At 46.5% G+C, this 280,874-nt stretch overlaps 11 protein-coding genes and 2 long non-coding RNA genes across 19 annotated transcripts in view; 7 read left to right on the forward strand and 6 right to left on the reverse strand.

Annotated features, from left to right (window-relative positions):
* armc2 (armadillo repeat containing 2) overlaps positions 1–15,585 on the forward strand; it is a 16,005-nt gene extending 420 nt beyond the window's left edge. Inside the window, exons 2-18 of one of the 2 annotated variants that reach the window (XM_084699225.1) lie at positions 585–881; positions 1,132–1,204; positions 1,380–1,554; positions 2,185–2,341; positions 4,621–4,691; positions 5,655–5,762; positions 6,729–6,913; positions 7,108–7,210; positions 7,303–7,526; positions 10,004–10,149; positions 10,350–10,449; positions 11,071–11,419; positions 13,087–13,209; positions 13,349–13,462; positions 13,615–13,747; positions 14,299–14,468; positions 14,656–15,585. In XM_084699225.1, the coding sequence (XP_084555351.1) occupies positions 631–881; positions 1,132–1,204; positions 1,380–1,554; positions 2,185–2,341; positions 4,621–4,691; positions 5,655–5,762; positions 6,729–6,913; positions 7,108–7,210; positions 7,303–7,526; positions 10,004–10,149; positions 10,350–10,449; positions 11,071–11,419; positions 13,087–13,209; positions 13,349–13,462; positions 13,615–13,747; positions 14,299–14,468; positions 14,656–14,783 (2,610 nt within the window). In that variant the 5' untranslated portion in view covers positions 585–630 and the 3' untranslated portion in view covers positions 14,784–15,585. Of the gene's footprint in view, positions 1–584; positions 882–1,131; positions 1,205–1,379; positions 1,555–2,184; positions 2,342–4,617; positions 4,692–5,654; positions 5,763–6,728; positions 6,914–7,107; positions 7,211–7,302; positions 7,527–10,003; positions 10,150–10,349; positions 10,450–11,070; positions 11,420–13,086; positions 13,210–13,348; positions 13,463–13,614; positions 13,748–14,298; positions 14,469–14,655 lie in introns of both variants that reach the window. The other variant, XM_084699224.1, reaches the window with a different exon arrangement.
* A 1,179-nt stretch (positions 15,586–16,764) lies between these two features.
* On the reverse strand, positions 16,765–53,547 carry sesn1 (sestrin 1). Of its 2 annotated transcripts, none has more exons than XM_084699226.1 (9): positions 53,242–53,547; positions 21,238–21,303; positions 20,871–21,071; positions 20,479–20,661; positions 19,837–20,085; positions 19,364–19,618; positions 19,071–19,261; positions 18,793–18,937; positions 16,765–18,659 (listed from the first exon to the last, which is right to left on the reverse strand). In XM_084699226.1, exons 1-9 carry the CDS (start codon positions 53,530–53,532, stop codon positions 18,573–18,575), a joined length of 1,668 nt encoding a protein of 555 aa, XP_084555352.1. In that variant the 5' UTR covers positions 53,533–53,547; the 3' UTR covers positions 16,765–18,572. The 2 variants fall into 2 exon arrangements, with proteins under 2 accessions (XP_084555352.1, XP_084555353.1); XM_084699227.1 differs by lacking the exon at positions 53,242–53,547 and adding an exon at positions 22,288–22,514.
* On the forward strand, positions 21,194–22,629 carry LOC146287139 (uncharacterized). Its single transcript, XR_014758375.1, has 3 exons — positions 21,194–21,418; positions 22,022–22,228; positions 22,494–22,629. It is a non-coding gene; the product is annotated as an uncharacterized LOC146287139 (long non-coding RNA).
* Positions 53,548–54,969: 1,422 nt separating the features above from the next.
* cep57l1 (centrosomal protein 57, like 1) lies at positions 54,970–59,261 on the forward strand. 5 transcript variants are annotated; one of them, XM_084699232.1, is made up of 11 exons: positions 54,970–55,102; positions 55,704–55,854; positions 56,047–56,226; positions 56,717–56,838; positions 56,997–57,116; positions 57,263–57,340; positions 57,431–57,529; positions 57,734–57,814; positions 57,972–58,231; positions 58,319–58,463; positions 58,551–59,261. In XM_084699232.1, exons 2-11 carry the CDS (start codon positions 55,815–55,817, stop codon positions 58,773–58,775), a joined length of 1,350 nt encoding a protein of 449 aa, XP_084555358.1. In that variant the 5' UTR covers positions 54,970–55,102; positions 55,704–55,814; the 3' UTR covers positions 58,776–59,261. The 5 variants fall into 5 exon arrangements, with proteins under 5 accessions (XP_084555358.1, XP_084555354.1, XP_084555355.1 ...); XM_084699228.1 differs by lacking the exon at positions 54,970–55,102 and adding an exon at positions 55,118–55,265; XM_084699229.1 differs by lacking the exon at positions 54,970–55,102 and adding an exon at positions 55,118–55,265 and having other exon boundaries at positions 57,000–57,116.
* Positions 59,262–61,765: 2,504 nt separating this feature from the next.
* On the reverse strand, positions 61,766–72,044 carry cd164 (CD164 molecule, sialomucin). The gene is made up of 6 exons (XM_084699807.1): positions 71,786–72,044; positions 70,995–71,063; positions 67,252–67,335; positions 66,590–66,706; positions 66,149–66,232; positions 61,766–65,657 (listed from the first exon to the last, which is right to left on the reverse strand). The coding sequence occupies exons 1-6, from the start codon at positions 71,847–71,849 to the stop codon at positions 65,491–65,493; spliced, it is 585 nt and encodes a 194-aa protein (XP_084555933.1). The 5' UTR covers positions 71,850–72,044; the 3' UTR covers positions 61,766–65,490.
* Positions 72,045–72,106: 62 nt separating this feature from the next.
* On the reverse strand, positions 72,107–74,727 carry ppil6 (peptidylprolyl isomerase (cyclophilin)-like 6). The gene is made up of 8 exons (XM_084699806.1): positions 74,602–74,727; positions 74,339–74,434; positions 73,914–74,102; positions 73,588–73,650; positions 73,264–73,411; positions 72,920–72,979; positions 72,698–72,833; positions 72,107–72,525 (listed from the first exon to the last, which is right to left on the reverse strand). Exons 1-8 carry the CDS (start codon positions 74,677–74,679, stop codon positions 72,414–72,416), a joined length of 882 nt encoding a protein of 293 aa, XP_084555932.1. The 5' UTR covers positions 74,680–74,727; the 3' UTR covers positions 72,107–72,413.
* A 129-nt stretch (positions 74,728–74,856) lies between these two features.
* On the reverse strand, positions 74,857–87,426 carry ak9 (adenylate kinase 9). Its single transcript, XM_084700758.1, has 37 exons — positions 87,239–87,426; positions 86,756–86,890; positions 86,595–86,658; positions 86,439–86,491; positions 86,257–86,353; positions 86,024–86,136; positions 85,675–85,854; positions 85,402–85,521; positions 84,952–85,026; positions 84,749–84,850; positions 84,477–84,616; positions 84,010–84,332; positions 83,722–83,766; positions 83,376–83,509; positions 83,108–83,252; positions 82,905–83,010; positions 82,675–82,760; positions 82,477–82,542; positions 82,023–82,217; positions 81,782–81,909; positions 81,434–81,652; positions 80,720–81,025; positions 80,356–80,474; positions 79,936–80,155; positions 79,562–79,627; positions 79,126–79,341; positions 78,749–78,967; positions 78,371–78,584; positions 78,023–78,224; positions 77,640–77,786; positions 77,227–77,444; positions 76,829–77,025; positions 76,461–76,630; positions 76,184–76,282; positions 75,845–75,947; positions 75,447–75,561; positions 74,857–75,273 (listed from the first exon to the last, which is right to left on the reverse strand). The coding sequence occupies exons 2-37, from the start codon at positions 86,846–86,848 to the stop codon at positions 75,062–75,064; spliced, it is 5,307 nt and encodes a 1,768-aa protein (XP_084556884.1). The 5' UTR covers positions 86,849–86,890; positions 87,239–87,426; the 3' UTR covers positions 74,857–75,061.
* Positions 82,409–83,276, forward strand: LOC146287144 (uncharacterized). Its single transcript, XR_014758540.1, has 2 exons — positions 82,409–83,030; positions 83,124–83,276. It is a non-coding gene; the product is annotated as an uncharacterized LOC146287144 (long non-coding RNA).
* A 487-nt stretch (positions 87,427–87,913) lies between the features above and the next one.
* fig4a (FIG4 phosphoinositide 5-phosphatase a) lies at positions 87,914–122,646 on the forward strand. Its single transcript, XM_084700526.1, has 24 exons — positions 87,914–88,068; positions 88,302–88,397; positions 89,378–89,476; positions 89,979–90,102; positions 92,497–92,653; positions 93,146–93,196; positions 93,892–94,043; positions 94,224–94,352; positions 96,735–96,835; positions 97,321–97,483; positions 99,891–99,988; positions 101,436–101,569; positions 102,123–102,239; positions 103,073–103,118; positions 103,561–103,709; positions 103,930–104,096; positions 108,919–109,057; positions 109,828–109,886; positions 110,128–110,275; positions 110,541–110,624; positions 112,934–113,129; positions 115,174–115,256; positions 116,749–116,823; positions 121,694–122,646. The coding sequence occupies exons 2-24, from the start codon at positions 88,335–88,337 to the stop codon at positions 121,869–121,871; spliced, it is 2,712 nt and encodes a 903-aa protein (XP_084556652.1). The 5' UTR covers positions 87,914–88,068; positions 88,302–88,334; the 3' UTR covers positions 121,872–122,646.
* A 5,108-nt stretch (positions 122,647–127,754) lies between these two features.
* On the forward strand, positions 127,755–128,762 carry gpr6 (G protein-coupled receptor 6). Its single transcript, XM_084700468.1, has one exon. It carries the CDS (start codon positions 127,755–127,757, stop codon positions 128,760–128,762), a length of 1,008 nt encoding a protein of 335 aa, XP_084556594.1.
* Positions 128,763–134,375: 5,613 nt separating this feature from the next.
* On the reverse strand, positions 134,376–174,215 carry wasf1 (WASP family member 1). Its single transcript, XM_084700045.1, is given in 11 exon segments — positions 134,376–136,258; positions 136,708–137,163; positions 137,166–137,254; positions 137,791–137,967; positions 138,290–138,459; positions 139,361–139,417; positions 145,574–145,691; positions 147,954–148,107; positions 153,714–153,848; positions 153,947–154,106; positions 173,889–174,215. Coding segments are annotated over 10 exon segments (1,647 nt in total). The 5' UTR covers positions 154,080–154,106; positions 173,889–174,215; the 3' UTR covers positions 134,376–136,100.
* A 680-nt stretch (positions 174,216–174,895) lies between these two features.
* cdc40 (cell division cycle 40 homolog (S. cerevisiae)) lies at positions 174,896–186,002 on the forward strand. Its single transcript, XM_084699914.1, has 15 exons — positions 174,896–175,112; positions 175,612–175,698; positions 175,866–175,995; positions 176,141–176,227; positions 176,326–176,465; positions 176,680–176,776; positions 176,910–177,049; positions 177,932–178,006; positions 178,714–178,759; positions 180,165–180,266; positions 180,583–180,698; positions 181,217–181,350; positions 183,550–183,626; positions 184,513–184,657; positions 184,911–186,002. Exons 1-15 carry the CDS (start codon positions 174,930–174,932, stop codon positions 185,086–185,088), a joined length of 1,737 nt encoding a protein of 578 aa, XP_084556040.1. The 5' UTR covers positions 174,896–174,929; the 3' UTR covers positions 185,089–186,002.
* A 105-nt stretch (positions 186,003–186,107) lies between these two features.
* Positions 186,108–210,645, reverse strand: mettl24 (methyltransferase like 24). The gene is made up of 5 exons (XM_084699915.1): positions 209,985–210,645; positions 199,310–199,408; positions 196,209–196,345; positions 193,044–193,269; positions 186,108–187,225 (listed from the first exon to the last, which is right to left on the reverse strand). The coding sequence occupies exons 1-5, from the start codon at positions 210,318–210,320 to the stop codon at positions 186,908–186,910; spliced, it is 1,116 nt and encodes a 371-aa protein (XP_084556041.1). The 5' UTR covers positions 210,321–210,645; the 3' UTR covers positions 186,108–186,907.
* Between the last annotated feature and the right edge of the window lie 70,229 nt (positions 210,646–280,874).

Consider the following 280,874-nt stretch of genomic DNA (forward strand, 5'->3'; position numbering starts at 1 on the left):
CTGCTAGTACTGTACTGTCACCAGCTAACGTTAACTAACTGTTCTAAGACAGTCTTCTAAGTCTCCCAACTCTCCCAACTCTATGAATGCATACATGTTGAGCTCTCTTTATCGGGTTGACGGTTGAAACTCACTGGTTATTAAATAGTATATAATGTAACGTTCACGACGTTTTGTCTGTATTCTTAGTTTGCGTGACTTTTCGAGCCTCTCTGGTTTGTTGTCAAAGCTAACAAGGTTACCTTCCACCGCTGCACTTGGTTACCATAGTGACTGAGCGTGAACGCGCAGGCTGTCTCATTCACAGCAAGCCATCCATATTATAGTGAAGAGAAGTTTGAAAACTTGTCAACAGAGAGTGAGGCTTTCACATACAATATTCCTCCGTTCACTCAGTCAATTTGCCATAGTCGTTTTTTTGCATTCCTTAGTGTATATGAAATTGTTATGCATTTCTATTTCCATGCATACTTTTTCCTTGTTCCCACAGGAAAAATAATGTCAATGTGCGATACATATTCTACAATTTCTGTTTTATTCTATTTTATATGCAGGAGTTAATACTGTGTCTTTCTACTCCTCAGTGACGGAATGCCAAGACAACCCTCAACTATGAACCAGCTCCTGTAAATGTCACGTGGTCTTGTTACAAACCATAACAAAATGTCCTCTCTGGATCGGAAGCGTGATAAATCCAATCCGTTCACCCTGACTCCCAGCACCCATAGGAAAACCAGCGCAGAGATTGTCAACGAAGCTCGTCAGTCGCTGCGGACCCTACGCACACAGCGACCTTTTACCCCCAGAGAGAACCACAGGCAGCTGTTTGGGAATAGCTCAACCCGCGCCCTCCATGAGGGGCGACCTCCGTCCGCATTCAGGTCAGATCTCAGATCTTCCCCATCCTGGCTCCATGTGTCAATCCTTTCCTTGTCTTCTCTGAGGACTTAGGTTGTGTTTCAACAGTGTCTGTGGGAGTCCTTTAAAGTCCTTCCATTTGAATGTAAAAAAATTGTTTCACAAATAGGATCTGAGTTTATTTGACTGATATGTGTAGGGGTTCCTTCTTATGTAAGTCATGTTCTCATGCAGCCCAACCAATGAAGATGTTTCCTTTTTGTGCTTCTGCAGCCTCCACTCTCGGAATTTTGACTTGCCAGAATCCAGGCCAGGTTCCGGAAATCGCCTCTCTCCACTAAATCATGCACGTTTAAAGTCTTGCTTTCCGACGAACACTACACAATACATTTTTACATTCATTCTTTTTTATATTGTAAAAGTAACATGGTATTGGTGACAAGGCCTAGATCTAAATTAGGGTACAAATGATCATTTTTTAGTGTTATCCTGTATTCATTCTTCCTTCTATGTGTTTCCAGAAGCCCAGGTTGCCTGTGGGTCCTGATGAGGAGCCCGTCATCCCCAAGACTCTCCCCAGACCCCCCTCCAACCCTTTGGAGCTGAGGGATGGTGGCGGGTGGCCAGGGGGAAGGGCTCGCATCCTCAGAACTGGGTCTCTAACCACACTGCCTCCTGTGTCGAGGCCAAGAGAGAGTAGGTGGCCTGGGTGGTGTGTGGAAGTGCGTATGGTGTGTGTTGGGGGGGGGAGTTTGGTGGTTAAACAAGGGAGGATGATTGACAGAGACAGACAGACAAAGGGGATGGAGTGAAAGACAGTGATGGTGTATGTGAGTATCTGAGAGTTTGGCCTGAGTTGGCAGAGTTAAGCATTTCACTGCACATTGTTCTTGGTATGAGTATTTGACTAATTTACTTTGATAGTCAAAAAGTATGGGAAAAGACAAAACAAGAATGAGGGAATGGAGAGATGTGGTGGGTATGAATGAGAACATTTTAGAGGGAAAGAACATTCAGATGGAGAGAGAGAGAGATGGTCTGTAGATGCTGCAACCAAAACATGAGCAGGTTATTATTGTAAGGAAACGTGTCACGGGCCACCAGTCATATTTAATCACCTGTGCAGACAGGGCTCTGCAACTGACTTTTCTCCCTGAGGGAAAAGAATGGAGTCATTGACAGACTGACATTTTACCTGATTTACATTCTGTAGGGTGGTTTGGGTGGAAAACGTAATTTACCTCAGCTGTTTTGAATGGGAAATGAATCTGGCCCCCATCTCCTGTAACTCTGGTTCCTTTGCTGAGTTCTTTCTTCTCTGTGTAGTGAGGGAGACAGTAAACCCAGACTCCAGCCCAGAGCAGAAGGAGCTGTTAGCCAGGGGGAGGGACAGGAGACGCCCCAGGAGTGAGTTCCCTGGGGGCCCAGAGAAGGATCAGATAAGCTCCCCCAGACCACCCCTTCGCAGGACAAGCAGCGAAAGGTGAACCTGTCTCTCTCTCATTTTCTCTCCCTTTCTTTGGCCCAATCCTGCCTTTTACTCTTTGTGCCAGTTCTATCTGTCTCACCTCCTATGTCAGAGTCAAGGACATCCGCCACCCACTCTTTGTTGCCTCTCTTTCTCCATTTTGTTTTTAACAAAATGCAGATTGAATCTGCAAGTATAATCAAGGTATTCTATCAGTTGTCTTTTAAGTAACTCTGCGTTGCTTGAGAGAAAGAGCTGTAGCAAATGTGCACAAGATCACACTTTGTCCGAGCTTACATGGCAACTTAATAATATAAAAGTACCTAACAACCAAACAGTATATAGATATATAGATCTATATATATATATAGATACATATATATATGAAACGTTCACATAACTATACTGCATCACCCTGAAATACTGCTTGAGTGCTGGTGTTCATGCTTTACTATCAGTCACCTCCTCTCAGATGGACCACCCTCTCCACACTGACAATAACCCATCTCCAGCCTGCTCATAGATCCTCAGCCTTCTTGCCATTGGCCAGTCAACCTTTTAGCCAAACCCATCGCCAAGGAAACAACCTCCATCCTTTACCACTCTCAGCTGTCGTTGTGGACACCTCCCAAATCCAGAGATGTCAAAAACAGACTATTTTTTTCCGCCAACCTCATCAGCCGTTGGGGCATAACTCAGGTCGCCCGGACGATGAGCTGTTGTTAAAATCCATCCACGTATCGATTGGCTGGACCAGCTGGGGGGGGGGGGGGGGAATGACCATAAAACACTTTTACAGGAAGTCCAGGCCAGTGGCTGTTGGCTACTGCCCTCTCTTACACACTCTAATCCAGTTAGGAAAGGATAGATGTGAAATCACCATATCTGATTTCTCTGGAAAGTCCCTATGAATCTCCTTGCTGGCTTTGTGTTTTGAAGCAGACGGGTGGTGGATGAGAGCTGGTGCACCTTTCACTCAGGTGTAATCTATATGTTTTGTTTAGAAGACAGGAGAACCTGCTACTACACACTGCTGCTAACCTTTTGTCTCTAGACTTGTGTGCAGCATGACCCATTACAGACAGACAGCCCGCCAGATTAATATAGAGAGTTGGAGGAGAGATGGGGAGAGAGAGAGGGAAGGGAGAGATTAGACATCTCCTGGTACTTTTTCTACGATAAGCCAGGGCTTTAAAGCTCCAAATGGCTCACTATTAGATTGAGGTGCCCATCTGGGCAAGGCTGGCAGGCTGTCTGCTGCGCCTGCTGCTGCGGCTGCTGCCCACAGGGAGCGGGCAGATCCAAGACAGGGATGAGGTCATGTCTGGGAGAATGGACTATCTACACACAAAGAGCCCTTATTATCAGCCTCTTAATACCATCATACATACCCAAAGCTCTCTCTCTCTCTTACATTTAGAGGAACCTGGTCCAAATGTATTCTGTGAAGGTTCACTATTAGGACTCTGCTTGGTCCAAGCTCGACTTTTAAAACCACGTTGTGGAGTTTAGCTTATATAGAAGTTTGTAACCGGCTTCAGATAGTTTCTAACAATAATGAATAGTTCCAGAATCCCTTTCTTAACTGGATGTACCCTATTTAGGTGAGTAGTAGATCATCAGATAGAAACACAGTGCTAAATGAGGTTGCAGCTTTCAGAAGTATGCTTATCACTGTTCCCCTCCCTCTTGTACAATTTCATATAAAAACTCACGTTCTGTGAGACAATACCTGGTGTTAAAGGCAACCTACTTCCTATAAGAGACTGTGAGGTACAGCCCAGGGTAATATTGACAGTGCCTTGTAACTGGTGAACTTGTGTGAGAACTCAGTGACAATGCACAAACGGCCTTACCAATGCTGGCCGCAGAACTTAGACCTCACTTCCTGAGTCAGAGTTTCCTGACTGCACTCTGATAGGTGCTAACAAACACCCACATGCACACCAGAAGAGAGACGCGCACAGGCACTGTGTGTGTGTACACAGAATGTAAAGTAGGGTTCAGTGTGTGAACTCGGTTTCTGAACATGTGCTGCACTGGGGACACCTGGTGGCCTCTAAAGGAACTGAACATGCTGCAGAGCCTCATTCAGTGGTTGTGCCCGCCAAAGGTTTAGCCGTTCTCACTCACCATGACCTGGAGGAAAGGGTTTGGAAATGTTCAATTTGCATGTCGTGTACCCAGCTAACAAATGATTAGGATCCAGATCTAATCAAACAGCCCTACCACACACACACACACATAAAAATGTCGGTCTAACCAACTGCAGTTTGTGTGTTTGTGTGCAGTAGAATTAGATGTCCTCCCAGTTGTGTCGTCTCATCCAACGCACCAGCCAAGCAGAGTGCATCAGCCAGAAAAGGTTGGTCCTGATTCCCAAAGTCACCAATGACACCAGTCCAACAAATATGGAAATATCCACATCTCTGACTATCTTTAAAGATTCAATGTATTTACTTTGATAACAGTTGAGGAACTTGACCTCACCCTAAACACACTCTAAAGGATGTTGGCTAGCCATACCCAGGCCTCCACTGTGGACCTGGTGTCTACACAAAGATCTACATGTGTTATTGCTGAATCATAGATGCTGCCAACACAAACACCTGCCTTTCCTGGAAGCTGCAGGAGCCTTGACATGTGGCAGGCTCTGATCAGGGTGTTGTTGCTAGGGGCCTGACGCCCACTTCCAATATGCAGCCAGCCAATAGCTGAGTGAGCTGTTGACACCACTACTTCCTGTATCACTCCGGGAGATATGCAAATGATTGGTGAATAGGCATGAGAACCCTAAAGACTCACACACAGCAATGCACAGATACAGTACACATAGAGATCAATACACACACACACACACACACACACATGCAAGCGCATGTGCACACACGCAAGCACACATACATGAACGGCACGCACACGCACCCTTTTTCTGTATGTACAAACATACTCTTTCACACACATAAATCAGGAAATAGAAGCTAGCTCTGACCTTTTACACAGACTTCAAGCTTCCTGCCAAGTGTTTTATTTTGAGAATATGAACTTGTGAACCGCACGCTCCGTGTCAGGATTTGAGGTGGTTATTGTCTTACTGTTTTTCTACCCTTTCCTTCCCCCCTCCCTTTCTCTCTTCTCTCTCTCTCTCTCTCTCTCTCTCTCTCTCTCTCTCTCTCTCTCTCTCTCTCTCTCTCTCTCTCTCTCTCTCTCTCTCTCTCTCTCTCTCTCTCTGTATCTCTCTCTCTCTGTATCTCTCTCTCTCTCTGTGTGTCTCTCCTTTCCTCGTTCTTTTCTTCTCTCTGTCTCTCCCTGTCTCCACATCTCTCAGAGTTAAGTCCTGGAGACAAAGCAGGATGCCAGGAGGATCTGGAGGATGCCCTGGTCTGGGACAGTGACATAGCTCCTCTCCTTCTGAAGCTGGAGTGTGTTGCTGCAGGTACAGTGTTTCTAAGCACATACAGACCAATAAAGAAAGAGTACAGACAGATGTTAAACACATTGAAGCCAATGCAGGACCCTGACTAGAGATAAATTGTAGATCTGCTTCAATGCACAAAGGAGTTTGCTGTATAAAAAGTCCTATTTAAATGATTTGATTATTTTATGGGAACTTGAGAATTTTTGCGAAAACAGCTCTGGTTTAGAATCATATGACTTTGTTATGGGGAAGTTTATCATATGATCTTCTTTTCACTGTTGGTTATAGTTGAAATTTTAAGTTGAGTGTTTGGATGCACGAACACAGACACACACACACAAATGAAACCATGCAGGGACATTTCAACTGTCGAAGAAATAGAAACAAAATAGTGCTTTGTTTAGTGTCCCCACAAAGTCTAGCTAGTCACACACTGCAGTCTGACAACCACCAAATGAATTCCACGGCTTTAAATATTTTAGCACTCAACGAAGTTAATGGAAATTCATTTGAAAGATAAATATTAAATATTTATTGTACCAAGTGCCTTCAGGCTCATGCATAAAACACCTTTCAGATTCTCTGGGAAATTGCAGTGTCTCGTCAAGTGAGCAAACAACCTCTTTAAGGGAAAGCCAAGCCTAGTTTTTTCTTTCTGAAGGAAAACATTTATCTTACCTCAAAAACACTTGGAACAGGACCACACCCTGTTCTCTTCCCCCTAAGCCAGCTGTAAATCTGGCCACATGAATATATGTGTTTTTGTGTCATGATGGATTCTTGACCTTACATAGAATTCAAAGGCCTGAACAAACCCAACTTAACTGGCTGTTAATCGTACATATTCACTCAGACCCTGACTGTATGTCTCCTCTGTTCAGTGTAGCCTATACCTAAGTCGGTGGGCTCAGTCCTAATACGGTGAGATTTGCCTACATGTGTATGTATTTGTATGGGCTAATATTTTTCTGATGATGTCTTTAGGTGGAGCTGAGGACTCTGTGGATAGCCTGTGTGACGTGTGCAACCGTCTCTATGGCGCCCTGGCGGAGCGAGGCATGCTGGGTCGGCATTGCAAGAAGAGGGCGGGACTACTCAGGGCACTGTTCCGCCTGATAGACCTCAACTCCGCCCAGCTTAATCTCCATCTCGTCAAACTGTGCCTAGCGGTCAGTAGAGTGTGTGTGCTGGGGTGCGTGCATGCAAGTGTAAACATAAAGACTGCAAACTACATCAATTCTTAAGTATGTTGGTTTCAAAAAATGATAGAGGATCTATTGATTATTTTCAGCATATGAAATAAAATAATATTCCGAATATAAAAGACCATTTTCTATAAATGCCTTTCTTTTTTTCTCTCTAGCTGAGTGTAAGTGGTAACAACCTGCTGAACATCTGTAAACTCATGTTCAAGATCAGCCGGAGTGAGAGCAACGACACCTTCTTCCACAACAACTCCATCATTGGTACTGTGTGTGTGTTTGTGTTTGTGTGTGTGTGTGTCTGTGTACACACCTGCCTTTGTATGTGTAACAATATGCATATTTGTGGTCCCCAGACTCCCTGCTGTGTGTGCTACACAGTGAGGATGTGAGTGTGTCCGGTGAGGCTCTTCTCTACTGTGTTGGCACTCTGAAGTTCCTGTCTGGCAACAGCTCTCTTGTCAGGCTCCTATTGGTTAAGGACTGTATAGGTGTGGCCTCCCAGCTCATAAAGAAGCTCCACCCAGTGTCCCAGCCATGCCACTCCCAGCTGACAATGGCAGGACACATCCTGGTGCAGGTGAGGAAGGGAGGGGAATGGTTTGACCCATGAGTCACAGTGACCTGTGGACAGGAGCAACATGAATGAACAGGAGAGGAGGGCTGGGCAGGGCAGGGCAGGGAGAGTTCCAGCTGGGATGGCGATGGTAATGATTAGTCAGCGCTGTTTCCATTCTGTAGGTGGAAGAGCAGTTTAGGGTAAACCTTACATCTGTGGGTATGAACACATTCCCAGTAGAGGACAAAAGGTGAAAGAGACCAATATAGTCCGTCTGTATGTCCAACTATCTGTCTCTATCTACAGTACAGTATCTCTCTATCTGTCTCTATCTACTGTACAGTATCCCTCTATCTGTCTCTACCTACAGTACAGTATCCCTCTATCTGTCTATCTACAGTACAGTATCCATCTATCTGTCTCTATCTACAGTACAGTATCCATCTATCTGTCTCTATCTACTGTACAGTACCCCTCTATCTGTCTCTATCTACAGTACAGTATCCATCTATCTGTCTCTATCTACAGTACAGTATCCATCTATCTGTCTCTATCTACTGCACGGTATCCATCTATCTGTACCACAGTGCAGGATCAGGTGTATTTGCATGGTGAATCATGGGGAAGATGTTAAAGTGACCAGCAGGTTTAAGGAGAAAGAGAAGAGTGGAGCTGGGACAAGGGGGGGGGGGTGCATTATCCACACCACTGAGTCACTGGTGTGTTAATGTTTTCTAGGTAAGGCTGAAGTTGGGTAAATGGACCCCAGACCTTTACATAGGGGCAGCTTCCTTTGTCAGCATCCCAGTGAATGCACTCAGCAATGTTATATGTAAACACATGACAGTCGTACAACAGGAGTATCTGATCCAGAGTCAGCCAGCTTCCGGCCTGAGGCTGAACCATAGGTGGAGGAGACGAGGCAAGGTTAGGTGGAGCTGTTAGAGTCAGGAGACAAGGCAGGGTTAGGTGGAGCTGTTAGAGTCAGGAGACAAGGCAGGGTTAGGTGGAGCTGTTAGAGTCAGGAGACAAGGCAGGGTTAGGTGGAGCTGTTAGAGTCAGGAGACAAGGCAGGGTTAGGTGGAGCTGTTAGAGTCAGGAGACAAGGCAGGGTGAGGTGGAGCTGCTAGAGTCAGGAGACAAGGCAGGGTGAGGTGGAGCTGTTAGAGTCAGGAGACAAGGCAGGGTGAGGTGGAGCTGTTAGAGTCAGGAGACAAGGCAGGGTTAGGTGGAGCTGTTAGAGTCAGGAGACATGGCAGGGTTAGGTGGAGCTGTTAGAGTCAGGAGACAAGGCAGGGTGAGGTGGAGCTGTTAGAGTCAGGAGACAAGGCAGGGTTAGGTGGAGCTGTTAGAGTCAGGAGACAAGGCAGGGTTAGGTGGAGCTGTTAGAGTCAGGAGACAAGGCAGGGTGAGGTGGAGCTGCTAGAGTCAGGAGACAAGGCAGGGTGAGGTGGAGCTGTTAGAGTCAGGAGACAAGGCAGGGTGAGGTGGAGCTGTTAGAGTCAGGAGACAAGGCAGGGTTAGGTGGAGCTGTTAGAGTCAGGAGACATGGCAGGGTTAGGTGGAGCTGTTAGAGTCAGGAGACATGGCAGGGTTAGGTGGAGCTGTTAGAGTCAGGAGACAAGGCAGGGTGAGGCTGGCGAGGAAAACACAGAGGAACTGAATGTGAAGTATTTCTTATACCAGTCCAGAATCAGAGGGCAATGAGGGGAAACTTTAATTGGACTTTTCCTGCAATTAAAGAATATGTTATTGTTTCTGTCTGGTCCATGTTTCTTTAGAAGTGGAACACGTTGTACTGGGGTCCAGGGTCGGCCGTGTCTCCAGCTAAAGGATCTGACAAGTGTTAACTATGTCAATCTGCTCAGGAAAACATCCTGGGGTTGCGCTGGGGTTGAAATCAAACTCCCCTCGTTAGCTTGTTAGCAGAGGGAAATGAGCCTGATAGAATGTTCTGGCCTCCTTGTCCGTCTGCTCTAGCTGGCAAGGGCTCTGAGAATGGGTGTAGTATGTTGGTAGTGTATGTGTGTGTGTTTATCATAGTTTCCTTCATGATACAGGGTGATTTATAGCCTTTCTGAATAGTTTCCTGTAAATCGTCTTGGTCAGAGAAGGGCCATGTGTTGTGTAGAAACAGTGGAATTGTGTTCCGGACATGGCAGTAGTTCACACTATGCTCCTACCACTTCCTCAACACTTGAATTACTTTTGGTCATAATGTATTTCTGCCTTCTCTCTCTCTCTCTCTCTCTCTCTCTCTCTCTCTCTCTCTCTCTCTCTCTCTCTGTCTCTGTCTCTGTCTCTCTGTCTCTGTCTCTGTCTCTGTCTCTGTCTTTCTCTCTCTCTCTCTCTCTCTCTCTGTCTCTGTCTCTGTCTCTGTCTCTGTCTCTCTCGCTCTCTCTCTCTCTCTCTCTCTCTCTCTCTCTCTCTCTCTCTCTCTCTCTCTCTCTCTCTCTCTCTCTCTCTCTCTCTCTTCCCCTGACCTTTGACCTGTCCAGCTGACTGCAACCCTTAGGAACCTGGCTGATCTCTCAGATTCCCGCCCTCTCTTTATTAACCACGGCATCCTATCAGAGCTCTGCCTGGTGCTCCACTATCACCACGGAGACCAGGACATCTGTACCAACATTGCCAGAATATTCAGGTATTGAACACACAAACACGCACATGCACACACAGACGTAGATATTCCAGATCATACAGTCTGTGTGTAGGCACGTGTACTGTAAATATATGTGTGTATGTCTGTGTGTGTGTAGATGGTCGACATACTCTGTGTGTGTGTGTGTAGAGCGTCCAGAGACAGTGCATGGTCAGTGGTCAGTTGTACTCTGTGTCCCCCAGTAAGCTGTCGTCCTACCGGGAGTGCTGCCTGGCCCTGGCCCAGACCCCCGCCTGCTACCACCTATTTATACTACTGCTGAGCAAACACCAGCGGAAACAGGTGTGTTCACTCACCCCCTCCAAGTGTCTGCGGGATAAATGCGGGGTACAATTTGTAGTTAACCTGGGGAGCTTTATTCACTCTCTGTTTATAAAGCACCTCAACAAAGCATGTTTAACTTAGGGCACAGTGTTTATGTACTCAAGTACAAGGCGTCTCAAGTACTGTACGAGCGTATCTACAACAGTGTGTGTTTGTGTGTGTGTACGTGTAGACGTATATGAACAGGTGTGTGTGTGTGTTTTGTGTTGTTCGTCAGGAAGGGTCCCACGTGAGGGGTGGGGGTGTAGGAGGTGGGGGTGGCAATCAGAGAGCAGCGCCAAGTACTTTTTCAACCAGGAGACAAACACACACACTTATAAAGTTTACAAATGAACACACACACACACAGGACGTCATGTTGTTGACCGAGCACGCTGAGGGACAGCCTGTCCTGATAACTGTCAGACCATCACCCACCACACTTCAGTCTGACCACTCAGCCAGGGAAATGTGTGTGTGTGTGTGTGTTTCGCTGACACACGCACTTCACTGAGAAACAACCTGTAGACAAGGAGTATTCTTTTCCCAAACACAGACACACACGCACACACTGACAGCCCCTCTCCCCGTCCCCCTCAGGACATGGTGGTGCGCCTGCTCTTCATTCTGGGTAACCTGGCGTCTCGGAGCGAGGAGGCCAGGGAGCAGCTGTACCAGACCCCACAGTGTGTGGAGGTTCTCCTGGACCTCTACCACACCTACCAGGAGAGACGGGAATCTCCCACTGCCCCAGCCCAGACCAGGGACCCAACCATGGGCCCCCACAAGCCCCCCACCCCCCGAGCCCAAGCCAGGGACTCTGGAGCAGGGGGCCAGGATGTCCTGGTGAAGCTGGTGAGGGTGCTGGCTAACATGTCCATCCACTCAGCTGTGGGCCCAGCGCTGGCTGCCAGCACACCCTGTGTACAGCTGCTGCTAGACACACTGGGTAAGACACACAGACTCACACACAGATATGCACGCACGCTCACATGGAGAGATGCGCGCACAGATATGCACGCACATGCCCGTGACGCATGCATACACATGCAACTGTTGCCAGGTTTGAGAGTCCTGCTTTTTAACGCCTTAGTCTGTGAATCTGGTTTGTTGCCAGGTTTGTGGGTCCTGGCAAGTTAACTAGTATACGGTGGGCTGTGTTGTGTTGCCAGGTTTGAAGGTCGTCATGTTCTACACTGTACAGTACACTGCTTCTCCTCCTGCTCTGCCTGGTTTCAGCTCACATCTCGCTCCTATTTACCACCTTCTCTGGCTTCTTGTGATTTCGGTACAGTACTTTGTACAGTAGGTGTTCCTGTTTCTGTCGAGAGGCCAGGATGTTCTGTTCAGTTTCATTGCCGTGTTCTCTCTCGCTCTTTTTTGTGCTAAATATTGAAATGGGAAATTCTCGCATGTGGTAGTCAGCTTCCTGAGGTGCCCAGAACTGAGAGAGTGTGTGTGTGTGTGTGTGTGTGTACACACGAGGTTCTAGTGGATGTGAAACTGTTTCACTTGTCACGGTATGTGTTCTCTTTTGAAGCACACTTGGGCCTACAGGATAGCATAGGCACAGAGAGAGAGAGTTGAGTCAATCAATCAACCTTTATTTATAAAGCACATTTAACACAATGCAAATCGATCCAAAATGCATAGCAAAACTACGGTATAAAACAACAATTAAAAGATTCCAAAAGCTAAGGAATAAAAATGTGTTTTTAGAGTCGATTTTAAAACATCCAATGAAGGAGCAGGCTTCACATGATAAGGGAGAGCATTCCAAAGCTTTGGCCCAGCCACAGAAAAAGCCTGATCCCCCTTTCATTTGTAGCGACATCGTGACACATTTAAAAGCAAGTGTTCTGAAGATCTGAGTGCCCTAGCAGGACAGTATGGCAGAATGACATCACAAATATAGTAGTGGTAGATAGAGACAGAAAAAGAGAAAGGGGCTAGAAATAGAGTTCAAGAACATGAACCTGGGAATGCAAAATACCATTAAATACAATATGTGATGGAATATCAAAGGGCAGATAGAACTGTTTGATGAACAAGAAAGATGATGTGAGTCTGGTGTGTGAGAAACATATGACAGACAGACAGAGGGCAGGTTAAGCCATATCCTGTTTTGATCAGAGTTTATCATGCAGCTTATCTGAATATAAAAGAGAGATAGAACGAAAGTGAGATTGATGTAAAGCGAGAGAGAGAGAAGAAATTCTCCACCACACCAAAGAACATTTCCAGTCAGTCCTAGAAACGAAAGCCATTCTCTGACGCAGGCTCTGCTCAGCAGCATGACCACAGGATCTGTGATTTACTGTGAAGCTTTGACGACATCTGGCAGCAGGCCCTGCCATGCTGGTGTCCTCTTCTCAAGTATCCTAGATATCAGGGTCACGGCCAAACAGCCTGCAACACTCACCAAGACCACATGAAGCTGTGTGAAGGTCCTTGGGTTTAGGGACTGACTCGAATCCTTTCTCTGGACGTTTCCTTCCAACTGTGTTTCAAGGCTAATGTTTTTTAGGAAGTAAATAATGACGTATTGTTTGTGTTTGTTTGTGCAATACGTAAATATGTGCGTGTGTTTGTGTATGTGATGTGTGTGTGTGCCAGAGCTAGAGTGTTCTCCGGAGAACGAGGAGCTTCTGGTAAACGTGGCAGCCACCATCAACAACCTGTCATACTACCAAGGAAGCAGCTCTGTGGTCCGAGACAGACAACTGCCCATTGCCAAGAGTAAGACTGTGTGTTTGGGTGTGTGTGTGTGTGTGAAATGTATGTTTGCTTTCGTACAAGTACAAGACTGGAGTCTTCTGGGTTGCTTCAATGGTGTTCTCTTATTTGCTGGGTCTCCCTCTTCCCTGCTCCTCCACAGTGATGTTGAAGCTGCTTCTCAGCTCCAGTATGGAAGCAGTCCTGGAGGCCACCCGTGTGTACGGAAACCTGTCCCAGTCCAGGGACGTCCGGGACTTCATCATGCAACACCAGGGTGTGTGTGTGTGGGTGTGTGTGTTTGTGTGTGTGTGTGCTTGTGTGCCTGCATGTCTGTTTGTGAGTCCAAATGTCTTTGTTGTGTCCTGTTGACACCTTCCCACAGTATGCACACCAAACCCTTTCTGCTCTCTTCTTCTCTTCTCTCAGTGCACCTGTTTGTGCTGACTCTGCTGGACTCAAAGAGTCCTGATGTGTGTTTCTCTGCCTGTGGGGTGCTCATCAACCTGGCCCTGGACCCCCTCAGCAGAACCACACTAACACACCAGGGGGCTGCCACCAAGTAAGCCCCTCTCCCTGGCCCTGGGCTGCAGTCATCGGGGGCCATCTTCTGTTATTGTGTGTGTGTGTTTGTGTGTGTGTGTGTGTGTGAGGCAGGCTTATGATGCTTCAGAAACTAGTTGGAGAATGGTTGTGAGTGGTGGATCCTAGTTAGAGTCCAGCTAGATAGAGAGTGGTTCAGGGTGGAGGGGTCAGCTAGATAGAGAATGGTTCAGGGTGGAGGGGTCAGCTAGATAGAGAATGGTTCAGGGTGGAGGGGTCAGCTAGATAGAGAGTGGTTCAGGGTGGAGGGGTCAGCTAGATAGAGAGTGGTTCAGGGTGGTGGGGTGGAGCCCAGTCATGCGTGAGTAACAGCTGCAGCTACAGAGTTCTCAGATCTGAGCCAGCGGATCAGTCAAGGGGAGCTAATACCCAACACACCACCGCTCATGTGAGGCTGTTTGCTGTCATGTGAATAAGGTGTGTGTGTGTGTGATCATGTGTGCATGTGTGATTGGGTATGCATACTGTACATGCTTTCATCTTGGTACGTGTGTGTGTGTGTGCATGCAGGCTGGCAGACTGTCTGAGGGTCTTTGGGCCCGTGGACTGGCAGCTGGGGGGGCTGGTGTGTCAGACCCTGTGGAACCTCTTGGAGGTGGGGGGGTCAGAGAGAGAGTCCCTCCAGACACTGGACAACCAGGAGAGAGGGGCCCTGCTGGACATCCTCAGTCTGTACCTCGGTAGGACCGCTCTGGTTACACACATACATACACACATGCTGTACAATGCAAGATGTCCTATCGAACACATGTAGGATATTTCTGATCGTTCTGTTCTTTGTTTTCATGTATATTTTTGGATGGGGCTTTGGGCTGATCTCTATTTCTTACTGTCCCTCTTTCTTTCTCTTTCTCTCTCTTTGCTCAGATGAAAGAGAGGCTCTGCAGTGGATCCCCAGTGACGATATGAGGGACTTTCACCGGGCATGCTGGGAGTTGGAGTTCCTGCCAGTGGCTCAGAGGCTGAGGAGCAGGATCCAGGCTGGGACTGCCTGACTGGTTAAGGAACTGACTGACTGGCTGCCGGCAGTGGCTTGCTTATTGTGGGACTGATTGACTGGCTGGTTTATTAACTGAATGAGACTGAATCACTTACTGACTGGCTGACTGACAGATTGACTGGCTGATGGACTGGGTAGCAGAGTGACTGGCAGGCTGACCAGTTAATGGATCGACTGTCTAACTGGTTAGCTGACTGGCTAATCTTTTCAAGACTTGTTCCTAACTCTGTTGCCCTGTGTGCCTCTTTGCAGTGCGCGTTCTCTGTCGTGTACTTCCCCTGTAGTGTACTTCCTCTGTTGTGTACTTCCTCTGTCATGTACTTCCTCTGTCGTGTACTTCCTCTGTCATGTACTTCCTCTGTCATTTACGTCCTCTGTAGTGTACTTCCCCTGTTGTGTACTTCCTATGTAGTGTACTTCTTCTAAAGTTTCTATAAAGTTACTTCCTCTGTAGTGTATTATTTGTAACATACTACTAAACGTGGCTGCATTTGGGAAGTAGGTCTGTCTATATATGTCTCCATGCACTTTAATCCTACATTCCCAGAATTCCCTGATCAGAAGAGCTCTGAGCCTCCTGGTGATCTGCACAAGCTGTTTGCACTTTGAAATTTGAAGCCGATAGAATAATTTATATATTGAATGTGCAATGTTGTATATGTTAGTTAGTGTGCCTTCATGATTATTTTACCAAAATATCAAAATTGAATTGCTGAAGATGGGGAAATGTCTGTAGGCCTAATCTGGAGAATAGTGGAACATCTACTGTACATAATAAACCACACAGTAAAAACAGATTTGGGAGTTTTTTTTATTTATTTTAAATCATTGTTGTTATAACACAGAATTGGGCTAGCCAGTGCTTTTTTTTCTTTTTCAAAGTTACATAGAAGAAAGGACAGAGTTGTCACATTTTGTTATAATCACATCAAATACAAAATCTGGGCACTTTAGTAATACACCCCACCTCTGCAAACCCTCCCTCGCACCCTCCCTCCTTCCATCCCTCAATAACCTCTTATGAGCTCAGAACAATCACAGGACAACAAGAGCATTTTTAATCATGTCAATCCTGATCTCTCAGCTTGGTGTGAACAAGCCCACAGGCTGACTGGGAGGTTCTTGTGAGCATCATCTGCTGGGATACCGGTGAGGTACTTCCATGAAGGGGGGTGAGGTGCAGGGGGATGGGGGCGGTAGTTAAAGATAAAGGCCTTTCTGAGCTGGCAGAGATAAACAGTGTTCTGCTGGTGATTGATAAATATGAACCCAGGTATGACCTGATGTCAGTCACTGGAAAGCCCCAGAAACTGAACACATCCAGAGGGAGAGCAGGTCGTTTCCTGACAAAATGGAACAGAAACCAGAGGAGATGCCTAGCACAGCCCCACCTTCTCTTCTTTATCTCCCAGAAGGGACCGGGGCACTCAGGGGTTATCTCCACAATCAGAGATCAAATCTGACCACATGACTGGACCAAACCAGGACAGACACTGAGGTTCTGTTTGGACAATGCATTTGAACACATGCCGGTATCTCAACCGTGAGATCTGTTTTAATTGGACGAGAGAAGCTCGTCGGTCAAATTTGATCAAAAATCAGTGAGCACAGCAAGAACTGAGTCCCCCGAGGACAGATGGAAAAGTCCTTATGCTTAGAGTAGCATACATCTAAAGATAAACCATTATTGCATGGCGAGTGTGCAAAAAATCTAGAATTGGTAAATGTCAGCTTTTGATCTGTAGCTGTGCATCTTGACCATCAGCTGCCACTGGTTACAGGAGCTTGGGGGACAAACAGGCTTGTGTGTTAGGAAGATATGTGATCATGTATCTACTGGGCCTGAACGTGTTTTCCATACTACATGGCTGTATAGTGGGCCTTCAGATGTCATAATAATGGGATCGCTTCAACGCAGCAGCAGCTACACACACTCTTCAGGAGAAAACTACAAATAACACACAAAGAGAATAACATTAGTTAGTTTGTATTTTTATTTTCATATTCTTTTTCGTTTTTATATAAAAACTGTCAGTAACTGACATCTGTCAGAAGTTTGATAAAACCTCCACTTTCTCTCATCACCACCTCCAAATAATGTACCATTCCTTAGTCCTCCACCTCCCCTTCGAGTCAAACAATCATCTATCTGTTTGACCGCCTCACCCCACCAGTAAGAAGAATGCAGTACAGGTTTTAGTAAACAGAACAGAAACAGGATGGTTTATCCCTCCATCCAAAACAAATAAAAAAGCTGCTTTTGCACTGGTTAGGCCCCCGGGAGGGAACAAGCTCAGCTACAACCGTCTACGGTCGACTGGGAATCAACCGCATTCGGTCCAGTGTGGATCTCCCCTGACTCCCTATAAACGGGAGGCGGGCGACCCTCGCGATTCTGCTCGCCAAAGAGCACTTTCATGTTTCAAAGAGAAGTAAAACAAACAGAAGAGGTATTTTTTTTTTACTGGTAATATCACAATCCAAAGCTTTGAAGGTGTTAAGGAGAGCCAGGCGTCCGGATGGCAGGAAGACAGGTGGGGATAGGAACCGGAAGATACCCGGGAACACCTGGCTTCACACTTTCTTTTTGTTTCTTTTTGTTTTACTCAAGGACAAAGCTTAATTACCAGAAACATAACGACACCAACGTCAACAATAAAAAAAACAGTCACCAAGTAGCTACAGCAGAAGCAAGATGGCTCCTCCTTCAAAGTGCTTCGCTTTTTTTGACGCTTGAAATTCTAAAAAATACTTTTTTTTTTTTCCTCATCCTCCACCCCTTGATATTTTCTGGTTTTACCCACACACACACACATCTGCACATGATATATTTTTCACAGACACACAAACGGGAATCGCACAAGCAGTCAAACTCAACAGGGCTCAGTGTTCTTTGTTGTTTTCCCAACACACTCCTCGACTTTTCACACATTCTGGTTTAGCTTACAAAGACAGTATGTAGGGGTTGTGTGGGGGGAGGGGTAATGCAATAGGTGTAGGATGGATAGGGGACTCTAGGGTTACTTGGGGGGGGGGGGGGTCAATATGACCCCCTGTTACATGAGAGCAGCAGCAGTGTCTGCTTCTCTGATGACTCTGCTGGATAGTTCAGGCACACTTTACATCATGACACGTCTCCAGTTAACGCCAAAACAAAAACATACACCACAATAACAACTTATCTTAATACAAAAGGTAAAGAAAAAAAAAAAAAAGATATAAAATGAAACACAAAGTGACTACATGATAAAGAGTGCAGCAGTGCACTGTGTTCTGGAGAATTTGCTGTTGGGGATTCTTGCACATGCTCATAGAGATAGCAGTGACTCCCACTGGGGGTGGGAGGTGGAATACTGGAAAGTTAGCTGGAACTTCCTCTGCCTGAGTAACTGTCCTCTAGAGCAGCTCAACATCCCAACAGCAGGGGGAGGGTGCTCTAGGCTGCCCCCTCATGGTGGGTTTTGGCACTGCGGGCAACGAGGATGTTACCGTCTTCATCCATCCACCAGTGGGGTTCAAGCGACTATTTCTTTTGCAGTTCTTTCATTTCAGCTTACTTACTTACTTTTCTTCCATTTGTTCTATCCATCTTTCCTTCATTCATCCATCACAAGGGTGAGGTTTTGTGTAGAGCCGAGTTCTTCTGTTTCTTTCACTCTATGAATTTCTTATTATTTCTTTTCCTCCTCCCCTCTTCGGTTTTCATTTTTTCTTGAAGTGTCCCACAAGAGCAACGACGACAACAACAGTAAAAAAAACAACAACGATAAACGCCAAAAGCACTTCATGTCATATAGCGGGTGATAGCTCTCAGAGCATAAAGCAACTCTGCCTGCATGCGCGCTTCCATAAGAAGCAAGTTAACGTGGACCTGGGGAGAGGGAGAGAGAGAAAAATGAGAAACAGTTATTCTACTGCAATAACCCATTTTATTTCACCGTATCAACAAAAGCAAGATTGACTATTTGTACATATTTGGACCAAACCCTGTGTCGCCCCCTCACCTTCTCAGAGTGCTGGAACTGCCTCCAGAAGCTTTCATACATTCTCTTGGTGGTTTTCTCCGGGCTGCACACCATGGTCTTAATGTAGACCTTAAAGCTGCGATCCAGAAGCTGGTTGATCTCCCCATAGTCATAGTCATCATATCTGAGACAGAGAGCGAGAGGAAGGGGGGGGTCAGAGTCAACTAGCCACCAATAAAATGGTACAAGTAAAGTAAAAAGGGTGAAAATAAGCTATGACAGCATTATCAATTAATACAAAAAGTCATTTTTCTAACCTGATGCCAAACATGCAGTGGATGTAGTTCCAGATGGCCCTGCGAAGCATGGACGTATCCACATCCTTGTGTGTTGCCATGGTGTTGTAGGTCAGGGTGTAGGCCATCTGGAACTTCTCGTCCAGCAGCTGACCCACATCTGGGTACAGGCGGTTGACCAGGGAGTAGCCATGGTCCTCCCAGCTGTAGTCCTGGGGAGGGACACAAGGGGTTAATATTGTAGGAGTGGGGGTTCATATTGACACTGTGTGTGTGTGGGTGTGTGTGTGTGGCGTGTGTGGAGTCTGGCCTACCTGCACTCTGAAGGTGGGTACGTGCTCGCCCCTCCTAGAGAAGTCCTTGTAGCCGTAGCTGGGGTCCTCAAAGTGGCGGGACACGTCCCTGGAGGGCACGCCCTCCTCGTCCTCGGAGGTGGACACCAGCATGCTCTCCGTCTTCTCCCTCTCGAAGCGTGTGGCCATCTCCTCCTGGCTGGCCTCCTCCTCCTCACGACACTCCTGCAGCTGTTTCATCCTCTCCATCAGCACCTCCACCTCGCCAGACACCTCCTACACACACACAGAGAGTCAGGTTTAGGTTACATGTAAAACTAGAGATTACCAAATACCACCCGTTCCGCCCAGTCCCCTCTCCATCAACCACACTGAGCCTCCACCAGAGATTGACCACCCCACAACCATACCATGGTTTCACAGCCTAGTGCCAGCCTCTCACAATCCCCCCCCCCCCCCCCCCCCCCCATCTCCCTTACGTCCCCATCTCTCACCTGGTTGCTGTGGAGGTGGTGGTGGTCATCGTGGTGGTTGGCGTGGTGCCCGTTGCCGTTGGCGATGTCGCACATGCAGTACTGGCTGAGGGAGGGGGGTCTGAAGGTGTGGCCTCCGCTGCAGTGGATCTCAGGGCTGATGCCGCAGCCGAAGGTGAAGGAGGCCAGGGAGTGGTAGTGGGTGAGCAGCACCACGGCGTGGATCAGCTCCGCCAGAGACCAGCTGTGCTCCTCTGCCTTCAGCAGGTGCTGGGGCCAAACAGAAAGAAAGAGGATTGGTCAGTCAAGCTGTCAATCAGTCTAATCTATGATAGGCTAGGTCATGTGGCATTGTCAGTGGAGTGAGTATCAATAACCAGCTGGCACATAGGGTTGGTGGATCTAATATCACCTTTTCCTTTCTCCCCCTTTTAGGCTTACCTCCCTCTATCGCTTTCCCCCTTCAGTAACCCTGAAGCCTGCCAGTCCGGCCAAGTCAAACAGCTGCAGCCATCCTCCTACCTCCCTCCATCAATGACCTTGTTGACCATTGCCTGTTACATGATCAGCTCCACCCCCACCCTCCCCACCTGCCTTCCAGCCAGCCCAGGATAGTGTCACCTTCTTGCATTTGTCTCCCTACTCCAACCCCTGGTCCCTTACCTCAATATGGGCCTTGGTGAGCAGCCAGGGCCGGTGGGCCAGGATCTTGTTGAGGTCTCCCAGGGCCTGCAGTTTCTGTGGGGCTCCGTCCAGCCCGTTGAGCCACTTGGGGTCACCCCCCACCTGGAGGAAGTCGTTGACGTGCAGGTTGACCAGGTAGGAGCACTGGTGACGTGCTGCAGCCTGCGGGGGGGGGGGGGGGGGTACACGGTGATCAGGTACACGTTATACTGACATGGTTGAGAGACTACAGGGAGGCGTGGGAGGTACGGAGAGGGGATGGGAGTTGCTGAGAAACAGCAACGAGCACAAGAACAGATGATCTCAATGTCTTTAGCATGGCTCTCGGCCTACCATGACGCCCATGTGATGATAGTGGAGTTTAGGCTTACCATGATGCCTATATAGTGGCGGTAGTGCAGAGACAGCGGGCCGTCCATCTGAAGCAGATAGTGCTGCGTCCGCAGGAAGCTCTCCAGGTACTGCGGGTGGAAGCCCATCACCAGAGAGATGTTGTCAAGGCGACCCAGCGCCGCAAAAGCGTCCTCGAAAATCGACTGCGTCCTGGCGTCCTCTTTGCTTACTTGAAGGATCTAGTGAGAGAGGGGGAGATTCATCAGCATATGATCCAGTCGTAGACTCTTAACTAGTTCAGCAATACATGTTAATAGTAGTAGAGTACATTGTATTTACTCAAATGTTCATCCGTTTGTATTTGTCACTGGCTCATATGACGTGCCTAAGATCCGATCTACTCACTTCTTTTTCTGGGATAAATCTACTTGGTCCGTTTCCCAGTGGTCTTGGAATCCTTACTCCTAAATCCTGCAAGACAAGGGAACATATATTCACATTTACATGACCAGCAAGACATAGAGGAAACGTCATTCCAATGGAGATCAAGTGACATCGAAAGTTCATTTTAAATACACACGGAAAGGTAAAAAACCCTAATAGCTGTATTTAGTAGCATTTTGGCTTCCAGCCCTCCCATGTAATACATCCTGATGCGAGGCCTCTCCTCTCACCCCCTGCTCTGCTACAGATTAGTCTACTGCCCCGGCTTGGCATTACTAGTCCGTCTGACACTTAGCCTTAGCAAAGACAAGAGAAACTCGACACGCTTTGTTTATAACACCGCTGCAAAAAAAGATGCTGCACGGTGCTTGAGTCTTCAAAGATACCAAAATGTCGAAAGCATTAAGCTATGCTTTGAATCCATTTACCCAATTTTCCTACATTATGTGAAGTGGGACAACAAATTGCAATTATGGATTAAATAGCCTAGATATAATCGTAGGTTTAGTAGGTTTATACAAGAAAAAACAGCAATTGAGACTTACAATTCTTGAAATGTGTACTTTTAATCGGTCACAAAATAGAAACTTGTTGAGACATGTCCCCTTTAGCTGACTTGATGGCAGCTGTCCCTTTGCGCACGCACAATAAAGTGGCTGAATGAATGACCTAGCTCTCTGGCCGAAGATCAAAAGATAACCAACACAAATAAATATAACCAATGTATAATATCAACTTTCTCTAGGCTATAACCAACAACCAGGAGCTACAAAAGAAACTGACAAAGACCTGTGCGGGACATAGTGGACTGTCAAGCAGCGCAAAACTCGTCTTATGCGTAAACAAGAATGGACACAAAAGAAAAGACTGCACTGCAGACTATTTGCTCGAGAGTCAAGGGAGAAGTGTCAAACGACCCTAAGCGCATTCAAATAACATTATATAGCCCAAGGTAAGAAAAGCATGCATCTGTCAACAGTATTAGCCCATTAAAGAACATAATTATCGTACCTTTTTACTGAGTCGTTCACAATGAGTGCATGTCTTCAATAAGTCTGACACTGTTAATGAATTATTTTCCATGTTTTCCGTTGGTGCTGTCGCGTGCCTCATAGTGTGTACTCAGTAAGCTTTAATGTTTCAAGGTATATAAAAAATATAAACGTCTAATAAATGGCTGTTTCCTTCTCGCTTTGTTCCTGGGGCACTGGGTAAAGTGCTCCGTCGTCAGCTGTTGCAGCCCTACAGCAGAATACCGATCTTTCTCAGCGCATTCACTCGCTAAATAAGCAGACCAGCATGACTGACGGGTGAAACAACCAATCCAATGCCGAAAACAACCTCCATTGAGCCAATAGCGTGAAAGGGGACGGAGGAGGAGGGGTGAACTGTGAGGATACAGGTTCTCAACGTGAGCTAATAAATAAACCCCCAAGACACAGCATCAATCCTCTCATCTATATTGTCAGAACATTGGCGACCATTGACTGGACTGTAAAACTACTAAACACAATCTCTACAAGAAAAAATGTAATGCGATATCATTGCTTGATATCCATTGGTGGTTCTGATTAAAAAACTAAATCTTTTAGTGTCTTATGAATATTTATGATAGTTTCTTAGGAATTTATTTACACAATAACCTGTAATACTGATGTACTCATGTACTCCAGTCATTTCTCATGTTACACAGAAAACAGACAAGATTACGAAGCAGCTACAAGTTTTTTCTCTTGTCTTCCAATCCTGGGAAGCACAAGAGCAGTAGTTTACACAATGGGAATGTGTCCGAGCACATGCATGCCATGCATGCACACACGGAGACGCTGACACACACACACGCACGTATGCACACCTACTTGCACACAAACACATGCATGCATGCAGGCACACACACACTTATGCACACACACAAACGTATGCATGCACACAAACACATACATACACACACACACAAGCACACACATATACATTCACACAGTTACTGCTATTGTGGCTGAGATTAATCAGCACCTAGATAGATGGATACCTGCAAGATCAACAACAACAACAGGAAATCAATTCCTGCTTCCTGCTCAGCCAATCCGACCAAACAGATAATTCAGCCCTGAGCCAATCACGGCCCCAGGACACCGCCTTAGCCAAAGGAGAAGAAGAGATAACAAAAATCTACTGGGTTTAGGGCTTTGTTTATTCCAACCAAGCCATAATGACACACCACTGACTGTAAAAAAAAATGTGATTGCCCTTTACACAATTTTTGTATGTATTCCTTAATCTATGCTCACAAACATGAAAGGAGAGAGGGAAGTGAAATTTGCTCTGAACAAACAGCCATTATAGTAGTTGGATTAGAATCAAATTCAAACAATCATCGTATCGATTCTTCAATGTCAAATCACCATTGAATATATTAATATGAATTCAAAAAAGGTTAAGTTCATGAATTTATATGAAACAAATCTCTCATAAATAAATATTGATTGAAGGCTCCACAGAACCCAGTGGAATGTTTTTCATCACTAGAACACAAACAACAACCTCACTAGCAGTACATTTCACAATCCCATTAAAATACTGACTCAGGTTAACACATCTAATAATACAGTTATTATGGGAGTAGAGAGTGTGGGTGTGTGTGTGAGTGTGTGAAAGGGGTGTGTGTGCTAGTTTGTGTGTGTGTGGTAATGTGTGTATGTGTACGCACGGATCAGGGTAGGGGAGATGTGTGTTTGTGTGCTTTTATGTGTGTTTGTGAGTGTGTCATAGGGTAAGGGGGGAGGTATAACCGGAGGAACTAAAACAAAAACCTGACAAACTGCTTCTATTTGAGAAAAGAAGGGGAGGGGGAGATAGAGAGCGAAGGAATGGAGTAAGTGACTGTGTGTGTGTGAGATAGAGAGAGATAGTTGACTGGCCCGACCCAGAAGAGCTTTTCCTCTGCCTGTTGAGTTTGGCGCAGAGCTGCCAGTGATAGCACACCATTCAGCAGGTTCATTGTGTGGTCCACCGCCCCGATACCCCCCGGGGGGGCAGAGAGGGGTGCTGGAGGGGTAGTAGTGGTGGTAAACAGACCCCCGGGGGGCACAGAGTCAGCACTCTGCTTGCGGGGGCCACAGGCTGCAGCACACTGAGCTCCATGGCTCAGCAAAGTTGCAGAAGAGGCTGGTCAGCGTTCGGGGCGACACTGAGCAACACACACACACACACACACACCACAACGTTTCACATAAAAGCGCTTAGACATCCCTCATCCATCCAGAGGCCAGACTGAACCCTATTGTCAGGGTGACCACACCACCCATACTGGGAGGCTTTACTGTACTCACTGTGGGGGGGGGGGGGGGGGTTATGATAACAGGAGGATGATTAGTTACAGAACACAGTGAGATTGACATTCAGATTTGTTTTCATGCTTCCATGGTGTCCTTCAACTTCATTTCGTCTCTACCCATCCTCCCCAACTTACCTTTTCCAGACAATCCGACTCCATTTTGAGTGTGTAGTTGCCTGATCCTCTCATGTAGTCTGGTGAGCTACTTAAGGAGGGGTCAGGGGTCAGCATTCTGTCAGTTCCAGAATGTGACTGGTGTAGCTCTACCTCTAATATGTGTCAGATTAGGATCTGGCCTAAGGTATGATATTCCACAAGTCACTTCCTGTAGCATTAACAAGGTGACCCAGATAAACCAGATAAATCCTCATGTAGTTCATAGCAGACGTGAAACTTCCACAGAGAAAAAAGAAACACATTGTTTAGACAATTGGAATGGTTGAGATTTATGCAAAGATAGTTGAGACAGTACTGTAGTTAAGAAACAGATTCAACTATGACCTTTATATTTTGTTTATGTGTTTCACTTACAACAAGTTTAACAAAATTTACCACAGTTAAAACTGTCGGGCATAACAATTATATGAAACAACTTTGGCAAAAGTCTATTTAAAAATGTGTATTTCTTCTTTCTCTTTTTTTTGTTACCAAGTGTAGCTCTGTAACTTTTTCTGTAAGAAAATAAAGCATGTTTAACTCGCATGGGTCCTTCTGGAAAAGCTAATAAAGAAGAAATATATATTTATTCTTTCTGGTTACCACTGCAAACTTTTCAACCGCTTTCACCAAAAACTCAGGCATGAGAAGACAGAGAAAAGAAGAGACAGAGAAAGGCAGTCAATCTAAAGCTCACTACATATGTGTCCCAGTGGTGTGGCTGCAGTGAGACGAGAACAGAAAGAAACCGCAAAAAAACTGTGGGGATGTGCAACAAGTGGTAGAAGTCCTCCCAACCAGTTTAAACCTGACCTATCGCTTCAGAGAGAGAGAGAGAGAGAGAGAGAGAGAGAGAGAGAGAGAGAGAGAGAGAGAGAGAGAGAGAGAGGAAGTGAGAGAGCAAAGGGTGAGAAAGACAGAGAGGAGAGAGAGAGAGAGAGAGAGAGAGAGAGAGAGAGAGAGAGAGAGAGAGAGAGAGAGAGAGAGAGAGAGAGAGGGAGAGCAAAAAAGTAGAGGCACAATGACATAAGCCTAGCAACAGGCTTTCACCAATCACGTAACAGAACAACAGTTACAGGGTCCAATCTTTTTTGCTCTCGCTCTCCCCCTCTTCTCCTCTGAAAAAAGAAAGAGTGAGAGAGAAAAAAAGTTGTGCCAGAGCATGAAGTTGTGTGCACAAGCATATGCAGCATATAATCATTTGACTAACAAATTGTTCCTGTTGTAGTTTTTAACAGGCGTTTGTTTGAGTTTGTCTCTGTGTGTGTGTGTGAGTGTGTGTGTGTTTGTGGAGGTGGAACACACAGACCTCTATCTTCACCTTTTTACTGCCAACATAAAACCATCTGCTACTCAGAAAAACAAGGGAAGAACTCTCTCCCACATAAAGCAGGCCTGCCCTGGGAGTTCTTATGTTGTTTAAGGTCCATGGTCTCTGATGTTTGATCACGTTTGTTTAAACTTACTGAAAAGGATGAAAACAGGTTGAAATCAATATCACACACACACGCCTGCCCACACTGAGAGTTGTTTTTTTTAAATCTTCAAATAAGTAAAAAGTGTATACAAAGCAAATCTTTTCCTACCACCCCTTCCTAAAACCTAGCTCTGGGTTCGAAACCCCTCCATAGATCACCGAGCACTTAACATTGCAGGCTGAGACATGGAGTTGGCTGCAGGAGTTAACCCTTACCTGCCCACCCTACAGTCTGCAGCTGGGTGAAGGGCTCAGGAAAACTGGCTCTGGCTAGCCTGTTATTGCTCACTTTTCTGCACATACACCCGCCACCATTGAGTTATTGAGTAACTTAGTCAGTTATTTTTATCTTGCTGATCTCACTCACTTTTCAGAGAAAAAAAATGAGCACCACGCCCGGGGGCTTGTAATAAGGGGCAAGGTGGGGTGGGAGCAAAGCGAACATGCTACCAAGTGATGCCAGTGACACTTGCATGACTTAGGGAGTGATTCTGACATGGAAACCTGAGTAGACACAACCACCAGAGAAGCACCAGGTGGGTCGACCTGACACAATGGAATCACTCTGGAGAAACACAGGTCTTCACCCTCTCCTGCCAGTCTACCCTTCCTTTCCTCCTTCTCCTTTTCCCCCTCCTCTGATCTCTGTGTGTTCTGGCAAACTATTGCAAAGGCGCGGCCTCATCAAGCGCCGGCTTTCCTGAGCAGAGAGGCGCGGTCTGAGAGCAACAGAGCCCTGAGCAGCAGAACCCTGAGCAGACGCACGCGGGCGCCCGGAGGAAACAGCCTTCCCTGGATTCCATGAAATGGAGCGGAACTCCAGAGAGCGGAGCGGAACACAGAGCAAAGAAGAAAATACGGCATTAACCAGGGAGGGGAGGAGGGCGGAGGGAGGAGGGAGGAGGGAGGAGGGAGGAGGGAGGAGGGAGGAGGGAGGGGGGAGGGGGGAGGGGGGAGGGGGGAGGGGGGAGGGGGGAGGGAAGACGGGGAAAGGGGGAGGGGGGAGCGAGAGGAGGGGGGAAATGAAGAAAGAGCTCAGAACTAAAGGGTCATTTCTTCGTATGGCTCACACTGCAGAGATCCTTTTATCATACCGTGCATAGATGCATGTGTTAACACACATTTCCCTTATCGCTGCAGTCTTTACAAAAACACACAAAATGACACACGTGGACTCACGGCTGTGTAAAGTCCTGTGCAAACCCAGGTCAGCCCTGTGTGAGAGTGAGGAAAGCAGAGTTCCTGGGATGTTATTCTACCAGGGAGGGGGAGCAGCTGTCACAATACTGCCACCGCCCCCCCACCGCTCCTGCCCGCTATCTTTAGTCTGCTTTAATAAGGTGCCAATAACATGATGAACAGATCGCTCTTTTTAACTGTTAACCTCCACAAAACCTTTTCCATCTCTGGATTCAGTTTTTTTATATCCCTGCCAATATAACACATCTCTAACTGTCCATAATAGCCTCTCCCAGTCCTTGGTACCTCATAGGGTTCAGCTGTGGAGGCTGTGGAAGATACCACTAGGCCTCTCCTCAGAGAGGTGCAGTCAAAAGCTCAAAGGGTCTCAGGGTATACAAAATAGCAGGGTCCTTGCAAAGTGTCTACCATAACAGAGGCAGAACCAGGATTATCTATCCCTAATCCTCACCTCACCAGAAGGGGAGAGGTCACGACACTGACCTCAAAGCAGAGCTTTAGAACCACCAACTGACAGCTCTTGCAAGGTTGCCATGGCGGCGGCCACCCTCACTGTTGTTCCTGCAGTGAGAATCAGACGCTGCTGACTAAGCAGATATGAACCAGTGCTCCAGGGCTGGTTGCCCACCCCCACCTCCAGATCAGACCATCATAACAGCTGCTAATGACCCCTTTGAGAAACATTCATAACTTCACCTGAACCCCTGATTTACCAAAGAGTTTCCTGTTTATTTTCCATTTGTAACAAGTAGAACTACAGGTATGACTGAAGTCTTGATGCTGCACCTCTTGACAGTTCCCTAGCGTTCTAACTGGGAAGACACAGGGGTCTTGTTAAACTCCTCTGTGGCAGAGACAAGCAGAGCACAGGGGATGGTTTCCAGCTTGGGGATGTGATCCTCCCCACACCTCAAAGGTTGTGACATGCCTTATGCAAATGTGAAATAGGTATGAGAGTGGGCCGCCAAGTCTAAGCCTGTATGCCAGATGAGTGACATACTGGCCAGAAGAGCAGACATGCATGCACAGAAAGGATGGCATCGATACAATACTTTTAATTCTCTACCTGTCCCTGTCACTCTTTCTCTCAACAGTTTGTCTCTCTCTCCCTCTCAGGATGTTGATGGCCCATGTGGTTTCCTAGGAGACGTAATGGCGGTTCTGCTGCAGTTGTGAGTACGTGATACCACCTCCCCACTGTCCCAGCTCCCGTTTCCTCATTAATGAACCATGAGGCCCGGTACCGGTAGGCTGGACAAAAGCACCCGGTGGAACCTCATCTGATGGCCACGCCGGTGCTGTAACAGCCCGTTAATATTTCATTGTTTATGAAATACTTGTTTGGTCAAGCATACAAGACACCTATTTCTGGAATTTTTCTCTCTCTCTCTCTCTCTCTCTCTCTCTCTCTCTCTCTCTCTCTCTCTCTCTCTCTCTCTCTCTCTCTCTCTCTCTCTGCAAGTTCATTCTGTTTCTCTGTCCTTCTGTTTCTCTCTTTCTCTTTGTCTCCATGTTCTCTCTCTCTCTCTCTCTCTCTCACTTTGTTTCCATGGTCATCTCTCCAGTTCATTCTTTGTGTCTCACACACAAACCTAAACATGCATGGACAATATGTATGTAAAGATCCAATGAATAATACTGGTCACAGACACAAACTAACAAATACAGAACGTTTCTGCCTACCCCACATGTACTCTCATAAACACACAAACTATCTGTGTGCACAGCACAGTGCACACATGCCTCCAGCATTGGCAAAACGACCAGTTATGATCTGTAACATAAATGTAGAAAAGGTTTACCCATGCACAAGAGTGCATTATGTAGGCCTCATGTCAATAGAACAGTACAGTAGGCCTGTAGAATGGCCTGTAGGTGACATGGGACATTATTCAAGCCAGACAAATGCTGTCTCTGCACAGCTTCACAGGTGACCTCATAAGATGAGAGATAGGAGACATTCAAGTTGTGTGTGTGTGTGTGTGCGTATGTGTGTGTGGAGTGAGCCATGTTTGCTATCTGGTTAATCATTAACAAGGCCATGCATGCAGCAGAATATTGACCAACAGCTGGACCTTCCAGAAGGCCTCCTGGTTACACATCTTATAACCAATCAATGGGTAGAGAAGAGGAGGATGAGGAGGGAGAGGAGGAGGGAGAGGAGGAGATAGATGGAGAAGAGAAAATAGAGGAGGAAAAGGTAGAGGAGGAGGAGGTGGATGAAGAGGTAGAGAGGAAGAAGGAGGAGGAGGAAAGGATCGGGTTTTTGATATTCTTACTAAGGATTTTAGTAACATTTAAAAAGAGAAATGGAGAAAGCTGAAAAGATTGAGAGAGAGAGAGAATCACAGAGAGTGAGCGAGCGAGCAAGCGAGAGAAATAGAGAGAGAGAAAGAGAGAGAGAGAGAGATAGAGAGAGAGGAGGGGGAGAGGGAGGAAGGCAGGAAATCTCATGGATAAGCAAACACCCTGTGCTGTCTGAAGTGACATCATTGTTCAGGAGAATCAATAACTTCCCACTTCCTGGAAAATCAATAACTGTTAACACGGCTAGATCAGTGCGCACGTAGAGTATGCACCTGAGAGGCACACAAACACAAATTTTTTCTATGAAAAAAGACAAAACTATCCACACACACACATAGATGCACACATACACACACTTTGGGAAACATATTAGTGGTGCAGCAGTTTGAAGCAGGGCCATTAGAGGATTATCTCCAGTCAGACAGAGAAGTCTGTGGAATCAGCCTGCTGGGCTCAACTAAAGCAGCTTTCTATCAGGTTTCAATACCCCCCTCAATCCCCCTTCCCCACCCTCCCAATCCGTCCTCCCCTCCCGGCCCCCCACCCCCCTTCACCACCCCAAACAGCCTGCAGAAACCCCAACATCTCGCCCCATCCCCCACACCCTCAGTCCTTCTCCTTCATCTTGTCTCTCTCTCTCCCTCTCTCTCTCTCTCTCTCCACTTCTTCAAACAGGTTTGAGGTACTGAAACCACATATCCAAACACAGCCGCACCATTTAGAACCGCAGGCTAAAAAATGAGGTAATACGGCAAACAAAAGACACTGTCACGCACAGACACACATGCACACAAACGCGCACAAATACACACGCAGAAGTTTTGCCGAGCAAGCACTTTGTGTCCTTCAGTGTTTCTGAAGCTAGAAGTGAGGTGTAAAAGGACGGGAGAGCATACTCGTACTCGGGGACACCAACCAGTCCAGTCTGGGCCAACAGCGTCCAGGTGGAGCTGCAGCCCACTGCGGGGGTCTAAGGTGGCAGGGCAGAGCTGGGAGAGTGGGATCAGGGCCAGGGAGTCAGGTTACGGCTGTCCTTGTGCCAAAGCAGCCCGGGGGGAGAGCAGAGAGTAGGAGAATAGAGAGATAACAACAGTGACCGAATGCAGACCAGAAGAGAGAGAGAGAGAGAGAGAGAGAGAGAGAGAGAGAGAGAGAGAGAGAGAGAGAGAGAGAGAGAGAGAGAGAGAGAGAGAGAGAGAAAACAGAAGCAGGACAGCAGGTAATAAAGAACTGCTTGTCACCCCCCACACAAACACACACAGACACACACAGACACACATGCACACACGCAAAGCAGCCTCCCACGCACTTAGACACTCACAGTAGGAAGAGATGATATGAGAGAGATATTCATCTTCAAGAGGTGGGAGGGAGGAGAGACACATTGAGAGAGACAGAAAGAAAGACAGAAAGAGAGGGAGGGAAAGAGAGACAGTGAGAGAGAGAGAGAGAGAGAGAGAGAGAGAGAGAGAGAGAGAGAGAGGGAGGGAGGGAGGGAGGGAGGGAGGGAGGGAGGGAGGGAGGGAGGGAGGGAGGGAGGGAGGGAGGGAGGGAGGGAGGGAGGGAGGGAGGGAGGGAGGGATACAGTAGAAAGACAGACGCAGTAAAAAGAAGAAACAGGTTCCAACAGTTACTTCAACAACAAGACAGAAAATAGAGATGGGAAAAAAAATCTGCTTTGAGAAAATGAAGGGACAAATGTAACACAAACATAAACCCACAGAGAACACACACACACAGACACGAACACACACACATATATATGTGGGTGTGAATACCTAGAGGTGCAGTGAGGTATGCATTTGCTGTGTGGGTGTTTATTTCCACAAAGCCGTGCTTGTCCTTTTCTGTCACCTCAAGGCTGTTGTTGTGGAGGTCTACAGACACTTATCTGTCTAACTGCCTGCCTGCCTGCCTGTCTAACTGCCTGCCTGCCTGCCTGTCTCTCTGTGTCCCTGCCTGCCTGCCTGCCTGCCTGCCTGCCTGCCTGCCTGCCTGCCTGCCTGCCTGCCTGCCTGCCTGCCTGCCTCCCCATCCATCTGTCTGTCTGTCTGTCTGTCTATGTGTCTGCCTGCCTGCTTGTTTGTCTGTCAGCATGCATACCCACCTGCCTGTCTGTCTTTCTGTCTGTTTGCCTGTGTGTCTGTTTGTTTGCCTGTCTGTCTGTTTGCTTGCCTGTTTGCCTGTCTGTTTGTCTGTTTGCCTGTCTGTCTGTCTGTCCCTCACCTGTAGAGACACCATGTGGCACAAAGAGAAGTTGCCCAACACATCAACATCCACAGCCTTGTGATGTGTGTCAGTGTGTATGAGACACGCAAGGGGATATGTGTGTGTGTGTGTTACTGTGTTAGGGTGTGTTCGCTATGGAAGTCCCACAGGAAGGTTTTACACAATACTCTGACCTCCTCAAGGTGGACACACAACCAAACACACACATCCAGACACGCACATGCTCCCTTCATCTCTCAAACACAATATTGATCTCATGCACAGAAAGACATAATCTCTCACAAACACACACTTTCCCATACATACGCAGACACGCGCCCAGCAGACACACACTCTCTCAGGCAGACAATGGGCAGTGGAACAGTGCCATAAGGGAAGGCTGTTGTCCAGTCACTGGGCAACTGGGCCAACAGATGGTGTGCTTCTCTTCCCATGACACCAGCTAGGGAGGGAGGGATGGAGGGAGGGAGGAGGGAAGAGAAGAGGACAGTAGACTCAGACACTAGTCTGACACCTTGGATACGGCACAATGCAGGGACTTAGTCACAAACACACACTGCCCTCAGGCTGTTAACGATAAGGGTGATCTTCCACTGACAGGAGAGCTGACAAGGTCAGCAGAAACACCTCCAGACCCCCATCGGACAGGACAGCCATGTCTGAAGAAGTTCTGTGTCTAAGACAGGGGAAAGGAAAACTGGACATGTGCTGTATGAGAGACAGGGAGAAACATATACTGAAATAGAGAGAATGAGAACGAGTGGAAGAGAGATGGCCTAATAATGCTTAAAAGGGAGAAAGAGAAAACTAGATGAGGTCAGTTTCTAAGTAAAGAAGAGTAAACAGAACTAAACGTTTCATATCCTGTTGACAAAGTTCTAGTCAGCAGGGTCACTCTGAAGAACATCCCTACCCTGCATAAGCATGTGTTCGTGTACTGTGTGTGTAGTGTGTTTACGGTGAGTGTGCATGCATGTACAGTCAAAGTATGTTTACAGTATGTTAACGTGTGTCTGTAAAATGCATATATGTGCATGTGCGTGCCCAGTGTGTATTTATTTACAGTGTGTGTATCTGTGTGTGTGTTTAGTCATGAATTGGTGTTCAGTACCTTCAGCATGTGATGAGGTTTGTTAGGTGTGGCCAACCCATAACAACAGTCATGTTCCATAAATAAAAGGACCTGCGGGCCACCAGAAGAAAGAGTGAAAATGCAGGAGAAAAACAGAAAAATAAGAGAGAGAGAAAGGGATAGGGGGAACAGAAAAGATCTGCTGTGAATGAATGGGGCTTCTGTGCGAGTGTTTGTGTAGGAGCACGGGTTTCCTTGAAGTAAACATGTTTGGTCTGGAGTTACATCACAGTAGAGGTATGGAGAGACAGATATATAAAGAAAGAGGGATAGAAAGAGAAAAAGAGGAGGTAAAACAATAGCAAGATGGAAAACTAATAGTGGAGGGATGGAGACAGGGTAGAAATTGGTGTGTGTGTCTGTGTGTGTGTGTGTGTGTGTGTGTGTGTGTGTGTGTGTGTGTGTGTGTGTGTGAGACTGCATCCTACAGTAAACATCTTGTTCTACTTTGAGCCTATCCTACTTCCACTCCCAACTTGTTTTCTTTCTTTTCTGTCACTCAATGTTTCTCTCCTCACAGTTCCCTCCGTTCCTTGTCTCTCTCATTTGTTCTCCACTTGGCTTATGCATGTATTGATTTCCTCATCTTCAGCCAGGCGTGGTGAGGTTCCCTCTCTCCTCTCAGGCAGCGCTGGGCCAGATTATGGAGTGAGCTCGGTTAACAGCCCCAGGGCAAACATCTCAAACCAGACAGGCACAGCCAATCAACTTTAAGTACGGTGTGTATGTGTATCTGTGTATGTGTAGATGTTTATGTGTGTGTGTGTGTGTGTGTCTAGCTATATTGAGTAGTGGTCAGTAGTGGTAAGTAGTGGCCGGTCACACGTGTTAATGATGTCCTTTAGCCTGGGAGGTCAGGGGGATGGTCCTGTGTTCAGTAGAGAACCCTGAGTTTTCTGGGGAGTTTCTCATTCCTCTCCTTCTAAGAAAACACTCCTTCCCTGAAAAGAACAATGTGAATGATTTTACAGGCCTTGTTCCTGGAGTACTGGGAAACAACACCCACCACTCCACGACCCTTGCGCAATTAAATTCCGACATCATATTTTATACAGTACACGAGGGAGGAGAGGGGATGAAATTGACTGGGTCGATTTTCCTCTCTCCCTCCCTTTCGCCCTCCTTACCTCTCTCCCTCCTTTTCTCTGTTACCCTCTCCTCTCTCCCTCCCACCATTCCCCCCTCCCTCTCTCACGCTCTCAAACAGAAGTCTGAATAACAAGCAAAAAGAAAAGAGGGGTGGGGCGCGGTGGGGAGGGGGGGGGGCGTGGGGGAGGGGGCGTGGTTGGGGGGGTAAAGAAGAGAAAAGGGGAGGGGAAGAAGGGTAACCTATTTAGAAGGGTGTGTGTGTCTATGTGTGGGGTTCACGTGTGGTGCATATGTGTGCTTGTGTGTAATGTATTTATGCGTGTGTGTGAGTATATGTGTGTGTAATGTGTGTGTGCCTGTGGGTGTTTATGTGTGTGTGCTTCCTCCGGTCGTTCCTCCGAGCAGACGTAGCTTTAGAGTGATAAATAGCGGATCCCTTGAAGCAGCAGATGCTGGAGCTGAAATCCTAGCAGACTCATCTGCTGCCGGCCTGGCTGGCCCACATAATACCTGCAAACTGTTCTCCATACACAGCACACAGGGAAAACCACCCTCCAACTCTGGGACAGACTAACCAGAGAGGGCCTCAATCCCCAGACTTGCATGAGACACACACCCAGAACCAATGCCTCCTGAACAGTTACTGTTTTACCAGACTGGCTCAAGTCACGTTCAAGGCCACTCTATTTTGGTTGCAACTTTGTTGATCAAGGATGAACTTATTGTGACAAACAAAGCTTGCTGACGTCAGGTACTGACCATACACAGACACTCCCACAGTAGGCCTAATTGTACAGTTGCCTTTTTTGGGATAACAGACTTTTTTGTTGTTGCACAAACACAAAACAGTCAAACCTCAGGCTTCTTGAAAAGCACTCTGATTTTAGACAGTGGGTTGTGTTTTCTCGCAAGGGGGCGGCCGTTTCTGGGTTGTTTACTGTTTTGTGGTATTTGAGCAAGTGGGGGGTTGGGATGTGTGTGTGTGTGTGTGTGTGTGGAGGGGGGAGCGATGCAGGAATTAATTTAGGACGGTGTTGGTGTGACTGAAAAACTCACTTTTCCCTCACCCCCTCTGTCCCACTCTCCCCTAACCTCTCTCCTTCAACACATACTCTCTCTCCCTCTCGGTTTCTCTCTCCCAGTCTCTCCACTCTCTTTCCCCTTCCATCTGTCCGTCCTCCCAGTCTTCATCCTTCTGTCCCTCTGCCTTCCTCTCTGTGTCGGCAGGTCCCTCAGTCCAATGTCTGCACAGACGGCACAGACTGACACTGCCATGGAAACACACAATTCTCATTCCAGTCTACAGCAACTACAGCGCAGCTCTAGTACAGTTCTCTCATTCTGTAGGTCTCACATGACACCGGCACCGTGGGGTCACATGTTTGTGTGTGAGAGAGTGTGTCTGTGTGTATAGTATGTGTGTGCTCGTCTGGGTTTCCAGTTTGGCGGACCGGCAGATGACACATGTACAGGGCCTACGTGCTGTAACATCTCTTCTGTCCATACAGTAGTGCGTGTGAGCCTGGTTCTCGTCTCAGTGTACTACAACACTGTGGAGGGAGAACATCACCAGCCCTGGCCATGGTCTCTGACTGACAAACAGGGCCCAGGCTTCAGACAAACAGGGCCAGGCTTCAGACAAACAGGGCCAGGCTTCAGACAAACAGGGCCAGGCTTCAGACAAACAGGGCCAGGCTTCAGACAAACAGGGCCCGGGCTTCAGACAAACAGGGCCCAGGCTTCAGACAAACAGGGCCCAGGCTTCAGACAAACAGGGCCCAGGCTTCAGACAAACAGGGCCAGGCTTCAGACAAACAGGGCCAGGCTTCAGACAAACAGGGCCCGGGCTTCAGACAAACAGGGCCCAGGCTTCAGACAAACAGGGCCAGGCTTCAGACAAACAGCTCTGCTGGTTTTCAAGTGGCCCTATTTGAAGTAAGATCTATGTCATTTGGCACATTGCGTTACTGGTTACTCAACCAGCAACCTGCGTGTGTGTCTGTGTGTGTCTGTGTGTGTGTGTGTGTCTGTGTGCATGTGGGTGTGTGTGTGTGTGTCTGTGTGTGTGTGTGTGTGTCTGTGTGTGTGTTTGTCTGTGTGTGTGTGTGTGTGTGTCTGTGTGTGTGTGTGTGTGTGTGTCTGTGTGTTGTCATATCCCAAGCTGTCAAGGCACGGCAGTCTTGCAGGGCTGGATTGTAACAGAAGGTGATACAGGACAGGTCTCGTAAAAGATAAACCCTGGTTGCCATGGTGCAATCTTTGTCACACAAACACTCTCCTCAATGACAGAGAACCTGGGAAAGTTCCAGAACACATCAACAATCCAGGGCTCACATAACCTACACATGACCCCGACCGGCCCTCCGTCTCCAAATCACTTCTCTCTTTTTGTCTCTATCAGTGTCTTTGTCTCTCAGTCTTTCTCTATCTCTCCGTCTGTGTTGCCCAGTCATATCACCTGCTTTGTTGCTCAACCTATGACCACATCCCAGGCATCACTAAAGTCACATATAGTTGTTTACCACAGATCAGAGATCAAGAGATCCAGAGCTGTAATCAGTGCCCTTGAAACAGCTGGCAAGAGACAGAGAGAGAGAGACAGAGGAGAGAGAAACAGAATGAACTTGCAGAGAGAGAGAGCAAGCAAGAGAGAGAGAGACAGAGAGAGAGAGAGAGACAGAGAGAGAGAGAGAGAGAGAGAGAGAGAGAGAGAGAGAGAGAAAGAAAGAGAGAGAGAGAGAAAGAAAGAGAGAGAGAGAGAAAATACAGAGATGAGACAGAGTAAGAAAGTCAAACAGGTACTGTTTACAGGTGGACAGAGACTGAAATTAAAGGCACACACAGTATCTAACCTTTTCGTTCTCTGTTTCTAGAACGTGACCATATATTTACTCACTCTCTCGCTCTCCCTTTCTCTCACGCACACACACGCAGTCGGTTGGGAAAGTTGAGGGAAGGGTGACTGAGATTTTGACAGGGGCAGGAAGGAAGGAAGAGAACCACACCCCCTAGAATATGAACAGGAAACAGCAGGAGGAAGAGGCCCTATGGAGGTTTGGAGCTAACTGCTAGCGGCTAGCAGCTAACACAACTCTCACAAAACATGACATCAAGACCCTGCCTGCCAGCCAAGACCCAGATAACGAAAAAACCCTGAATGACAGTGTGTGACCTTAAAGCACTGTCCTTCATGTCGTAACCCATTCACTATTTCCATTAGCACGTCTGGCTGTGCGGAGCTATGCTGATTCGAACAAATTCTCATGATTGATGATTATGGATTAAGCATTTACGTATTAAACAACAAGAATAAATCAACATATGTTTTTTAATAAGCTGAGATATAATAGAGATAGCTATATCTCAACAAGAAGTTGTCAGTCCTCGGAAATGAGAAACGCTAGTAATAAACATTTTGAGGTGATTACAGGTAATGCTGGACACTGCGACAGTGAAAAGGGAAAGGGACAAGGCACACAATACAAGTTAAGAGTCGACACATCACAACACGCACAAACACACACACACAGGAGGTTATGTAAGACAATAAAGCAAGAAGGGTTTGAGGCGGGACGGCCTTTCTCATGGACCCGATAACGGACATGTCACCATGGTGAAGAGGGCCCTGAATGTTCCTTCTCCCCCTCAAGGATGCTTGGTCAGCAGAACACTCTGTCCCCTCTCTCTCTCTGTGTGTTGCTGTGTTTGTGCATGAGAGAAACACCCAGCTTTAAAATGATCCCTGTCTTAATCACCTCCCATCTGCGAAACAATCTCCCCACTCAGTGTTTCTCACCTCCACCCCCTGCTGGGACATTCTGTCATGTTACCAGAGGGACACACAAACAAGCACACGCAATCCCAAGTACATTAACATACAAACAAACAAGCACACACAAACACAGAAACACACACACACATAAACATCCACTGGTTTGGAAACAGACATACAAACACAAAAAAATAAGCAACACACCAAAAACAGAAAAATACACACAAACACACATCCACTGGTTTGGTTCATGAGTATTGGGTGGCACCTGTATGCACCTTTGTGCATGTTCCCCTTTCTGTTTCTAAAAGGCACAGATTCAACATGATGTGGCATACATTTCCTTCACAATATTCTAGGAGCAGTGTGAGAAGAGAATGGCAAGGTGAAGGTCTGCTTGTGTGTGTGTGCGTGTGTGCATCTGTGTGTGGTTTTGGGTGTGTGTATGTGTGTGTTTGTGAGGCCCTTTCCCAGTGAGTAGGGGCTGCTTCTATGAAGCAGCTGCACAGGCTACCTGCCAAAACAACCACAACCCCTAACTTTCCCCATCCTCTCTCTCTTCCCCATCCTCTATCTGTCTCTCTCTCTTCCCCAATTGTTTTTCTCTATCTCTCTCCCACAACCCCTATACCCTCTCTCTCTCTCTCTCTCTCTCTCTCTCTCTCTCTCTCTCTCTCTCTCTCTCTCTCTCTCTCTCTGTCTTTATCTTTCTCTCTCTCTGTCTCGCTCACTTTCCTGAAGGCCCCAATATTTCCCTTTCTCATGTGCTCCCTCCTTCCAGAAACTGTCGTGCGTTTTATCTATGTCTCCATGGTGACTGAGACTGCAGCCTCTGCTGCCGATCAAGATAATATGAGGTCATCGTTGAAAATGTCCAAAACACAGGGCCATCTGTTAAACAACAGGGAGAACACACACAGAACACACACTCACAGACACACACAGAACACATAGACACACACAAACACACACACAGAGAAACACACCAAAACATACCTTGTCCACAAGACCTAACAGTTAAGGCCAGTTCAATATGTCACAGAAGCGCCATATCCCAGGGGATGTAACCCCCCCACCTCTCCCCTTCCGTACACACAAGCGAATGCACACCCATTCCCGTACAAACATACTCCCACATATCATCCAGGGTAGGATAGGGTGAGAGAAGGGGGTGAGAGGGTAGAAGAGGGTAACATAGGTCAGGAAAGGAGGAGATAGGATGGGAGTGGGAGAGGAAGTGGGGAGGGGGTGTCACTCAAACTACCTTGAGGGTGGCAATGGGGGTCAAAGGTTACATGACTTCATATGAAGAAGACTGTAAACTAACTCTCCAGCTGTGTGTCTTGTGTGTGTTTGTGTTTTGTGTGTGTTTGTGTGTGTCTGTGTGTGTCTGTGTGTGTCCGTCTGTGTCGTCCGACGGTGCCAGAGGAAGAGCCCTGTGGCCCTCGCCCATCTCCCATGCCCCCCAGTTTCCTGAAACCCCCCGCCCCCGTCTCTACCAAGCTAACTGGTCACCAGACCCAGTCTGACCTCTCTTTATCTCTCTCACTGTCTCATCTATCTTCAACTCCCCATGTGTCCTTATCTCACTCTCTGTTTCTCTTTCTCCCTCCACAGCTCTGCCACCTCAGCGTTAGGTTGTTTGGACAAGAAAGCCCACCGCCAACTGCCTACAACAACAACTAGAGAGAGAGAGAGAGAGAGGGGGGGGGGGGAGAGAGGGGGTGAGGGGGAGAGGGCAAGGAAAAGTGAGGGAGAGACAGACAAAAAAAAACAGAAAGAGACAGAGAAAGACAAGAAAGACCAAAAAGCAGAGACAAACAGAGAAGGATAGAGAGAGAGAGTGACAGAGAGAGGAGAAGGAGAAAGTGCGTGACAGATTGGAGCGAGTGATAAAGATGGGGAGAGACATGAAGCCCTATTTACCTAGTCTGGGCTGAGTATGTAGTTGGGGCAGCTAGGACAGGCATCCATATAATTCTCTATGGTCCATGTGTGCATGTGCATGTACAGTAGATACATTTCACTTTCTCACACAGCTGTGATCATACTGGGACTTCCCCTCCAAGCACAGGCGACATCTAACCCACTCTACCTTTTCCTGTAGGGGTGAACATTGCAAACCCCACTTCCTGTAAAAGACACACACTCGCGCACACCAATACCCACACATACACAAATACCCACACATACGCGCACACACACACACACACACACACACACTAACCCTATGCTAACCCTATGCCGAGCCTCCCTATGCTTCTAGTCATTATAATATAGCAGCATCAGTGTGCTACTGGGTGTGTCTCCATCAAAACCCTGCATGGAGGCCAGGACTGTCCACCCCACACACACACACCCACACACACACCACCACACTTCTGTTACTGCACGGTGCTTTATGTAGCGCAGTTGGACGCAACAGCAACCAAGGAACTGGTTTAAACCAGCAGGGGTCTGTGGGGCACAGTGACAGAGAAGGCCCTGATACACACACACACACACAAGCATGCTGACACACAAACACTAGTGCCACACGCTCAACCACACACATTGCTAGTTATAGTGTTTGCATTTAAAAAGACACAGATCATGCCTGCAGACACACACATGCCAATGCAAAACAAAGTATGCCTTCCTATTCATAAACATGAAAAAAGGCAGTGAAACTGAGAACACAATGCAAAAACTGCAAACATACTGGAAACACACACACATACACACTCAAACACATATCACATGCACACACATATATATCTGAGAGCGATGACAGGAGTTTATAACCACCATGGTATGTTTCCAATGCCCTACCTACAATGACCTATACATGAAACGGTTTAATGTGTGTACGACAGTTTTAGGTCTGTCAAGTGAAGCCGCACAGCCTTTGACCTGCGAGGTAAACAGACCTGCAGGTACAAAGAGTTCTCTTTGTTCGGTTCTGCTCGGTCATCAAGAGGAGGAGGAGGAGGAGGAGAAGTAGGAGGAGGAGGAGGAGAAGAAGGAGGGGTGGGGGGGTCTAAGGAATGTACAGACCACATGTACACTACTACATGCTCTGATGTCAACATTCTGGAGACACTGTGTGTGTGTGTGTGTCTGAGTGTCTGTGTGTGTGTGTGAGGGGCAGGAGGGTGCAATGAGTAGAGTGTAAATGACTCACATTAAACAACTGAGAGCTGAGAGCAATCTTCTATAAGTCTATTCACACACATGCCGGGGATCAGTACAGTAATACTCTACACTATATACATGCACACACACAATACAAAGACACACACATACACACGATACCGCAAACACGCTAAGCCTCCAATAAGCAGTGTTAGTAGAGACTAATCAGTCCTGTTTTCCCCCTTACCGCTCGACATCTCGTCATTCCCTTATCTCCATCTCTTTCTTTCTCTCAATTTCTGTTTCTTTCCACCATCCCTCTGACACAACAGAGACGGCTTTGTTGGAGAATGCTAACTTTGTCCGGTACGCGGTATGGGAGCAAGCATAGCGAACATTTCCATACACAGACATGCACATACACACTTCACAGACTTATTGTACAGTCACTATACACACATTACGCGCACACAAACTATATACATGCAGATCTTCGTCCACGCCTCTGCAGCAGTGACACCTGGTAAACAGTTTTGACAGAAGGAATGGGGGGTTGCATAAAGAGGTGTGTGTGTACAGTATGTGTGTGTGTGTGTTTTTGTGTGTGTGTGTGTGTGTGTGTGTGTGTGTGGAGGTTGGGTATCTAGGTGACATAAGAGTTATGGCTGAACTTCTCTGGGTCACATGGTGGAAGGGGCCCCATGCTTTATAAAATACAAACACACACACACACACACACACACAGACACAGACACAAACACTAACCTCTAATAACCCTAAACTCCTCCCCCATCACCAGCCTCCAGGATGTCATAGTTCATAAAATACATAGACACACCCTCTTTCTCAGATGGTAAACAGGGATAGGATGACACTGCTGGTATTTTATTTCATAACCTAGGAATGGACACATGTGATTGGCCTTGTCCCCACTCTCACAACACACATATACACACTCAAACAAACACACTCATACACATACATACAAGCTAGTGTCTAAGAAGTAGATGAAGTAGAGAAAGAGAGGAGGAGGGAAGAGGGAGAGAGGAGGAGAGGTGAAGAAGAAGAGAGGGAGAGAGGAGAAGTGGAGAGGAAGAGATGAAGAGAGGGAAAGAGGAGAAGAAGAAGAGAGGGGGAGAGGTGGAGAGGAAACAGAGAGGCAGTCGAGGGGCCCATAAATACTGCTGACTAAATTAGGCCAAGCTGGTTTAGTTTATGAACACACAAACACACACACATTCAAACCCATGCAAGAGCACACACACACAAGGCAAACATAAAGCCGGTTTCCTAGAGGTTTTTGAAAAGCATCCAATGGAGGTTTTCCAGAAACTGTCTGTTGCCCCCCCCCCACACACACACACAAACCCACAAACCCCCATCTCGCCCACACCCTCAATCCTCCAAATCCCTCGGTCTCCCTCCAACCCCCCCCCCCCCATCCCGTTCTGTTTCCTCCCAAGACCCCCTGACTGTGAGCTATGTTCCCTTCCTGTTGAACACAAACGGAATATAGAGGTGTGTCTCCATCTGCCCAATCACAGCTTGCTCAGGCTGTCCTTCTGAGCCAATGGGAGAGACTGGTGGGAGGAGCCACCCTTTCCTTCTGTTGAACGACAGTTGTTGTTTTGCTGCTCTCCCCCTCGCACTCGCCCCCTCGCCCTCTCCCTTTTCGCCCTCTCACTCCCTCCCTCTCTCCTTCTCTCTCGCTCCCCCTCGCTCTGTTTCCTACGTCTTCAGAATGATGGATGGAGCCGATAGAGGAGAGGTCAGGACCATTAATGGGCTTTGGAGGCATGCCCACAGTAGGGAGGAGCCTGATCTCATACACACACAGTTACTGAGTAAGCTGGTTACAGGGTGTGGATGGTCTACAACGAGGAAAGGACGATCTGTACTGTTTCAATCTGTTCACACCTGATCAACAACACTCTAGATGCAGCCAACAACAAGTGGAGGAGGAGGGGGGGGTTCCACACACACACACACACAAAGTTTTAAGACACACTCTTAAGTATATACTTATATATCTGTACTGTCGTACAGATACAAATTGAAGAACAGCACAAAGACAGACACACCCACCCAGGGTTATACCAATCACAATGTTGGCACAGAGCCCTAAAACAAACTGCCTAGAAAGAAACACAAATATCTCCCTATCTATCCCTCATGTTGAAGAAGAGCATTGCGCAACAAACTTGTTTTTCTGTTTGTCCACAAACCAAGAACTCTCCAAGAACAATCTGGATCTCAGGGTGTGGCATTCTGCTTCAGCAGGTCGCTGGGATCAATCCATGAATCAGATAATAATCTACTAGTGACGACAGACCTCCTGGAGGATTATGGGTCCAAGCTCATAACAAGCTGGAGCCGGGGCCTGGGGCCAGGTTGTGTTTCTGAACTTAGACGGTTTTCCAATGTGTGTGTGTGTGTGTGTGTGCGTGTGCATGTGCGTGTGCGTGTGTGTGTGTCAGGGGGGATCACAGTATGTTTTGAGGAGCTTCACAGCTGTATGGTCACCTTCACACACACCTGCAGCCTGCACACACACATACACACATACACACATCAGGTATTTCACAGTCACTCTTTATTTCTGAAACACCCTGCGATCGTGCTGTCTCACCCACCCACTCCCACACACTCAGTGTTTACCTGGTGACCTGTTTTTCTCCAGTAAGAACTTCACATATTCAGAACAAGTTCTCAGTTGGTTAGTAGGGCCAGCCCGCATGGAGAAATCACACAGTCCAGCACACAGCAGCTGTAACTGACACACAGAAGTTCAAACACAAATCCTAAACACTCTACGCTACACACACGCCGGTTTGGCCCACATTCTGTCTGTCTGACAAGGTGAATCTTTAGGTGTACCGCCAGAGGTAGCTACCAGCCCTGTTATACCCCAATGTTTACAAATGTTCCTGAACTTGCTTAACCTCATCTAACCAGAAGGTGTTCGGAGAGGGGGGTTTGGAGAGGGGTGTGTTAGAGGATGAGTGTGACCCTCTGCTCTTAAAATGTGCCATTTAAGAATGTCAGGTCTGTGAGGCTGCCAGGACTAGTCACAACCACCTTCAGATACTGACAGACCTATCCTGAGCACATAGTACACAACGTACTACACAATAGTATGATCCAACTGCACGTTGTAATACACACTAGTATCATAGTAGTACACACTAGTATGAAACACATCATTTATTTATTTAGCACACGCCTGCTACACTAAAGAGTAGCAGGAATTGAAGACATGATGAGCTCTAGTTAAACACAGGGATAATCAAACTGTCAGAGGCCCAGTTCATGCTGTTTTGCGAGCATTCATTCCCCCAGGCAGAAAGCAGGCATTCCTGTAGCAAAAGATGAAGAAACACACCCCTTGTTTTTGCTTTTTGGGGATGTCACGTGATCTCTGCACTGTTATTGATCTCTGACAGTGGGGTCATTAAAAGACGCTTTACTCATTCTCTCTTTCTAAACCCCCCATCATACATTAACACGGCAGTGCATTTTTTTTTTTGGTCAATCAATTCCCTTTACTCCATGAAACCCTCCAATCCAAATTGTCTTTGATGGCAGACAGAGATCCTTTAGTGAAGGTTCTGAAGGTAAGTGTGGAGAGCTATCACTGACTGATCTGAAGTAGAAGGCTAGCATGTGTGGAAGCTCCTGGATCATGCTTGGTAGTGCCCGCGCCTCAGTTAGCCAACCTGCCAGCCAACCATCCACCAGTCATCCACCAGTCATCCAACCAGTCAGAAAGCCATCTCACCAGTCTTCGAAACAACCATTAAACCAGTCAGTGTGCTGCTATTGGGCTGGTCCCATATAAAACTGGATTGATTGAGGTTGGTTGTTTACTGCAACACGCCTGGCATCTTATAGAAGGCACAGGAAGGCTGGCACGTTGCCAGCAAATCACAGAAGAAGTTGTTTTTTGTCTCTCTTTTGTTCTCTGTCTCTCCTCTCTCACTCTTTCTCTCAATTTCCTTCTTCTGTCGATCTGACTGTCCGCCTTCTTCCTTCACTCTCTTCACCAGTAAACCCTGTCACTGCATAGAAGTCAGTACCCTCTTCTCCCTTTTTCTCTGGTCCAACCCCACCCTCAATCTTTTCCATTGGCATGCTTTTTCTCGTTTCCCTTCCTCAATCCGCTCCCTTCCTCTCCTTCCCTTGCACTCTTCTACCACATCTCCTTCCACTGCTTCATCCACGTTCTATCCTTCCTTTGCTGCTCTTTCCAGCCTATTCTAACATTCTCCTTTTTATATTTTTTCACTCACTCATTTGCTATAACCTCTCTTTTACCCCTCTTCTCTCCATGACCTACTGTTTCCACCACTCTCTCTCTCTCCTTCTCCCTCTCCCCTTCTCTTTTACAGCCTCCCCCACCCCCCATCCCTCCTCTGTTTCCTCCCCTCCCCATTCGTGTTACACAAGGGGCTGCATTGTTTATGGTTTCCAAACATCTCCTCTTGTTTAGAGCCTATGGCTGTATGTACACTATGTCCTCTCAGCTGTACTGGAGAAACACAGTTCAGAACTTGGGAAGATCTCACACCTGGTTCTTATCAACAGTAACATAGGCTCTCTCACACACACACACACCTTCCAGACTGCTTCACAAAGGCCAGCAATTTGTCGCTATGGTGTACTCACCTCTGCAAGAGGATTTAAGGGGCCGACCTGATGGTTGGTAGGGGTGTGGAGGAGGTTGTAAGCCATGCTCTTTTTGTTTACTCAAGATCTGTTTGTACTGTCCTTACCTCAGTGTCACAAACGTCACAACCGTGAGCTTCAATGAGAAAAACCACAGGCTTCAATAGATAACTTCACCCCTGGTGTGACTGGATGGAGACCAAAGGGCCTGATGCTGAGTTGAGGTTTGGTGCCAGAGCTGGAGTTGGGTTAGGGCTGGGGCTAGGCCACGAAAAACACCATAGCTAACTTTGTAAAGGCTGCCAATTGCTAAAGGTCAAAGTTTGACTGAAGCTCCTGGGACAGATGACAGTGTGTCATCATCTGATCCACCTGAGAGCTGTCCGACACACACTCCTCCAGGAACACTTGTCAGTACTCCATCCTGTATGCATCACTAAAACATGCCAAGAATCCCAGAGACCAGCCCACTGAAGAAAGGCTGTTGTAGTGGTAAGAGTGTGTTCCTGTGTCAAGTCTGGACTCTACTGGACTGCTTGGTTGTGGTTATCTGGAGTGGCGTGTCGGAGGGGGGGTTGTAACAAATTGTGTTTAGAAGCAAACCCCTAGCTGGTTTAGGACAACCAGTACTGATTATCAGGAGTTATTGGACACACACACACATACACACAAGCCAACATACCAAAATGTCAGTTATAGATATTTCACACTCACACTGTCAACCCGCATACACACCAACAGAACACACACGCAAACACACACACACATACCAAAAACAAATCTAATAATAAGTTGCCACAGTGTGACTGAGACAGGGTAATAAAACACACTAACAGAACACACACGCACAGGCCCATGTGCCCAAACAATTCAACATAATCTGACACAAAAACAGATACTTTTTTGGATCCATTTTTTGTTTTTTTCAAGCCTTTACCTTCGTAAAACAAAAGACTGGTCTGAAAAAAGAGGAACTCCATCACTTCCTCCCTGATACATGTGTCTGTTAGTGTGTGTGTGTCTGCCAGTCTGTGTGTGTGTGTATCTGGTAAAGTGTCTGTCCACGTGTAAGTGTGTGTGTTCAGTGAATGTGTGTGTGAGTTGCAATAGTGTGTTACTGCCCTGCGTCAGACACACAAGACTCACATGGCGTGTCCAGGGGCAATGACTGTCACCACGCGGGGATGACACAGGCACACACGCACGCACACACACGCACACACACACACGCATACACACGCACACACACACGCACGCACACACACGCACACACACACACGCATACACACGCACACACACACACACACACACACACACACACACACTGCTTTTAACTTCAGACAGACATGCAGACCGACACACCAGGGTGTCCCATCCCCTCAGGGGTATTTTGGTACAGTTAGGGTTAGGTTCCCAGGACCCACAACTATGACACTAGCAACAACACCCACAGCCACAACCTAAATAACTACATCTATAGCTGAACTAAATACTGCACTTTCATACTCAGACAAGTAGTTAGCTCTGAAAGTGCAGAGAGGAGTATCAGTTTTGAGTTTCACCCGTAATACCCCCAGTAGGGTCCAGTGCACCAGAGCCACACAGCTCTGGGTGACTTCCTGCCTTAAACCAACAGAAGCAAAAATAACACACCACACATAGGCCCACTCTGTACACACACCACAAACACCACACACACACTCACAGACTCTAAACCTGTGCCCTAATATTAGATTCTATGAGAAACACACATACACACAGGGACGCACACACAGTGTGTGACCAGGTCTTGTTGGAGTGGGGAAGTGGGACTGCTGACCTAAGGTCAGAGGTGAGAGACTATGGGAACAAGGGGGGCCTGAGGTGTCAAACTGTCAGCTTCATGACAAACTGGCCCCTGCAATATAAACATACGTACAAACATGCTCTCACACACATGCATACACTCTCATACACACACATAGACACACACTGCCTGGGACAATACACCGGAGGAAAACACACAATACCCACAACCACTCTACAGGGAGGCTGAAACAATACCACACACACACACATACATACATCCCTATACTGCACATACTACACACAGGGGCACACACAGGGACATTCTAGATACACATGCACACACAGCTAGAGACACACACCAACACACGGACAGCTAGAGTTACACACAAATGCACGTACATACAGACAAAAGATGCACAAAGACACACACAAAGCTAGAAACACACACCCAAGAGACTCACACAAACTCACACACAGCCAGAAACAAACAACTCTAAACAGAACATTGGATGTTGGCCCATGTATTAGGGCAACGGGAGGAAGAAAATACCAACCAATGCGCAGGTCATTGCATGCATGTAAGACTCCAGCATGGAAAATTCCAGCCCTCCAGAAGAGGCCGTTGCAGAGAGGATTACCTGTGGAGGTCTGGTTCCCTCTAGTGTTCACCCCTACACACTGCAGAGTGTTTATCATGTACACCTAATGACAGTTAAACCAATACTAAATCATCTCTATTGTCTTCTGTTCTGTCTAGAGGAAAGTGAAGATAGAGGTGCAAAGGTTCAAGCCAAAATGTGCTTTCCATTTTAACTCACACCATCACTTGCCAGTGATCCCACCACGCATTCCATCAAATTAATCGTTTTTTGATGGTTAGGCGTGTGTGGGATGTGTGTGTGTGTGTTAATATGTATGGCATGGTTGGCAGTGCGGATCTTGAGAGGCCAACAGCATGTCTGTGTGTGTGTTCTATCCATCCGTTGGTCCAGTCTCGTCAGTATGCATGTCTATCCCTCTCTGGTCTGCTTCTCATTCCACAAACACTTCCCTGGGGCCCGTTCTTGTCCTCCTCTCTCTTGCTCTTTACCCCCCCCTCTCTCCCCAACCACCCCCCACCACTCTTTCCCCTCACTCGCTCCCTCTATTGCCCCAATCTCTTTAACCCCCCGTCAACCTGTTTTTCGATCCTTTCTCTCTCTCTACCTCTCTCTACCTCTTATTTCTTTCTCCCTCCCTTTCTCCTCCTTTTTTTTATCTCTATCTACCTACTCTCTCTTCTCCTCCTTCCTTTTTCCTCTTTATTATCTGTCCCGTCACTCTCTCTCTATCCTCCACCCATTTCCCTCTCCATCTCTCTCCTTTCTTGCCCCCTCTCCGCTTCTCCTCCTCTCTCTCTAGACTGCAGTAGAAGGGAGCTGGTACTTTTCCACTGCAAGCTCCTTTTTCTCCCACTCTCTTTATGGCCCCCCTTTTACATCCCTGACATTTACGGCTTTGCTCCATCCATCCTGCTTGGTCTGACCATCCTCCCTCCCTCCCTCTGTCCTTCATATTTCCTTTCTCTTTCCGCCTTTCAATCTCTGAATATCTCTGACCATCACAGGCCTGGGACAGCCCTGTTGTAACCATGCCAACAGGCCATCCCATCATGCCCCTCATGCCCCTGGCACCGTGGCAACTGCCCCTACAACTGCAAAAGCCTATTCCCTCTCGTCATCTCTTTCTCCCCTCTCTCTCCCTCTCTTCCCTTCATACCGGGATGAAAAGATCTTTGGATTTCCAGAGATAATATGATGGAGGCAGCAGAGAGAGTGGGTTGGAGATATCCTGAATGCATGTTTTAAGTGCTAAGGCACCCTTAAGGAAAAGACAAATCAATAATATCTGTCTCAAACAAGCCTACAGCATGGGTGTCATGGTGTATTGTGTTGGAATGAGCCACAGCTTAGAGGTAAAGACATTTCAAAGCCTGGCCTAACCACTGCAGCCATTTATTACAAACCACAGGCTTTCCCATGAACAGAGACTCAATGTGAAAGTCTCCTTTACTTAAACATGTTGAGACAAGATCTTTTCACAAGCCTTTGCAAGTGGCACTGTATGCATAGCTTGAAATATATAGAAATATAACAATGTAAAGTAATATATGCATAGTTTCAACCAAAAAAATAAGGAAAAAAAATTAATTTCCATACAAATGTATAACATAATATTAATAATCATATAGATTATTCTAGAAACCCATAAATCCCTCTGCCCCAAACCCCTCTGCCTGCCTTCCCTCCTTCCCTCTCTCCCCTCCCTCCTGCCTGGCAGCTGTGAATCCAGGGCTTTATTTCTCTATCTCATCCCTCCATCCATGGAGCATCGCTCTCTCGCTGTGTGGTTACTGTGCCAAAGGTCGTGGGGCTGGGCTGGCTGGCTGCCTGGCTGAACTAGATGGTTGACTGGAGGTGCTTGCTGGCTGTCTGGCCGGCTGATTTGCTGGCTGGCTATGAGTCTGGTTTGGAGAATGGCTGACTGGCTAGTTGACTGGCTGGCCTGTAATCTGACTGGCTGGTTGACTGTAGTCTGGGCTGGCTGGCTAGATGTTGCTGCACCCTCTTGTTTTCACCCTTCCATGTAATTTGTCTGACCTGGTTTGAGCTCTGCCAGTAGTGATAATCCAGCAAACCACCCCAGATTCCCTCTCCTCTCTTTTCCTCATGTTCTCACCCTCTCCCTCTCTTTGTTTCTCTCACTTCCTCTGTCATATAGTCTTGCTGTTTTTCTCCCTTTCTGTCTACCCATATTTCTATTCCTCTCACTCCCCCTCTCTTTCTATCCCTCTTTTTTTCCTTCTCTATTGATACCATAAGCAAAAATAGGAGAAACACACAATAATGAAACACAAACATACGCACACACATACACACACACACACACACACACACACACACTAAACAAAGGATCAGGAGTAACGTCCTGCCACCATTATTACATTGAAACAAACTCAGATTCTATGAACTGATCTCAGTTCAACTTGAAGAGACTGAGCCTTCTCAGAAAGCTGCAGCAGAGAGCAGAGCATCTGTCCACAGTTCTCTCTTTCGGAACAAACAAAACAAAGACCGAAATAGCTCACACACACTCCTCTTCGAATTCTAATCTCCTATCCATGTCACCAGCAGTTTTCTAACTAGCAAAGCATCGTTCAGCCCTGTTCTGTGCACCTCCCGGGTGCTGTCTCTACTCTAGTCAGACAAAAGAAGACCTTCTGTCCCATTAAAAACACACTTCTCTCCATCCAAAAAGAAAACCACAACAACAAAGAGGAAGCACCCCTAGACCCACCTAGTTTCCTAAGGAGAGGGGCTGGTCTGTTTGTGGGTCAATGTCACACATTTAATTAATCACACTCTAGTGTTTATGACCGGAGCTGCAGAGCCCAGTTGAACAAACATAATGATCTAATAAGTATGTGTAAAAAATGAAAGGTATCATGGGGCTCAGATCTTCCTGCATCCACTTCCACTTGAACCTGGGCAAGAGCTGCTCCTTTCAGACGAGGATAGTCTGAAAGCTATTTGGAAAGCTATACCTATTCGGGTGCCAAGGGATTACACAGGAAAAGAAGGCTGGGTTTCTATCCCTTTCTCTTCCCTTCTGCAAACACAGAACTAAACCCAGGCTCACTACTCAACATCAAAACAGTGAGAAGCTGGTCTTGTCTTGCTTCTTGTTCAGGTTAGGACTGGAGGGCTAGCCTACAATGGTGTTATTAGGCCTACATAACCCAGAGAAACAGCCTCCTGTCTGTGTCCAGCAGGCCAGCACTGAGAGCCTTTCATCCCACAAGGCCAGCGAACACAGCAACCTCAGACAAGCAGCCAATTTAGTCTGCCCACCCCTTTCATAGACTCAGAACAAATACTCACTATTGTTTGTGTGTGTTAAAGTATGAGTTTGTGTGTGTGTCTGTGTGTGTTAGAGAGCATGTGTGTGTGTAAGAGTGTATGTGTGTTTATGAGAGTGAGTGCAGTTGTGAGAGAGTGTGTGTGTTTGTGAAAGAAAGAGAGAGTGTGTGCGTGCATGCATGCATGCACTGCACTCCAACATACATTGAGTCAACAGGTTTCAATGAGACACCCTGTCCAAACGAGCCCTTAGTGACCTTATGGCGGAATCTGCTTATGTTGACCAGGCCCGCTAAACTGCGTAGCTAAGCAGTTTTGCCCCCAGAGTGTTAACCCCAGTGTTGTGGGAACTCAACCCCTCCAACCCCCCCCCCACCACCACCACCAGTACCACCATAATGCCCCCTCCCCAATGGACCTTTTATAGACCTCCCCCCCTTCACCCCTTCACCTCTAGCCCTCTTCGACCCTGGGGGAACACAACACCACACTCGCCCCAGCACTGCGACCCACAGGGCTGCTTGCCCTACATACCCACTCAAGGCAGTTGGGGAAGGGGGTGGGGCGGGGGAGCTGGGAGTAGGGGTTGAAAAACAAACAACTGCAGTATGACATTGTTTTGTGTTCCCTTTGCAAGAAATTATAGCGAGATCAATGGTGTGCCAGGAGATGACCGGAGTTGAGTGTGGAAGCTGCCATGATGCACCATGCATGCTCCTCATGCACTCTACTCAACCACAGCATACCGTGTTTGTCATCATATTTGTTACATCCACCTCCAAATCCTCTCTTTAAGGCACAGAACAAACATTTATGAAGGTATACACACAGCCTTGTTATCTTGTCTTTGCATGTTAAAAACAGGTTGCACATAACATGATGGGAGTGGACAGTCTACATACTGTGGACTGTATGTAGACTGTCATTCGCAGACAAGGAGGGGTGAAAACGTGGGACTGGAGAGCAGACTCATAAATGCAGCCCTGGCAGGCCTTCCAAATACAGCTTAGCACAATGTAGAAATACCAGACAGTGCACTACCCACCACCCCAGTGCAACACAGTATAAACCACTGTCTCTCTCTGCCTCTATCTCTGTCCTCCTTTTTCTCTATAATCATTTCTCTCTCTCTCTCTTTCTTTATTTCTTTTTTCTCTCTCTTTCTTTATCCCTCTCTCCCTCTCTCTTTCCTCATACAGTACACTTCCGTATAATCCCAACTCGAAACAGTCTTTAGCCTCTGGATAACCTGTCATCTGCAGCAGCAGTTTCTTGTTTGGGATTCAGACAATGCTTATAGCAGGGAGATGATAAAAGGTCTGCTAAGTACACTGGCTTTCTAGCTCTGTGTAGGATAACGTCCTGTAACTACCCCTGAATCATGTCATGATACCAGCTGCTTATGACTCCAGCCGTGGTGCACCCCTGATAAGTCTGTAAGTGTACGCTCCAAGATCTCATCGGGTGAAACCTTAATAGTGACGGATAGTGATACGTTGCCAGAGCACACATGTAATAATGCAACAATCTGAAGGTAATAACAGTGCATTATTGAAAGACTGTAAGCTTATTACACACAAGGAGAACAATTACCATGTTGCCTTGGCTAAATGGGTTTGTATCCAGCTGATAAAATCCAACGCCTGGTAAATGCTCACTTAAACGTTGTTTCACTTCCACATAAAAAAGCACATTTGCTTTTATGACATGTAGAGCACTTTTGGGAGATTAAATAATAAGTACCAGGAAAAAAACTTGAGGGTCACAGTGAGTGACTTGCGCTCATGGTGCTATAGGTCCTACCTGTACACTCTGCAGAAGCCACAGGCAACGCTCTTTGACATCAACGAAGGGGCAACGCTTGGATAGCATGAGGAGACGGGCCAAGACATCGTTCAAGTCGCTCGTAGTCTGCCCGGTCCCGGCGGGGGTCGAGGGTTCGGAAACTGGCATTGGACCGATGCTTTCCACTTTCCGCATCACCTCCTGACGTATGTGCTCCATCGCCGCGTCCCTGGAGCTAGCGTCGCGGCTGCCAAGCGCATCCCATCTTCCCGCGGCTTCCTGGTCCTCTTGATCTTCCATCATATTCATATTCTAGTAATTCCTCCTGTTGGGCTATAGAAAGAACAGCACACTGAGCAAAATGAAGAAAAATGTTCCCCGTTCATGAACAAAAACTATAACAGAGGTTGTTTAGCAAACTAATAGTAAGGCAGTTGTGCACTCATTTAGTAGGACACTAAGTCAACTTTCCACAAACGTTTGCGCTTGTTTATTGTAACAATGATCATGGCAACACTTTGTGTTTGTCTCAATCTCCATTTCATGAAAGCTGTTCCACGTCTAAGGAGGGACTACATATTTGCATAGCTGCAATAAACACCCCGCTACCAAAACAAGTACAGTACATACAGTCGATGTTGCATTTTTCTAATTCTTTCTGACTCAGTCAAACCCCCATTCAAAGGTGACAAACAATAAGGATATATAACTATTGCCAGAGGAATCAGTCCATACACACATATATGAGGATAACTGAGAAACAAAGAGTGCCATTGAAAAATTCTTACTTTATTCGCATTATTTAGATCGGTAAGTTTTGCAGCCGTGGGACGTCTTCGCTCTGCATCGAATAACCCGAAACAGAATTTCTACACAGTGGACTTGGGTTGACATTGATTGACAAAGTAAGCGTCCAATCGGCAGACAAATACGACAGCCTATGCGGAGTTTATGTAGATCTCAACCAATGAGCGTTGTACAAGGCGTTCTTCATATTGTAGCAAAGGGTCCATGGGAGTTTGATTCTTTCAAAAAACGCTCGATCGTTCAATAGCTAATTAAATGTGACTATTTAAAACTACAACTCCCGGTTTTGCTGGCAAAATGTTCGGGAGTCGGTGCCCCCCCCTCTCCTTCTTGTTTATCAGAAAACATCCTTGCACATTCGTGAAAAAATACATTGGTATTTGCAAACAAAGACAATGGGTGAAATGAGATTATTTTAACAGTTTAGAGGCATAGATCAATATAATATCAAACACTAGTGATAGTTTTTTTTGACACATTTCATCATTCCATAATTGTATTACACACAGTTAGGTCGTGCATGCATATTTGGTTGATAAAGAGGATGATGCTATTTCGATGGGGAGGAAAATGTTGGCTAGGGGTCCATGCAGTACAAAACATCAGTCTGTCCTGTCAAGCAGCAGTCACATGCACTAGACTTGAATGATGCTCCTGATGGAAGATTGCTTCTTTTTATATCTTGCTGACTCATGGTAGGCCTATTTGTTATCCACACATACTTCATAAGCAGCTGTGTTGTGATCACCGTGCTGGCCCATACACACAGAAAGACACAGACACACATCTGATTCTTGAGTAAACCAAGGGAAATGTGTTTGAGAAATAACTTTTCATGTCGTCTAAGGGACTTAATTAGTTTCCACGCTGTTACTTGGTTTAACTATACATAGATCAAATATCAGTGTGTGCGTGTGTGTGTGTGCGTGCGTTTAGTGGGGTTGGGGGGCGTATGTGTGAAAAATGTTACACAACAGAAATATATATGACTTCAATCCCTCAACTCAACGCGCTAGTGCGCAGGCGGAACCAGGGAGCGGTAAAGGAAAAGCTGTGGAGGGAAATTTAAAAAGTGAGAACCTGCTGACTGCTGAGAAGCTAGCAGAACTCTACAGTAGGCAAGATGGCTGGCTAGCTGACTAACTGGCTAAGCATTACATTTGTTTTTGTGATTTCAAAAGTTTCTTGGCTTTCATCTTCACCCGTACAGCATTATGGAGTTTTATCAAGATCAGGTTAGAAAGACATTCTAGCAACTTTATTTATACTAAAGTTATTACCTAACTAGCTAAAATAGCGAACTTGATGGCTTTTGTGTCAGCTAGCTACATGTCATGTCGTTGGGGTTAGCTCTAGTGCAGTAACATTACAATACATAACTACGTCAAAGGTTTTATTAGCTAAAACAATTTTGTTTTGCTTGTGGCTTGTGTTCCTGGAACGTTCGTTGTGTGTTTCCAAGCTTTTTTTCAAACTGTGTCGACACATGTCCAGCTATATAACTAGATAGCTAGCTCTAGCTCTGGTACGCTTTTCTTTAGTTCCCACACTACCGGAGCTAATGGTGTGATGTTGTCATTTCGTTCAATATAAGTGTGGTGAATTCATTGTGTAATTTTGAAGTAGGCTAGTTCGATGTTATTCTACAAGTCCACTGTCTCAATCCGTTCTAGGTTCTAGACTCTCCATCCAAAAACAGTTACATCGGGAGTTACTACAAGCCCCCGGACAGGATTCTTCCTCCCTCACGTGTGCAGGGACCTCCTACTCCCCATCCCAACAACATGAACACGGACCGCACTACACCTGATGCTGGCAGTAAAGGTTGAAAATAAATAGTTCAACCTTTTTCATCGTCCTTAATGTCATAGTCAATAATATCATAATCCTCCATGACTTGCACATACAAACCAAGCTTTTGAGTAATATCTGACAACAAATATAAAACCATTTTGATGCTATGGTTTCTGTCTGCTCTTTGAAGACTAACAGTGTGTTGTATCATGTATCCTGCAGCTGTCATCACTGCTCTCAAGACCCTCCAGGAAAAGATCCAGCGCCTGGAACTGGAGAGGAAGCAGGCTGAGAGGAATGTCATGCAGTTCTCCCAGGCTGCCCACAGCTATGAGAGCTCCAGCACCTTGCAGAAGCAGCATCCTCACAGCTCTGCAGAAGTTGACGTCTCCAGGAAGAAAGGTAGCTGAACAGAGCGTGCGTTTAGTGGGGTTGGGGGGCGTATGTGTGAAAAATGTTACACAACAGAAATATATATGACTTCAGTCCCTCAACTCAACGCGCTAGTGCGCAGGCGGAACCAGGGAGCGGTAAAGGAAAAGCTGTGGAGGGAAATTTAAAAAGTGAGAACCTGCTGACTGCTGAGAAGCTAGCAGAACTCTACAGTAGGCAAGATGGCTGGCTAGCTGACTAACTGGCTAAGCATTACATTTGTTTTTGTGATTTCAAAAGTTTCTTGGCTTTCATCTTCACCCGTACAGCATTATGGAGTTTTATCAAGATCAGGTTAGGAATGTCATGCAGTTCTCCCAGGCTGCCCACAGCTATGAGAGCTCCAGCACCTTGCAGAAGCAGACAGGAGCCCAAGTGGGATCTCTGATTCCCAGTCCATCTTGTATTTGATATGTCCAATTGTGTGTGTGTGTGTGTGTGTGTGTGTGTGCGTAAACAGAACTGGTGGGCCAGCTGCAGTCGGCTGAGGCCCGCTGTAAGCTTCTGGAGAAGCAGCTGGACTTCATGAGAAAGATGGTGGAGAACGCCGAGAAGGACAAGAACGCTCTGACCGGGAAACAGGTGATGTTCTCTTCCTTGTCTGCGCCGCCCTTCCCACTCAGCCGGCTTGAGATCAGAGACCGGAGAAGACAAAGCCGGCACTTGTTGAACTCGACAGAAAATGCTTCCAGTCTTTGGACTTGTGTGGAGCCTCCTCATCTGCGTCTTTGTCCCACCAGCAGGCCTCCCTCCAGAGGCAGTGGAAGCAGAGCAGCCCGGAGGACCACGTCCAGCTGGAGAAGCTGGAGATGCTGGAAAGGGAGTGTCTGAAACTGAACAAGACTCAGTCCATGGCTGCAGTGAGTGAGCTTCTCCAACACAACCAGAAACCACCTGTCTCCTTCTTTCTCTCAAGGGTCGTTTGCCTGGAACTTGTGTGTCCTGTCATTGTGCTGGAGAATGTCAGGCTATCTTAGTTCTCCTATTCCTCTCTCCTCTTCCTCAGAGGAAGATTGAGCTGATGGAACAGAAACTACTGGCAGAGGAACATGAACGCAAACTAGTAAAGGAGAAAGCAGATGAGGTATCTATAACCTGTCATTCTCACACACGCTCGGTAGCTGTGGGGGATCTGTCCTGTAACTCACCCTGTTGGTGCTGTTTTTGTCCCTAGCTGCAGAGGGAGCTGGAGAGCAACCTCCGTCTGTGTCCCTCGGTCTTTGAGGAGGTCAAACCAAAGAAGAAGAAGAAGAAATCTAAGACAACCTCCAGTGTACGTCCACTGCTACACATTGAGAAAAACTGATGGATTATTATGGATATGTACTGAATGTTTTTTGCGATATAAGACACATTGATGGTAATGGCAGGGACATTACACAAAAGAAAAGCATGAAGGATAAACCAAGATTGTGAGGAATCTACATGCAGTCTTGCCATTAAACATGACTCTGTTGTCTTGGCATGTCTCCCTCAGAAAAGCAGCTCCACGAGACAGGATGCCATAGCGCCACCAGGTGTCCCAAAGGCCAAACTGCTGCCCTTCGTAGCTGGGACGGTGAGTCTGAGCTTCACCTAGGTTCACTATATCACGTCCCATGAGCCTTTGAATATATTGTGGAGGTCAATTACTTATGGACACATCTCTCTGTAACTGACTTGCATGTTACCACCACTAATGTCTCTCCCCCCCCGTCACCCTCTCCCCATGTCAGTCGACCAGCCCCAGCCACTCAGTGCACGCCAACATGCAGAGTGTTCTCCACATGATGAAGCACCACCAGCCCCAGCTGTGCGAGAGGGTGCGCTCCGTGCGCCGGTCCGGCTGTGCGGCCAGGAGGGCGCTCCACAAGTCCCTGTGCTCCTCCCCCTCTCCCCCCAGCCAGGACCCTGGGCCTGGACACACAGCTCCCTCCTTGGGCTCACTCTCAGACCTGCTGCTGGCCTTACAGGATGAACTAGGACAGATGAGCTTGTAAGTATACCTCAGGGCATCTACATAGCCCCTAGTACCACATGCGAATACTGTGCACACATTGTAATGTCTGCGTGTGTCTGCCAGTGAGCACCAGGACCTCGTTCGTCAGATAGATGGGGCGCGCAGGCTGGAACTGAGGGAGGACCTGGAGAGAGAGCTGGAGCTGCTGGTGAAGAGGATGGAGGAGAAGGGAGCCCAGATCAGCAAGCTGCGCAAACACCAGGAGACCGTACGTACTGCACGCGCACAATAGGAAGACTATGAAGATCATAGGAAGATAACCAGATAAACAATATTGTCTCCCGTCTTCTCCCAGGTCCACAAGCTCACACAGAACAAGCCCCAGCATGCTCCGCGGCGGCCGGCGACCAGTGAGGACGGCAGGACTAAGGGAGGGGTCGGGGGCGGAGCGCCGGCCCCCTCCCCGGTCAAGGCAGCGTCCAGACGGGAGGGGGCCAATCAGGAGAACCTGCGGCTCCTCAGAGAGACCCAGAGATTCTGCAGCAGTCTGAGGAAGGATGATGTCCGCTGGGAGTCGTAGACCCTGCATTAGCTCTCCACACACGTCTTCCTCCTTCCTCATCCTCTGCACCTTGAGCTGGTCTCTGCAATAAAGTGGTAGCCATGGTGGAAAGATGGAATTGTCTACACTGCTGTCTGTCACTCAGTCATGTTGGAGTAGAGATGTGGTCCTGCATTGACCATATAAAGAGGTTGAACCGTAGTCGTGATTCTTTGTAAAGGATCTACTCTTTGACTGGATGGCTGGGAAGGACCAGCTCGTTCAGCACTCTGTCATACTCTGTACTTTGCCAAACTAATAGTTTACTATTTTTATATGTATATTTTTTAGGCTGAATATGACAAATGAATGTATGATGTTTGAAGTCAAATCATTTGCTGTAGAGGATTCTGTCCATTTCCTATGTATTTGTCTATTTTCTGTGTGCTTTTATACTTTTGGTATTTAATTTGTATTGTACATGCACAGATATCATATAAAATAAATGCGATTTGAGTTGATTAACGTAGTGTTTCGTATGTTTTGGGCAAATACTAAGCTCTGTCTTAATTAATGTGTACACCCTCTTTCTCCAGATATGTGAAGCCTCTCTGAAGGCTCACTATAGGACCAGGCCAGATGACTGCCAAGTTAGCAGGGTTAGGCTCTAGACCTGAGCAATGTGAGAGCTTGCTGTGACTCCCCAAGTACAGTAAATGTATGATCCAATACTCTTACCATGACACTAGGTGGCAGTAGTTAGCTAGGAAAGTTACTTCATTGCTCTTTTTGTTAGGTTTTTATATGATCTTGCATTTGTATTGCATGTAAATATAAATGTTCATATTCATAGAAAAGGACAATATAAGATGGCAGCAATTACATGATTCTATCTCAGTCCACATTGATTAACAGCAGTAGGTATCTATCAGCAAAGCCTCCACACATTATTGGTCACACTTGACACATCAAGAGATCTTGCTCTATAACAAGGAAAACATTGTATGGTTATGCAACCCCCTTATCACTCAGAGGCTTGCAGGTGTAGCACAGCATCTGTTGGAGCTTGTGTCAACATCAACAGATGGCCAACCACAGCAGCAGATAAGCTAAAGTCTGACCACAAGAGTGTTACACAGAAAGCACCGGGAATACTGTACACAACCACATCAGAGAGAGTGCCTCTTACCTTGTATAAGGTTGGAACATATCCAACTGCTGATTCATTGTTTGCATTCATGTGTGTTTGGTTAGATCAGGAAAAATTGATTGAAATATGTCAAATTGTATACAAGGTCAAGACAGCAGGACGGACTGGACTCCTCAGCCTCTTTACTCATCATGGGGGTACATCAGATGACACACACACACACACATTTTCATGGTCAGTTTGTTTCACTTCCATAACCCTCGGATATCTGATACAGGCTCTTAGGCCATTAGATACAGGTTATGGTGTCCTGTGAAATTTGGACCTCACTGTGTTAGAAAGAGATAGTGAATGGCAAAAAAGAGGAGTACAGGGGGAAAAAAATCAGTGAATCCATTGCTTTGTCTTGTTCTGGTTCATTAGATTAGTAATGGGGAGCTGGGCAGAGAAAATCCTGTTAACCCAGAGGAGGTCCAGACTACTCTTTGCCTACCTCTTTCACTCCTCAGGACTCCACATCTCACTAATTTACCTCAAACCCATATGTCTCCTATCCCTTCTCCATGCCACCCAAGTTCTCTCCATCTTGACGCTCTATTGCCTTGAACATTAAGCAGATGAGCTCAGTAGCAGGGTCTGTGTAGGTGGGCCAAGTTATGCCATCTCTCCCATGCCAGCCGGTCCTGGCACTGTGGGTGTGCCAACAATACAAACTATCTGAACTCTTATCTCCAACATCATACACCGCATCAAACACAAGAAGGAGCTGGTTCACTGGGAAGTCTCTGAGCCTCCAACAACTCTGACACACTGTGGAGCCGTTCATAGCACACAAGTGAGCTCAGGAGACTCACTGTCAGCCTGGGATTAGAACAAGCCTTTAAACTGAGTACACTGGTCACTGAGGAACACAGGCCCAGGGATTTCTGACTGTCTTGTGAAATGGGGCAGCTGGGGTCATGAATAAGACATGTGCCTGACTGAAATAGAGTCTGTGTGGCTCACCATCTCTGTCCAGGGAGGACTAAGTGTAGGGCGTCACAATGTTTTTCCATGGAAAGCAGCATGGAGCAGAAAGACATGCTACTGGGTGCATAGAACGACAACAGCTTTGGTTCTGGGAAAGAAGGGATCAGCCTTGGCTAGTAAGATTCTGTAGGAGAGCACCACTGGTGTCACAAATATGTATCAGAGTACTTCTGAGAATGCACATCTGCATGCAAATACTCACAGGCACATAATTACTGTCTTCCTCAAATGCACACACTTCCCGTCTAACTTGAACTCTTTGCCAAGTAAGCAAAACTTGTTATGGCCTTGGGTACTGGCTATGTATCCTGTTTGAGACAATGGGAGATAGCAGACTTTTTGTGTGCGCGCACAAGAAAGAAGTGCAATATTTCCTAGTGGGTTAATTTCTAGTTTGGTTTATCCACAAATCCACAGTCCCAGAGTCACTGTTTTGCATACTGACCATGACAGCGCTACTCTATACTTGTTTTCTGGAATATCCTGTTTGTGTTACCAAGTAGATACTGAGGAAAAGGACCTCAGTGAAAAAAAAAAAAAAAAAAGCTAGGCTTTGGAGCTGGCCTCCAACCCATGACTCAGCACCTCAGCTCACCTCTCCAGCTGGATCCATCAACTCTCTTACAAGAGTGGGATTCAATGCCACGTAATCATAAACATACAAATTGGCGGTATCTATTGCGTGTCAGCAAAGAACACTGGTTAAGCTGTTCAATGGAAACAATGCTTTCCTGTCAGTCCAAAGTCAAAACAAGCATTGTTCCGAAGACAACTTACAAAATAAAGTGAAACATGAAAATGTCACTACCTATGTAAAGAACTCAGTAAACACAGAAATGAAGGCGACGTATAACATTATTACAACTTTATTGATTTAACATCTTCAAACTAATTGCAAAACTAGAAAAAAAGAAAAAAACATCAACAAAACTCCAGAGAAAAGGACCTCATAAAACAAGCATAAAACATTAGCATAGTGAGATCTGTGGCATCGGCATGTCTTCATAACCTCTGTGTCCAAAACAAGGCTAGGAAATGATAGCAATCAGACGAGTACTGGGCTTTTATTGGACATGTCATGACTGTACTGTATATGTGCACATGGTGAGAGAGCAAGGCAAGGGAATTTAAAAGGCCTTTTTAGCCACCGTCAGCTTCACAGGTAAGGGACTAATGACAGAGCCATAAAGATGCATCTACAGTCAAGAAAACACCAGAGATGTTGACAGGTGGATCTTGCTGGCACCAAATGTTTAGAGACCGCTACGTTCCAGGCTAGGATGTAGAATCCACTCTGGTAGGAATGCAGGTCGAGTCATCATGAAATGTTTGTTGCCAGTGTGTGACCAGTTAGGTAGCAACCCTATACTTCTGTGGCTCTTGCTTGGTCATTCTCCCAAAATGTAGTCTGGGATACTGAAATGGTGGTTGCAAGAATAAAATAAAGACATTCAAAGCAGCTTTCAGTTACAAGAAAACATCTACTGACTTCACTCTCAACAAGGGGTTCAGAAAGTGCCAAATCCCTTTTGATATTTAGTGGATGTGATAACGCCAGTCAACAAACAAAAACCCTTCGTATACATGTTCAACTGAGTAAGGCACTTTTCTTCAAGAGGTGCAAGGAGGGGTTGTGGCTTAACTCTGTAAGAGTGGGGAAAAAAGGAGTAATTGTACCTGTTGCTATGGACACTGGGGTTGTTTTGGGATGGCAACGCAGATAATGCTATCCCACATCTTACCGCCGGGGCCGGAGGAATGCAGCAGTTAATTGGTTAAAAGTTGGAGTGGAAAGGAGGGAGAGCAGTTATTCACTGCTGATGCATTTAACCTATTCCTTCCCTTTGAAAGGAGGAAACACTGTTTATTGTTTGAGAATAGAAGCAGATGGCTCTGAGACAAATATAAACTGGTTCTTAAACCTTCCGGTGGCGGTGGAGGTGAGGGGGTGTTCTTTGGCACATAGCCTAATAACATCAGGTGACTGGGGGTGGATCTTTAAAAGGCGTGATGATGGTGATCCAGAGTCTGGGCCTGACCAAGGCCAAAGAAGACATGCACTTAATGACTTGCACTTCATAGTTATCATAACACAGAACAAAAATATCAAGGTCATTAGTTGTTAGTTTATGTCCTTCCATCATTTGGCAAATATTTCACAACATTACGTGACAAGCGTTTGTGTAATTGAGTAGGATTTTGGCAGCAATATTAAAATAAGACAAGGCAAAGAATAGTACAATACAACAGCTTAGTCAGTGCAATGCACCATGTTTCAGACCAGGACTGCTGACTTTGGCTTCAAACCACATAACGGAGACGTGTTCTGCTGTAGCATACTGGCTAATAGAGAAGTGAATCAAGTGGTTCTTTCACATGTCTTCAGCCAAGAGAAAGAACATGCACCAATAGAAAACTAAAGAATCCGCTAGAATTTCACGTATCTGACATGCAATATTAGAGAAAAGAAGGGAAAAAAGAAGTCAGAACAAAGAAAAGGAAGAAGTCTTATCCCTGGCAAGCCACCACAAACCAACACTAACAAGAAAGTCAAAGCAACCTGGAACTCTTTAACTTCAATACCATTCAACTTCAACACAATTGGATCTTCGAGGTAACAAAAGGCCAGAACAAGGCAATTCTATGGACTATGAGGTGGGTAAGGGAAAAATCTCACTGTTACCAGCAAGCTAATCAAAACACTTGACTTGTTAGCCAAACTATGTTGATGTTCTGACAGATAACCATTGTTTTGTTGTTGCAAGTAGTCAGCCTGAGGAGACTGAGAGCTCACTAGGATGCTACTGCCCATGGGGAAATAAGACAAAAAGGGGAAGAAAATAGTGAATCCAGACACAATAATTTAAGAGCAGATCTCTAAGTCTGAAACGGGGTGGGTCAATCCGATGTAAAACCACACAATGAAACTCACACTACTTCTCTGGGCCATGAAACACTATCTTCCATTCTCTCCAAAGGGGCAGTGGGCCTAACTTATAAATCAGTTTCCATTCATCAAGACCAAGTCTTCATTCAATACAAGACTACTTTATCTTCAACTCTTCAGTAATAAAAGGCTATTCAGTCCAGCTGGGTAACTAGGGTTTATCTCTGAGCTCCAATACCAATATCAGCACCGCGATACCGTCCCCGTCTACATCTGCATCCACCAATGACAACGGACTCAGCCAGGAGGAGGCAGAGCATCATTTTCATCCTATCCTATCACGGTCACTTTGGACATTTAAACATTAAAGGCACTTTGCTGCTATCATTGTCCACATTGAGAAGGTACACACTGTTCTGATCTCTCTCCTCTTTCTCTTAGTGACATACGTAGAATTATACTTTTATGCTTTTATACTTAATCATTTAGACTTCTCTTTCATCTTGACCCCACACACCCATCGATCATGTCTGAACTTGGCTGATGCTGAGGTGACCTACTTTCTGTCATGGGCGGCCACCTCGATTGATAGATCAGTCGGCTAAGATGAGACAAGACCGGGGGGAATGGGTGGGTGTTTGAGGGGGAGGAGTTCGGGGGTGTTGGGTGTCAACATGGTTTATTGCTTTGAGCTACTCATTTGACAGTTGGCATGTGATGTTGTCACGTGCAGGTCAAGGGTCATTGTGATCCCTGGCAGGTCAACTGAGTCAAATGCACAACGGTGTGCCCAATGGAGAGAGTCTAACACAGACTCCTCACACACCGGAGGGCTCTGTTCAAAGGGCAGGTTTCAGTCTGGATGGACCATGGAGCACCGCTTCCATTTCCTGGTTGTAATTTTTTTGTGCATTACCCCCTCCCCCTTTCATGTTATCTATGGTACTCAGTTAGACGAGTCCATAAACATATCTGTTTATAGACTTCAACCAGAATAGAAGCCATGCTCCACCATCCATAGTTGCCTGTGAAAACACACAGTAGTTGGGGACAGGGGTGGCGACTCACACAAACAGTGTTTCCAAGACATTATCAGAAAAATTGCATGGAGGTTTGGTAGGCACTCTGAACACTGTGGCACCATTATGCACCCAACAGAAAGGTCGGCTTGATTTTATAGCCAACTGAAATGTTTCTGTAAGTGACAGACGGGTGAAACATTTAAATAAATGAAGCTATGGGTTACAGGATGGAGGGGGGTGTAGCTGTAAATTAAGCTTTTTTCCTCCAGTCAGCACAAAGGAAAGCGAGTTTGACAGTATGACTAACCACATGATGGGGTAGGAGAAGGGAAGACAGCATGGGAGGGTGGGGGGCAATATGATGTCATCTGTACTTGAATATGCGACTTGTGGTTTTTGTGTGCAGTATGTAATCCATAACCCAGGTGAGTGTGAGTGCCCATCAGGGCAGAAAAGTAGAGGAAGGCAGCAGGCCTCAAGCACAAACTAGTACAAGTAGCTCAATGCCACAAGGGCAATAGTGGTGAGGTTTAAAAGACAGATGACTTGGAAACACTGTTTGTTTGGGGTAGGGGAGAGATGCATGCTGGGTGGGTGTAGGGGGTTTATTAAGAGACTCTAGTTGGCACATGGGGGGGCTAGTCGAGGGGGGTCAGGTGCGCTGCTTCACAGGGTGTGGTAGTTGCGGTCCTTAGACTTGCAGAACTTGTAGATGAAGAAAATGACAGCTTGGAGGCCCAGGACCAGGACGATCCCCCCGATGAAGCTCGCCGCGTCGAACGTTGAGTCCTTATGTGGGCCAGAAGTGGGGGTTACTGGTGCTGCTGTGACATCTGGAGAAGGAAGATGCAGGTTATTCTACAGCCCAGTGACTGGAGGCTCTCACCATGGGACAGCACACATAGCAAAACACACACACACAGACAGACACACACACACACACACAGTAACATCACTTCGAGAATGAGGGTCTTAAAGTATCAAGATATCCAAAGCAATGTTCATATTATGCATACAAGTACAGCTGATAATCAAAGACCAGAAGTGCACAGCTCTAAAAGTATTGCAGTAGTTGGTGCTAAGGAACGCTCTGTATTTTAACCAGACATCTTAACTACAATATTATAGGACAGGACAGTGCAACAATACCATCATATCTCAAGTACAACTTTGTAACCAATTCCATAAGGGCAGTCTGTTACAATACAGTCAGTGTTTCCTTTGTGTGTCATCTAGAGACGATCTGGCCAAGTGTGAGTTCAGTATTAAACTCTGCTTGTGTGATGTGCTACCATTCTGTTCTAGCATAGGTGGAGGTACTTACTGGAGGGTGGGGCCGTGGAGACGGGGATGGGGACGGTGGTGTTTGGGGCGGTGGTCGGAGCTGCCGTGGAGATGTTGGCAGCAGCTGGGGCGCAACAGAGGCACGTCAGGTCAAAGGTCAGGTCAAAGGTCAGCTCACATTAGTTACATTACACCACCATCTTAGTTTCACTGACAGGACAACCCCATTTACAAGACCCAGTGTGTGTGTGTGTGTGTGTGTGTGTGTGTGTGTGTGTGTGTCGGTACACAATGTCAGCAGCCTAAATAAAGTAAAGCAACATTTAAGCCAATGAACACACTGGGAGCTCAATGTGCCCCTTCTAGAAAAGTCCTAGCCACTAACAGATGTTCCTGCAAACACAAAAATGTACGCTCACCAAAGAACCACAAGTGAAAGCAAAGGTCAAGGGTCAGGGTAAAGCTTCAAGGCAGGACTAACCTGTTGTGGGAGCCACTGTGCTGCTGTTAGTGCTGTTGGCGGTTGGGGTGGGGCTAGGAGCAATAGTAGTGGGTGGGGTGGTTGGGACGGTGGTCGGGGCAGGGGGAGGGTCAGTAGCTGCAGAGGTGATTAACACCAGGACAGAGTGTGAGAAGGGGACAGGAGAGAGACCACCAGGTTAACAAGTTGTAGGACTTCGGTTTCAAAGGTTCTGACAAAATCGTTCACACCCTCCAAATTGTTGTGGTCCAATAACAGGATGAGTGAAGATGGGAATAGGAAAGGAGGGAGGGAGGGCATGGATGAAGTTCAGGGAGGTAAGCATTTGAAGAACACTGACACACAAAGAAACAGGTGGCATCACAACATGAAGAGGCACAGAAGATCAACATAAAGGAAGTAGCATAGATTTGAAAGTGCCATTCTATCTAGTGAGGCCCCTATTGCATTCTCTTGAATTCCTTCACCACATCCTTGAAGTAATCTCTGATATACAGTGATACTGAGCAGGACATATTCAAGTTTATAGTTGGCACCAAAGCATATCCTATCAATGATTTCTCCAAGAGAAACTGTATGGAAAGATGCATTGTTTTGCATTTTTCTATGTGTCTGCTTCCAGACAGCCTGGACCTGCTGATGGTACTGGATGCTGTCCTTACCTGCACAGGTGGAGTTCAAGCACATCTCCGGGTTGCTGGTCGCATTCACACAGGAAACATTGCTGACACCGGGAGTAGCTTTGACTGACCACAGGGCACAAACACAGAAGACATGTCAGCACATCTGGAGATCAACGTCTCAACATGTGATCGGCACACGGCACGTGTTCACACAAGACCCCAATCAGGCCTGAGAGTGAAGACAGTTCTGAGGTACAGGCATTGTGGTCTACGCTGAACATAAGAAAATCCATAAAAAGGTCATGCATTATAATATCTCCAGTATGTGTGTGTGTGTGTGTGTGTGTGTGGCTGTGTTCGTGTCACTGTCATCAGACCATCTAACTGTGAAACTCCTGAGTCATACCCTGCATGTTCAGGGGGCTCCCTCTGTGGTTCCACTGCTGATAGGCTAACCCTGGCCTATGGCTGTGTAATACAAGTAAGAGACAGAGAGGGAAAGAAAATTTGGAACTGAGAGATGTGTGGTTCAAGTGACGACTTAATCTTGCCAAAAAATCTTGCCTCTCCAAAACACTCTCCCTTGGCAACTTGAGACTGACTGCTAGCCTGACTGCCAGTCATCCAGTTCTCCATTCAGGCCAACAAAGAGGATAGCATTTACTGGTCACCACCTGAATACAGAGGGCATTCTCCTACAAGATTTGTAACTACAGCATTTTGTATGTGTCATTGTCCATACATTATGAACATCCCCGTCCACAACTCATGACCACACATTTCAAGGGAACCTGAATCAAACTACGTAAAGAAATGGACAAAACACACTGCTACCATCCTCCACTGGAACAAGTCAGTCTGATATTCTCTGCTTATCAGAGTGACAAAGACCTTCACATGGCCAATGACATGCTTGCTAGGCAACCGAGGACAGAGCACTGAGTCATCATGGCCACTGAAGAAGTCTCCACCATGCATGCCTCGCTAACATATTACCTTAGGTAGATATCAACATATTCCTGCAGCTAGACAACATAAGCATGTAGACATCAACATGGCCAAGGTAGACACGGCCAGATATCAATATGGTTCCCTCTCAAACCTAGGCCTTTACCTGGGGGTCTGCGGCCACCCAGCCAAGCAACAAGAGTGACCCTGAAGCTATCTGCTGTGTTGTAAGTAGACTGTTTCCACTGGTCGCTCACACACACACGCACGTGAATGTGAACTCAGAAGCACGGGTTCACTGCTTGGGTTTGGAGAGCTACAGAGAGGACTACAGGAAGCTTCCAGAACCAGACCATAGTCTGTCTGAGAAACTGCCTCAAGGCTGATAATCAATATGATAAGGCTGTGTATCGTTTTCTACCCACTGATTGGACACAAGCATGTGTGTGTGTGTTTGTGTAGGTCTGCCACATTATAATACAGCCTCCAGAACTAAACGTGCTAGTGACGCCAAAGCCTTGTTCACACTAAATCCCCCGACCAGAGATAGATGTGGTAATAACAGTGGGGTAGAGTTGGCCCAGGGCACTAGCTCATCTGACCCGCCTGTTCTTTACAACAGCACATCCACAGACAGCTCCCACACATCCAGCAGGAATTGTTACCTCTGGTTTTCAGACGTCTTGTTTGAGTTCATACCTCATCAGTGATCTCTTGTTTGGCTTGAGAGAGGCCTTAGAGCTGGTCTATGACTTAATGCGTGGTGGAGATTGTAGGGAGCTGCTGGTCCCACTGGGGTTAGGGGCAGCATAGGGCAGCTGGGGTTAGGATCAGCATCTGTTGGCTGTGACTTGTTAGTTGTGGTGTGTGAATCAGTGGACTCTGAGCTGGGGTGATTGTGGGAAACCTGATAACACTTTTCTGGGAACCCACACCCGTCCTTAAGACAAATTTATGGTCAGTGACACACTTATAGTATAGCAAGTCTTAAGACCCAGAATGACAGATCTCTACATCTTGTTTGTTCAGTCAAATTTGCCAGCCAAACCGTTAGACACAGAGAGCGAGAGAGAGAGCGAGAGAGAGTTGGTATTTGAACCGTTTATCATGTGACCTATAAAAATGCATCAATTGAACTTTGACCTGAAATGAGTCACCTGATTGCTGCAACAGTTGGCAGGTGAAAAACAGGAAATGTAACATAATAAAAAACATAATAAACCATGAAGAATACAACCTCTCAAGAGCAGCTTGCTACCTGCTTCACAAACAGAAGGCACACACAACCCCTGTTCTGTATTTCAGCACTATTCACCAGTGGCTCAACAGTCAGAAAGGCCCAACAATACAATGCTGGGGTTTTGTCTTCCACTTCACCAGTCTAACTGGAAAACGATTACTAGAGTTATGGCAACACCTGGTCAGTCCTGTCGAACCACACAGAGCTGAAATAGTATCCAGTCGGGCCCAGTTCACACTGGGAGGCCAAGCAGGAGGAGGGCGTTGGACCTGGCTCACCCAGTCACTACTGCTGGGAAAATGCCAAGTTTCCTGTCAGGTTTCCTGTTTGTAGCAAGTGTAACATGTAGGAAAGAGATTCACGTCACAGGTTCTGTCATTTTGTGCTTTTAAAATCTCGATCTATTAAATAATCTCCTCCCTTCTGGGTCCTTTATCCCATTGTTCACTTTCGTTTGCGCTCTCTCCTTCTAAGGATAGTGCCATTTTTCGTGTGCTTCATCCTCTGGCTTCCTCTCCTGTCTCCTGCAGTTCTTTAGAAATAATTATCACCACATGACCACAGTGCCACAACAGCCACCTGTGTGCTTGTCTATGTCTGTCTGTGTGTTCAGTCACAATTTACATACGCCTGTCAACATACACATTTATCTTTGTTAAGCACCATAGTTTGACGTCATGCTCGTCTTTTCACAAGACGGCTCGAGGTCTCCTCTGAATACACTACAAGACTCGCCTCCTCCAACATGTACTCAAGATAATCACACCATCCTCCCTCGCGCAAACCTTCTTGCAACAAATCCAAGTCCAGTCCAGCCCAGTCGGTTATGAATTTCCACTCCAATCCCACAAGGAAACAACACACCTGCTCACCTGTCTGTTTCTGAGGCGGTAGCCAGTTATGATCTTTGCCTGGCCACCAATTAAAAATCTGCCAGCCTAACCTCTATTCAAAAGTCTGGTAACATTAATAGTATCCCATTTCCACAAACTGATAAAGCATTGATCCACTAAGATAGCAAAGTCCTTGTGACACTTGTTTCAAGAGGGAAACCAGAGAGGACCTGGTCAGTCATTTGCAAACCTACAGCAATACTATTTAATACGAGAGTTACTCAGAGCTCTAGGCCCAATGACCATAGAGACTAAATGACAACCACAACTATAACTAAATCTGCCTCCTGTGTACATTTCCTGAGTGTGGGCCACAGATTTAATTTATTCTAGTAGTAGATCAAGCAACATTATCATTATCATAAACGAGATTACTGCATAGCAAAGTGCTCTGGTCCAAGGACCACAAGATATTTAGCCTTCTTTGTGAAATGTCAGATGAAGAGGTTAATTCGGCATTTTCATTCTAACTAGGCTACCTATTGTGACACTGTAAAGGGAAAAGTGTCCGAAAAAGTGATTTGAGCAACCCTGTTCAAGTCCTCTTAACCAGGAGTGGACTATCTCCATCTTTTACTGGTAGGCTAAATATTTAACTATTGAAGCGACTGACATAAGCTTTTGTGTCTAAGGACAGAAGGGTTTACATATCCAACAATGTGATTGATTGTAATTTGTAATCCCAGGTGTGAGATACTCACATGTGCAATTCATCCACTGACACCCAGGCAGGTTTCCACAGGCGTTGCAGTCCAAATCAAGACATTGGTCTGAAAAATAAGGATTCAAAATCATATTCTGAGACTGAGAGAATTCACGGGTTTAAGTTTGTGACAAGGAAACTTTTAGTATCATGATTTTAAAAATTGTCCTGCTACACATTGGACCTTTCCTGTGTCGAGGATGAACATTTGCTTACGATTTCAGCAAGATTACTGGCTTGACATTTGATTTTAGGGCGAGAGCTGTTTCTACAATAAATTAATGTGACGCAACTGAGAGGGAAGCAGCTAAGCTAGGTCTGCTGTTACACCTTACATAATGTAGCAGCCTTTCTAAAAAGAGAATCTGAGTAACTGTTGTTCATTTACAATCCACAAACTGTACTTTACACTCAACGGGTAGGAAGTTATTTACTGATGGTCATATAGCCTACTAATACATTTTGATTTTTGTGGAAGACCATTGACTTTGCTAGCTAAGAGAATCAAGCCAGTGTTGGTCACTGAATGTTCAGTGACGAATAAGGAGGCTGTGCTGTTAGCCATTTATGTACTGTATAACTCATTTGAAATCGTGAATAGGGTTGACAGCCTTAATACATAGTAGAAAACTATGCGTTCAACTAATATTTGTACAACTGCATCGAAATTCAACACATACACACTTAAAACGTCAACCGACGCGTGTTAGCTTGCTAAATGTTAGTGCTAGCTCTTTTCTATGCAAGCAGAGCGCGAGGCAGATGGGATTGGAGAGGTCGGAAACTTACCTGCGTCGGCAGCTGTTGTTGCACCAACCAGAACTAATGACACGAAGAAAAGTTTGAAATACATGTCGTTTGATCTATATTCCCTTATTGTTCAACCGGGATAGAATTGGATTGCGGGAGGGCGAGTGACTATATTCTGTTGGTTACGGGGATTCTCGCGCTGGTACTGCTGCTAGCAAAATAGCTACTTCCTTCCACTAGACAGGTCATGTGGCAGTTTTTACTGCTTGCAGAGGGAAGATTGGGAGGAGTGTCGTGATAGGAAGCTGTCTTAAAGGTACGTGTGAGGAAATGGTTCGTCTTTAAAAGTTAGTTGTTTGACTTATTGCTCGCTGTTGCGCTTTCTGTCCTACACCAGGAAAATATAGCTAGGACAACAAACTCTTGACCCAGAATTATTGTGCATAGTGTAAATAAATGTTGTGCTGCTACACTGAGTTTGTGTTTAATCAAAACACTGTTAAAACCACTGCCAAAGGGTAGGGGTCTTATGTTATTTATGACATTGTATGAAGTATTCCTACACGGAAACAGCACAAACAAAATCGTTTGTGTTAACTTTATATAAGAAGGGAATAGGAAATCGCATGTTACAATGTAACATTGTTGTGTAAAAAACCCAAACAGGTCAAGGTTCAAACACTCCACAGTCGAGCACCTTACACTCCTGCTTAGGTCTCTCGTTGTAGGTTTGGACTTCCTCTAGTTTCCTCAGAACCTCTGTGCCTTCTATCACTTCACTGAAAAAAAGGAAACATTTTCAGCACAATACTATGTTTAGACCTCTGCTCTGTCACAGTCACTCAACTGTCATTCAGAAGAGGCAAAACATGTTGATGAATAAAGACAAAAGAAAGAGAGAAACTGAAAATAAACAGATATTATCTCAAAGCCTTCCTATGAGTCACAAACCCAAAAGCCACATATTTCCTGTCCATCCAATTGGCCGGCTGCAGGGTTATGTAGAACTGGGAGCCGTTGCTATGGGGACCCTGGTTGGCCATCCCCAAGATTCCTCGTTTACTGTGGGAGACCGCAAAACTCTCATCTAGAAGGAATCGAGTATGGGTTGGTTTACTGATATTCAAACACAAACATGAGTGTGAGGTTTAACAAAGTTCAAATCCTTTTTACCCTCAAATGTGGGTCCGTAGATCGACTCCCCACCAGTGCCTTTGGCTAATGGCAAAATATCTGTGAATAAAATATTTAATGACGTCATCACTCATAATCACCATGTGGAATGATGAATTTGAGAATTATACACATATAGTAGCTTATAAAATTTTCTGACAGTGCCATTCTGTCTCTGAACACTGAGTATACTGTACGGTTAACAACACAGATAAAAAGCACTGTACAATATTAATATAGAGTGGCTGTCGTCAGTTATAATAATTGGTTAAATATAAAAGATACACGTTTTTAATTCTGAACAAAGTGCTAATAAATGTTATTTAAACAGAAAAGAGTCATACCTCCCCCTTGTATCCAGCCATTGGGCACCACTCTGTGAAACAATGAGCCCTTGTAGGTCAGCAAGAGGTCATTATTTGACAAGCCTTCCTCACCAGTGCACAGAGCCTGGAAGTTTTTACACGTCTTTGGGCAGAGATCTGAGAACAACTAGAGAGAGTGAAGACAATGTCATAAAATAGATTTTTTGTTGCTTAAGGATTCTTTCCCCCTCCCTTCTCAATACCATCTCAATCATGACTTCCTCTATCCATTTAGTCTTATCTGAGCAGTGCAAATGAGAAATTAAAGCTGTATGAAGTGCAAAACAAGAAGAGTTGCCTCACTTCAAATAGTAACCTTCCAACTGCCTCCCCTCTGATGGCAATGTCTAAGTAAACAAAGGTGTGCTGTGGAGAAAGAAGGAACATATATGATGTTCCCTAATGCAAACTGCCTCATGCCAAGCACATAAATTACATTTGATACATTGTCTTTTTACACAAATGAATCCTGGCCTTTTCACTTCTATACTTATGGACTTAGTGTATCATTAAATGGAAAATTACAACATACTGTTGTTAGACCGTAACAGTGAATGGACAGAATTTGGTACTTGCAACGTCATATCAAACTGCTGTGTCTATGCTTGTATCTCGTTCTATGGACTTGCCCCAGTGCCACGAAGGTGTTTGGAGTAGAAATCCTCAGCAAGGGCCAGGTAGAGAGCATGTGGTCGAATGAAGGTAAAGTCCCACTCTTTCACAGCCCAGCCAGCCAGATCCTTCTCATCACCAAGGAGACCGTTGTTTACGAAACACATTAGGTGGCTGGAGTACTGCCATATTTCCCCCCTCAGTTCCTTGGTTTTGAAAGTGTTGAAGAATGTTTTTTATTTTGTATTCAGAGGTTTATAATAAGAATGTTGTTGAATAATGCACTCTCAGCTAGAGTGGGGAGACAACACACTGTGTAGTACAGTGCTGTTTCATTTGATTCCACTAGACATGCATTTCTTCAGGAAAATAATGTAATCTGAGACTGCACTTTTTCAAAGCATACAATACTCTTTCAATCAAAACTGATGAAAATACCCACCCTTTTCTTATTGCTTAGATATGCATGCCAGTCACATTCAAATAATGGCTGAATAGTTGGATCCAAGAAGGAGTTGGGAAACTTCAATTTCAGTCCCTGGGTTGAAAGGGAAACTTTCAAGCAGCTCAATCAGCAGAATGCTAGCTAGCTACAGTACATCATCTTTCCATCTATTCCATGAATAATTTTTCATATGCATTTTATCTAGTTAGCTAACTACTTCAGTGTTGTTAACTTGCAGAACTTTAGAATTAAGTAGTTACCTCAGCAACGCCCTTAGCGATTTGAAAATTATGAACTTTCATTAAACCGACAATTTCTATATGTACTTTGGAATTCATGATGGCTCGTCTTGACAAACTCCCTGGTGCCTGTGTCAGTAAACAAGACTGTCGTCTCCATGGTAACGATGCCTCGGGGTCGCACAGAAATGACGTTGGACCGGTCCTCTCGATGTTTGTTACGCATGCTACCATAAAAGGGTAGGGTTACATTTTGATAACAAAACACAAAATAAAATATGTCCACAAAAAATAAATGATAGGTATGTTTAATAAGTGCTTACAAAACTCTCACAACGTTCTCCAGAAAAACATCCTCAATGTGACAAGGCACTTTTTTCACAGCAATTTAAAAAGAAATATAGCTTCATTTATTGAGACCACATGACAATGAGAGTAGGCTAGTTATGGACAGTTTGACTGCTGCATGAGCCTAGGAATACTATAGCACACCGGCAGCAGTCCCAGGTGAATCACCAAATGCCAAAAACCTGTGCAGCTTGAACTCAAAGTCAATGGGCTGCTCCCTGGGGGCCTTGTACTCCCTGGTCATTGTAGACCCCAGGTAAGAGATCAGTTCACAATTCTCCTCAAACGATGCTAGCTTCTTCTTGTACTTTTTACGGACATAGTCTGAGTTGTTGGGGTTGAAGGCTGAGGAGCAGAAGAAGAGTGGTGAAAAAAGAGCAATGATGTCTGGAGAATCATGTGACTAAGTCAGACACAGGTTGTAGTGATAATGATGACATGTGACCTCAGAACACTGTGTGACATAAGGCTGGCACAGTGTGTTTAATGTCCCAGAGGTATCTGTGTGCTCGTCATACCTTTCAAATAGAAGGCCAGATAGAGGAGAGACGACCGCTTCACACTGAGGAATGGGAACTTGGGTTTGAGACACCCAACAGCAGTCAGGCCTTTGATGATTGCTCTAGCAACACCCTGATACAGAGAATATCTTCCATAAAACACTTCCATTCGGGTTCAGATCACAATAATAGCCTCACACAGTATTGAACAAAAATCTCTGTAAACAGTGATTAAATCTGATCAATATAATATGTTGTAAAGGGCCCAATTGAATATATTTTCAAGGAGACCCAGACTGGGTAACACCCAGAATTCCTGGCCACACCTTAGGTTGAATAATACATGTATATCCTATATTTAACCTAGGCGACTCACCTGCAGCCAGGTGTGGGAGGTGTGTGCGAGCCAGTCTCACCTGTTCTAGGTATCCCAGCATGGGGAGGGAGGTGAGATGCACAGGCTCACTCATGGGGGGCAGCTTATCAGGCAGCCTTTGGTCCCAGTAAGTATCAGGCATTCTGAAAGGGGCAGGATTGCAAGGGTTGGTCATTGGTGTGACAAATGGGCTTGCATAAAGCCCTAATTTAACCACAAAGTCTTGATCCACCCAACTTTATGTTTGAATATTTCATAGCAACTCTTGATCCACCAAACCTCTGCACATGTTTGAAAATATTTCATAGCAGCAGATTATTTCATACATCAGGTCAGAGTCTGACACTGTAATAGTGGGTTGGGCTCCATGACCTCTGACCTTAGAAACTTTACTTGTTTCTCCTCAGTCTCAAAGATGTAGATCCGTTCCTGGTATTCCACAGCATGTTCCACGCTTCCACGGACCAGCGCCTCATACCTGTACAGAGTTCAGACTCAGACCAGTATCCCAGTGGGTTGGTAGGCCAGAGTTTCCCATAAATAGATTTATTTGTGGTGCCACCCCAAAAAATGTACCACCACACATGTATAGATTTGTTTTACTGTTTAAACATGGCAAAAAAAAAACATTTCAGTTGAAGCGGTGGAAAGCTTACCTCTGTCTCCCATCCAGGAAGGAGACGGGGCAGTATCCCTTCATCTCCACCTGCTGGGGGAACCTGCCCTTCACCTGGGAGGGTGTCAGCTTCCTGGGCAGCATGCGGGGAGGGGGCAGAGGGTGAGGGCAGCCCGGGATCACAAACTGCTCTGGCATGGCCAGGAAGAGCTGTGGTGAAGAAGACAGCAGGACAGGAAGACGATAGGAGGAAGAGAATGAGTGTACACGTGTGTAAAGTCATCATGTAGGCTGTGTTGACAGGCTGTGCTTTGTACACTGTTTTGCGTGCGGCTTCTCAGATGTGAAATTCGGCATTCCCCAACACACAGCTTACTACAGGACTGTTTTATCATGTGTGGGACCCACGTTTAAGTGCTCTTGTGAGCACATCTTGTAATAGTGTCCTCTGAATTCAGCAGCCAGCTCAAGGGATGCTATGTCGGAGCAGTCCACCAGATGGCGATGAAGGGCCAGGCTGACGGGGCAGTACTGGCTGAACTCCCCAAGACGAGACAGAAGCTCTTTGGGGGTGATGCACAGCCTGTCGATGCTGGCAGCCTGACCTGTAGGGGAACAGGGAGGCAGAGAGAGAGAGAGAGAGAGAGAGAGAGAGAGAGAGAGAGAGAGAGAGAGAGAGAGAAAGAGAGAGAGATGACAAATATTTAGAGAGGTATATAAGGGAGGAAGATAGTGCAGACCATATTGAATCAAGTCATTTGAGAACATTCATAAAAGCGTTCCAGTTGTGATGCTGCGTTTCCTACCGAGTTGTATCTTCTCCAGGTAGGTGTGGATGTGTGTCATGCTGATGCGGGTCTCCTCCAGGACTCTGTTCCACACCCACCACTTGCTGTTGTTCCCGTCCAGCACCAACCAGTTCTGGTAGTGCTGCTGGTAGTACTGCCTCACCGCCTCCACCTCCCGTTTGAAGCTCGAGTTGCGGATGGTCAGGATCTGGGGGCTGCCGTGCGTCAAGTGGGGCCTGACACCACACAGAGGAATCATCACGTTAACCAGGGACATCATGCAACTTTGCATCTGCAGCCCCATGGTCTGTCTGAGGGAATCTGTGGCCAGTTCTCGGTTTTCATAGTACAGTTCAATAACAAAGTACTAGTACCAGAATTGTGAAGTACAATACAGTACTAGTATTGATCTATTTCTAACCCCATCTGACCTGGTGGGTTTCATCTTGTCCCCCAGGGCTCTCTTGAGAACCTCCACCGTGTCGATCTGCAGCTCCACCACCCTCATGGGGATGATGCTGTGAGCCTCCATCAGGTCAGCCTGCCTGCGAGTCACAGGGAAGCCGTCCAGCACATACCTGGAGTGGGGTAGCCAGGGAAGGAGAGGGGGGAGGGCATCTTTATGGTTCATACTTTCCAAGAAATGCCTGCATCCATGCATTTAGAAATGTCAGTAGACAATCCTACAACAACACAACTTAGAATAACACCATCCTATCTAGATTGAATGTGTCTGCCTACTGGCATGCCTGCATAACCACTCGTCTGTCTGCCTGTCTGTCTGTCTGTCTGTCTGGCCTCCCTGGCGTCTCACCCTCGGGTGCTGCACACCAGGCTCATGAGCGCCACCTCCAGGCACTGGATGGCCAGTTCGTCTGGCACAGTGAGGCCTTGCGAGAGGTAGCCACGCATGTCGGCGGCCAGTTCCGTCTTGCCCTGGCTGTTCAGCACCATACGCATCACGTCCCCGATCGACAGGCGCGCCAGCCCGTACTCACTGGCAAACATCCTCGCCACTGAGGAGAGACAGCAAAGGCACGAGGCTCAGATTCACACTGGGTTTGTAGAGGTTGTTTTTGTATACACATTAAAGGACAATTTTGCACTTATTCCTCATATTCCATGATATTGTTTCTACAAAAAAAACGGAAAATACAGATACCTGTGGTTTTTCCAGACTTGGGGGGCCCTACTATGGCCAGTTTGACGGGCAGGGAGGAGTTGGGCTTGGGCTGCTTCAGGTATTTGATGGGGTTGACCATGAAGGTGTTGCGAGTCTCCTTGGAGGCGAAGAAGTAGATGAACTGGTGCAGGAGGACAGCGTAGGTGGTGTTAATGGGGCCCTGCATGGGCTGGATCAGGTCTCCCTCGGTGAACTGTGGGAGGACAGGAAGAGAACCTGCTGTCTGCTATCAGCTGCCACACAACACCACACACTGGGAGCAGCACAGAACCAAAGTTTAGACTTGAAATGGGGGCTAGCTACGCAGACAGACAGGGATACAAGTTGGCCACACAGACAGACAGACAGAGAACTGACCCTGACTGGGTCCCAGCAGCCATAAGCGCTGGGGTACTTGTAGGAGAAATGGATGAGCTTGCGGGCCAGGGAGTAGCTGAGGGGCTGGCACTTCAGGAACAGGGCTTCTCTGTTTGACAGCAGAGGCTGGACCTTCTGGAGCAGCTGGTAGCGTACAATCCTGGGCTTACGGCCGGCGCTGATAGTCTGTCTTGGAATCTGGTTCTCCATCAGCAGGTCCTGGAGAACACAGGCAGACAGGTTAACGTTTGTATCAGTGTGTTTATACAAGTGTGTGTATATTGGAGAGAGTTTATTTGTTTGTCTGTGTGTGTGTGAGTGTATTTGTACGAGTGTGTGTGTGTGTGTGGTAGTGTGTGTACAGTGCGTCTCTGTACCATAATCCGGTTCAGGTTGTTGTCGTCTGACTCGAAGCGTTCTCCTATCTCCACCTCCAGCCTCTCCGCGGCCGCCTCCTCCGTCTCCTCGTCATCCCCATCCTCGTCCTCCTCCGGGGGGAACTCCTCCAGCAGCATGGCCTCCGTCTCATCCTCCATGTCTTCCCCCTCCTCCTCGAAATCCTCTGTGTCCTCGTCCTCATCCTCGTCCTTGATCTGAGGAGGCGGGCACAGGGTGCAGTCAGATCAGGGGTGCGGTCTGTGATACGCAGGTATACCCACCAGGATTTCCCGTTTTGCCCACGGAAACATGCAGTGATAATGAGGTGTGGGACGGCACGGCGAGAAGGGGGGCTTTGATAAACGGACTTGCTTCACACACTGCTGAGTAATACAGACTATGGTGTCATGTGATCAAGGCTGGGGAGAGGGGCACCTTCATGGAGGGCTGTTTGGAGTGTTCCGCTAAAAGCTCTGCTCTTCTTTTGGTGATGGCATCCTCCTGCAGAGAGAGAGAGAGAGAGAGAGGGAGAGAGAGGGAGAGAGAGAGAAAGAGAGGGAGAGAGAGAGAGAGAGAGAGAGAGAGAGAGAGAGAGAGAGAGAGAGAGAAAGAAAGAAAGACAAAAAAGAATAACAGTAGAAAAAGGTGTATGACAACAATGGGACTGTTGAGTGAAAGAGAGCGGTGAGGACAACGAGGCAGCAGAATCAACGTCACTTAGTACCCATTCCTCAACCTCTCTCGCCCCCTCCCCCTCTCTCTCTCTCTTTCATCCTGTCCCGTCCCGCAGGTGAAGTCGTCTTCCTCACCCGTATTTTGCGCCGAAGCTCTTTGACGAGTCTGAGCTGCTCCCTGCGCCGCCCGCGGCGTTCTCTCCACCGGGCGAGGCGGGGAGGGAGCAGGCGCCGGGCCACGTCCGCTGCCTCCACAGCCATGACCACGGCCACGTCGGGGAACAGCTGCCGCTCCCCCATGAACTGGAACTCGTCGCTGTTGTGGGGGAAGCCCTCCAGGATGAACCCAGTAGACCTGGGGACGGGGTGGAGGGAGGGAGTGAGGGAGGCAGGGATGGAGGACAGGAGGGAAGGAGGGAGGGGAGGAGAGGGATTAAGTGAGAGAGGAAGGTGGAGAATGCTTTAGCGAGGATTCATATCTATCCTTGTGTGTGTGTGTGTGTTGCACAGGTCCAGTGTGTAGGTGTCATCTACTTCTCCAGGGGGCAGACGTACTTGTAAGGCTCCTGGTCCCAGAACTGTGGCAAAACCATCTCCAGGATCTCCGCTGGCAGAGGGTCTCCATCAAACAGATAAGACTTGATGGCCTCCTCTTCATCTGTCAGCACCACCTCCTGACAGCAACACACAACAAACACACAAAGATCTATTTATCTATTATCCACAAAGCTTCCAGGAGGAGGATGGTGGTAGGGGAGTTAGGTTGTTTGGGGGTTAGAATATGCAAACACGTACACTTTTATGACACCATTATTTGAATAGAGCTGAATTTCCTGGTTAAAGAATTCAACATTAACCAGTCTACATATTCTTCTGAAGCACATTCTGTTGAGAAGATATGAAATGTGTCATCACACGCCTCTCCAGCAGGTTCCTCGTGGGGGTTGCCCCTCCTGTCAGAGGTGTCTGTGTCCTCCTCGTCCTCAGAGGGGGGCGCCCGGCCCTCGGCCTGCTCCAGGAGGCCCGCCAGCTCCTCGGGGGGCTCCTCGGGGGGCTCCACCTCGTCAGAGTAGGGCACGCGGGTCTGCGTCTTGGCCAGGATCATCTCTTGGAGACGTTCCCGGAACTGGATGTAGAAGATGCCCAGCTTCTCTGCCAGCCACTTGCCATGGGTGGTCTTCCCTGACCCCCTGGTTCCTAGCAGGAAGATCCTCAGAGCGGGAGGCTGGGGAAGGGGAGAGTGGACAATGGACTTGCCTGTGAAGTAACTACGGTGATGGTTTGGAAACACAAATATACAAATTGTGGCGATGCTTGAGTGAGAGAGAGAGAGAGAGAGAGAGAGAGAGAGAGAGACAGAGAGAGAGAGAGAGAGAGAGAGAGAGGGGGGGGGGGAGGGGGGAGAGAGAGGGGGGAGAGAGAGAGAGAGAGAGGTGGGAGGTGGTCAGAGAGGCATCTCATTATCCTTGTCACTGCCTCATCTCCTCACTGCTATTGCAACAACCGCCTATATTTCTCTTTTCTCTAGATCTGTCTTAGATTGTTTTCATCATCCTCTACACCTTCCCGGTAATCCCTTAACCCCCCTTCTCCCTCCCTGCCTTCCGCCCCCTCTCTGCACCCCCACCAGTACCTGGAGGAGGTGAGTGCGGGCCACGTATTCCTCTGGGCGGTTGAGGAAGCGGTCTCGGGTCTCAGGGCTGGTGAAGTAGAAGATCTTCTCCCGGTACCTGGCAGCATTCTCATCTGGACAGGGCACCAGCACGCCCCTCTCCTTCAACGCCACGGGGCAGAAGTTCCGGGTGTCCCCCATCACTCTCTTAGACGCGGCATCTTCCTGGGACAGGCCATCCTGGGGCGAGAAGAGAGGGGAGGAGCAGGGACAGGAAGAAGAAGAGTGATGGCATCAACGTGAAACTGGAATCTGTATGGAACTGACTAGTTTAAAAGCATGTTGTTCTATTGTGAGAGGCTGACTAACTTCAGTCTCCTGGTCCTGTTCCTCCTCAACTTTCTCCATCTTCTCCAGGTCAGCCAGGGCCTGGATGACCTCCTCCTCCTCGTCCAGGTCCACCCCAGACAGCTCCCAGCCCACGTACCTGAAAGGCTCTGGGGAACACACACAGACACTATGCTGAAAAATGCATCTCTCACCCTCCATCAGCTCATCACTTCCTCAACAACACACACACGCACACACACACACACATCCCTACACTCACTCTCCATCTGGAGGACCATCTCATTGAGCAGCTCCTCTGGGCTCTTGCCAGCGATCTCCAGTACAGAGTAAACCCCTGTGATAGACGTTTCCATGCCCTCCCAGTCCATCACAAACAGCTTCAGCTGCTGCTTGAGGCCATCCATCTCTGGGCCATCAGGGTAGCCGCTCTCCAACACGGCAGGTAGACTCACCACTAGGGGGGGAGAGAGAATTGGGGGGGAGGGGGTGAGAGAGAGGGAAGTGAGAAGCCAACAATGTTGAGAGGTGGGGAGCAGAAAAGAGGCAGGGAGGAGGAAGAGATGGGAGGGAAGAGAGAGGTGTGGGAAAGAGTGGGGTGGTGATGGTGGGGCAGACTAATGTCTAGTAAGGGGTGAGGCAGATAGAGACTCAGAGTTGAATGTTGGAGGTTGAGACTGAGGGGGATGGAGATATGCGTGCCAATGTGTCTTCACCTTCCTCTTTGATGCTGACAGTGTGAGGGCCTGTCTCTGTGTGATCAGAATTTGGTTTGGCTGCACCTTATAAAAAGACACAACATCCTCATTCAGCTGGAGTAAAACACACTGAGAAGACAAACTAGGTTCTCACACTTCAAGCAAATCCTGAGAGAGAACCTGAGCCAAAAACAAGCAGTTTGATTCAAGTGTTACCCTCAACTTCCTCTTCCACCACAGCAAGCTTAGCCTGGGCATCCACAGCTATAGGCTCCACCCCTGCCTCAATCTGCTGTCTGCGTCTGAACACCACAGAACACACAGGAGGAGACTGAAACTGGCTCTATATTAGAGCCATAGAGTCTATATATTTATAGATATTGGCTCAGCAGAGCGAAATGGTGCCTTGCAGTGCCTTATCTAGCTACCATTTTGGTTCTACTCACAAAGCATCACTGGCTCTCTCATTCTCCTCCCGTTGGAGCCTAAGAATGACAGCCTGGTGCACCTCCTCCTTGTTCCGCTCGTACAGCCTCGTCAGAACTGTCTTACCTGGAACAAAACCACTCTGGGTAAGCTCTCACATAAACCAAGCAGCACTTTCTCTGAAGTTTACACAAATCGTTTCTCCTGACGGCTTTGCGCTCACCGTCGTTGTCCTTCAGGCAGAAAAGAATGTCGGGCATGATCCCTGCGTGGACTTCCTGAATGGTGGCCAACTGAGCCCTGTTCCTGGGAAAGTTGTCCAGCACCCAGCCTCTTTTGATCTCTGAACTGGCATCTGCTGCTTCAATCTGGAATAAACATCAACAAAATTCTATCAAGTATTTATTTTTTCTCTCAAACTAATTTGGTGTTCCCAAGGCGTTCTAAGAGTTCCGACAGGTTATCGAGGGAAAACTTCAAATCTGAAGTACCTGTCTAATGCGCTTCTCTAGAACCTCAGCATACAGGTCTAGAGATGGTGGGGCTGTACTTTGTTCCACTCCTCTTAGTGTCTCCTCCACAATGGCCTTCACCTCCGGATGGTTAGCTGTCACCAGTAGCATTTCTGTATCCAGGCAACAGCACACTCATGGTGAATAACGGTAAACTAAAGGATTCGATGACACCACCTCGACAACAGTTTGTATTGAGTGTTTGTGAAGCAAACTCTCCGAATCTATGGAGTGGTTGGTCATCTCTGTTTGATGGCATAAGAGATCAAATGGCATTAGAGAATGACTAGTCGGATTTGAGGTGGAGAGACTGACTGATCCTCACCTGAATCCTCAGACGCCGTCTCACTGATGACGGGACTCTCTTCCACTGAGAGGGAAAACAGGGATGTTCACCACTTCTTTACATCTTCTCCTCTACCTTCCACCATCAAGATGGCGTCATTCTCATTATGGTCATTCTCATCATTGTTAATATCATACATCATCGCTACAGCCGCCACCATCATCATCTTTGTAATCATGATCGTCATGTTCACCAGCGTCATCATCCTCACCCTCCCTATGATCATCATCCTCATCACCACCACCATCATCCTCAGTACCAACTCACTCTGTCCATTGGTAGCATTCATCTCCATTTTGGCTCTGATCTTCTCTATGGCCTGCTGGGTTACATCTTGTCTGACCTTCTCCAGCATTTCCTGTCTGAGCTTGGTCACAACAGGCTCTGTCAGGGCCTCCAGGTCCAACAGCTCTGCTCCATAGTGCTGGGCCAGCAGGGCGCACAGTGTGCTCTTCCCTGAGCACGGAGGGCCGATCACAGACACCTTGCAGGGCGGCCTGGGCATGGGCGGCAGGAGGTACTGCCGGGGGTTGGTCATGAACTTGTCCAATGCCTCCTTGGAAGCCATGATGTAGATTTTATCCAGGAAGCTTCCAGTGGGGGGAGATAGTTCGGTTGGGGGTTAGAATGTGCAAAGACATTTTATGACACTGTTATATACACACACGGATGTGAGCGCACACACACACACACATTGTAAATGCTTATTTTGAATGCACACATACTCCACTCACCCCACAGAGAACTCTGGCTTGCCCTTGATGATATTGCCCTCCTTCAGTGCCACAGGGCAGGCTCTGCACCAGCGGCTCCTCCTCCACCTGAACCCAGGGGCCACTGTCTTGCAGGAGGCCAGGGTCCGCAACAACTCCTCCTGAGGGAGGAAGTCACAAGCCAGCGGTCAGGGTTCACAAGTGAAGGTCCAAGTCCGAGTTGAGCACAGCCTTTTCAGGACTTGACAACGTCCTATGACCTCGGGCCGACATGTTTCAGAGGTGTGTCTGACCGTGTCAATCTCATCGGGCAGCTCCTCCTCCTCCAGCTGGAGCAGGCGAATGGGAACAGCCGCCGACCTCACCGCCATGGACTCCAGACGGGACAGCACAGACTAGGCCAGAGCCCCACAGAACAGCTGATGAAACTTTGGCTGACAGCAATAAGACTTCCACTATGAAAGCTTCCCTTCCTTGTTGCACCAAATAGTCTCACCATAAAGAGCTCTTCTGTGGTTTTATTTCCATCCAGCTCAAACAGGTAGAGGGGGTTATGGTCTGCCATGAAGTCCTGCCAACAGACAGACAGCAGAGTAGACATTGTGATAACTCTGTGATGACAGTTACCCTTTGTGGTGTCATTATTACATTTAGTCATTTAGCAGACGCTCTTTTCCAGAGTGACTGACAGTAAGTACAGGGACATTCCCCCGAGGCAAGTAGGGTGAAGTGCCTTGCCCAAGGACACAATGTCATTTTGCACGGCCGGGAATCGAACCAGCAGCCTCCAGAATTACTGGCACAATTCCCTAACTGCTCAGCCTCCCTATTATGAATGTCTTTGGTCAGGAACCTAGAAGATGGTGATGCGCCGATCAAGTGAATAATATGCGTTGAAGTGAATCAAGCAGATAATAGTGTGTGTGTGTGGTCCTACTGATCTGACCTCCAAGGGTCTAAGCATGGTGTCCTTGTACAGCAGGATTCTTTGGTGAGCGTTTTTTGGAAAGTATTCTGGTGTCCGCACCAACTGGATGATCATTTCCTTCTGAAGTTCCCGCTCCACCTTGCCAAAGGAACAAATAAAAACATACAAAACCACATTAGGGTGAATATTTGCAGCACTTCAGGTCAATGGCATGGGTTGGATTTACAAACTCAAAGAACTGCATATACATTTGAATATGAAAGAGCCACAATCATCTTCAACTCCTCTCACCTCCTCCTCTACCTCCTCCAACGGCTCCTCTTCCTCCTCCCCCTCCTCCTCCTCAGCATCACTCCTCTTCTTGGTGGTTTCCTTCTTGACCAGGTCCCACTGCTCTCTCAGGAACACCCGGCCTGTCTCTGGGTGCTGCCGCTGACCAGTCTGCCGGCGGGTCAAGTCCCTGTCTGGACACTGGGGGGCGGGGGGGGGGGGGGCAGACGCACAGCAGACCAGTGAGCTTTACCTTACCGCCACATACAGTAAGCACGAATATATGTTGAATACAGTAGTGTGACTTATTACTCCATTTCCTTCATCTTTTCTAGATGCGGGGACAGAAGGAAACAGGAAGTGAGGTAACCTTGATGTTGATGATGAAATCAGGGGTCAGCTTCAGGTTCTTTATCAGCTCAATCTGATCCTGGATCTTCAGGTACTCCTCTGATAAGGAGGGCAGACAGCTCAGCACGTAGCCTGAGAAGCAACAGAGCCACGTTACGGCCACTGCACACTTGACCTACAGCATCTCAGGACTTGTTTACACTTGTCAATGTGTGTGTATGTGTGCAGTGGGGTAGGGTGAGCTGACATTACCGTAGTGCTCGACCTCTTGCGATTTGAGTCTGTCAAGAATTAACTGAAACATCATATCCTCTGGAATACTCTTCCCCTCGTTCAGAATATTCATGAGCTGAAACATGAGCCGTCATCAGGAAACATCAGGGACTGCAAATCTGTAGAGAATCTGCCTTGGCCTGAACAGACATACTGCTCACCTCTATGCCTTTCTCTGTACGATCCTCGATGTGTAAATTCAGTAGTTCTGTGTCTGAAATGGTATACACATATTTTTTGAAGAGATGTGTGTCTCAAGAATACGATCAGTGTTGAAGGGAAAATAGTATGAAAAAAAAAGTGAATTAAGTATTTACCATCAACCAAAATACACTTCCAGGACTGAGACAATTTTCTGGCAAGAGTAGATTTGCCAACCCCCTTGGAACAAGATTTCAAAAATAGATTTGTTAAGTGGGTGTTTCTGAAACGACTTGATTCAGTTTAACTAATCGTAACTGTAAACTATGTATCTCACCGGCTTCCCAATAATGATGAAGCAAGTAGGTTTAGCAAGGAGAAGTGCTCTCTCAGCTTCATCCTCTATCAAGTTGTCCACATAACCATCCATGATGGTTTTAGGCAGGTCAGTAGACGACGTTCACCTTAGCTCCTATAGTATAGGTGTAGAGCTAACTTACTGTAGCTCCAATTAATATCGATTAATACATTTTATCAGTACCCCAATACAATTGATTTAACGATAAGTTTATGATACAAAACAAAAGCAAGTGGCTAACTACATAATTAAGTAGATGGCTCGCTGAACTAAAGCGATAGACTGGATACTAGTACTAGCGTTAGCAAACTGCGCAGATTAGCGTGCTGTGTCAGACAGTGTCTGGGACTTTGCTCATACAGTACAGTATCCATCTAGCCTAGTAGCTGAGTACAGAGTACCAGAACTGTACAGTACTGTACACACCTACTGTAGCACTAGTTTTCATTGAAGATCACTCACCACCAATTAATTTGTACCACACAAATGTCGCTGTTTTAAATATCAGCTAGATTAACTAGCTAATTAGATTTGCTTTCATAATTTGCTGTCTATTATGTGTTATTTCTTCAAGTTACAGTAGCTAGCTATCCCTCTCTGAAAACTGTGTTTAGTGTGGTAACTATAGTAACCGGATTCAATGTGTTGGTTCATTAAGCAAGTGGAAAGAACAACATCACAGAGAAACGTAAAACAAAACTAATAGCAAGCGCTCTTTTACGTGTCTATGGGTTTATTTCATTACATAAAATGTAATAGGCCTTCACATACGCGCAATTTACATGTAATTGACATTGTCTTCGCTTCATCGGGCATTAAACCTTGTTGACTGTGCGGGCACCCGTACCAGCTGAATTCCAACTGGTGCGTCTCAATTGACTCTAGACATCAGCAACAACCAATGTCACGTGTTAAAGCGGGGCTCAACCAAGGATCTAAATGTTGAAGATATTTCTTAAAACTGTCGGATTCAAAATAGTTTTGCATTAGCTTTGAACTTACGACTCCATCGTGGAGTGGTCCCATGTGCTACGCACTTTGAAAACGGGTGCATATAAAATCACAGGGTGCAACGCAGCATTACACAGGTTTCCAAAACAAGCAAACCTAATGACAGTCACCTGATCGTAACAAATGTATGAGAGCAAAATACAGTGTGTGCAAACTATTCTGGAACAGATGAGGGTTTAAGATGCTATGACTTAATGTATTGATAGTCCACCATTTTCGTGTTAAAAGTTTTTTTTTGTGGATATTTGTATTGTGTGCCTCGCTTAATTGGACGTCATTTGGTAAGCAAAAAGATTGTGGCTGTCCTTACAGGGCAGTATGGATGCTAGTGATGCTAGTACTGTGTTCGGTGCCTACTTTCGTATTTACTATTCGAGTAACGTTGCTAAATATCATGTTGATGGTATTTTTTCATATCCCTTTGTTCCAGTTCTAAATGTTCTAGTCTTCGCACTACGAAGTCTACATAGCTGCTTTCCCACCGTGTGCACCAAATCAGTCTGTTTTGTCGTAGGCTTCCAAGAACATCGACTTCAACCCATCTATCATGCCTTTAACGGCGGCGGTCATCAGCGGAGTGCAGAAGCTGGTACTGTACGAGACCAGGGCTGTAAGTCCCATTTTCTTATATAAACTGCTAGTTCCTTTCCACGAATAGAGTTTACTCCTCAGCAAAAGCAGTTTACACTCGTCTAAATTTACCAGGGTCAAATGGCCCTCTTTCTTTCCTTAACCACCAGACTAATAATAGTTACTATTATTGTTAACATCTAGTGTTTATGCCTGCTATGACTCCTTTAAGGAATGCATACAGCCTAAGCCACTAGATGGCAGCAAGGTAGAACAATAACTGCCAGATTTGTGCAGCGTACTTCCTGCTATCAAGAATTCGGTCATTATGAGATGACCAAGATATTACCTCTGTTTTAAAGAAAGTCGTAGATACAGTTTCTACGTGCTGGCTCATGCAATATCATATGTTTGATCTAAAGAAGCAATCAAAAGTAGCCAGTTTAACTACACGGCCATTTTAGTCAAGTTGTTTTTCTTTGTACGTGACTTTTTTGTAACTATAAAAAGTATAGTTTTTATGTATTTTCTTGTCATTGACTTAAAGTGGCTGTACCATGTCAGCTCCAGCTGGTTGATGATTAAGAAATGTTCAGAAAGTAGATCAAGACTTTATGCAATGAGGATGCGTGTAGAACAGGATGACACAGGCCTTTGTCTGGACGTTCCACAGACTCAATCTCACACCAAAAAGAGAGAAATTATGTTCTGTAGATATACTCCTTACAAGCCAATTAGTACAGGGTCTCTATTATGCTGAGGTGTGTGTTAGATGTTCCCTTTCAAAAAGCCTAGATGTGTAGTGTCAGAAGAAACTATTTTCTGTACGTATATAACACTGTCTTCAACCATTAGTCTTTGTTTGCACAGTGTTCGTTCTGGTCATTGATTATCTAGTTTGAAACTTTCATCTCACTGTCCCTACTCATCCATGATTAACTCATCCATCCAAACAGCTGTCCCTGTTTGCATCTCTGTCTCACATTTGTCTACTGTTCATATCTTACCGGCTTACTTCAGAGATACTTTCTTGTGGGGAGCAATCACGCCCAGACCAAACATCGTGTTCTCAAAATTGACCGCACGGAACCTCGGGACCTTGTGATTATCGATGACAAGGTGAGATGCCACAGCAACCCAAAAACCAGCCACCAACCCCCATCCACACGTGAACTACCCCAGTACTGTTGTATAACACAGCAGAGAATCCCTTGAGGTAAATTGTGCAATCACTCACCCTGGCCTAAGAGCCCTGCTGGGGACAGCTGAGATGATGGAAGCAGTTAGACTGCAGCTCTCCTCACTGTGACCATTACTGCTCCGAAACAAACCTATCGTCCTCCGCTTTACATTTTATTCTTGAAGGGGGGGGGGGGGGGGTCACCCCGCCATCCTCCCCCCTCCCCCACTGTACATGTTTTACAAGCTTTTCTGGGTAATGGTTAGCCTTACTTGGGTGCTACCTTGACACCTGAGCCCCATTGTTGTGAAGTCTTAGTATTCCTATTTGTAAAGTTTTAGGTGGTATGGAGGATGTAGAGTTGTAACATGCTATAAGGGTAGCTGTCATATATCTTGCTACATGATGCTAACAACTAATCGCCCTCTCTCTCTGGTCTAGCATGTGTACAGTCAACAGGAGGTCAGGGAGTTGCTAGGGCGACTGGATCTTGGCAACCGCCCCAAGATGGGTCAGAAGGGCTCATCTGGCCTCTCCAGAGCTGTGTCTGCCTACGGCATCGTAGGTAAGAAAGAAAGAAAGCCCCCACTTTCCTCACCCCCTTTCTTTCAGGTTGCCGTGGGAACCTTGACCAGCCAGTCAGGGGATGTTTGTGGTATGTGTTCTGGAGTTCTGGAACCTACTTCCAAAGCTGCTTCCTGTGTCTAAATGTAGCTAATTATTGGTTTCTCATGTCAGACTGAGGCAAAGGCTCTCGGATGGAGTTTGAAGGTCCCAATACACAGTAGGGCTTCTTGTCATGAAAGCAGCTAATGTGTTTTCTGGGACTAGCATATGGAACTCAGTCTGAACTCATGTTCGGGCTACGTAGAGTAGAACTAACTGCAAGGAGCGAGCTTCTCTGTTTTTTCCCCTAGTGACAGCAGATCTCCAGCCTGCCTAATTAAGCGCTGAGTGTTAGTTTATCCTGGCCTATCCTTGGGTTGCCATAGGACCCGTCTTCAAGGGGACCAGAATGACAATGTCATTGTTACTTCTCTCACAGTCCTCTTGGATGGAAAAGCCAAATCAATGTTGTCACAGTCGTTCCGCCTTCACCTAATAACTTTTGCGTAATCCACCGCCTGTCCAATTTGGATTTTTTTGCTTGACAGTTGACAGTTGGCCTCCATTTTATCCAATAATAAAACATGACCCTACCATAGGAACTGATGGCAGCCCATTTGAATTATTACAGTAAGGAGGATGAGTTTGAGTCTCTTTTCTATTAGAATCTTATTTGTCTGTCAGCGTCAGACTAGTTTGGTCCCTCTGTCTAAATGGAGTTGTACTCTTCTGGTGATGAGGACAGCAGGGGTGATCCTGTCTCGTTAAAGATGTCAGAGTTATCAAGGTCACGGTGTACAAGCAATATGCATAGAGAGAGAGAAAGAACATGCGTAGAAGAGGGAAAGGAGGGTAGGGGGTTACTATTCATGTCACCCGTTATGACGACTGTGTGGCTTTCAACTTGGACATGGCCTCATCTGTTGGCCATGACTTGTGTTTATGGTTCTAAATGCAGGTTAACTGGTGTGTCTGATAAGAGGATTCACAGAGCCAGGACACACACAAGCACACTGAAATGCCATAATGATAATTATGTTTTTGTTCTAGGTACCGCGTACATATTACCCTAACCAGCTGCAGGTAGTTAAAGCATGTGGTGCAGGCAGATTATTAGAGGTGTTGGTCACAGCGACACAGACTGTCTCTGACTTCTCTGTCTCCCTCAATCTTTAAATTGGACCCATGTCACAGTGTTATTTTCTCCACGTCACCACCAATTCACCAGTTGCAGTGTAAGAGACCTTTCCAGACAGATCTTTGATGTGGGGACAAAAGACGAGGCTTAGAAGTCAGGTAATATAAGGTTACTCAGTTGGCCTGTACTCTCGGGTCCTTTCATCCTTTCATTGATAATCACGGTCAATCAGCTGAGTGAATTTAGGTCACAAGCTTTTCCACAGCCATATGAGTCAAGCTAGATCTTCCACAGTCCTGCTGTAAACGTCTAATAGAGCCCCTTTAATGTGACATGATGATAGAAGGCAATCTAGGTCATCTCCGCCCTCCCAGTCCAAGACCAGTACAATGTATGCACAGTGCCTTTACTGCTAGGCTGACCAAACACACACGCATGTATAACATATGGCTTCCATTACCCAGCCACGTGTGTGCTACAGGTGTGCTAGGACTAGGCTTTGACAAAAGCTTAGTGAGAATGCCAGAGCGGTGTTTATGACAGAGGGGATATAATGTCCTGCTTTAGACTGTCAGTGGAGCCAAACCAGTATCAGTGGATGATATAATACTATGTTCTGATTTTGCCAAGAAGATACAAATAACAAAGTGTCTCTGAAGCTCAATGTATCTCAACCTATTTCCAGACAAGGGTATTTCACCAGGGAAGCAGATGAGATGATGCGTCTAGGAACCATGGTGTGTGTTGCAACCACAGTCTACATTAGCAGCACAGGCCTCTGCAGCCTGTTGTTGTGTCTGTTATGTAAAAGGTCCAAGGCTTTGATCAGGAGCATTCATGCTAATTCTGGCCCCCTCGACACAAGTTCTCTTGGAAAACAGCGGTAGCTTTGAGTGTGAAAAGCGAATGTTATAAAACACATAAACTGCATGTCATTATTTTGTCTCTTTCATTACTACTGAGATTTTCAATGGAGTATTCATTAGAAGTTGAGGTTTTGATTATGTCATGAGGCCATGGCATGGAGACACGCGCACACACACACACACACACACACACAATCAAATGTGAAAACTCTTTAGCTTTGCTCATACAAATCTAGTTCAGAAAACTGAGGAGGTGTTGAGTGAAAGCAGTGGACAGGAAAGTGTGTACGTGTCATTGGGTATAGAAGAGAGGTCCGGGGATTCATGGTGTGTTGCTGTGTCCCTGCAGGCTTTGTCCGCTTCCTGGAAGGCTATTACATAGTCCTGATCACCAAACGGAGGAAGATGGCTGACATAGGCGGCCACTCTATCTATAAGATCGAGGATACAAGCATGATCCACATCCCCAACGACTCTGTCAGGGTTACCCACCCTGACGAGGCCAGGTGGGAGAGACACCTGTCTGTACTCAGCTCTCTCTCGCTCTCTCTCGCTCTCTCTCGCTCTCTCTCGCTCTCTCTCGCTCTCTCTCGCTCTCTCTCGCTCTCTCTCGCTCTCTCTCGCTCTCTCTCGCTCTCTCTCGCTCTCTCTCGCTCTCTCTCGCTCTTTATATCTACAGCATCCCTCTCCCCTTCTTTGACTTTCCTTGAGTTGTTCACCTTTTCAGTCTCTCCTTTACCCCCTGCTTTTTTCCATTCACACACAGCTATGTGCTGTCGGTATATGATGTCAAGGATGCACACACGCACACATCTGTTCTCTAATTCTCACCTGTTGCATAAGACGTCTTGGTAACACTGACCTAGTAACCCAGTGAGACAGCCAGGAACAATGACATTAAACTCATTAACACAGCTTTTCCCGATCTGAAGAGGTTTTCATGATGACGTTGAAGCTAATAGCATCTGTGCTTTCTTCCTTCCATTGCTATCTTGCAGATATGTAAGGATCTTCCAAAATGTGGACCTTTCTAGCAACTTCTACTTTAGGTGAGTTGGGGGGGTGGGTTCCATGGCCATGACGGTCATGCTCTATAATGCCGATGACTTGTGTTCAGGAACTGAATGTGGTCATTCTTTTTTTGAACAGAAGCTTCTACACCCCTCCTTTCTCTTCCATCCATCCATGCTTCTGTCCGTGCTCACTGAACATATTAATCTAACTGTTTTTTTATTTGATCATATTATACAAGTTTGTGCTTTGAACACTTCGATAATAGGTTTTCTACCAGCCAACACTTGCGCTGGTCTTATCTAGCAGACAGAAGATTCTCTCTCCAAGCCCTCAGCAGCATCACCACAGAGGTGTGATGGCCACACCCCAGGTGGGGCGGCCCCATATGAACTAGATTTATCAACTAATTTCAGGGGGGAATTGTGGGTTTCGGATGTTTGGTAACCCTGAACTGAAAGTCCCTGATCTTATGTAATCACGACTTGCCAGATGCTTGCCACGTCCAATAATAGTTCACTTACTGCTTTCATGTGTCCTTCGTTTCCCGTGACCCTGTCCTCCTAGCAACAGGTGATGAGCCACAAAATGGCCAATTGATTTGACATTTTTAGCTTTTCAACGACAAAATCACTGATCCCTCCATCCATCCGTCTATCAGCCTAATCATTCAGCCCAAACGCTCTCATCATTACTGTCTTGTGTGTGTTTGTGTGTGTGTCTGACCCTGTAGCTATAGCTACGACCTTAGCCACTCGCTGCAATACAACCTGACGCTGCTGAAGAGCCCATGTGACCCAGGGGCGGAGCCAGAGGAGGAAGTGCACACACAGAGCCGCCAGGACAGCTTTGACATATTTGAGGACGAGGGCCTGCCCACGCAAGGTTAGGCACACAATCTCTTTCATTCATTTTTCTTCCTTTCTTTATCCTTTCAACCTCCCACCCCTTGATCCAGGGTTCTGCACCCCCTCGTCGCCCCACTTTCTCTGTGCTGAAACCCCTTCCTAAACTTGTCGGTTGAACCTTATCCTCCATGTTGTGTGTTTGCTACTCCTCTGTCAGTGGTCCACGGGATTCAGAACGAGCCCTACGCCAAATACGTGTGGAACGCCAAGCTCCTGGAGTGTGTCAAGGACGTGGTGCATCACGACTGGCTCATGTACATCATTCACGGCTTCTGTGGCCAGTCCAGTATCCTTTTCTCTTCACGGAAGAGAGGCCCCAGACTAAACAACAGTTTCAAGCACGTGTGTGTGTGTGTGTGTGTGGGGGTCGGCCTACAGTTTTTAAAGGGAAAAAAACAAACAAACCCGTCGCCTTCTCAGTTTGCATGTGAGGAAATAATCTTCAAAGCACTGATATTGTCAGACAGCCTATCTGAACCAACCTCTATGCAACACGTTCAGTGCTACAACCACCGAAGGCTCTGCTAACCAATGAGGTTTATATCCACTGGTTGTGGAACGACAATAAAAAGATGGCAAGTAAGAAATGGTTATCGGCTATGTAAACAGTGCTTACAGGTTTACACAGTGTGGCCATCTGCTAGGAGGAGGAGGAGGAGAGAGATGAAACTGGTTGCATATTTAATCACGAGCCGTGTTTATGTTTTAGATGAGAAAGATACAGGTGGGATGATGGTTGTTTTTGTGTGTGTGTAGTTCTTTTTGTGAGTGTGGCTCCTTACGAGAGTGCTTATTTCTCTCTCTCTGTGTGTTTAATATTTTGGGGATTGATCAAGGATCCGTCTGTTGTTTCCAGTTCGGGAGAACCTTCACAGATCTTTTTCTTGTGATTCTAGGTTTGTACTCTGGATAGGTTGGGTGCTGCTGTACTGGTGGCGTGTAACAACAGAGATACTCTATTTGACTGATAGAGAACGTTCTGTCTCTCTTATGCATCAGCGTTTGTCAGCTTTGATAAAAGCATTTCTTATTTGAACCGTTTACATGGACCGCTAAGGCCGATGAGTTGTGCTGTCTATTCCCTTTGTCATTGACCCTTTGTCAAGTCCCATGGCTGTCAGATGTCACACCCATCCCTTTCAGCATTACTAGACAGAAAACAGTGGGATCTCCTTCACTGTTGTTCATTGGAGGTCTCAGTGGGACAAGGAGATGGAGATATACAGATACACTCACTCACTCACACGTGCACCCGTAGACATACGTACACACACACATTGCACGTGCTACATGTACATGCAGACACCTACACACACACTCACACACAAACTCGCATACACACACACACTACTTGTTGTCTGCCCACATTGTGTCTCCTTCAGGGGGAGGCTCAGAGAAGGGGGGCTGTATGGGGAGAAGGGGGGCTCAGAGAAGGGGGGCTGTATGGGGAGAAGGGGGGCTCAGAGAAGGGGGGCTGTATGGGGAGAAGGGGGGCTGTATGGGGAGAAGGGGGGCTCAGAGAAGGGGGGCTGTATGGGGAGAAGGGGGGCTCAGAGAAGGGGGTCTGTATGGGGAGAAGGGGGGCTCAGAGAAGGGGGGCTGTATGGGGAGAAGGGGGGCTCAGAGAAGGGGGGCTGTATGGGGAGAAGGGGGGCTCAGAGAAGGGGGGCTGTATGGGGAGAAGGGGGGCTCAGAGAAGGGGGGCTGTATGGGGAGAAGGGGGGCTCAGAGAAGGGGGGCTGTATGGGGAGAAGGGGGGCTGTATGGGGAGAAGGGGGGCTCAGAGAAGGGGGGCTGTATGGGGAGAAGGGGGGCTCAGAGAAGGGGGTCTGTATGGGGAGAAGGGGGGCTCAGAGAAGGGGGCTGTATGGGGAGAAGGGGGGCTCAGAGAAGGGGGGCTGTATGGGGAGAAGGGGGGCTCAGAGAAGGGGGGCTGTATGGGGAGAAGGGGGGCTCAGAGAAGGGGGGCTGTATGGGGAGAAGGGGGGCTGTATGGGGAGAAGGGGGGCTCAGAGAAGGGGGGCTGTATGGGGAGAAGGGGGGCTCAGAGAAGGGGGGCTGTATGGGGAGAAGGGGGGCTGTATGGGGAGAAGGGGGGCTCAGAGAAGGGGGGCTGTATGGGGAGAAGGGGGGCTCAGAGAAGGGGGGCTGTATGGGGGTTCATCAGATTTTAAGTCCTTGCTCCTGTCTCCAGGGTTTCTTCTGAGACAGAAAGGTGCCTCAGGCAGTGAGAAGAAGAGAAAGACAGAGCAGACAATACAAGGTAGAGAAGGTTGATCGTTTATTGAAAGTTAAAGAGAAACTAGAAAAGTAAAAGAAAAGTTGGAAGGAGTGGGTCAGGCAATGAGAGGAGAGGAAAGGTAAAGTAGAGAAGGAATTGTCAGTAAAGGTGCCAAGGGTGGTGAGAGAGAGAGAGGGTGGGATGAGAGAATGATGATTAAGAAAATTCTAGGAATTGGAAGAAGAGTGAACTGTGACCACGGGCACTGTGAATGTAAGTGTGTTTTTATGTGCTTGTAAGCGTACGTGTGTGTGTGTGTGTGTGTACTGGCATGGTGTTTGAATGTTGCGTTGGTTTGTATGTTGTGTGTGTGATTGTGTGTGTGCATCTGTTGTGTTCTGTGTGTGTACAGTGTATTGTGTGTCCCTCCTTAACCCTGGGCCACAGAGCTTCTGATATATGGAAGGCCGGTCCATGTGACGCTCATCGCCAGGCGCTCAAGCAAGTTTGCCGGAACTCGCTTCCTCAAAAGAGGAGCCAACTGCCAGGTATTCATTGCCGTTGCCATGGAAACATGGCCCACTTGTCCCCCGGTGCCTCATAATAGCTGCAGCAGGGGGGGTCAGATTTGGAGGGGGGGAAGGGCAGAGCAGGAGGAATTGGTTGGGTGAGTTGTCACTAGTGTGATTAGGGGGGTGGGCGAAGACTGAGTGAGGGTAATATGATGGTAATATAGTATGAGAGAGAAAGACAGAGAGAGAGAGGTGGGTTTGTCTTTACCTCGGTGACACTGTCTCTGGCTTACATGCATGCTTTTTGGGAAAGATTATTAATCTGTGCTCTGATCCTACTGCACGTGGCATCCCATCTATATGTAACACACATGCTGGTCGATAACTTCATGTATTGAAAGCCAGCAGAAATTTGGTTGTGTGTATTGAAAAAATGATTTCATTTTGAAGACAAAAAATCCAAATAAAATGGGACAAAAGATTGAAATGCATCCTCCTTGTCTGACACCTCACCCGTGTAGGGCGACGTGGCCAATGAGGTTGAAACAGAGCAGATCATCCATGACGCCTCGGTGATGTCGTTCAGAGCGGGAAGCTACTCGTCATATGTCCAGGTCCGGGGCTCCGTTCCCCTGTACTGGTCCCAAGACATCTCCACCATGATGCCCAAGCCCCCTATACGCTGTGAGTCTACACCCCTACACCCCCATGTTCTGGAAGTACACCCCACAACTCATTTTAGCAGTGAGTTGGATGATGCAGGCCTCTGGTCTCTCATCCTTTTTACTAGGTATTTCTGAGGCATCAAAAGACCCTGTGAAGAAAAGAAGTAGTGATGAGGCAAGGGACTGAGGGAGGAAGGAAGCAAGGGAGGAAGGGACTGAGTGAGGTAGAGACTGAGGGAGGTAGGGAACTTAAGGTAACAGCTTGAATAAGGGCATCATAGATGAAAGACGAGCTTCACTCTTAAACCAAGGAACATGGAATCAAGTGAGTCTCCCTCCCTCCCTCCCTCCCTCCCTCCCTCCCTCCCTCCCTCCCTCCCTCCCTCCCTCCCTCCCTCCCTCCCTCCCTCCCTCCCTCCCTCCCTCCCTCCCTCCCTCCCTCCCTCCCTCCCTCCCTCCCTCCCTCCCTCCCTCCCTCCCTCCCTCCCTCCCTCCCTCCCTCCCTCCCTCCCTCCCTCACACTTGTCCTCTTCATCTATTTCTTTCATTATCAGTCCATCAGAATTAACCTCCAGGGTGTGGAGATTTAGTTTCTGTGATGGAAAAGGAAGAAAGCCTGCAGATAGGCGTGTGTTGAGTCTGGACTGTTTTGAATTCTATGATCTTCCCTTATTTGCCCTTCAGTATATCCCATGATGACATTTAGCTGCATGAGGCATAGATGCAAAGCTTGTCTCCAAGAAGTGTGTGTGTGTGTTTGTGTGATTAGGTAAGTTATCACTCAGACACAATCTACTCCCCCTGTCTGGCCTTTATCCATCCCAGCCTGGCATTTCCTTTCATAACCAACAAATCCAAGATAGATCAGGTTTCTTCTGTCTAAGTTCAGTGTCAGTACTCACCTACGACAATGTCAACTTAGCCCTAAACCCAACCCCATTTCACCCCAAAAACTACATTTTCCCCAAAACCTCACCTCACCCCAAAGCCACAGATCACCCCAAAATCCCAATTCACCCCAATATTCTCTGTATAAAATAGGTAATCACTGTAGGTACAATACATGACTTTTGGCATGTCTGGGACAAAGGATTGAGTCATAGTCTTTCATGTTATTATCACTACATTCCCACTTAGATTAAACTGACGTTTTATTTTTAATAACTCCTAGATCTGATCCAGCTTCCATACTTAACCAGTCTGTTTTTTTGCAGGCACTGTGTGTTCCTGTGTGATAATATAACCAGATCTTAACATGGAGGTCTGCAATGCCTTGCTAAAGTATTCACTCCACTCTACACAACTCACCTTCTTCAACTTAACTGCCTCATATCAATAATGAATTCAATATAGATTTCCCCACTCTACATTAGTTCTGTGTATTTGTAAGACATTAGTGTTACATTAGAAGCACTGCCTACAGGTGTAGGTGTGATGAGTATAGTTTACTTTTGTGAGGCACCTTAATGCCGTAGAAATCCAGGTCAAGTAGGTGTATTTAGAAGACTGCGCTGGTGCTCCAGAACCACCCCAGAATGCATATGAAGGCAGATTTTCCATCTCTCTCAACATGTTTCCTTCATTATAAGGTGCTGTGTTACGTCATTTGGGTTGCAGCTTAATGACCAGCCTGGTGTAAGTGGAGGTCTTTGGTGGTGTGAAGGAGGTGCATGCTGGCAATGCGTGATGTCTGACTCATTACCAGCCCTGATTACAGGGTAGGAGGGAAATGAGCCCCACCTTTTCTTTTTACTCTCTGTTTTCACTTTCTCTTTCTTCTTTCAATCTTTCTATCACACCGTCTTTTTTTTTGTCCCTCACCTTATTTCCCAGTGGAGGGACCATTAGATATAAACACATTCAGCTGACCCAGATTCTCCTTTCTTCTTCCTGATTGGTTGAAGTGGGGTGCTGTCCTGTGAAGATAGATTAAACCCGTCGGTTGAAAAACAACGGTGAAAGTTGAAAGACAGGATGATAGAAAAGGACAAACAAAGAGCATGTTCAAGTGCTGCTGTTTTGTCTGGGTGTGCTACATAACTACCCGCTTTGACTGGACCCTGGCTGACCTACTGGTTCGGTTACTTGGCTTGTGTTCTTCTTTATGACTTCACTGATTGGCTAATTCTGAATACGTGATTTGTTGGTGGAGGAGGATGCACTTAATAATAAACAGTCCTATGGATTGAAGTAAACTGTTGCATTGTAGAACACATAGTTATTGAACAGGTTAGTTTGAATATAACCACATATTTCCGACCAAGGTTGAAACCTTGGTTGAAAAAGGTTCAAACTGTCCTGTTGGAAGTAGTTGACCTTAGACCTGTATGCATCTGATGGTTGCCTCAGACACAACCATACCGATGTTCTGAACTGCTCATGCACAGGCACACCACTGATTCTCCTTGACCTCTGACCTCCCACAGTGGACCAGGCCGACCCCTACGCCCATGTGGCCGCGCTCCACTTCGACCAAATGCTGCAGCGTTTCGGGTCACCCATCATCATCCTCAACCTCGTCAAGGTAACCTAGCAACCTCTCCTCTTCCTCAGCTCTGACCTGCAGAAAAGAGCCCAAGCTCACAACATCAGAAAGGTCCAAGACACACGTGAGCTGCAAAATACAGGAGCTCTTTCATGCAGAGCAATGAGGTCACGACAATGGCAGACAAATGGATAGCTCGCCATCCTGTAGAATAAGGTCGCTGTGGCTAGTTAGACTGGAGGAGGGAATAAATTGGCCATTACTAGCTGTTGATGCCCCTTTTAAAAGGTACAAACAACACCCACACTCTATGACTCATACGACCAGCTGACACACCTTAAAAACATACTCATATACTTTCCCCAGGCACACACATATCCTCTCCACTCTACATGTAAGCTGTCTATCCACACTGCGTGGCAAATCCAGAGCATCCCTGGTTGTGTGTCCAGGTCACATTGTCATTCCCAAGGCAACAGAGAAAGAAATATCCAATCAGTTCCCTCACACAAACGTGAGACCAGGGGAGTGTGAAAGGGGACCCCTCTATCTTCACACTCTGCCTCTTGCTTCCTGAGTGGCCGTGATCACAGCCAGAGATGGGAATTGTGTGTGTTAGTGTGTATGCATGAGTGTGTTTGTGAACTAATTTATCCATTAACACACTGCTCATTAGGCTGCATGCTGGGATACTGATTGGCATGTGTGTTGATATCTGTGGGATATTAAAGGCTGTTGTGTGTGATTAGCTGTGTAGTGGCACACATTAAATGGAGGGAGGGAGGGAGGGAGGGAGGGAGGGAGGGAGGGAGGGAGGGAGGGAGGGAGGGAGGGAGGGAGGGAGGGAGGGAGGGAGGGAGGGAGGGAGGGAGGGAGGGAGGGAGGGAGGGAGGGAGGGAGGGAGGGAGGGAGGGAGGGAGGGGAAGGAGGGAGGGGAAGGAGGGAGGGGAAGGAGGGAGGGGAAGGAGGGAGGGGAAGGAGGGAGGGAGGGGAAGGAGGGGGGAGGGAGTGGCAGGTGGAATTGGGTGTTTGTAATACAGACATGATGTTTACAATATGCTGCTCTTCTATTTCAATGTCTTTATTTTGTAATTAACATTACTTAAGAAATAAAGTCAATTAGGAACAAAATCTTCCGGTCTGAGAAACACACAGACACCGCTGACGGGAGTGACATGACTCACTCTTTTTAAGTGTTACCGGAAGAAAATAAACAACTTTTTTGACTTGGATGGGGTGTTGATGGATGAAAATGGTTTTTGTCACAGTGGTGTTGTTTGGATAACAACCTAGATTATTATTATTTTTTGTAACAAAAGTTTCTCTCTCCTGTCCAACCAAAGTGGTCATGTAATTCAATATGTACTGACAGAAAAGAAAGACATGCCAAGTAAAACTAGGCCATAGACCCAGTTTCATAACCAAACACAGCTTTTTGTCTTGGATTATACTTTTGTATTGGTGTGTTTTTTTTGTCGGGGTGTAGAAACGGGAGAAACGGAAGCATGAGAAGATCCTGAGTGAAGAGTTGTATCCAGCCATCTTAAACCTCAACCAGTTCCTCCCACCAGAACACTGCATCGACTACATTGCCTGGGACATGGCACGGTACACCAAAAGGTAGCTGTCAGCCAATCATTTAGTTTATCTTAGCCTTGTTAGCTTATCATTGAGCTACATCAAAGTGAATCAGGTCATCTTCTGTCAAATAAGACTGCCAAAAAGGGAACTAATCTTTCTATTTCCCCATACACATTGGGCTCAGGTCTTTCTCAATCCAGTTACATGACGCGTGTCAGGATATTGTACAACATATTTTCTACACTGCTGTGCACAGTTATTCATGTACAATCAGGTAGCTTAGTGGCTGCCGTAGCCATGGAAACTGAGGGAGGCAGGGATATATTTTGTGTTCATGTCTGCAACCTTGGTAATATCCATGAACCCACATTGCTGAGTCCACTCACAACTGGTATGTTCAACGCTTTTGTCAATTAAGTTTCTTTTAAAGTCTCTTCTCCTCCCTCACCCTTTGCACCCTCTCTATTTAGCTGCCCTTTTTTTCTTTCTGTCCCTGTTTCTTACTTTTTTTATTTGTTTTGATCTCACTTTCTCTCCCCCTGCCACCTCCTTTTTTCTCAAACTTTCTCTATTTTTTTCCACCATGCCCCAGTAAACTGTGTAATGTGCTGGATCGCCTCAGTATGATAGCAGAGAATGTGGTCAAGAGGACTGGCTTCTTCATCAACCGCTCCGATTTCTACTGCCACAACCTCCGGCCGGATGACAGGTTAGTCCCTCCTACACACACTCTCCATCCCCTGGCCTATCCATCCAACTACCTCACTACAGGACCCTCCCCAAACGTGGAACTCACAAACACACAAACACTCACTCACACACAAAGACCCAAAGCCCTACCACCCCGCCTTTCTGTCTATTTCAAAACCAGGTTTAATATAACCTTTTTCTCCGTTAGAAATACTGATAATGGGGATCAGTAAAATCCATCTGGGAACTCCCCATAGATTTGGCCCATTAATAGAGACAGCAGCTGTCTGAGGAACCAGCCAGAGCCTAACTGGCTGAGAGGATGGCAGACCATGCAGCCTAGTGCTGAGGGACCCTGCACTCCCCCACATCCTAATCACATGGTGTCGACATGACCGCTTCATTACAGAAATTGCAGCACCAAAGCTAATGCTTGTATTCTTTACCCTTGTTATGATGCAGGCACGGTCAAACACCAGCTTCACAAACATTCACTCTCCCAGTTTCTTTCCAACAAACAAAAAGCTGTGTCTCTCTCTCACACACTCACTCTGTCTTCTGAGGGTTAAGTAAGTCCATGCTGGCTAAATTCCAAGCCTGGACGTGCTGTAAATCCAGATCCCTTCCTGACTCCATGTGTGTTTTATTGTCCCCACACACACAGAAACACACAGAAACACACAGAAACACACACAGGCCAAGTTTCTCAGTCCAGTCTGGAGTACTGTTTCCATAGAAGACGACTGACATGTGATTGTCGTGATACTGTATGTGACAGATTCACACACAAAAAAAATGTTGATTTGTGTTTAGAAATTTTGCCTGACCTTTTTTATTTATTTTGTATCCAAGGTGGGGAGACCTGGGAGGGCACATCTCCTCCAATGGACGTGTCCAGGTATGATTACAGAACAACACAAACACACACCCCCAACCACATCCCACACACCCTACTGAAGAACGTACTCCCAGGACCTCTATTCATGTTTCCTGTGTTGGGCTGTTGTGGTACTGCTATGATTCATGCTTAGGTAACACTAATTTTGGAGTAATTGGGTTAAGAGGATCTTGTCACATGGTCTTGTTATGTTACCATGGTAACCTGTAAGCACTGATATTGCTCATGTGTCTGCAAGTTTGGAATAGCTGTTCTTGTCTTTCTTTTGGTATTCCCTCTGTCAATGTACATAATACATATTGTTAATTTAATATTAATAGACGTATTATAATAAATTAATGTACAGTATATATTTGTTATTTGATTAGAACATTTCTTAAAGGAAAAGGGAGTACTCCATATCTATTACCATAGCAACAACAACACTAACTTCCTGTTTTAGACTGGAGTCCTGCGGACCAACTGTGTGGACTGTCTAGACCGGACCAACACCGCCCAGTTCATGGTGGGGAAGTGTGCCCTGGCCTATCAGCTGTATGCACTGGGCATGATTGACAAGCCCAAGCTCCAATTTGACACAGACTGTGTCCGGTATGTAACTGTTCCGTCTTACAGCGCAGCACAGTACAACATTAGTACATGTCACAGTCTTATTGAAATAAATCCATCATTTACATGCAAGGCACTCAGGCACTGACTGAAGATTTAGACTACACGATGAAGCACATCGAGAACACTTATGTTACTGACCTATTGCTTAGTCATCTGTTCTGGGTTTGTAATGTGTGTGTGTGTGTGTGTGTGTGTCCAGGCTGTTTGAGGAGCTCTATGAGGACCATGGAGACACCCTCTCTCTCCAGTACGGCGGCTCCCAGCTGGTCCACAGGGTGAAGACATACCGCAAGATCGCCCCCTGGACGCAGCACTCAAAGGACATCATGCAGACACTGTCCCGTTACTACAGCAATGCCTTCTCAGGTACACACACACACAAACTTAATCCCACCCAGTTCCAATTTCCCCCAAGTATTAGTCATATCTTTTCAATTACTCTGTAAAAGCCCCCCATACACACATACACACACATCACATACACAAAAACAGTTGGTGCATTGATTATTACACAACCATGTTGTGGGTTGAGCTTAGTCATCCTCTCAACCCCCTAGCCTCCTCTCCGCCCCTCCCCCCACCCACAGCTGCCCCCCCCCCAAACCTAGGTTACCATGGAAATGCAGACTCACTTTTTCCTTACACATTCACAATCGTACTGTTACATAATATTGCCCCCCCCCCCTCTACCCCACCACCATCCATTAGTCCTCATTAACTTTCCATCTACAGGGAATTAATTATGAGTGTTTTTCCGCGTTTTGTTATTGACACATCTAAATAACAAATATAAATCAAGTGTACACTTTCCCCTCTTACACATGTACACACACCATGTACTGTAACAGTGTGTCATAACTGTATTGAACCATTGGTGAACTCAACTGTGAGCAGAGCTCTGGGGCCTCATGTATAAAGGATTGCGCAGCTTTCATACCAGAAGATGGTGTACAGCCAAACACGAAAAGTACCTTCGCACAGAAATATTCACATGTATAAAACAGGTCGTACGCCAGGTCCTGCGCACCTTTCCTTTATAAATCACAATCAACGTGAGATTGACTGCACGTGAACGAGCCACTCACCCCGCCTTGCCTCCTCCCATAAATGAATATGCAGATGGACTATAAATGCGCTCCTGAGGTCATGTCTTTGTCTGAATTACCGTGTTTCTTCGAAAAAACGCCAACCTTGAATAAACGCTGCACCAAAAATGAACATTATTTAATAAACACAGAGGCGTTTATTCGAAGAAATACGGTGAGTGTGAGATCGAGGTTCTGACAACAGGGGCGGAGGCGAGAAAACAGGTGTGTTCGACTTCATGCAGCACCGGCGGCGCCAACAGTTGGCTGCAGCCGGCTGCCTTAAAGCTGAGAATGCCATTGGCTGCTTCAAGTCAGCCGGGCTGCAGGCGCTGCATGAAGTCGAACGCACCTATTGTGTCCTGTTTGACGGCCTGTCATCATATTAGCGACAAAAGAAAGTCGGCAGAGTGGAAAACTGTCACTATTTGCGCCCTTTCTTGTTTTTAAACTGTAGGACTTTAAGATTGAGCTGAATGTAAAGTGTATTACAAATAAAATCATTATTATTAATATAGGGCCATAAATGCTGTGGGTTCAGAGAACCGGACCATGGCAGAAATTAAGAAGAAATGGTCCGATGTAAAACTTTAAATAAAGAAACAAGTGGTGGCGCATCGTAACAGCATGGCAGCTATTAGGGTGCATTTTCCTTTTTCGTTTGACACCCTCAAGTTTAACAGAAGTTATTAAGTGGTGGCGGATTAAACAGACGGGTATAGCATTTCCCCTTTTGGGTTTTGGCATTTTGATGTGATCATCCACATTAATGATCAAACTTTTATTTTTGTTTTTTGAATAGTCAATGTCATAAACGTAGTTCTGGAAACTTTATTTTGTAATGTTTAGTAAGTTTCTGCACTTTTCAGTTAGAATTTGCCACGTTACAGAGCCAGACAAGACTTTGCGGACGGTCCGCACATTCTCACGTCAAGTAAATCTTTATACATCACACCGTGTGCGTGAACCACCGTATGCAAGCTTTTTGTGCGTACGCACATATGTTTATACATGAAGCCCCAGGTCCTTTGTTATGTGGATTGGTACCAGACGTCTCCTAATGACCTCAGTCATTCCATGACTGCCTTGAGCCTGTAAATCCCTTTATTGATGAGCAGTTTTCGTCATCTTCTGCCTTCAGAAGCACTGAGTATAGATGCGGTATTAATGTGTTTGACAGTTATTAAGACCTGCTGTCTGGGGGTAAACTGATGAGGCTTGATCTTTCTGTTATTGTTCCTTGTTGCCCAGCAATGATGCCCTGAATTGTTTCAGAGAAGACAGCTGATTGACAGTGACTTTCTTTTAATGCACCTCAAACCCTATTTTCTCAAGATTAATAAAAATCTGCTTCGGTCCTTCGCTCTGCATCGGTCCTTCGTCGTGAAGAAGGAGCTGAGTCGAAAGGCGAGGCTCTCTGTTTACCAGTCAATCTACGTTCCTACCCTCACCTATGGTCACGAACTATGGGTAGTGACTGAAAGAACGAGATCGCGAATACAAGCGGCCGAAATGAGCTGTGTGTCCGGGCTCTCCCTTAGAGATAGGGTGAGAAGCTTGGTCATCCGGGAGGGGCTCAGACTAGAACTGCTGCTCCTCCATGTCGAGAGGAGCCAGCTGAGGTGGCTCGGGCATCTGGCCAGGATGCCTCCTGGACGCCTCCCTGGTGAGGTGTTCTGGGCACGTCCCTCGACTGGCCTGGGAATGCCTCGGGGTCCCCCAGGAAGAGCTGGTGGAAGTGGCCGGGGAGAGGGAAGTCTGGGCCTCCCTGCTTAGGTCGCTGCCCCCACGACCCAACTCCCAGACAAGCGGTAGATGATGACATGACATGATGTCCTTAAAATAAATGCTAAACATTTCATGAGGGGCGCTTTTGGTTACAGGAATACAAGTGAATCGGCTAATTTATCCTTTGGGCAGAAAATATCTTTGTTGTGATTGGAATAGGATGGGGAAATTAACTATAGTGGATGTTATTGTGGCTGCCCCTAAAGGTCTGGCTTTCCTGTCATGGAATGATCCTTTTGAGGCACATTGACTCACTAACACACAAACGTTAACTCCCACATTCCTGGTCTAATTGTTGTTGTAATGCTTGGTTCATTTGCTCATAGCTCAAAACTTGTCCCTAGTGTCTTTATTAGCAGTTCTGCTCGTGCCAATGACGCAGTTGGCAGCCCCAAGTGTCCATCTCCAGTGTGGGTGAGAACTGGGGTCATGTGATTCACTGGACTGTATATGTGGAATGTCACTAGTCTTGAGTCATCACCTCTTCTGTATCAATGACCATGTTTTTGATCCGTTCACCCTACCTCCTTGTTTTCCCTGCGCTCTGAACGACTCCCATTTTAATCAATGGAGACACAACCCTGTGCACCTTAGGGGCACCTGAGTGTGGGTCCAGGTCACAGTCATTCTGGAACCCTCCTGAGCCAGTCCCCTGCCAACGACACTCCACTCCTAGCAAGGACTGTGTGAGAGGACTGGAAAAAGAGAGTGAAGAAAGGGAAAGCAGTCAGACTAAATCAGCCGGTCTGCTGTCATGGTGCCCTTCTCCAACACCTCCTCACCCGCTTTTTCCTGATTGCAATTTCCTTCCCTTATTACCGTGGTGGGAGTCAGGCGAGCCTGCTCCTTAATCAGAACACTCTGGGACACATTCACTTTCTCTCTGGCTGTCTCACATTAAGGATATTTTTTTACAGGTCCACAGTTGAATGTGTCCTTTTTTGATGGTACAATCATGAAGTCTGATATGTGTTTTCTATGCTCACTGTGTTTATTTAGAGGCTGTGTTCCCAGGGTTCAAGGGACTAGTAATACAGGATGGAACTTGACCAACACACATTCTTACCAAGATGTGCAAAGAGTCTTGTTAAAGCATAGTACGATTCCAAAATCCAGACAGGCAGGTTTTTTCCTTTTGCACATGTGTTTTTTTCCATAGTACAGCCTTGAGATATGTACAATTGCAGCCGTTCATCGTTTGGCTTTTAAAGCCCACATCAGGAGGTTGTGACAGTGTTGAGACATTCAGTGCTGCCATGGTTGAAAACCATCCATCCCTCCCTCCCCTCCTACTTTCCTAACATGTATCTTAAGCCGCCCTTGATCCTAAAGTCAGGTACAGGATATGTGTTTGGGTCGTAGATGGTGTGTGATTTCATTGACCCCAAAAGCTCAATTTGTTATGTCCTTTCCGTCTAATCTTGTACAAGGCCATGCTGAATTTATGGCTTATGACAGCAACTTGATTTAGACACTTGCCTGTAGGTCTGGGGAGGCCAAGTCTGGTTACTTAAGTGGACAGGAAGTGAGGTACAAAAGAGAAAGAAACACGCATACACACACACATACACACAGATCAGACATCTTGTAAGTTATCGTTTAATCTGTTTATTTCCCAGGAATAAGTTACATGTCTTTTCTCATCCACATATCACATAATGAGTCAAAAGACCCAGGTGCATCCGTGGGTTAACATGTTCCAAAATGACTTTATTGTCTAGTATTATTTCTAGCGTATAAAGTAATTCAAATATAATTTCCTTGGCTGCTTCTCAGTAGGATCTGAACTCCCACCCACAGGCTTCAGTGGACAATGCTCAGGATGATAATTACCTTCAAATTGGTTGTAGGTTAAAGAGCTGTAATTATGACTGCAGTCCATCATTTGGGGGATAATTGATCTGCCCGTTGGACAAGGGTAAGCACCACCTGACTGGCTTTGCCGCCTGCTGAGGCACGTGCCACTCACCGTACACCCATGTGGACTTACAGGAGACCAGGAAGCCATGCTCTTGTCTTTGATCTATGTTTGCATACCTGTTTTTCTTCCTGGAAACTTCCCTGGTGGCTTGTGTGTATTTGATTTGAGAAGGTTTCTCATATGTTCTTCTGTATCTGCTGACTCTTCCATCTGCCTATAAGTGTATTTTATGATCTCCTCATTGGTGTCTGTGTTGAATGTTTCTGTGATGCCTGTGTGTCTGTGATTTGTGTGTTTGTTTGATTTTCAATTTGTTTCTTGCACTCTTTCTCTCCTCTTCTTTTTCTCTCATCCCCTCTCACTCCATCCCTCCCTCCTTCTGTCTCTTTCTCAGATGCTGACAGGCAGGATGCCATTAACCTGTTCCTGCAGGTCTATCAGCCATGTGACAACAGGCCTCACCTGTGGGAGCTGCCTACAGACTTCTACCTGCACCAGAGCAACACCATGGCCCTGCTCCACCACCGCCGCAGGTACCACACACTCCCGCTCACGGGACACGCCAGCTAACACCACAACACCAGCTAGGTGCTGGTGGGGCTGTCGGAGACTATACCCCACACCTCCTGACGTTTGTTTGTTGTGTCATAATGTGACCTAGTTTGCAGAATGGGAGATTTTGGAACTCCCTTTGCCGAAACATGTAAACAAACTAGGTTGGTGGCCATAGAGATTGAGAGCATATCTTGTGCATATCCACACACACAGACACTCAGTCACACTTAGAGACACACAATCAGTGCTATAGCACAGCTCTGCTGTTTATACATTCCCACAGGACGTCCACTCTATTCCTGTGCCTGTGTGTGTGTGTGTGTGTGTGTGTGTGTGTGTGTGTGTGTGTGTCCACTCACACGTTTGCTTGTCTGCGAGGGCCAGGCAGAGTTTGTTAGGCTTGTTCTGTCTGTGCTCGTATGACACCACAACACTTCACAGGCAGAAACGGCACTAAGTCAACTACTGAGAGAGAGCAGTCTGTCCCGTCTGTCTCTGTGACACCCTTAGATTTGACCCAGTTCTTTGGTGTTCTTGGTATTCACAACTGTGACTGCTCCATTTACTGTACCTTTGTGACTTATTGAATAGAAGGATGTTTTGTTCGATGTTAGTCCCAGGGTTGGCTCTATGAAGTCAATCTCCATATCTGGGTTGTAGAAACGTAGGCCTAATAGCTGTTGTGGAGGCCGGGAACCAATTACATGTTGTTTTTCTTTGCAAAATGTGTGTGTGTGTGTGTGTGTAGCTACACGTACTGGTGGTCGGAGGGAATCTTGTCCTATCTGCCACTGCCCTATGATGAAGGTACATCCATGATTTTCTTCTTCAGTCATATTTGAAGATCAACATTACCATGAACTAGTTACACCTGCCCTTTATGATACACTTGCGTGTCTACGTTGTTGTTGTGTGTGTGCGGGAGGGCGTGTTAGCGTATGATATTTGCTATATGAGCGTGTGTGAGAGAGCGAAAGCACATGAATCATGTAAGCCTGTGTTTAGGTTGTCCTAATTGTTTTCCCTCTCTTCCGCACGATCCATCCAGTCCCTTGTGAAGAGAACATGAAGAAGGTGAAGGTGAAGAGGGTAAACCGCTATGACCAGAGCATCGACATCTACACAGAGTTTTTCAAACCCTATGAGCTCACGTCATTTGACGACACGTTCTGCGTGGCCATGACCAACTCTGCCAGGTAGGGCTGGTGTTACATCTACAGGCCAGTGTTGTCTCCTCCGCTTCCATTCTGTGGTGTACACACACACTTTTGGACATGCTTAGCCCAGTTCCTCTCTACATCCTGCTCCCGTGCCTCTGTTAAGAGCCTTGAGCAGAGGGTGGGAACTGTGTCATTCGTTTGAGAGAGCTTCATCGAATCCCAACTTTTACTGTGCGTGTCTGTGTGCATATGTCTGTGTGTGTGTGTGTGTGCGCGTCTGTGTGTGTCTTTGTTCTCACAGGGAGTTCATGCCCAAGACGGTGGGAGTGGACCCCAGTCCCTTCACTGTGAGGAAGCCAGAGGAGACAGGGAAGTCAGTGCTGGGGTAAGCTTGAGGGGGATGTTTTGGTTCAATTGTGTTTTTCTGTATTCATTTACTCGAGTACATGCTGATGAGGGGTGTGAGTTCATAAAACCCCCCAAATTATGTGCAACACCTGCAGAGTCTCCTCCTCCCTCCTCTACTTGTTCCAAAGCAGCCACTTTGTCCCCATGTACTACAGCACTGCTAGGAAACACCAGACATGCGTTCATGGACCTATATCTGGTGTCGCTGGTGTTGCTGTGTTTTTAAATGAGGCAGGGAGAATGTGTGCAGGGAGAATGTGTGCAGGGTTTGTGTGTGTGTGTGGGGGGGGGGGGGGGGTAGTTAGTGTGATAGACTGATGTGGGGGGGGGGGGGTAGTTAGTGTGATAGACTGATGTGGGGGGGTAGTTAGTGTGATAGACTGATGTGGGGGGGGGGGTAGTTAGTGTGATAGACTGATGTGGGGGGGGGGTAGTTAGTGTGATAGACTGATGTGGGGGGGGGTAGTTAGTGTGATAGACTGATGTGGGGGGGGTAGTTAGTGTGATAGACTGATGTGGGGGTGGTAGTTAGTGTAATAGACTGATGTGGGGGGGGGGGGGTAGTTAGTGTGATAGACTGATGTGGGGGGGGTAGTTAGTGTGATAGACTGATGTGGGGGGGGGGGGGTAGTTAGTGTGATAGACTGATGTGGGGGGGGGGGGTAGTTAGTGTGATAGACTGATGTGGGGGGGGTAGTTAGTGTGATAGACTGATGTGGGGGGGTAGTTAGTGTGATAGACTGATGTGGGGGGGGGGGGGGTAGTTAGTGTGATAGACTGATGTGGGGGGGGGGGTAGTTAGTGTGATAGACTGATGTGGGGGGGGGGTAGTTAGTGTGATAGACTGATGTGGGGGGGGGTAGTTAGTGTGATAGACTGATGTGGGGGGGGTAGTTAGTGTGATAGACTGATGTGGGGGGGGGTAGTTAGTGTGATAGACTGATGTGGGGGGGGGGTAGTTATTGTGATAGACTGATGCGGGGGGGGGGGGTAGTTAGTGTGATAGACTGATGCGGGGGGGGGGGTAGTTATTGTGATAGACTGATGTGGGGGGGGGGGGTAGTTAGTGTGATAGACTGATGCGGGGGGGGGTAGTTATTGTGATAGACTGATGCGGGGAGGGGGGTAGTTATTGTGATAGACTGATGCGGGGGGGGGGGGGTAGTTATTGTGATAGACATGCGGGGGGGGGAGGAGGAGCACAGAAGTGAGACTGCCGTTGGTCACGGTTTGGAATGTAACGGAGAAAGCAGGAAAACTGCGGATATTGCTATACAAATATTCGGACAACGTAGTTAAGGCGGCAGGCGTGTGTTGCTTAGGCGGCCGCCTTAACTGAAAAGTGCTGCGGGAAACCCTGGTGTGGTGTGCGTGTGTGTGTGAGGGAGGGGGGGGGGGGGGGGGGCATTTAAGGCAGGTGTTTGTAGAGACAGAAATAAGTGGTTTGACATCGGTCACTTGTGTGTCAGCACACTCCCGGCCATCCCCTCCCCCACCCCTCTCTGGCTTCCCATCCACTTTTGTCCCAGTGTGTCCCAGAGTTAAGGGCAGTCAACACAAGCCATTCTCTTGGTTAGCTGTTATACTGGCAGAGGATGCCTTCAAGCCTTTTCTGTGTGAGCAATTAGGACGCCACAACAGTCAAAGCCATCTTGGACTTTATTTATCTTCATTTGTCTTTCTTATTAGTCTAGTTCACAAAACAACAACAATTCTGACTCTTGTGGGTTTGTCACACTTATAAAAGAATTTTTATGAACATCTCTCGACGCACAGAAAGGTCTCTGTTTCTGCACATGGTGCATGACTGTACAGTTACATGACTACAGGGGCGTCTATCTGTTATGTCCCGTCGAGTGCACCCCCCCATCTTTCACTCCTCTTTCCTTCCCCCTCTCTCAGCCACCTCCCTCCCTCTCTCTCTCCCCTGTCTGTCCGTTGTGTCATGTGGAGGTTGTGTGCGTGCTGTTTCTAGGCTGACTGACGAATCCCTGCTATCAGTCAGGCCTTATCCCTACTGTTCCTGCTGTGGTCACGGTCGGTTACCTCCTGGTTTCAAAGCAGTGACCACAGCATGGTTCATCACTGTCGGTTAACCTTTGCGAGCGTTCCACAGTTGCTCCCCTTTATTTTGATACAGGCATTGACTGTGTGTCTTGGCAACAGCCTTGGATACCACTTGGGGCTGCTGTGTTACTGATTGTGGTTTAACTGGTGTGTGTGTTTTCTTTTCTGCCTTCCCCCCCCTCTCTCTACTGGCCTCACAACCCCCCCCCCCCCTCCCAGTAATAAGAGCAGCAAGGAGGAGGCGGTGCTCCAGAGGAAGACGGCGGCCAGCGCCCCGCCCCCCCCCAGCGAGGAGGCCATATCCAGCAGCTCGGAGGACGACTCGGAGGAGGACCGCGAGGACGACGCCTCCGTCTCCCAGCGCTCCACCCCTGTCAGGATAGCCGAGGGAGCGGACGGCGGCCGCGCGCAGGAGGTACGGCACTGCACGTGCACGTGGGGATGAAGCCCCCCCCGCGCACACACATGTCCCATATGTCTCTTGTTTCACACAGACAGCAGTTGAGGGGAGGGGAGCAGGCTGGGGTATTTCATATGTTCCCTATGTAACAGACCTTCCACACAGCCTGCCTGGCTCATGCTGCCAGTGCCACCCCCATCATCAGATTCTAGCCTGCCACTGAGATTATCTTTGTGTTAACAGGCCTCCACTGTCTCTCCTTAGTAAGGTGTTCCACCTTCAGCATGTACTCAGCTGTAAAATAGTACATTCTAGAAGCATCCAAACAGAACCTGACAGACAGACAGACAGACAGACAGAACGTCCAGAGTTCTATCTATCTATCTGGGTGACTGCAGAAGCAGATGAACCCACGGGCCAAGATGGAACTAGAACAGAGCAGGAACATCTTAGTGGCTTTCCTGTAGTAGTCGTCCAGATAGTGGCCCTTCAGGCCAAGCTGAGTAGAAGGTTTTGGCTCATTGCTGGTATGTACCTGGTTCATACACTACCTACAGGCTGGCTCTGCCCTGCGTCTACTCTGTTGGTTTCCTGTTTCTTACTTCCTGTCTCCAGCTTGTTCCTTACCTCTCTTCCTGGAGGCCATATTCTGTGGTTGCCCAGGTGGCCAATGCAAGCTCGTCGATACAGCTCCAGATACAGCAAAGACTTAAATTCCCCGTTGCGGGGGGCGGGAACCAATCAAACTCTGATGCAAGGCAACAAGGGAGCTCTCAAAGGCTCCTGCTGGGAACATGTCCAGTAACGCACAGGAGAGACAACCATGACCCCCAGTGTGTACCTGCCCCTTCCAAGTGACCCCTAAAAACGTCAGACCACTCGAATAAACACTCTCCTCACCCTGATATGTTTAAAATGTTCCTATGCCAATTCCTGCGTAAACTAAAAACCTACGTACATTTGCCTAACCTCTAGATATACTCTGTTTCTTATCGATCTTGAATGTAAATTATAATATAGTTGCTGTATTATTCTTTCTCTCTCACTGTCTCTTATCCTTTGCACTAATGAATACATACCGTTGCCGTTTATATTTTTTACATCCCATTTTCTCTTTCTCTGTGTCTCCAATTCTTCTTGCCAACGATTGGTTGATATATAAAATATTTCTTTCTCTCGATCTCTCCGTTTTCTTCTTCTCCCAGTCTTTCTCACCGTCTCTCTCTCTCTCTCCCTCCCTGGCCTGAAGCTAAGAGCCTGCCATGAATATTTGGGGGTGTGAGTAGCGTGTGGCTCACGTGTTGTCTGAGCTGTCCACGCGTGTCTCGTGTGGCTGCCTGAAAGCCTGTCCCCCAGAATGGATCGCCGCTGCGCCAGGGGAAAGCTAACCAGCTGAAATATTTAAACATCTGATCATTACCACACAATTACACACACTCATGTCATATCCCTGGGGGTTGTGTGTGTGTCTGTGTGTGCCGACTACAAGCTGTGTTTGTACAGCTTCTCTGTAGTGGGTTGCTTTTTCTTGCATGGTTAACAGAAAGCCCAAATTAATAGAGTTAGAGCTGTAATGACTGATGGCTTCAAAGAGCCTTTTGGTCAATATGACCATTCAGCTGCTGTGAGGAGCACAGGCACCAGAAACAAAAGACGCCTACTCTTTCATAGAGAGAAGGAGAGAGAGAGAGAGAGAGAGAGAGAGAGAGAGAGAGGCTGATGGGAGAGAGAGAGACAAAGAGTATATGTGATGTCTGGGCTGCGTATTGACACCTATGTGTTGACATGGAGGCTTGCTTGAGGTCGGTCATATAACGCCAACACGCACGGACACACACACACACACACACTTCACAGCTGTCTTTTGCTGTTGTTTCTTCCGGGAGGAGCATGTGTCTGAGTGGGTACATGGGGTTGGTACGGTCAACGTGACTGACCACGTGTGTGTCTCATCTGGCATGCAGCAGATACTGGGAGGTTTGATGTTTGATGCAACATAACAGTACTCAGCACCAGCCTTCTCTGACCCTTTACCTGTGACCCCCCCCCCTCCCCCCAGGACCAGCATCAACCAATGAGGGAGACTTACGGGCTCAACCTGGATGACTCTCTCGCCAAGGATGACCTGGTCATATACCACACGTGAGAGATTCACACACACACACACTCACAGGCATTACACTAACACACAGATACATTCAATGCACCCTCTGTGACGTGCTTGCGTGTAAAAAGGGCTATACAAATCTATTTGATTTGATCTCCTTTTACACGCGCATCAACATCCAATACACACTCTGTCAATGCACCGGTGTGTCTCTCTGAAAGTAGTCCCTATGAAACAAGGGTGGGCTATTGAGTCCTCTAGTAATGATGGTTCCCCGTGCTGTAATGGGCCGGTGTTGCTCTCTGCAGCTGGAACAGTACCCTGCCATGTGTGAGTGCTGTGGTCATCTTCTTTTCTCCTTCTCCCAGACTCTCACTTCTCTCTGTATTTTCTCCTGGACTCTTAGTACCCAATTATTTGTATCTTTTGTCCCCCTCAAACACCTGTGTTAAGAGTCTGTTCTCTGAAAGCTGTGTGTGTGTGGTCATGTGGTTGCTGTGGGATGGGTGGGGGTGAGGGTGGGGTTCTGTCTTCCCCCTTTAGGGAAGTAATGACCTTCATGAAGAGGAACATAGGCACACACATTCAGCCTCTCACTCATTCACACATACACGTGCCTGCAGACACACGCATGTACACACACACACACACACACACACACACCCTGGTAATAAGAATAGAAGTGGTGATGGTGGGAGGTGGTCTCTCAGGACACAGGTGGATGCTGGCGGCCATCATCGTAACCTGGATGAGTACCCAGCGCAGAGGAAGGGCTGTGTGGCTTCCCTTAGAGACCCTCACATCCTAATCCTGACAGAAAGAAATGAATAGACACACACAGGCACTCACACGGGTACACACACATACGCACCAGTGGGACCTCCTGAAGGATACTCATTGTTGTGTGGACGCTTTTATCAGCCAACTAAAGAGGTGAAGATAGGACTCCCATGTCCAGTTTTGTACTTATAGCTGGGTCTTATCAGTGTGTGCGTGTGTGTGTGCGTGTGTGTGTGTGTGTGTGTGTGTGTGTGTGTGTGTGTGTGTGTGTGTGTGTGTGTGTGTGTGTGTGTGTGTGTGTGTGTGTGTGTGTGTGTGTGTGTGTGTGTGTGTGTGTGTGTGTGTGTGTGTGTGTCAGTCAGATATCAAATTCTGTGGATGGGGCTATATAAAAGCTTCACCTTGTTTGTGATCCACACACACTCTCTCACACACACACACACACACTCCTTGATCTTGACTGGGATGTGGGTTGTGCCTTCAGGTCATGAGAGAATTGTAACTTGCTTAACTACATGCTCTTATGGTTTTTCCCTTTGGCACTTACTTTTTGGTTGTTCTCAATGTGTGCTTCTTGTTTTGGCTACCCTCAATGCTTTGGGGCTATCTTGTTGTTATTATCAGTGACCCAAGAAGGCGCTTTGGATAAAAGCGTCTGCTAAATTAATAAATGTAAATGAGAGATCTCATTTGTGTGTATGCATGTCTTTCCAGGACTACACAATGGTTAACTGTGTGTGTCTGCAGGTTTGCACACCTGGGTCAGAATCAACACACGGTGGAGAAGACAGAGCCCACTTACTTAGAGAATGCCATCAACCTGTGAGTGGACCCCCCCCCACACACACACACACACAAAGTACATATAAAGTACACAAAAAGTCACACCCACAGCATTGCCACCATCTCAGGTGGAGTGCAAGATGCCCAGCATCCATCTTTTTCTGGTTCAGTAGTTAGTAGATGTATTTTCCTCAACAAGACTGTTAGTGACAGTTCAGATAACAAGTGTTCAGATGAACTGAGCTTTTGGTCTCGCCTCCTCTTCCTCTATTCTCTCATCCTCCCACTCTTTGGTCCTTTCACTGTCTTCTGTATCTCCTTCCACTCTGGCTCTCCGCTGAGCATCCACTGAGAGGTGAAGGAAGCTGACCTTCCACTGCACGTGTATTGCCAATGTGTCACACATATAACCGTTTGCAGTAGAAACTGAATGACCAATCATCTCCTGGTGATTTCCCCCTGCAGCCATTCCCCCGCCCACCCCCCACCTGCACACACTCTCTTCACACTTTGCCGGCATTAGTCATTGGAGCCTGCCCTTCTGGGAGTGCATATAGGCTCTACTATTCTATAAAGGAGGGGTGAAAGGAAGGAAGGAAGGAAATATGGACTGATGGAGGTATGAAGATACCTGGCTGGATTCTGGTGCAGGCTCCAGTACGCTTCTCATCCCTCCTTTGTATCATCCCTGTTTCGCTTTAATGATACACACGTACATGTACACAGAGAGACACACAGACACAAATGACTATGGTCTATGGGAACATTGCTTGTACAAATCTAAACATGTTATTTGTCTCTTTCTTGGCAATGACTAATACGGAGCTCCATTCCAGTATTTTTCTCGCTCTACCTTTTAAATAACGATACCTTTTAAAAATGTCTCAGTCCATGTGCTGCTGTTATTTCAACCTCTGGGAAGTGCTTGCTGCGTGCCCAATCAACCGCCCAAGCTGTCAGAGGTCAGACCTGCACAGGGTGGGAGAAGAGTCAAAGACTGTAGATAATGAGAGGAAATGAAGTCAGGAAGGGAGGGAGTGAGTGAGGGAGAACAGAAGGGGAAGTGGAGGAGGTCACACATTGGCCAGGGAAACAGGAAAGAGAAGAAGACAGTGGTCAACATCACTCAACACATGCACCTGGAACTCTAATATACCTCTCAGAGCGCAGCCTCTCGGAGCGCAGCCTCTCGGAGCGCAGCCTCTCGGAGCGCAGCCTCTCGGAGCGCAGCCTCTCGGAGCGCAGCCTCTCGGGGCGCAGCCTCTCAGAGCGCAGCCTCCTAGAGCGCAGCCTCTCAGAGCGCAGCCTCTCAGAGCGCAGCCTCTCAGAGCGCAGCCTCTCAGAGCGCAGCCTCTCAGAGCGCAGCCTCTCAGAGCGCAGCCTCCTAGAGCGCAGCCTCTCAGAGCGCAGCCTCTCAGAGCGCAGCCTCTCAGAGCGCAGCCTCTCAGAGCGCAGCCTCTCAGAGCGCAGCCTCCTAGAGCACAGCCTCTCAGAGCACAGCCTCCTAGAGCACAGCCTCTCAGAGCACAGCCTCCTAGAGCACAGCCTCTCAGAGCACAGCCTCCTAGAGCGCAGCCTCTCAGAGCGCAGCCTCTCAGAGCGCAGCCTCTCAGAGCGCAGCCTCTCAGAGCGCAGCCTCTCAGAGCGCAGCCTCTCAGAGCGCAGCCTCTCAGAGCGCAGCCTCTCATCATCTCTCTCAAATACAAACACTCACACATACTAGAAAGCAGCTAGAAAGTGGCGTCTCTATGTAAAGTATGGCCTTAACAGGTCACGTGTGTGTTTGGGCACATGTACACGTGTGTATGCATGTGCAGGGAGGGGCTGCCGTGCAATAGCCTGCTGATTAAAACAGAACAGTGGTTCACTAGCACACCTGCTCCCAACAGTAGGTTTGGCAATGGAGGACATAAGCTTCGTATTAGACACAATGACACAAGCTGTGGACACTATTACACCACATTTAGACTCAGCACTCATGACTTTTCACTCATTAGTATGCAGTATTATCCCTTTATATATCTCTCCATTACGCTTTCACTGCTTCCAGTCTGTATCTTCATCCCCTCATCTACAGATGTCTGTCTATCCACTGTCTATCTTATCCCTGTCTATCTCTCTTTTTCACTCTCTCTTAGTTTGAATCATCTCTACCTCTTATCTTTTCTCTCTCATCCTCCCTTTCTGATGTCAGGACCCTGCATCCAGCAGGTGTGCCTTCTGGAACATATCATTGCAGCATCTAAAACACAGATTTCTTTTTTTCTTCTGCCCCCTCTCTTTGTCTGCCCCCACTAAAGGTTAGGATTGTTGTCACTGGCTGATGTGTGTAGAGCTAGCTAAGGTGGGCGAGACTAAAAGGTCAAGTATCAGCAGAAACCTGTGTGTTACAGACAACAAAAGCGGTTCCCTTTGTTTGCTCCCTGATGGCCTTCACCTGCATGGTGACACGTTTTCGGGTGGGTTTGTGTTGGTGTTTTGTCAGTATGTGACAAGCTGGTGTGCCAGATGTGTAGATCACACACACACACAAATTGGTTTTGCTATTCTTATGGGGACTCAATCATTAAATTCAACCCTAACTTTTACCCAAAAACCTAACCCTAGCTCTAACACTCTTCGTATCTCCTTAATGTAAACCCAACCCCACCTGGATGTAATTCTAACCCAGAACCCCATTTTCTTTTTACTGGTTTCCACTTGTGTTCTGGAAAACAGCTACACCTTTGCTGCAACTGTCTAACCCAAACACTGGCTCCATTTAGGAAGGTAGTCAGGTAAGGTGTCTAAGAGGGAGAGGGAGTCACACACTAAACACCCAGACTCACACTTTCTTGTGTAATTAGATTTACAGTGGAAAAACGTCTTCTTACCAGACAACAGATAGGAGTGGAGGGGGCAACAGGAAGTGGGTGTGGGCTGTCAAGGTAACACCTGTGAATGCCAAGCTGATTGCTAAAGGAGATGTGAGTCACAGGAGTGCAGGGCCTCTGTGCTACCAGTCTTATGCCAGGCTCCTCCTATGACATTTTCAGACAGACAGACAGACAGACAGACAGAGGGAACTAGCAGGAAGAAAATAAGATTCAACTCTTACTCCTTCAGGCTTGTACTGTACTTTATTCTACTGCTGTATCAACACTACACTAAGCCCCTCTACTCCTCTCCTGCTCCCTCTCCTGCTCCCTCTCCTGCCCTCTCTTCTGCTCCCTCTCCTGCCCTCTCTCCTGCTCCCTCTCCTGCTCCCTCTCCTGCTCCCTCTCCTGCTCCCTCTCCTGCCCTCTCTCCTGCCCCCTCTCCTGCCCTCTCTTCTGCTCCTTCTCCTGCCCTCTCTCCTGCTCCCTCTCCTGCCCTCTCTCCTGCCCTCTCTTCTGCTCCCTCTCCTGCCCTCTCTCCTGCTCCCTCTCCTGCTCCCTCTCCTGCCCTCTCTCCTGCCCCCTCTCCTGCCCTCTCTTCTGCTCCTTCTCCTGCCCTCTCTTCTGCTCCCTCTCCTGCCCCCTCTTCTGCCCCCTCTCCTGCTCCCTCTCCTGCTCCCTCTTCTGCCCTCTCTCGTACTCCCTCTTCTGCCCCCTCTCCTGCCGTTTCTCCTGCCCTCTCTTCTGCTCCCTCTCATACCTCCTCTCCTGCCCTCTCTCCTGCCCTCTCTCCTGCTCCCTCTCCTGCCCTCTCTTCTGCTCCCTCTCCTGCCCTCTCTCCTGCCCTCTCTTCTGCTCCCTCTTCTGCTCCCTCTTCTGCTCCCTCTCCTGCCCTCTCTCCTGCTCCCTCTCCTGCTCCCTCTCCTGCTCCCTCTCCTGCCCTCTCTCCTGCCCTCTCTCCTGCCCTCTCTCCTGCCCTCTCTCCTGCTCCCTCTCCTGCTCCCTCTCCTGCCCTCTCTCCTGCCCCCTCTCCTGCCCTCTCTTCTGCTCCTTCTCCTGCCCTCTCTCCTGCTCCCTCTCCTGCTCCCTCTTCTGCCCTCTCTCGTACTCCCTCTTCTGCCCCCTCTCCTGCCGTTTCTCCTGCCCTCTCTTCTGCTCCCTCTCATACCTCCTCTCCTGCCCTCTCTCCTGCCCTCTCTCCTGCTCCCTCTCCTGCTCCCTCTCCTGCCCTCTCTTCTGCTCCCTCTCCTGCCCTCTCTCCTGCCCTCTCTCCTGCCCTCTCTCCTGCTCCCTCTCCTGCCCTCTCTTCTGCTCCTTCTGCTCCCTCTCCTGCCCTCTCTTCTGCTCCCTCTCCTGCCCTCTCTCCTGCCCTCTCTCCTGCTCCCTCACCTAACTCTCTCCTGCCCTCTCTTCTGCCCCCTCACCTACCTCTCTTCTGCCCCCTCACCTACCTCTCTCCTGCCCCCTCACCTGCCTTTTCATACTTTCCCACACTCCTCCCTACACTCTCACACCCAGACTTATACACTCATACTCAGTCATACTGTGAGTCCACCATGTGCCATGCAAGCTCCCCGTTGTGATTGGCTGACATGGTTAGGTCTGAAGAGAGCTAATCTGCTGTCCGGACAACAAAGCATGTTCCCAGTATTTTGCCACCCTCTACTTATAACTTAGTCATCACTGTAATAACCATCAGCTGCAGAAACACCTTAACCTTCATCACCCCCCTCTGTCTGTCTTTCTTTCTGTCTCTCGCTCTACTTCCATCTCTCTACTTTCTTTCTCCTTTTTTCTCTTTCTCTCCCTGCCCTCCTCTGTCTCCATCTCCTGATTCACTCCCATGTTCCTATGTTAATTTTAATGTATTGCTTTTGTTAGGTTTTCAGATGGTTTTGCTCTTTCAGTTGTAGTAAAATGCTCTTGTTCAGGGCAGTTTGACTGCAACACTCCTCTAACCAACCCTCCTTCTTCCTCCTCCTGCTGCCCCTCTTCTCTCCCTCATTTCCCTCCAAACCCCCCGTGTCCTCCCTTCTCCCCGTCCCCTCTGCCAGGGTGCCTGTGTCCCGTTTTGAGGAGGACAGCATCTTCGAGGTGTCCCCTCCACGTGTGGACAAGGAAACCTGCGAGCTGTTTGAGAGCCATGTAATGACTGGCCACGGCCAGGTGAGGGCGCTGTGCAGGGAGGACGTGCTCATGTACCGAGAGTACATCAAGAACAGGTACATGTGAGAAAACCAGCTCGTGACCCCAGATCGTGACCCCATCTCCACCTTCTCTTTCGCCTGGAAGGGACTGAGGGGTTTGGACGGGGTGGGGGAAGGGAGGGCTCGACGGGGATGAGTCTTCACATACCTCATTCAGGAAGACCAGGCGGGAGCTGTCCTGATATATCCTGCTTGGAGGGATTTGGATGGAAGCTCTACGGGGTGCCATTTCAAGGACCTTTTTCACATTTGCTTTAATGTTCCATTCTGCTGTGAGAACTGTCCTCTGGGTGGCAGAGACTCACAGGTGCAGTAACAGACCTTGCTAAACAGGAAAATTACATTATGTTGATGGCTTACAAGAACTTCAAAGTGGGACTGCTCATGTTTTAATGCTTGCTTTAATTATGCAGGTATGTGCACTTTCAAAAGCCAACATCCAAATGTCCATTTTATTTGCAACCTTTTTTTAGTTTTTTTTCTCTTTTTTTAACGGCATACCGGACTTTTAAAATAGCAATTATGTATTTTTTCTACATGCAAATTAGATTTTCAGTCATTGTCAAGATACAGAAGAAATTATGGAAGATGTTAGCTGTTCAAATGATTGGTTGCACTTAGCTGATAAAGCCCCTGAAATTATGAAAGGTTTGACTGAATCCAAGATGTAATATTATTTTCTTTTTTAATTTGTCACACTAATTAAATCACGAGTTGGATGACTGCCTTACTGTTAAATATACTTCCTAAGGATTATGTAACAACATGATGTCATAATTAAACATTATTTATTAAATAAATATGATTTGTGAGTTTAATTTGGATGATAAATGGTAATGGTTGGGGACACGAGTCAGACTGTCAGTGAAAGAGAGTGACTGAAATTATTATAGGAAACTATTATTAACTGCTATTAAATCCAATAATAAAACTGGATAAATGAAAAGAGGAGGGGAAAAAACAGGCGCTTGCCTTCTCTCTGTCTGTGGATTACCCTCTTTCGCTTCTCTCACTGTCACTTGTACTCTCTCATCCTTTCTCTTTGATCTCTCTTCATTCCTATCTCCATGTCCTGATGCCTCATGTCTGCCCTCCCAGCTAGTAGGAGAGCAGTTGTGTCTTCAGAGATGGAATTAGCATGCCAAGTCATATAATAGTGCACAAAACAACTTTGGTATTCACTTAATCTTTCAATGTGTTCCATCTCTGCCATGTACTGTATAAGATTAGTTAAGTACTTGCCACAGTATATATTGCTGGCATGTTTATGCCATGCCAGAGGAAATTCTGATCTATTTGACATTTTGGCCTAAAGCATGCTAGGTTTTTTGTTTTGAACAAAGGGCTACAGTATCTTGCCTGTGTGGACATCTGGTGTGTTTGTGAGAGATGTGAGGATAAGGAAATGAGGATAGAAGAATGAGAGTGAAAACGATAGCATGGTATAATGTTTTGGAGCTCTTTAAGATATTTGTATGTATAGGAAAACCCAGTGGTTGTGTTCTGTCTTATGTAATTGGTGTCAGCATGTCTTTTGTACGGTGGCCCTGAAGTGCAAATCATACTCCCTAATATGAGTACATCCCCCAGATGAAAACACTCCCCCCCAATACGAGTCAACTCCCCCCAAATCGGATAACTTGTTCACCTCCCCCCAATACAAAAACACGCTCCCCCAAATGGAAAACGACATTACAATACAGTACAAAATGCAATAGCCTGACAGAGTTACTTGCACCAGGACATTTATTTGGGTATCGAAGCATGTAGATAGGCTACGTATGCAAAAGCAAATTGCGTGTTAAACGTAAACATCGATAGCCAAACAACTAGTCCACGTAACTCTGTCATTATCATGAACTTGATCGTTTTGGTTGGAAGGAGAGAGGAAACATTAATGTTTACAATTCAGAGTCATGACACTACTCTTAATTTTAATAAGGGTCATTCCTATGAAATAATCTCAGATATGCTGTTAACGTCTCACAATATAAGTAGCCATGCGGACGCAGTTGAAGGAAGCAGGACTATTCAGAAGAAAAAACTATATAGTCCACTACAGAAGAACGAAATGCCGCAATGACAGAGTAACGTGGACCAGGATAGTTGTTTGGCTATCGATTTTTACATTGAACACGAAATACTTATGCCTAAGTAGCCTATAATTGCTTCATTCTTCGATAGCCAAACACATGTTCTGGTGCACGTAGGCCTAACTCTGCCGGGCTATTGCATTTTGTACTTCTGTCGATCAATTTCATATTTCTTGTTAGTTAGCCTACTGCATCCAATCAGCGCTAAAGTGTAGTACCTACCCTTTCCGTTCAGAGTTAATGTAATGTGTTTTTGAGTTAATGTAATGTCGTTTTCCATTTGGGGGAGCGTGTTTTTGTATTGGGGGGAGGTGAACAAGTCATCCGATTTGGGGGGAGTTGACTCGTATTCGGGGGGAGGGTTTTCATTTGGGGGATGTACTCATATTAGGGGGGGTGATTTGCACTTCAGGGCCACCGTACTTTTGTCCTTCATCTCTCTCCCTCTGTCCTTCCCCAGTCTCTTCCAACTTCCGTTTACATGTTTACCATCCTTTTCCAATCTCTCTATCTCACCCCTCTAAACCTCTCTCCATTCTTGTTTTTTTATTTTCGCTCCGCTTACTTTTTGTCTGTCCCACTCTGTTTTGTTTAGCCTTCCTCTCCAACTCTTTCTCTATTTACATTTACGCATTCAGCAGACACTTTTATCTCAAACGACTTCCAAGAGAGAGTTTTACAAAAGTGCATAGGTCACTGATCATAACAACAAGATAAGACAAGCCAAACATGAAGCATACATTGTGAAACTAAATAAGTCCCAAAGGGAAGAACAATAAGAGCATGTAGTTAGACAAGTTACAATTAAACAGCAAGAACCTCAAAAGTGCAAGAGTTTACCTGTGGAAAAAGAAAGCAACAATAATATATTTCACAGTGAGTACAATAATTTTAAGACACTTACAACAAACCAACAAGTCTCTCAGTAAGAGTCATTGTGATCCTGGAGGAAACTAACATCAGGTACAGCCAAGCATTCCTAAGTACAGTTGTACTCCCGGAACAAGTGTGTCTTCAGCCTTTTCTTGAAGGTGGGGAGAGAGTCTGTGTATTTACATGGATGTTTGTCGAAATCTGTCAATCTTTTCTTGTTTCTTTTTCTTTTATTTTCCAGTGTTTTCTGGCCTCTTTTATTTCCACTATTTGTAAAATGCATTTTCCTTGGCGGACAGACAGACATTCACATAATAAGGGGGTGGACATTGATAGATATCAGGTTGAATGACATTGTGTGTGTGTGTTTAATTTGGGTAAGGGGAAAGCTGTAGACGTAGATGTTTTGATGTTTGCGTTCCACTCAACTGTAGTGCCAGCCAACTCTCCCCCACGCACGCACGTGTGTGCACATACATACATTTACACTCACAAACACAAAAACACAATTTAGAATACATGTGATGATCAAGACCCTCTTTGTGACCCTGGTATAACAGACTAGCCTTATAAAAAACTGAAATGTCAACTTGTTGTTAATGAAAGTTATATATCGTCCAGATACAATATTATTCTCTTCCACTGCTGCGAGAGAAATGCAAGAAGCACCAATGGTTGCTAGGAGACCAACACAGGTTGATACAATATTCAGCAACAGCTAGACTGGGCAACACAGCAAATTTCAAAGAGTTAAATTAACTGCAGAAGTGTTCCTTTTTACTGACATTTGATGTGAACAAATCTCCAAATCCACCTCCTTTCCTCTACCACCGCACCCTCATCCACACATTCAAGAACACAAATATACTTTGTTGGTCTGTCAGGCCCCCTGAGAGAGAAACAGGAAGAAAGGGAAATAAAAAGGGACCTGAAAAGATGGATGGTCAAGATAAGGGAGGAGAGAAAGAAGGAGGAGGAGCTAATGGACAGAGAAATGAAGAAGCTGAAATATGAGATGGAGAAAGTAAAGGATGGAAATAGACATCTTAAAAGTACGACCGGTACCTTCCTTGTGCACAGTTATTGTTACAATACGTTTGTGCTTTGGACAACCACAACGGAGAGACAAGGATTCAATCAAATGATGTTAGATTGTCCTTTGTGTAGAGCAAGCTGAGATGTGTTTGCTTGACATCATTGTGCTGTCCTTATGTGTGCGTACATGCTTATTGTCCTTATGTGCGTACATGCTTATGGCCAGAGACACATCTGTGTGAGTGAGGGAAAAGAAGAGAAGGTGTTTTGGTGAAGAACAGCTGTGGTACAGGTTGAACAATTAAACAGAACCAGGGCGATACCAGGCTCCAGGACTAGGGCCCTATAAGGAAACAGGACCCCGAAGTGGCCAGAAGCAGCACACATGGTGGCCTGGGGTCATTGAGTTTTCTTTGTTTCAATCTTTTAGCCAGTTTGTCCTGACACCTTTTTGTCCATGCTGTGTCACACACACAACTTCTCTTTTCCTGCTTCTCTCTCTCCACTCTCTCTCTCTCTCTCTGTCTCTCTCTCTCTCTCTGTCTCTCTCTCTCTCTGTCTCTGTCTCTGTCTCTCTGTCTCTCTCTCTCCACTCTTTCTTTCTTTCTCTCCACTCTCTCTCCACTATTTCTTTTTTTCTCTCCATTCTCTGTCTCTGTCTGTCTCTCTGTCTCTGTCTCTCTGTCTCTCTCTCTCCTACAGAACTGGACACCCATTGAAGCATCAGCAGGACACTGTAAACATGAAAAGGAAAAACCTGCTTTATAGTAGAATAAGAAAGTAGAGTACAAAAATAAAGGCATTCAGTCTTATACTCATCCACCGATGAAACTGGTTTTTGGTATTGTTATTATTGTGATTTTAATGTCAGTTTTGTTCTCCTGTATTACTTCAAATATCAAGTGAACATTGTAAACTGATAACATTAATTAACTCATGTAGGCAGCGTGGTGCAAAAGTATTGTCTCATGTTTTATGTAGCCCTGATGATAGGGAATTGCGCGCATGTCCCATGGGCAGCATAGCCCCTGCATGTCTGCCACATGTGTTCTATCTTCAGCTTGTGATCGAAAGGCGGTCTCTCTCTCTGTCTCTCCCTCTCTCTCTCTTTCTCTCTCACTCTGAGATGCTACACTATCAGCACTGACGTCACTTGGGTATAATAGCAATCCCAAACTGCATCCCGTCGACAACAGTCGTTACTTTTCAGCTCTCGCGCTTTAACTCGTCTCCCCCGCACCGGTCAATGCTTCACGGCGCACCTGCCCTCAGTGTCTCGCCCATGCAAGGGATACGGAACAAAATCAAGGGGTTTACTTGAGCAAGTCCGTGGAGAAGGACGGTGAATTGCCGTGCAAGTGAAACAGGGGTATGTAGCACTCATTGCCCACTTTCCATCAAACGGTCTAAATATTATTTTTTCAAACGGTTCTATATGATTTTATATTTTATTGGACCTATATTGTTGTGTGTCTTTAGATCTTAGATGTTGTTAAATTAAGTTCTGTGGATACGTTGTTGGGGTCACGGCCAACACTTCGCTTGTCAAAGTTTCAGCACCATGGACAGCTACATAGGCGTTAGCGCTTGCGCTTTCTTAATTTGCTTGGCTCGGTCTTTCTCGGCTATGCTATTATGCTGTATGTCAAACATAAACATGTATATGATTGTTTCAATTAAGAATAGGAACCATTGTCGTTGTTTTTACTCTCAATAGGCACAATAGGACTAGATGGGCTAGTCTGCTTCCTTGGTCCTTAAAAACGTTTTGAGTTGATCATGCAACTTCCTTCTGTTTACTTTGTATAACTTTACACATCTAAATGAGTATCAAAATTTGGGTTAATTCAACGTTTTCTTTTTTTTCTCTTTTTCTATCTTTTATCTAAGGATAACTGAACGGAGACATGAACGAGACACTGGTTGTGAATGACTCTTTGACAGCGGCTGTCGAAGCGGCTCTCCCCTTTCTAGAACATGAGTCTCCGGATATGAACGCTACCCTGGAGCTCTCAACGGCCCATGCACCAGACTTTGCCATCAACCCGTGGGACATCATGCTCTGTATGTCGGGCACCGTCATTGCATGCGAAAACGCCATAGTGGTAGCCATCATCTTCTACACACCAACCCTGAGGACCCCCATGTTCGTGCTCATAGGTAGCCTAGCCACTGCGGACCTACTAGCCGGCTTGGGATTAATCCTAAACTTTGTGTTCCAGTACGTCATCTCCGACGAAACTATCAATCTTATAACTGTCGGGTTCTTGGTAGCCTCCTTCACGGCGTCCATCAGCAGCCTCCTTGCCATAACGGTGGACCGTTACTTCTCTCTGTACAACGCGCTGACATACTTCTCCGAAAAGACCCTCCAGTATGTCCACCTAATGCTTGTGGGGACTTGGGGGGTTTCACTGTGCCTGGGTCTGCTGCCCGTGCTCGGCTGGAACTGTCTGAACGAGCCACAGTTATGCAGTATTGTCCGACCGCTCACCCGCAGCAACGTGATGCTGCTGGCCATCTCATTTTTCGTTATATTTATGCTTATGCTCGTGCTCTATTTCAAAATTTGCAAGATAGTGTGCCACCACGCGCACCAGATTGCGCTCCAGCAGCACTTCTTCACCACCTCGCATTACGTGGCGACCAAGAAGGGTGTCTCCACGCTCGCCATCATCCTGGGCACGTTTGGAGCGAGTTGGCTGCCTTTTGCCATTTACTGCCTGGTGGGGGAGCGCGAGTACCCGTCGGTGTACACGTATGCCACGCTGCTACCGGCTACCTACAACTCCATGATCAACCCTATAATCTACGCTTACCGGAACGCTGACATACAGCGCTCGCTGTATGTTCTTTTCTGCGGCTGTTTCAAGGCCAAAGGAGCATACTGCTCGCGGTCCCCTAGCGAGGTCTAGGACAGTCCAATAGAGACGGAGATAGAGTGAGCGCGAGAGAGTCATTTGCACTGTGTGTGTGGCTGCAGACCATAGTCCGTTTGCTTAAAGTGCTAATTTGGTCACGAAGCTCAAATCTTTGTCGAACACATCTGCACTTTAATGGGGCTCGACAAAATGACGGAGTCCATAAAAAAAAAATGCTGTGAACAATTACGTTTGTGAAGACAATTTAAATAAAGCTGAGAATGTTATTTAATACAAGAATGGAATGATACATATGCACTTTATTCAATGTGTCGAACTGCCAAAGCAGTATTGTGTAGGCGTCATTTTGTGATGAAGTTTCTGTAAATGTCGGTACTGTGGGTCATTTTCTATTTTAACGTCGTCTATGATTGTGCGTTTTATACCAGGTTACAGAAAATAAAATGACATTGAAGAGAATCCCGCGCACCTCACGTGTTTTATTGTCTTTCATGTTCCTTTTACTACGCTTGTCTCATGCAGCACCCGAGTTGTTTTACGCTTCCGATTCCCCTATATCTATTCCTCCCCCCTCCCATCCAATCATTCTGTGCGCAGGTGAAAAGATGAATGGCACGTTGAATGACTTATTCCGGGAACAGCTTCTGTTTGCTGCTAGACATCTCCAAAAGTGCACTCAGTGTGCACGCTAGTTTGCGATAAAGTGAGATAGTGACGGGTGGGGGTAAAAATAGAAAGAGAGAAAACATATGTGTGTAAGAGACAGAGAGAGACAGACACAGAGAAAGAGAGAGAGAGAGAGAGAGAGAGAGAGAGAGAGAGAGAGAGAGAGAGAGAGAGAGAGAGAGAGAGAGAGAGAGAACTGAACCGCAGAAAGGTTTCAACATGCGCAAATGGGTTTGAGGAAAGAGGGAGTGGAGGTAGCGCACATGGATTACGGTTCACCTCACTCCAATCTCACAGGTGAATCAATCCACACAGTGAGCAGGTCTGATAGATGTAGCCCCACTGTCAACTCAACAGTTACCTTTGGAACAGATGCAAACAGGGGTTTAATTAAAGAGGTGCAAATCAGGAATATGTGGTGAGATCCAATGTCCGCTAACCTGATCAGACATAAAATACATTAAAAGTACAGAAACAACAGGTATCTCATTTTATTAATATTTTGACGCAGGATCTTAACAACATTGAAGTTTTATTTGCATATCAAAACAGCAGTCAGTCTAATTATAATGGGCGTAATAAAATGAATGTATTCTCACACATGGTGCTCATATAGAAAGAGAAATAGAGGTTATTACTGGGATAATTATGATGCTTGCGTCTCTCCTTTGGGATGCCTGAAAGATTGTGATTAAAGTGAGCATGGCTCTGAGCAGCCACAGTACCCAGCAGCACCGCCACCGTGTTTTATCTGTTTCCATGTTTAAACAGACATCCATCCCCGCGCTACGATAACGTCCAGGCACCCCTGGGTATTGAAGACTGGGGGCGCAAGGCGCTGTTTGGACAAGCACGCCGTCTCCTCGTGAACCGGTTTACGCGCTGCTCAGTCATGCTCTCAATCACAATTTCTATGCCAATCACTTATTCACAACTTTTATAACCAGACAGGTGCTATTGTATTGTAATCGGCTATATTCATCGGCAAATGGGAAGGCTGTTGAATACAGACCCGAGGGGTTTCCTGATGGGCCGTCAGCAAATCTGAATTGGCCGGGGATGGGGAACTGGGCTAAAGGTTGCTGCATGCTGACGTTGCTAATGGAGAGCATGGTAAGAATAAGTGACTAGAGAGACGAGTCTAGAGAGCAATGTTTGTGTATAGAAGAACCTCTTCCTGAGCAGATGTGCCCTGTTTTCTTCGCTGTTCGTTGTTTTAAAAATCTAAACCGGTGGTGTCGTCATAACAAGTGCACAGCAGAGCCACATATTTGCGCGACCCTGGCAATTGAAACATGCACACTCACACTCAATACTTGACGTGCTTGCCTGTGAACTACTTGCTGTGCATCCGGCTTGGCTTGACATTGCATGTCAGAGGATTTGGTATCCAGACGTTTGGGCGCTTGGCTATGGAGACAGGTTTGGTCCTCCATACTTGGCAACCTTCAGGGTGTTTGAAAGCCAAACCGCGGACGGGATATCAAAAGCAGGGGACGCACGTTGTTCAGTTTTCTAGCAGAGGGAGGGAGGTAGAATTCATTCTAAGTCAGATTGGTCCTGCCTTCCCAAGTAACGTCAAGTAGAACTTTCAAACTTTTCTTTAGCTTACGTCCAAGCTGGCTTGATGATTTATTCAGCTTTCTCACACTTTGCCAACTTGCATAATTCTGACTTCTACGTTGTTTTCAGACAGTTGGCATAGGTTGTGCGAGGCCATGTTCTGAATAGAAGTGTGCCTTTCTAAAGGGACAGCATCGCTCTATGGACAGTGTGTTTAGAGTACATATCACAGTGTTTTGACCTAATAAAGAGGACACACGCACACACATGATCTATTTTTTTCTCTCCCATCACATACACACATACTACCAACCTCCTCTATCTGTGTGACAGGATCTTCCTCTGTGCCCTCCCTCACCCCCTCCCCTACCAGTTCCAGATGAAGGGTGGGGATAAATGTGTGTGTGTGTGTGTGTGTGTGGGGGGGGGGGTGCTTTCTGTAACTGCAGACTCCATGAGACCACGGCACTCAGACAATAAGTCAGTTACCCAGCCTCAACAATGTTCATGATTCTGGAGTTGTACCGTAAGTATTTGGCTCGGCAGAGTACTAGTTCAGTCACTGGCTGTAGAAGATTGTGATTAGACTTCCGGCCCTGTATGATTTAATGGTATCTGGTACACAACTGTCACTTAGGTTTTCCCATGATGGACACATGGTCACAAGCCATATTTTGAGGTTGCATTTAAAAAAAGTCTATATTTCAATCAATCTTCTATCTTCTTCCCCCTTGTTTTGGTGGCTTTCTGGTGACCTCTTGGAAGATCTGATGGGCTTTACCCATGTTCTGATCGCCAACCTGTCAGAGCAATACACACACACACATGCACCATCTCCTACATAAATGTAACCCGGCAATAAACCACATACTCATCTGACCTCTGTCCCCTTTCTGCATCTGTTCAAACACTTGTGTGCATGCATGTGTGCGTCCGTCCGAGTGTGTGTGTTTGTGTGTGTGGATGTTGACTCAAAGCTGGTTAGAGTGTTCTGGATCCTTCCAGAATGTACCCGGAGGACTGAGTGATGTTCCTGACTGGTCTAAAGCTGATCTCATCAATCCTAGTCAGACGGGATTGTAACTATTCCTACATTTATCTGTAAAAGAAATCATCACTAAACCAAGATCAAATATTTCTGCTTGATTACATTCAAATGTTCAATGTGCTTGATTTTGTCCCTTTTTCGATGTGAGAATATTTATACTGTATGTTATTATCATGTAGTAGTAATGTATTCCAATAACTATCATGTTGATTTGTTAACATTAAACATTTTTGTTCCTATATGTATTTGAATTTGAAAATCTGGTCTCTCTCTGTGCTCAGAAACTACTCTGATGTTTGTGGGCGTGTGTGTGTGGACCATAAACTGCAGCACAAGTAGTCTGCGTCATTTTTTATGTGTGTAGGAGGGTAGAAGAGGTTGTAAATGCTTTACTCTCTGGGCAGGCTGTTCGACAAAGTCCTATCAGATCCTAAAACAGTCAGACTCATCTAAGTGTGTGTGTGTGTGTGTGTGTGTGCAAGAGGGCTGGTTCCACATCTCCTTGTCCTCAGATCTCATGGTGAGAGCTCACAAAGTCAAACCAGGAGTCTCCAGCGTTAATATATTTTTGTTTCATTGCAGTGGGGGAGACAAATTAACCAAGCATTTGACAGGATTTGCTCATGAGAATTGACCCAGATGTACTGAGCAAGAGTTGTTCAAGTGACACACACAGTTTTCCTTACATTCTTCCGCTCATCTATTTCTGAAGTGAGAGGCTCATGTTGAAGTCATGTGCTGGCCCTGACAGATCCAGCTCAGTAGAGCTACTGAGGAGGTATGTGCTGAGCCGGAGAAGGGAAGAACTGGGGCTTCCAAACACTGGTGCTTTTTTATGTACTTATCACTCAGAGAATAAGTGGTTGACAGACAGCCATGACAAGCACCATCAGTGACTATGCAACTACAGTAAATATAATTTTGTTTCGAATAAATAGACCATTGATCAGCATACCTTACATTAGCATACCTCTCCTCTGTCTCTGTATTGAGGCAACTATAGGGGTGTTGCCGGGAATATCCATGTGCAAAAATGTAAAAATCCAATATTCAGTGGTTCTCATGTGAGTCCTCTCTATTGACTGCACATCTATCTATTTTCTGTCCAGAAGGTAATCTCTCGAGTTGGAGAGAGAACCTACAGGTGGGTGAGTAACTCTCCAGGCGCTGGGTAGGCGTTTGAACTTACAGGACGGTATCTCTTCATGAACAACATTAGAGTGAAAACCTAGAGGAAGATAGCTTAAATTGTAAAGAGAACCCACAGGAGGGATAGATCTCCAATAACAAGGTTGTAAACAGTAACTACAGCAGGGTAGATATCCAGGAACTGGGTTGCAAAGCCCTGGTCTAAACTACTTTCAGACAGGGAACTGTCATCAGAACTGATGCTGATCTCCTCTTAGGCTGGGTTGTTAAGATGAGAGTGTAAAGTACAGATGGTACTGGAAGACTGAACATCCTGTGAGAACATTACTGTCCTGTAGCTTGGAGAGATATGATCAACAAGCCACTATGCTGTTCCAACAAGCAGCTCTACACCTTCTCCACTCCATTCATGAGCTGGATTCAGGTGTGTGTGCGTGTGTGTGTGTGTTATAGGCTATGATGGGAATGTGTGTGTAAATGGGGAGATATGTATCTCATGCAGGCCTCAGTCTTATTGTAGACCAGATACATTGTTTAAGGGTTTAACACACATTACATAGGTTACTACTGAATTCAAAACAAGCATCTAATGGATCAGTTTGACCTCTGATAATTTTTCCCTGTTCAGTGGTGCTTTGCGTGCAAGAAAGGCACATTTCAAATGGAATGTATCATTATTATTATGCCTATATAATATGCATACTACATAAATAACTTGATAATTAGTTTAAACTAAATATGCAAAAAAAAAAAAAGAAAAGCGTGTTTACAAAGTTTGGGAGCTTGCACAGTGGTGTACTGCTGCCACTTACTGGTAGAATTGATTAATACATTACCAATGTGGAGAGAACATGGGATGTTTCGTCTTGACCAGAAGGGGGCAGAGTTGAACAGTTTTCTTTTATACACAATCTGCAAGGACTGCTTCTGTTCATTGTGTTGTATTGACAAGCTTATTATTTATTACCATAAACAATAGAATCAATGTCAATAACATTTACACAAACACTGTCAAGTTATATGCATGCATACAAATTCAAGGTGGTTCTGAATCCCATTACCTCAACCTTTCTTGTCTTCTTCACTGATTCAGCATAAGCTTGACACTCACACGCTGATGGGAAACCTTGACCTTCCTACAACATGTAATGGTCCTGGTTCTGTAAACAGTTTATGTAAGAGGCTAAGAAGCTTTCTGGAAGCTTGAAACAAAACAGCAGTTCTGAAACATAACATTAGCTTTTATTAATTCAAGCAAACTGTCACAGTCAACAGTTACATTAGTTACATGGTATACAGTATTCATATTGTTCTTTTAAACCACTCCCAACCCCCCATCCGCCTCTCCTCTCCCCACCCCACCCCACCCCACCCCACCCCACCCCAACATAGAAACAGCTAATTCAAACAAGCGCAGGCAAAAAGTAGTAACACCACAATACATTCATCAACTCAACTGTACGTCTGTTCAAACAATAAGGCAAGAATGAAAATCGAACAAACGAACAACAGAAGAAAATAAAGAGAGAAAACGAATCACGTCAGACTTCTTCAAAGTGGCTGCGAGGCTAAATGAATCCTTCCTCTTTTTTTTCCATCTCCTTTTTTTCTTCATAACAGCAATTTGAATCCTCCATTTACGTTTTGTGTTTGTAGAACCATACGAGGTAAGGCTTCTCGTCAGTGGACAGACCCTCGGAGATAAGCTGCCTTCAAGTACCGTAAAAGTGTCTCTTGTTGGTCGGGTGCAATGTAAAAGTGATTGTTATTGGTCAGATGCATTACAAAAGTAGTTCTAATTGGTCAGATGTACTGCTAACAGGCCTCAGGACAACAACATCATTGGCATGTTCCAATAATCTAGAACAGCTTCTTGTTCTTCTTTTCTCCAGAACTGAGAATGAGTAAGTTACAAGAGTAAATTATTGTTCTCATTGCTGAGGATATGTGGGAAGCTTTCAGACTGTGAGAACCCAGTATTCCATTTGACCAATCAGCAGGATATCTTATCGAGAAGCATTTTGGTGGGTCTTTTAAACAAACAAACCCTGGTAAAAATTAAAAAAAGATAAAGAAAATTGTTGCTCAAACTCTCAGCAGTCCCTGGAGTGCAGATACATGTCACACACACACACAAGCCCCCACGCGCACACACACACACACACACACACACGTCCCTGGATAGCTGGATGACGTTCTCAGATGCCACACACTGTCTTCATCCCGGTCACTAAATAACACACAGCAATCACCACATGGCTTTTCATCACAATCGTTTTCCATAGGCTGAGGAGATAAATGCTGATAAATGCTGATAACTAAAACCGCTGACCTAGAGGATAACCTGCCATCCACACAACGTGTTCATATTGGCAACAGGTGGCCCATTAAACTGCATTCGTTTGAGTAAAAAAATAAGATAAAATACCACCTCTTAACACCAGGTGGCAGTATTGTATAAGAACTGAGGACAGACGCTTCATGCCACCTTTTTTACACTTCGACGGTGAGGAAAACAAATTAACAAATGGAAACTTCTTCTGGAAGTTATTCTTTAAAAGGTTATCGAGAAAACGAAAATCCAACAAATCTGTTATTTACTTCTTTTTTTTTTAACAACTGTACAACAAGTAGATTTTTAAACAATGTTGATGTCACACAAGACTTGAGCAATAAAAGTTATGACATCACAGGTGTGTCGGAGAGGATAGAACACCACCTGGAACACAAACTCAGCTCAACCTTCAAACACACCAACTGCAGAAAAAAGAAAGAGAGAGAGAGAGAGAGAAGGGAGCCCAGGGAAAAGGCTAACCCAACAGATGGAGAATTGAGATGGCAATGAGACAGGCTTCTGTGGAGTTCTATTTGAACTTTGCTTCGGCTTGTTCTTCTCATGCCTTCCTCCTTCTTCGCTTCCCTCCTCCACTCTCCCTTCTCTTTCATCACTCCATCCAGTCCCCCTCGTCGAACTCGGACTCGTCCTCGGAGTCGGAGTACTCGACGGCGATGCGGCGAGACAGGATGGTGGCCACGTCGTTGCCCACGCGCTCGTGCTTGGCCTCCTGCTCCCTCTGCTCCTCCACCTTCCGCAGCTGGATACCTGGGGAGGGAGGGAGGGAGGGAGGGAGAGAGAAGGAGAGAGAGAGAGAGAGAGGGAGAGGGAGAGAGCGAGAGAGGGAGGGAGAGAGGGAGAGAGAGAGAGAGAGAGGGGGGGGGGAGGGAGGGAGGGAGGGAGGGAGGGAGGGAGGGAGGGAGGGAGGGAGGGATGGAGGGAGGGAGGGAGGGAGGGAGGGAGGGGGAAAAAGAGAGAAAGATGCAAGGTTTAGAATATACTGTGAAACGGTATGAAACATATGCTACAAAACACACATGAATTCAGACGCTTTTTACAAGCAACATACAATCAACCAAATGCACACATAGACTTTTACGTAAATCCTATGTCAATTTGCAATCAGTGTGCTGCCTTTTCTCAGGCCTGGGCGTCAGGGTGAAGCTGATAGGGTACAGCCCAATCAGGATGCTGCTGGACCTCGAGGTCCCACCCACCTTTCCGAATGGCCTCCAATAGGACGCTGCGGGCATCGCTGATTGGTGGCAGGTTGCTGGGGTGTCTCTTCCCCTCGTGTCCTGAGTAGGAGGCGCCGGACGGGAAAGAAGGCATGGGGGGCGGGCCTGGCGGGCAGGGGGAGGAGCTCCGCGCCCCTGAGAAGGGCAGCGGTGGGGGAGGTGGCGGGGGAGGCAGGATGCCGCCGTCGGATTGGCCGGGGGGAGGGCCCTTGTCCAGGACCTGCTGGAGACGGGCTGGAGACAGGGAGTGGAGGGGCGGGGCCACGGGGGGAGGGGCAGGGTGGAGGACACCAGGGGCGATCTGGAGCGGGGCTGGGGGAGGGGGGATGGCAGGGGGCTGCTGCTGGATAGGTAAGGGGGGGATGGGAGGAGGGGGTGTGCCTCGCATGCCAGAGGAAGACATGGTGGAGGGTAGGGGGGGTGGTGGGGGAGGCAGGGGGGAGGCGGAGGTGGAGGGGTGTTGGAGTTGAAGCCAGGGGTCCGGGCAGGGGACTGAGGTCTGCTGTCTGAGAACCCTGAACTGGAGCTGAGAGAGAGATACAGAGAGAGATACAGAGAGAGAGACAGAGAGAGATACACAGAGAGAGAGACAGAGAGAGATACAGAGAGAGAGACAGAGAGAGAGATACAGAGAGAGATACAGAGAGAGAGACAGAGAGAGATACACAGAGAGAGAGAAAGAGAAAGATACAGAGAGAGAGACAGAGAGAGAGATACACAGAGAGAGAGAGACAGAGAGACAGAGACAGAGAGACAGAGAGAAAGACAGATAGAGAGAGAGAGACAGAGAGAGAGGAACGGAAAGAGAGAAAACGACAGACGAAAAAGAGGACAAAGGTTGGTGAGTGTTGTGAGTGAGTGTCGTTCAGAGAACAGACTCATCAACCTTGTTCATGACCTAATGACATCCAATACCTCAACTGAGGGAAAGATGGAGGAGGAGGGAAGAGAGGTTTTGTCCCTCGACGGAACAAAAACCCAACAGAAAAATAGGACAGCATTGAACGCAAGCAGAGCAGGAAGTGGAGAGGGGGGGCCCCTGACTGGGCCGGCATGTCTCACCTGAGCATGGAGGGTGGCTTGATGTCCCCCAGGCCGTGCATGGGGGGTGGGGGTGGAGGGTCGTGGGGGCGGGAGTACATTCTGTCCCCGGTGCGATTGAGCAGTTCGTTCATCTGTGTGTAGGGAAGCGCGGCCAGCGAGAAGGGCCCGTCCATCTGATCCATGTACATGGGAGTCCTGGGGGAAGAGATGATGAAGAGGCGTTACACACCAGGGCCAGGAGGAGCAGGTGGGGAAGAGATAGGGCGTAAAACACCAGGACCAGGAGGAACAGGTGGGGAAGAGATAGGGCGTAACACACCAGGACCAGGAGGAGCAGGTGGGGAAGAGATAGGGCGTAACACACCAGGACCAGGAGGAGCAGGTGGGGAAGAGATAGGGCGTAACACACCAGGACCAGGAGGAGCAGGTGGGGAAGAGATAGGGCGTAACACACCAGGACCAGGAGGAGCAGGTGGGGAAGAGAGGAAGTGTTTCACATATCCACACACACACACACCTGTTGTCGTGGAAGGCGGTGGAGCCGTTGGCCTCCCTCTGCTTCAGGGCCTCCTCTGATTCGTCCTCCGCTAGCTCCGCCCCCAGAGCCAGCTTCTGCCACTCCTTCTTACGGTCATGTGGTGCCCGGGGAATCTTCTCTGGCTCGTGAACACGGTCAACAGCCTTCAACTGGACCAGGGGAAGAGAGGGAGAGAGAGAGGGAGGGATGACACGAGGGAGGGCGGGAGGGAGGGAAGTGGGGGAGAGTGGAAAGATAGGACAGGGTTGGGGAGGGGAAGAGGCGGGAAGGGAAGAGGAAGGAAGGGACGAGAGGGAGAGGATGTTAGAATGTGCACCCACACTCAGGATTGTAGAGCAGAAACACACCTGCTATCTCATACAGTGTCCCAACACCTATGGAGGAACCAGCCAATCAGCTGAGAGGAGGCAGGAGAGGAGGCAGGAGAGGAGGCAGGAGGCAGACAGGAGGAGAGTAGGAGAGAGGGGATAGATGTCTCTCATGTCTCCTCTCCTATACGCCAGTCCACTCCATCACACAAACACACAAACTAACACAGACACACACGCCCCCCCCCCCCCCTATGCACGGCGGCTGTTGCCATGGCGACAACTCTTTCCTCCTGAGATGTTTTCATTTGAGACTGAGCCGTGCGGCATATTTACATAGACATATACACACGTACACACGTACACACTACGCCCTTTACATCCGCAGAGTACTAGCACACACAGATAAACCCTCCCAACTGAACAGCAGAGCGAGGCAGAGAGCCACTGTCAGAGTCTGGGAACCAGGAGGACACACAGCTCTTAAGGAGAGCCTGGGAAACACACACTACACATGGACGGATAGAGATATATAGATCATTTAGATAACTTTACATTAATAAACATACTTTTATTATTTGATTTGATTAATTATATTCCTAGTTCCCGGACCTAACATGTACATTTATCCTGTTATACATTGCCACTTTACTCACAGGTCCTGCCCTAACCAAATACACACACACACACACACACACACATCATAATCATCATCATCGAATCACTGTGTGTAGTCACATACCTGCCCTGGTAGGTCTAAGTACCTATAGACCTGATCATACATGCGGGGGTCCTGCAACTACAAGAACAAAACAAATCCACAAGAGAAGCATTGGGGTGGAGGTATGGGTGAGGGGAAGGGTGTGTGTGTGGGGGGGAGGTAGAAGGAGGGGAAGGGGGATACACATGAACAAGGCCCAGCCCAGCAAGACAGGGATGACAGTAAGAGGCAAGAGAGACACAGAGCAGGGGGACTGAACAGGAAGTGCTCTTTAACACAACATGAAACACACACACACACACACACCGAGCTGGAGATGGCTAGGATTCCCCTGGCTACACACTCGCACACACTGCCAAACGTAAACACACACACTGGAATTGAACACGTACCGAAAACGGAAAATAATAGGCTTGATTTGAGCACACAGACTACAGACACACACACATGGAAAGTGACATACACACACATGGAAAGTGACATACACACACATGGAAAGTGACATACACACACATGGAAAGTGACATACACACACATGGAAAGTGACATACACACACATGGAAAGTGACATACACACACATGGAAAGTGACATACACACACATGGAAAGTGACATACACACACATGGAAAGTGACATACACACACATGGAAAGTGACATACACACACATGGAAAGTGACATACACACACATGGAAAGTGACATACACACACATGAAAGCAACACAGAGAACATTCAACAAAGGATACTGAGGAACACTCGGAACAGAGCAGTTTAGCACAGAAGGTCGACATAAGAAAAACAAATGTAACATTGGACTAGACACTTTCTAAAACAATTAAACCTAGTCCATTTCTAACTAAAGAGATCACAACACATTAAAATCATAACAGTTTAACATACTTCCCTGAACTGTTTAAAGAAGCAGAAAACGTCAAGTTTATGACTTACACAGCTCTACTAGAACAGTGTTGGTCTGAGGAGCAGGTGTCTGTTTTATCGATGTATGAATTATAGACATCCATTTTCTCCCTCTCTCTCTATCTGTCTCTCTCTCTCTTGTCTTCTCTCACACACACACCCAACACTTAATCAGGCAACTGCAAGTCTCCTTTTCTACTTATTCAGCATTCCCACAAGCAGCTCCCATCCATGCTGAGTGCTAGTGTGTGTGTGAGTGTGTATGTTAGTATTTCATCCATGCCGAGAGTGCTTGTGTGTTAGTGTGTGTACGTGTTAGTATTTCACTCATGCAGGGAGTGTGTGTGCTTATATGGTCATTTGCTGTTACGTGTCTGGGTTTGCTGGTGTTTGCCTGTTTGCTGTTATGTGTGCACACTGGTGTGTGTGTGTGTGTTAGGGTATGTGTGTGGGAGTGCTGGTGTGTGTGTGAGATTGCTGGTTTGTGTGTGTGATGGTTTTCCGACGGGTCATGACTCATTTGAGAGACAGGATGTTGACTGTGTGACAGGAGGATGATGATTTGAAGGGACATAGACTCGTCCCACTTGGATAATTGCTGTTTCTCTCTCTCTCTCTCTCTCTCTCTCTCTCTCTCTCTCTCTCTCTCTCTCTCTCTCTCTCTCTCTCTCTCTCTCTCTCTCTCTCTCTCTCTCTCTCTCTCTCTCTCTCTCTCTCTCTCTCTCTCTCTCTCTCTCTCTCTCTCTCTCTCTCTCTCTCTCTCTCTCTCTCTCTCTCTCTCTCTCTCTCTCTCTCTCTCTCTCTCTCTCTCTCTCTCTCTCTCTCTCTCTCTCTCACTGCTCTCTCTCATTCACTCACACACACACCTACACACACACACACACACACACACACACACACACACAGAGCAATCAGGTTGTGGGGAGAACCACATTTATCTTAACAGTCATTCACATTGATTAACACCGATTTATCAAGTGCAATTAACTGATGACAGACAAAACACACACACACACAGCAACACGCACACACCTGTGCACACCTCACACACACACACAAGTGTTGGAAGAAGAATGAACCCCACTTGTTAGTATACTCCTGCAGTAGAAATGGCTGAGTGATGAGAATGGACGCCCAGGGTATGAGCTGGGTGACACTGTGAGTAAGCGAGTGAGTGTTTGTGTGTCACTGTTGTAATAAATGTAGCTAATTTCAGGTCGCTGTGTGCCTCAACTGAGCATTCATCTTTCATCTGTATGTAACAAATCACCGGCACCGTGCGAGTCTGGCTGTGTCAGCATGTGCATGTGTGTATAATGTGACAGGCTCAGTAGAATGCCAGTGTCAATGTGCCCAATCCCCCCTAACCGTCTCGCATGAGAGTCCAGGGCTCTGAGAGACAGAGCACCCTGAGAAGAACACAGCTGCCAGTCCTACACCCAGTATTAACCAGTCCTATTAACCAGTCCTACACCCAGTATTAACCAGTCCTACACCCAGTATTAACCAGTCCTATTAACCAGTCCTACACCCAGTATTAACCAGTCCTACACCCAGTATTAACCAGTCCTATTAACCAGTCCTACACCCAGTATTAACCATTCCTATTAACCAGTCCTACACCCAGTATTAACCAGTCCTATTAACCAGTCCTACACCCAGTATTAACCAGTCCTATTAACCAGTCCTACACCCAGTATTAACCAGTCCTACACCCAGTATTAACCAGTCCTATTAACCAGTCCTACACCCAGTATTAACCAGTCCTATTAACCAGTCCTACACCCAGTATTAACCAGTCCTACACCCAGTATTAACCAGTCCTATTAACCAGTCCTACACCCAGTATTAACCAGTCCTACACCCAGTATTAACCAGTCATATTAACCAGTCCTACACCCAGTATTAACCAGTCCTATTAACCAGTCCTACACCCAGTATTAACCAGTCCTACACCCAGTATTAACCAGTCCTATTAACCAGTCCTACACCCAGTATTAACCAGTCCTATTAACCAGTCCTACACCCAGTATTAACCAGTCCTACACCCAGTATTAACCAGTCCTATTAACCAGTCCTACACCCAGTATTAACCAGTCCTATTAACCAGTCCTACACCCAGCATTAACCAGTCCTATTAACCAGTATTAACCAGTCCTATTAACCAGTCCTACACCCAGTATTAACCAGTCCTATTAACCGGTCCTACACCCAGTATTAACCAGTCCTATTAACCAGTCCTACACCCAGTATTAACCAGTCCTACACCAGTACTAACCAATCCTAACTGTAGTGTAACCACGCCCTAGAACCAGTCCCCTGTTTAAATGGAGCTGCTGGTTCCAAAAGGCATACATAACTGGTAAATAACTGCATCAACAGCACTGTATCGGTCCCATTCAATACATCCCAACGCACACCCAATCTGGGTTTCTCTCTAGAACTTGATAGTAATTATTCAGTCTCCATGCTTCCAGCTAAAAAGAAACAAGCATTATGTGAGGCAGGAGCAACACTCAGAGAACTGTGTGTGTGTGTGTGTGTGTTAGTCAGTGGGGCACCAGTGCTGCAGGGCAGGGAGGCTGGAGGTCAACCAGGGCGTTGTGGTTTGAGAGATGGAGTCAGTCAGCCTAACTGCTGGAGGTAGAGAACATCAACACTCGGTGATCCATCCCCATCACCAGGAGGTTAGCCACCAGGAAGGTGGAGGAGGTTGGGGGGGGTTAGTCAAGGTGTGGGGGTTTCCTACTCTAGAGCAGAACAAACCCAGAGGCCGGTTTGGGGTGTTGGGGGGCAGCAGGCTATCCCGGGGGTCCGAGGTGGGGGTGGGGACGGTTCTTACCTCTGGGGGGGCGAGGGGAGGGGGGTCAGAGGGGGCTCTGACGTGGCCCTCCGGCCACACATGATAAGGCATGTCCAGCTGCACAGAGACAACAGAGAGACGGTGAGGAGGAACACACGGATGGAGATTTAGAAGAGGGAGAGGAGAGAGACACTGGGGAAAGGGAGGGGGGTTAGCGAGTGAGAGAAATGGAACAGAGAGAGATAGTGTGTTTGTCCGCATGTATATGTGTGTCTATTAATCTTGCCTGCTTCTGCCTGCCTGCTTGTCTGTCTGCTTGTCCGTCTGTCTGTCTGCCTGCTTTCTGCCTCTCCCTCTAATGTTATGTTCTTCCCTAGGCCTACACACTGGGAGTTTTCTAGAGCACAATTTGGGTCAGATGGGACCAAAAATAGTTCTGTAAAAACCGATTGCATGAGGAAACATTTCCAATCAGACATGTCAGACATGTCAATTATACCACCCCCATTGTGTATCTAACAGACACAATCACTTGCTTAAGGGAGAATTATCACAAGTACTAGAGTAGTACTATAGTATGTGGTAAACTGGTTCCACATTACCCCCCCCCCCACTTCACCCCAGCAGACAGGGTAATCCAGTGAGACAGATACTAACACAGGAGCTAATTCAATTAGCTCCCGTCTCCCTCCCGCTAGTCTCCATTCATCACCTGGATTTCACTTGGTGTGTCTGTGTGAATGTGCGTGCATGTGTGTGAGTGTGTGGGTTTGTGTGCATGAGTAAGCTATAGAGCTGATTTGGATTATACCAGTAATCTATGACTCATGCGGAACAGAGGAAATAAAAAGGAGAGAAAGACCCAGAGAGAGACAGAGAGGGAGGGAGGGAGGGTTAGGGGAAGGGAGGGAGAATGGCAGAGGAACATAAAGGGTGGAGGGCTGGATCAGTAGTAGCATGGCTCTACTGGGTTGGACAGTAACTGGTCCAGTGCAGGGGTCAGAGGGATGCACTTCCTGCCACTTATGATGACATTAATGGACAGCTGGCACAGCCAATCAGCAAAGAATAAGAGTGAGGCTTTATATGTGAGATGTCTGTTCAGCTGTGTGTAGGAATGTTTGTGTCTTATTGTAACAAAAAAACAAACATGATCACCCTCCCTGTCTATGCTCGGTAAAAAAAAACACCTTCAGAGACACATAAATGGCAGCTCATCCAAACACACACACACAGCATTTTTACTGGAAGACATTAAGAGAATGACAGTGCATCACTCAAGGAGCTAATGAAGAGTGTAAATCTACCAAAGTTTAACGGCTGCTCAGACTTCACTTCCCCTGTGTGTGTGTGTTTGTTTTACATTATATCTCAAGTCTCAGTCCCTTTCCCAAACCGCGTCATGCTATTTCCCAGTAAGCCTCCGTCTGATTGGTTGGCCATGTTGGGTAGTCTGACTACGGTGGACTCTGATTGGGCAGTTAGTAGAAGGGGAGACCAGCTGGAGCTGATTAGTCTATGGGACCCCTGCTGCCCGGGGAGGGAGAACCCTCCTTCTGTTCAGGGGCTCACAGCTCTGTAACTGAAGGGTCTGTGGAGGAAAGGCCCATTCAGAAAACTCATGGAGCTCCCCAAAGAGAGTGTGTGTGAGAGAGAGAGATTGTGTGTGTGAGAGAGAGAGAGAGAGAGAGAGAGAGAGAGAGAGAGAGAGAGAGAGAGAGAGAGAGAGAGAGAGTGTTGACTCGTGTAGGACGTTATGTGTATGGGTGGAAGTCTGTCAAATAGTGTGTATGCGGGGGTGAATGCGAGTGTACGAATGTGTGTTTGTGAACAGTAGTGAGGAAGTGTGTGTGTGTGCCTGCATGACTGGAATGCATGTAAGAATGCATGTGTGCATGTGTACTTTATGTGTGTGTGTTTGTGTGTGTGTGCCTAAGGATGTGTGTGTCCCATTAGAAGAGGCAGGGGCAGTGAGCAGGCAGATCTTCCTACTCATTAGAGTGCCATTAGAGTGGCAGTACAACTAAAGTCCCCCATCAGGTCAGCCCTACCTACCTGACCTAGTACAACAGACACGGCTAATGATCTCTCTGGGTGTGTGTGTGTGTGTGTGTGTGTGTGTGCGTAAGCTTGTTCTTGAAAATCTAATTTGAGTAAGTGTGTGTATTTAAGTATGTATTATTGTATGTCCTGTAAATGTGCGCACATGTTACAGTGTGTGTCTGAGCTCTCTCTGGCAGTAGGTCAATGTTTGCTGAGGTCGTTCAGGATCTCTGTGATTCATGCTACATTTCCATAATGATGCGCGTGTGTGTGAGTGTGTGTGCATGTATATTCTATAGGCCTAACCACAGCCTGCTCCACCATCTCTTTCCTTCCTGTCAGCCATACTGTGTCAGCCAGGCTCCTGGACTAAGAACCAATCAGCTAGCAACAGCACAGGTCCTCCAATGAAAGGACAGGAGGCAGGGCTCCGGCCCAGGCCGCGGGGCCAATGGCGGCCCTTCCTTACCTTCTGTTTCCTCCTCTCTTTCCTCTTGTCCTCCGTGTCCTGCAACATCTTCTCCCTCCACAGGTCAAAGAAGTAGGAGGGGTTGGTGTAGAACTTCAGACCCTCCTTCCCATCATCTCTGGGTGGAGGAGAGCAGGATGGGGGTACGAGGACAGGGGTTAGAGGAGAGAGGAGGAGAAGAGAAAGGGAGAGGAGAGAGCAGCATAAGCATAGGAGAGGGGAAGGAAGAGAGAGAGAGGGGAAGGAAGAGAGAGAGAGGTGAAGGAAGAGAGAGAGAGGTGAAGGGGAGGAAGAAGTGAAGTGGAAAGAGAAAACACGATGACACGGGTCTTTCCTGTCCTCCCACTTCCATCCACCCTCCTTTCCTCCTCCTCCTCTCTTCCCTCCATCGTTTTCCCCCTCTCTCCTCTCCACACCCATCTTGCTCCCTGCGCCAGTGAAGGTGAAATTCTGTTAGGAGGTGGCGTGCAGTGCCATGGCGACCAGAGGGGGAAACCCTGAGAGAGACAATTATCACTTCAAAGAGACCTACTGACAGGAAAATCATTTATCACACGCGCACACACACAGTCAAGTTATTCTCATCATAAATGTATAGGTTCAAGACACCTACAAGCTGATATCGCTCTCTCCGTCTATTTTTCTCTTGCTCTCTCTCTTTCACAAGCGAAACACATCTCGTTATTGAACACGCCATGTTTTTCGTTTAACTTATGTGGGAGGTATGAGCCTTTAGGCATGGATGCTGATACACTGGGCCTGACCTGACCACAGGCATTATAGCTAGTTCAGATAGGAAACAGAAAAGGAAACTACACAAACGTTTGAATAGAAATATGAGGTCAGGGTTTGGGCTAAAACCTTGAGGGTTCTGGTTCTCTCGGAACAGAGGCAGGAAAACCTGTTGGAGATATTGCCAGCCTTCCATGCAGTTGGAATGATGTTGCCCATGTCCCTGTTTGACATATCCAGAGGAGGTTTAAGGGGACATGATGTGGATGTGTCAATGAAGACCATTTAAATAGACCTGTGCATTTACAGCGCTGTAGTCCCAGACTCAGTGACTACAGGTCCCATCATGCACTTCTCTTGGCCCGCCCTGGGCTGGGTGACAGGATACAGGGATGGGAGGGAAAGAGGATATGAAACGGGTGAACATCAAACAGAGGAGAGGAAGTTTAATGACATGCAGCAACTGGGGGAAGAGTGCCACAGGGGAGTAAGGTGTGTCTGGGTGTGTGTGTGTGTGTGTGTTTGGGTGTGTGGGTGTGGGTGTGTGTGTATTTGCGTATGTTGAACGTGTGCGTCTGAGAGTGTTTATGTGAGTGAATGAGCAGCAGAGCCACAGCTGTGCTTGTGGTGGATGTGAACAACAACAGCCTGGGGTGTCTCAGCCAGTCCCATGGGGACAGAAAAAAGATGGAGAGAGAGAGACAGACGGAAAACACACACACACACCTGCCCCTCAGAAGGCAGGAAGGATTATGTTAAACCCACACATACCCTGGCTGGCTGAAAGACCAGGAAGTAATCTACACCTGCAGCTGTTTCTGCTGATAACTGTGTTTGTGTGTGCATGTGTGTTTCTGTAATTAAGAGGCTATTCTTGCAAACCTGCAACTCTTTCTCTCTCCGTTTCGCTATCTCTCACACACACGAACACACACACACACACAGAAAGGGGTCTCATCTTGCCGGGATCTCTTCCCACTGGCCAGACCAGGTAAACCTGAAACACCTACATCTGGCTCTCACATGATCTCTCTTTCTCTCACTCTCTCTTTTGGTTTGTGTCTCTTTCTCTTCTGTCCTTGCTTGCCCCGCCTGCAACCTGAGCTAGCAGTTTAGAGGCTGACACATGAATACATGGACACACCCTCACACACACAAACACACACACACACACACACATCCACATACAGACCATCAATAAACACCCCTAAACATGAGTTAAAAAGCATGTGTGCACACACACAATCCTGTTTCTCTTCTTCCCTGTAAGGTTACTGCTTCCCGTGTGTTGGGAGTATTTCCCATGCTTTGAGCATAGACATCAATAATTCAGCGTTTGCATTAAAAGAGCTATCTCTCTCAAACACACACCACCCCATCCCAACACACACCCACACCTAAACCCACATGCACTGCATAACTGAGGAGGAGATCACTGATTACATATTTCTTACACTGTCCTTTAGGATGAGAGGACACTCATCGTGCTGACCAATGGTGTGTGAGATTGTAGAATGAGCAGCCAATAAAATCCCAGGATTCTAAGAATGGCTACTGACTATGTCCAAGAGGCTCTCACTAAGGGAAGCTAGATAATCAGGAGTGACTGACTGTGGCCAATCAGCAGCGAGGACACTGCCCTGCTGACCTGTATGGCGTCAGGATGTTGAGGGGCGGCGGCTGCTCGCAGATGTGGAAGGTCTCCTGCAGGGGGATGGGCAGCGTCTGGCGGTCAAACAGCTGCTGGTCCTGGGTGGTGGAGCTGCGGAAGGCTTTCCTCATGGTGATGCCCTGCAGAGACACTGGGGAGGGGAGGGGAGGGGAGGAGGGGAGGGTTAGACTGGTTTGTGTGTGTTTCTTTTGTAATTTCAAAATGCTTATTGGACTGTATCAAGGTGTGTGGGGAAATGGGTTATACAAGAATGGGTTATAGATCCCTGAAGAGATAAGAGACACACACACACACTCTCACTCTAGGGGTATTGTTCTGTTACCGCTATTAGAGCTGATTGGCTAATATTTGACTGGCTCTACGGCCAGGCCGGCTTGAAGGAAGGAGGCACGACTCTGCATCTACACTCCCAAACAACCCCATCAAGATGTTAGAAAATCCTGGAATAATCACAGAGGGGGGAATTGATGTTGCACGGATGGTAACAGGCGGTAGCTGTCAGAAAAAAACAAGGTTGAGGAATTGCTGAGAGAAAAAGGCAAGTGGACGTCTGACCGAGCGTCTGCTCGCGATCCACAGAGCTGCTGGCAGGATCTGAATAATGTATTGCACTATGATAAGTGAATCCACACTCATCCCTGAGGGAATGAAGAAGCTCTGTTATATCCTGAAGGAGGCATGAAAGAAAGAGAGAAGAAATAGAGAGGGAGAGAGGGAGAGAGAGAGAGAGAGAGAGAGAGAGAGAGAGAGAGAGAGAGAGAGAGAGAGAGAGAGAGAGAGAGAGAAAGAAAGAAAGAGAGGAGAAAGGGAGGGTTAGGGAGAGGGATAAGTGGAAGCGTTGGATATGAGAGAGAGAGAGAGAGAGAGAGAGAGAGAGAGAGAGAGAGAGAGAGAGAGAGAGAGAGAGAGAGAGAGAGAGAGAGAGAGAGAGAGAGAGAGAGAGAGAGAGAGAGAGAGAGAGAGAGAGAGAGAGAGAGAGAGAGAGAGAGAGAGAGAGAGAGAGAGAGGGGGGGGGGGGGTAGACAGTCTTGTGCCACATGGTTCATCTCCATGTCTTCAGTGATCTCTCCTGATAGGCCTATTACACCCCAGTCACAAGCCAGCGAGTATCCACTGTCAAAATACAGTGACAGATTACCCCACACAGAGAAGCCGGAGCTAAAATCCTCCCCCCCCTGCTCCCTCAATCTCCTTTCCTCTCTTTGGCTCTCTCACTCTATCTTGACTCTCTCTGTCTCCCCTTCACTCTTAGATAATCATTTGAACAGTGTCAACCTGCTGTTGAGGGAGATTGCGGCTAGAACAACTAATAACACTATCATGTAACGCTAGGACTGAGCTGTACCCACAGAGAGGGGGAGATAGAGGGGGAGAGAGAGGGGGAGACAGAAGGGGAGAGGTGTGGAAGTATAAGCGAGATGCAGGGGCAGTGAGCGAGCGAGCAAGCAGGGGAAAGGTGTTTCTTCAGTGTTATTCAGTCACCTGAGCCTGAGAAAGTAAAATCCTATTCCAAGTGAAACTTCAGACCTCTCACACACACACACACCTGGGAAAAGGGACTCTTTGGCATTACCTAAGCTTCCAGTACAAACAGAACAGTAAACAGGAAGTGTAAACAACAACACAGAGGAGCGCGTTTGTCCCCGTTTGACTTCTGACCCCTGGTGTTCTTTCATCCTCAGCTTAGTGCGTGTGTTTCTCTGTCTTGTACATCTCCTCTAATATGTGCTGCCGTTTCTTATCAGAGCAGAGGGGATAGTCTGTCTCCCTCATATCTCCCTCTCTCTCTACAGATCTGATACCATCTAGTCAATATACACTGGACCCAAGAGAGGTGACACCATGCAAACACACCCCGCCACACACACACCAGTGCAACCACACACACCCACAAAGACATACTCGCATCGACGCACACACAGTCACACAAACACGCACACATTACATTGGTGCGTAAAAGGATTACTTATAGTCTCACCTGCACTCGTCAGAATAGAGAAGGTAAGGTTTCAAGAGTAAGTAATAGTGAATGTGTGTGAGTGTTTGAGTGTGTGTGTGTGCGTGTGTGTGTGCTTACTTCTGTGGATCCCACTAACTTTAGGGATGTGTCTGCTCTAGCTGAGAGTGAACACATTGTTTAGTCTGGTCATTGTTATGATTGTGTAACAGCAGCAGTGTGAGCTGGGCTGGCATGCTGCAGTGCAGAGAGAGAGATGGAGGGGGAGGAGAGATAGAGAGAGAGAGAGAGAGAGAGAGAGAGAGAGAGAGACAGAGAGAGAGAGAGAAGGGGGAGAGAGAGATGTTGGAGGGGGAGAGGGAGAGGGAGAGAGAGGAGGGAGACAGAGGGGGAAAGAGAGATATTTGTCAAGTCTCTGAACATGCCACATCTCACATCTGCTTGTTGACCACAATGTCTCTAGAAATGGAAAAGGCAGATGCTAGGGAAAAAAAAGATTTGCGGGCTGGCTTGTTGCCTGGTTAACCGACTGTCTGGCTGGACCAACTGATGGCTGGTAAACTTGCTGTATGGTTATTTGTTTGGCTAGCTAGGCTGACTGGCTGGATAGTGAACTAGAGTAACTGACTAGCTGGCTGACCTGACCAGTTGGCTGGCTGACTTACCGAAAGAACAACTGGTTGGCTGGCTGGCTGGCTGGCTGGCTGACCGACGGGTTGGCTGGCTGACTTTTTAGCTGAGTGACTGACTAGCTCACTAGATGGCTACAATGATATAATATGGCCATTAAACAAGGGATATGAGCCATTAGTTTGGCTGGGCAGAATGATAGGGAGCTTGACAGGACACAAATGGCATTCCATGAGATGGAGGACGAGAGGAAATCAATCAGGAAGGGAGAGGGGGGGAGCAGAGGGGGATGGGAGCAAAGGGGGAGGGAGGGAGTGGTGGTTGGGAGCAGTGAAGGAGACAGAGAGGGCCTTTGGGGTGGTCTGAAGAACAACCTTTAACAGCTTACCCTGCCCAGTCGAGTGTCCAAGGACGTGTGTGTGTGTGTGTGTCGTGTGTGTGTGTGCGTCGTGTGTGTGTGTGCGTCGTGTGTGTGTGTGTCGTGTGTGTGTGTGCGATCATGGACGTTAACCCCTCCTCCCCAACAATGCTCTGCATACTGATGTTATCCTGTTTCTTAACCTTGAGATGTTGACCTTACTCCTTTCATCCTGGTCTGCTCTCTCTCCACCCCGCTCCACCTCTCTCACACGCACGCACACACATTCTGATTCACGACTCTTCCCTGCATATCTAACACCACATCAGTTGATCTCTATGAATTTTTACCCCTCAGCTGCAGCTTACAATAACCATCTAGTTTTTACCTTGTACTACACACACACACACACAGTCCTGCTCACACACACACACTTTTCACACACGCACTACATACATTTACAGCACATCAGATACTCCACACATGCTATTACTGCACAGACACACACACACACACACACATTCTCCACACACCTTCCCCGACACCATCTACACGCTCCACATCCTGACCCTCTGCCCTCCATCTCCCATCCCTCCCTCCTCTCCTCCCCTATCCCTCCTCTCTTAGATTCACGCCCCTTTCCTTGATTTATGACAGCCCACACTCATCCTATCTCGTCCCCCTCTCCCTCCCCCTCTCCCTCTCTCTCATCATGTGTTTTACCACAGACCACAGAGCCATGCAGCCTCACACTGAGTGTGTGTGTGTGTGTGTGTGTGAGAGAGGGTTGTGGGATATGATAGGTAGCATCTGTCTGTCTGAATATTTCGGTGTATTCCTGTCTGTCTGCAGCCTCGACCCTGTATCCCCCCCCTGTCCTCCATACCTGTCTGTCTGCATCTGAATGCACCCCTCCCTCCCTCCCTCCCCCCCCCCCCCCCTCCCTCCCCCCTCCCCTCCCTCCCCCCCTCCCCCCCTCCCCCCTCCCCCCTCCCCATGTGGCGCAGCATTTACACTCTCCTGCTTCTACTGCAGTGCCCTGTATAATACACCCATCCTTCTATCCCCCCATTCCTTCATCTCTCCACCCCTCCGGTCCAATATCCCTCCACCCTAACTGCAGCAGAGCTGATCTGTATCTTGCAGAGGATGGATGGGGAGGGATGGAGGGAGGAGGGGAAGCCTGGGCTAAAGGGTAGATAAAGCCAAGCAAACACACACACACACACACACACATGAATATATCCCTTTGTGAGGTACTAGCCTAATCTAGCTCAGCGGGAGCCTACAGAGCTTGGCTTTGTTGGATGGGAACAGTTCAAATTTCTGTCAGTCTACTAGGCGCTCTGTGCCTTGAGGATAAGACACTGGTAGCTCATTTTGTGGGTATTATGGTGTGCGTGTGCATGTGTGTGTGTGTGTGTGTGTCAGGGCTGGACAGTGTGGAGTCACTGGAGTCTGGTTCCAGCCAGGAGTGGATCACCCTGTCCAGCAGAGCTGCAGTATTAGATTAGTGGACTATCATTACATTAGCTACTACTGAGAAGAGGAAGGGAGGGAGGGAGGGAGGGAGGGAGGGAGGGAGGGAGGGAGGGAGGGAGGGAGGGAGGGAGGGAGGGAGGGAGGGAGGGAGGGAGGGAGGGAGGGAGGGAGGGAGGGAGGGAGGGAGGGAGGGAGGGAGGGAGGGAGGGAGGGAGGGAGGAAGAAAAGTGGTGAGGGGGAGGGGAGGGGGAGGAGAGGATGGGGGAGAGGAAGGTAGGAAGGGTGGTTGAAGGGGAGTTTCTACTAGTGAAACACAGTTTTGCACATCACCCTCTGTCATCAAGAGACACTTGATTGGACTTGGCACTGCAGACGAACTTGTCTCAAACTGCTCTTGTCACTTCAAAGTTACTAAACCAACCAAAAAATGCTTCTTCAGCTCAAACAGCAGCATCTGGCGTGATTACCCAGTCCCAGTCACCAGAGACAGCTGGGAGTAACGTCATCCAGCGCTGTAAACATACCAGCAAGGCCTCATGGGAAATCGATGGGTGCCACAGAGCATGGTATTACCCTACTGTCTACCCACCCTCTCTTTCTCTCCTGCCCCCCTCTCCCTGCCTGTTTTCTCTCTTCTACTCTCCTCCTTTTCTTATATCTGTCTCTCTCACTCTCTCACATTCTCTCTAACCAGTTTAACATGACAGCCCTAACAAAAAGAGGCATTATCTTTCATCAACGGAATACATCCAATTCATCCTTCCATTGAATTTCCTCTGAATGAGAGACCTGAGAGGGGGAATGAGAGGGAGAGAAGGGTAGAGCGGGAGGAGAGGGATGCATGTGAGGCTGGAGTAAGGGAGGCATATTGCTCTAGCGGAGAAGATGACTGGTCCAGAATATGTTTGTGTGTGTCTGTGCGTGTGTATGAAGTGTGTGTGTGAGCGTGGAGCAAACCGGAATGAAAAACGACCCCATCCCACAGCGGTCTGTACCGCTAATCAGGCCATTAAGAATGAGAAGAGAGGGGAGAGAGAGGAGAGAGAGAGGAGAGTGAGAGAGGAGAGAAAGAGGAAAGAGAGGGGAGAGAGAGAGGGAGAGAGAGAGAGAGAGAGAGAGAGAGAGAGAGAGAGAGAGAGAGAGAGAGAGAGGAGTGGAGTGTGTCCCACACACAAATAGATAGTGAAACTGAAACAGAATGTGTGTGCGTGTATGCGCACAGCATGTGTGTCTGTGTGTGCATACCTAGGTGTGTGTGTGTGCGTGACCCCAGCGTGTCTACAGTACTTGTGTGTGTGTGTCCACTTACGTTCCTCCTCTTTGGGGTCCAGCTGGGTGACACTGATGGAAAGGCGGTCCACACGCTCCTGGAGAGAGTTGACCCGGAAGGAGAACGAGTGGGCCTCGTTAAACAGCTCCCCAAACAGATCCTCTGCATACTTACCTACACACACACACACACACACACACAGAATTACAATTTTGTACAATGTTTAGTGAGTGTACTGCACGCATGCACGTGTGTGTGTGTGAGTGACTCACTCAGACTGCTGAGCTGGCGGATTACGTTGGCGAGGGACACATTGGTCACACATTCCAGCTCGTTTTTAATCGCGCGCGGCAACACCGTGTGACACAGGTGCCTGGGCTCGATGCTCCTCTTCACCAACGGCATGCTGGGATAGCGCTACCGCAAGCACACCTGCAAAGAGACAGAGGGAGAAAGGATGGAGAGGAGAGGGAGTAGAGAGGAGAGAGGATGGAGAGGAGAGGGAGTAGATAGGGTGGAGAGGAGAGGGAGTAGAGAGGGTGGAGAGGAGAGGGAGTAGAGAGGGTGGAGAGGAGAGAGTGGAGAGGAGAGGGTGGAGAGGAGAGGGAGTAGAGAGGGAGTAGAGGAGAGGGAGTAGAGAGGGTGGAGAGGAGAGGGTGGAGAGGAGAGGGAGTAGAGAGGGTGGAGAGGAGAGGGAGTAGAGAGGGTGGAGAGGAGAGAGTGGAGAGGAGAGGGTGGAGAGGAGAGGGAGTAGAGAGGAGAGGGAGTAGAGAGGGAGTAGAGGAGAGGGAGTAGAGAGGGTGGAGAGGAGAGGGTGGAGAGGAGAGGGTGGAGAGGAGAGGGAGTAGAGAGGGAGTAGAGGAGAGGGAGTAGAGAGGGTGGAGAGGAGAGGGTGGAGAGGAGAGGGAGTAGAGAGGGTGGAGAGGAGAGGGAGTAGAGAGGAGAGGGAGTAGAGAGGAGAGAGGATGGAGAGGAGAGGGAGTAGAGAGGGTGGAGAGGAGAGGGTGGAGAGGAGAGGGTGGAGAGGAGAGGGAGTAGAGAGGGTGGAGAGGAGAGGGAGGTGATGAAGATAGATAGAGAGGGAGGAAATCAAGGAGAGAATGACAAACGTGAGCTCCTTATAATTCAGCAAAACTACACGCACACACACAATCACCCAGCTCCCCAGGAACATCATGAATAATAATAATAACAAAGCAATGGGGGGTTACTCCTGCAAACCACACTAAGGCTTTCTGTGCAGCTAGCCAGCGTTTAGCGCTTCTACTCTGTACACATCACAGTGAGGCGACGGGGGGGGCGGGGGGGGGGGGGTGAAACAAGGAATATAGCAAGCCTGACAAAGAAGCATAGAGTCAAAGTTAGTCAATCATTTTAACGAGACATATTGTGCATGGTTCTACACAATCTGAGCTTTAAACACAACTCTGATCTAATGGTTTAAACACGCTCTGATCTAATGGTTGACTATGTAATGCACACACACACACACACAGATACACAAGCTAAATTAAACACCCTGTTTTAGTAGACTTTAATTGAGGCTGTTTGCATATGAGTTTGGATACAGGCATTGTTTAAGAGCAGTTAACACCCTATCACTGGGCTGGCTCTCCAAAAAGTAGGTCCAGGAGGTATTAGAAAATGGTGGAAGAAGACGGGGTGGTGGGCGGCCTGTTGACATGATTCATGGTGGAATCCTCCTTGTAGAACAGCAGGCTCTGTACTGAGTAAACCCATCCCTCTTATTTATCTAGGTTGTTACTGAGCTGGGTAGATCTATGGGGAAGGAGTGGTCCATGGGCATTCAAGCGCACACACACACACCTAAACTCATCACCAAATTCCAACCCCCATTTCAAATGGTAAAACATCTCTTTTGGTCCTCTCATCAATCCTTTCCTCTGTCATCCACACAGACACACCCACCTCCATGCACCTCCTGTGGGTGCCCTTCCCATGACCCTGCATGTAGTGACCTTGTCCCCAAGGTCATGTTACCAGTGATTATGCTTTACTCCCCAAGTGGCCCCCAATTGCTCAGTTTGCTGCCCCACTAACCATCAACGTATGTGCTGTAAGTGTGCTGTAAGTCGCTCTGGAAGAGTGTCTGCTCAATGACTAAATGTGCTGAACACACACACACACGCACACTCACACAACCAGGTGACTAAAGTAGCTGCTGGACAAGGTTGTGCCCGCTGCCCCCACCACCACCTCGTAGCTCTCTCCATCTACGTTCCTGCTCGTCCTCCCTCCTGGAGGTCACCTCCGACGAGCCCAGCACAGCGGGCCCTCTGAGGGCGGGGCTGACACACAAGCGGGGGCACCTAACGGAGAGAGAAGACCAGACCCCAGACCCAGAGACGCAAACCCAGGCTGCCACACCGAGTGGGAGGATGAGGACACAGGGACACAAACACGAGGGTCTTTAGGACGGAGTGGGAGGGGATGACACTGAAAAAAAGGATGCGGGGAGAGGCTTCATCCTGGATCCAACTGGCCACAGAAAAGAGTGGATGGCAGGGGAGGTAGAAAAGAGGAATGGCATGAAAATAATAAATGGGAAAAGGAAGGACATGATGCTGCCAAGACGTGCTCTTCTTCTGCTTGTGGTAAACCCACGTACACTGTGTGGGGGTGTGTTTCTGTCTGTGTGAGTGTGCGGCTCTCCGTGTGTGTATGTGTGTGACCATAATTACTGATTGCACAGTTGCTGCAGTTTCTGTGATTGGACAGCAGTTGACTGATGATGAGTCATATATCCCCGGGTGGGAGAAAAGAAAGGCTTACACACACACACACACACTCGTACACACGCATACATACACACGTGTTTATGGACGTGTGTGTGTGGATGTGTGTGGACACGTGTGTGTCAGTGCGTGTGCATCCCATGTGAGTATTCACATAACACACACACACGCGCGTGCCTGCAGGGGTGTGTCTGTGTGCGTTTGAATATGACTCAAAGGGACGTAATAGTCATTAGCCACTAACAGACATCCAGACGTGTCACACGGCTGAGAGTGGTGACCTCACTGGAGCAGGACTGGGGCCAAACTCTGCGTGCGGCCTGTGCTCTCCCCAGGAACCAGCAGCTCCTGAAGTGGACCCTTTTCAAAGAAAAGCAGATCCATCCAACCCCTCAGAACCTGTTCTGCTTTGTAGCATTCCGTCAATATCCTGGCTATCAGCTACGTGACATCACGCCCAACACTTAGAGGGGCCTTAACGATGGCTGTCTGACGAGGAACCCCTTAACGGGGGCAGCTGAGGAGAACAGCTGGTTCAGGAGGAAGGTTCTGGGGGTAGGCTCATAAGCTTTGGCGATGGGACACTTACAAGTCTCTCAGAGAACATATTCAAATAAAAAGTCAAAAATCAAGCAGCGCTTGGATGAAAGTGTTCCAGCGTGGTGGAGGAGGCTGGAGACTGGAGGGAATTCCATGACTAATGCCGTCTGCCAAGTGTCGAACAGAACTCGACCATACCCAGCCTCTCTTCACACGCATGGCACCGGGAGTTCAGTGGAAATGACAGGGCTTCAAAACAATGAGGCAACAAGGTCAGATTTTCTTCATTCAGAGCCTCAGGGAAAACAGTTCTTCTTTTCTCTACATTTTCAGCCGGCATTGAGAACTGATTGACATTGTGGGAATTGTCCTCAGATCTCCATTATTCACACAGATACATCGATACAGCACACTGATCACTCATTCGCTCCAAAATAATGTATTTCTTTCTTTCCCTCTTCCAATTACTCTCTTTCTCGCTATTTCTCCTCCATTAACTGAGATGTCCCTTCACCTGAACAGAGGAACATGTTCCTGCAGCTGGAACTCAGCTGAGGGGAGTGTTCTACAGCAGAGCCTCTTCTAACCCTCACAAAGGAGCCGTGAACACAGAACAAAGTCCAATCACCATCTACATTATCTCCTGCCCGCTCTCTCACTCTGTTTCAATCATTCTCTATTTCTCTTGCTCCATGTCTCTCTGGGAACCCTAGACACCGTCTGCTTCTCTCTCTCTCTCTCTCTCTCTCTCTCTCTCTCTCTCTCTCTCTCTCTCTCTCTCTCTCTCTCTCTCTCTCTCTCTCTCTCTCTCTCTCTCTCTCTCTCTCTCTCTCTCTCTCTCTCTCTCTCTCTCTCTCTCTCTCTCTCTCTCTCTCTCTCTCTCTCTCTCTCTCTCTCTCTCTCTCTCTCTCTCTCTCTCTCTCTCTCTCTCTCTCTCTCTCTCATCCCCATTGCTCTGGCCTCCTCCTCCACCCCCCTCCGTCTCTCCCTCGTTCATCGTGGGTGGTGCACTGTGTCTGTCACAAATCGCCATGGCAACGGAGCAGGGGGATGCTGGCCTCTCCGCCCCTGGAGAAGGAGACGGGAAGCAGGACGCACCATGGAGAGGAGGGGGAGGTCCGGACCGAGACACAGTCCTGTCACCAGGCTATTACACCTCAGATAAAAGCGTCTGACATGACACATTTGAATAGAATGCATGGTCTGTACAGAGGACTGAGAAAGCACCGCAGAACCTTCAAGCTGATTAGGAAGTAAGGAACGGGTGAAGGGAAAAAACAGAGAAAAAGGAACAAAAAACTAAAAGAGTGGAAGTGAGGGATGTGAAAAAAGGGTGAGCAGAGAGAGAGAGAAAGAGAGAGAGAGACAGAGAGAGAGACAGAGAGAGAGAGAGAGAGGGAGGGATAGAGGCTGAGGACGAGAGAAAGAGGTGTGAAAGAGAGAAATGAGGAATGAGAAAGAGAGAGACAGAGAGAGAGAGGCAAAGATCTAAAGGCATTCAACTATTGTTGAGACACAAGGAGGCGGGGGAGAGAGTGAGTGTGAGTGTGTGCAACAAACTCCATTTGTGACAAAAGTCTCTGAGCAAAATTAAATATTTTCCGACCCTCTCTTTTGTCACATAGGAGCCGGCAAGACAAAACACCACAGCGGAAACATCGAGCACTTCTGGTTACAATAAACAACAACCAATCCCAACACACAAACCTCTGCAGCAACCAATCAGAAATGACTACAGAGCAGCAGCAGCCAATACTAAATCAAAGTGCTGAGTCCCACAGCTGGTTATGATTAGTCAGAGAGGAGCTGAGCTTGAAAGAGAGAGAAACCCCAAACCTCCCTTTCAGACTGTGAAAGCTCAGCAGTGTTTCCTGTGGGTCAGAGACAAGATGACAGAGATTCACTCACAGACTCAGGGGGCCCGTTTGGAATGAAAAATATATAATCGGAATCGTTTGTAGTTTCTCTATTCTGTTGTTTTAATGAAGGATATCTGCATTTCCAATGTGTATCATTTCCCACTCTCATTAAAACAGCGGACGTCACATTTGTTGTTTTCCTGCACCTTTTTTCTTTTTCTCCATTCTGAACATGATCAGCTCTTACTCTCCCTCTCTCCTTTTCTTCAGATAAGAAGGCGCTGTGACGGTTGGCCTCACGCTTGTTTCTCAGACTGATTCAGAGTTATCCGTCCTTGAGAAGGTTGAAAGAGATTTCGATGTGTCAAAACACATAGATACAGAAATAGAAAGGGTAAACCAGTGGGAGGGAGAGAGAGAGAGGGAAGGGAGAGAGTGACAGGATGGATGGAAGGAGAGAAGTAGGCAGGGAAGGAGATGAGAGGAAGTGAAAGAGAGAAGCAGGGAGGGAGGAAAAGAGAAGGAAGGAGAGAGGAGTGATGCGGAAGTCTTTTAGTTCGGGGGAAAAGACGACAGGGCTTATCAGACGTCCCACCTGACGCCTCCCTTCCCGGTGGCCCATGATACTTTGCTGCTAGCGAGGATGGGCTGTCAGCCCTGGAGTCGCTTGACTGGAGACCTGAGGCCTCTGACAGAACACAGCGTGCACAACACACACACACACACACACGCTCGTAGACCAATGTACTCACACAAACGGTTCTTCACCACTCTCTTTCCTCTGACAACTTGCAAGGAGATGCCAAAGCTCTCTGAGAAAACCACACCCTCCCCACCACCACCACCACATTCATTAGGAAAGGTACGATCCCAGCTGTGTGAGCGATCCTATAAGCTCTCCCTGTCATCCATCCGTCACTCCCTCGTGCCTCTCTCTCCCTCTCACTACCGCTCTCCTTCCACCCATTCCGCATACCATCCCTGTCCTTCTCTCCCTCCTTCTCTCTCCATCTCTTCTTCTCTCCATCTTTTCTTCTCTCCATCGCTTCTTCTCCCCTTCTGTCCCTTGTGCCTTCCCTCTCCCTCCCAACTTCTCTTCACTCCAATCATCTCTTCTCCCTCTATCTCTTCTCACTCCCTTTTCCATCTCTCGTAATATAACCCCAGATCACGTGAACACAAGTTAGAGTGGCATGTGAAGACATGCCTGCCAATTAAAATGTTATAACAACCTCCGATTTGGTGGTGAGACAGCTGCTATCAGGCCCTTGACAGTGAGGTGTTAGACAACACAAACTTTATTGTAAGGCTAAAGAATACACCTCTGCCAGGTTTGTCAAGGTAAGCTATGCAAGCAACATTATATTAAGCCCTGTGTAAAACATTCTACGAGGGATAATGTTGTCATGCTAGTCATGGGAGATAGGAAAATAGGCTAGGTTCCAGTTGTTAACCAAAGGCTTCACCTGGCTGTCTCCAAGTGAAAGTTGAAGGGGAAGGTATTAGTGGCTTAAGTACTCCAAAAAAGACAATTTCCTGTCTACCGCCTGGACACACAGAATAGGAAATCCATCACCCCCACAGATAGAGATAACTCCCCACTTAACCGGCTGATTACAGTCATCAGCTGGCTGGATGGCTATCTGGTGGTGGGTACAGGGCTCGAAATGAACTGCGTCCCGTCGTCGATGAAAAAGATGTCTGGGACAGTTCAACACAGACTTTGGGACAACTGCTGGATGATAGACCATAACAATATAAAATGCATACACAAGTGGTTCAACACGTTTAAACACAAGGCGGGTGAAACATATAATCACATTTAGCTCTAGCTTAATATTCCATAAACTATGAACAAATGATTGCCATTTCAAGCACTGCTGTGTGTTATGCACCACAGTACTAAGGTATCACAGGGATCATTCCTGGCTCCTAAACCCCTGTATATTACAGTCTGGCCATATATAAAGCAATACAGTGATGCTGGTGATGTTTGTTACTGTGATCATGATGTAATTGTATGTAGTTTCATCTATACATATAGCCTTTTACACTGAGAACACAGGGGGAACCGGTTTCCCTGGGGGCCTGACAAAACAGAGTTTTTCAACCTTTCAAAACATTTTTTTAAAAACATTTTTTCGATTTTTTTTTTTACCTTTCAAACCTTTTTGTAGAAATATTTTTTAACCTTTCAAACCTTTTTGTAGAAATATTTTTCAACCTTTCAAACCTTTTTGTAGAAATATTTTTCAACCTTTCAAAACTTTTTGTATAAACTTTTTCTCCACACACACTGAAAGGAGAGGAGAGAGGAGGAGAGGGGAGAGGAGAACAGAGAATCATAAAACAGAGTAGATTAAGCAGAGCAAAGTACAATAGAGTACAGTAGAGTTTAGTAGAGTCCTCATCAAGTACTCGTCAATGATGCAAAGCTATTTTTGAAAGAAAATCACAAATCACAATTTTGTTAAACCTTAAGAAACGTTTTTACAACAGTCACACCAAGAATTGTGTTAGCCCCACCATGAAACAATCAATAACATGGTGTATGTATTCACATTGAAATTCAGACATTGATGTGAGCCCCACGACTGTATGGATTACTTAAATAGTGTTGCAAATAACCTAGAGACCCATGTCAGAATGTCAAAATGCAAAAACACAAGAATTTACATTTTGGTCAAGTTTAGTTTGCAACGGTTCATTTTGCACTTCGGGACGGTACTGGGACAGTGAGAAAAAAAGTGAGATTTGCAAGCCCTGGGTGGGAAGGCTCCGGAAAGTGGTCCGGAGCCAGTCAGGCTGGTCCTATCATCGGGGAACAGTGAGCAGTGTGAACGCGGCCCCGGGGCGCTCGGACACCACCAAGATGACAGCTCTCATCACCCAGCCACGGACTGCCGCTCAGGAACCACCATGGACCCCTCATGAAAATGTCTGTGCGTTGATGCCTGATAGAGATAAGGACGGGCGGCACATCTCGACATGAGAGTGGTGTGAGGTGACATGGAACCGTCCCAGACTGAGGCACAGGAGAACACGCCGGAGCCTGCGTGGTATCATGCCAGCCTTGGGGCCAGGCTTGGTACCAGGCTTGGTACCAGGTTTGGTGCCAGGCTAAATGAGCTGAATGTCTAGTACTAACATGAACATTCCACGTCCATCCTTCAATAATAAATGGCGTGGGTTAGAATGGTGCAGCTGTGCTTGTTATGCAGAGGTTGGGAGGGGGGGGGGGGGGGTTGGGGGGGTTGGCTTCATGACACTCCCTCACTGTTCACACGGACAGTGAAGGTCACTGGAGCTAACTGCTAGTTAACCCACGTCAGCTACTCAGAAACACCCACACAATATGTGTGTATCTTACAAACACTGTCTACAATACACACACACACACACACACACACTCACTCCCCCTCACTCAACCACAGAAGTGCTGTGTAAGCTCGCCAGTCAGCCAACACTCTCTCACATGAAAAAGACACTCCAGCCAAAGGAGTGACTTGGCGCCCCTTTGTTGGCTGCCCCTTGGTTGCCTTCAGCGACCAGCAGATCCAATAAAGATACAGGGTTCTGCGTTTGGCCAATGGTCTTTCTCCACATCACTGGCTGGATCTGGCTCGGCACCAGTGTGCTGTGTGTGAGAGTGTTTGGAGTTATACCACAATGTGTGTCTGCGAATATAAGTGTGTGCAAGCTGTGCATGTGTGTGAGGATATTTTCATGCTATTTAAAGCTTTCGCTAAATGAAAGCTCCTACCGTGCCAGTGAAGGACTGCTCTACTCCTGAGCTGAGCAGGATGGAGAGAGGAAAAAGAGAGAGACAGAGATAGAGAGATAGAGAGAGAGAAGGACAGAGGGATAGAGAAACGGAACACCAACAGTATGAACACACAGTCCTGCTAGCTGGTCATTCTTAATTAAACAGTGTCTCCGCCAATGCAGCATCCTGGTTCAGCGCCAAGGTGCTGAATAGGATCAAAAGTGCAAGCGACTCCTCCGCACCCTTCTTTTCCACTGCCTCCTCAGTCTTCTTCTTCAGAGAGCAAATGATCTGTCCATCCCTGACTAGCAGATCCGCCCAGTAACATGGAGGGCTTGAGAGTGGGCCCAGGCAGAAGCAGTGATGGGCTGAGGAGGGCAGGTGGGGTGGATTAGGGAGTCTGACAGCCAGGCTGGGACGTGCGCGGTGCAGCTGCGAGGGCCACTCACAGGCTGGGTCCTGTGTGAAGAGGAGATCTGGTGCCATTTTGTTTCCCTGCGCATGAATGGTTCGATTCTGGGCCAAACAAAGCCGGCAGGCGGTGGCTGTTCCTGCTGGTGCCCTGTGACCGTGCCAGCGGGCACCGCCTGGCAGAAGAGACCGAGGGTCAGGATGGGCCAGGGGTTCTGATGGACTAGCCGTCTCAAATCGATGAAGAGAGATTCTATTCAAGTGTGCCAAAGAGGAGCCTTTTCAAAAAAAAAAAAAACGCAATTATGCACGCATGCACACACACACACACACACACACACACACACACACAGGGACAGTCTCAAACTCACTCTCCCACTCATGTAGGCCCACATAAACACACAGACACAAAGAACACAAGGACAGTCACAAACTCATTTTCCCACTCCTGCACGCCCACACATACATACACATACACACACACACACACACACAAAAGCCTGCCTGACCTAATGAATCGTGCCAGTCAGTGAGTTGTGCCCTTCCGCCAGCTAGGCAGGACGGCAGGGCCCTCTCACCACAGGGCTTTCTGCTCTCTGCAACTGGCATTTCCTCACACACAGAGGTCACAGGTCAGATGGTGGGCATCATGTGACCCGTGTCTCATGACAACTGAAGGCCCTTCCGTCTTGCTGGGTAAGTGCTAAAACCACACGGGTGGGCCGCAGAATGGTGGGAGCGCATTCTCTACATTCTAAACATGTCAAGAGAGAAAGAGAACGGGGGAGGAGAGAACATGACAGGAGGAGGAGAGCGGGTGAGAGGGGCGTGAGAGAGGGAGAGAAAGAGTGGATAGTGAGGCAGAGCAAGAGAGAGAGAGAGAGAGAGAGAGAGAGAGAGAGAGAGAGAGAGAGAGAGAGAGAGAGAGAGAGAGAAGGAGAGAGAAGGAGAGAGAAGGAGAGAGAAGGAGGGAGCAAGCAGACGGTGTCTAGGGTTCCCAGTCCACCCGGGACATATGCCCAAGTGCCCTCCACTTACTCTGCTGCTCCAATGCACAACGATCATTATCGATTAGTTCTACCTGCCAGGCTGTCCGCCAGCCAGTCCACCCGGGTTTTCTGAACGATGGCCATGGATAAGGTGCCCACATCGTTTAACATCACTTTATTTAGATAGAGGATGACGCATGCACTGTGTGTGTGTGTGTGTGTGTTTGTGTGTGTGTGTACACTCGAGGGTGCCTTCAAGCTTCAGCAGATTGTTTTCAAGCCCATCCCTGTACACTCAAACTTTTCTCTCTTTCTCTGTCACAAACGGTTTGGATTTCTCTGTAAATCCATCAAGCATCATTTCGTACTTGCGACAGCACTGCTGTAGGACGCAGCGAATAAAGGCGACATGTTCTCTTTCTTTCTCTGTCAGAGCACCTTGTATGGCTCGCTGCTCAGCTCCAATACACACATCTTGAAAGAGAAGCAAATCAAATTCTTCCTGCAGGTACACCACTTTTCTTCTCCTTCTCACTCTCACTTTCCTTTCCTACCCTCTCTCATTTCAAGCCCTGGGCATTTGTCCCATTGTTTGCCGGAGCTGCAGCCCAATGAGAGATTGTGTGTGTGTGAGTGTGTGAGATTTCAGATCTAGTCTAGTCTCTTATCGCCGGACCCACACAATTTCTGTTATCTTTACTAGCATGTCGTCCATGCCCCCCATACATAAAACTCCGTTGGTGTGTGTGTGTGAGTCATTGAACAGTTGTCACAGTAATGTCCTTCACTAGGCCCTAGTTTCCTCAACTGGGTCCTAGTGTCCTTGGTTGGGTCATACTGTCCTAAGCTGGGTCCTAGTTTCAGTCAGACGGCTGTAGAGAAGCTGTTGAATATCAATGATAAACAGACTGAATAAAAGCCCTGAACATGGCTAGTAATCTGAAGGTTGCCAGTTCGATTCCCAGCTGGTGCACATGTCGTTGTGTTCTTGGGCAAGGCACTTCACCCTACTTTCCTTGGGGAGAATGTCCCTGTACTTACTGTAAGTCACTCTGGATAAGAGCGTCTGCTAAATGACTAAATGTAAAATGTAATGTACTAGCCTGCAGTACTACCTTATCTTCCATTCAACAGGCCTTGAATCTTAAGGGGAGCTGGCACTTGAGAACAGAAATGAATTCATGTCAAACTAGCCCTCCATTGGTTCAGACTGAGGGCTGACGAGGGCTCCAGTCACAGGGACGTGGCAACAGGCCTTGCAGTGGCTTGATTTGATTGGATAGAAGAAAAGTTGTTATTCTTCTGCTAGACTTTGAAGGTGAGGCCAGCAGGCGTAGCTTTTTGGTTGTTGTTATCTTAGCTTTGCTTCCTCACATCATCTTTGCTCCATCTTACCACGGATCACTCACAGCCCTTAAGGACAACACCCAATCATGTCCAAATAGGCAACTCTCCAAATGCCCAAATAGGCACTTAGCTGTGGCTGGGGCTAGCTCTGGCTGACTAGCTTAGCTGTGTTCAAGAGTAGTCTGAGGGGGGAGAGGGAGGGGGAGTGACAAAGGAGATCATTAAACGAGTTTCTGTTTGAGAGAGAAAAAGCCAGAGAGTTGGAGAAAGAGAGAAACAAGCAGCAGCCCGTTTGCCGGTCTTCCTGTTTGCCCTCTTGTCACTCTGTGTCTGTCTTTCTCCTTGTCTCTCTCTCTCTGTCTGTCGTCCTCTCTGCCCCCGTCTCGCTCTCTCTCTCTCTCTCTCTCTGTCAGGAGTCATCCATCAGATGAGGTCTTAGCCACGCAGATGAGGCTGCTGCCTCAAGCCACCCCTAACATTTACACAGGCACACACACACAGCACCATGACCCCTGACCCTACAGAAGCAACGCGTGTGGGCGGGCCAACTCCAGATCCTCCCGTTTAGCCCAAAGGACGATGCCCTACTTGGGATGACAGTTTCAGTCCAATACCACATTGAGTAGCCTCGCCGTGTCCTACTTGAGGCCCAGTGCTGTTTTCATCCATCATGTAGTCGGAGAGGAGCCGAGCTGGAACTCTTCTACGACACAGCATTCTAATCATGTTGTAATGTGCTAAACAGTCTTAGCAACAGTGGTTGCTAAAGTTGCTAATCATGTTCAACACCATGTGACCAGGACTGCTGATGTAGCTGCCCTTGTTCACAGCTGGGAAATGAGTCTATTTGGCTCTCTCGCACACGTACACACACAGACACACACGCTGCCGTGCTTCTCGGAGCACCAACGTCCCCTGCTCCGTGTCTGAGCAGGGTTTCAAGGCCCCCCAGGGAAAAGGTCAGGATCAATCGAGAGCGCTCAACTAATTAAAGGATCGCAGCTCACACTCACCCCTCTCCAGCTCACCCCTCCTCTCCTGCCCACCCCTCCTGCTCACCCCTCCTCTCCTGCTCACCCCTCCTCACTCCTACTCTCCCCTCCTCACCCTCTCATCCTCACCCCTCCTCACTCCTCTCCTCCAGACTCCTCCTCTACCTACTCAACCCTCCTCGATTCCCTTCTCACCCTTTCCCTTCTTCCCCTCTCTCCCTCCCTCCCCTCCCTATCAGTACCACAGTCCCTCACCCTTCCTCTCGACCACACCCACCTTACATCGCTTCACCTCCTTTTTGCTCATTCCACTCATTCCCTCACCTCTTTCAAGGATCCTTGCTTGCATTTGGCTAAGATAACCTGCCGAGCCGAAGCCTAAAATTCTGCAGTCCATCTGTTGGCTTCGCAGGCCTCACACTCCTGCACCTGCACAGCTTCATGTGTGTATCTGTGTCTATGTCAGACTGTGTGTGTGAGAGAGAGAGAGAGGATGCTCAAGGCACTCTGCTGTTCTGGAGTTATGACACCTCTAAATTTCACACACAATCACACTCACACCTCTTAAAAAATTTGCATTTCAGGGTACCAACTTTGAGTTATCCTTTTACAGCTGTTTATGAATAAATGAACTTATGAAGTTCACTCATCTTCCCCCAGCTATTTTAAGCCAGAGTGCCTGCCGTTTCAGCTCATCATGCCGACCCTGGGCCAGTGGTCGGCTTAGCAACAACGCCAGTCTGACCTCACAGACATAAACAATGTTGTCTTTCATTCGTTCACTCACTCACTCACTCATTCACCCACACGCACGCACACGCACACACACATTCTCTTCCTCAGTCTTGTAGTCATCTATCTGAATGTAGCCTAGTCTTCCAGGTAAGGCAGAGGGGGCGGGGCATGGCAGGGCTCCTGTGGAGCTGTGGAGGAGACAGGCTCCCTGGCTAGCAGAGTATTGTGTCATGCTGCAGAATTGAGGACCACCACCTCTCTATCAATCTTATGTAACAGAACACACTCACCCTGAGCAGGCTATTCAGACTATAAATGGGTGGGTGTTACGTAAGGGAAGCCCTTGTCTTAGCAGGATGTGTACTCCAGTCACGTGTTTCGCGACCACAAATATCAGTCGTTATGACCGCTCCATTAAGCACTTATTAAACATGGATGCTGTCCTCTATAGCTTCACCAGCAGGCTGAGAGACTAGCTCTGGATCTCCTCCTCCTCCAGCTTCGTGCAGCAGAGGGTATGTTCGCCTCTCAAGTTCTGGAGCAGCCTGCATAGACGCTGTCCTCAGAAGCACAGAAATAGACCCCCTGAACTCCCCCCCCCTCTCTCTCTCTCTCTCTCTCTCTCTCACACACACACAGCTCTCTGCTCTCCTGGGAAGCCTGTCTTGCTGAGGGTGAATCTTCAGATGAAGTGGAGGTTGAGAACGGAACATGAACTTCCACTGAACCAACGCCTCCTTTACTTTCTACCTGCTCTCTCCTCTTTTCCTTCATCTTCTCCTCTATATCTCCTTCATCTTCAACCTTTTCTTTCATTCTCCTCTACCTCTCCTTTACTCACAGAACAGGACCAAAGTCAAGCCTCTTTTTGATTACTGTGGCCTGATCAAGCTTAGCCGTCCTGGCAGGGGAAAGGGAACACTGGGTCCTCTGATGGGTCCCACAACCTCCCCACCTAGCCGTCCAGACAAACATAAGCTACGCTAATACATAAAAGTCCGATATTTCCCTTTGGATTGTACCCTGGTTGGATGTTTTTAACCACTGTCTTTATATCCAATTCCACCAGCCTTCTGTGGAATTCCTCGGCCTCTGTGTGACCTCTCCCCTGAAGACAGGTCCTGCTCCCCCTCCCTGTAAAACCCACGTTAGGATGTCGATGATGAACACTGATCAGGCTTTGAGCCCCATCAAATCCCCCATTAATAAAATGTCCCAGCGTGTTTCCAGGCAGTGCCTTTGATGCGGATGGCATTTCCTGTTGAACATAAAAGACAAAGAGAGATGGCTGGTGAGCATCCGCTTTCCATCAGACCCATCTGGAAGGCTAGTCGGTCATTGGTGTGAGCCTGGGCCCCGTTCCAAACCCAATCGGAGAGGACAGGGCTGCATGCAAATCCAAACGAGAGCTGGCTCCTCGCGGTGATCTCTAATTAAGCAGCCAAACATTGGCTCCTAAGTGAAGGCTGCAGTTGTCTGTGAGCACAAGCTTCCCTGCTGAGGACCGGGGGTCAAACCCATTGAGTTGACGCTCCTCTTCCCACCCCCCATATCTCGCTTTCCTCTCAACACCAAAACGGAATTCCTCACTCCACCTCGCGTTTTCTCACGCTTTCTCTCTATGATTTCTGTCCCTCTTTTTAACTCTTACTCTTTAAAAGACAATGGAAAAGTCCTCTCTCTGTCTCTGTCTGTCTCTCTCTCACCCTCATCGTTCATCCCTTCTCTCTCAATCTTTCCTTCCGCTCCTGCGCTCACACTTCCTGTCTTGCGTTTTGAAAGCGGACGAAACGGGGAGAGAAAATAAAGGGGTGTGCGTATGAAAATGCTAATGTGGTCGTGCGTGGCCGCGGCAAGGCAGTAATTGAATCCTGCTGTCAGGGGTCTGCTGTCAAGGATTCAGCGAGAGAGCGAGCAGGCGTGAGGAACACAGCTCATCTCCCCGCCCCTCGGAAGCCGCCATCAATCAAGACACATCGCTGAGGAGACCAGGCCGCTACGCCTCAACAACGACCAATCAGTAGAGAATCCACTCAGAGAGGGGTAGAGAGCGATGGAAACGGAGAAAGAGGGAGGAGACCTTATCCTTTTTTATCCTTTTTTAGATTTGCTATTTTAATTATTACTTTCGTCACTTTCGTCACTTAGCTACAATTCTTGTATGAAATGTGCATATAAATAAAGTCTTACTTACTTATACGAGGTAAGAGAGAAAATGAGGTTGAGGAATCATAGAAGGGAGAGAAAGAGGGAGTAGTGAGGGGAGACAGAGCTAGGTAACAAATAATGAAGGCAACGCAACAAAGAGAAAAGCTGTTTGCTCGCCGTCAGGGTTCCTGCCTTCAGTTTTCACTGTCGAACTTCAGTTTGCATTATTCAAATCTGTTGTACATGCGCAGGAAAATGAGCTGAGCAATCCACCAGCCTGGAGCCTCCGCTTCACTGTGCAGCAACTACAATGGAACACTTTGAAGAGGAGGCCCTCTGTTTCTCTGGTCCGCTGGTATTCATCTCAATTCTATGAAGAACAAAACTCACTGTAGTCAAGGCCCGAATGTGTGTGTGTGTATTGTGTGTGTTTGTGGATGCCTACGGTGGTCAGTCCATTTTAGACAGCAGGTTGCAAAATACCTCACCTGCTTGGCTAATCAGGACACAAAGGAACCCCCCCCGTGCACACACACACACACACACACCACACACACACTGCAACCAGACCCCATTGTCACTGAGTGGCCAAACCGGGTGACAACACAGTACACAGTATCTCCTGGCTGCTCAGGGCAGATGTCAGCTGCATTGTGCTGGGTGACTGACTGGAAGGTATCGGGCTCCATTTACCATCAAAACAAACACGCACACGACACCAGGGGAGGGGCCAATAGTCCCTACCTGACCTCATTTTGTTGACCCGTTGAAGTCCTAACTGAGACAAGGCTAGATTACCTGCACAGGGGGTCTCCATGTACAGTAAAACCTAATACTGATAAAGAGGAGCACCAAGGACCACCACTGCTGCTTAGCCTTTTAGCAAACAACCTTGTAGACTACTTAGGAAAATCATTTTTTCAAATTAAAGTTTTAAAGCTCAATTCAACTGAAACAGAAGCCTCCCAAAACACTGTAGTCTGCTTGATGACTCGAGGAAACTAACGGCAAGTTTTTTAAACCCAGAAACCTAAAAGCAAATAGTGAATTTCACTTAGAAAGCAATGCACACTAGGCTTCTCTAAACAAGCTCTGCCATGTAAAACTTGACTCTTATAAACCAATAGCACTCAGTGTCAAATGAAAACAAGCTATGCTAGAAAACAAGCTAGCTTTAACTAAGGCTGACGAGTGATGTTGTTGTACAGCTGTGCAGCAGTTAGAGAGCAAGCAGGGTGGACACAGCAGACAGACTTGACCACTCAAGGAGAGATGGGGGGCTTGCATCATGCTGGGAGAACATGCTGACTTTCGTTTCCACTCAAACAATATGAAAAAAAGAGGGAGAAGAGCTGATGGAGGGAAAGAGAAAACAAAGAGAGAGAGAATGAAAGAGCAACATACTGAAATAATAAGCAACAATGTCAACACCTGCTGTCTATTGTTTACCCTGAACTTCAGAGAAAGGAGGGGAGGACAAAGAGAGGGAACTAAGGCAGGAGGGTGGACAGTAGACAGACAAACAGATCCCACAGTGAGTGTATGCACTTCCTTCTGTAGGATCACAGCACAATAAAACACACAAAAAAGCAATGAGAGAGACAAGCAGGTGGAGTGGAGGGTTAAGAGGGTCAGAGGTGTGAAATTGTGCTGGGTGAACTTGTCATTCCTTCCCTCCTGAAGGAGATGGGGCGTGAACAGCGCACCTCTGCTCTACGTGGACAAGAGGAGCACCGCATCATCCAGGTCTAGGCTATCTTTGGTGTCACAGACAGATTAGGTATGCATCCTGACAACGCGCTGAGTGACACCCTTGCTGCCCTCCCGCTCCCGAAAAAGAGAGAAAGAAAGAGGGGAGGGATGAGACGCTCAGAAGAGCAGTGAGGGGCAGCTGGGCTGAGCCCTGGTCTGAGGCAGCACAGAGGGTGCATTATGGAGGTTTAAGCCTGGGGAGAAGGGGGAACAATGGCCCCTGTGTGGATCTGCCTCTGGAGGATCACAACAGCTGGGAAATACAGGAGCTTCAGACAGGCCTGTACACACACACACACACACACACTCTCTCTCTCCCATATATAAAAACCCAAACCCATTATTTTGCTCTCTTTGTTCCTACCACCCTTTTTTTATCACTATCACTCTGTCCCAGTATTCTTCTCCTCCTTCCGCTCGCCTCCCTTGCTCTCCTCCCTTCTATTATTTCTTCTCCACTCCCCTTCTGCTATACCTCTCCTTCATGCTCCTCCTATCCCCTCCCCCCCACTCTCTCTCTCTCTCTCTCTCGCAATAGGGTGAGATCCTGCTGCATGAGAAAGTGTTGGACTGGCATAGGATCAAAGGCAGCAACAACAAAAAAAAGAAACTGGGTCCAAAAAGCGTCTGTGCGAGAGTGGGACGCCAAAGCTCTTTTCTGTGCGCGCTCCTGAGCAGAGGGAAGAACTGAATACTAGTGATGCAGACAATGTTCTTAAGCAAGACCAAGTCTTCCGAACAGTTTTAAACAAAACCACAGCAGCTTCTATTCAGAGAGTGTTACTTCCAACACCTTTAGGAAGATAGGTTATAGTAAGTCTAAACTAGGTATCCAGCATTTGGACTACTGTATCATAGAATGTCTTCTGCGTCCTACCTTTGTCCCCCCCCCCCACCCCCCACCAACACCCACCACCTCTTGGTTCGGGGTGATGCTTTCCAGTATGCTTGTTCCAGTTTGCAGCAAACGTGTGTTATGTAGAGATAAGGAAACCCAAGCGATATGGAAAACCCACTCGTAGAAGAAGTGCACACTTCAAAGATAACGAGGGCAGTGGTTTGGGACCAGGCTGAGGAATGCTTGCTGGAGCCAGCTAGTCTCCATTGCTCTAGCAAGCTCGACATCTCCTCAGAGCTGGGAATAGGTGAACTGCTACTGTTTGTGTGTGTATGCTTTTGTGATTTATATACATTTAGTCATTTAGCAGATGCTCTTATCCAGCTCTTACATTTCCTTAAAATTCTTATGGGGGGATCCTGAGGACATGTTTCATGTGCATGGGTTTGTGAAATGTGGGCATATGAGTGTCTGTGTGTGTGTGTGTGTGTGTGTGTGTGTGTGTGTGTGTGTGTGTGTGTGTGTGTGTGTGTGTGTGTGTGAAATGTGAGCATTTGAGTGTGATTGGACGCTACACTATAGCTCTGGTATGGGGTCAGTCATGTGATGTTTTGAATGCCTATGCTGCAGAACGATAGTCAACAGCTGTGAGTGGCCATAGTCTATAGGGGGGCAATTATGGGTTTAACATGGCTGTCTATGGGAACCACACATTACCTTCAAACACATACTCAGATAAAGCTGGCCTAGCTACCCCTTCTCCAGCCAGTTGATTCAATGTTTCCTATGTCTTGTGTCTTGTCATAGTACAAATCGGATTTCATATGGGAGGAACTATGAAGATTAAAACAAGATATTGCCATATCACGACAGATAAGCACTCTCACAATATAATCTCCAAATCTGGACTATTAAAATAAGCATGACACTGATGCTAGAACGGCAGTTTATCTACATCATCAACCCTTGACAGTTGGCCAGTTCGCTGCACATTTTCCCTTCCAAGCTTTCCAAAAATACTGACTGCAGTGCAATATGTCAGTCACTACCTGCGACATGTTAAGGGTGTAGATACAAACCTGTTGTTAAATTTCCGAAAGTCAGTAGGCTATGCTAGATGAGACTGTCAATTACATTAGGGAGTCGATGTTACTCGGATAGGGCAGTCTAATTTCCCATGTTGTGGTTCTGGACCTGGGAATGTGTAGGCTGCTATATGTAGCCTACCAACAATAAACTCTCAAGAAAGAATCGGGGTCGAATTTCACACTGCTTCTTGCAAACCATTTTTCCTGACTACAGGTTTCATATAGCCTACCATATCCCCACCCCCATGGTCGCTGACAATCGAACTTCAATCCAAACGAACTGAAGCGAAATCGAATTCGACCCTCGCCCTTTTCCCTTGAGAAGTCGATGTAAGCAGAAATACCGTCGCTACTCGAAGGTGACATCCTCTTAAAATAGTATTCCCATCTGTCACACAAGTATATCATTTTCACCCAAAACAATGTAGCGTGAATGGGTCTTTATTTGACAATTTTGAAGAATTTTGTTTAACTCTATTATTCATCTTCCACAGATGGTTAGTGCGGTGTGATCGTTGGCATAGTGCATCACTATCCAGTCGATTATTAAAAACGAAAGCAAGATTGTGCAGATGTGACCCCCTCTCCCCCTTTTATCGTGGAATTGCAAAAGGTCTTCCAACTGGCGGACACTAATAAAATAAATTGCACCTTTTTTTGCAACTCTCGAGGGTATGCCTGTAAGAAAATGACACTTGTCAACCCCTTCTAATTGATCGCTCACTGGGCAGTCACCTGTTAGTGATGGAAGCTAGAAGATGCACCATTGATATGAGTGGCACAGTTCGCGGACTGAGTGATGGCCAGTCAGGATTGAATTACCACAGAAATCAATTGACAAACACGCTAGCTACCTGGTTTCGACTGTTGGAAACTCTGAGACAACCCCAAAACAAGTAGGATAAACTTGCAGTAGTAATCGTCGAAGCTAGAATTTCAATTTTCATTGGTTAGATGTGTGAAGATTCTGAAAAGAGAACGTTTTAACGATACCTTAAATATTTTTCGATTCCTCCTATTTTCTTGCCATTTCTACCGCAGAACTGAGCACCAGCTGATTCAGTCAGTTCAGGTATCCATCTTCATTCCATACTGTAATTACACTGGAGAAAATTAATCCCGTTAGAAAAAGCAGGAATGAAGGATCAAGTCACAATTTTCTTCCAAAGGGATCCCGATAATACTATACGGGGAGTAAAATGGTCGATGCCAAGGTGACGACGGGCTCTACAAAAACATAATCTCAACAATTTGATCAGCATGAAAGAAAATTCTAATTATACACAGTTTAGTTGATACGGTCTCAGTTTTTTGCGGATGAAATTACCTATAGTACACCGTGATGGTACGTACCACTTTCTATTGTCGTACTATCCCACGCTGTGAATGCACTTGGAGCCACAAGGCGAACCCGGGCACAGTACCTGATTGGTCAGTTTCCCCCAAAGCCCTCCTTGGTCAGACTGGCCATCCAATAGAGGGTAAGATGATGAGAAGCAATTTGATTATCAGCCTTCACTGTACTTTGCAAATTGATTATTATTTTGTGTAAGGGTGTAACTTTATGAACACAAGCAGAATTTATGTCAACCAACACAACTCAGACACATCATGACACACTGTGTAGCCTATATGAATGCAAGTTCACATATCGAAATTGACGTGATCAATGATATGATCCTCTCATGCCAGTATTTTCTACATTTGAATGGAAGGTAATTCCGTTTTTTCCTTTGTTTCCTGTCACAAAATTAAGGAACATATTTGACAAATGCCTTTCAGCGGTGTCTTCTGACCTCAGATCAGACCGCACACTTCAATCTCCTAAACCAGCAAATAATAACCTCATAAAACACAACTCACAATACAATGATTTATTTTTTAAACAGAGTACCGTAAGAATCATTACATGTGATTTTACTGATGATTTAAAAGACTCCATACGTTACTTTGATTGCATGAATGAGTACAACTTTGTTTTCTCATCAAAAACTATCTGAACTTCGTTTCCGGTCAGTTTTCACAACATCCAACATGTCTGCCGCCATAGGATCCCTCGTTTCGTACAGGAGCGATTCAGATTCGGAAAATGATTCAGAATCTAGTGCCAGTCCCCAAAATGTTGATCCTGACGCTGTGGCACATCTTCTGCCGTTAAAATCAAACAAAACCATGTCTTTGGCTGTCCTTAATGCTGCTCCAGAGGTTGCGGTGAAGGTAAGACTGGTGCATTCGCACACATCATTTCGATGCTAGTTAGCTACTACTAGTAGCTAGCTAATTTGTTAGCTAAGTACCGGATCATGCATGCTTCAAGTAAACTGTCCCGCTGCGAATACCTCCTCCCCTTGCATGTCTACTTTCTTTTTTTGTGTGTAGCATCTGTATTAAAATGTATTCATGTCAATATCACGTTACGTAACTGGAAATTATAGCCAACGTTAGTCTAGTAGTTGGATAACGTTCTGATGTGCTACTGCTAGTAGCTACCTAGCTAAAAAGCTAACTGGCCAGTTTTAGGTTCAATAGTATCGTGTAGCTGAGACGGCGGGAATAGCAAAACATGTTTTACAATGTCCCATTAAGCAACATTACAAAGTTTAACGTTTAATTGGTAAGGCAACCTGCATTTGAAATAGTTTCGTATATAATTCGTGAGTGACAACAAAGTCAAAATAAGACAGAGCTAACGGTGTCATTTTTGTGTCCACAACAGGAGGCAGTTGAGACGGGTACACACCTCGACCCCTCCCTCAAAGAGGTCACTTACAACCCTACTTATGAAACCATGTTTGCACCAGAGGTAAGATTCCATTCAATTATTTCAAATGGTTACCACTGATGTATAGCATCAACCCTATGTGCTTCATAAATCCAGCTGTATTTCATCAGCTAGAGATGTATTATAATCTAATATGCTCTGATCAGATCTATCTTTCTCTTATTCCCCGCCCACTCCTCAACCCCTAGTTTGGCCCAACCAACCCATATAGATCCCAGCAGATGTCCGCCCCGAGGAACATGCTTTCCGGCTACGCAGAACCTGCTCACGTCAACGACTTCATGTTCGAGCAGCAACGGAGGACGTTCTCCACCTTCGGTGAGTTCATGCTGTGTGACTCAGAAACACATCTTTGCACTGACAGAGGTCAGGTCAATACAAGTTTTAATATAATGTTTAGGTTAAATTCCAATGTGTTTGTATATGTGATAGAGCTCTTTACTAACAAAGTATCTGCTTGCAGGCTATGCTCTGGATCCTTCAGTGGACACCAGTCAGGTTTCTTCCAACAGCTACATAGGGGCAGTGGATGAAGCCGAAAAGAAGAAAGGTGAGCGGGCTTATTCATGATTGGGAGGAACGCTTTATTGGTGTAAATAAGAAAAGGCACAGAAAGCGCTGCAATATTTCGTTGTGTTCTTCCTCTAGGTCTAACTGTTTTTGAGGTTGGGCCGAAGAAGCCTGACAAAAGGAAGAAGGTGAAAGGGGGGGAAGCGGAGGACATGGACAACTTCCTAGGGCCGTGGGCGAAGTATGCAGATGAGAAGGACGGAGCTAAACCGAGTGAGGTAAGCTCAGTCTGTAGGAAGCCTCGGTCTGCCTGTCACAGGTTTAACTAACTTAAAAAGACTTTGATGCCTACAACAATAACAGAAAACATATTCTGTTAAATTAATTCAATTACGTTCTGAAGAGCCATTGGTGGGACCTGATTTTCTATCGCATTGAAAAATGTTCTCTGATCTCTGGTGTTGTTTGTCTTGGCGTCTGGTTGGTTGACAGGAGGAGCAGAAGGAGCTGGATGAGATCACTGCCAAGCGCCAGAAAAAGGGGAGGAATGAGGACGAGGCTCCAGCAGAGGAGAAGACCGTTCTCCATGGTAACACATGTCACTCAGCTAAAGAACAAGTCACGTGATTGGATGAGTCAGCTTCCAATCCAACAATTCCTGCATTGAAGACCTACACGTATTTACAGGTTTAATTGACTCGGTTTGTATTTCCCCTCCCCAGTCAAAGATATGTACGACTACCAGGGTAGGTCTTACCTTCACATCCCCCAGGATGTGGGCATCAACCTACGGACCACAGACATACCAGACAAATGTTACCTGCCCAAGAAACAAATCCATGTCTGGTCTGGGCATACCAAGGTGAGTCGTTTGGGTGTATTTACGTTTGTTAGTGTGTGCGAGAGAGGATGCAGTTAGAGACACACAGGTTTTTCTGATGGTGTGTGGTAAAGACCTATCTGTTGGGTTGCATTACATTACCACAAGTCTGGGATACTTTAATCTGAGATCTTGTTCCACTCAACAACGGACCTTTATTTAGAACAGAATCATCACAGACAAGCCTATTCTGTTAGAGATGGAGAAGCGAGATGAGTAGAAAAGAAAGAGGCAGACATAATGATGGAGTGAGATTGGTGGGGAGATTGAGAGATAAAGGTAGAGAGAGGAGGGGTCGAGAGAGATGGAGTGGAAGGTAGACAGGGATATGAAGATAGAACAATATTATGCAGATGATCTTTTGTGGACTGTCTGCTTCCCCTCCCCTCCTACAGGGAAGAGAATCAGTCAGGGCTGAAATGAGCATGGCTTCCATCTACTCACCCAGGAACACTGCCCCATGGTTCTAATTGAAAACCTGTAGGCTGTAATACTAATGGATTCAGCAGACGTGCGGATTGGGCTGTGATGGATGGATGGATGGAGAAGGATGGATAGCTTGATAGGGAAAGTGTGTAGCTCTCTCAGAGAGATGGGGAGAGAGATGAAGGGAGAGGGTGATTTGAGGAATGGGTCTGAACGGAAAGTATGCATAATTAAGTGTGCAGTAAGACATGGGAGTGGAGCGTCTGCCTGGCTAGAACAACATTAGCATTCACAGAGTATTGCCTCAGAACTGGTCTTCGGTCGTTCTTGGGCACACATATTCACGCATCGCATTACACACTCCTGTTAAACAATGCTTCAGTCTTTTACACACATTCAAGTCTCTCCTCCACCCCTCCTCTCTTTCTCTCCTTGCAGGGTGTCAGTGCTATCCGTCTGTTTCCCATGTCTGGTCATCTGTTGCTGTCCTCCTCTATGGACTGTAAGATTAAGGTAAGGTTCCCTCCTCCACCTTGACCCCATGCTATTCAGTCCTCGCTGTGATGCTCATTAAAATCCCAGTCTCTGCTTTTGTCCTCTTATCTCCTGTCCAGCCCTCTCCACTCCCCTCCACTCCTCTCGTTCCCCTGCCCCCAGCTTCTCGTCTATCCCGTTGTTTTCAAACATAAAGGATCCCTCATTTTAATGTGAAGGACAACCACCCCGTGTGCGGTATTCCTGTCTCTCTCCATGGCTTGTAGAAGCCATGCTGTGGTTTTTCTCATTATACCCAGTTCTGCCTCAGGCTGTGTCATACCTAGACCCCTGCTGGCTGGGGCCGGGCAGGCATGAGGCTGGAATTAGCAAAGGACAAGCCGGGATGAGGCAGGCTCGAAGCCGGGACAAGGCCCCTGGTTTGAAATAAGACCCCCGTTTTGTTTTGGCACAGACCTTCCCTGATCACCTGCATCATCCCACTTCTGTGTCCTTCCCTGGAGAGAGGGAAGGAGGCAGAGGAGAGAAGAGAGAGGCAAGACCTCTACTGGGGTTTTAATGAGTCTCCTCCTGGTTGCTGATGGTATCCCTTGACAGGTTAATAGCGTGTTCTGTGTCTAAGAGTGTCCTGTGGTCAGACAGGCTGATCGTGTGACCGTGGGACATGACCCGAGGACACAGAGTCCTTGGAATCCCTTTTAATCTGTCGCTTCTTCTGTTTCCAGTTGTGGGAGGTGTACAACGAGAGGAGGTGCGTACGCACGTTCATTGGTAAGTAGCGCGTCTTAGGTCTCTTCCCCCGACACGGTTTCTTTTCAGTCTCAGAATGGATTGTTCCTCGTGGATGACAGCACGGTCATGATATATCGTGCAGTGATGTCAGGAGAGAAACCAGACATGGCCAGGTTTCTATGATGTTCATGCTGAGTGGATGCCGATACACTGCTATCTGTGTGCACAGATAGGTTTGTGAGCTGCCCCTGGTCAGTCTTGTCCCTGGTCAGTCCTGGTCAGTCCTCCAGCAGAGGCCCTGGGCTGGGCCAGACTGTCAGAGCAGAGCTGTGGTTCTGCCTGTCAGACCTCTGACCACTGCATGTATAATTGAACAGCCCTGGGAGGAATGGAGAGATGGAGGGAGGAGATGGGAAGGACTGGTAGATGGACAGACCGAAGCCAAAGAGTTGAGGACAGGGAGAGATGGGAGAAAAGGCCCATTTTGATAGAATAGAGCAACTGAGACTCTGAGACAGATGTGTGCGTGTACTTCTCGCTATGCTCAACACAATCAGCAGTATTATCTATCACCCTCTCTGTTTACTCCTTTAACTCCTCTTTCCTGGTCTCTCTGTATTTCTCTCCTCCTTTCCTATTGATTGAAGAAAAAGGTCTGTTTTTTTCCTTTAGTCTTTGATTGCAAATCGAAACTCTATTTTCTGTGTCCTTGTCTTGTCTGGCAGGGACCACTAGAATGCTTTATAATGAAGAACACAGCCTGAGATAATGAACATGTTCTAATAATGTGATACAGCCCTGAGATCATAAACCAATGCTCAGAGGTTCAGAGCCAGATGACCTGCTGGTTATACAGGGCGAAAATCAGTCTGAGTGCTTGAATGGTTTTGTCAAGCTGTGTGTGTGTGTGTGTGTGTGTGTGTGTGTGTGTGTGTGTGTGTGTGTGTGTGTGTGTGTGTGTGTGTGTGTGTGTGTGTGTGTGTGTGTGTGTGTGTGTGTGTGTGTGTGTGTGTGTGTGTGTGTGTGTGTGTGTGTGTGTGTGAGAGAGAGAGAGAGAAAGTGTGGTGTTGTGAAACTGAGCTGTATTGGGCCAAGTGACCAGCGGGAGTTAATGAGCCTGTGACCAGCCGGGCTATGTTGTCACCGCGGTAACGGTGTGGCCCTGATAAAAAGGCAGTTTGAACAGGGAAAGGTGCCTGATTGAAGAAGGCTGGAAGGAAAGAAATATGAGATGAGGGAGAAGTGGGGAGGACAGGAGAAGGATGGTAGAGCAAGAACACTCTACCTCTCCTCTTTTGTTGCTCTTTTAGATTTCAACCTGCTGTGAGGAGACACACATGAATTAAATATCAGAGGCCATAAATACCACTGGAGACTTGGTAACATGGCAAGGGAAATGTTTTGATTTGCAAAGTGTTTTTGTGTGTGTGTTTTGTGTCTCCAGGCCACAGCAAAGCGGTACGAGATATCTGCTTCAATAACACGGGCACCCAGTTCATGAGCGCGGCATACGATCGCTACCTCAAACTGTGGGACTCCGAGACAGGTCAGTTGACGAGGTGGGGGGGGGGGGGTGACTTGTGGTTGTGTGTAAGGGTCTGCCTCTCCAGCAGAGGGCAGTATAGAGACTGATCCCAGTCCACTGTTTACTCAACATCTCCAAAGCCAACTCCTTCAGCAGGGAATCTGAGGGCTGCTCCTTCTCTGTCTATCTAACATTCATGAAGGAAATGGGGAACACCGGCATTATTGACCAACTCCTCGAGATTCACTCTCATAAAGAATTCATAATGGCGTTAGACAATGGCATGTGTATGTAGTTTGGACTGGAGAAGTGAAGCTGAGGCTGTCCCCTCCCCCAGGCCAGTGCATCTCCAAGTTCACCAACAGGAAGGTGCCCTACTGCGTCAAGTTCAACCCAGACGAGGATAAGCAGAACCTGTTTGTGGCTGGCATGTCAGATAAGAAGATCGTTCAGGTAATGGCCACTGCAGAGAGGGATAATCCTGCTACACATGCATCCAGGATGGGAGACCAGGGGCTGGTGCTTGATGGCAGAAACGTTCATACTCACCCATATTCTACACATTTGTACACAAACACACACATACTCACCTTCAGGATGATTCAGGAGAGTATTGTGTGTGTATGAGAGAGAGATGGAGAGAGATGGAGAGAGAGAGAGAGAGATGGAGAAGTGTAAGGCACCAGGACTGGAGCCAGTCATTAATCATGTGCAATGTGGAGAGGAAGGGGAGACGAGACGACAAGTGAAAGAGAGAGGGAGAAAAACACCTCTGTGAGAGACAGGAGATGGAGACAGTCTTCCTGCCTTGAGAAGCAATTAAAACCTGTACACCCACAGACAATAATCACATCTTGTAGATTACTATATCAGTCCACAGCCATTGACATATTTCTAATTAGTCTGTATTAATTATTTTTGCAAGTTTTTGTTATTATTATTTTCTTGTGTGTGTTTGTCTTCTCCCCCAGTGGGACGTCAGGACAGGTGATGTGGTCCAGGAGTACGACCGTCACTTGGGTGCGGTCAACACCATCACTTTCGTGGACGAGAACCGTCGCTTTGTCAGCACGTCTGACGACAAGTCCCTCCGCGTCTGGGAGTGGTGAGTGTCTGTTTGTAGAAATCATATGAAAAGAGAAGTTGATCACATGCTTAAAAACCTTGTTGTCGATAAGAGCTGTTCAGCTGACCGTATCAGGGTCAAAGGTCACCCAGCTGTGCTACCAAACAGCTCTGTTTCACTGCATCACTCCATGTGATGCCTCATTTACATATTGTCCATTATCAGCAAAATATGCCCTCTCTGAGCCTACAGCTGGTCTTGACAGTGATCCAGAGACCATTCTGTGAACTCGCCTTTTTGCCAGGAATGTTCTGAATGAATAATACACTGGTACTGCCATGGTCCACAAATGAGAACATGTTTAGTATAGCCCTGGAGTCAGCATATGAAACGATCAGACTCGCTATTGAAATAACCCGTCAATATCCTTGTTCATTTTCAATATAATTGTGTTCATTATCTTCGTTATATATGTAACTCAAGCCACTTCCAGCTGGGATATTGTTTTGCTGAAGACCATTTTTCGGAGCCGTCAATCAACCCAGCTACGGTTTCCATGGCAACAGCAAATGCCGTTGTTTGTGCCGTTTTAGGTGTTAAATATTTTAAGGAAAATGATCAGGTGTTGGTTTCTCACACGGTCTCGAGTAGCTGACAGCCTGGTAAAGATATACTCCCTCCTCCCCCCCCTTCTGTGTCTGTTTCTCGCTCTATATACTTCTGTCAACCCCCCCCTCTCCTCTCTATCAACCCCCCACTCATCTCTCTCTGTCTCACTCTGTATACCCCCTTCCCTCACTCTCTCTATGCCACCTGGCTGGTACCCCCCCCCCAAGAGAGCTCAGATGGCAGGATTAGGGGGAGCTGAGCCACCCTGTTCAGCAGAATTAGGCTGAAACGCACATGGAGTCACATATCGCTGGCACCATGATGAAGAGGAGGGCGGAGAGAGTAATGGGGTGAAGGAGAGGTTAAGAGGGGGGAGGGAGATGGGGGATGATTGAAAGGTGAAGAAGGTGGTAAGAAGAGAATAGTGGGAAATGACGAGATGAGGAAGCCCGTCCTAGTATTAAACGCACGGTGCCATCACACCCAGTCTTCCAGGCTACAAGCTGTGAGTAGCTGGGTTTCACCAGGTGTGTTGGGAGCGGCTCACGATCAAGCTGGAGCATAATGAGCCAGGACGGCACAGGGCAGCAGGTCTCCATCATGAAGCCACCACTAAAGCAGACAGACAGGCAGACAGGAAGGAGAGATCAGCACAGGTAGCAGAGAGATCAGCACAGACATGCCAGGGGCATGCAGATGAGCTAAAGGTTGGAGGCGACAGAGGTTTGAAAGAAAGGGTGAGAAAAGAGAGTGGGGAATATTTGAACTGGATCCTAAGGCTAACCCTCCTGGTGAGCCGTGGCCTTCTCACCCTGGATCAGAAAAGGTTCATGAATAAATATATATATTTTATTCAGTTTAAGTCCAGTAAGACCTGAGACCCTTTTTTTCTTACAAGGATGCGTTGTGCTGAATCAGGCCGGGGTCACAGACCGGGTTTGGCCCGGGTCAAACCCTGGGCAGACTACCACAGCATGAAGCCTTCCCTTCCTCCCTGAGATTCACTCTTTCTGTCCTTCTGTTCTCTCTCTCTCCCCCCTCTCCAGCTCTGTCTTTTCCTGCCTCCAGACCAGTTATTTGTGGAGCTGTGATCCACGGAGGCTCCGTGTGTTTGTCTTGTGTTCAGGGAGCTTGGCTCGGCTCTCCCTGTGAATGCCGGCTGGGTCAGGGGGCCCGTTTGGGGGCTTCTTTCTCTCTCGGTCTCTTGTCCTCCGAAGCCCATGTTTGGTTATGTGCAGGGGTGGTGTTTACAGAGGAGGCAGATGAGGATGGCCCCAGTCCAGTCTCAGGCCAGGCCAGCCTGCACCTCCTGCTGCGTCAGGGAGGAGGAGAGAGGGGACCAGCATATTCATGTGTCACACACTGCCACAGAGATGCAACCCAACTACACACACACTCGCTCAAACACACAAGACACACAGACTGTCTCTGTCATGCAGACTGGTGTTGAACGTCCCTTCTGTCCTCCTGTCTGCGTACACACACACACACAGAGGGGGTCGATTTGTTTGGGGGGGTTAAAGCTGTTGTCAGGGTGTTAAGACAACATCTCCCCAGCTTTTATTAGAATAGTAGGGTAAAAGGGGCTCATTGCTGCACACTAACCGTGTGTGTGTGTGTGTTTCACAGGGACATTCCTGTGGATTTCAAGTACATCGCAGAGCCCAGCATGCACTCCATGCCAGCTGTGACTCTGTCTCCTAACGGTGAGTGGTCAGCTGTGGTCAGACATACACTAATGGACCTACATATCACATTAGCTTTTAAACTCTTCCTTTTCTCCTATCCAACTCCCTCCCCCTTCCGCTATCCTTCCTCCTCCTCCACCCATTTTTGTTTCACTTTGACTGGTTGTGTTTAGGGACTGTTTGTCCTCAGAGAGGATATCTCTTTTTTCCCCTTTTTTTCTAATTTTTTTTCTTCTTCCCTTTCCTTTTCCTACTGCTTTACCAAAGACTTCCCCACCCAGGCTGTCCTCTCTTTCTGTCACTTTATTTTCTCTTTCTTTATGAACAAAGGATAGAAGGTGTCAGCAGCCTGGGGCAGATTGGCCCTGCTGTCTTGATCCTGCTACACCTAGTGGGCTTGGTATTTAGGGATAATGGAGTCTTTTATGTGCTTTCACAAGGAGAGCGGTCACTTAGGGCCGTGGAAGGAAGGAGATAAACACACACTTACACTTCCCGGGAAACACACACACAACAGCAAGTTCCCTTATGTTTCTTTTTAAGTGCAGTGATGTGTGAAATACTGCAGAGACAGTTTGCTCTAGTCTCGAGAGACCAGAGGACTGTCTGTAGGACACGGTGGAGAGATCAAGTGAGCGTTCACTGATCAAACGTTCCGTCATGTTCTCCAGTTCTCTAGCTCCTCCCTCCTCTCAGAATGCTTCTTAGGTGGTCCACACACAAAGCCCAAATAGAGTTGTAGTTTAAATTGAAGTCCATCGCTTGTTTAAGACTTAAACAAACTAAGTTAGGAGTTCAAGTGGAAATCACAGAAAACTCATGGTGGTCCCCAGGTCGGAAGGTGTAACCGTGTATGTAGTTCTGACTGATATATGAACTTATGAACTTTCCTTACCTCGCTCAGGTAAGTGGCTGGCCTGCCAGTCCATGGACAACCAGATCCTGATCTTCGGAGCCCAGAACCGCTTCCGTCTCAACAAGAAGAAGATCTTCAAGGGTCACATGGTGGCGGGCTATGCCTGTCAGGTGGACTTCTCTCCCGACATGAGGTGTGTGTGTCTGCGTGCCCCTCTTCCGCACACACCCTGTGTGTTATTACTGAACCCTAGTTACAGGGGCCAAAACTTTATCTTAGTAACCATGGCAACACCCACTTTATCCTGTGAGGTGAGACTCAGGTGAAATGGAAAAGGAATAATTTTAGATCGAAGCCTAACCTCTATATCTTCTCTTACACCCCTTCCCCCGCACTCACACTCTTTCCCTCCCTCCCCCCCTCCCTCCCTCTCTTCCCCTCTGTAGTTACGTGGTGTCTGGGGATGCTGACGGGAAGCTGAACATCTGGGATTGGAAGACCACTAAGCTGTACCACCGCATCAAGGCCCATGACAAGGTGTGCATCAGTGCACTGTGGCACCCCCACGAGACCTCCAAGGTCATCACCTGCGGCTGGGATGGCCAGATCAAACTCTGGGACTAGAACCTTGCGGCTCCTAACCTGGAGGGGGTTACACCCCTGGTCCTGGAGGGCAGAGGGATAGGGGTCCTACTTTGGGAAATTGAGAGAAAGAAAGTTTATTTTGTATTTTTTGGTGTGTGGGGGGGGGGGGGGGGGGGACAAGGCTTCTGTCCTGTGTTTTCTATAATTGCTGGCCGTGGGCTGGTATCCAGTCCTGTTGTAGTCATGTTTATCTTACCCTGTCTCAAGAGGAGGGGAAAGGGTGTATATGAAGACTGAGACAGACACAGCAAAAGTATATTTGTAAGGATGTGATTTTATCTTGCTGTTTTGTTTTAATCAATGTCCCCTTCCTCACAGACATTTTTAATCCTAGATTAAATATTTCATTTTCTTTATTTTTGAAAAAAACGACAGTCCCTATGTGAAAATTAAACATTTTGTACATTTTGACTGTAAATTAATTTGTTAATCTTCTGTTGTCAAGTCAATTTATTTGCTTGTCATTGAAGAGCCGATTTACCAGTCAGTTTATTTGGATTTTCATTTTTATAGTGCTAATTCTTTTATTTTCAAAACTCTTAAAACCTTTGTGATGGTAAGCTGACTTGAGTCATTTTAGCCCCAAGTCTTGCACAGCTTTCATAATTTCCCCCCCCAAATTTTGTAATTAAGAGTTATCACGTTTAATCTATTCTCAAAATAGAGACTTCATATCACATGTTGTAATAAATGTGGTGACAAAGCTGTTTGAAAGCTGCAGAGCACACACAGGAGAGTTAAATAAGGGGCTTGAGGAAAAAGGAAGGCAAGAGAGGGAGGGGCTGAGGGAAGGGAATGACTCAGAAAGGACAGAGAACAACAGGAATCCTTATTACAGAACTAATGTGTTTGGCTGTGTTGACATTATGTTACAATTAAATTTTTTCCAAGAATCCTTGTTGCCAAAATAGGTTATTTATTATAATTGCTGTTCAGTCTACAAACATGCACAAACGGCACTATTAAGTAGGAAAAGAGAATTGGTAATATTCTTTTCCCCCGACATCTGTAACATTTAAATAAAATATCCTCCATATTTTAAACCTTTTTTCTGCAAAACACATTTTAATACAAAATAAACATGACATGTTCTTTGTTGGGACCATCCCGACAACTGGGACTGTCCTCATCTCTGACCCTCCCACAACTGGGTTATTCATCAGAGGTGATTGGCCAGCAACGTCTCAGACCCTCCCACCCCTGGGTCTTTCATCAAAGGTGATTGGCCAGCAACGTCTCTGACCCTCCTACCCCTGGGTCTTTCATCAGAAGTGATTGGCCAGCAACGTTGTCTTCCTGACCAATGTGGCATGGCTTTGGCAATATGATCAACCTGCTTCATTTTGTCTGCGGTAGAATCTCCCGTAGGAAGGTAGTGAAGGAGGAGGTGGTCAGGACTGGTGGGTTCCAGGCCAGCCCAAGATAAGGACTTGATGATAGGGGGGACTGTGGCTTGAAGCCCACACCCCACCCTCCCCTGGACAACCCGCAACCGCTTTGATGCTCTGCCTCTCTGGTCCAATTACACCTTCCCCTCAACATGGTTGAGATAATTTCAGACACGTGGGAGGGGTCAACGAGGGGTGACTCATCAGTGTTTCATATAGAGCTTGAAAGGAGTGTTGTGTTCACATGTGACTCAACTGTAAAAACCCGAAACATTGGTAAGCCACGTTCCACAAGGAAAGCCTTAGGAATGGACAACCTGTATCGTCCATCAAAACCCAAACTACATTTCCCAGCATGTGTCATTATTCTGAGCAGCTTCTGCTTTGGCCCGAAGGCCTGTCTGTTCCAGTTAGTGCCTCCACTGTGTGTTCACCCAACCCAGCGTGTAGGCACTGCTAGCATTCAGAACATTCTTGTGCAGGAAGAGACGGGGTTTGGTTGGGTCGCTGTAGGAGCGGAAGAGGCGGAAGTGAGCGCGCTCCAGCTCCTTCAGCAGGCTGAACCAGTAACGGACCACTGAGGGGTCGTCTCCACCCACCTCAAACCCTGCCCAGTGGAGGTGGAGCTCCAGAAGGAGTTGGCCCACAGAGTCGAGGACCCCTTCCAGAATCAGATTCTCCAGAATCTTCCATTCAGCACTCTCCATGTCTGCTTTGAGAACATCAACCTAGAATGGAGGAAAAGAGAGTTATCAGGAATGACGGGACCTGATTTGCCAGAATGTTACGCTCTGTTGTTTCCGTGTCTGCATCATCACATCTTGCTTGGACAGAGTGATAGGGAAGAAGGGAAGAAAAGGACAGGATATTGAGAAGGGAGAGAGTCAATATTTATCAGCAATAAGAGATACAGTAGACAGTGATAGAAGATGAGGAGTCAAGATGGGGTTACAACATTAACTATTACAGGCAATGATGGAAGAGGAGAGGTGAGAGAGGAGGAGGGGAGAAGAGATGGAGGAGGAGAGGATGCAGAAGGGACTGAGCTGATGGAAATAACTTAGGCAGAGGCAAACACGTTGTACTACACAGGGTTGGAGATTAAAGGGCTGATGGAGGAAGTATAAAAGATGAATAAATGAGTACAACATGAACTCGATGCCCCAAAGAAAGGATCTTTTGGAGACAAATGTCCCGGAGTCATGATACACTGAACCTAAACTCCCCTCTGCTCATCTGGAGCCTCTGGCCTGGAGCAACTACTTAAAATGGGAAGGAATGTTTAGGGTAGAAAGGACTGTTTGACCTTTAAGAGCGTTAAGAAACTCATTATCAGTTTTGGTTCACACATTATTTTCAGTCTGGCATTCCATAGGGCTGGATTATTTTCAAAAACCTATCCTTCAACCTCTATCTCAGCAGACTGCCAAGTCGCTCCTCCCACTGCCACTGGCGGATCCTGGCCATTGGTGAAAGGGTAATCATCCAGCAGACCAATCAAAGCAAGATTCTTGCAGCATTAATTTAGCCAGAATTACTGCTATCTTCCCAAACCATAATACAGATCTCTACTGGTACATTTAGCAAGTGATACGAATTCAATCAAAACAAAGACCTCTACTAAACATCTTACCAAGCTTGAGACATTTGCTGGCTCTCAGTGGAACCCCCCCGCCCTTTCCTTCTATTCTGCTAACCAAAGGGCCTTAACATTTCAGAATGCTGTATATCTTTTGTGCTCAGAAAATCCCTTTCTTCATTAGACTACTTCAACGATTGAGCTTTCATAAAAGCAGCTATTCCCTCAGCTGCAGTCTAGATGAAGTGCTCTGTATTTTCAGCATCCCTATGGGGATATTCCTCAGGGCTGAGATGTTTCTTAATTGGACTGACATGTCGTACTGGATTTGTGTGCTGTCTGCCTGTGTACTTGTGTGTATCACTGTGTGTGAGTGACTATGTGTATGTTTGTGGGTACATGAGTGTGTGTGTTTTGTGCGTTCACTTCTTTCCATGTGTATTTAAAATTCTCAATACCACATAAACATGAACGGGCCAGAAGGCAATCCACAGGCAGTGTACTGATGTATGCATCCAGTGTTGTCAGACTGTCAACCCATGTAAACCATGTAAACTCTCTGTCTCTCTGTCCTTAAACCTGTACCACCACTACCAGCTTGTCTACACTTCCTGGACAGGGCCGATGTGGACCGTGGCGAGGTGCCAGTGTGCCTTTAGCTTCTCCATATGGTACTGTGGCTCCCCGGACATCCCAGAATGTACTGCAGCGTTAGTGTTCAATTCTCCCTAAATGACCAGCGCCTGGAGGAGGAAGGGGGATGGATATAGAGGAGCAGAGACGAGGCCAAGGCGGCTCGAGCAGGGATACATGGAAGTAGGTCAAGTGATGGATTTGTGTCGTGTGTGTGTGTGCGTGTGTTCGGCTGGCCTAAATGATGGTCCGCTGAGGTATATGATGGGGTAGAGAGAGATGCTATTTTGTGCCTAATTCGAAGCGGTGCCCTACTCTGCCTTCCCCCAAGGTCAAAATCAAAGTCAGAATAACTCTTGTGTTCCGCAAGAGAGGATAATTGCAATTCAGACACACCATATGTTCAAATGGATTTATTTAAATTTAAAAAAAGAATCCCTCACTCTCTCACTCTTCATAAAAATATTGTTGAACAATACCAAAATAGACATGTCTTTAGAATGTCTCATAAAATAGTACGTCCGATACAGCACACTGAAAATGATAGGAAGACGTCCAGTAGCATTTGCCCAGTATGTAGGCTAGAATGCAACCTTCTGCATAGTGTAAAGGGTGCCACTATTTGAGATAATAGTGCCATAGGGGACAATGTAAAACTTGCTAAACTGCACCAGTCATGTGACATGTTGAAGTAGCAGGCCCCAAAGAGGTCACATTTTTTGTACTCATTACCTTTTGGGAACTTAACACTGAACCCAGACCTGTTCAACTCTCTAAGGCATTGCAGTTATCTGGGAGAAAGCAGCCAGTTCTACCATTGAAATGAAGGGACAGAACAGAGAAAGAACATGTCCAGAATCCTGTCAGAACAACCTCTGTAGGCCAGAACTCCAGCAGTTATGTTAGAGAAATCTGCTTTTTCACTTATTGAGATACCATCTCCAAAATTCACGTCTTAGGAATTCAATACATCAGAGTAACCAATGTTCTGTGATGTCTAAAGGAGGGATAACCTTGCAGAGACAGCGACTATTTTTACTAAGCTGATGAATTCTCAGTAAGTTAGCCTGTGCAAATTACGCAATCCCTGCAACCATCATACATAACAGGGGCCTACACAGTAGTTAAAGGCCTTCTGTCTCCACTACATGAGTCAAGTTTGATCAAAACTGCAAAGGTAATTATCTCCATTGAGCCATTTTTTATAGAGGAGGTCCAAAACCATTTGGACTGCTGGTTTTTATGAATTAATTTGAAGATACTTTTGATGAGAGTTACACCATAAGTTAAACAACTTTTCACAAAAATTGCTTTTTTAATGTCTAAATCTTGAAGTTTGAGCTTGAAATTTGTTACAACATATTGCAGAAGAACATTGCTTGACATGGACTTAATGAGCTTAATATGGTCTCAGTAGACCAGCTGTTTTCAAGAGCAAAGGGTGTTAGGATCCAAACCTGCTCTCAAAACCACGCTCACAAACATAATTGAATTTGTTTACAGAGACTTTGACACAGCACTCACCCTCCCAGGACTAGAGAAATGTATTTTCTGGATGCTTGATTCCATCAAGCAGGTGATTAAGTCTTTAGTGTTTTTTAATTAGCAGAAACTCGAGAGACACGCTCTGTAATGAGAATAATTTAATTACACATCAGTGAGATCAGCAGAAAGAGAGGCTTAGCCTTCCCCAGGGAGAGGCTGGGCACACACCCTCAAACAGCTGCCCTGGAGAGGGGAGTCACCGGGGTCAGCCCCTCAACCAGCCTGGGAAGGACTCTGGGACCAGGTTGATAATGTTGGAGATCAGAGAGGGAGACAGGGGGTTTTGACCAATTGACGTCATGCTGCTCTGTGTGTGTGTGCGTGTCTGGGGGGCGAAGGGCGTGGGGGGTACGGCATGTGCTTATGCGTCGGTGTGTTTGTAACTGTCATTTATTTCTGTTGCTGTGAAAAATCACGGTTAGCTTCTAAAAGACAGGCAGGTCTGGTAAAGTGCTGAGGTTCGGTCACCATGGAGACAAGCTTGGACTGTGACCTGTGAAGTGTGACTCATTCATAAACGGTATAATCACCCACAAGGAATACAAACACATGCATATTTCAACCTTTAGAAGCTTCTCATCCAATTTCACTGCTTCTCTTTTCACAAAAGCAGAAGAAAAGAGAGTGAAAGCAGAAGAAAAGAGAGAGTGAAAAGCGGACTGGTGTTCCCACTGTACTGTGGGATGTATGAGTTGGTCTGAATTTCAAGCAGGTACAGAGATAGGACCTCTACTTACTGATGCATGAATTCAGGTGCACGCAATTATATACATACAGACACACACACACACACACACACACACACACACACACACACACACATATACAGACACACACACACATATACAGACACACACACAACCACATGCATACAGGTGCACGAGCATACATAAACACACCAGCACACACACACACACACACACACACACCTTTCCCTCAAACTCATTTGTAAAGAGTGGAAACTTTGTTCCTGGCTCCCGAGGAATTAGAGGCCAATTCTTCCAAGCATGGCCAGGCCAATGTTAAACACCACTGTGAAGCTTGTGGGCTTTCTACTCAAAATCCTTTATTAACATTGGCCCTCATTTGCTGATGCAGAAAAGGAGAAGGATAGAAGTAATGAATTAGGCTGAGGTAACTGCTGCCGAAACAGGTCGTAAAAAAGCCTGGGGTGTAATAACTCAAGGAGCAGCTAAAATAAATGAAGTCAGATTAACACTGTGAAGGCAGATTGATATTCTGTAAGGAGGCCAGGATGAAAAATTTGAATTCATTTCAGCTAAAGGCTGTGTGGTAGCGCTTGTTCTCAGCTTATCTTCTCTATCCCCTCTTAACCGTTCCCACTTCCCAGACAGAACATACAAACTCCCCCTATCTTGCAGCAGTGTCTGAATACCACGTCTCCTCCTGAGGACATTGGAGTGGCAGCAGCTGTGCACTCCCTCTGACACATCACCAGCCTGGGCTGAGCCCTGACCCTCACATCCTCACATCCTCTCCTGGCTCAGAGCTGGAAGCTCCTCTCTCTCTCTTCCTGGACCAGCTCCACCTCTGTGGGGAAGTAGCTATCATCCTGCTCCACACAAATCTGGTTTTGGGGCATGTTCATTTGTGTGCAAACACTCCTCTGCGTGTGTGCAGGTTTCTACCTGAGTGTGTATGTGTGTTAGCCTGACGTTGTCATACTCATAATTCTAGTCAGAATATGAGTCTGAGAACTCTCCATTGGGCTTTGACTACCATGCGTGTTTCAAATGAGCCTGGAAAACAAATGCCTCTTCGCTCAATTGGATAGACCTACAACCAATCAGAGCAATGTAATATGTTGTCTGTTCAAAACAAATTCAACTTAAGCGCTCTTTTGTGACGTGGATGATTACGTTACTGTTGATCATCTGTCCATCGTCGTATAAAGCCCGCCCTGGCAATTTCATTGGTACGCCCAGATTCTGGTTTTCTGTAGTTGTTTCCCAATACGAGACCCTCCAGACCCAACTTCCCAACCACATTTTTTTGTGGGCGGGGAGAAGTTGGGCTGGCAGCCAGGCTATATGTGTGTGTGTGTGTGTGTGTGTATGTGTGTGTGTACTGTATATCATTAATCTAAGCTGAACCATATGAGCTGGCCTGAGGGGCTTCGGTGAGCTCATATTCAGCATGATAATGTTTACAGGAGGAAGCCCACAGAAGTGAGTTCTATGGCCTGAAGCGATAGAGTTAGACGATAAAGGAATGACAGATTAGAAGACGAAGGGGGAGGAGGAGACCAAGCAGGAGGAGTTAGAGGAGATGAAGGGAATGACTGTCTAGTACTGCAGAGTAACTGTGTAATACTGCAGAGTAACTGTGTAGTACTGCAGAGTAACTGTGTAGTACTGCAGAGTAACTGTGTAGTACTGCAGAGTAACTGTGTAGTACTGCAAGGTTACTCATCAGAATTCTCTGTATTGTCCTGCTGCTGGTTCCTTGGCTGGTTAGTTTTCAGGAAAGTGTGTGTATGGATGGCTGGATGGCTGCATGGGTGTGGTGATAATGTGTTTACTTTTCATCATTTGTTTATGAAGCCATTTAAGTGATGAAACGTATTGATTTGCTGCATTATACATTTGGGCCCTCAAAATATGTATTAATATTTTGAGCCACGCTTGTTTTTCTCATCAGTAATAGCATTTGTTTTCATCGCTTTATAATTTGTATAATTGTATCAAATTATGAATCCTGTTTCTACTAAAATGGTGAACTACATTTCCCACAATCCCACAATGGCCCCACTTCCAATGCCCTCTGACCTGTCTGTGGCCAAAGTCGTTGAGGATGGTGGCGAGCTTCTTGGTGTTGCCGTGGTGCCTCTGGGCGGAGATGGCTGGGTTTGGGTCACGCCAGTCCACAGAGAGCTTGTGGAGCCACATGTCTCCCTGCTGGAGGTGGGGCTGTCTCAGGCTCGGGTCGAAGCAGTGCACCTCACACCCCGCCCCCCCCAGGGAACGCTCCAGAACACGCTCCGCTACACCCAGTCTAGATGGAGAGAACAAAGGAGGTTAGCTGGGTCGAGGAATGGATGGATGGATGAAACATACTAATACAGATGTTTTTCTCTGTGTTTCTCTCTCTCTTCATATTTAACCCTAACCCAAACACACTTATGTACGAATAGAATCAACCGCTTGAATGAATATGGTCTTGCCTGGTGCTATTGTGAAGGGAAATGTATGAATATTTCAACAGATAAAAATTGGTTCTTCAAAAAGATTTATCTCTCACTTAATTTCCTTCTTTCCACTTTCTCTCTCCCCTTCTCTCCCCTTCTCTTTCTCAATTTCGTGTCTCTTTCTTTAAACATTGAGACACATCTGTCCTTTCTGGTCCCCTGGGTGAAGTTGTTATATGGCTGTGCGGTAATTGCAGAGTATGAACTCGCTCCAGTTTTACAGATGAGCTAGTCTAGCTCCCCATAGATTTTGGTGTGTCTCAGTGAGGCTGAGCAGGAGATGAGGTAGTGATTCTAGGAGATATGTGGGGAGACATCTCTGTCACCTTCCTAAGTGATCAAGTTAACACAGGAGCTCATGGCATCACGGGAACACCTGGAGACTGCATGGTGGGCTTTGCAGCTTCAACACTACACAGCCTAAGCTTTAGTGGGATTACATCACCGAGCTATGTTTGTGTATGTGTGTGCGTGCCTGTATTTGTGTGTACAGTATGTCTGTATGGGTGTTCCTGTATGTGTGTGTGTGTGTTTCAATGAGACAAAGGCAGGGTAATTGTCATGTGGAGTTGCACTGGATTATGAGGCTAATAGAAGAGAGCTCTGTAGGTTTTATATTGTGTCTTGTAGGAAGACATGGATGAATGTCTGTGACTTTGTGTGTGTGTGTGTGTGTGTGAGAGAGAGGAAGAGAGCCCCCATCCTGGTACACACACTCTGAAAAGCCCTGTCCTCTTTCTGAACTGTTGTGTCAACAGTGCCCTGAGCCCACACAGCTTCACACTTCCTGAGTGTGCAGGGAAGGTATCTGAAAGAAAGCCTACTTCCTGCCTGCTTCTCTATGTTTGTCTCCCCCTGTTCTATCCTTCCTGTATCTACCACTCCTGGCTGAGAAAGATGGTACCCTTCCGTAGTGCTGCTGTGGGCCGAGGATTAGAGACTGATGCAACAGCCTCCAGCTCTCTGCTCTGCTCTTCTCCCTCTCCCGTCTATAGGGCCAGGGGAGAGACGGGGGCGGGCCGGAGGGAAGGAAGGAGAGCGAGAAGAGGTAGAACAAAGGAGAAGCAGTGAGGTAGAGAGAGAGAGGTAAAGAATGGGAGAGTGGGCTGTCATGTGTGAGTCCAGGCTGCGGCCCCGTGCAGAGAGCCAATGAGACAACATCTGCTCTTCCTGTCTGGGCACGGGAGCTCACGGCTCGTTAAACACTGCGTTAATGAGACGTGACCAACACACACACACACACACACGTACACACACACTTACACACATGGACACATATGCACACATACATACACACACGCAGACACAAACAGACGGGCACACATTCAAACCCAGGCGCCCAGTTTGCCATGCGTGCGCTCTGCAAACTGAGGCTTGGGGCAGAGATGTTATGAAAAGACGGAGGGGGTGCCGTCCAAAGGATGAGATACCTGGAATACCTGTCACAGATTACAGAACATGACCATACACTAGCCAGAGTGTGTGCGTGTGTGTGTGCGTGTGTGCGTGTGTGTTTGTGTGCATGTGTGTGTATATCTAGGCCAGGGCTGGGGAGGAAGGAGGAGGATGTAACTCTGGGCTGTCATTTTTTCTAAAAAATTTAATGTTCCAGATGATTTATGGATGTTTTTTAAGGGTTTTTCTTTATGAATTGATGCTTTTCATCTGGGTTATTTGTTATGGTATTACAGTAAGTAGGGGTGGAGCCTACTTCAACTCCTCAGTCCGCAGGATCTCTATGATTCAATATAAATTACAATATAACTGTATACTGTTCAGTATATCTAGCTGGTAAAAAGGTCTTCAGCCCCCATTGAGAGAAGCCAATTCTGCTGACTCATGTGTTTGGTTCAACTCTAACATTACAGCTGTCGGCCACAGATAAGCACATTCTGAAGGTATCATCATTCACAAGGCCCCAGGCCTGTTCAGGGGCTAGGGTCCGTCTTTCTGTGCGTGTGTGTGTGTGTGTGTGTGTGTATGTGTTGGGGAGTTAGCACCATTCATTCACCCAGAGGAAATCAGATCCCAACTCCAGACCACTTCATTTGAACTGTGACCCCACCATAAATAGACTGGCAGCTGAAGGAGGAGTAATCCCCAAACCACTCCTCTCCTTCCTTCCTTCTCCCCTTTCTTAACCCCTCTCCTTTTTAAATTCCCTCTCCTCCCTACACCTCTACTCTCCTGCCTCCCTGCTCCCCTATCCTTTCTTCCCTCCTCTCCACATTCACCCCCCCCCCCCCCCCCTTTGTTCTCCCCCTTCCCTTCCCCCCTCTCCATCCACAGCCTCCCAGCGCTGTGTGACCTCATGCCAGTACACCTGTGCTGTCTCTCATCACTCAAATGAAAAGCTGCTCTCCTCCAGCTGAGCCTCTTTAGCCTCCAACACCAGGTCCCTCCACGTGTGCCCAGCCCAGCCAGGGTCAACAGACAGAGGAAGAGGGAATCAAAGGGTCAAATCCCTTCGACCTGTATGTGGGTGCTTGTGTGTGTGTGTATGTGTGTGTGTGTGTGTGTGTGTGTGTGTGTTTGTACCACGTCTGTCTGTGTGAGTTCCTGTTTGAGATTGTGTGTACAGTACCAGTCAAGTGTTTGGACACAATTGAATGGGAAAATGTGTCCAAACTTTTAACTGGTACTGTGTGTTCCTTTTTCCATTTTGTGTTGTGGTGGAAATAATGTTGATTCCGGAGTTGTCTTTCTGTCTGTGTGTGTTTGTGCTTGTGTGTGTTTCTGTTCTGACCCCAGAGAGTAGACCCTGCAGGGTTTGCTGTGTATCTTGTGAGCCAGGCTGTACTTGCTGTCCAGACACACAGCCCAGGGCCCCTCCTGGCTGGTCTCCAACACAGCGCCCCCAGAGGCAGGGGGAACACACAACACCTGCGGGAAGACATCAGGTCAGTGGCTTCATCATCCTCACCATCATCATCTTCAACATCCACAAAAAGCCTCAATTGTTGAACAGGCTCATTACAAACATGTCACATGCAAACACACACACAAACACACACACATTGAAATCCAAACCAGTGATTTTATTCATATTTCGACATGTTTTTCCATCCTCCTCTCCTGTGCCTCTGGCTTAAACATGAACGAACACCTTCTTCAGCCCTCACATCCTTAAAACGTCTCCTCTGACAAGACTTCACCTTTCACCCACAGCAAAATTGCACCTTCATTTCTTCCTTTCATTTGACATTCAAGGATTCAGTTTGACAAGGAAAGACTAGAGAGGTTAAGTGATGTATGATGTCATTTCCTGAATGACAGTGTGAGCTTGTGGTGTAATCCAGACTCGGTAAACACCCCCCATTCAACTTCTCTACTTGTTCTACATCTTTTTTTTCTTCATCTTTTCCATCTATGTTAAATTAGACCCAGCAGAATACACAAGAAGGAGATCATTTTATCCCTTTTAACAGCACTGCAGATTCCTCAGACTTAGCTGAGGGGCTTAGGGACAGTACAGCACATGTGTATATGTTTGATATGTGTGTGTGTGTGAATACTGAATGTGGTTGGTCATCTGGGGGTGTATGTGTGCACTGGTAGGGGATGTGGTGTGTGTCTATGTACTGCACTGCATGGTTTTATGTATGGATGTGTGTGTGGGGGCGTCTGTGTGTGCTCATGTTCCGCAGAGTACATTTTTGTGTGTGTGTGGTACATCAGTCAGACTGAGGCTAGTTCTGCAGCTCATGCTGCATTCATCATTCAAAGCAGCTGGAGCTGAGCGAACACTCTACAAGCCCTCAGCTGTCAACAACCCAGCACCAGAACAAGTCAGCCGGGGAGAGAGAGAGAGAGAGAGAGAGAGAGAGAGAGAGAGAGAGAGAGAGAGAGAGAGAGAGGGGGAGATGAGAGAGAGAGATACATTTTTTACATTACTAAATCATCAAGGCAGGATGTGATTGGTGTTCCCATGAATCTGATGTCGGTAATTAATATGTATGGAAAAGCCGTATAGATACAAAATAGCTCATATTCGTTTTCACTTGGTCTTTTTTCAGGCTGGGAATTCTGTAAACAACTTGTTTCCCCAGTGGGGGTTCTAGAAGCCCTGGGGCTTCTCCCACATTGTGAAGTCTTTAAGGATTTGGAATGTGTGTGTGTTTGCAGACCTAAAAAGAGACGATTTTACCCATCAGACAAGGCTATGACCAGTGAACAGATGAAACCAAAGAGAAGCATTGCTATAGTGCCATTGTGTTTCAATCCCACTGTGGGACATATCTTGTGAGAGAACACTCAAGCCACACTGCTGTGCTTTAGAAATCAGGAGAAATTGAATTTCTTATGTTTGCACTTTCCCTGTTGTGCTTCTGCACAAAGGTGGCCAGGATTCAGCCAATTACTTGGAGAAGTGAGAGCCTTGGTACGGCCAATATAAAAGCCTGTACTTCAGCTACTTTGGTCTGATTCAGACCAAGGTCGATGTTGCAAACTTATCATGGGTCGATGATGCTGTTTGGACACAAACTTGAAGACTGCATAAGCTACAGAGAGACGATATTCATTCATTCCTGTTGTAGACAATCATGAATAATGGACCTTGGACAGAGAGGTGTCTACTAGGTTGCCATAAACTATTCTTCATATTTTCTTCATAACAATTGTTGTAAACCAAGCAGTGTGTTTGTATTGTAAAAATTGTATGTGTGAGTGTGTGTGTGAGCGAGTGTGTAATAAAATATGTAAGTGTGTGTGAGTATAACATATCTGTGGTTTGTGTGTGCTTTATTGACTGCTATCGATCTGCCAGTCCCAGTGAGCATGTCTGTATGAGGTTGTGTCCTGCCAAACGCAACGCCAGTCAGAATTACTGCTGAGGACACTGTTTTCACCACAGTTACCCACTCTCCGCCTGTCAGAGGATATGATGGACCACTCCAAATGCCACACATACGCACACGCACTCTCTCTCATTCTCTATGCATTACTATGTTCCCTCTCTATCAATGTATATATACAGGATATGTAAACTATATTCAGTACATTTTAATACATAGTAAAGGCCTACTAGTATATATACTTTATTTAATCTATATCATAATGTGACACTGAATTATTGTGAGCTGTGAATCTGCCTCTTGTGAGATAAAGAATAACTCCAAGCAGTCCACAACTGTTAAGATAAGTTCTGATGTGTTAAGGTACATTTTAATTTGACAAATAGCCACCATCTCAGTGTGGTATTTACTCAACAAAGCTATACCTGGGAAATAACAAAGCCATTGATTCTGTAATCTCTCTCATAACATTCATTTTTGGCCTTTACTTGTGTTCTCCAGGGCACAGGCAGCGCATGCTTCCTAAACCCCAGCCTTGCCTCATCTTATCAGCCAATTCATTCTCATTTGCACTGCTGGGAATGAGCAAACAGAGGCCACTCATTGATTTGAGCTCCGACTGAGATGAGTAAAGGGTGCATCTGTTGGGGGGGATCGATAGAGTAATCAGTTATGTCTGCACTACTAAACTAAATAAATGCACCACCCATAAGCAGATTATGAAGAGGACCAATTGGATAAAGTGTTTGTTAAACTGTTATAGTTTAACTTGAATGTAATGGGTTTACTTCAAAATGACTTAAACATTTCAAGACTTCATTCAATACTTCAACTACCATTGATGATCAGATTTGGCATAATCGAGTCAAATTTGTTCTCCTCCTACTCACTCCTCACAACGGTATTAGTATATCCCCATCTGTATCCCAAGGAACCAAGATCAAGATAGAGGAAGCCAAGTGCGGCAATGTAGCGACGCCTGTTAGCGTTAGCATACAGTTAGTACTGGCATGCTACGTAGTAACATGTTCACAGGAAACGTTTTGTTTACTTGCGGTGTGGTGATGTAGTTGAGGAATCTTCGAGCCTCGTCTTCCAAAGAGTGGGTCTCTCCAGCCCACGGCTCCAGGTCAATGTGCCACCGGGTAGTCTGCAAAACAGCACAGATACACACAGTCATCCGCTTGTATGCAGGCTTTACAATCCTCGCTTTATAGCCTACTGCTGTCTTCTACAGACGAATAATAATGTTATTAATAATTAATCATATTGCAGTTTCCTGACATTAAAAAAGTGTGTTGTTCTGGTATGCCTCAAAACGGGGACATTCAAGGTTTTTCCTTGCACTCAACTTACAGTAACTCCTAAGCACTGAATCTTCCTCCATAGCTTGAACAGTGCTTCCAAACTGTCTTTCACATACAGTAGTTTGAGCGGTTAAAGCGACCCATTCCTAGTGCCTGGCAGCTAGCTAGGCTACATGACCTCATTTATCATCAGAGGAATGTGTCTGGTTGTGATTATAGCAGGGACTGGGAGAGTCGCATGCGCTTGGTCTGTGATGTGTTCCCCTGTAGACGGTGATTTAATGGGTCAAACACTGTGGATAAAATGGTTTATTAGCCCTAGATGCAGGAAGCTATTTTTCATTGTTGTCATGTGGCTTTTGGAAGTTTTATATGTTTTTGGGCCCCATAAAAAAAATGCTCGATTGGACCCCCTGAACCAGAAAGAAATGATGAGTAGTGGTGGCCATGAAATCCTATCTATATCTCCAATTTCTCTGGGCTCCATCCAAGCTGATCCCACTGACGAACAAGCCCCCCTCTAGATAACTTTCCATTGCTGTGTTGTGGGCCAGAACTCTCTGGCTTTGTTTAAAGAAATTGTTTTCAACACATACCAAGACCAAAACGAGACCAAAACCTAACTTCACTTAATGCGTTATGAAATAGATGAATAATGTCTCAAGCATTCATCCTGAAACGTTCTAAAACATTATGGGTGTGTAAAACCGCTGTCAGAATAATTCAGGAACACTGTTGCACAAGACAAACGTTGACGAAAGGTATAAACACCCTTTTTGATGTTTCCTTTCCTCTCATGAACATAAGTACATCTGTTTCTACCCCACTACAACAGGTTCTTTTACTATAACAACTGATTTCACATGATTGTGTTTTGGTTAGCTTCTGGTCAGAGCTCAGCTGAACCATAGGATCTTGCTCGTTTGGTTTCTGATCAGAACTCAGGCAGCATCTGTCAAGCATGCTGTGGTGAACGTGACTTATATCAGCCAGTGAGGCATAGTGTTCCCATCTCTCCCATCTTACTGTCTTTGTCATGTTCCCTCAAAAAATTCTATATTCAGACAAAGTATTTCTTGATAGGTTGTTTCTTCATTCTCTTGCTATCTCTCTCTCTCGCCCCCCCCCCCCCTCTCTCTCTCTCTCTCTCTCTCTCTCTCTCTCTCTCTCTCTCTCTCTGTGTCTCTCTTTGTGATGTAATCTTCTTCATGTCATTTTGTTCTTGCCCTTTACATGTCACTGTCTATAATTTTTGTGTGCCTTTTTGTGTTTCTCTCTCTTATCTTTCCATCGCTCTTTCTTTCTTCCCACGCCTGTCCTGACCCCACTTTGCTTCCAAAGGTTATGATTACGCTGGATGTTGACGTTTTTCAGCAGAGCATGTTCCAAAGCCCAGATACAACCATTTATAACCTTCACCTCATGGCCTTCCAAAACAGAAAAAGACAGAATGTCTTTTTGTCTGGAGTCCAATAATTAATGGTTGTGTTTTTTATTTGAAATGGGGGCTGTAGAATGAAATGTAATCTGTCAGACTCTGTCAAGGTGTTAGCCATTTCTCCTGTCAGCAGCTTATGACCTGCAGGATGTTCATTATTTATCTGCTCTGACATTTCCATTTATCTGCTGTGTGCAGACAGCACAAATAGAAGACACATACACACTGAAAAAAAAACTAAACCAAGGCTTTCTTTTCTCTATATATTCTCTATCCTCTCAAAAGCCATTTGTGTTATTTTTGCAGCCAACTTTTCTTGGCTCCCAGCCTTGATCCAGCCTAGGTCTACATCACCTAAACTAGCCCAGCATGGCCCTGCATCATCTAACCTAGCCCAGCATGGCCCTGCATCACCTAACCTAGCCCAGCATGGCCCTGCATCATCTAACCTAGCCCAGCATGGCCCTGCATCACCTAACCTAGCCCAGCATGGCCCTGCATCATCTAACCTAGCCCAGCATGGCCCTGCATCACCTAACCTAGCCCAGCATGGTCCTGCATCACCTAACCTAGCCCAGCATGACCCTGCATCACCTAACCTAGCCCAGCATGGTCCTGCATCACCTAACCTAGCCCAGCATGGTTCTGCATCACCTAACCTAGCCCAGCATGGCCCTGCATCACCTAACCTAGCCCAGCATGGTCCTGCTTTTTGTCTTCTCTATCTGCCTAAATCCCCCCCCTCCTCTCTCTATAGTGTGTCTGTGCATGTGTGTGTGTGTACAGAGGAGATACCAGCATGCTGTGAGCAGATGGGATGAGTTTTCAGAGATCAGTGATCACCCAGGGAGCAAAAGCCATCGACACCTCAGGGGCTCTAGGGTTAATCACTCCACACTACCAACCCCCAGACTCTGCTGGCGCTCTCCTCCAGAGGGGGTCCAGGCCCTTTACTCTTCTGTTGAACTCATACTCATACATATAACTCAATCAGCCAATGAGAAAGCAGGTGCACCTGTGAGGTCATCAATGTGCACCCACTGAGCAAAGGCCTCATGGGCTCTGAGTGAGCAGAAGCTCAGTGAGGTCACATATGTGCAGGCTGCCAGGTAATGTTGACGACAACCTGCCGCATAGATTTATGTTAGCTTATCTGTAAACTTTAGCTCAGGGGGTTAATGTTGTCCTCTATCAGGGACAACAAAGAGAAAGTTCTGCTTCATCAGAGTTTTGTGTCCTTCAGCCTAGGTGTGAGCAATGAGGCTGGCCAACCATAAATAATCCCTGGGATGGCTGGAGTGGGGGGATGGTGACTGGCTCCAACAGGAGCAGACATGCTGCTGCACACGTTACACACAGGCACACCCACACAGACATACGACACACTGACACACACACAACACAGAAAACATACATCATACACAGCCATCACAGACATCACACAAACACACATCACAAACACACATCACACAAACACACACACATGCAGCTCACACGTCACACAGACTCACACATCACACAGGCACACATGCATCATGCACAGATATCACACACACACTCACACCTTTTCCATCAAAGAGAGAGAGAAAGAGAGAGGGAAAGGGTGAGACAGGACAGAGAAGGGCAGGAGGGACAGCGAGAGAGAGGGTAAGAGATAGAGAAGCAGAGAAAAAGAAAGACAAAGACAGAGAGGGGGCGAGCATGATCATAAGGATGAGCAGATGGAACAAAGGTGCGATGGAGGAGCCAGTAGCTACAACAAGAGGAGAAAGGAGAAAGAAATGACGAAAATGAGTTTAAGCTTGTATAAACAGTTACAGGCTGTCTATGAAAATCCCATTCACAGTGTGGGATTTCCAGAATGACTCTGGCCCGATGCTGGGATGCCGTGTCTGTGAGTCTGTCCTCCGTCCGTCTGCCTGTTCTGAAGAAACTGCTGTGAGGAGACTAGGAGTGCCAACGCCACCTGTCCAATCTGGCCTCCTCCTCTGTTATCCTGACAGAACGTTCTGGTTAGATGGGAGATGCCTCAAGCACATTACGAGGCACGTTATGAAAATGTATTACAAATGTATTACATTACCACACACCCTGTCTCAGACACACACGCACACACATCTTAGCCAAACTTGCCTGGCATAGAGCTCTTTGAACAAACCTGACACAGCTGCGATCTCCCCAGTTGAAATTGCACTGTTTATTGTTTTATGAGCCACGGTCCATCCATCTCTCTCTCCATCTCTACTGTTCCCCTTCTCCCTCTTTTCCGTTATCACTCTGTTCGAAAAGCTCATTATAGCTATGAATGTCATTATCTCTCTACTGGTTGCCATTCAATCACACATTCAGCCTGCAGACCGTGTCACTGCCTGGGATTTACACTGATGTGGTGAGTGGGGCTCCAGAGCGGGCCATGGGCCCTCCCATTCCTCCAAGCCCAGGGAAGAGAACTCCTCTCTGGGGAACACAAGGCCAGCTGACAACCTTCATTTTACATATTTGGGAGTTTCATGGGAGTGTTGTTGACTTTTTATTTCTCATCAGTTTGTTTTCACTATAGTAACCCAGTGAAATTAAAATTCTTAACATGCCTATTTTTTTCTGTCAAGTGCCTGAGCCCATCCTGGGCCTGTGTACTGTTAGAATATAGCAGACTAAAGCAGGATTACACTGATCTGTTAATAAAGCGTTAATCTGGCATGTATTTAGCTGCATCTTTGGGAAGGAGTAATAAAGGGAGGAAGAATAGAAATGAAGAGTGAAAAAGAGATGTAGTCGAGCTGATATTCAGAGGCCATTTCTGTTGCACTGTTACTCTGTGGAAAGATTATATATGTACACTGTCTCAGTAATTCACATCTGGGTTGAATATGCTGTGTGTTTGCTTGTGTGTGTGTGTGTATGCGTAGGAATGTAGGGAGGCAATGAATCAAAGGTTTTTAGAGTGTGTTGAGAGTGTGCAGAGTGGTGGAGATGGGGGTTGGGCTATCTGCATACTGTACATGCAAATACTTCATAGCAGGCTTATAAAACTACTCCTCCACCATGACCTACCAATACCACACACACACACACACACATATACAAACACACATTTATCTATGCTGTCTTTGTCAAACAAAGCTGTTCTGAGATCAGTGTTTATCTTGGCATCTCCCCAGGCTCTGTTGTTCCCAAAGAGGCAGTCCCTGATCCTGGGTCTGTTTGCACAGGTGGTTGTCATTAACCAGAACCTACAATATCTCCATCTGGCCCCATGATATGCTGCCTCTCTGCAGCCCTAGCTGGTCCTATTAGCTGGTCCTGCTACTTTGTGCTGCTAGCTGCTCCTGCTCAGTACTAACCTTGGCCCGCAACATGGAGGATGCTGGTTGCTGTGGAACTGAGTTGATTTAAATGAACCGAGTCACACTGCTGTTCTGCCTGGGCTGTGTGGTTAGCTTGTATGTATGAAACCACTCAGTGTTAAACTTTTATCCCCCCCAAAAAACAGTCCTAAGGGGGAAAGAAAGGGAAATTACTGAGAAAAAATGTAATCTTGATCGATTCCTGAAAGTCTCCCTTATAAAAGGCTGTTTCCCTCTTTAAAAGTACTTTTCCTTTCAAGCGAGAATGTTTGTTCCCATTTACAACCTTTCCACCCAGATAACACCATCATGAATAACGCTAATGTTATGTCTACCTTCTCTTATCAGAGTTGATTCAACATTTGACACGCCTGTCTCCGTGAAGAGGAAGATAGCAGATATAGTCTGAAGTCAAAGAGCTTTTCCAGTCTCTCCCCCAGCCACGGTGACACATACCTTGAGTACCATCAGATGCACGCACACACACATGCCAAGAGCCAGATGACAAGCAGAGAGAGGTAGGGACGGAAGTATCGAGTTAGATGTAAGATGGAAGTGAGATTGAAAGAAAGTGTCATCTTACTAATGAGAAAATCTGTTCATGAGATGTTGTCAGCTTGTAACATTTCATTGGGGCCACACCATATCAACACTTAGAACTGCTGTGCCTGGAGCAAGAACCATAGATAGTTGCACTAACCAATGCTGTCCTTGTATTCCAATTCAGTTTTCTCCTTTTATTTACTGAGATTAAAGATATGTTCGTTAGCACGTGCACTAATTATCTGTCATCAGTCACCTCTGCTCCCTCCCTCTCTTTTCCTAACTCTCTACATCCCCCCCTCCCTACCTCTAATCATCCCCCCTCCCTTTCTTCATCTCTTCCTCCCTACTTTGTTCTTCCCTCTCTCTTTTTTCAGCACCAGTTCAAGTTCTTCTACTTCCATGCCTCTTCATCACTTCATAGACTTCAGGCAAACACATCTCTCAGATAAACAGAGACTGTGCTTTCAGGCCACAGTCATCAGACTCTGGATGCTTCAAAGGAGCACTTGTTAATACAAACGTATCCCTCCTGTTTGTCTCTCCTCTCCACGCCCTCTCTGCTGGAGCCGGACTCTGTCATCTGTTTAAAACCTGGATGGGAGATGTGTGTGTGTGTGTGTGTCAGTGTGGAAGGGTGGGTGGAGGTGTGTGTACGTGTGTGTGCATATTTAGGGTAATGTGTGTGTATGTCTGTGAGGGGGAGCCTAGTGATGGCTAAAGGTAAGTTGGGTAGGCCATAGCTCTGTGGGGTCAGGAGGGGGAGCATTCAGCAGTCATTTTGCAGATCAATGCCTCTCATTCATATCAGCACGGTGGGAGGTGGAAAACCTCCTGGAATGTCCTAAACAAGGCGGTCGTGTCTGAGAGGACTATTGTGAGGATCATTCCACTCAGGCTATCACAGGCTGACACTGACTTCTACTCAACGAGAAGGCTGCTTTGTGTGGCTGTAGGTACAGCACAACAGGCCTCCTGTACAATCCACCCATATAAATGACTTCATTGATCTGGTCTTTCCATACAGAAAGGCCTACATATGGGTTTGATCACCATTATAGATGACAGCAGCGGGACAAAAGCCCTTTATGCTAAAGTGAAGCTGAAGTTTAATGTGCCGTTCTGCTGGAAACCATCCATGTCCCCAAGCAGCCACGGCAATCATTTATATGCAGTCAGTCTGTACGTTTTTTACATCAAGATGGATTTTTGCAACTAATAATGTAATGATTGAGAGGAGAGTCCCGATCCCAGTCTGAGCCTGCAGCCCCAGTCCCAGCCAGAGCTCCAGGGAGGGGGCAGCAGACTGAATGTGACCCCAGGTGACGTGTCACATTCTCAGACATAGATTAAATGTGACTGTCCCTGGCTCCACCAGCTTTGGGTTAAAGCTCCCTGACAAACCCAGTCACACCTAAGGGATTATACACAGTATATTACTCTCTCTCTCTCTCTCTCTCTCTCTCTCTCTCTCTCTCTCTCTCTCTCTCTCTCTCTCTCTCTCTCTCTCTCTCACACGCACACACACACACACATACACACACGAACACACACAAACATACTTCTGGACACCCTTGTTTCTTTATGAGACTTTATGTGTATGTTTCCTTTCCCTCTGTTATTCTCTCTTTCTATCTCTTAAGGGTCATGGGCCATGGTCAACATAGCTATTGTAAATTCCTACAGGCCACAGTAAGCAGGAATCAGTCAGGGTAGATACACCTCCTCCACCCAGCAAAACAAACTTAATGGATTCATGTTGAGTGAAAGCAGTCACTTTCAATCCAGTAGACCCTTGTTCAAATGAAAGCAATCAATGTCAGACTGTTAGACAGAAGAACTTAATTAAATCCTAGTTTCTGATTGGAGTTAAGGGCCCTCACATTCTGAAGCTGTCCATTAATGCCTGTTCAAATTGGACTTGATTAAAGCCCATTTTAAATGGGAAAACTTTAAACAATGGAGCCCTGAAACCAAAAGGTTGAGTCAAACTATAACATCAACATATACGCTGAGCTTGAATTAATATAACACTCGTATGTTATACTGAGAGAGAGAGAGAGAGAGAGAGAGAGAGAGAGAGAGAGAGAGAGAGAGAGAGAGAGAGAGAGAGAGAGAGAGAGAGAGAGAGAGAAAAGAGAGAGAGAAAGAGAGAGAGAGAGAGAGAGAGAGAGAGAGAGAGAGAGAGAGAGAGAGAGAGAGAGAGAGAGAGAGAGAGAGAGAGAGAGAGAGAGAGAGAGACAGACAGAGAGAGAGAGAGAGAGATGGAAAGGGGACATGCAGAGATAGGGGTGGATGAGTATGGATTTGTATTTATGAGTATTCTGGAAGGTTTATCTTCATGCTTACTTCCACAGATTGAGTCACAATGCTCAACATTTTGTGAGGGCTTTTTCTCTCACTCTCTTTATCCTTTTATCTCCCTCTATTTCACTCAGACATCCAATCCACAAGATGCTACACTTGCCATTTCTAAGGTCAACAAATCAAACAAAGATGAATGTAAAAGAGGTAAAGGATTACGTTTTGTGAAGGAAGGGGAGGTGTGTGTGTGTGTTAGCTGGTGTCTGACAACACAGTGAAAGATCACCTTCAATTATTTCACTTCCTGGACAAACCCAGAAGCTGCCTGTCCCCACCTATTTCCACACACGCACACATGCACCTACACACAGAGACTCGTCCATTTATCCACTGAGTGGAACTGAGATCAGTGTTTTTGTTCAGTCTAAGAGAAAATGATTTGCCGAGTCATGCTGTCATGTCAGCTCTCTGTCTCTTGTGAAGGGGCCTAGAGAAGCTCAGTCTGGTAGAGTGTGGCTTCACAAAAACTGTTAAGAGCAGCTGAGAGGAGTTGAGAGGAGTGATTAGACAACTAAGAGAGAACGAAGGTAGGAAGGAAGGCGGGAGCTTTCTAAACAATTAACCACAACATGTCCCTACACGAATGGAGTGAATCAGATGCATGTAGGTGTTTGTGTGTGTGTGTGTGTGTGTGTGTGTGTGTTTGTAGAGCCTGGACACGTGGGCTAGGAAAAACATGTTGTGTTTTATAATCAGTCCTCCATGTGAAACAGGAGAAGTGCCTCATCAGTGCAGCACAGAAGCAATCACAGAGACCTCCACTTCACACTGAGACCCACCAGGGTGCTGTGCATGGACCAAATCTCTGGCCAGCTTCAGTCTATGAGGTTGCCACATGTTGTACTATGCTTGCTACTATTGTCCACTTGACACCTCTCTACTTTGGCTGTTGTTCTGAGCAGCATGTGGCCATGGCCATGTGGGAGAGTGGGAGTGTGAAGTGTGCCACAACAGCAGTGTGCGGCCACTGATTTCCTGTATAATGCATGTGAAGGTCATGTGGTTCCTGTTTGGCACTGTTTCATGGAACAGAGCTGTCTGGCCTTCCAGATTTGTGTCCTTCATCTGTAATGCAGAAACACTCAAGAGAGCAGAGCCAGAGACAAAGAGAGAGAGGACGGAATGAGAAAGAGGGAGGAAGGACAGAGATAGAGAGAGAAGGAGAGAAAGAAAGAAAAAGGAAAGAGTAATGCAAGAGAGCATAGCCAGAGAAAGAGGGAGAGAAATAACGAGAGGAACGGAGATTAGGGACAGTCAGAGAAAGAAAAGAGCGAGAGGAGAGAGATAGAAGAGCAAGCCAGAGAGAATACGAGAGAGAGTAGGGAAAAAACACAGAGAACGAGTCAGAGAAACAAAGAAGCGAGAGGGGGAGAGAAGAAGAGAGAGAGAGAGAGAGAGAGAGAGAGAGAGATAGATAGACAGAAGATACCAGCGAGCAGGAAAGCGAGCATACGACATGCAGAAATCTCCCTTGCTTTCCTGCAGGGCAGCTTATGTGACAAATGTGTGTTTAGGAGCGCAGCGGACAAACATATGGTGGTGCAGTATTCATAGTCCCCTGCACACATCTCCCAAGGCTGGGGCCTGTTATACCACAATTTGCTTGCAGTGATTTGTCTAACAACATTCCAGTTATGGTGAAGGAGATCGCGTCTCCCTCCTGTCAGTGTCTTTGCATGAGTACAGGGTTGAAATGAACGTGGACAGCTTACTGTGGTAGAGAAAGAGAGAATGAGAGATATAAAGAAAGAGAGGAGACGGGGGAGCGCAAGAGAGATGGAACACAGAGAAAAAAAGAGCGTGAGAGGGTAGAAGGGAGAAGCAGAGTGAAGGGTGGATGGACGGATGAAGGCGAGGAGAGATGGATGTGGATGGAGACGGCAGTGAAAGAGGGACAAAGAGACAGTGATGGAGGAGGAAATAAATCAATGGAGAAAGGGAAGTGGTGTATAGAGTGTGGACCTCTATAGGTCAGAGTCCACCCGCCAGGGTGTGTGTGTGTGTGTGTGTGTGTGAGTGAGTGTGTGAGTGTGGGTGGAAGTGACTCTTCATATGGAGCAAGCATCTGAATGGGCTTTTGTTAGACCTGCCTCTCTATGGACATTAGCTGGGTTGTATGGGGTGTGTGTGTTTCTCTCTGTGTTGGACTGTGTTTTAATGTCCCCCAATGGAGACACTTCACAAGGATATCTGTAACCCTGTTCTAACATTCAAACCAACTGTTTCTCATACATGCTCATCTTGCACAACGTGTCACATTTTGACAGGCTTTCGGAATGTTCCGGCTGAAGACCAGATTAAGTCTGATCATCATTGTCATCAACATCATTGATGTCCACATGATTATCATCAGCCACAGTCCTAGTCCAGTGACAGCTCCGCTCTCTCATGTTCAGATACCAGCTATTCAAATCCATCAGCCAGCATTGCCACCCTCCTCCCACCATAAACACACACACACACAATATCTTAATAAGATCAATGTGCTCACTGCCAAACACACGCTGACTGAATGCTTCAGAACAAGGCTGAACGAGTTCTAAAGACAAGCACTGCTGGTTATGTTTCGCTCAGGGCTGATGCATGGCAAGGCAACTTCTCCATCCAAGTGCTTTAACAGAAAGAGAGACAGAGACCGAAAGAGAGAGAGAGAGAAAGAAAGACAGCGCACTCACTACCTTAGCCTTTCATTTACCTCAGTCATGTACTCATTCACTCCCCACTCACCTTTTTGTGCGGGCCAAGATGTGGGCAGCACGTTGCTGTGGGGTCCTTGCTGCCTCCTGCCTTCCTCCCAGCCTCTGGGTCCTTCTTCAGCGTGCGTACATAGGACACCCTCCTCTTCAGTTCCCTGTCTCCCTGCTTGTCCACGGGCCGCCCCCCTCTGGTGTGCGCCCCCCTCTCCTGGAGGGCCAGGCTGGCTGGCAAGGGTGGTCTCTGGGGCAGGGGTGGAGGTGCCCCCCTCCTACCCCTCTCCAGGTAAACATGCACACAGACAAGGAGGACTGTGATCAGGGCGCCCACACGCAGGGCCAGTCCTCGGCTTGCTCTGTCTCTCCACATACCTGTACACAACACTGACCGTGACCGTGTCGCGCTCTTTCACTCTTCCTTCCCCACGTTCTACCCCAAGTCTCTTTAGTCCGTCTTCAGAGGAGTGAAAGAGGATCTCTCTCTCACTTCATCCCATCCTTTTTCTTGGCGTGATGTCACCTTCTTCTTCGCTTCTTCTCTCTCTCTCACTTTGTCCTCCTCTCCAGTTAGAAGAGATGGACGAGGTGAAAGAGCACCTGCAACCACGTCGGTGTAGGACTGTGCATATATGTGCGCGTGTGTGTGTGTGACTGTGTGTCTCTGTCTTGTTCCACTGTTTGTGTGTGGGTGTGTTAGAGACGACACATGGAGTCAGCAGTGTAATGCGTGCCACTCACATTGAAAACTTTGGCAACTCCCCCCTCACTCTCAGAAGCCTCCTCCTCCTTCCCTCCTCCATGACCCTCCCATCCCACACCCCTTTCTCAAACACAGCCCTCTCTCAGTCTATTCTCTCTCTCTCTCTCTCTCTCTCTCTCTCTCTCTCTCTCTCTCTCTCTCTCTCTCTCTCTCTCTCTTTCTCTCTCTTCGGCCCCTCTCATCTCAGGTTACTGTGTAACTCTACACAGGGCGGGACCAGCACAGATCCCCAGCTAGCTTTCATACCCCCTAACTGAGCACACTTCTCCAGAGATAGAGGGAGGGAGAGAAAGAGAGAAACAGAAAGTTTGACTGATTTTCAATGAGAGAGCTCTCTTGTGTTTACACCGAGTGCCACCAAAGAGGAGACAAGAAAGGGAGGAGAAAGGACGCAGAGGAAGAGAGGAAGACAAAGAGAAGCGGAACAGCTAGTAAACATCCCAGGGTCTCCTACTGTGTCGAGATGTAGGGTCTAGACAGAACCTTGGTTCAGTCCTCAGTCCTCTGGTGTTGTGTCTCTGTGTTGATTGGTCGTATAGTTGCATAGTGTACAATTCAGAAGGATGGCAGGAAATTCATCCTTCACTCTTAGTATTAGTGATGAACAATGGGTAATAGGTATAAGGATGGTCCTCTACTGCCCCCCAAAGGCACTGAGTGGAACTTATGCATTTGCTCCAATTTCTTGATAGGATTGATTAAGTATTATTTTGGTAAATAAGAAAATAACTTGACAGAATACTATTTGCTGTATTATGAAAAATACTCAATTGGTTATTTGATATCACAATTTGGACAGGCTCTGACTGCTGGATCATTGCACAATACATTTAGGCCTACAATTACACACACACACACACACACACACACACACACACACACACACACACACACACACACACACACACACACACACAATATACAGTATACAGTATACAGTATGTGTATGTGTATATCTTGTCATGTATATATAAAGTGTATATATCCTGTCCAGAAAGATCTCCACATCAACATCATGTGTTTTTTTCCCAAGATGCTCATGATGTTAGACAGCCTGCTGGAGCCACTGGATGAAGCTGATGTTTTAAGGACAAGCCACAGGAACACTCAGCATCTCCATACTCAGTCATCCTCAATTATTCAATAGCTTGTCTCTGCCACTCCTTCCATTATCTTATTTATTTATCTTTACCTTTCTCCCTCCATCTTTTGTTGAAAATGTTTTCTTTCCCCATGAATCTATGACTTTATCTTCTGTTACAAACAACTTAGAATGTTCTTGTATTGGAACTACTGTGCTGTGTAATTTACTAATGGCTATACTCCAACAGTGTCACAGTAGAATACATAGACACCACTAGGTGGCAGCAAGCACTCATGAATGGAAAAGATTGTCGCTAATTCGCTTCAAGAGTTCAGGGGAAGGTTCCTTCAAAATGGATTTGTATCTATCCTGGACATACAAACAAAACAAAACCAGGGCCAAACTGATCAGAGAGACAGAGATGACACTGACCCCAAAAGGCCACCGTACTCCAGAATTGTTGTAAAGTCATGGCTTTTCAGGACGCATCCTCTCAAGACTCTTCCATGGCTGCTTGAGGAACACAAGCCAGTATTGATCCCAGCTAAGTGACTGAGCAGTGCATCTCTGGTTCCCGTGCTGCCATTAGCTAGGTGATGGAGTGGTCAGTCTCCTCTGCTGTTCAAGGTCACATACCCAAGAAATAGCTTACTAGTCTGGAAGTTTCTGTCACTCACTCCTTCCTTCCTTAACTCCTTTTTTCCCTCATTTCCCTTCCTTGCATCCTTCCCTTTCCACCTGTGTGGTCAGTGATCCGAGGGTGATCCAACTCACACTCACAGAACCAGTACCCCCAGGTCAGAGGGTGCCCCCTGGGCTGGCCTGCTGTCATGGTGATGGACTGAGATCAATTAAGGAGTGGGAAGGGAAGAAGCCTAAAAGATTTCCTGTAGGCCGAGAGATTTAGACAGAGATAACCAGATAACCAGTCGTCATGATCCAGATGTCCACGTGTGGATCATCTGGATTATCATCCTGCAGAATGTCTGGTGTCTCAGGTTCCAGGAAACAGCAGCAACTATTCTGAAAGCTGTGGATCAGTCTGGTGTCAAGACCTCAGCCCTGGGGGTTGGGCAGAGAGAAGGTTGGGGCCTGGGGTGAGCTGAGCGTGGACGTGTCTATTCAGTGTTTCTATCCCAAAGATACCAACACCAATGTAGTCTGATTTACAGTAAAACCCCATCGAGCCAGGCCACCCTAACTGGAGAAGCAGCCCCCCTATCTTCTTCACAGACTTCTACTTTTCATCCTCTGTATTACTGATTGAATTCCCGTATTCCCCTTTGGAGTGGGTAAAAATGGCTATGACATAGATTCAGGTTTTATGATCAATCTAAGTAAAAGCCAATACAGTGGGCAGAATGCATTGATATTCCTAGTGGAGCTGTGCTTTTTCTCCTGGCGGATCCATAAATCCTTTGTCCCCTGGATGGGGAGAAACAGAGGCAGGCTTTAATGGGAGGCTCGGGATGCACAGCTTGGGTTAACAGCCTCCTGTAAAGGAACAGTCAAGCTACATCAGCAGCATCTCCTCCCTCAGATTGGACCTCTAGTTCAATGCTTGTTGTTTTCTGTCTCTCTCTCTCTCTCTCTCTCTCTCTCTCTCTCTCTCTCTCTCTCTCTCTCTCTCTCTCTCTCTCTCTCCCTCTCCCTCTCCCTCTCCCTCTCCCTCTCTCTCTCTCTCTCTCTCTCTCCCTCTCCCTCTTTCTCTCTCTCTCTCTCTCTCTCTCTCTCTCTCTCTCTCTCTCTCTCTCTCTCTCTCTCTCTTTCTCTCTCTCCCCCCAGAGTCGCCCAGAAAATCGCGATCAGAAATCCTGATGTGTGGGGGGAGCAAAACAGTTAAGTCTAGGGTTTTTTTGTCCTCCCATGTTTGTGGTCTCTCACATTTTGAAAATCTTATAGATTCAAAAAATCTTTTAGTGTGTACTCAGCATTAGATGTGTAATTGACAAATGGAGAGTGATAACTTTTCTATTGTGGTTAATTCTGTGTTTAGAAAAACAAAATTAACAGCTTTACTGAAGTACTAGATTGATTAGGTGAGGAGCACAAGTGTTCTTCATCAAGCATGATGATGTGTGTGGGCGTGGCAGTGATGGACATGTGAGAAGTGGGGGGGGGGCAGGGAGGATAAATAAGAGAGAGAGAAGGGGGGGACTGAAGAGGAAGAGGAGGAGAGAAAAAAGTGTTGATTTGTTCAATTTGACAGTTGCCATGAAGACATGGTCATTGAAGAGATCTGTCTGTTCATGTTGCATTTTTCTCACCTGCTGACACACATACACACACAAATACACTACACTCACACTAATGCATCACACACACAAATACACTACATACACACTTACACACACACAGTCAGCAGCTCAGCAAGTGACATGTCGGTGTGACTGGTTACCAAGGCGACCAGGAGCATGAATGACCCTGCCATTTCTGCACAGCAGGACTCCGCGTGTCAGGAGCGAGGGATGGGGGGAAGAGAAAAATGGGAAAAGAAAGATGGAGAAAGAAGAAAAGAGAGATCAGTCCAGTCCAGGCTTATGACAGGTCATTATTTACCTCCACTTAAACCATCCTTCCACTGGAGGAGAAAAATGGCAGTTTGATTTTCCAAAGGGTCACCAGTGTGTGGCTGTCTTCCTGTGTCAGGTTAATAGCTTTCCCACCGTAACAGTTACCAGATTATGCTCTCCGCATTTTCTTTGGCTTTTGCATCTCCTGTGATGTCAGTGAACGCCACCTCTGGACTCTGTGCTGTTTGTTCTGGTCGAGGCCTTGTCAGACAGAGCCCCCACAGTGACTAATGGGGATGTAATAGAATTAGGAGGGCACTGATGGAGGGATGATGAAGATGGTTTTCTCTTCCTCTTCACAGTCCCGTCATCTGACATGTCACTTTAAGGCTTTAATGAATTGTCGCCTCCCCTTAGTTTAAATGTCATAACAAGGTCATTTTAACGCAGAGGCACTACAGAGAAACAGACTAGACTGCCCTCCTCTGTTGAGGAGAAAGGCGTTCTTCTCATTCACATGCAGATTACATTAAATTACGGAATGGTTCAATATCCCTTGAACTCTCTCTGTTTTCCTGCTTTGAATGTTAAGGATTAATTTAATCAAGACCATGGGTATCATTCACCAATGGGAAGGGCTGCTCTCTGGAGAGCCGATGATGACGGGCCACTAACGAGCTGGGTGAATGCTGGGTGAGGTCACAGGATGAGATCATTCTAGTTATTGTCTTCTGGAACCTTCTGGAACGTTATGGAAGGCTCCAAAGGTGATTGAGCGAAGAGGAAAGTCTGACTGCTGCAGGGCTGGCACAAGAGGGAGTAGGGATTCCTGTGTGGTCAGATTCCTGGCTCCTCTGTCACTATGGAAGTTGGTGAACATAGAATGCATTGTGTAATCATCCTATATCAAATGGATAAAAGTTTGTGTATTTGTGTTTTTGTGTGTGTTTTTGTGTGTATGTGCTTTTATGTGTGTGTGTGTGTGTATGAAACCCTGCGGTCTTGAATTGGATCCAGACCAGTGCTCTTCTCCTCAGGAGGAGTGAGTCACGTGTAAGACCATGGTGATGGAAGCAGTGTGATCAGCTGGTCTCTGATTGGTCAGTGAAGGGTTCTCCTCTCTTTGCCCTTGAAACGTCCACTCTACCGGAGATGGAGAAGGGGACCCACACTGCAGGGGCACTGACACAAAATGGCCGACCTCCAAACCCCTTTGCCTGCTTGACCGATTTCAATTTGCTCTAATCACTGGTTTTGAAATACCACGGTGGTGATAAACACAAATTGAGGTCCTGTGTGTATAATTAGGACAGGCTCTGGAGCGGGCTTCAATCAGTGTGGCCCTCTGAAGCATGACTGAGGAATACGAGACCTGTACCCAGAGAGATGAGCCAGGGGCCAACCCATCCTCCCTTTTTATGCATTGTGAGGAGGCTTTGTCATCTTCACTGCTGTTCATCTATCAATTTGATGTATGTGAATTCATGCCAGCAGGGTTTTGGAATATTCTGTTCATCTCTTCCTATTGTCTATTGAGTCTACGGGGATGATGGGTCTTTTCTGACAGGATTGAAGTGCTTCTTCCTCACACTCCTCAAAAGCTGGGCGTGTTTTCAATTAGCCTGTGCTGTTGTTCATCACTTGTCTGACCTTTATTGGAAACTGAATTTTGCATGGCCATAGTTCGCTATTAAAGGGTGGAGGGAGGTTGTGATGGATTCCCTGTTTTCTTGTACTATTTTATTCTACTTCATCTTTAACTTCTCTCCTTCTCATTCTCTTTGCTGTTCTTCTTATACTCCTCCTCTTTCTCAATCTCCTTCTCTTTTTCCTTTTATTTGTCCTTCTTTTCCTCCTTCTGCTCTAAAACAAACTGCTGTCTGGTTCCAGACAAAAGCCTCCATGACAGACATGTCTCCCATTTGTGGGATTACTTGATTTGGCCTTTCCGTGAATCGTTAGAACATCTTGCTTGTCAAAACATTTGATGCTGCTTTAAATAAGAAACTCTTTTGGTCCTCTTGGACAAGGATCCATTTTAGTATGCATGGCATGTCATGTTGTAGCATAAAAGGGATCAAACTTTAATGGGCTATTGTAGAGCCAACCCTGTGAAGCCCTGGTCCACACGATCTGCTCTGTCTGCACGATATTCACTACCTTAACTCCACTCAGGACAGTTTGAGGACTTAACTTTACCAACATGATAGATATACTCTGCTTTACTGCAGATTATTTCCTGTTGTGTGGGACCAAATGTGTGTCTATTTCCTGTTTGAAGAAACAAGTGCCCTAAGAAGCTATCATTTCCTGCTGTGTCTCTGCTTTCATCCTGCCTGTGCCTTCTTGATAATGATTGTAACCTACTGAAAATGTTGACGCCTTTGTTCGAAGAAGACCATTGATGAAGAGCATTTCCCACAACACTGGGAAATAAGTTTCAGAACATTTTCTCTCCTGTCCACTAGAGAATGAGCTTTTGCTTGGCTGTTCTTTATTACCGTGTGTTATTGATACCCTGGCCTTTTCTGAAGTGTTTGTTCAATGCCACATCCTCGTGGGATAGACCATAATCCAATGTTTCACTCCAAGGACTCTGCTGGGAGCAATAAATACCCATGATCCTTATCTAGGCCATAGAGACCCCTTGTCTGAGAGAGAAAGAGAGACAGAAAGAGAGAGAGAGAGAGAGAGAGAGAGAGAGAGAGAGAGAGAGAGAGAGAGTCAGAGAAAGAGAACGAGAGATAGAGAGAGAGAGAGAGAGAGAGAGAGAGAGAGAGAGAGAGAGAGAGAGAGAGAGAGAGAGAGAGAGAGAGAGAGAGAGAGAGAGAGAGAGAGAGAGAGAGAGAGAGAGAAAGAGAGAGAGAGAAAGAGAAAGAGAAAGAGGGAAAGTGGAAGACTCAGACACTGAGAGAGATGTATAGAAAGGGTTAGAGAGGGACCTGAACATAGTATTGCCTGTCCAGATTGAAAGTGCCTTTATTTCTCAACAGGGAACAATGGGAGAATGTTCATTGGCTTTACCCTCATATTTGCTGTACAACTCCAGGGATAAATGAGTCATTGAAATCAGTATAGCACTTAGTCTGAAATTGTATTATCATGGTGTGTCTTGTTCATGATCACTGAAACAGAAGCTAATATTATGATGTTGTAAAGAGTCTGTGCAAAGGGAACATTTATCTGGAGATATTACTGGCTGCAGCTACTATATTTGTCTACTGGTAAACTAACAGTTCATGGACTGTTTGAAATGACAATTTTCGAGCAAAACACAGTCAAATCAGTGTTGAGGTTGTGAAGCTGCAGAAGGACAGTGGATGCTCTGGTCGTATCCCCTCACTGATTGGCCAGTATACAGACTACATGAAAGGTTCAGGGACTCCAGGATGCAGCATCAAGGACAGAACCCTCAGGGATTTATCTGGCTAACCTTCTGTGTTTCATTAGACAGAATGGAGGGGACTTACAGTATTTCAGGGGGCCGTCGTGACAATTTATTCATGTTTGGAGAGTCCAGGGCAGAACAGGGAAGGTGGGTAGATATGGTCGCTCATCTTGTTAATGGGTGGCTGAGCTGAATCACAGGGGTCGGTTTGTGACCTTAAGTTTTAATGGAGGTTGTGAGAAATAGCATGAATGTGACCGGGTTAGTTTTAGAACTGTGAGATTGGTGTGTACACCATTGTGTAATTTTCCATTCATGTTTTTTCTGTAAAAACATCCCTACTCAAACACAGGCTCAAACAGGGGAGCTGTAGACCTCATTTATTTGATCTCGTCTTTTTTTCGTGAGTTAGAAGGTCAGTGTTTTTTATAGACGTGCGACTGTGGGAAACAGCCACCTGATGCCCACATCTAGACTCACATTCTAGTTCCTCTTCCTACACCTGAGAACCATATGTCGCTGCCACCAAACCAACTACTCTATAATGATACGCTGGAGTTGTAAAAAGGGCTTATGCTCTGTAAGGCTGTATATTCACTTCTGTTTTCTATGTTCTTGTTCCCTCTCTCTTTCTGTCACATTATATTTACTAACCAATTTTTCTTAATTCTCCCTCCCTATTTATTCAGTCTCTATGTTCTGAGTGAGTAGCATGGAAGGTCTAATTAACATGTCTGGGATGCAAATTACACTGATCTCCCACAAAAGCAATTTGGGCAGGGTAGTAAAAAATACTAAATAAGCATAGTCAGATGCTCAACGAGAGCTTGTGTAGACAGGACAGCAAGCAGCCAGGATGTGCCAGCACATAGTCTGCACCATCAAATCATAAACCACCAACAACACGGCTTAGTTCTGCTTCCTAACTTTCCTATTCCCAACCTCCCATGTCATTTTAAGTCGTGCAACATAATTGGTTAATGTATGGTTTAGGGAAACAGTGTGCTCGGGAAGACAGAAAACTGTGTCTTAAGTCAGTTTTGTTTTGGGAACATATCTTTGGCAAGAGGAATTCCACCTCTGGTAATTCCCCATGGATCCAACCATCTCATTTAGAAAGGTTTAAACGACTGCTGGCAACTGCTGGCGTTTCCTTGGAAACTGTGTGATTGGGAGAGGGAATTTGATTGGTGGCTGTCGACCGAGGAGAATCTGAACAATGCCTCAGGGAATCCTTTTGGCTGGAAATACTGTAAATGTAGGCTAAAGAATATATAGATTCCTTAGAAAGACTCTGGCCAGTTATCATATTTGGAAATAAGTTATTTTACAGAGTATGCTCACCTTGATTCCATAATCTAGACCCTGCTGTGTTGCTAACGTCGCCTGTCGTACCCGTTCTCTGCCCCTAGCAGGCGCTGTCTCCACACCGCAGTCTCTACTGTGTCAGGAGGAAGTGGAGGCCAAACACAGGCAGATCCTCCATTGTTAGTGAGCAGGCCAGTGGAGCCACACGTCCTCTCACTCCTACTGTGTTTTGGAGATGTTCTGCTTCCTCTCATTCACCCACACTCAGGGTGGCAGGAGACGCGCAGACAATGAGCCGGGAAAAGTGTGTCATGACAAACCCCACGCAGGCAGGAAAGACAGCGCTGTAGGAGACTCCGATCATGATGTGCCTTTTTCATATAACTGCTCGGTGAGCTGCTAGATGACACACAGTGGCAGTTTAAGTGTCTCAAATGCAGCAAAAAAGCTGCAATCTCCATCATCGTCGTCGGCAAGTGACACATCAGCACATTTGGGAACTCTGTATCCAAGAGCGATGGTATAGGATGGCGGGCAGCAGCCGACCTTTGCTGTTCTGCTGGTCCTGCTGGGACATGGAGCTGGACGTCTGCTCACGTCTAAGCCTCCATACCTTCACTGCGGTCATATCTGAGCCATTCAGTTTATCCAAAGTATAACAATAGACGATAGCCTTGTGACGAGAGTGAGGCCACTTGGTTGTCACAGCAACCCCATCTGTCAAGAGCGGGTTTGTCGCCAAAACTTCTATTTTTGCCCGCCGGCTCAGAAATCATGTTGAAAAGACTCAGGAGACACAGGGTGGATTCCACCTGATAACAGGACAGGACAAGAAGCTTTGTTTATGTACGTATTACCTGTAAGAAGAAAATGAGCTACAGTTTGAAAGGTGTTTGTCTCAGTGATAATATTTCCCCTGAGGACCTCTACTGTGCCTGGGTCACACTGTACTGCAGGCTGAGCTGGAGGAATAGGAGTGGAGTAACTACGAATCTTTGGTGTTGTTTGAAATCTAATGCCGCCTATTCCATGAATAGAAGCACTTTAGGATCTAAAGCCCACTGTGTGTTTTTTGTGTGTGTGAGTCTGTTAGTGTGCATATGTGTGTGTGCACTTTTCCTTCCCCTCCTGGGTTTGTGCTGAGGTAAGCAAGCTGGTTCCATTGGGAATGAAATGCTATTCTGTGTGGAAAGCTTGATGACACACACATGCTTGTACACACACATGCACACACGCACACACACAGACAGACAACATTCACACTTATTAATAATCTTGCCATTACTCTGGGGTAGCTATTTAGCTTGCAGATAGCTATTTATTAGCTAGGTGTTGACTCATTAGGGATTTTAGTGTTTAGGTGGACAATAGGAGGGTGGGTGGGTGTGTATGCATGTGTGCTTGTATGACTGTTAATGCGTGTGTGTGTGGGTTCATGTGTGTGTCTGTGTGTTTCCATATCTACTTGGCTCTGTTAGAAAGGTTACCTGGTGAGAAACCTTTCATTCCTCACCAACTTATACCACCTACAAACCTCTGTACTTCCCTCTTTTCCTCCCTTTCGTCCTCCCTTATCTGTCTCTATTCCTCTTTTCCTTCCTTCATTCCTATTTACCATCACGCCCACACACACACACACTAACCATTACTGAGGCCTGAAAATGGCCATACAAATGTGTAAACTTCATAAATGCTTAAAGGCTGAAGTGAGACTCACTGCTCACCACATTTTTCACCCTTTCAACCCCCCCCCCTCCTTTTGTTTACCTCAATTTCCCCCCCCAAAAAGACGTTGCCTTCTCCAACAACCTGCGTCCTTGAAATGGTCTCTGCCTGAAAAGGGACCTACTTACTACACTCCACAGAGTGGAGAGGATTCCTCTGTCTGTCTAATTAAATCAAGCCAACAACAAGGGCTTTTACGTCTATTATGGCTCTGACATGTCAGTGGTGTAGTGGGGCATGTGGCAGGAAATATGACCTTCTTCTACAATTCATGAAAAGTCGCCTTTTTAGATGCATGCTGGGAAAGCAAAACAAAATCTGTGATTGTAATTAGGGAGAAACATTTAGTATTCTGTGATTGGCTGGAGGTGGGGTGGGTAGTGGGTGGGATGGTGGGGGATACAGAGTGGGGGAGACATTAGCCAATTATAAATGTCATCAGTGAGGAAATATCTAAATACCTATCTTCTGTTCCAGCTGAGGGATTCCTCAGGCTGCAGTAGTTCACAGTTACAAGAGAAATACATCTTGGGAAACTCGCAGTGGGTATTTAAACTGCAAAATATAAATACTTTCTCACCTACATTTGGACTTTATTAAGTCACATTAAATCTATGCATGATATCGGGCAAGCTAACTAAGGAGTCAGGTGGCTGAGCGGTTAAGGAATCGGGCAAGTAATCTGAAGGTCGCCAGTTCGATTCCCGGCCACACCAAAAATGATGTGTCCTTGGGCAAGGCACTTCACCCTACTTGCCTCGGGGGGAATGTCCCTGTACTTACTGTAAGTCGCTCTGGATAAGAGCGTCTGCTAAATGACTAAATGTAAATGTAAACTATCCAGAACAGCGGTGTTCACTTTCAGCTGCCACAACAAACGAGTGTTTATTTCAGTGTGAGCTACAGAGGACAGTTACAAATTACTAATCAAAAGCTGTCTTTGCTATGCTGTAGGAAGAGGTTTGTAACCCAGCAGATACGGCCAGTGTGGTCAGCAAACAGAGATTCTATCAAACCAGACAGCCTTACTCAGATAAGGGGGAAAGGAAATTAAATTGATGTGTTTGTCAGAATCTGCCTGGCGACCAACAATGACTATCTCCTTTGTTTTTACAGATACCAGTCTTATCCACCAGCTGAAATTAATTTTCATCTTTAAATGCAGAAGAGATTAAGCAGGGGCAATTACAGTGCTGCCGTCGCAGCAACGATTTGCAGCGCCAAAAAATAATGACCTGAATTAAAAGATTTATGTAATTCCCAATATAGACCCCACAGTTTATCAGTTGTTTCACGACCATGTTAATTTTTGAAATAATTTTAACTGTTTCTGTACCAATAAATATGCTCGGTTAGTTCACTTTGACAGGGAACAATCTAAGCTGGGTAAAGGTGTTACTTGATGGAAAGATATGGTCAAATGGCTAAAATGTGTCTTTCTTTGACTAGTTAAAGATTGTTGCACTCTTGACTGCTGCTTGGAGTATTTAGCTGTAACGTTAGATGGCTTAAGGTATAAAAGATCAGTCGACACCAGAAGATTTAGGGGGAGCTTGTTGGTGACCATGGGCACACCTAGCACAGGATTTCAACTGTGTAATTGCCTGGAATAGCTTTAAAACCACTGTCACCTTTGGGGACCACTCTAGGAAATTTGATTTTTGTGCAATGAGCCATGCGCGTGTGTGTGTGTGTGTGCACTGATGTAATGATCCTGGCATAGATTTAATCTATACACACACATGGAAGCACACACTCACACAGTACACCCACACACTCACACACTACACCCACACACGCCGCTAGGCCGAGGAAGGGCACATCAAACCCATGTCCTGCAGACACTAACATGAGCGTGTGTCTCTGGGGAGAGGAGCTGGAACGTGGGACAGCATTCCTGGCTGTGAGGCTGCAGCAGCTGGGTACCCCACTAGGAGGATACATCGAAGAGTGTTTTCACCTCAGAACTGCTATTTTCCTCTTTTAATTAAAGAGTTTATAAAGGAACCTGACTGTTGTACGAGGTTTGTAGCAGCTGAGGAGGACAGAGATAGATAGCAGGACAGATGGTGTGAAACACAACCTTGTGAAAAGTCCTGTCATAGAGGTGTTCTATTTTGTGTCTCAATGGGAGAACAGATTAGAGAAAAGGAGGCAGGAGTTGACATTCCATTCCAGCACATGATCCATTGTCATTCAAAATGAATCTAGAACCCATTTAGAACGTTCCGGAATGGTCGCTTCTTTGAAGCAGTAAAACTGGGAAGCAGCTAGGTGTTGGATGGCAGAGACACATAATCTCTCTTAGTTTTATACATGGTTAGTTCATCTATCAATATGACTTGACAGCAATTGCTCACAAGCATAACTGTAGAAGCAGAGTGAAGCAGCATGACATGACTAACAAGCTAAGAAGCGCTCAGGTAAGTCAAGATGGAACATGCCTTCTGGGTTGTGTAACTCCTAGATAAACAAGCTGTCAAGTACTGTCACATTTTATGGAAAAATAAATGAAGAACAGGAATTGTAATTCCCGGAACATAAGTATGAGCCACTAGTTTTTCTTCAACAGAAATGTGTAAGAAAATACATTAATATTTATTGAATAAAGCCATTGTTTACAGTAAGACAAGAGTTTTGGTCAAGAGGATTACATAATGGAAGGATTTTACCACAGACAAAGGGACACATATTGCATCATACTGTATGGGTGGCGCTGTAGATGTTAATTATTACAGTAATACAAAGATGCATAAAATAATGTAACACGTTGCATGCAGGTTCTGTGTGGATGTAGGTGTGTGTGTGTGTGTTAATCGATTAGCATTGGTAGTGTGTGAGGGTACTGAGGGTCAGGGGAGCTGAGTGGGAGCGTTCTCTCTCTGATTAGCTGATTGGGACTGACAGGCCTGCAGCTGGATGTGTCACACTCAACCACTATTGACCCGATAAACCGTCTGCTTACACAGTTTCTGTGTGTGTGTGTGTGTGTGAGAGAGAGAGTTTGTGTGTGGACCTATGTGGATAAGATGTGCAGGATAATTGTGACAGGCTATGCAGTGCATCTCACCAACACCACTTACAAAAAAAAAAAAAAACTATAAATTTACTAAACATACATTTGACAGTCTGTCTGACATTGCAATCAACCAGTCCTTGTCTCCTCATTTTTCAAGTTCATGATTCATTTTAAAACATACTTTGACATGTCTTAAAACGAAATCTTGGTTTACAAGTTCTTCATTAGTGACTACATTTATTTCAGTTTACCACAGTTTATTTCACCAGCTTCCAGCTGTGTTGACTGTGTATCTAAAGGCTGGCTCTAATTTGTTGATACGATCTGGGCTCCTCTGACTGTCACACTAAACCCATTTATTTTCCCCAGTGTGCGTCAACACAGAGCAGACACTGCTGCTCATTCACATTCACAGTCTATGCATGGAACCAGCACTCTGACTGTTCCTGCTTGGAATGTTTCCAGGTTCTATTTGGAACACGAGTTTGTCTATTGATCCTGTCCTTTTAGGGGCATGTTGGACCAGCGCCTTCCCACCAATAATTATGTCTGCATGGTTATGTTTTATTAGCAATTTCTTGTACACTGCTCACACACATCCATTATGGCTGTTTAAATTGTTGTTAAACTGTACTTGGTGAGATTTTAACTGTGATAAAAAAATTAATCTTTTGTCTTTTTTACATTTCCAGTGAGGAGTGTATCTGTGGTCTGGTGAACGACAAAGGGAAATAACTAGCAGGACAAGAGTAATAGACAGATGGAAACGAAAATGTCAAAGAAGGAGTGAGTAGAGTGAGGTTGGGGGAGGGAGATGGGGGAAGAACGTGTAAACAAGTTAACTATTTGACACAATATTTGATCTGATGAAGAGCAACTCAAAACAATGTGCTGGAGTTCCTTTTCTGATTAAGTTCACTGTGACTCGAACACAGCCTTGTTGAACCCTCTGCATGTCTGACTCTGGTCGTAGATCTGGATCAGCTGTCTCACTGGTTACATATGTTTGCAGTGTTTTATGTCCAAACTTATCCCTGCACCTGCTTTGTGCACTTCTCATATGTACAGACAGACACATGTACACTCACATGCGCATACATACATACACACATACGCACACACAATGCAAACATGCATGTTGCGCTTTTTAAGGCTGACATAGTACTTGATATCTCCCAGATTCCGCCGGGTTTAGACCTGAACCTGACCCCTGGATATAGAATGTCACGGGGAGATGATGTCATTTCAAGGAGACGTCTATGAATTCTAGTCACCTGCTGTGTCTTGTGTGCTATGATACATTAAATATGGCAGTAAAAAACATCACAGCGTTGTTTTACAATCTACTGACAGGCTGGCATTGGTATCCTTGTGAAACCAGTTTTATGGTGATGTTGTGTTGATGCTATTCAAATATTATATGACCTCTAATCTGATCCAGTGGTGCTTTTCCTGTGTCTAATAAATGCTTGGTTTCTGGTGCTCATGATTGTATGGGTGTGCAGAGGAAGTTACAAAGACAAACAGAAACCACCTGTGTCAATTTACACCAATCAGCAGCATGTTTCCAAATAAGCTGGAGTTGGTGTTACAATTACAACCCATTCATAGACAGACCAAGCAGTGTTTGTTTATATCCCATTCATTTCCACAATACACCTACAGTGTAATCCTAAACACCATGCAATTGTCCTTGGTTCATTCACAGTAGATCACCGGTGAATCTCAACCAAACCTCAGTACTAATGTATCAAATCAAATGTATTTGTATAGCCCATTTTACACTCAAGCATGTCACAGAGGGCTTCACATACACCCATAAAACTGCCCCTCAACCAATCTAAACCCTCAAGGAAGACAGGGAAAAACTCCCAGAAAAACTCGCAACAGGAGAAAAATTGGAAGAAACCTTGGGAGGAGCAATTCAGAGAGGGATCCCCTCCTCTAGAGACGCTTGGTAAGAGAGAGGAGCAGAACGTTTGGTTTGGTACCAACATGTATTGTTGGTACCAAACTGTACAGAGAGGTATTAGTGCCAGACTTCTCCTACTGGTGTGAAGTGGTTTATACAATGTAAGTTAAGGATCTGTGTCTGCTAATAGTTGTTACTTCAAACAAAGGAAACCCAAGTTTCCAATCTCGCCCAGTCTGGCTTCGCATGGAGGAGTTTCAGCTGCTTTTCCCTCGGATGGCTCTGGACTTTGTTGGCTGTTGGCAGTTGGCTGACAGTCTTGGAGTAAAGAGAAGCAAGGCTTTACTGCCAGCCAGAACCTCTCTGATGTGTTTGTCACTGTCAGAACAAGATATTCTCAGACACACATAAATACCTTCAAGCACACACACACTGCATGCATGCACACACACACACACGCACACACACACACACACACACACACACACACACACACACACACACACACACACACACACACACACACACACACACACACATACAATCTCAGCTAGAGAGTGGGCTGTCGTTTTAAATGCATTGAACAGTTGACAGACTGCATGTCAGACTCTACTCTCAAGGGATGCACAAGTAGAACATAGAAAGCTGTTAAAAAACACCCACTAAAGAAAATATCTCTAACTCAGAATAACAGCCTCTAGCTATAATTTGTCTGAAATAAGTCCTCAGCAATTTGTCACAAGTGCAGCCTGATTCCTTGTACAGAGGGCTTTCATCTGAAAGGGCCAAATACTGAGAAGCTGACTTAAATAGTTCTAAATTGGTGGTCTACAGAGTAAGAAGTGTGTTTACATTCCTGTGAAAGAATTTTAATATGTGACGTCTATGCAAGATGGACAGCCTGTTTAGTGGTAGGACAGAATCTCCCTTACTGATACAACACAGGACTCTGACCTATTGACTGGGTTGTATAAATATAATTGGGTCTGCTACCCTCACACCACTGTTCATGCATTATAAAAGCCTGTTAATGCTTTTGAGGAAGAAAAGTCACCTCATCATAGAACGAAATTGACTCTGTGAATGACTCAGGATGAGTTCATATGCAAGCCTGTCTCCCAAGGCTTGGCCCACACAGGATAAATGTCAAGAGGTCACCTTGCACCGGGTCAAGAATGGACCAGGGTTCTAACCACACTCCCCCTCAGATCTCTGAGCTAATACTCCACCAGTCACTTAGGAGAGACGGAAGAGGCCGCATGAGTGGAAATGACCCCTTTCTAATGAACTTTCAACCCTGACCTTTGATGAAAGCTAATAGAGTGATAACTCACCATCTATTAGGCTACTGCAGAAGACAGTAGGCTCCTAAGTGACAACCTGACACTCTAATATGACACTTGCCAATGTGTCTTCTCTAACCCCTCCCTCACACACACACACTCCTTGTGTAGACGGGGTGTGTCATACAGGATCAATATCAACATGTGACGGGATTGGCTTAGAGAGACTCAAAGGTGGAGACAGCCTGACCTTCAACCCCAGTCAGCCAGAGTGTGAGATTGGAGTGCCTGGACATCCTGGATGACCTTTGACTTCCGGAGAAATAGGGTATTAGAATCTTAAATCCTCTCTGCTTTGATGGGATTTGAGGGAAATTGGAAAAAATGCCTCTGTCAGAAGGAAAATGTAAAGAGATTTAATCCCATTAGCCCCCCAAAACATAGCATCATACTACTTTATGGACAGAAAATCAAGATTCAAAACAATGTGTGGAAAGCAAACCTCCTGACCTCATTCCTTGTTCCTCTATCTGATGGTGGTGTAGACATGCACGTCTTGTGTGTCTTCCACAGTATGAAGAGGTGAAGAGAGCCGGGGTATTTGTTCGCGCAAGCCCTGCTGTCAGAAGGATGGGATGTTTTCCATGTTGCTGATAGGCTTCTGCAGCTAGTCTGTCCATCATGCTGAGGCAGGGAGCCCGAGGGCTCGCCAGGAGGGAAGCTAGGTTCTTGTTTTCTCAAAATTTCCACAAAATATATATTTGTGCGTGGGCTTCTTGCAGGAGAGCTGGGACATGGCATGGCTCCATTGATTCATTTAACGTTAGTGTCAAGTCTTCCTCATAGACCCTGGAAAGCACTTCCACAGGATGTGAAATGTCACATGACAGTTCTTCCATATTGCTATTTTCACATGCAATGTCACATACAGCCATAGAGATGTCTCTTGATAAATCGATTAAATAGACCCAACTTAAACCAAGAAAAAATACCAATGCACAGGTGAAACCCCAACTGTTTAACGGCATTCGGTAGAATATGTAATGTGTTTTGCGGAGGCCGCAAAATTCTAACAAACTGAAGATGTCACTTAACACATCCGACAACATACCAATTTTTTTTTTTACTGTTCTTAAAGTTACCATTGATATAAAACCACCAAAGATGTATTATGGGAAATCCATTAAAACCCCATCCTCTTAAATGAAGTGAAAGATTAGTCCGTAAGTGTACCGTCCTATGTAATGGGGTTGTTGGTCTGCTGTACTAAAGAGTCTGTTTTCTGTTTGTCTTTCCTTCTTTGCTTTCCAGTCTGCTTCACTGTTTGTTGATGTTTTATTGGTTGGTTGCTGACGTCTGAAAGCGTGGCCGGCGGTCCAGCGATTCGTGATTGACCCGTTCCAAATTGACCAAGCCATTAGCCAGTGTAGCTGTGACCTGTGGAGGTGATCAGACCTGCTGCTGGCTAGCCATCCCTCACATCCCCACCATCAGCACTTTCACTTTTACCATTCACAGCTAATCTGCACTCTCCACATAATTAGCCCGCTATGCTAGCTTCAGCCTGCACCAACCCCCACATCCACCCCCCTGGTTAAACAGGCAATCCGTCATTCAGTGGCCCTATGTGGGGAGACATGACATGGAGTCCCCTCCTCCCCTCCCCCTCCCTCTATCCCCCTACCTCCTCCCCTCCCCACCCCCTTCCTCTATCCCCCTCCCCCTTCCCCTCCCCCCTCCCCCTATCCCCCTGAGACCCACTTGACACTTTAGTGTCTGATCAGCGTTTACTGTGCTCCAGATTCAATGCTTCTACATGTGAGAGACAGTGAATCAATTACTTAAAGGAACGCATGGATTCACACCATACAGTGCAGCCCGCTGACAGAGGGGACCTCTATGCAGCCATGCATACAGTATTCTATATCTCCCCAGGAGCAGCTGTGTAGACAATTCAAGGAACACGTAAGCAAATGTGGTTTTATGGCCCTGGTTCTGTTACTTACCAATGCTACAGATGCTGAGGGGCTATTGTACAGTATATCGTAAAATATTGTTTAATAATATAACATGAGATATATATATATATATATGTATATATATATATATATATACATATATATATATATATAATTAAAAGACTCTGCTTTATGCTGTGAGGGTTTATAAAAAGCCTCAAAAGCAAGAACATTTACATGACCACTAGTACCTTAAGTCTACAGATGCACAAAGATTTTTCCAGAACTAAATTTTTACACCGGTCACAGCTCTGCTATGTTGGTCTACAGTACTTTAAATACCTCACTTAGAAATGAGCAGGATGCATAAGACTTAAACATCTGAACACACATTGAACAATATTGCATGATATATAATGCAGCTGTTGAGTATCTATATGGTCTAGCTGAAAAGCTTAACTGTTAGTAACATATGTCATGCGGTCTGCTGGTCCAGCTGACTGTTAGCAACAAAACAAACAAAGACATACTGGCACACACACACACACTCACATACACATTCACACACACACTAAGAAGATGACAAAAGCCTTTGCTCCAATGCCATGAATAGAAGTGTGATCTCTGAGCTGTTTTGTTTGCAGATAACCTTCCATGCCTGGTCTGCGACCTGGGTCTGAGGGCCCAGTCATGCCTGTCATATCAGGCCACACCTCAGGGTTTGAAGGGTTAAGACCAGACCAATGTCACAGTGACTGCTTGTGGACAAAATGCTCTGTCTCTCATTCTTCCCCCTCTACTTTCTCCTCCGCCTCCTCGGTCATTCCTCTTTGTCCCCCTCCCCCCGTTTCTGGTCATTGATGGGCATTTATTTTGAGATATTGCAACACAGCAGGAGTCCATCATTACTACTGTATGTACGACACAAACCTCACTCACTGGCATTGACACGTCGCTCATCTACCCTGCCATCACCTCAATCCCCCTACTGCCACTGAGAGACTGGCTGGAAGGGGATTGGCTCATTGTGAAGCAGCAGGCTGCCTCCCAACCTCACTGTGAACATTGATGGTCATGGATTCTGGAAAGGATTGTTGATGACACAGATTCCAACCACAATTTCAACTCATTTAATGTAGTAGTATCAACAATCAACAGCTATGCTTGGCCCAACCCCTGTGTGTGTATGCATACTTCTGTGTGTGTGTGTGTGTTTTGCCTTGTGGTACGGTTACCAATTCTGTGTGCACACACGTGTGTTGCACTTTGGTGCTGTTGCCGATGACATGTGTGTGTGAATGTGTGCGTGCAGGCGTGCAGGCGTGCATGAGTGTGTGTATCCACATGCTTCTGTGTGCGTGCTGCTGCTGGGTAAGGACTGCTGACTCGGGGGGATTACAGCGTTGACAGATTTCTATTGAAGACTCCAGTAGGTTGTTTGGCATGCCACGCCAGTTATTCACTTCCACCCAGAGCACCACGCCTCCCAGCCGCCTGTCTCTGTCCTGCCAATCACAGGCTCAGCCCTGCATTGCTTCACACGTTCAATGTGACGAACGCAGGTTTGAACCAGACCCTTATGAAGTATTCTGACCAGGCCTTAACCACAAGGAATTTCCTAACCGCTGTGTTTACAGCAAACTGGACTGCTGTGGTTCATGACTTAGCTGAGAGCAGCTCTCAAGTTACGAATGGAGGCAAATTGAAATCAGAACACTGTCAAACAGCGGATGGAGGGAGGAATGTCTTTTTCTGTAACCCCGAGGAGAGCTCTCTATCCAATCAAAAAGCATTTTCTTACGCTCCACTGACTCCTGTGGGATTCTGTCATTTTCTGTCACAGTTGCTGTGCAGACTGCATACTGTGTGGACATGCAGGTATATAGCATGTGGGAGGGGAGGTGGGCTGAGGGGTCTTGATCAGAGGTTTATCTTGTGGACTGGAGAGGGAGGAGAAATAGAGACATGGGTGGGGGGGGGGGGGACAATACCAGCAGGAGAGTGTGCTTGTCAGAGAAAATGAAGAGATTAAGAAAGATAGACGAGTAAGGAAGAGAGATAGAGGGAGAAGAAAGGAAGATAGAGAAGGAGAGATTGTGAAAGAGAGAAGAGAAAGAATTAGAGAAGAGAGACACAGCAATTCTACAAGGAGGCAAGGAATTCAGCTCCACCAGCAGAAATCATGACTCTCTTTCTCTCTCTCTTTGTCAGCCTGTCTGTCTGTCTCCTCTGTCAGCCTGTCTGTCTGTCTCTCTCTTTACACTTTTCCTTTTTTCTTTTCCTATTTGGTTTCCAAGGCATGAAGGCAAGGCCATGCTGAAAGCTTGGGTCCACCATGATGACTCACTGATTGCTGCATGGATGGTGTCCTGTTGAGGATCAGGCAGATGTAACTGTTAGAACCGCTCCCTGCCAGAAGAGCCTCTGAGATAATGTCCCACTCTCATCCTCTCACAGTCCATCAAAAACATCATTAACAACAATTAAAGCTTCCATGCTGCTTGTAGACTCTCCTTAACTGGAACATAGATATTTTGATGGAACGAACGATTGGCGGGTTTCATTTTTGTTTAGACACAAGTGCGACAAGTCGAAACCTACATACACAAACACAGATACTCATATACAAACACGCAAAGCACAGTTATACCCAAATTAGAACACAAGTGCATATACACATACACACAAACACACACACATACGGGTCCTGACAAAACCATTTAACCTAATCCCCTGCAGTGTGGGATATTTAGACTTTTGTGTCCCTGTCGACAGTTGTCAGGCTGAAGATAATGAGCACTGATTTCCTGCTCTGATTGCTGTCTTTGCTGTGCCGCTGAGCTCATGCTAATCAAGTCAATTAGGTAACAGCCAGAATGTAAATTTATGCCGCTAAGGCTTCCCTAAAATGGGATACAATGACAGTGATAGCCAATTAGAGGCGCAGTATTACAAATGTGATACATCCCTCCTGTTTCACTCCTAGCCTCATTAGCATTAGCATTTAGACAACATTCATGAGGATGGTAAATGGGATCTATCATTCATTGATGTGGGCAATAGGGATGGAGGGATGGAGAGGGGTTTTGTTTTTATTCAAGCTTCCTGTAATTTGTGTGGTTGTATTCTCTGTATGAACCAATGAGTATGATAAATAATTGAGTGAGTGGAAGCAATGATGTGAAATTCAGAACATAGAATTACACACACGATACATTGAGGCAATGCATTTGACATTAGCATAATAAGGCAGTGCCTGTCTGTGATTGTTTAGTTTTGTTTGGGTAGTGTAGTGGAGAGCTACCTTCAAAGCAAGACAGTCTTGGTTGTGACCAATCAGTGAAAAGGATTAGTAGAGCTATTTGAGTGTGCTAGAGTTTAAGGGTCAGTGTTGATCTCAGAACTTTCTTGAAAATATGGTGGTCATTATATATTTGGATAAGGCAATGATTTCCTTTTTATGATTTGAAAGTGGAGGTCAGACAGAGGTTTGTGGGTTGTGTAGCAATACACTGGAAGATGGAGAGTGATGGATAGGAAGGGGCTGGGTGATGGTGAGGGAGGGGCCGGGTGATGGTGAGGGAAGGGCTGGGTGATGGTGAGGGAGGGGCTGGGTGATGGTGAGGGAGGGGCTGGGTGATGGTGAGGGAGGGGCTGGGTGATGGTGAGGGAGGGGCTGGGTGATGGTGAAGTAGGGGCTGGTTGACACATTTGGGGAGATCACCCTGGGGATCAGATTCGTAAGACACCCTGGAAAAGAGAATGAGAAGTCGGGGTAGAAGTGGGTTGAAAATGTTGATAATGATGACGAGGAGGAGGAGGATGATGACAGTTAAAACGAGGATGATCAAAATGATGAACTCCCTCTTATTTAAACAGGCCATGTCAGGCTGCTTTCTGTTGTCCATCATCCATCCCTGCCTCATCTCTCCCACTGCTTGGTTCCTTACATCCTTTTTCATTGTTTAATCAAACATTCCCAAAACATTGTCTTTGGAACCACTCACATCTAAAAGAATGGGGCTAATTGGATCAATACACCAGGAAACAGCTGCTTGAGATTTCAGTAAAAGCTTCAGCGAGGTTTGTATAAAACAGGCAGCTGCCAGGTAGACTGGAGCCTGCTGGGAGACACAGTGTTGTATATTTAACTCTCTTTCCTCTCAGGACCATGGTTTGGCAAGCTTTGCTGCTCCTTCTCCTCTCCTCTTACCTTTGTCTCTGTCCCTCAGTGCTTTGCATGTTACACTGTTTTACATTGCTTATACTTCCCTGAATGCCGCACGCCTCTTGCCTTCTCACAAGCCCATTATGAGAAAAATGAGATACTAACTAGAGAGAGTGGAGTGGAGTCGCCAAACCTTGGGTGCCAAAGATCTCATGCAGCGAACTGGAAAACCTCTCTCCCTTTCACTCTTCCACTCTCAGTCTACCTCCCTCTACCTCCCTCACACGTCTGCTATTCTTTCTGTCTCCCCTTCCTCTGACCTATGACCTTTTTCATGCCTTTCTGTCTGTCCAAACCATGATGTAGAACAGGACAGTTGAGTTGGTATAGTGCTGAGGTTCATTCAAGCGGGGAGTCTGAGACGTGGACGGTGTCGTTTTGGTGTCTATCTCATCTACCAGGATGGAACTACAAAACAGCCATTTTGTGTCAGCAGATCCCAGTTCTCATACAGTGCCAAAGCCACAGTTTGTTTTTCTTATGGTTTTGGGGCTGGCCAAGAATCTGCTGTTGCCTGGTACTCAAGCTCTCCTCTACAGTTTTGCCCCTCCAGCATGTTTTGGGAATTGGGTTGGTACACCAGCCTTCCTAGTTCGTCCTTCAGATGTCCGAGACCAATCCAGAAGTTTAGTCTCTAGGGTTGTCTTACTCAGAACAGGAAATCCCGACATGAATTGTCCTTAACAAAACTTCAGAAACCCTAAATAGCAAGCTTGGCACCATTCCGTATGTGGCTATGGTTAGATACAGGATGAGGAAGCTTACTACTGGGCAAACAGGCCAACAGATGAGATGCTCCATTTGCTAAGCACAATTTGCAGTAAGAGATTATGCTTGTTTGTCTGTGTGCGTTATTGTTTGGGTTTCTCCGAGGACAATTTAACTGTTTATTTCTTGATACCAGCCATTGTAATTACCTTTCATTGCATTGTATTCATTGCATTGTGTTGTATTGTGTACAATGCTGTACAATTTCAGCTCTGCTGTATAAACCACACTGAATAATACTGTGTACATATTGCGGTTTAAAACCACTGTGCTTTCCTCCAGTCAATAAAAAAACTAAATGATTCCCTTAGTGGCCAATGATTGGGTCTGATAGAACTAAACCAAGATCATAGGGGTGTTTATTTTTGTTTCTAGACCTCCACTTGTCTGGTGCTGTATTTCATAATTCCTCCTTGGACTTCAGGATATGGAACACTTTCTGGGATTAACACAGTGTGCTAAATGTTTGATTGCACAGCTACCATAAAACAATCCCTTACAATTAAATTAGATGTAATGCTTATTTTGTGAAGGGATGTAAAGACAAACAATAAATGATCCATTTGTTTTGATAAAAACAAAAAAAACAACTTTAAACGGGTGTTGGGTTCCTTGTGATCAAATTCAGGCAACATTTTGATTGCTTCCTAAATTGGTATTTTATTGCCAAAATACCGATTAATGTCCAAGGAATATTGGGGAAGTGTTTACGTAATATAATAGGCTCTCCAGACACGTGCACACACACACACGCACACACACAGAGAGAGACAGTTGCCAAAGCCTCATCTCAACTCAAGCTGATGTGTGAAGATGAACTCTTTCCTAATGTGATGTTTTTTTACACTTGAGATGCTATTATAAGGGGGCAGAGGCACTCTCTACAGACTTCTTATGTAAGAAGTGTTAATGTTTCTATTTCCGTTCAAAATGTTCCACTGTAGGTCTCACATTCAGGGAAAGGTGTTATGAAGGACTTCACTCTATCCAACTCTTAGTTATTGTGTGGAGTGGTCGACTAGACATTTTTTCCAGTCATGGTGTTGGTTTTAATTGCCAAATCAGTTAAATAAACAGAGCAAAACATATGCAGAGGCACACACATACACACACACACATAACCCCGGCTGTGTGTTGATGTGTTTTTTTTTGGCACACTCATACAGGATGTTAATTCGACCGTACTGTACTTGGACTCTCCCATTTCCCTTGCCTTGGGATTGGAGATGTGACGGAGAACTCAAGCTTTCACTCAAGTCTGTTGGATCGAGTTCAGCCAAAACACCGGTGCTATATTTAGATCAGGGTCCTGTGGATCTGAGCAACAAGAATGGTAGAGGGAAGCGAGAGCTCGCCTTAAACAAAGCTGATATTTGACTTATTCTTGTCTCGACCGTTTTACTAAATAGAAAAGGTCCAAGCATTGAGCCCTGTGGTGCTCCTCACCTTCTGGTTCATTTGAAACTATTTTATTATGCCTCCTAATCGCTGAATAGCTTGCGTTTTCACAATGGCAGTGTAGAGAGGGTGCTTTCACAGATATTGTAAACTTAAGTGAGCTCACATAATGGGGTTCTATTCTTACACGAAGAACATGAAGTCATTATTAAAGAGCGTCCATCGGAGTCACACAGGTCACCAGTTAAAAGCTGGGAGGAGTGGGCTATTTCCAGCTTCACTCGAGTCAAAAGGGAAACACACACGCACTAATGTTACAGTAAGCCACATGCTCAAACACACACACACACACGCACACAAACATACACGACACACTTCTTAAAAGGGGCAACCACAAATATAAACTAAGAATATTGGTCATTTGGCCCAAATTTGTGTCCCAGTTCTTCTGGGAGTGCTGAGTCATTACTGCTGCGGGGCTCTGTCGTCTGTGAGCCCGGGTGCATCCTGCTGCTGCTGGGCTGGGCTCAGGGTTTTAGCCACGTTCTCTCCATTCAGCAGCTCTGCTCTCAAGATGAAAATGGCTCTGCAATGACCGGAGCAATACATGAAGGAGAAGGGAACTGAGTGAGACAGAGAGATGAGGAGATGAGGAGAATTGAGAGGAGGGAGACAGTTATGGAGACGGAAGCCTTGTAAAAGCATTTTCCTCTCTGCATTGTATGACTAACATAGAGAGAAAGGTAGGATAGGTAATTAACTGAAGAGATAACGGCTGGTACATGTCACTTTGACAGGAACTAACAACACCTCCGTAAAGTATAATGCACTAGAATAGAACAAACATAATAGAATTAAATAGGATGGAAGCTGTCTTGTACTTGAAAGGATGCATTACCTGTATGTTTGTACGGATGAGTGCTTTGCGATAAAAACATACCACGGAAAACATTTTTTGTGAAATATAAATGTGCCAACAATCCCTGCTGCTTTTTAGCCTGCAGCTATAGACACACACTCACATGCACACACATATATACTAAGCTCTTTAGTGCCATGGCCTGAAACATTCTAAATGGAGCACTGCCAAGAATTCATGTTTGCTACTCAACCAGAGCTACATGTCACAATAACAAAAATGTAGAGACTCTAATAAACGTTGCTATATTGTTTCACATATAACATACAACAATTTCACTCACTGTTTCCTGCACACTTCTCCAGACCAGGCTTCACATCAAATAAAACTTAATGGATACAGTAAAGTAAAGATAAAGTCTAAATGAATTCATAGTGTAATTCTACATGAACTTATTTCAGTTCACACAGCTAGAATGAAGACAATGTCATTTCCCCAGCACACCCTAGTATCCCAGTCAAACAGGCAGAGCTGAGTATTGAATGACATCATGTGTCTGTGTTGCCAAAGAGCTCATCCAGATGCCTGTCCCGTCTGAGACACAGCTGGGATGACAGCCACATCCCAGCTCTCACATCTCACACACCTGAGTCAGAGTGACAGAGAGAGACCGAGAGAAAGAGAGAGAGAGAGACCGAGAGAAAGAGAGAGAGAGAGAGACCGAGAGAAAGAGAGAGAGACCGAGAGAAAAAGAGAGAGAGAGAGAGAGAGAGAGAGAGAGAGAAGGGGGGGGATAAAATAAGGAAAGATAAAGAAAAAAGAGAGATAGGTAAGGGTGAGAAGCAGAGACAGATTAGAGAGAGAGCAAGGGAGAGAGAGCGACAGAGAAAGTTCTGTTGGACAGTATTGTCAGTGTTAGCTTCGACTGAATCCTTCTGCTGCACGTGGGATCGCCTGGCTGTAATTATCAATTTGTAAATGACTGAGCTGCTTAGAAGAAAGGTGTCAGAAATATTAATCTATCAAGCATTGCACAGTCAGTCGTTGAACAAGTTTAATAAAGCTTTATTGCTTGCGGCCGGCCCACAAGGAGACAAAAACATCACACGCCATGCTACAAAGTTTGTCCGCTAGCATGTTGCGCTAGCTAGCTATTTAAGCAGAACCGTTCTTTACAGTCATTGGTTAAGACAAAGGCATGCAAATGTTCCATTGCTCTTCTTCATTGGGTCCTTGCATAGACCTGGTGCGCGTGTGTGCGTGCGTTTCAGTGTGTGTGTGCCTTTTGACCCCTGTAAGCTTGACCACATGATTCACCCAACACAGATAAGGCCAGACATCTTTTATGGCCTCTCCAGTAAGAGAGAGTGGTCAGCCCAGGTCACCTTGTTTACATATGCCTCGTGTTTCCCAAAGTTCAGATTTGGGGGTAGGCCTCTCTACACACAAGGAATGATGAACACAGAATCATTCTTATACAGGATAAATATGTTACATCTTCAATTTTCCCAACAATAGGTTCAGAGTGTATAAAGGAGACCCAGATGACAGGCTGACAGGAGAGAAAGTGGATATACACCTTCCTGGACTGGCCTTAGGCTGGATAAGTAGTATTGATCCAAGAGATTTCAGGGAGGATTACAGATATGTGAACATTCTTCAAACAGAAGGAACGTTTCTCTGCTTCCTTTCTTTTTTCTCATCTATCTATCTATCTATCTATCTATCTATCTATCTATCTATCTATCTATCTATCTATCTATCTATCTCTATCTATCTATCTCTCTCTCTCTCTCTCTCTCTCTCTCTCTCTCTTTCTCTCTCTTTCTCTCTCTCTCTTTCTCTCTCTCTCTATCTATCTCTCTCTCTCTGTCTAAATCACAAACACACATACTTTCTCTCCCCACTTGAATGTACAGGGGTTGTAGTTTAAATGTAAAAAAATCTCTGTTGAATTAGCCCCACAGTTGAATAAGGCTATCAAATTCTGGTGTTTTTACAGACACACACAAATACACAGACACACATACTGAAAGCTGCTCATTATTGGGTGTCAGCCATTGTTGTTCCAAAATGATTTATTTACATTTAAATTGTTTTTTTTGTCCCTTTCACGTTGGCCTGGTCAGAAGGGGTTGCCATGGTGACACAGCTTTGGGCTAGTAGCAGGGGAATGCAACGTCTTTTTGGGGGCGACAGTCTAATTGGGGTGGAGGCTCGTTACTGAGCGAGAGGCTAAAGCTCTCCTAAGCAGAGCTACTATCATTATCACCAGAAATGAACACCAGCACCCGTGTGTGTTGGTGTGTTGACAGGAGCACAAATATTTGGCTTTTTATTTTGGTCTCCTGTAATGATGCTGGAAGGGTTTGTTGTTTCCTTTCACAGGGAACTCTGCTCAGTTGTTCTCAGAGCGTATACATATATACTCACATACAGTATGCGTGTGTCTGTGTATAATGAGAAGTTTTCCATGAAGACGCTGTTTCTGCTTTTCTCTTTCGTGCTCTGTGTTATAAAAATATAAAGGATCAAATGTTCTCTCCACGGTCTACTATACAGCAGGATGGGACTGTGACTGTGTGTAGAATCACACACACACGTTTCTCATAGACAAACTGTCCAAGGACAGGACATCTCTTCAGAGGTCTCACCCATCACCACCTCTCGAAGAAGTGCATGTGTGTCCATGTGTCTGTGTGCTTGTGTCTATGTGTGTGTGTGACTGTTTCTGAGTCTCTTTTTGTGTGTGTGTGCGTGTGTGTGTGTGTGCCCTGAGGCCAGTTGCTAGTGGTAGTGAGCGCAGTGAAGCGTTGTTGAGATATTTTTGTGAGTCTGTCATATCTCCCTGACACCCTGGCTGCAACACCTTGCATCTGGAACTCTGCCAAGGACTAGCACTTCCTCACCTCTGTCTCTGCCTCTTTCTTTCTTTCTCTTTTTCTCCCTCTCTATCCCCCTCTCTCCCTATGTTTTTACCTCTTCCCCTTCTTCTTACCCTTTGCTTGTCAAATGAAAAGTTGTTTTGTTTTCAAAGACATGCTTACATATCATACGCTGTGCCTCTATATGACAGCTGACCTACGAGAATGATCAACTGTCCTCTGCATGTCACCTCAAAGAATGCACATTGTAAAAATGACTATTCAATTAGCCTTCCAGCAACATAAAATGAATAACAGTGTCTCCACCTTTCTTTCCCTCAACCCACTTCTGCCTCTTTCCCTGTCTGCCTCCCTGCCCAGCTTTTCTGTCTATGCCTGTCTTCTATCTTTTTTCATTCCTTCTTTTTGTAAACCCCACCCTACGACCCTCCATCATAACCTCCTGTTGGTCTGTCTGTCTGCCCATCTGCCTGTCTGTGGAAGTACTGGCCTCAGGGCCTGTCCCAACACTCTCAAAAGGTGTTATTCTGGACAGGCAGCAGTTCTGATGCCTAAGGGCCCTGGTCCAGGTCCTGGCTCGCCCCTCCCCAGAGGTGTAAATTATCCCCCAGTTATCGCTCCACTAGGCAGGGGACTGTGTCTCACACCCCTCCCTCCTTGCTGTGAGTGAGACTAGGGGGGACTGAGGTGGGGTGTTTGGGGGGGCTGTGTGTGTGCTGGGGTGGGGGTGTTTGTGGGGGCTTTGTGTGTGTGTGTGTGTTTTGGGGGGGCAAGGGGGGGGGGTTGTCACTAGGTCATGTATTTTGCTCCCAAAGGAGGTCTTCATCAGTATGTGTTAAAGTATTCCTATTGTAATAGTATTAGTACTTTTATCATCTTTAATAGTAGTATTAGTATTCATTCTCCCATAGACATTCTTTATGATGACTTCTTGATCTGCAGTTTGTTTTCAGTGCCTTTGTATTATTTGTCATTCAATCCTGACCTGATATATAACTGTCATGTACCCCAGTGCCTACACAGAACCCAACGAACACACTGTGATAAATCGTATTGTTGAAAATGTTGCTGGTCAATGGACCCTCAATGGTTCAACTGTCAAAGCCATTTAAACACATTTAGAACAGACACAATCAGTTTGTTATCCTTTTGTGTGTGTTTGGAGTGTGTCTTCCACTGAGGTTCACTGAGTTCCCCCCACCAGTGAAACCTACTACCAGTTCACCAGATTGAGGATGGCCTATATTTTGGGGGATAGAGGACTTCCAGCTCATATTTTACCACCCCCGACCGCTCCTCTCTCCACAAATATCAACCATAGCCTGAGGTAACTCCTGCTGCCAGCCAGCATCAGGGTCAAACAAACATAGCCCACCCTGACACATCTGTTCTAACTGTACCCATCTGCTATCATCATTTTAGTCAGCACAATTACCCATGCCATAATTTCTGTTGGTTTTCAATAGAAAACAAATAGCATGTTGCTTGCTAGCCTTAACCTTGCATACTGCTTATCGCGTTATTGCTCTATTATTCTGGTGCTGTAACTTCTTTGTGTCCAATTCAGAAATAATTATGTCTGATGTCCACAGGAAGTTGGTAAAGTGACCCCTGATAAACCTCTTCCTCTTCGCTAACAATTATCCACAGCTCTGTCTTTTGTCTCTGTGTTTTATTTAACCATTAATTTGGATAAAGGGCTGCTCCATGTGCTTTCAGCCGTCTTTATGGAGTAAATGAATAGAGAGGAAGTGGTAATTATCGTACAACAGAGCAGAGCTGGAGAGGGAAAGAGAGACAGAGCCGCTGGACTCATTAGTTCATCTCTGTTGATGACTTCAGGAGCTTTTTTACTTTCATTGTCCCTGGCTGAGTAATAGCAAACATATTATAGCAAACAGACACTGTATCTAATTAGCTTGGATTGTTTCTGGAGGAAAGAGGCTATTTCCTCAGATTAGGCCCGAGCTGGAGCTGCAGTTTATACTGTGGACAACATCCAACAATGACGACTAATTCCCAGTAAACTTAGTTAGTCGGGTTTGATGTGTTTGTTCCCTTAACCCTTTATTTGACATACAGTACTACTAGATCATGCGACAAGCAATGAGGAATTTAGTCAACAAGTCTATCGGCCCGTGCCAAGCCACAGGGGTGTGTTTTGATGTGTTTTGACAGAATGATGGAGATTCATGTGACTGCATTTGACAGTGTGAAGCTTAGATGTGCTACTTCAATGTAATGGGTCAAAAGGCTGAACGGTCGAGTAGTTGACTGTTCCAATAGGTTGCCCTCAATTCAGCTCAGATCGATGTTTACACAGTCGTCAGTGTACTATAACTGTAGCTTTACTTTACTGAGATCAGTGAGATGAGGAATTTTAGCGGCATGACTGTAAGAGGATGTGATGCCCTGGCTGATCTCAGATCAGTATTTTGAGCATTGTTGTGTCATAGCTTGCAGGATGTGTGGTGGATGGGCATGGCAGGTGTAGGGTGACTTTAGTGTTTGATTGTTTCTAGGGCATCTGGGTAGACTGGCTCTGAGGTGCCAGGCTGTCTCAGGCGTTGGCACTGGATGACATCTGTCTCCATCTCTCTCTTGTTCTTTCTCCCTTCCACTTTCTGTTTCTCTCTTTCTCTCCCTCAACTGCTCTAGCTATTCATTTCTCTTTCTCTGTGGGAGTCCACACAGCTACCTTGACTCACCTCAGCAGCCCTCTGCTTTCTATCAAAACCAGAGAAAGGTTAAGCTGCTTCCATCAGAACATTCACAGACCTATTTACTCGGGAATGCTTCTATACAAGTATCAAAAAGTGAACTTTGAACTTTGAAAGAATTCTCAACAGAGCCTGTTTGCGTGTGGGAGTAATGAGGGTTAAAAATGTTGAGGTCAGGTTGTGAGTCAGTTTCTTCTTAAAAACATCTTAAATAGATCGTAAAGACATCAGTTAAATGACCTCCTGTGACCTAATTTGGCTGGTGTCTTGTTCAAAGCTATGACTTATCTTATTTAGATACAGGGCACAAGCTTCCCAGCTCACAAGCTTTGAAACACAAAAGCAAGTAAAGTCAGACGCTTAATAGGTCTCCCAGAGTTCAATCTCCCATACTACAGTTAAAGACAAGCATTTCAAAAACAGGGACACCTAGTCCAGCATACCATAGATGGCTGTTTGCAGGAGTATAACTTTTCCATATAAAGTTGCATTCAATTGTAACGTTGATATGTAATATTAAGCAGATCCCGCCAGTTGACAATTAAGCTATACAGTACACATAGAGAGTAGAGGAACCAGAGATTCACTGCAGGCCAGCAGGCATGAGATTGATTTTGCTGCACCAGCAGACTGTGTATTTAGAGGTGATGGTCTCTGGAGCTTTACATTCCAGCCTTGATTCACTGTGGTCGAGAAAAAAAAGAGAAACATTTTCAAGTGGTTGTTGGAAATAAAACAAAGACGAGTGTCTATAAAGAGCAGGAATCTCCAGCCTCTTATCAAACCGGTATGTAAACAGAATAAGCTTGTTTGGGACCTCGCGTGATGGAAGGGCGACCTTGTTTACTGTGACTGACAATTTACTGGCAAACTCGACCAGCCGAGGTATCCATTCTGACATGGTAATGACCCTTCCAGGCTGAGGGCAGTAGCCCTTGGTTACCCTCGGGTCATTGAGCTTTCACTATGGTCTGGCCCCTGTTTCCCTCTGATGACTGTGTTTTGATTAGTTTTGTATGTTTGTTTCTCATTTTTGTATTTTTATTTTGTTTCATGTTAGGTCACCCCACTCCATCCTGCACGCAAGCACACAGAAACAGACATACAGCCTGCATCCACAAATTGTTTCTGTCAGCTCATCTGACTTTTTGCCAGCCCCACCCTCCCTGACTCTCTCCCAGCCCCACCCTCCCTGACTCTCTTTCAGCCCCACCCTCCCTGACTCTCTTTCAGCCCCACCCTCCCTGACTCTCTTTCAGCCCCACTGTGACTGACTCCCTCCCAGCCCCACCCTCCCTGACTCTCTCCCAGCCCCACCCTCCCTGACTCTCTTTCAGCCCCACCCTCCCTGACTCTCTTTCAGCCCCACCGTGACTGACTCTCTTTCAGCCCCACCCTCCCTGACTCTCTTTCAGCCTCACTGTGACTGACTCCCTCCCAGCCCCACCCTCCCTGACTCTCTTTCAGCCCCATCCTCCCTGACTCTCTCCCAGCCCCACCCTCCCTGACTCTCTTTCAGCCCCACCCTCCCTGACTCTCTTTCAGCCCCACCCTCCCTGACTCTCTTTCAGCCCCACCCTCCCTGACTCTCTTTCAGCCCCACCGTGACTGACTCTCTCCCAGCCCCACCCTCCCTGACTCTCTTTCAGCCCCACCGTGACTGACTGTCTTTCAGCCCCACCCTCCCTGACTCTCTTTCATCCCCACCGTGACTGACTGTCTTTCAGCCCCACCCTTCCTGACTCTCTTTCAGCCCCACCGTGACTGACTCTCTCCCAGCCCCACCCTCCCTGACTCTCTTTCATCCCCACCCTCCCTGACTCTCTTTCATCCCCACCGTGACTGACTGTCTTTCAGCCCCACCCTTCCTGACTCTCTTTCAGCCCCACCCTCCCTGACTCTCTTTCAGCCCCACCCTCCCTGACTGTCTTTCAGCCCCACTGTGACTGACTCTCTTCCAGCTCCACCTTGAACAACTCTCTCCGAGCCCCACCCTCCCTGACTCTATCCCAGCCCCACCCTCCCAGCCCCACCCTTCCTGACTCTCTCCCAGCCAATAATGTTGTTGAGTCACAGATCTTGACAAACGCCCATACACACATTCAGACCAAAGAGATTATATCTAATATCAGTAACAGTAGCTACGTAGATGAAAAAACCTTTGTGACACGTGTCCTTTATTTAGATGTTGGGATCGTGGGGGCGGAGGGAGCAGGATGATTTAAATTGCTGCATTAAAGCACCTGTTAGTCTCTGCTTCCTTCTCCTCTCTCCTCTTACCCTCTTCTGGGAAGGCCGAGTCATCCTGTTGGCAGACTTGGGTGCGTGCCACAGCACACTCTGGGCCTCTGCTGGCCTTGCTAGTTTCGTTGGGCATCAGGCAGGCTATTTTAGATGAGTGAACTGAAAAAGACAGTAGCTGTAATTTCATGGTATGGTACAGGGGACTTGTTCTACTATTTGTTACAGCTCTCCAGAAATAAAGTGTAATTGAATTTTGAGTGTTATTATTCAGTAAGGCTCATGTGCTCTGGTGAAGTTATTGCTCTACCAGGCTATGTGGAGTGCAGCCCTGTATAATTTATGTCATTCATTTCATTCCAGTATGATATATGAATACACAAATGAGCTTGCCATTACGCGCATTCAGTCACATTTGCATGTGTGCGCAAACGTTTGTGTGTGTGTGTGACTGTTTGTGTGCGTGTACAAGTGCATGAAAGTGTGTGTCTGTTGATGTGTGTGTGTGCATGCAAGGGTCCATTTGTGCTTGTGAATGTGTGTGCCTGTGCATGTATGCATATTTGAGTGATGTGTGTATAAATTGTGCCTGTTAGCAAATCTTCAGATCTTATTCCTCTGGGCAAGCTTTCCCCAGGCTTAAACCCTCCGATGCTGCTGTAGGAGGGTCTATACTAGCCCTGGCTATCTGGTCTCTAGCCCCTCTGAGACTACAGGAGGGTCTATACTAGCCCTGGCTGTCTGGTCTCTAGACCCTCTGAGACTACAGGAGGGTCTATACTATCCCTGGCTGCCTGGTCTCTAGACCCTCTGAGACTGCAGGAGGGTCTATACTATCCCTGGCTGCCTGGTCTCTAGACCCTCTGAGACTACAGGAGGGTCTATACTATCCCTGGCTGCCTGGTCTCTAGACCCTCTGAGACTACAGGAGGGTCTATACTATCCCTGGCTGCCTGGTCTCTAGACCCTCTGAGACTGCAGGAGGGTCTATACTATCCCTGGCTGCCTGGTCTCTAGACCCTCTGAGACTGCAGGAGGGTCTATACTAGCTGACTAGCATCAGCTCCAAGCTGGCCCAGCCCAAGGCTGTTAGTAGGATTGCTCACGCAAGCACTGCTCACGCGAGCACTGCTGAAGCTGAGAGACCTCTTCCAGTGCGCCTATGATGCAGCAGCTTAAGAACAGCATTATGTTTTTATGGTTAGAGACAATTAGAGGACATTATTTATTACAGTATTCCATTATTTATATATTTCTTTCCAGCAGAGAGAGTGTCCTCCTCTACCGATGTAGGGTTATAAATCTGGCCTGGAGAGAATGATAATGATGATCACTTCAGAAGCACAGACTTATTTTATAATCATACCAACATAGAAATGACTCGCTCTATGCTATGCACTGTAGGATCCAGCCACAAGAACCCTCCCCCTCCATCCCCCTCTTTCTCTCTCATCCATGATCCCATTATTCCTATCTCTCTCCCCAGACGTGGTTGCTCATATTTGGGCATTGTCACACGGCTGTGTCCCTTAGCAGGCACAGTCCACGGATCCCACAGCATACTCTGTGTCTTCACCTTTAAACAGCCTATCCCACACACACACACACACACGCAGACGTGTTTACACTATGCTCCAGGAATAGAGGGGACGATGTCCGGGGACACGGCTGCCAGACGGGTTTCTCCTCTGGGCTGCAAAGTTGAAACAGAGTGCACGTTCCCCTCGGCCAGCTGGGTCTTCCTGCGACCTGTGGCTTACAGGGTACCACACACCGCACACTGATGTAGACCTAATGGACACAAATCATGGACACATACTGTTCCCAAACAGCTTTAATGTGGGACCTTACATCATGCATTGAACGCACATACACACACACACATGCTTACACACATACAAACACACAGGCTGCACACACACACACATCACAGCAGGGCAGTCATGCCTTTGAATGTGAGCAGCTGTACCAGCTTGATAAAGGAGCAGCACCAGGGGCTGGGCGGGATCATCCAGGCCCAGCTCTGGGTAGGGCGCTTTAGGTTTATAACCCGGCACCAGACCTAGACGCTGAGGAACCGTGTTTATCCTTCCACAACAACTTTTTGTGACCCTAATCGAGACCAACGGCACAGAGTGTAATCTATGACCTGGTAGATTTATCAAAGGACATCTGGAGATGAATAGTGCAGTCAGGGAGAGAGAGAGACAGAAGGAGTGAAAGAGAGAAAGGGGTAAGGAAAGAGAGAAGGCTGCAGAAAGTCAAAGAGACAGTCAGAGAGAGAGAGAGAGAGAGAGAAAGAGAGAAAGAGAGAGAGAGAGAGAGACAGAGAGAGAGAGAGAGAGAGAGAGAGAGAGAGAGAGAGAGAGAGAGAGAGAGAGAGAGAGAGAGAGAGAGAGAGAGAGTAAGAAAGCGTTGGCTGACCCTCTGATACAGTCTTCCTCTCTCTCAGTTGTTTCATTCCTACAGGGGATATTTGTCATCCCTGCATGGGCGAGACAACAATACAACCCTGTTTAGCTAACACTCAATCCAGAGAGTCCGAGCCATTGATTGTATTGTCGTGTTGTGCTTGAGGCCTCTGTGAGGAGGGTTGTTCCCCTGCTACCTGAGCTGCTTCAGGCACGGCTGATGACCCAGCGGTCCTACGGCATTCTCCGCGGGACACACGTACGTGGAGAGACACAGCTGATCACGCTTTGTGATTCGGTTCAGATGAGAGTGCAGTGCCCGGGATCAGCTGTGGATCAAACGGAGCCTTCTGGAATGCATACACAATGTGTTATGGGGTAGGAGGAAAAGCAATATCATGTTGGTATTGATTGGTTGTTTAGACATGTAGGCGTATCAGCTTTCTGGTGTATTGATTTGTTTATGATTGATTATGGTGTATAAAATGCACTCCAGATGACTGGACTGTCACTGCTGGTCACAGCTAGTCCACTGTGTGACTGCTTAGCGCTTCTGCTTCACTGCACCCACTGCTCAGACCAATATGACATCACCACATGTTCAGTAAAGAAAGATATGCTCTGTCAAGTTTCCCAATGCGGCAATAAGATGCAGTCAGTTTTTTGATGGTGGTGAAGTTAGGTTCAAGTGTTACATGTTGTTACAAACAATATCTATTTGCATTCTTACCTGACAATTATCTTTCCTCCAAGTCTGAGTCCATTTGAAGGCATTCATGGCATATAATATTGTTTTTAAATTGCCAAATGACTTGTATTGTGGACATATACAGCGGTGTGTGATCCCCAACACACAAACCTTCATCCACCCTCCTGTTACGTTGCATGATTGGGTTGGATGTCAGAATATCATTGACATGTAGCCTATAGCATGACCCACTCCTCCCCTCCCCGCCTTCATCCATCCCTTTCTCACACTCTCTCCCTTCTTGCCTTTCTCCTTCAATCCCACTCCCTCGACCTCTGCTTCTATCCTTCATCCATTCACCCATCCATCCATCCATCCATCCCTCTATCCATCCCTCCCACCCTCCCTTCATTTCCCTTCTCTTGATCACTCCTTCCTCTCCTCCTTCTCTCCTTCCCTTTCTCCCGCCCTCTCTCCATTTGTCCAGTAAGGTGTCAGGCCTAGCGGTAATTACGAAGACATTCAGACAGGCATGCAAGAGTCCAGCCAGAGAGGGACAATTAATATGCATCCTGTGGAACCCACACACAAACACACATGCACACTTACACAGTCTTGCCTCGTTCTTCACCAGCCCTAATGTTCTCTTACTTCCCCCCAATTACTTCTCTGACCACCGGTAGATAATAAACAGATTAACAGCTAAATACCAAATTCATTTGGCCGCTTATTGAACGGAACGCTCCTTTCCCCTTCCCCTCGCGCTGTTGCTGTATTGATTTTCAGAAGGCGCGGCAGTTGATCCATGGAGGCAACATACAGGCATATATTAGAGGCATTTGAGCCAATTAGGGTGATGTATGTGGGGCTGTGTTGGTGTGGTGGCTGGGTGTCACAGTCCAGCAACCACACTCATACTCATTTTTCAGAGTAATTAGAGAAACATCACTTGGCTAGACGGGAGGCATGGAAACCTCACTCGATCCCATAGCTGGTGTGGGAGAGTGTGTGTGCATGTGTGTGTTTGTGCTAATTCACACAAACACAAATGCCATGCATACATTCACTGTGACTCACACATTCATGTGTCAACAATAAAATATAATCTAACATGTCAGAACACATACACACACGAGCATATACCACACACAAACTCAGTAAATACTTTGATTCATGGCACAGATTCAGCACTAATGGGTAACAACATTAATCTTCATTTAAAAGGAACATGCATCTTATTTAGCCTACAAGTCAAATGGGGGATCATTCATTTAGCTTCTTGCAATTTCAAATGGCGTCCTCCTACTCCATATCCTGGTGTGGCCACTCCTGGCCGGGAAGTGAAAAAGTAAGGTTCTACATCCACACCAGTGGGGGGCAGTCTGTCTCTCCTGGGTCAGAAGGTTGGTGTGCATAAGAGGGACAGTAATGGAGGCTTACATCAGGCAGCCGAGCTTAGCACGTTCATTTCATAGAGGATGGTTTTTGTGTGAAAAGGTATAGGATTTGTATTTGTGTGTGTGTGTGTCTGTGTGTGTGTTTGTGTACTGTGTACTGTGTGTAGGTGTTTGTGTATGTGTGTGTGTTTGTGCTCCCACAGTTCTATTTCTCTCTCCACTGCTCCTGTGGACATTATAATTCATGCCCACTTAAATCATGTCCTCCAGGGTCACACACGGATAAACACTGGGCTGTGGAGGGGGCAGGCGATCGGGCATCTTGGTAAGTGTGTGCGTGTATGTGTGTGTGTGTGTGTGTGTGTGTGTGGGTGTGTGGGTGTGTTTACTCACACGTGTCTGATGTTTGTGAAATGGTGTGCGTGTGCATGTCTCCGTATACCTCATCGTCATAGCGTGTGGATGTTTGTGTGGATGTTTGTGCGGATGTTTGCAAGTGTGTGTCTGTATGTGTGTCTCTGTATTCCTCAGACAAAGGACACTGCAGCACATGCACCAACTGAGAAGATGTCCTCCTGCCTGCCTCTTCATATGATACTGTGGCTCACTGGTGGAGAAAACACAACAGACAACAGGCAGCCAGTCAGAACCCCGGACAGGGGACCTGGGGGACCTGGGGGACCTGGGGGACCTGGGGGACCTGGGGGACCTGGGGGACCTGGGGGACCTGGGGGACCCGGGGGACCTGTAAACAACAACAACAACACAGAGCTCTCCTGTACATCACACATACTACACATACGCAGCACTCCCTGTGAGGGTGTCAGGAAAAGTATGGTGTGTGTGGTTGTGTGTGTGTGTGTGTGTGTGTTCATGTAAATATATGCAGGGAGCACCTGTTATTAGCAACAGCATGCTGGAGAAGCTGACACCAATGGAGTGAAACCCTCAGAGAGGCCCGACCAGACCTGCCTGTCTGTCTGGAAAGGCAGGGCGGGAGCCAGAGAGGCACTGACACTGCAGCACTGTCTGTTTGTACCTGTACTTGTCCTCACTTAGCAAAGGAACCAACCAGAACCCTCTGGAAGCAACAGTCCAAACGGAAGGAACCCCTGTCTGTCTCAGCGGGAGGTGAACGGGAGGCTCTGGCACTCCAGTTGTACCCATCTCAGGGTCGCCCTTCCGTCCCAACCAGACATCACAGAGCAGGGAGGGGATTCATCGTGTTCTGGGTGTGTTTTTGTCATGTAGGTGTGGTTGTGTGAGTCACATTATTGTTATGTGCGTCGCTGTGTTTCCTGGACGTGTGTGTTTGTGATTGGGTGTGAGAGAATGAACCCTGAGGTGGAAAAAGGATACAAAACCACAACATGTTGCGTGTACTGAGGTCTGGCTGATCGCTACGGCGACTTGTCCCTGGATGGAAATGTAGACAAACCTGAGGCAGCATGAGTTCCGTTCTGATTTGAGACCATAATAGAGTTATTCACCGTACTGAAGGGTTTTATGTTCTTACCTGGATACAATATGACAACCTTTTAAGGTCATTACATTCTCTCTGTGTGATCTCGAGTGAGACAAATGTACACACACACAGTAAGACTCTGGGGATGTTGGATGATGTATGTTTGTGTGTGAGTGTATAAGTGTGTGTGTGTGTGTGTGTGTGTGAGTGAGTGTGTGAGTGTGTGTGTGTGTGCCTGTGCTTTCTCTGGATCCCAAATCCAATAGAGTCTGTCCTCTGGTTTAATGGAGTAGAGGTGGCCTGGTTTATGTATTTATTGCTGCCTGCTTCTATCAGGACCGTTGACAACGTCACTGGGGAGGCTGCGATACAGCTGGCAGGTATAGAAGGATATCTTGACATTCAACACATGCACACCTCCACAGACACACACACAAAGACACACACACAAAGACACACACACACACACAACCCTATATAACTCTAGCCACCCCTGACTACACAACCATACTAGGGTGTGATGCCTCGCTCTTTAAGCACCTAAAGAGCTTTTAAATCATTATTTTAATCACCGGTAATTGAAGAGCCTGCTGGGAGCAGATCAGCCTTAAGCTGATGACAGAGAGCCTGCCACGGGGACCGAGGCCTGGCCAGTGGGACGTAACATTCAGGACACCATTGGCTGAGTCTCTCTCTCCAATGCTGATTTTATGTCTGTCTTTTCCTCACCTCTCACAATATTGTGACTCTGAACCCAAGGACTTTGTGTTTATTTATCTCTCAGTATGCACAGAGTAGGAAACCATCTTACTTCTGTCCCATTTCACTGATAAAACCTGAATTCATATTCCAATACTCCTATGCTGAAGGGCACTCATGCAGCTCTGAGTCTGCAAAGGGAGAGATACAGAGAAAGAGAGAAAAAGAGTAAGAGAAAGATAGAAGAGAAGCTTGAATTAAAAGATAAGAGGCTTGAGGCAGAGGAAGGTTTTTCAACAAGTAAATAGTTATTTCCGCAATAACTATTTGGTGAATGTCCTAAAAACAAATAAAACAGACTTTTAGCAGCAAATAAATTACTGTTATAGTATTGCCTCCTACAGTGTGTCTATGTATCTGCATGTTAAGTAATGTGTGTGTGTATGATTTCTGTGTCTGCCTGTCTCTGTATGTTGCCTTTTACCTGAGTACGGATAGAGGTTTCAGAGCGTCTCCACACCTTCTGCATGGCTGCTTGTGTCGGCCTGACAACAGCTGCTGCAGAAAACTCTATTTTCTCCTGACAGAGCTTCTCAGAGGTAAGATGGAATTACTACGTAAAAGGTCACCAAGTTTAGCTAAAGGGAAACGTCCGTTAGCAGAAGCAAGAAAGGTGACAAGAGAGAAAAGGAGAGAAGAGGAGGGAGAAATAAAAAGTATGAGATCTTGTAATCCACTTAATCTTTAACGTAAACATTGACCATAAACATTAGACATACCAGTATAGAGTAAGTTGTATTTCATAGCCATACAAACTATGCTAAAATAGCCAAGCATTACCCAGTCATACATACAGAGCAATTAGCATTATCTTTCCTGTAATGGGCACCCAGTCAACAGTGAATCAGACAACCTCCTGTGTGGATATGCTGCTGTGGTTCTGTCACCTTTCATCATTGGGGAAGGCAGAGAGCGACTGGAATGAAAAGAGACTTCAGAGAAGATTGTGTAACAGTTCTGTCTCTCTAGCTGCTGTTGGTTCTAACAAGTGAAAAGGCTTTTATATCTGTGCTAATGCTTTATGTTGTGTTTCTTGGTGTGTGTGTGTGTGTCGGGATGTTTGTGTGCTGGATTGTATGTTAGTGTGTGTGTGTTTATGTGTATGTATTTATAGGTGTGTGTGTGTATGTGTGTATTTGCAGTGTGATGTGAGTCAGCCCTGTGGTGCTGGGTTTGATGTGTGGAAGGAAATGTTTGGGTTTGATGTGTGGAAGGCGTCTCAGTCATTGTTGGAAGAGAGAAGGCAGTGGAAATCAAACAGACATTGTTGATAGCTTTGTTCCTTTGATTCATCTAATGCCCATCCTTCTCTAATATGCTCTATGTGCATCTTCATGATGCCATGTCTGAAGAAGGGACACAATTATCCTGCAAAATAGCATGTCTTTTATGGATCATTTTATCAGCTCTATCTGTCTTTCTGTCAGTCATTCTGTCTCTCTTTTTGTCTGTCATTCTCTGTCTCTATTATTCTCTCTGTCTCGGTCTTTCCATCATTCTCCTTCTCTTTCTCTCTCTTTCTCTCTCTCTCTCTCTCTCTCTCTCTCTCTCTCTCTCTCTCTCTCTCTCTCTCTCTCTCTCTCTCTCTCTCTCTCTCTCTCTCTCTCTCTCTCTCTCTCTCTCTCTCTCTCTCTCTCTCTCTCTCTCTCTCTCTCTCTCTCTAACTATCTCCCTCCCTCCCTCCCTCCCTCCCTCCCTCCCTCCCTCCCTCCCTCCCTCCCTCCCTCCCTCCCTCCCTCCCTCCCTCCCTCCCTCCCTCCCTCCCTCCCTCCCTCTCTCTCTCTCTCTCTGCTGTGTCTGCTGTACAGCTTTTCTGAACTCTGAACTGGATAAGCACCATCAAGTGTAGCTCAGCCACAGATTAAGATTGAGTCAATACTCTGACCCATCCTCTTACTGCTAATTGGCTAACTCCTAATCCGGCCTGAGGTCAGCGGTTACTGATTGGACCGTTTCTCTGGGCTCTGTCATGTTGACTGTGTAGGATTCACTGTGGAACCGTGTGTGGCTGTATGTCTGTCAAAACAACGGCCTTGCTTTCTGATGACTGCACCAAAATGGCCTCTGTGCCCAGTGCTTTGATGTGTGTGGGTCTGTGTGCACGTGTCAGTCAGAAAGAACAAGGAAGAATAAGCAACCGAGAGGAAACTCTCCGTCTTCTCTCACTCTGTCAGTGTGCTGTCGGAATCTGTTCCTCTCTTTCTTCACCAAGACAGAGGAGAGCCTCACAGGTCTGGGATCAAGACCCGTCTAACAGGCCCCGCTACACTGCAATTAGATCCCACCCTGACATTTAACTGAGCTGTCTTCTAGATGTGTCAGACTCCAGACGAGGCATTGGCCTTTATGGCTTTTAAATGACCTTTGTGTGCCAATCTCAGAGAAGTGAACGCCCTTATATTTTGCTTAGTAGGTCAGGGCTGAGACTGTTATGAGAAGTTCATAGCCGCTCCCAAGCTGAATCGCTGCTATGGGGTTTGTCCTGGACACTTAGATCAGGAGAAATGAACTCAGCAACAAAACAGCAACGAGTACTTCATCACCACGATTAGATCCCGATTGGATAACGGAGGTGAAACCCAGGCCACGTTTGAGCCAATCAGACAAGGAGGGAATAACCCCGGATAGGAAATCCAAATGAAGATTAACCAGACTCTTCGGGACATTAATTAGTTTCCAGGTAATGTCATTGTTGTCCTGCTCCCAGCGTGCTGTCTCCTTAGCACAAACCCTCCCAGACTGATGGAGCGCTCCGTGCCATATGCCCCAGTCTGAGCTGTCAGCTAGTGCTTAGGAGACTCTCCACCGCATCCTCAGTTGCTCTTCATTACCGTCGAGTGTTTCTCTCCAAGGTCAGATTGGAATTAATGCAGGAAGTAATTGATGCTTCTTATGATGCTCCTTAGTCTATGGTTATGACTCGGGTCTGAGGTCATAGCTAAGGTACTAGCTGTTCTGTCGACCGAAGGGGAAATGAATGTACTGAGCAGGACTAATTGATTCGTGTGTGGGAGCCTGTGTGTGTGTGTTTGAGTGCACGCGTGTGTGTGTGTGTGTGTGCCTGCAGGTCCAGATGAAGGGATCAGGGCTGATGAGCTGGATTAATCAGAGAGGTTATGTGGCTCCTTAATGGGCAGCTGTGGTCTCATCTGTCAAGTCTGGACAGCTCCTTCTGCCCGACACACTCACACACGCATACACACACTCTCTCTCTCACACACACACACTCACACACACATACACAAACAGCTGTCAGACACTTTCAGAAAGAGACCAGGGGAATCCTTTTACAATGTTTATTCAGACTTAAAATCAATACTCACCTGTAGTAATTGGAACAGATATTCAACTCCATACCCCCACTAAGACACATTGACACCCTTGCACACACACACACACACGCACACGCACAAAGACCGTATGCACCCCCATAGCAGCCTGATCAATAATCATCTCCATGTTAGCCTTGCAGGGAGGCTGTGTGGTGAAAGGTAGCATGTGGGGATCAATCATGGCCGCCGCAGCAGAGCTCTGTAGATTCCAGAGGGATCACTCTGCTCCTATCCAACAGGCTGGGATTTGGCTCTCCAGAGCCTTCCTGTCACAACATTGATTTGGAAATAATTACCCACTATTTACTGATTCCTCTGGTGTTGCTCTGGGTTCAGCTTCCTGCATGCCACCAGCGTCACTGTGGTAAATGAAGACTCTCTCTCTCTCTCTCTCTCTTCTTCCACTCTCACCTGCTCTATCTCCCCCCCTCTCATTTTCAGTTGCCTTCTTCTTCTCTGTATCAATATCATTCATTCACTCACAGTTCTCTTACATCACTGTCAAATGGACGAGAGCTGTATTCCATGCAACCCTTGCTTCTCCAGGACTTTCACATTAAATAAACTGTACCTGCATGGTTTACAGTACGGACCAGGCACTTGTCCAACCCGTTTACAGTTCATCCAGAGCACTCTATCAGAGTGTATATCTCTCTGGGCTGAAAGGACATTACTTTCTTTCCATTTCCTTATCCACCTTGGCCCGTACTGAGACACACGTCCAGTCTCCTCCCACTGAGGAATATGATCCACCGTCTACAGGATATTGAAAGCCCTCTCTGGTGTAAACTGTTCCACTGTCTCCTCAGACACGCTCCCCCCTCTCTGTCTCTGTAATATCCTGCTAGACCCAGTCACATTAGTCTCACTCTCACACACTTCCCAGCATGCTTCAGGGCGACCGTCTTTGGCTTCGTCCTATTCATCTCCAACTGTGTCTAATTGGGATGATTTGAACGCTCCATTCAGTCTTTGAGCAGGTAGCAAAGCTCACACAGGGGAAATGCCCTCTGCGTGTCCCATTATGGAATATTCCATTAGAGTTTCAGAGTGCTCAAAGGGCTCGGTTTGTCTGTGTCTCTGTCTGTCTGTCTGTCTGTCTGTCTGTCTCTCTCTCTCTCTCTCTCTCTCTTTCTCTCTCTCTAGCTATCACTTTGTTCCTCTCTGTCGATACATCCATCTCTATCTGTCTCTCTATCTGCACATTTATCTTTGTTGGTATCTGTCTTTCTGTCTCGGTTTGTTTCTCTTTTTCTTTCTCTCTTACTCTCTCTCTCTTCATCTCTATTTAATCTATTTCAGCTTGCCCTCTCTCCCTCGTTCTCTCTTTCTCTATCTCTCTCTCTATCTCTCTCTATCAGACAGTGTTATGATATGCAAACCTGTGGTGATGAATGTGTTTCCTACACACTCCATCCTCATTAACATGCCCTGCTGCCAAGAAGCCATTAGTCTCTGAGAGGTAAATAAGCAGAGAGCAGTGAGTTTAAGTGCTGCTAGGTGTGTGGTCCACCTAAGTTGTGCAAGGTGTGTGTGTGTGTGGGGGGGGGGGGGGGGGGACTTTAATGTCCCATCTAGAGGTTCTGTCTAGTATAAGAATTTTCAGAAATCCATAACTTCAATTCCTGGTCAATAATGCCCTGAATTACTCAACTGTTCTGTGTACAAGGGGCTGGAACAAACCAAGTACTCTAAATGGGGGTGTTACATTGCTTTTGTGGCCTGCATATCCTCACAATTATACTGTCATGCGATTTACTTATGTTCCCTTGACATCATGATTACAGGTTTCTGCAGTATCTGTCAAGTAAGACAAAGTAAAAAAAAACATATACTGCACCACTGTCACACCAGGAAACAACCTTGACAACATTTTAAGTTGGACCAGAACTTTCTAATTATCTCAGCATCATGTTGATTTACTGCACCCCCACTAATCCCCTCAGCTTTTGGGAGGCCTAAAATAAAATCTTTGTGACCTTAGATTTGTAGTTCCCTACAGTAGGTATTATTATTATGGGTAATGTAGTCCATTCTTCCAGATGAACCACAGAAACAGAATCCATGTTTTCCAATGAAGACCAATGGCCAGTGTTAGCCAGTATTGGATTCAAAACTCTCTAAATTGGTTCCTCCCAGAATAGCTGCTGCAGCACTTTCAACCGCTTTGAATTAGTGGCATTCTTGTGGCTGTCTAATAAGTGGATTTTCCTGATACAATCCCTGAGATGAGCTGCAGATTAAAATTATGTTGTAAGTGTGTGTGTGTGTGTGCTTGTGTGTGTATACGTGTGTGTGCGTGCATGTGTGTGTGTAAGAGATGGAAAAAACGGTCCTCCTGCCCTTTACAACTCTTCACAATCTCTAATAGCTTGGCCAGGCTATGTAATGGATCACACGTTTTTTGGGTGGAGGGCTCGTAGAGGTGGAATGAAAAAGAGATCAGAACGGCTAATAGGTTAATAATGATCTTGTTATTTTTGACCATTGCATGTTGGACTAGGTTATTTCAGTACCTTCTAAGTAAAAGCAGTCTCCATCTGTAGTCTCCTTAACCACTCCCGTCTGTCCTTCTGAAACCCCAGCAGGCTTTGAAGTTTAAAGTGCCTTTCTGCCCCTGCAAACCCAATTGCCTATAAACTTCAGCCCTCAACTCTGAACTTTGACCTTACCCTGGGAGGGGAACTAAGTGAAAGTAGTGCTTACCAGCTTAAGCGCAGGAACACCTGGCTAATTCTCAGGCTAAACGCTCACAGTGGGAAGTGTGTATCTCCTTAACCCCCGCATGGCGCCTTAATAACAGGCTTGCCTTGGAGGTGGCCTCCCCTCGTCCCAGCAGCTTGGAAGACGACGAGAACGCCTCCACCCGCTCCCACCCACCTTCCTCTCGCCCCTTTAGACCCATTCATCACTCAGACAGGGACTAATAGGTTTGGTCTTTTCGGTGTTTGTGTGTGTGTGTGTGTGTGTGTGTGTGTGTGTGTGTGTGCATGCATGCATACGTGTGTGTGCGTGTGTGTGAGTGTCTAATATTACCGGGACAGGCACTGGCTTAGCCTGATTCATTATGATCAATATTCCATTATTAGGTTTAATGCACCCATCCAGTCCCTGGGCTCAAGGCCAGGTAGAAGAGGTGCTCTCAGCATGGGGATCTGCTGCAGAGGTGGCCCATGCTGCTAAACTGCTGAGGACTGCACACAGCAACTTTCATGCTTTGTCCAAAGTCAGGCATTTTGATGAAGGACCTTCATCCGTTTGAAACCCTTACAGTAACATGGTCCTATCAGCATCAAGACCCGGGACATTTTCTTACTGCTCACTGTCGATGAAAGATGATCTTTAATGGGCTCTGTGGGCCGTGTCCTAGGAGCTGAGAAAGAGAGTGGAAAAGACAGAAAGGAAAGGGAGGGTAAGACGTGGAGAAATGGACAGACAGACATTAAGTTATCAGAGAGAGATAGTCAGGTGAACTGTCTCAACCCCTGCTTCTCATTTCACCCAGAGCCATGCAAAGTCAGACCCCCCCCTCTTTATCCCTCATCACCATCCCTGCTTGCTCTTTTGTGCTGTGGAGGAATAGTACATGTTAGTGAGCCTGCTGTCTGTGTGGATAGTGTATTCCTGGTGTGAACTGTCTGCCTGGTTAGCATGCAGTACTGGGTACAGGACAGTCTACGTGTGAGGGGGGAACCAGGAGCGCACATTTATTGAAATACTCTTCTTTTTGTCCCGGTAATTGCTCTCGCTCGCTCGAGCGCTCTGCTGCTCTCGCTCTCTCTCTTTCCCGCACACCTTTTTATTCCTTTCTCTCTCTCTCTGTCTCTCTCTCTGTCTCTCTCTCTCTCTCTCTCATGCTGCTGTCTTTCCATTTCCCCTCTTCTCTGCTGTTTTCTCCTTTTTGTCTTGTCCTCTGCTCTCTCCTTCCTCTCACTTAATTTCCACACATATCTCCTCGGCCCCTTCCCCCCTTCTTTGTATCTTTCTCCTATTCTCTCTTCCTCCCCCCATCTTCTCTCCCTCCCCCGGTGTCACCTGTGGGATAGGAGTGGAGGATAACTGAGATTCCATCATGAGGTTCATGAATAGGTTATGTAGATGTCGGTGACACCGCCTTGCCTCATAAATACTCGTCATATTACCTCCCTCACCGGCTGCCTCCGTCTCCACGGAGACGGGCGGTTCACATAGCTAACTAGCCGCCTTATGAAATTCATAGAATTCACACTGTGTGATGCGTTGTATCCAAAATGCAATATGAGTCTAGCAAACACAAGTAAATAGCATCAGACACACAAAGCATACAGTGCAGTCTGTATTAGCATGTCATTGCCGCTAGGAACATCTTTTCCCTTTGAAGAGAGTTAGTGTTATTCATATTTTCTTCATGGTTTTTTCATCCTTGGTCCTCTCCCTCTTGGCTATAAACTAGACTAGACCATCAGGCTCCACTCAATTGCTCGTAAGGCTGGTTTATCTATGACCCAGGAGGCTGTCTGCTTTGGCCTTGTCTAGTAGAGTGCATCTCTCTGTATTTGTAATTCTCTCCCTCTCTCTCTCCCTTTCTGTCATAGGGCCTTGACCCAAAGGCCTGGTGACAATAAAACAATACTTCTTATAGGTCACGTACAGAAGTGTGCACTGTGTGTATGTGTCTGTATATTTGTGTAGTATGTGTGTGTTGGTGTGTCTAAGTGTGTGTTTATGTCAGCATGGTCCCAGTCCCAACACAGATGATTTAATCTCTTCTTTCTCGGTTTCCTCTCGATTCCCCAGGTAACGTCAGGGAGGTGATGGAAAGTTCATTTTGGGGGGGGGGGGGGGGGTTGAAGATTGAATTGGGCTTGAGCTGCTCACAAAGACAGCCTGATCAACAGCCTGAATCCATATAAAGGCAGCCTCCGAATAAAACCGTCACTGTGGCCCACTTTCCCTGCTAACTAGTTGAGGAGGGGGAAAGCTAGTCTACGACTGATCTGCCTCAAAACCACATAAACACATTTGTTTTGTGTGTGAGAGTGTGTCTGTCTGTCTGTCTGTCTGTCTGTCTGTCTGCCTATGTTGCCAAGGAATAACTTGTATAGTAATATACATTCAATTATTGACCATTTCATCTTCTCTTATGCATTGGCACAAGTGACTGTACCATAACTGTAGATATTGGCATTTCCAGAATTTCCATGATTCCAACGCCTCTGTTGGGTCAATGACTCAGCCATCATGTGAGTCCTACCTGACCTATTGACCAACCAGTGCTAACCCTTCAAGCAGTCACCAGCTCCTGTCCCTGTTCATATTTTCCCCTCCTCTCCTCTCGTCTCTTGTCCTGCCCTCTTCTCTCCTTCTTTTCCTCTCCTCTCGTCAGCATGTTCAGCCAGTCGTGCATAACACCATGAGACTGTCACATACTAACAATAGAACAGAGACACACTCACAAAAACACTGACACACACACATGTATACACATGCATACGGTAACTGTTCCAGACCCCTTCGATCCACTTCATTACCTCTCCTTTCTATAAACAATAGGAGCAGAAGGAGACATGCAGTGTGTGTCTCTGTGTGTTTGTCTCTGTGTTTGTATGTGTTCTACACTAGTGCATCCTTACAGGCAGGCTGATGTGTGCATGTCTGTGTGGTTGAATACAGTATACAGTGTATTTACACAATAGAATGTATGTGTCCGTTGTGTATCAGTGTGTGTGTTTGTCAGTGTGTGTGTATGGGGATGCGGGGTGTCTATTTGCCGGCTGCCTCTCCCCATAGGAACATCTGCTTCCAGACTGGAACAGATGCAGAGACACAGAGGGAGGGATGGAGGGAGAGATTGTTGGGAAAACTAGAGGGAAAGATGGAGAGAGAGTTGGATGGAGAGATGGGAGAGACAGTAGTAGAGCTGGTGGGAGAGATGTGGAGGGGGAAACAGGGAGAGTTGGATGGAGAGATGGGAGAGACAGTAGTAGAGCTGGTGGGAGAGATGTGGAGGGGGAAACAGGGAGAGTTGGATGGAGAGATGGGAGAGACAGTAGTAGAGCTGGTGGGAGAGATGTGGAGGGGGAAACAGGGAGAGTTGGATGGAGAGATGGGAGAGACAGTAGTAGAGCTGGTGGGAGAGATGTGGAGGGGGAAACAGGGAGAGTTGGATGGAGAGATGGGAGAGACAGTAGTAGAGCTGGTGGGAGAGATGTGGAGGGGGAAACAGGGAGAGTTGGATGGAGAGATGGGAGAGACAGTAGTAGAGCTGGTGGGAGAGATGTGGAGGGGGAAACAGGGAGAGTTGGATGGAGAGATGGGAGAGACAGTAGTAGAGCTGGTGGGAGAGATGTGGAGGGGGAAACAGGGAGAGTTGGAAGAACAGATGGGGGAAAGATGGAGGGAGACAGAGAGACGGTCCACAGAGTGTGAGTGTCTGGTCTAAACCCAGCGCCGTCCCCCTCACAGGTTCTGATGACCCAGGGCTTCCTCTCTCTCATTTAACCTGCTCATTTACTGTTCCACTAACCGGTCCACTGCACATTAGTCAAGCCCCCAACACCAGCTGGAGCCTCACATTCAACATTCAAGTTCATGTCCCATGATTCTGCCATGCTTGCAGTTTACAATGGCCATGGCTATTGTCAATGAAGTGCTGAATTACATTATGTTCAGTGTGCTGTGAACCCCTTGTGTGATACCTGCGTTGTTAGAGGTATAATCATTCACTGCATCTTTTGACGCTGCCATTATTCTTCCTTGTTAATGAACAGTTTAAATCTAAATTGGCCAATAGTCTTCCTATGAGATATGCATTCTATTAGCTGCTGTCCATTTGTTCACCAGGAGGCTTCTGCCCAGTAATAGATTGTGGTTCTGTAATGATTGGCTACTCTGCCTGGAAGATTTGTTTTGATTGGACAATCGGTTGGTTGGATGGGCTTTGTTAATTGGATCATATAATCGATGGGCCTCGATGTCTCTCAATTGCTCTCCTGTTTTTGTCAGTAGGCCTATTTGCACTGTGATGTCATGGCATAAAAGAATCTGGTGAAATGTATAATATACTGTACTGTATTACATGGTCTACTTACAAAACGCATACACAATACTGTATTATATGGCCATGTACTGTACTGAAGTTATATTGTCCTTTTGTTGAAAGGAATTATTTCTTTCATGGTGACTGAGATGGCCTAACCCACACCTTCTGATTCTCATAAGAACTTAAGTAGATGAATAACCCAGTTCTGACAGACATTAGTGAGACTCCCTCCCCCTGCCCCCATTCTGGGTTCATATCCAGTGTGTGTGTGTATTTGCGAAAATGTGCTTTTGTGTGTGTGTCTATGAATGTGCATGTTTGTGTGTGGTTGTGTGCAAGTATGTGTGCAAAGTGTTTTCCCCCTTGTAACAAATTATCTTTTTCATTAATTTCGGCACACTAGGAAATTAGTCTGTGCCCTGCTTGAGGCTATATCTAAATTAGAGAGATGAAGGTAATCCCTTTATTTCAATGGGTTTTCCAGCTAAACCTATTCTAGGCAAGAATAGTCAAATTAAAAGACTTTGACATTTGCAAATGAATTATTGTATGCAAGGTTATCAAGGAGTCTTCTCTGGTTCAGTCAAAGACACAGTCCAGTGTGATACTTCTGGTAGTCCTGTACTATATGTCTGTGTTGGTTCACTTCACAAGTATGGTCAAACAGACCAGAGATACTGCACCAGATCTACTGCACTTGCTCACACATACTTAGATAAAAGCTAAAATAATAAATGTAAAAGTAACAGGTTAGACTGAACAAGACAACAAGGTGCTCCAAAAGCCTCTTTCTCGCACTATTCTCTCTTCCTCTCTTTCTCTCTCTTCCTCTCTCTCTGTCTAGCACTCTGATTCTGCATGACTAGGTTAACATAGCTGGAAGTGTACACCAGTGTACGTATGCCTGCGTGTTTGTGTGTGTGTGTGCACACACAAGTGTGTCTGATGTGTGTGTGTGCATACAATGTGTGTGTGTGTGTGTGTGTGTTTGTGTGAAAAGACAGAGCAGGCGCAAGGAGAGTAGCAGGTTCATCCAGAAGAGGCTTGACTCCTGGTGTCAGAGGGTCCTCTGACGTGTTGGTCTGTTACACAAGACTCTGGGAAGGGGTGAGGAGAGGGGTGCTCTCCAGAGATCATACTGAATGACACTCGCCCTGGGAAGAGACAGAGAGAGAGAGAGAGGGGTGAGTGGGGGGGATGAGGTGGGGAGTGGAGGAGATCCAGCATGTCTTGTTTGATATCCAGGGCCTGTGGGAGGTCCACAGTGAGAAAGCTCTGCACGGCTCAGTGATTTGGAGCACAGTAGCATCAAGTACAGAACAAGTGTCAATCCTCCAAATAGCACAGTAGGTTCGAGCTGAGAAGTTTTAGACATTTATGAAAAGGAATGACACAAAGTCCTCAGTTGTAAAATTGTTTGAAACTGCAATAATGAAAGTAATATGCTTTAAACTGTCAGACTTTTTCTAAAGCTGGTAGCTCGAAGAAACTAAATCTCTACGAAATAAAAGCTCCATCACCCTCTACAGTTTAGACAGTATTAGTATACTCCCCTCCAGTCTCCCTCCCTCCCCCAGTGTCCCCACTGACAAGCCCAGGGCCAAACGATGTCCACTCTGCTGTGTGTGTGTTTAGACAGTGGCTTGTTCCTGCCACCGGAGCTGTGTCACGCCTCGTGTTGTAGCTGCTCCAAACTGCTCTGACAGAAATGCCTGTGGATAGTTAAGGAAAGGCTACAGCACGCATGGCTGCACATGGTTGCATGCAACTGCTTAATGGCCACCTCCCCTCCACCCCCTCCTACCCCAAGATACACACACACACACACTTGTACACAAACCCCCATGGCTTTAGGGGCTCTCGTCTGCTCTTTGCCTCTAACGAGATATAGTCATGTCACTGATACATAACAACCAAGTGCCCATGGAGCTCATTTTGAGGGTTTTTGGGCACCATTGCCAATGTAAAACTATTTGTTGTCAATTAATATAGGATAATATAAATTTACTGTATCTCTTTTTCGAGCTTTGTGCTCAAACAAAGCTATCATTCAGGAACGTATGTGGAGTGGATTATCTGAGGTGTCATCAGCTTCAGTGGGTATCACATCCTCATTAGAGATGGTCCTATAGTTAGTTATGATCAGTTCAGTCACTCAGGAAGGGGATGGGACGAGGTTTGAGGTTGGGCGGGGAGTGGAGGGTTGTGTGGGTACAAAGGTGGAGGGGGGGGGGGGGCGGGGGGGGACATGTAGAGGTCTCCCTAATGCCAGTCCTTTCAATCACTCTTAGAGGATTTCCCTCAACCTGAAAAAAGATACCAAGTGAAAATGACACTAGTAATTTGACCACTTGGAATGGATTTACTGAGCACTGTTTGCACAGAGCCCTCATAGGTCACCTAATGTAATTGTCTCAGCTGGAAACATTTGGTGCCTGTGCTTGTCCGTGGTGGGCCATTTTATCAACCATACTCTGCGTGAGGGGCCTGTTTAATTGAGTGTGGCTTTGTATACACATACAGTGTCTGCATTCAAAGTCTGGTAATGGTACTCCAGGAACAGTTTCAGTTGCAGGCGTCTGCATTCTTTGTTCTGCCCTGGTTTGTCAGACCACCATAATGGCCCATTCTCTCTCTATCTAATCACTTCCCACGCATGCTGTTGTTCTCTGGGTTGATCATCTCCCCTGTCTGCATGGGCCAGATGTGCTCCTGTACAGCCACTCATGTTCGTGGACATTTTTATTTTCCTGAGAAACACCGGGCCTCAGAGCTGTTCGCAAAGGCTGTTTCCACACGCAGTACCGACTCAACAATTATGTTAATGGTCACAACTGTTTCCCCGTGCATTGTGGGTAATCATTAGGTCGTTGACAATGCGATCCCCATTCCAGTCGATATATATGCATTTATATATATGTAGGCCACATGCCAGGCTGACCATGCCCTCCAGCTTGCTGCCAGCACAGGCACAGAGAGAGAGGGGGATGTTTCTGGCACACTAGCTAAGCACATATTACCAGCCAACCATGGTTAGTGGCACTTTTGTATGGATTTTTTCCCCATTGCGTCGAAAGGATAGCTGTTTCGAAGCCAATAGCCTTACAGGTTTCAAGATGATGCTACAGGATCAAAAAAAAAGAGAGGCAAGATAGAACGAGAGAGAGAGAGAGAGAGAGAGAGAGAGAGAGAGAGAGAGAGAGAGAGAGAGAGAGAGAGAGAGAGAGAGAGAGAGAGGGAGAGGGAGAGGGAGAGAGGGGGGGGAGAGTGATGCAGTCCCAGTGGAGATGAACATCCTGATTTGGAATGCTGCTTCAGGAGCAAGTCCCATGCAGGGGACATTGTGCCCTCAGGAAACCCTTCTTTGCTCCACAGAAGCATGGCTATTCAGGTCATAGGAGAACAACAGGTGAGGGCAAGGACCTGCACATGACGTCGTTGGGACTCGCATCACTTCAGCCACGCATTTACTGCACAAAAAGTACTCTTCCTTCTGGAATTCATCATCTAAATACTTACCAGCACAAAACAGGAGTGGCCATGTGTGGCCGAGTGACCCAATGTCATTCTTAGACGGTGGAGTGAGTACCCATGTCCACTTTGATTAAGTCCCCCTTTTCAAACACGACACAGTCTAACTGCCACCAGATGTATGTGATGGTGTATCCAAAACTTTCATAGACATGCTTGCTGTACCATGTCTCACACTGTTGCCAGAGATTTGAGGTGTTGTGCCATAAACAGTTCTATTGATCTCAGGCCATAGACTCCCCAGTCAGAGATCAAGTCAAGTGTATGTTTGAAGGTGGCAGATCAGATCACTGAGATCATGTGTGTCATTCTGGAACAGTCTGGCATTCCTCTTGCTGTACACATATTCACACACAAGGAACCCCTCCCCCCTGCACACATACTGTACACACACATGCACAGGCAAACTGTTTGCACACAAACAAACAAACGCACACACATCCACACTCTCACATACACACAAACAGAGCCTCTGTATATTATTGCAATGGTTAAAATTGTAGCAGTGGACTGAGGGATTTCACAGTCATCTCCTGAAGGCTGTAGACATCAGTGTCAGCAGGTCATTTGGTTAACAAGCAGAGGGACTATTTCTAGCCTGTAGTTGATGTTCAGACAGTGGTAAAACTGTCATATCCATTATCAGAGTAAGTAGTTTGGAAATAAATAGACCATAATGAAATTCAAACCAGAGTTATTTTGTATTGTGATCAAGTAACAAGATGTCCCTTGTGCCTTCCAGGCACAGGCACAAGGCTTTTTGTTGGGAGGGTATGGTTGATTTTTGCTCTTGTCAAAGTCAACACAATGATTGGAACCCATTGTCATCAACTATCAACACTGGATCCTGATCTGAGTCAGAGCTGTTTTCATTCAGAAGAAAGAATTCACTGAGGGTGTTGGTTGGTTAGCAGATCTCTGACAGCAACGCTGGATGAAATACCTCGTAGCTTGTCTCAATATCTGTGATGTATATATTCCCTTGGAACCTAGCTCACTTTGTGTTTCCCATCTCTACCTTCTATCCTTTCCACTATCTTTAGTTGTCTATCTCCTGTCATGTCTTGCCTTCACCATAGAATTACAGCAAAAGATCTCAAGTTCCCAAACTATTTATCATATTTCTTTTCTCTTTGCTCTGACTATCATTGAACCATGAGGAGAAGTTTAATGTCTCTATGGTTTTAAGAGGGCTGCAAGGTCAACCTTGTTAAAATATTAAGCACTTTTCCAGATTTCAATGTCTCATTTACCCTGGGATGCAATTATTATTATTTTTAACTAAGCCAAATCTTTTTTTCCTCTTTCTCTTTTTGTTGGTCTTTTACATTTTGTTTGTTGAATCGTGTTGGCACAGATTATCATGTCTCCTCTGAGGTGTTGAAATAAGAAATAACTTTGTCACCATCAAAGTCCTTTCTGAAGAAAATGCCTCGCCCAGTAAACAAATCTGTCTGAAACACAATTGCATTATTCATGAACCACATCATACATTCCGCCTTCTACCAAACTTCCTGAATCAAATAGCTATTCCAATGGGAACTGAGAGGGGATGCATACATGAAAAGTAACTTGAACACAACACCTTCTGTCTGAGGATGTTTTTGTAATGTTCTCCTTTGTTATGGTAATAAAATATGTCACTCTTTACTTCTCAGTCTTCTTTACTTTGACAATCTCTCTCTCAAAAAAATGATTCCTCTGAGACTTGAACAAACTTGGTGACAGTGAAGATAACCAACAATATCAAAATGAAATTTACTCTGACAACTGTCAGAGTAAACCCTCTTGGTGACTTTGCTATTATTACTCTGACTTTAGGGTCATACAGCTCTAGCTTGTTCAATTGCCGAGCTAAAAATTACCAAAAATGTTCAAAACCAAACTCCATATCAAACTGTGTCTCTTTCCATTTCTTCTCCCAGCCACTTAGTGGTGTGACTTAATGGCCTCTGAAACCCAAAGCAGCTCATTAAAGAGGACCATGCTACTCTACAGCGCTACCCCAGCACTACCCCAGCGCTAACTCTACAGCGCTACACCAGCGCTACCCCAGCGCTACCCCAGCGCTACTCCAGCGCTACCCCAGCGCTACCCCAGCGCTACACCCAGCGCTACCCCAGCGCTACCCCAGCGCTACACCCAGCGCTAACTCTACAGCGCTACCCCGGCGCTAACTCTACAGTGCTACACCAGCGCTACCCCAGCGCTACCCCAGCGCTACTCCAGCCCTACCCCAGCGCTACCCCAGCGCTACCCCAGCGCTACACCCAGCGCTACCCCAGCGCTACCCCAGCGCTACACCCAGCGCTAACTCTACAGCGCTACCCCAGCGCTACCCCAGCGCTACCCCAGCGCTACCCCAGCGCTAACTCTACAGTGCTACCCCAGCGCTACCCCAGCGCTACCCCAGCGCTATCCCAGCGCTACCCCAGCGCTACACCCAGCGCTACCCCAGCCCACCAGCCTGGTCTCCAAGCAGACCGACCCTCAACTACTGGGTTTTCACCCAGTAGTTGAGAGGGGGGTTCAATGCATCACGGTGCAGGATTGGTGGGCCTGTCAAATGTTGAGTAGCAGGCAGTAACTTGTTTTCTCTCTACCCTTTTATCCCCTTTCTAATATTTCAACTTCTCACATTCTCTCTCCCTTTCTCCCTCTCTGTTTAACCACCGCAATTGATGACTCTATTAAAGCATGAAAAACACTATAAATTCCCTGTTATGCCATATTCTGCAATAGTTCATCTAGGGACCCCCTGCAAAGCAGAACTGTATCTATATGCAAAGGCAGAACGGCCAATCGTGTGACTCCATTACTGTTACCTCATGAATTATACATCAAGGATGTTCCCTAATTTGGCTTTCCTACCCACCCCACCATCTTGATCATCAATCCGTCACAGCCAGCAAATCCAGGGGGATCATGTTTCTGCACATGCTCAGTGATGAATAATGAATGATTATTTCAGTAGCCATGCTAGGTGATGGTTGTGGGTGTGTCAAGATATCTTTCCACTGTAGTCCAAACCTGCAGGTCATTCAAGGAAGTTCTGACACAGGTCTCTGGGGCTCAGTTAGCATGTTAGTATGTCCTGTGTGCTGATTCACCACACTGTTGTTGGTTCAGACTGCTACTAGTTTACTACGAACAACTTGAATGTGTATGGAAACACAGTGTAATTCTTTGGGGGTTGAAATGTCCATGCCTTTTGAACAAGAGATGTACTGCAAAAGCATCTGAAGAGCAAGGATGTACTTTTTGTACGTTCTTGTTGTTCACTTCCTCATAGTCGTACTTCTTTTTTTGTCTTTGTTTTTCTTCTTTTTTTTTCAATGGTTTCAAGGTGCTGGCATTTAAACAGTAAGCGCATGTGCCCTTTCAAACGTGGAGTTCAGACCACAATTACAACAGATGCCACTGGTATCATTTACATGTAAATGAGATTTCTCCCAAGGTCAGTCTCAAGAATACCCTCGACAGAGAATATGATGTTTCTCTTTATTGCCATGAGCTGCTATGTTTTCATCTGCTGAATTGATATGCTGCTTATTTGAGTCTAATAGAGTCTGTCCCTGCTCTCCTGGAGTGTGGCTGCATCAAAACAGCCTTTTATGAGCCGGCCATCCAGCACGTTTTCCTGACTGTGCTTCTGACTGACATTTCACCGGGTAATCCAGATGTTCGGCCTTCATCTGCTCCATCGTAATGTCAGCGACTCTGGTGTTGAGACGGGGGGTTTAGTGAGGGCTGTGAGTGGAAAGCGAGGGGGGAGACGCCTGTCTGTCCTCTGTCTGGTCATGTGTCTTCATTTGACCGGGACACACTGGAGAGGGGGTGTTTGACAAGGTATTGTCCATCATGCTCATGGAGTGGATGTCCAGTGACATTCAGGGGTACAAACAACAATGACATTCAGTAAATGTTAGTGCATTTGTCAAAATGGGACCTTGGGGTAGAGGGACTGGGATCATTGACGGATGTATAATGCTAATAAATGCCAAAAGAAAATGAGACGGGGACAAACTGGATGCATGTGTGTGTGTGTGTGTGTGTGTGTATGTGCGTGTGTGGGGGGGGTTAGTCTATGTGTGTGTTTATATGTGCATTTGTGAGTTCGTGTGTGTGCTTTTGTGTTTGTGTGTGTTATTGTTATGTATTCAAGGGAAGGGAGAGACACAAGGCCATGAGAGGTCTTCAAGGACAGACAGAGAGAGAGGGGATGGAAATCCTAATAGGATTACACTGCCTTTTTATTGACTCTGTTATACCTGGGCGCATGCACGTGCACATGCAAACACACTGAGATACACACAGACACTCACAGGCACACACATAGCTTGCAAACACATTCGCACACAGGCCTGCCATACACAACACAGATCATGCACACGCACACTGCACCCACACACACACATATTTCATCACCTATCAAAAAGTAATACATTGTTGAAAGGTTTCATGCAGCAGAGGAAAGGAATGCACACACAAACACATTCTGCGTGCAGAGATAATCCTGGCTGAGCCATTAAACTCCTACCTAGAGAGAACTACAGGGTGTTGTCTGCTTCTGATCCCTCTAACCTGTGCAGGAAGTGACTGTGTCTACAGCAGCCCTGCTCTCCTAGACCTCTCCACTGACATTGCCATGGAAATTGTTGGCAAGTCGACATATACAATAGAAGCCTGCTTTCATCATCTGTCAACAGTCTCCTGTGTGCAATGACACTGTAATTTTCATCTGGTGAATTATGTAATGTACCATATCCATATGCTACATATGGTAAATTATATATAGACACAAAATCAAAACTTGTATTGAAGCGTATGAGCACATTACAGTGTCCATTCACTCGATGAAGCTATGTTATACAAAACTGGAAATGAACCAAAATGATGGTGGGTTGAACAGGAAGACCAGTACCCAGGTTTATAGCCAAAGCTGGTCTCCTGGATCCATGTGACATTCTCTTTCCTTTTCTTTCATTCCTCTAATCTGGCCATTGGGGACCTGTGTGATCCTATTGTACCCTCCTCCATGTGAAGCCTTTAGGTTTGCTGTAAATAACTGCCCTCTCCTTCAGGGAACAAGGGTTTCACGACAGGTGACAGTTCTGATAGTGGCAGCTTTAATTAAACAGCAGTGTTTATTCTCATCCATCTTCCTCTATACGAATGTCTTGCTTCTGAAGCTGAATGTGGTGGAGTGGAGCCACTAGTTCTGTGTGGAAGGATCGATTTATTGTGATGTGACAGAGCAGGCTGCTTTAAGACTATTATTCAATGTTATACTTCAACAGTAGATTCTCATTGTTGACGAGATCTAAATCTAGCTCCCGACCTCACATCATAGCTTAGCAATACATCGCCTGGCCCGTTCCAGCCAAGCCTAGACAATCCCATTTAAGATACCTATGTTAGCCTCAAGCTAGTCTTAGCCTAGTCTTGTGTTTCACTGATTGGGGTGTGTGAACAGTCACATTGAATGCGACTGTAGGAGGAGATACATTCTCCCAGGACCAAGGTTTGAGGCCATCTGATAACTTACCACCTCCACAGCTCTCAAAACATTTTTGCAAAGCCAAGGTTTGCATGAGTCATGGCCATCCATCCTCATCTAAACATCCACACCACTACACTGGCACTTGTTTACTTTTTTCACAAATGTATGCTTCATGTTTTGGCTGCTCGCAATGTTTGGGACTACCTCGTTGTTATGATCAGTGACCTATGCTCTTTTGTAAAGCTCTGTCTTGGAAGTCGGTTTGGATAAAAGTGTCTGCTAAATGCATAAATGTAAATGTAAACTACAACTATCAGTAAGTAAAAGCTTTTTTCACTGTGAATGCTGACTTGTTATCAAAAATATTCTCCCATTGCAAATGTTAAGGTAGCTATATATACGATATATTGTCTTGTATGTGATACAGCCGACCAAACATATATCTTCTATTTTTTCTCCATAACAGTAGTCTGTTACAAAGCCAACTGCAGCTGTAGAAGACATTGAATGAATCCCCTAAGGATAAAAACTTGAAATGTAAAACAGACTTTGTTGAGCTGTGCTTAAAGCAATATTTCAGCACTGGAATACCATCAACTTTGTTTTCTTTTTTCACTTTAGTATATGTTTAGATTGGAAAGATTCCACAACAAACTAAAGCAGAAGGATAAGGAACTGTTTATTCGAAAACATTTCCTGATACAGCACAGCGCTGATTTGCATGGAGGATCTTCAACATACTGTGAAGGGTCTCAGTAAATGGACATGCACTTTTGTACCAACCATGTACTGACTCAACAATGAAAAGAGAAATGTGCTTCCATACTCCATTACCTCCCAAATCCCTCATTACAGAGAGAGCCCTCCACAGAAAACACCGGAGCAGTCTGCAAGTGGGACAGAACCAAGCGACAGATCTAACTGATGATAAGCGGTATGGAAAGAATATCAGCAGATCTGTCAAAACCTAAACCCTAGCCATTCAGATACACAGAACCCCCTGCAGGAAAAGCGTTTGTTCATGCATTTAAATAGGTATATTATTATAATGACAGACATGTTATATTTATAGAGCCCGATGATCTGACAGCCCGTTAACTGTTTTGAAACCTCGAAGAGAATCAGTCCGTAATTGGTCAGATTGAGGTGTTAGGGTCACGTGGAGGAGACCAGCTGAAGGGTTTGACCCTCACAGTCCCCTCCCGATTCAGACTCAGTGATGGACGGAAGATTCTGGCATCCATCAGAACGACCATGCCTCCTGGCTCTCCTGCTGGTAGGAGGTCACAGAGGAGATGGACTGATGCAGGGATACTGTATGATGTGGAGTGTCTGGTGTGTCCAAACTGGTCCCATTTGGCTCCAGAGACAGTGTTGGTTTTGTAGTGTGTGTGTTGGTCTACTCCAGACAGTGTGTTTTGGACTTGCTTGTTGTGTGGTAGACAGTGCGTGTTGGTGTTCCAGGCCGTGTGTGTTGGAGAGTGTGATAATGTACAGTATGCGGTCGAGAGAGTGTATTTCAGATTCACAGCAGTGGGCCCTCTGTCTGAGGATTGTAAGGAGTTATTCTGGTCCTACTTTTGCCATTTAAAACCATCATAACACACTGGCTGTGCCAGTGTGCTGGAGAAGAGTCACCAAAACGAACATGTATCATTGACATGGCATGTGTGGTTTTCTATTGGTAGCACTTGAGAACCATTCTCAAACCATACATGTGAATAGCAAACAGATTAAAAACAGTCTGGTGAATGAAACCAGTGAGAGGAGCACAGTCTACTCTTTTCATCAAAGTCTTCAGTGCCACACACACACTCCACAGCCTCTGCAGCAGTAAAACCAACTTGTGACTAAACATCAAACACTCACCATGTCTGCCTCTTCATGAAAGTGAAAAGCCACGGTCCCACCTTAGTGGCCTGGCCTACTTCCTGAGAGCAGGAGCAGAGACCCGAGGGGGGGTGGGAGCTTGTAAGGTGTGTGGGAGGAGCCAGGAGGTGGGGTGGGGGCACAGCACAGTCCCAGAGGTTCAGCCAGCCATTTCTCTGCTTAATCACGGAGCATGTTTGAAGGAGCTTACTTAAGCAGAAAATTAGATATGAAACACATTAAGTCTTCAGACATACTGTACATAATCCATCTTGGGGGATCAACTCAGGCAGTCGGGAGCACGGAAGCACGGCTCTGGGAGGAGCCAGGCTGTGTTCCGATGCTCTCTGGAAAGTTGTGGAGGTACTGAATTTGTCATGATATGTTGCAGACGAGGAACTATGAGGCTCCCCTACCAGATGTCATGAACCCGGACCACACAGATGAGAAATCTAACATGTATGAAGGTGTTGGAGTAAAAAGATCTAATATTGAACATTGATCGTACTGTTCTCAGTCTGGAGGTGTCAGCAGCATCTGGTAGCTCATAGTCAATCCAGTTGCCTGCAAAGTCTTTTATTTAATTTAGAGGATTGACGTGTATGTGGGTGTGTGTGCATGGTAATCCTTTACTGTAATACACTAAAGGTGACAGCAGGAATGGTAATGTAATGTAATGGGGAGAATGCAAATTATGGGAAGATGCTTATTATGCATTCTACTCTTCCCTCTCTCTCTCTCATTCCCCCTCTCTCTCTCCTCCCCCCCCCCTCTCTCTCCCCCTCTCTCTTTCTCTCTCTCTGTCTCTCTCTCTCACTTGCTTGTTCTCTCTCACACACACAGATCAGACATTCAGTCACTGTTTTGTTTTTTCCTGCATTTTCTTTCTCCCTAACGCACACATACACACACAAAAACACACACGCACACAGCACACGTATCACTGTTCCATGATAGCAATGTCAGTCCACATGCTCCCAGATCTTGTTCAGATCAATAATACTATCAGTAATATCAGGTCAATACTACTATCAGTAATACCAAGTCAATACTACTATTAGTAATATCAGGTCAATACTGCTATCAGTGTGATCAATAACCCCCTGGAGGATGTGCAAAGGTGCTGCTCTGTGGGGACCTCTCACCAGCCCCTCACCAGCCCTCTCACCAGCCCCTCACCAGCCCCCTAGCCTCTCACCAGCCCCCTCACCAGCCCCCTAGCCTCTCACCAGCTCCCACACCAGCCCTCTCACCAGCCCCTAGCCTCTCACCAGTCCCTCACTGGCAGCCTCAACACTCCCTCTGTTTGGCATGCCTGGCCCCAGATCACCTGACCTGAGGTTGCCTGACTCCAGGTCACCTGACTCTCTTGTCTCAGGTATCAATCTCATGGATGATTTCAGTACTTTATTTCATTACCGATGTATTTCCTGTATTTTAGGAATACAGTCACCATGGTGATAATATCATCATATTCTTTGTTCCATCTTTTCTGAAAGTTTCACGGTATCTGCTTCCTGTCTTAATGCCCCCTTCTTTATTTAATGTAATCTTAATGAGATCTTCACATTTACCATTCAAATCCTTTCCTGTACTTGACAATCTGAAAAAAGTAAAGCTATAGGATAGCTGTCGGATGTGTGTGAAACTGGATCCATTATTCTTAAGTGAAAGGCACTCTGGCCAACACCTTAGTCTGGTTTTGCTGCTGCTTCCACTCAAGCTCCCAAGAACACACACGCATCCATACTGTGCATTCATACACACACACACACACTCACTCACACACACACACACACACACACATGCATACTGTACATTCCTACACACACACACTCACACACACACACACACACACACACATGCATACTGTACATTCCTACACACACACACACGCATGCATACTGTGCATTCACACACACATTCACACACATGAATACTGTATATTCATACACACACACACACACACACACACACACAATAACCGGTCTGCTCGGCTTTACTGATGAATCATGAGAAATCACCAGCTGGGAAATCCTGGTCCAGCTCTCCTTTCTCTGCGTGGGTCCCAGAGCCACACCGATTGGCTTGCAATTGGGGTCTCAGCGGTTGTGCGTGGGAGTGAATGGTCGTCAGAGAACGAGTAGATCCACCCTGTCTGGGAGAGATAGGGCTGAGTGGGAGGAGCCTCATAGGTAATGTCATAATGATGAATAATATTCATCTCAATATTTCGCCTCCACACCCTCGCAAGCCAGACGTCTAACAAACAACACATTTGGTTGGCTTGTTACCTCAGCGACAGAATGTTGACAACACACAGCCGTCATAATCAATGAGGTCCTTCTCTTTTGGTGGGTGTAGATTCAAACGTGGTTGTTGATTGATTTTGTCGTTTCTTCTCCCCCGTTGCAGGAAATGGGCTCCTGCTTTGTTTGATTTCTAGCACCCATCATTGTCTCATGTAATGACCCCTAATGAAAAATGGAGCGTGGTCCGTTCCATCTGTCATTGGCTGTCACACCGAGGAGATGAATATAGCTGTGAAACTCCATGTTCGATAATCCATCAGCTCTCCATCATCTTCCTCGGTTGTTTGGCACCTTACTCGTCCTACCGGATGTGTGGGTGTGCATGTGTGTGTCGGTGTGTGTAAAACGTTAAGATAATTGTTCACCGAAAGGTCTGCTGTTTTCAGAGCTGAGACTCACTCCAGAGCTGTTCCTCACCTTCCTTCACCATCTGTATTCAGCTCAGGTCAACAAACTGGCAGTCTCTTGTACATGTAGCTCTGCAGACCTCCTGCTCCATGCAGACTGTGGTGGTTTCCATCAGCTCTGTAGACCTCCAGACCTCCTGCATGTCCCTGGTGGGGGTTTTCTCAATGGTGAGTCTTGCTTTCAATTCCATGAGGCCAGTCCACTCAGTCTGTAACACATCCCTATTAATCGTACGCTAAGACCACACCATTCAGTTGAGGTTGTCGAAGTCAACTTGAGTCAACTACAAGCTACAAAGGGACGTTTTGTATAAGTGTGTGAAGGTTCTAGAGGATTAAATAGGCCATTCTGATGAAGCTGGGCCATTGGATGACTTTTTGCTCTTCAATCACCTTGTTTTAATTAAGCGGGGAAAGGAGCGCTGCAGGAAGAGAGTTAATCTTTATTAATTTGAGTTTCTGCGTGGTTGGATCTCTCTGGGAATACTTCTCCTAGTCATGTCACATTTCCCTTTTTTTTGTGCTTTTCTGTGCTTGCACACACACACATTTTTCTCTCCCTTTTTCTCTTGCAAACACTTACTACAAAATGTCACTTTGAAACATGAGTTCATACAGCAGACATTAAGTCTTATTCCAGCTGGCGTGTTATTCTAGCTTTCTCCATGTGCTGTCCCAGACCAACGCCGGCATGATTATGAATGACTACCACTCAGTCAGAAGCTAACTAAGAAATGCTTTAATTGATTAGAAACTATACTGTAGGTGCTCTGTCCATTACACACACATTGTTATGAGGTCTGCTTCACCTCAGAGTTCCACAGGTTTCAACAATCAGTTAAAGATCCCCTGGTTATGGTGTAGAAGACAGGGTTTCAGTCCCAGAATCATCCCTCCTCCAGGACCTTGTGATGGACCTGGCTGACCCTCTGACCTTTATGGTTGTGTGTGTTTTTGTGTGTGCGTGTCAGTGAGAGTAAGAGTGTATTTCCATGTACTGTGTGTGTACCACATACTGGGTTGTCAGGACATCTGTGTATCTGACATCTTGACTCAGGAAAGGGAAGAGCAACATCAGGGCAGCAATGCATGCAGCACATGAACTGCGCTTACATCAATATTTACAATTTCACAATTCACATTGCCAGAAGCCTTGTACCAAATTTGCATATCATACATACATAATCCGCTTTAGCAAATAAGGAAAGTTTATATAGTGCATGCTGTCCATATCAATTAGCAGGCGGCATCAAGTGAACGATGTTCACATGTTAACAGGGTTGCCAGTGGCTTGGACAAGGCAAGACAGCAGAGGATGGGAGACGCGAGGTGGAAGAGGAGGCATGCAAATCTCGGATCTCTTCCCAGCTAACTCCTTCTCCTTGTCTTTTTCTGCAGTTAATGTCAGTCAGGTAGACAGATGTTATTACAGAGAAGCCCACCCCTAGCCCACACCAGAACCTCTCTCAGTCGCCTGGAACTGTCCTCTGGAGTTCAAAGATAACAGTTGAAGACTTCAAGCTCTGGTTTAATTCCATAAAAAATGTCCTGATTCTGGTGGATAGGAGATAGATCATTTCAGAGAAATAGACAGGGAGGAATTTCAGGTTGAGGAATGGTGGATCTACAGTACTATCTGATGTTACGTCTAAGCAGTCCAACATAATCTGAGGTTATAACTACATTCAAGGCTCTATCCCTCTAGACTTCACGGCTGGACACCTCGATCAGGCCAGGAAATCACCTCATTACCTGGATAGTTAAACATGATGTGATCTTTTTTTGTTGGGGGGGGTACACTTAATGTGTGTTTTCAGTCACTTAACACATTGTTTTATACATGATCAACACAAATGAACTCACATCCTTTTAACGATGGTTCTGTGTGGTCGTTGAAGTCGTTCATTTGCAAAAAAGCTTTTAACTCTTTCACATTCTCTCTTTCTCTCTCCCTCTTTGATAACTTAATAAGCTAAGAAATGCTCTAGGTATTTTAATGATTGTCTCAGTCAAAACTGGGCTCTTTTATTAAATGACTGTTTCAGTACAATCTAGTTCTGACAGAATACTAGAGACAGTAAATTGAAGCCAAAAGGTATATAAAAAACTAGATGTTATTCTCTACAAAGGAGACTGCGAGAGCATTTAGTAGCTGACCAACCTGTCTGCCTGTCTGTCTGCCTGCCTGACTGCCCATCTGCCTGACTACCAGCCTGACAACCAGCCTGTGTACCTGCCTGCATACCTGCCTACCAATCAGTCTTTCTGTCTGCCTGTTTGTCTAGGATAATTACAACAGTAGACAGAGTGAAGTTCTTCCTGCAAAACAGTGCTCTAATTGGTCAGTAACGCTGAGTTTACGGGTGAAAATAAATGGTTTTAGAACTGAATACAGGAAGGTATCCACCTCTGGGATGGTTTACATGATCACACAGCCTGCCAGTGTTGCTGCAGTATGATTGCTTTTGTGGAGCTGAAAACAGACAGATGATTGGGTCTCCCACAGGAAGTATGTGGGCAGGGTTGTGTCAGATGGAATGATTGACAGCAGCCTGTGGCCCCTTACAACGGCATTTGCTCCCTGAATTAACCCTAGACTGCCCCCAAGGGAGATTAGCTGTTTCTCAATCCCTCTATACCCCCCCCTCCTCTCTCTCATGCATCCCCCTTTCCCTCACTCTTTCTCTCCCCTGTTTTCACCCACCCTCTTTTTCTCTCATGTACTTTCTCCACTTCTCTCCCTATGTGTATGCCCCCCCCCCGCCACCCTCCATACTCACCCAGTCTAGGTAGGGTGATATTGAGCTGCCAGTCGAGGGCTTGTGCTCTCCTGACGTGTGTGAATTACCAGGGGTCCCCAGGGATTGGAACCCACCCAGCCGTGTGTAATTAAAAGACAGATCAGGTCTTTTCCAGCTCCAGGTTCAATGTTCCTGGAGGCCTGTGATGGATCCACTCCCTGGCCTTGACCAGAGAGCCAGTGAAATATCTCTTTGTTTTGATTAGCTTATCTGAGATCGCCAGAGATCACAACGAGCTTCTTATTTTCTTTCTTTATCCATAAATGGTTATTTTGGTGCTGCATACCTTCAGTAAAGGTTATAGACTAAACCTCTCATTATACCGTCTTATTCTGATGCTCATAATCTCTCACCTTCACCTCACAAGCAAATTCATTGACTTCCATTTTGAGGTGGGGTTTTTCCATTACATTTCAGCTGGTGGGCTATCAGTGTTGGTAAATATAATCAGATAGTCCTATGGAAGAACTACGGTGGGAAAATCATGTTAATAGGATACAGTAAACCCAGACTCTAATGACAGGCAACCATCAGTACCTGGAGCATCCGCTGTGGCCGTAACTGCCCCTGCAGAAGCTGTTCTCTATCTCTCTGTTTCTTTCTGTCTCTCTGTTATACTCTCTATCTCTCTCCCATCCATGTCCTGTCTCTCCTGAGAGTCCAGAGATGACAACAGCAGGACAGGACATGGTGGTTTTCCTCTCATGTTACTGAAGCACAGCCTGATCTAGATATACAGTGCCCCTCGCACTGTGTGTCCCTTCCATTGTTCCGTACCCATAGCCCACAAGTAAAGCTATGAGTCATGTGTCATTTCATCTTTACGTCTAAGAATAAATTGCTGTTGTGTGTTTGGCATTTAAGACCACCTGAGCTTCCGTGTCCCTTCCTGAGGCTTCAATTCTCATTAAAAAAAACATGGACAGTGCAAAGCTTTATATTTCAATGGTTAAGCTAAAAGATGCCCACCTGTAAAAGCCTGGTCTGACCCATGCAGGCGCCCTAGCAACTGGCACAACATGCTCCTCATTCCCCATGTTCCTAAAGCAGGTTTCTTGACAAGATTTCAAAGGATTTTCTAAATGAGAGCCGCCGAGGTTTTCACCTACAAGCTGGTAGCCAAGGAGACTCAAAGCGGCCCGTGGACAGTTGCATAGAGAAAGAAACTTATTATTCTATACTATTATCATAGACAACAGTATAAAAGACTACAGAGTGTGTGGACACTTGTCATGCTCTGATTGTCTTTGAATCTGTCTGGTCATCTGTCGATCAGATTTGATTACAGTAAGGGAAGTTTGTAAAAAAAGCTTTTTTCATATGATGAAGACCTGCCCCCCAACTCCCCATCCATGTTCTCCATGGCAATACATTCAATGTAGAGAGAAAGGGTATTGCATACATTTGCACTAGTCACCATTCTGAACTATTTTATTCACAATCGGTTTCTGATTCCAAGTTCTTTAACAGGAAGATTTACATAATCATTTCTGTGAAACTACAAAAGGAGTTGATCACACAGTGATGAACCTCAAATGAAGAACGCATTAGAATCTGAATCTGAATCAGCTTCATTCACTCAGTAAGTTTACACAAACAATGAATTTACTGTGGCAGGAAGGTGCATACAATAAACATATAAGAATTGTAAATATAAAAAGTAGAACATGTACAACAGTCTAAATAGTTCTAAACAATACTATATAATGTAAAATATGAAATATAAAATAAGATATGTAAATAGATGCCAACCAAGTGAGCTACTTCAGTGGGTTTGTGCCCCCCTCACACACACTCCCATTTCACTGCTAACCGGAGCTGGGTAAGTGGTGTGGAAACATGGCATTACTGGCAAAGCCTGCTGATATCACTCTGAGTCTACCCAGCATAGAGCTCACCAGGTCCTCTCTACCCATCTGCCACTCGCCACCATAATCCCCTGTTCCTGTAACCAATCTAATGCCTTGTCACTCTGATAGGAGCGGAGAGGAGAACAGAGGAGCAGTGACGAGTAGGAGAGGAGGGGAGTAGTGAGAAGGATGAGAGGAGAAGTAAGGAGAGAAGTATGAGAGAAGAGGAGTGATGAGAGGAGGAGAGGAAGAGAGGAGAAGAGGAGGGGAGAGGAGAGTGTGTGACCACTTGGATGTAACCTCATCCATCAGTTGTGGGCACAGCCTGTCTGGTGGATAGGGAAGTTGTTGAGAACTGGTTCAGAGTGGAGACCACATCTAAACAGACGTGAATCAACACCCTCATGTGTAAGCAGATTTAGATGACTGAGCTTTTGGTAGGAAACTGTGGGCACAGATGACCGAGGCACTGTAGAGTGCTGAGTCAGCATGGGGGGGGTTGTCTTTTGTATCCTTTATCAGTCACATGACCAACGCCAAGAAATCTGTATACATTGGTTTTGACATCATACATACATACAGGGTAACAGGAAATTAACATACAGAAAAAACACAGGACACAGTACACATATACTGTTAGTTTAATAGAAGTTATTTCATGAGCAACAAAGTGAAATAGGTAAATTGTGGCTTTATTAGATTGGCTGAAAGCTTTTGATTGTTAGCTGTGGTGCTTTGATATCTGTGGGAAAATAGAGGTATTGTGTTACACATTATTAAATAAAAACCATTTCTGTAAAAGGACTGAGAGGTACACTCATCCACCAGACTGTTTACCAACACCTGGTTGTTGTCTACATTGTTGTACATTGTTGGCAAAGAAGGTCGTGTTATCATGCTGTGTCAGGCAATTGAGAATCCTCTCAGCTCTCTGCCCTGACTGAATCTAATATCCTGACATGTATCTCTGGCATGCTTCTGCCGTTCTGCTCAAATCAGGGGTGGAGGGATGGGAAAGGGTGTGTGAGTGTGTGCATGTATGTGTGTGTGTGTGTGTGTGCGTGGGTGTGTGTGTGTGTGAGAGGGGGGAGTCCTGCTTGCGATGCTTGTCCACCTCTCATCGGCGATGTGTTTGCTCTGCTGTGTGAGCAGCATGTCATAATCAGCCAGGCAGATCACTTCCAGCCAGTGTGGGATGTGATTGGATCAAACTGACCTCTAACAAGCTGTCAGCTCGGCTTTGATAAAGCATGCATCACCAAGCTCACTACCCAGAGTCCTGTTGGACACCGCAATCCCCCCCTTCCACACACACACACACCACCACCCCCTTTCCAATACACACACACTCACCCTCCTGCCCACCCTCACCCCTCTCAACGTTGCACTCTTCCCTGTGTTTGGTTATCATTGTCTGTATCCTGTCCAGGCTGACCAGGTTTCCCTGGACTGATGTTGTTGTGTGAGGCAACATCAGATTGACCAACAGACTGACCAACATACGCAGACAGACAGACAGACAGACAGAC

The sequence above is a fragment of the Hypomesus nipponensis genome, chromosome 6 (genome assembly GCF_054491055.1).
Source record: "Hypomesus nipponensis isolate SF chromosome 6, ASM5449105v1, whole genome shotgun sequence".
NCBI classification, from domain to species: domain Eukaryota; kingdom Metazoa; phylum Chordata; class Actinopteri; order Osmeriformes; family Osmeridae; genus Hypomesus; species Hypomesus nipponensis.

What these genes read in the sequence shown, in the direction of transcription:
- mettl24 (XM_084699915.1), bottom strand. Translation starts at nt 210,320, where the DNA reads ATGTGGAGAGACAGAGCAAGCCGAGGACTGGCCCTGCGTGTGGGCGCC. An exon ending in ATCTTGGCCCGCACAAAAAG is followed by an intron (nt 199,409 to 209,984) that starts GTGAGTGGGGAG and finishes GCTGTTTTGCAG; the next exon opens with ACTACCCGGTGGCACATTGA. An exon ending in ACTACATCACCACACCGCAA is followed by an intron (nt 196,346 to 199,309) that starts GTAAACAAAACG and finishes GTCTTCCCGCAG; the next exon opens with GTGTTGTGTGTTCCCCCTGC.
- gpr6 (XM_084700468.1), top strand. Translation starts at nt 127,755, where the DNA reads ATGAACGAGACACTGGTTGTGAATGACTCTTTGACAGCGGCTGTCGAA.
- sesn1 (XM_084699226.1), bottom strand. Translation starts at nt 53,532, where the DNA reads ATGAATATGATGGAAGATCAAGAGGACCAGGAAGCCGCGGGAAGATGG. An exon ending in GGCTTCTGCAGAGTGTACAG is followed by an intron (nt 21,304 to 53,241) that starts GTAGGACCTATA and finishes CTTGTCTTGCAG; the next exon opens with GATTTAGGAGTAAGGATTCC. An exon ending in AGTTCCAGCACTCTGAGAAG is followed by an intron (nt 18,660 to 18,792) that starts GTGAGGGGGCGA and finishes CCCTCTCCCCAG; the next exon opens with GTCCACGTTAACTTGCTTCT.
- cdc40 (XM_084699914.1), top strand. Translation starts at nt 174,930, where the DNA reads ATGTCTGCCGCCATAGGATCCCTCGTTTCGTACAGGAGCGATTCAGAT. An exon ending in CTCCAGAGGTTGCGGTGAAG is followed by an intron (nt 175,113 to 175,611) that starts GTAAGACTGGTG and finishes TGTCCACAACAG; the next exon opens with GAGGCAGTTGAGACGGGTAC. An exon ending in ACTGTGGGACTCCGAGACAG is followed by an intron (nt 180,267 to 180,582) that starts GTCAGTTGACGA and finishes CCCCTCCCCCAG; the next exon opens with GCCAGTGCATCTCCAAGTTC.
- cep57l1 (XM_084699228.1), top strand. Translation starts at nt 55,245, where the DNA reads ATGGAGTTTTATCAAGATCAG. An exon ending in TGACGTCTCCAGGAAGAAAG is followed by an intron (nt 56,227 to 56,716) that starts GTAGCTGAACAG and finishes GTGCGTAAACAG; the next exon opens with AACTGGTGGGCCAGCTGCAG. An exon ending in TAAAGGAGAAAGCAGATGAG is followed by an intron (nt 57,341 to 57,430) that starts GTATCTATAACC and finishes TTTTGTCCCTAG; the next exon opens with CTGCAGAGGGAGCTGGAGAG.
- ak9 (XM_084700758.1), bottom strand. Translation starts at nt 86,848, where the DNA reads ATGGATGGTTATGTGGACAACTTGATAGAGGATGAAGCTGAGAGAGCA. An exon ending in CTGGTGTGCAGCACCCGAGG is followed by an intron (nt 77,787 to 78,022) that starts GTGAGACGCCAG and finishes ACCCCACTCCAG; the next exon opens with GTATGTGCTGGACGGCTTCC. An exon ending in GACAAGATGAAACCCACCAG is followed by an intron (nt 77,445 to 77,639) that starts GTCAGATGGGGT and finishes GTGTGGTGTCAG; the next exon opens with GCCCCACTTGACGCACGGCA.
- cd164 (XM_084699807.1), bottom strand. Translation starts at nt 71,849, where the DNA reads ATGTATTTCAAACTTTTCTTCGTGTCATTAGTTCTGGTTGGTGCAACA. An exon ending in AACAACAGCTGCCGACGCAG is followed by an intron (nt 71,064 to 71,785) that starts GTAAGTTTCCGA and finishes CTTATTTTTCAG; the next exon opens with ACCAATGTCTTGATTTGGAC. An exon ending in CACAGTGGCTCCCACAACAG is followed by an intron (nt 66,233 to 66,589) that starts GTTAGTCCTGCC and finishes GTTGCGCCCCAG; the next exon opens with CTGCTGCCAACATCTCCACG.
- ppil6 (XM_084699806.1), bottom strand. Translation starts at nt 74,679, where the DNA reads ATGAATTCCAAAGTACATATAGAAATTGTCGGTTTAATGAAAGTTCAT. An exon ending in ATCTAAGCAATAAGAAAAGG is followed by an intron (nt 74,103 to 74,338) that starts GTGGGTATTTTC and finishes TTCAAAACCAAG; the next exon opens with GAACTGAGGGGGGAAATATG. An exon ending in TTGGAAGGTTACTATTTGAA is followed by an intron (nt 73,412 to 73,587) that starts GTGAGGCAACTC and finishes CACTCTCTCTAG; the next exon opens with TTGTTCTCAGATCTCTGCCC.
- fig4a (XM_084700526.1), top strand. Translation starts at nt 88,335, where the DNA reads ATGCCTTTAACGGCGGCGGTCATCAGCGGAGTGCAGAAGCTGGTACTG. An exon ending in TACTGTACGAGACCAGGGCT is followed by an intron (nt 88,398 to 89,377) that starts GTAAGTCCCATT and finishes GGCTTACTTCAG; the next exon opens with AGATACTTTCTTGTGGGGAG. An exon ending in GCCATGACCAACTCTGCCAG is followed by an intron (nt 110,276 to 110,540) that starts GTAGGGCTGGTG and finishes TTGTTCTCACAG; the next exon opens with GGAGTTCATGCCCAAGACGG.